Here is a 231288-nt window from a genome sequence, read left to right on the forward strand (position 1 = left end):
AGATGCCAAGGCCACAGGGTCAGGACTGGGATGGGGCCAGGCCAGGGCAACCAGCACTGGGGGGAGTCAGAGAGACTCCCATTTCTTCCAGGCCTCCAGAGAGGGTGGGAGTGGGGCTGGGGTGAGCATTTTTGGTCTCAAGGTGAAGTGCACAAGAACAGGACACTGAGAGGTGAGGCAGAGTGAGCTAGAAGAGAGCTTTTCAAAAGGGGACCCAGACATGCCCAGTCTGTCACTGGCCCAGTCATATCATGGCAGGATTAGCTCAAAAATACTTGCCCCTCTCACATGTGCAACCTTTCCCTCTACTGTTTTGTTCTCCCTGCTGGTTCTGCTTTTACCCTTTCCTGATTGGCTGGGGGTGTGGGGGTGTGTGTGTAGGGAGGGGATGCTGCTCCTCAAGACAGTGTGGGAGGGGGGGTCCTTCAGGGCAGCATCCTGCAGAAAGAGCATGCTGGCTGGGAGTGAGGGCAGCAAGGGCTTCTGAGGGGGCACCTGGTGTCACCCCTGCACTGAGGATGGTAAGAGCGGCCCATCCCATGGCCCATGGCCATAAGCCCCACACTAGATTTTCCTGCCAGTGTTCACTGCCAGCCACGTCTTTCCCCAGGTGGAGTCACCCGGGGCTGCCATGTTGAGGGCTCCGTTCCAGTTGGGGTCACTTGAGGGGTCCAATGAGGCCCACATTTCCCCTTTGTTTGCCCCATCCACCCCCACCTCGGCCTCGCTTCCTTCTGCAGAGCCCCAGCAGACCTCTCCTCTTCTTGGCCCACCAGTGGGAGGAGACAGCAGCAAGGGGGCCAGTGCAGGGGGAGAGGTGGCACATGGGTTTGGAGCCACACGTAGGCGCAGCCGCCCACGCTAGCTCCCCATTCAGAACCGAAAAGTGTTTGGCAGAGGTCAAGTGTGCCCGGGATTTGGGTTCACATACAGAAAGTGAAGGTCCAGGTTCTGAGGCCAACTGCTGGCCATTCCCAAAGGGGCCTGCCCCTTTCCCAGTCCAGTGTCCACATTGGGGATGTGCCTGGGATGACCAGCATCTGAGTGGAACAGGCAAAGATGAAGTCCAGTGGGAAGAGCTGGTGGGAACCCCTTGATCCAGTCCTCTGGCCAGGGAGTAGAGGCTCAGAGAGGGGAGCAGACTTCTCCAAGCAGCCCATTCGTGTCACAACCACGGGCATGTGATCACTGGCTTGAGGCTGACTCTCAGGTGCCTAGAAACCTGGCCTCCATCCTCAGGCAGAAGACCCTCCCATTCAGGAAGCAGGGAGAGGGGGCAGGCAGCCTGGGGGTGGGGGCTGGAGAGACCTCCCTACCCCCCAGATGGCAGTCAGCCAGGCTCCCGCTCCAGCCTCCCACCCCTGCTCAGCCCAACTTCTAGCCTGGTGACTACAAGGAGGATCTTTCCACAGAGGTTGAAGTGCAGGCCCACAATTCCAGCCAAACATCCTTCCTTCTTGGGGCTTCTTGCCTGGAGCTGGGGTCATTTCAGGGGCCTCAAATGGATCAGCAGGGTTCTATGAAGAGTGACCCAGCCCCTGGCACTGGGCTTCATGCGGAGGGATTGGTTCTGCAGGTTGTGGCGTGGATGAGGACCACCCACACTCAGAGCCAACTGCCCACAAAATCTTTCAGAGGCCTCCAGTGCCCCTGACTTCCTTGGCCACCTCCCGAGGACCTCGGTCATACTGGTTCATCCTGTGAGGTGCAGACTGCGTCCCCAGCCCAGCCCAGCCCAGCCCAGGAAGCCACAGGGCATGGCCACCAGACTATCTTGCATCTATCTACCAGCCCCACTGCCAAACCAACAAGCCCCCAGGCCCACTCCTATGCCACCACTGGCCAGCTGCTGCATCCAGGCAGTGGCCACCAAGGCTCAGACGTGATTCTGATAAAAAAGAAAAAAAAAAGAAAACCAAAGTATAAAAGGATCCTAAATCTACCCCGTGGACACTCTACAAATTTTCAGCTTCACACATAATTGTGCTGAGTAGAGTTTTGACAACCCCATGTAAGGCCCAGAAATGCACTTGATTATTTTTTTTTATAGGAAATGTGTCAGAATTCCTCTCCCATGTGTTAACATGTAAATAGATTAGTTTTCCTACCTCTGCGGGGGTCCAGTGCTCCCCCAGGTGGCTCAGGACCGGTGGGGTGAGCTTGCCCCCCTCCCTGCAGCTGCAGTCCCAGAGTCTCCGTCCCCACCCCCGATCTCCCCCCTACCCCCCCCCCCCCCGCCCCGGGCCTGGATCACACTCCGGCCCCAGGCCGGCTGGCCACCACTCACAGCCCCTTGTTGTACACCACTGTCCGACTACTCGTGGCCCGGGCAATCTCAGGCTCTAACTGGGATGTCTCGATCTGAGGAGAGAGGGAGAACAGAGAAGAAAGGTGAGGGAGGAGGGCAGGAGGGAAGGGGTGAGCTTGGAAGCTGGGAGTAGCATTAGGAGCAAGTCGGTGTCCACAGTTCTCCCCCTCTGCCACCTACCGACACATCCTCTTTACCGCCCTCCTGCCGAGGGGCTCACGGTATCCCTTCCCGTCTACGTCTTGTCTCTTCCTCTGGCGGCGTGTCTGTGTGTGTGAGCGTCCTACACTCTGATCTCTGAGTTGCATCTTCCTCATCTCCAAGGGCCTACACTGTGCCACAGTCTGGGCTTGGACCCCCACAGTGACCAGCAAACCTCTCCCTGCCAATCCCCTCACCCCATCAGCCCTTTCTCCCATTCTCCACAGAGAAGTGCCTGAAAACATGCCCACCCTCCTCAGCTCCCCACTCATTCTGAGCACCACAGCCTTCTTTCTACTTCAGAGAAAAAGCAAAAGACAACGGAAGGAACCCCTTAGCATCCCACCACCAAACCCATGAACTACCCATCCACACTGTCCTACGCCTGCCCTCCTGCCACCCCTCCCCTCAGAAGGCAGAACCTCCTGGGGTCCACCTTCCCCACCCCCACTCTGGAAGCCCACTCCCAGACTGTCCTCCCCGTCTCCCACCTTCGCAGCCCACTGACTCCTGACCACCAGCATTTCAACACTGACAAAACCTCCCATCTGATAACAAAACCTCCCATCCCGTTAACCCCGTGTCACGCTCCATCTACTGCCTGGTCTCTCTCCTCCCCAGCAACCACATTTCTTTAAGACACTGTCTCCACTGGCCTTTTCCACCTCCTCATCTCCCACTGACTTCTCAACGCACAGCAAATCTGGCTTCTCTTCCCACCATACTCCACAAAAATCCTTCTCTCCAAGTTCACTGCCGCCCCCATGCTTTGTGACATCCACTGGACCCTTGTCAGGGTCTCTGGTGCTCAGCCTTGTGGGACCTCTTCCCTGCACAACCCCTGGGGGGGGGGTGAGTCAACCTTCCTGGTGACTCCCAGATTGGAGGGGTCTCCCGCCATTATTTCTGCCCTGAATCCTGGGCCCATGGGGACTGCCTACCAGACCTCACGGATATCTCACAGGCCCTTGAACTCAAACCTAAGATCTAAATCACAGCTGAAGTCGCCATCTCTCCCTGCCCCACCCCGGCTCCCCCTACCACCACCTAATGGTGCCCTGGGACTGCCTCGCCTCCTCTATGCGCCCTTCCGCTTGAGTCCCTGTCACCCGAGTCCACCCACCTGAGACAGCGTGAGCCTTCTCAACTGCATTGGGCCACCCGTCTGTTCTTTACAAAATGGCTGCCCTCAGGCACCCAGTCTAGACTCCTGTGCTGTCCAGTCCCTGCCCAACTCTACCCTGCCCCTTGGACCGGAAACACCACACACACCTACTTATTTCAGGGACTCGGGTCCACTGGGCTTTCCCCAGCCTGACTCTTTGCCTGAGCTGGTTCCTCTGTCCCCACTTTCTTCCTCCCCCTCCCCACGCTCCCCCCCCAACAGGCAGCTTTAGATATCTTCCCTCCCCCAGCCTGGGTATGGCCGCTTCCCCAGCCCCCGGCAGCTCCCGGCGTTTCTCATATCCCAGCTGTATCACTTGCTGCTGAGGCTGACTGTCCACTCGTCTTCCCCGCCCCCTCCACTCTAGATCGCAAGCTCCATGAGGCAGCAAACATGAGGTGTGATCGTGTTCATCCCAGCATCCTCAAGGCCTCGTGCCAATACACAGGAGGTATTCAGTAAGTGTTGAATAAATGAATGGGAAGAAGGGAGGAACAAGGCCCTGGGAGGAGAAGGTTCCCCTGGAGGCTCTACGGCAGCCCAGGGGTTGGTCTGCAGCTCCAGGGACTAAGCCAGTAGGGATGCCTGAGGCTCCAGCTTGAGGGAGCTGGAAAGAGAGGTGCTACCTCAGTGAGGAGGGCCCCCGGGGCCTGATCTCTTGCCTGGGCAGAGTCAAGGAAGCGCAGAGTCAACTAAGCCTTCGTGGCTTAGTTCAGCCGAACCTGCTCCCAGGTATCTGCTCTATGTCGCGGCCGACAACCCTGAAGAGTAGGCAGAAGGTTCCATAGACCAGCCCTGCCTTCAAAGAACACAGTCATGCCCGGGGCCGGGCCCTTCAGAGGCCAGGCAAGAGGGAGCTCAGGGCGGACCGGAGCTGCTGGGCACGGTGGAGTTCCTGGAGAAGGGGGACCCTTCCCCTGTCGTCCACGGTACCCCAATACCCAGACTCTGGCCGTTGGAGAGGGCCAAAGAGACATGAGCGAGGCTGGAGGCCCAGGCCTCTTCCCCAGCCCCTCTCCTCAAGCCACCTCTTCCCTCCCTACCCCTGCCGGCCTCCGAGTCCCCTCCACCCCACCAGTTCCCCTCGTCCCCATGCTGCCACTGACACAATGCACAGCGCCCACGCTTAAAAATCTAAATGCTTTTGAAAATGTTTAACCTAGTTAGACAAATTAGCAAAAATTTGTGCAAAACAATTTAGGTATTTAAAATATTCAATGTTTTTAAAAAACTGGAAAACTGTTCTTAGCTTTCAGCTGCAAAAACCAACAAAATATAACATCCCAGCAATCTTACCATGAGGTGTAACATAACCCTTCGGGAAAGCTGTTAAACAGCTACTGAGGCATCCTGGGAAATAGCACTTCATTTATTCAAATGCACATATGTCAGGCTTTTGCACCATATGTCATTCCAAGCTATTTACAGTAATAATTAAATCTTAATCAACGTTTAACCTCTGTAAAATGTTTGAAGAATCCTAATCACCCTTCAGACTGCACTAATGAAGGAGAAATATATAAACATAAAAGGAAAATGATGCACAGATATCACACTGGAAAGAACAGTAATTGCAAAATTGTATTTCTTTTAAATATAATCAGTAAATGATGTAAAGTAAGCCAAGGAGTATTTTAAGTTAAGACATCTTGGATGTCAGAGGTGTGAGCAGCTAATTTTGTTCTGCTACCCATAACAGATGTAGCATATTTTATTTTAGTGCCATTATTAGCAACTTCCCATGCCGGCTTTCACCGAAGCACTGAGGCCCGCATTAAAATCGGAGAGGCTGCTCACCACCGCGGTGGAGGACCACGGGCCGGGGCCACGGCCCACTTGACCCACGCGACCCATTCCCTGGAGAGCGCTGGCCCCGGTGCAGACTGAGGCCTCCTCCCCTCAGCAGAATGCTGCTGTCACAGACCGGGGACCCCCCCTCCCCCCGGGCTCCCCACCATGCCTGGGGCAGCTGGTAGGAGGGATGCAGGCGGGAGGTTCGGGCAGAGGAAAAGCCCTGGGGAGGGGAAGGTGGCTGAGGTACTCAGGAGCAGAGGCTTGGGGACAGAGTGCCATCCAAGGCTTTTTTTCTCGTTTCAATGTAATCAGCCCTCACATCAGATGTCTCTGGCGGCCAACGCCATCCTCCAGGGCTGGGCACACAGAGATGGACGAGGCATCTCCTCCACGCCCTTGAGGAGCTCAAAGTCTAGGGGAGGAGTCACTTAGGAAAGCACATGGATCCCAGAGAGACGAGGTGCCATGGAAACTGGGGAGGGGGTGGGGGTTACCATATATTGATGAAGGAACGAGGAAGAAAGGCTTCTCAGAGGAGGTAGGCCAGGAAGAAAATGGAGGATTTTGATACGAGACGGTAGGAAGTGCTTGGTGGATGAAGGGAGGAGCATCGGCCGGCCAGCACGGCCTGTTTGGTACGGGTGACATTGCGCGTATAGGGAATGTGGCAGGAAATGGAGGTGGCCTCAGGACAGGCCCTTGTAGGCCTCATGAGTGTGTCAGTGGGGGGCCATGGGGAGCCAAGGGAGGATTCTGAGCAAGGGCAGGCTGCAGTCCAGACTCTGTGTTAGAAATGCGGGTGGCCGTAGATGTGGAGGATGGACGGGAGGGTAAGCCAGGGGGCAGCTGTGGGAATGAGAGGCGCCAGGTCCTGCCCCGTGATGCTGCCAGAGGGACTGTGAGGCGAGCGGCACTGGGATCGTCTCTGAAGAGAAATCCATAGGAGTTGATGACCAATCCCATGTGGGGGTGAGAGGGAGGTGTCGAGGATGACTGTGCGTTGGATGACTCCTAATTCTAGCTCAGGAGCTGGGGTGGCTGGTGACGCCGTTCTGAGGCAGGGAATACGGGAGGGAGACGGGTCAGCGGGGAGGGGGACGGGCTCAGGCTGGGCCGCGTTGAGACCCCCGGGTGCAGAGGCCTAGGAGGCAGACGGGGTATGGGTTCTGGATCTCTGGGCAGGGGTCTGAGCGGGAGAGCGAGCAGGGATGTGTAAGCACAGCCGGAGCCCCCGGAGTGGGGGAGCTTGCCCAGGAGAGCAGATGGAAGGGGAGGGCGCCAGGCCTGGAGAACAAGCACATTTGAGGGGCGGGTGAAGGGAACAAGCCCATGATGGTGGCCTTGAGGGACCAGCCCAGGGAGCAGAAACAGCGACAGAGGGTGCCACATGGCACCAGGCAACATGGGTACCAGGCAAACAGTTTCCTGGGTGGTCCCAGTGAAGGCTGAAAGACTTCGGCCTTTGTGATGGGATGTGCTGAACTCTGGAGTCCAGATTTCTTGCCCCCAGCCCAATGCTGGCCCCAGGCCCAGACTCTTGCCCCCATCCTGGGCCAACTCAAGTGGCTGTTCCTTTAGACTCCTCTAGCCTTGGCTGGGGCTTGGGCAATGGCAGCACTCACAGGTGTCAGGACGACTAGGGGAGGACCCTGGGCGGCTTGAAGGTCACCTCTCTGAGGTGTGGGGGTGCTGGGTCTCCCCCACAGAAGTCACAGCCAGGGCTCTGCTGACAAACGGATGTGGTTCAGCTCCTGGGTGAGGGCACCAGAGCTCCCTGCTGCTGCCTCAACCAGGGACAGAGACCAACGGCTGTGCTGTGGTCTCGGGGAGTCCCTCCTGCTGGGGGGCTAATGGACAAGCAGCAGAGGCTGGCTTTATGTACCATATAGGCAACAGAATCAATAGTGTGGTGGCCACAGAGGCTCATGGGTGGCTTAGGGAATCAGGGAGGTGCCAAGGCCCGGTAAGGGGAGTGGGTGCAGTGGGGTTGGGGGACACTAGTAGCAGCCCAGTAAAGGCTTGAAGCCCCAGGGTTATAAGCCGAGGGCAGGGGCTTGGTTCTGACCGCAGACCAGCTCTGAGGGTCCTCCTCCAGGGAGAAAGTGATGAGGAGAGAAGGGGTTGGGCAAGGAGTGGCCACAGGGGGAAGGGGTGACCCAGTCCCAGGCAGGTAGCGCCAGGCAGGCAGGAACCCATAGGTCCCTCCATTCATCTGACAGACACCTCCTCAGGGAACTGACCTATATTCAGCAGGGGATGGGGAGCCAGAGCCCCGGAGAGTGGGGGCCGCAGAGCCCAGGGAGGAAGCAGAAGTTCTCGGCCTTGTGTGATTGTCCCCTCAGCCCTAGGACTGGCAGTGCCAGGAAGCTGTGGGCCTGCCAGGGACATGTCCACCTCGCCATGAGAAAAGTAGTGTCATCCAGCTAAAGTTTCGTGCCCATCACATCTGAGCCCTCACCCCATCCTCCACACTCAGCCAGACACTCACAGCAGAGAGCCCCCAACTTCTGGTTGCATCTAAAGTCAGTGGCAGAAAACACAAAGCCCCGTGTCCAGGAAACCCAGCCTCCCCTGAGCACCCCAATGCTCCGCTGGCCCCAGAGTCCCCGAGAGCAGCCTCATAGGGTCTTCCTTGGTGGTGCAGGAAGGGTTAACCTTGAGCTAGCTGCCTGTCTCCTGGCTGGGCTGGCTGGGCTGGGCTCACTAAGGTGGGGGGCCAGAGTCAGGAATGTGTGTGGGGCCACCTCTGCCTCCCAGCCTGGGAGCACACACACCTGCAGCCCCCGGCCAGCGGATAGTTTACATATTTGAACCTGGAGCTAAGGTGCCGAGACATAAACAGGAAACTGGATCCCTGGCCTGTGCCCCATTCTCAGGGGCTTTTACCTACTACAAAGAACTTCCTCCTCCTTGCCTTTCTTCTGGTGGCTATTCTGCCTCCTTTTCAAAGGCACAGGGCTGGGGGGTGGGCTGTTCAGTGTGACCCTGTGACACGGCTCAAAGCTGCCTCCTGCTCCTGGCCAGGGTTCTGGGCTTCTGAGCATCTGCAGGTGGTGGTGACATTGACATGAGGTCCAATGCCCAGGCCGGCACCTGACAGAGTCTGTGTGCCCAAGGCCCCTTCAGGCCTGGAACCTACTGGACAGCATAGCCCATGCCCTCTCTCTCTGGGGCTGAGCTGGCCTTAGGTCCCGCTCACACACAAAAGTCCAGACCCCATCTTTGGTGAAGCTGACCCAAGTGTCCTGGAGGCAGAGGTGTTAGGACAGGGCTGGGGGAACAGCTGAGGCCTGAGCCCGGACCCCCTGGGTCAGGCCTCTGATGCTGGCTCTGGGTCCCCACTGCCTTCCCAACGAATGTCAGATTCCTTGACTGGATACTAAAGGCCTTCTGGGGCCTTCTCCAGGTTCCTCACCTACTGGCTGCTCTCCATTTCCAGAACATTGTATGTTTAGCCTTTGAGGCCCAAGTCTCTAGGCCCAAGCAAGAGCCCTAATTCTCTAAGACTGCCTCCTCCAGGAAGTCTCCCCTGACTTTCTCAGACCAAATCCACTGCTGCTGCCCTTGGTGCCCCTGGCACTGATTTCCATCTCCTTCACATCCCCAGTCCCCTGCAATTTGTTCACTCACCATCTGCAAATACAGCAGTCCCCGACCTCACCCCAGTTCAAGCGAGTAGGTCCTTGATAAAAGTCTAATCCAACTGAACCGAAGCTCCCCAAATGCAGGAATCCCGTCTTATACTCTTCCATCTCCCCTGTGCAATGTGCACCCAGGAACAGCTCAGACCCTCTCCCCATTTTGGAGCTTTGTGCTGCTCCTGGGTGCCCCCTGGTGGACCAATCTGGGAATCATTCTCTGTCTTCCATCTTTTGGGCTTTGAGGCCTCAGTTTACCTGTATGTGCGGTGGGAAGATTTTCTGCTTCCGGGGCCTGAGATGAGGATAATATCAAGAAACAGGTGAGAGAGCCCTGTGGAATCTTGGAAAACCTGTGTGTTGCTGCGTAAGGAAGCCCAAACCCCATGGTTCTCCTAGAGCCCAGGCCCAGGCTTGCTCACGGGGTCCCCCCTCATGGTTCACAAGGCTGAGCCCTTGCTTGTGGTCCAGGAATGTCCTATGCTGCTTCCCATATACTGATCTTTTAATCCTCTCAGCAGCAGCTTTATAAAACCAAGCCTCCTCCCTCCCTGTCCTGAATTCAGCGAGGCTTTCTAGAAGGTCCTAGAAAGAACCAGGAGGGCTAGGCTGAGAGGTGGCCCTGCTGAGGCCTGTCACTAGGGCATGTGTGTGCACGTTCGTGTGTGGGCCTGCGTGCACGCACAGGTTTGGGCCGGGGGTGTGGGGAACAGGCGACATGACAGGTGGCGTTGGCGTTCCCGGGCTCTGAGTGGCTCTGCCATTCCCATCCGTCCCTCCTGGGGGGTCCTGTGGGCAAACTCCAAGAAAGCAGCGGGCGGGGAGGCGGCAGATTTCTGACGGCAAAAATAGCCCACTTTGGAGTTCAGTAAAGACTGATTAAACCAGTAAATGAGAAAAACCCCAAACAAACATCTCCAAGCAAAGTGGGAGAAGGATTTGAGATTAGAGGGGAAGAGGCCCCTGCTCTGGGAGAAGGTGAAAATCTGTGGACCTGGGAAGGACACAATGCCCTCTAGACTTTGCCTCTGGCCTCACATCAGGACGGGAAGAGCAGGAGAAGCAGGAACCAAAAAATACAACCAACATGCTCTGTGTCAAGTTTTCATAGAGCGCTCATTCTCAGCCTTAGGGCCACCTACATGATGAGGGAGGGAGAAAGGACTATTGACCCGAGGAGCTAGATGGGACACAGGAAACACATGTCACCAGAGTCTACCTGTGCGAGGTGAGACAGAGCCTAGTGGGGCTCATCAGAGAGGACTTCCTGGAGGAGGAGTCATTTCTAGAACCACCCGAATGTAGAACTGAGCTCATTCCCAGTTCTTCCCCATTCTTGGTGGGGAGTTCAAATGCCTTCTCAGAGAAAGCAAGGAAAGCTGGGGGAGATATTTGCTTCTGGTGAGTCACAGCTTCCAGCCAAGCTGGTTCACCAAAGCTACCATTTTCCTCAGAGCTGGTGATGGGGAGAGAGATGGAAGAGGTTCTGGTGCCCCCTGGGGTCACCCATATTCTTTTCCCACATAGGGAGAACATGTCTCTTTGTTTCTTAACTTTTAAAGCTGGAAGGGGGACCAAGGATGGGTAGAGGGTGGGGAATGAGAAGAGGAGGCTGAACTTGGCCCTCAGATACCTTACCTACAGCAGGGAGGTGGCCTTTAAGAGCCACCCTCTGGGGCCAGGGCGAGCTGCGGCTTGTGAGTAGTATGAGGATGTGATGAGGGCCTTTGCCTTCTTCAGATCCTGCCTTCTCGTGCCCTGGACCCGGTAAGGCTGAGGTGAGGAGAGGCTAGGCTGGGGAAGGGAGTGGGGCTGGCAGGGTTGACATGGGAGGCTCTGAGCAGGAACCCCGGGGACCTCTGATGATGTCTTTTCTTCCAGACAAGGTGTTTGGCAGAAGCTGGAGAGGCAGAGGGAGGGTGAGTGAGGGGGTCCCCTGCTGAGTTGTCAGGGAAGGCCAAAGAGCAAAGGCCGAAAAACCACCAGCAGGGCAGCCGGGCGGGCCAACAGAGCAAACAGGCCTGACAGGATACAACCCTAGCTACTAGTGAACCTGACTCCTTGCCTCTCACTTGGTGCCTGAAAAGCTGGCGCGGGTAGGAGGGACACACACTCAGAGAACCCCTAGCCCTCAGAAGCAGCCCAGAGCTCTGTCCTCCACCTGCCGCCAGCCAGAGCGCAGACGCCCTCTTTCCTGTGCCCCCATTCCAGTCCCACTTGCTGCTGGGAGGCCAGAAGAGCTGAGGGAGGGTCCAGGGGCCACCAGGCATGTCCCCCGGAAGGCGAGGCTCTGCCCACCAGAGGCATATTCCAGTTTGGCGGCATTCTCCAGTCACACCAGGCCCCAGGAGGTGGCTCCCAGAGGGCATACCCATGCTGCAGACAAGACATCCGAAGGTCAGCCTCTGACTTAAGATCACACAGTCTGCTTTCAGCCCTTCCAACTTTAGACCTCGGCCCTGGCCTTGTGGCTTCACTTCTAGAATCCTAATGTGCAGAGCCAGGAAGAAACGTAGCTCTGCCACCCTATGGCTGGGGAAATTGAGGTCTCTGAGGTTCAGAAAGGTTATATGGATAGTGGAGGCTGAGGGAATGCCAGCCAGAGGGGAGGAGGGTGGGCCTGGGGGATGTGGGGTGACCCCAGCCCCAATTCCACCTATAGACCGGGCAGAGCCCCCCGTGGCCCCCTTTCTCTCCCCCACACCTCACTCATCCCCAGAAAAGCCCCACCTTTTCCTGTGGACACATTTCAGCCTCACCAAATCAGCTAATTATTGACAGTTGGTGAAGAGGAGATTTCACTTTTTCCTCCTGTTAAACTGCTCCTAATTAGTTCCCTGTTACCGCGGCTGGCTCGCCCGCCCGCCGCCCGCCCGTCCGCGCAGTAAGCCCGCTGCACAGTGCCTCATTAACCTTTTGCTCCTCTCCTGCCGCCTGCCAACAAGATGAAGACAAAAACAGATTGTCAAACAATGGCTCCGGCTTGTATGTGCAGCCCCGTCCCCCAGCCCCTGAGCTCCCAGGGGAGTAGTGGGGAAAAGAGAGGGGAATGAGGTTGGGGAAGGGGGGGACGTCTGAGAAGAATCGAGGAAGGAAGAAAGAGGCACAAAGACAGAGAGACAGAGACAGGCAGGGCCACGGGGAGAGGACTTGGCCAAGGTACTGCTTCTTGCTCCAAGGAGACATGAGGTTCGTTAAATGGGATTGGAAGCGCTCCCAGGTGGGGAACACTGCTGTCAGAGTCGGAGGGACATTCGCCATCCCCTGGTCCAGCCTCCCGTGGCAGCCAAGACTGGGAGCATGAAGACAGGACCCTGGACATCTCCCTCTAGGGACCTGGGCGCTCTGTGTGTGTGTGTGTGTGTGCACGCGTGTATCTGGGGCAAGACAGAGATGACCACAGTTGCTGGAACCCAGGGCCCCAATCTCCACAGGCCTCTCCTCCAGAAAGGCCACCATGAATCGGGCCCCACATGCCACGGAGGCCTCCACAATCCACGAATCACCCATGGGCAAACTCCCACACAGCCCTCTACTTTATTTTCATGTTATTACATCAGCACCTGACATTCTTTGTTCATTGCATTTCTGTCCATCCCCTCAGAATGGAGGCTCTGGGAGACCAGGGGCTATGGCATGGCCCTCCCAGGTACAAGAAGAAGGGGGAGGCAACCCAGCACCTCTGGGGTGGGGAACAGAATTTAGGTGTGGATGAGTCCATGCCTGGGTGCAGCTTGAACAAAGCCGGCCTTGGCCAATGCCCCCACAGCCTTAATCTACAGGTCCCAGGGTCTGCTGGACACACCCGACACTCCCTGCATGGTGCCAGGCCTGGGGCCTAGAAGGAAGGCCAGCCCTTACACCCCTGTTCTCACATGCAACTTCCTAAGGAGGTTCCCTGCACCACCTACTGGCCCATTAGGCACCCCCCCCACTTCCACCCCCAGCTCTGGGTTATAGATTAAAGGCACAAATACCTCCTCCAGAAGGTCCCTGTGAACACTGTCTCCCTGAAGGGTAGGAGGGCTGGCTGAGGTGCCGGAATGTTCCTATGGATACATTAGCAGGGAGTCATCTCGGGCTCTGACTCGGGCCTTCTCACTTTATAGTGAGGTGGAGGAGGGCTGGGGAGGGGTTCTAAAATCCTTCTATGAGTATAGAGCCGACACCGTCATTACCAACCTAGGACCTTGGGCAAAGCATGCCTCATTTGTTTCCTCATTTTTTTTTTTAAGATTTTATTTATTTATTTATTTGACAGAGATCACAATTAGGCAGAGAGGCAGGCAGACAGAGAGAGAGAGAGGAGGAAGCAGGCTCCCTGCTGAGCAGAGAGCCCTATATGGGGCTCGATCTCAGGACTCCGGGATCATGACCCAGCCGAAGGCAGAGGCTTTAACCCACTGAGCCACCCAGGCGCCCCTTATTTCCTCATTTGTAAATAGGGAATAATACTGGTGCCTACTTCATAGGACAGTTGTGTTCTGGACCCTTGTTTCCCTTCCGTAGCCAAGCAGGCTGCTCTGCTGACCAGACCCAGGGCCATGCCTGTCTGTCCTGGGCTATGTGCATTCCTTCCTGCGCATTCCTCCCCATACTGCACCTCTCCAGGCTCCCATCCCCATCTCCTGGAACACCCAGGGAGTGGAATTTTCTTTGCTGTTCTCCAGTGCTTTCCCATCCATGAGCTCACTTCTCTGAACACAGAGAAACTTGACTACCATACGCCTCCTGGACCGCATTGTCTCCTACACCCACCCCCAGCTGCTGAGCTCTTCAGCTGGTCCCTCTCACTCTGCGGAGAGCCCCTCGTCCTTGAAACGCCCTTGTCCTCAGGGTCCATGAAGGCACTCCCTCAGCGTCCTCCCTTAGGCCCCTGTCTGCTCCTGCCTTTTCCTGATGCCTTTCCTTCCTCCCACAATGACCTCATCCCTTCCTTGGCTTCAGCTCCCCCCATGCACCAAAGGTTCCACATCTCCAGCCAAAACCTCTCCCCCGAGTCTGAGACGCGGACATCTAACGGTTTAGGTAACATCCCTTAAGAGTCACTAATGCCTCGGACGTGAAGGGCACAGGGAGGGCTTAATACAACAAGGCAAGCAGTCACCAGCATGATGACTGGCCCAGGAGACGGTTGGCAAGTGGTCACTAGTATTATTCTTTGCAATTTTCATTTCAAAATTAGCACCGTTTTAATAGGCAGAAACATGAGTTTGGAAAGAGCAGGCAAAACTCTCTCCCAGGGATTGAAGGGAGGATTGAAGTTCTTTCTTCAACCTCTGGGGTTAGCAGGTTGGAAACTCCACACCAATCACTGCGGGCCAGCCATTCTAGAAACAAGTTCCTGAACTCTACTTCTAAGTCCCCTAATTAATTAATTAGCGTTCCAGCTATTACTCCTGTTGACAACCTTGGTGGCTCTTGGCAAGGGTGGGTCAGCCCAAGCAAGTCCAGACGTATTGTGGCAAATCCCACCGGCTTCTGGGATGTGAGACACGATCCCCATAAGGCAGGAGCGCTACCTTGTTAGAATTAATTGGGAGGGTGAATGGGGGGAACGAGGTCTTCTCAGCCAATGGGCTGATGGCCTCGGTGCCATAGGTCACAGGCCTCAAAATACTCAGTAAGGCCCAGACGGGCCTGCATCCTGGTAGAGCTGATGTAGGTGAGGAAGGGGCGCTGGAGCCCACGACCCTGCCCTCCTTTCTCAGAGAATGCACTTCTCAGGCAATGACGACGTTCTTCCCAGCCTAGAGAAAAGGCTTGGGTTTCAATGAGAGGGACTCTGGTTAGACACTCAGAAGAACTAATTTCTGTGCCTAGTTGAGGCAGGCATGAGCGAAGAGAGGAGCCCTGACCTTGACAGGGAGCCTCTGTGAGGCCAGGCCTGCTCCCAGAGACCCCTTCCTACAGCCACAGCCAGCGGCTCGGGTGGGCGGATTGGGGCCATCTCTCCACTGCCAACCTCAGAGGAACACCTGCTGAAGGCCCACAGCACTCCGAGACTCTCCCCCACCCCCAGGCCCCCCGAGGGCGCCCCCCTAGCTCCCTCCTCTCTCCAGGAGTCCAGGACAGACAAAGCAGGTGAGGGAGAAGAGAAAATCCTGTAGAACAAACAGATGTCGCATTTCGCCCAGAGCTCTAGCCTGGGATTGGGTCTCTGGGGTTTCCTCTCATATCGGCCCCTGGCTTCTGTGACTTTGGGCTGGTGCCTGGGCTGCTCTGGGCCTCCGTTTCCCCAGCAGATCCAGGAGGATGGTAAGCTGGATGACCCTGAGCAATCCTTCCACCGTGTGAGTCCCCAATTTGGTACCATGAGGCTTCTCTGCCTGGGTCCCTCCCCATGCAGACAGGTAGAGCTCTGAGGCCCACCTGAAGCTTCTGAGCACGGTGGAGCCTCCAGGCCCCTCTGACCCTCACCTAGGGCTGCACACTCTGCCTGGCTGTAAAGAGAGATGCCACTGCCTAGGGGAGTGCTGGGCACAGTCTTTCCAAGACGGGGACGCCAAGACCACCAGGAAGTGCCTCCCCTCCCATCTTTCCAACTTCCAGGCAATCTAGAGCCCTTGGCTCCCTTCAGTGTCCCCTGACATCAGGTAATAGCTCTTTAGCTGTCGCGGGGGAAGAGGTACCCCTGGCTTCCCGGGAAGGCTGGGTGCTGTGGGCCTGAAGGCTCTCCCGGCACATATCACACCCCAGCCTCCCCACCCAAGGGTGCCTTGGCCTGGTGTCAGTTTCCTGCTAAATCTCAGGGGCTCAGTAGAGGGAAGTGACTCCCATCCTCACCTTCCCAGGACCTCGGGGCCTGGAGACTGGCTCACCACTTCCTCCTCAGGACCCTGGGTCTTCAGTCCCCACAATCCAGGCCCCTCATTTTCACATTTCCGACTTCCCTCCAGGAACCTGCCCCCCCATCAAACCTGGCTTTCCCCGCTCAGCTTACTCGCCCATTACCACCCTCACCCAGCTAAGATTCTGGGGCCCGCCGCTCCACCTGACGGCGGACTGCCCGAATGCCCCATCCAGCCGGATGAAACCTGCTGGGTGAGCCCTATGACTCTTGTAGCCCCCAGCATCTCTACAGAGACAGGCCCTGGCCACGCCCACAGCCCTGTGTCCTCCTTCAGCCATCCCCTCCGCAGACCCCTTGCACAGCCTACCAGGGTCCTCTGACTTCCTTGGTCAGCTCTCTCTCCCATTCTCCCCTCTGAATGTCTCCATGTCCCCAAACTGCACCCCCCCACCCTCGTCCATCTCTGCTTGGTCCTGAGCACACGGAAGCCATCAGAACAGCTTCCTTAACCTCCCCACCCCCAAACACTGTCTCCAACATGTACACAAGCTCCAGTCTCTCTGTTTAAAAAAGGCAAAAATAAGCAAATAAAAGCCTCTCTTGATCCCACCTCTTGTTGCTGCTGCAGGTCTGTTTCTCTGTTTTCTCTTGGGCCGCCAAGCCTCTGGCCAGAGGGGTCAGTCCTGCACCCCATTTCCTCACCCCTCAGCTGGGTCCACCCCTGGAGGGAGGGTTTGCCTTCCTTGCCCCAGACTCCAACAGACACTCCTCAGCTTGGTGGAGTTCAGCCTAGCAAGAGTGTCTGCCCTGTGCACGGCCCACCTCCTACTGGCCCCTCTTAGCTCTGGCTTCACCACCCTGGCCTCCGGTCCTTGGACACCACCCCCAACCCCGGAACCTCTTCTCTCCACGTGCTCCCTGGCTGCTGTGACTGTTTTCACGCCGGTGGCCTTACTCTCCTCCCTCCAGCCCGGGCCTCGCTCCTGGATTCTAGACCCAGAGCTGACTTCCCATAGGACAGCCCCATTCGCACATTCCACGGGCTCCTTGGACCCCCGCCTCCAGGGCCCCTTCCTCACCTACATCAGCTCTGATTAGTCCAACTGGACATGCCATCCTCCCTCAAACCGCCCCTCCTGGTGTCTCCATCTCGATCAGTAATGCCTACGTCTGCCCCCTCGCTCAAAAGCAGCGAGCTGGACGCACGCCCTGCTGGTCCCCTCCCTCTCCCCCATCTGAGATCCTCACAATCCTTCCTCTCCTTTCAAGGACCCACTTCTCGATGCCCACTGCCAGCAGCCTGGTCCAAGCCGCCACCATCTCTCGCTGGACACCCGCCAGCGCCTCCTGATGGCTCCTTCTCCTCCAGAGCTCCAGCCAGGCTCATAGTCAGGAATCTGCAGTCCTCCACTGCCTAGCCTTTCTTTCGGAGGACACCTGCCCTCTCGGCTTCGGCCTCCCAGTGTCCAGTTCCAACTGCCATGGCCCGCCTCACTCTGCTCACTCTCTGCTTTTGAGGCGGGTTTTCCTCAGCTCTATGCTATGTGCTGCCTCTGCTGAGAACCTTTACTCTAGGTGATGCAGCCCAACGTGTCCCCTCTGGCCAACTCCAGCTCATCCTCCAGGCCCCATGAAACGCCATTTCCTTCCAGGCTGGGTCTACTCTGTCCTCCCACATCCAGCTGGACTCATCCCCTCCTCGTCCTTGTCCTTCGTTTGCTAGCCCCTGTTTAGTTGTCATGTTCACCACTTGGCCCTGGGCTCAGGAGAGGTCAGAGCCTGGACTTGCCTCATTTGTGGTTCTAACCCCGGTGCCTAGCTCCGGGCTAAGGAGCTGGACTTGAATAAGTGCCTGTGAATAAACACTGCACCCCTCCCTACCTTGCCCTCCCCACACCCACCCTCCCTGCACTGACCTCTGACATCTGCGGGAAGAGGCTGATGGCCAGTGGCAGGGCCAGGCCGAAGGCCGCCAGGCACACAAGGCTTTGCACGGGGAGGAGGAGCCGGGGCCGTGCCTGCAGGAGAGCCGTCCTGTGGGGAAGAGAGGAGGGAGTGCCATGAGACCAGAAGACAGGCTGAGCTGGCTGCCAGCCACCTTGCAGTGTCCCACTCAGAGTCCCAGGGCCCGGGCAGCATGGTCCGGGGCCAGTGCCAGTCCGTATGTAGCTAAATAGTTGTGGAATTCGGTCTTTGGGGCCTTCCCCAGTTGGCATCCTTTTCCCCAGGCCCTGTCCTGAAGGACATTGCTGCTTGAACTCTCAATCACACATCATAAGTGAGTACTTGGGGGGCATCCATTGCACCCTGTGTCCAGCCCTGTGCAAAGAAGGCCACATATGGGGGAGACACAAGAGGAGGCTATCAGCCCCCACCCCTGGGGAGATTTACAACAGAGAAAGATGGTCCTCAAGAGCAGGGCATAAGAAAATACTGAACAAGCCAGAGTAGAAGCCAGGTCCAGGGTAGGAGACATATGGCACCCACATGCCTGCACACACATATATACACACACGGGGACACATGCACGAGCACGCACACACATACACACACAGCCAAGTACGGGAACGGAACACACCCCACTGACCACCTGGTCTGGTTTGATCCAAGAGCCACAGAGAAGGGCAGTGACTGGCCCAGGGTCATAGCCACATCTGCAGCAGGCAGGCCGGGTTGCCCAAGGTCACGGCCGTGTCTGCAGGAGGCAGGCTGGGCTGCCGCCCAAGGTCATGGCCACATCTGCAGGAGGCAGGCCAGGCTCCCAAGGTCATGGCCACGGTTTCCAGGAGGCAGGCCCGGCTGCTGCCTGGGCTCTTGACTCCCTGCGAGTGTTATCACTCTGCGCAACCCCCAGCTCTTGCCCTCAGAACCCTTCACCAAGGTCATGGCCAGTGTGTCACAGCAGGCCCCCACCCCCCCACAACAGGATTCCCGGGAGGGAGGACTATATGGAAAGCCTCCCTCCAGGCCCTGGAGTAGCTGTGCCAGCAGGACGGGTGACAGGACTCTTTGCTAGGGGATGTTGGGCAGGCACTACATCTGACCTCAATAACTGTTGGCCTCTGCATGTCTGGGACCGGCTCCTGGGATGGAGAGGATGTAATAAGGCTCTGGCCCTCTCCTGCTGCAACAGGGCTGGCTGTGGCCACAGGCAGGTGCGAGACCCTCTGGGGGGCAGGGCCTCAGTGGGGGGGGGGCAGGCAAACCCCACCCCGCCTTCACCTCCTAGGACAAGAATCCCAAGAGCAGCAGGCCCTGAGCAGACAGCAAAATTGAGAGCCACCGTTCTCAAACTTTGGTGTCTAGGCACCTGCTTCACGATGCAGACCCCCAAGAGCCCCCTACCCCGATGAGATCTCCATTTTATTGGTGCTATGACTGGGAATCTGCACTTCAGCCTTCCATGAGTCTAAAACAGGTGACCCCCCGGACCACACTTTGGAGAAACCTTGGCCTGGGGTGTTCTGCTAAGGTACCAATAAAGCTCCAATCACTTGTAAATTCTATGCAGATAAGAGGTCTGGAAACAGTGAGTGCACAGTAACTGTGGCTTATTGTTGCTGTTTTTGCTCTTGTTAGTGCAAGAAGGAGGGAGGATCCTAACGATGTCCTCTAGCCCTTCCCACTGGCCCAGACCCCAAGACCTGCCCAGCTGTTGAATTCAGTCTGATATGGGCTATTAGAGAGGGCAGTTTCACAGGATTAAGAGCAGCAGGTCAAGGCCCAGATCGACTCTCCCCTCAGCCTAGTCCAGTGCCCCCATCGTCTCTCCCTTCTCCAGGGGAGCCTCATACCCCCCACTGACTCTGCCCCAGGGCCTCCTGGTTTCCCTGGGAGTCACAGGCAGTTGGCTGGTAGGGGCTCTGAGACCTGATCAACTGAGATCAACTCCTCCGGTGGGACAAGGAGGTGGGGACCCAGGTTTCCTGTCCAGATTTACATAGGAGCGCCCCTGCCAAGAGGCTGTGGAGGGCTAGGCTACCCTCCTGACCAGTCGTGACAGTGACCTGAACCTCAGTCCCTGGTGGGGAATCAGAGCAAGGGGAATGGGAGAGGAGGGTGTGGAAGTCCCTGGCAGCATAGACTGGAGGGGCACCAAGGGCAAAGAGGGTGATAGGGAGAAAGAATGAAGCTTCCTCCCCAGCAGATGAGGGGCAGGCCATGGGTTCCATCCTCAGGCGCTCCCAGCAGGGACCCAGGCAGCCTCCTTCCACAGAGGGCTATGACCCTGGCTCCTCTCTCAGGGGTGGCTGGCTGAAATCTGCCCTAGAAAAGGGGTCCAGGAAGCCCCAGGCCTGTGCTCCTGACTCAGGAAGCAGGCAGCCCCGAGACTTCAGCCAAACAGGAACCCCTGAAATCTCAGCCCTGAGCAGGGAGAGTGAACACAGCAGGACGGGGGAGGGGAGGAGGAGAGGGAAATGGCAGGGAGGGATCGGAAAGGCAGCTGGGGGAGTTGAAATATGCAGATGGAGAGATGTGCGTGTGTGCGAAAGCCTGGAGAAAGGAAAGACCCGGAGCCCAGGGAAGGAGGGAGGCTGGGGAGCGGCCTCAGGAACCACAGTGGAGGACGCCCCGGAACCCCTGCCCCACTGAGACCCCACCTGAATGGAAGGTGAACTCCAGGGCGAGGGATGCAGGGCTGGGGGGAGAGAGCAGAGGCACCTGCCTCTGAGACTGTGGCATTATGGGGAAGGATGGCTCTCCCAGGCCCAGGAGAACACCAGCTTCCTTCTCAGGAGGGTAAAGCTGGAGTGGGTGCCCTCAGTCCGAGCGAAGGTACAGCGTGTGTGCTGGAGGAGGGGGAGGGGTACACCCTCGGTGCTCCCCCAGGGCTCTGGGCTGGGGATGGAGGCTCCTCTGTCTCTGACTTGAGAATCTTGCCCCCTGGGTCTTAGATTAGAGACAGGGACACCTGGACATGCTGGGCTCCCTCCCACCTCTCTTCTGTTAGCAGGAACCCCAGGGACCTTGTCTCGGGGTGCTCCTCCCAGCGAGGCAGAGCAAGGCGGCCGCTGTACCACACGACAGCTTGTCTCCCCACGGCCGCCGTGAGTTCCCTCAGCACTTGGAGCAATCTTAGTTTGCACTCCATTAATTTGCAAGTAGGCTGCTTTGTAAGTGTTCTTTTGTCTTCTTCCCCTGGCTGTCCCGACTCTCACTCTCACGACCTGGGCTCCCAGAGGGGAGGAGCCCCTGCATTGCCCTTCCCCAGGGGAGAAACTGAGGCCGGGGGAGTCTCCTTGACTAGGCTAGCCTAAATGTGCTGGAGCAGGAACCCCAGTTCCGTGTTCCCTCCAGGAGACTCAGATGGCGTTGTTACACAGCCCTGCCCAACCCGTCAACCAGTTGTGCTATGCTGGACGGATGTGAGGTTACTAAGTCCTTGAGGGCACAGCCTGGGTCTTGATACTGCTCAGGGTCCCTGAGCTCGACTGCTTCTCTTCCTCAGAGACCCTCTCAGGCACGTCAGAGAAGGACTAACCCAGTACAGGGCTGCCAGAACCAAAGGGCCAACCTGTTTCCACCTACCTGAGGGCCTTCTTCAGACTCCAAGCTGAGCCAGACCCATGGCCGCCTGGACTCTGGGCAGATCCCAGGCTGGGAGGTTTAGAACTAGAAAATCCCAGCCAACTTCCCCAGGCTATTTAAGTTCCCAAACTCACCATCCCTCCACTCCACTTCCAGCAAACACGACTCAGATGCCAAATGGAAAGGCATCACAGATAAAACCCCAGGCCCAGGGTTCAGCAGCCTTGAAGACAGAAGCCCGGCCTTCCTTATTTGCCTGGTGTTCTCCTCTTGTGCACTGGCAGTCATTCACAGTCACTCGGGTTGGGGGAAAGCCTCAGTTCTTGAGGCAGCTACGGACTCAAGGGCCGTGGGTACCAGAGCAATTCCTCTCCCAGATCTCCCACACGAGACTGGTTTTCTTGAATCCTGATACTCAACATGTCACACACTCAGGTCCCTCCCCCAACTCCCCCTCTTCCATGAGGAGTAAGGGATCATCTCCCTGGCTGGACTCAGGGCTCCCCGTCAGCAGGTCCCACTGAGCACACTTTGCTTCCCTCTGGCTAGACTCCTCCGTCCCCCACACAACGGACCCACACCCTGCCCAGAAAGCCAGCCTGGGCTCTCAGAGTCAGCGGCAGCCCTTCTCCGGTTTAGTGCTCCCTCCCCTCAAGGTCACCTTGGGTCCATTTACATACTGCCCAGTCCCACCTCCAGCTAACCCGTGTGTGGGTCATGCATCTCTCCTATCAAAATAGAGGCTTCCTGAGACCAGGACCCCAAATCTGCTTCTGTCCTGTCTCCATGCAGGACAAGATGCAAAGACATGCTGATCACGTGATGTGATTCGAAGCCCTGAAGCTGTCCACGTGGTAGAAGAGCCCAGCTTTGCACCTGCACTCCCAGCTCCCTCCTGGCTCAGTCACTTCCTTTTGGATTCCTACAGGCAGATGACATAACCTCTTTTTGCCTTGCTTTCCTCATCTGTGAAATGGGACTGTTCTACTTACCTCTGTACACGACAGCCATACTGTCGTGGTGTTTAAATGAGATCACTCACTCATCTGACAAACACGGCACCTCTACTACATGCCAGGAATTGTGCCAGATGCTGTGCAGGGCCATAGATAAAAAGAAGGAACTTGCCTCTACGGAGATGGCATTCTAGTGGACCAGACGGATAACGGACAGCTAGGTAAAGAGTCTCCGATGTTGCTACGAGCTATGAATACAAATAAGGCAATGGAGGGAAGAGGGAGTCCTAGTGCTCTGATCTCGATGGGGTGGTCAGGGAGGAACTGTCTGGGGAGCTGGCATTTAGGCAGAGACCTGGCTGAGAGGGCACTGGAGTAAACGCTTGATAAATATTAGCTGTTATTATAAACCGTACTGTGGGAATAGGGAAGTCCTGCTTCCCTTATTCCCTGAACTTGTCCTTATGCCTTGAGGTGCCCCCTCCCAAGCTGGGCTGCCAGGAGAGGAGGCAGAGCTCTCCGCCTCCCTTCTACCTGCGTGAGCGCAGACTCTGCACCTCTGGGCCTGTATTCATCTTGCTGTCTCCACCTAGAACCCTCCTCAGCCCCTTGCCATCCCCCAAGACCCACCCTGACCCTCAGAGCTTGCCCAAACCTACGTGAAGGTCAGCTCTGGTTCCCCGCTTCGGCCCCTCACCTGCCCCTCAAGCAGCATTTCTTCTTCATGATTCAACCTCACACTCATTAAGTAAAAGGATCACGGCACTGTTCCTATGATCGTGTCCCCTTCTAGCTTTATAGTCATGACAACTACGCATTCTCAGAACATGCTTTGGGGGAAGGCAGGGAGGTTAGTACTACTCGGATGTTATAAAGGAGAAACCGAGGCTCAGTGAGGTGGTGAGTTGCCTCGTGCTGGGTTGCCTGAACAGCGTGGTCCTAACCCAAATCTGGTCTTCCTGCCATAATCCTCCTACTTCCCAGTTCCAGCGGCCCTGCTGGGGAGTGTCTGAACAAACGCGGGCAGGGCGGGCTGCCAGCTGCTCTTGTCCCCTGCCCTGGGCCAGCTGGTTCCCCTTCCCTTTCACCCTCCTCCCCAGGGACGGCCCCTCTCTCCTGGCTGCCCCAACTCACTTCTCCAGCATGGACATGACGATCGGGGGGAGCACCAGGATGGGCATGGGGAGGACCACTCGCGTCAGCGCCGTCTCCAGCAGGGCCTGAGGGGCAAGCAGAGGCTGTGGTGAGCAGAGCTCCCCGGGGTGGGGGACGGCCACCTGGCAGTGAAGCCCTGTCTGGAGCCCCCAGGTGTGTGTGCCGCTGCTAAGCACATCTGGCGGAATGGGATGATTCAGGGAGCTGCTCACGAAGCCTGATTCCAAACACCAGAGGAGAGCCACCCCCATCTTCCCACCGCACAGATTTGAAAAGAGCAGATCCGTGTCACCTGCCACGTGTTGGGGAGGGGTGGCAACACAGAAGCGGCCCCGGGAAGGGGGCCTGTGCCCAGGGGGGTGCCCGGGTGGCAGGCGCAGGGGTTGGGGAGGAAGCATATGGAGGACTTGAGATGCTCTAAAAACAAAGCAGGCGCTGGGAGGCCTGGAACAAACAGCTGGGACCCGCTGAGCTGCGTGAGTCTCTTGGTGCTGAAGGAGGACAGATTCTGGGATTGACTTTTTTTCCCCCTTCTTGACACCCCTTAAACACAACGATTTGGAGGATCTTGCATCTCCTGCTCCTTTCTCAGTGACAAGAGGTCAGCTTTGTAAGCAGGAAATGCTTGTGCTCAATGTTTGCTGTGTCTCTATATGGGGTTGCTGGGGTCCTTGCTCTGGGAGTTCCCTTGGGATTCCTGAGGAGTGGGGGCAGGGTCAAGGCACAGCTTAGAGGCTGGTCTGCACCCTGATGGTCACTGTGGGGAGTTCCTTCAAGGTCATGGGCTCCTGGCTCTCAGAGAAGACTCGAGGAATAGCTCATAGCTCCCAGACCACAAGGGGCTCACCTGGCCAAGCTGAGGGAAGCCCAGGGCTGAAGAAGAGCCCGGGGTTCCCTGCTGTTTGCACCATGAAGAGGTGCATGGCTGGCCTCCTTCTTAGCACATCAGAGGCGGCACTAGGGTTGGATGGGGTGTTGGGGTTGGGTAGGAAACTGAGGCCAAATCCCCTTCAAGGATGGAGTGGTTCAGGGCTGAAAATTTCTCTCAGGCACCTGAGTCCTTCATGACCCGCCTCTGGAAGGCCTGGGAGAAGGTCCCTCCCGTCTCCTAGACAGGTATGGGAATGATGGGGGTGCCCAGAGCCAGCACAAGGAAGCAGAGGGTGCAGCACAGGCCCTGGGGCCACTGAGCTCTTTGCCCCTCACAAGCCTTGGATGGGCACTCACTTTCCCTGAGACCAGTGGAGAGGGGGGCACTGGGACAAGAGAAGGGTCTTCCCCGAGTAGGGGATTAGAGAGAAGGTCTCGCTGACAGGTGAGGTTTGGGGACCATCGTGGGAGCTGATGAGGGGTAGTGGCTGGGGCAGCGGTGAATGCTCAGCTATTCATGGCTGACCCCCATGCCCTCTCTCAGAGGCCAGAGAAAGACAAGCCAGTCACCACCACTCGGGCAAAGCTGGGAAAGCATGGGGAAAAAGACAAAAGTGCTAGAATTTTCTAAAAAAAATCCAGTTGGCGGAGTGGGTGAGGCCAGTGAAATGAGAGAAGGGAGAGGGCCTTCCTGCAGTGAGCTGTTCTTCCCCAGACCCCCATCCCAGCCACACAAGATCCCTTGTGAGGTAGCACCCGCAGAACACCCTGGTGGCCCAGAACGGCGAGCCACCTGCATCTATGCCTTCTCTTCTGGCCCAGGAGGACATGAAGGCCCAGGGAATAGCACCCTGGGTCCCAGGGTGGGGGAAAGAAAGCTCTAGGGCATCTCCTCTGCCCTTTCCAATTAACAGATCCGAGAAGCCAGGTCCTGAGGGGCTGGGACAAGAGATGGGGTGTCTTGCAATGGCAGTGATGGATGGGGAGGAGGGACCATGTGGGGACAGGCGTGGCAGGGGCCAGACCTAGAGGCCCAGGGCTGATGCAGATGGGAGGCAGGGTGGGTCAAGGAGAGCAGATCCAGAGGACACAGAGAAGCCCCAGAGGAACGAACCCCTCTCCCAGTCTCTGGCCTCCCCACCGGTGCCCCAAGCCCCCCAATGACCCACATGTCTGGCTGCAATCTTGGAGGAGCCCACGAGGTTGCCGTCACCATCCAGGACATCAATGCCTTCCTCCAGCTCCCCATACCGCATCAGGACCACGTTGCAGATGTTGGCACTGGCTGGAGAGAGAGAGGGGAGCAGGGGGCAGGAGTGAGAGAGGAGAATGCCACTCTAGCTGGTGGAGAATGTCACTAGGCTGCACCCAAGCCTCCTGGCCCCTAGCAGCAATAGTCCCAAGGAAGTGTCACGTCTGCGTTCGGACACAATGGGTGAAGGTATGGTTCTGCAGCTCATCACCCTCCCTTAGCCTGCTGAGGGACTTGGGAGGCCCTTGAGAACCTGGTGAGCTAAGGCAGAAAATAACCAGTGGGAGGGAGAAAGGGGACAAGGTTCAGGACCTAGAGAGCGACAAGTTTTCAAGGGAGCTGCCTGCCTTTCCCCAAGGGGTGGGCCTGGCAGGCAGGCAAAGTGAACGTCCATCATCAGCAAGGGCTCCCTGGCTTGAAGACGCACCGCCAGCGCCCCATGTTCTGTCAACAGCAATTCCGTCACGGGGGCTGCCCTTCTGGGTCTTTTCCTGAGGAGCCCCTTCCACCCCCCACCCCTCACCGCCGCCATTCAGCCCTTTGCTCCTCAGAGAGAACCAAGTCCCCAGAGATTTGCTTCTCTGACAGCAGGTGTCAGAGCAGGCAGGAACCTCAGTGCTCTCCCAGCACCGCCCCCTCATCATATGGAAGGAAAAGTGAGGCTCAGGGGAGGCGGGTGACTTATCTGAGGTCACACAGCAAAGTGGGACAGAACTAAACCTCTGCGGACCCAGGAGACAGGAGGGTCCGGGGAGGGGGGTCAGGCAGAGATAAAGGCCAGCCTTCTACAGTGTCACTTCAGATGGCTGGGTTCCGTCCCTGGGCAACGAGATCATGACAGACCTGGGCTGAGGTGGGGGTGGGGGGAGGGGGGCTCCCGGCTCCTCAGTTAAATGTTGGATGCCAGAGCTTGGGGGCCACATGTCAGCTGGTGGCCAGCCCCAGGAGTCTCCCTCTGCTCCTGTCAACTGGAACTCGCAGGGCCGGGCTGGGGCTGACCTAGCTTGACCTCCCCCAACTCAGCTCCAGGCTAAAAGTGGGGGGACTTGAGGGTGGTGGGCGGGTGGGGAGTGGGGGGTGACAAATGTGGAGGCCGCCTGCTTCACTCCTCCCCCCAAAGCGCCTTGCTGTGTTTAAAGTTTTAATTTTTGCTAATTAATGTCAATTAATTTTGTATAATGAGTGTTTAATTTTGGGGAGTGTGTGAGCCTGGGAGCGACTGCAGTTCTGGGCTGTGAACGCTGATTAGCATCAACACCTGCTGCTTCCCCACTCCCTCCAGTGGGGGGGCACGAGGGTTTGGGGAGCTGCGGGGCTGCCGGGCCTAGTGGGCAGGTGGAGTGGGAGGAGGACCGCAGATGCTCCTGGTGCCCGAGCCAAGGCTGGGGAGCAGGCGGCGAGGGTGCCTGCAGCTGGGGGACGGGGTGCCGCAGGTGAGGGGCGGCTTGAGGCCCTGAGGGTCTCTGAGCCTCAGTCTCCCGTTTCAGTACGGTGGGGAGGTGGAATAAACAGAGAGGAGGGCCAAGATGCTCTGCAGTCTTTGGAGAAGCAAAGCAGGAAACCGAATACAGCTCTAAAATGTATTTACAGCACATATGCCGTCCTTGAGTAGCTCCTGTGTTTCCACACGACACTCAGCCGCAGTGGTAACCATGGGCAGACCTCTCCTGCAGCCGTCCCTCCTGTCCTGCTGGCAGCATCGCTCACCTGCCTCACACAGCCAGGGGCGAGCTCAGGAGACATCTGGCAAGGTTTGGAGACGTTTTTGATGATCCCGACCTGGGGTGAGGGTGGCTACAGTCATCTATGGTGGAAAGACCAGAGGTGCTGCTCACCATCCTACAGGGCACAGCCCCCACCACAAAGAGTTATCTGGTCCGAAGTGCAAGTAGTATATGTGCTGCCGAAGCGAGCACCCGAAGTGCAAGTAGTGCTGACATTGAGAAACCCTTGTCTTCCATAGAGATAGACAGAAGATGGAAGGTGAATTGGAGGTAAGGAAGGAGAGGGTTGGGAGCCTGGATTTGGGGCCAGTGGGGCTTGAGTGGCAGTCCTGGCTCTGAATCTTGCCCTCCTCATTCTCAGGGGTAAGCTCCTGTGGGCTCCGGGTGCTGCCAGCCCAGGGGTTAGGGCCCAGAATGGCCCCCAGAGTGGCCTTGGGAAGTGGACACCTGGCCGAGTGTTAGCACCTCGCCCTCTAGTGGCGGCAGGACCACTCTGCACCCCTCACGCCTCTGGGGCAGCCAGGCCCGGGGTTCCCAGGAGATCCAACAAAACCACCAGAGAAGATACTGGGCTTTTCTGCCCTCTGAGAACCGCCTACACCACTGCCACACCAGCACTGCCGCTGTGGGAGAGGCAAAGCTAAAGGAATGTGGTCCAGGTGGTGAGAATCCGCCTGAAGTCAGGAGCCACCAGCTCATTCTGTGACCCGATGCCTCCACCCTTACCAGGTTTCCCTGGTTGTAAAAGGACCTGCTGCATTTAGAATCGCTATGGAATCTATGGGCACTGGCTGAGCTCACATGGAACGTTAGCTTCTGCACCCAATCCCCCACCAGGATAGAGAAGCCAGGGACAGCTGAAACAGCTCTAGCCCCGAGGCGTGCCCATGTGGGCACAGGTGCAGGGGACAGAGATTATTTAGAGGCAGTGGTTCACCAGTCCCAGACTCATGGTAGCATCTTGCTTGCTCTCTGCCATTTCCAGTGTAGAATGTAGCCACAGCTGATGGAGTAGGACTTTGGTTCAAACACAAAACCACTTGGGATGAAACACACAGCAGGAAAAGAAGTGAAAACCCAGTGTCCTTCCCCTCAGCCCCTCCAAGACAGTTCAGGCACGAGTAAGTCCTCTCCTCCTCTAAGCTACCTGGATGGAAAAAAGACAGAGAAAATCCTAAAAAACCACCCTAAAATGATGGCACCCCCAGCTCCCTCCCTCAGAATGCCCACAGTTCTTCCTGACTACTCAAATGGCACATGCCCCGCAGTATATTCTGTTGGACCTACACTCGTGGTCCATTTTATTGAGCACCTGCTGCATGCACAGGTGACCAGCTATCCCCGTCTTAGAGCAATGAGAACATGAGATGGTCTCAGTGATTTCATTTCTGTGATCTCATCCAGAGCATTCATTTCTGCCGTATTCCATTTGAGGCTCCCTGATCCTTCCTATCCCACTCCTGGCAAGTCCAGCTCCCAAGTCACGAGCACTGAGAGCCAAAGCAAACAAAAAAGAGAGAGAAATAGAGACCAGCCATGGGCCATGGGTCTCCTTTCTAGCACACAAGCAAGATCTATTATTGACAGTATCAGCAGGTTAATTAAGCAGTCTGTTAGTGATCATGTTAAGAAAGCTGGCACATTTTCAACTCGGATTGACGCCATTCAAGACTCAGGCATAACTGATGTTGGAGAAGCTCTGCTGAGAGATGTCACAAGACGAGAGAGGGAGAGAGAGGGAGATCGCTTCACACTGATGGCAAGCTCAGTGTCAAGTCCTGAGGAAAATATGCTCTTGACTGCTGCAGATGTTCTCACATCAGACCCATCGTGATGCAAAATCATGCAGATTGCGAACAGCTAATGAAGCACCCTGTGTAAAAGGGACAGTGCAGGGAAGAAGAGAGAGCAGTAGACAGAAAGACAAATGTGCAAAAAAAAAGTCCTCCATAAGGAGACAGCAGGGGAGCCTACCCCCTGATCTACCACAGGAACGGAGGCACGGACCAGCGGGGTTAGGAGTCCAGAAACGTGCCCACCCATGGGGGAAACGAGTTTTCGGTAAAGCAGTTACTGCATCTCCCAGGACAGGACCATTCAAACACAAGGCGGAAGCCGTGGCTATTGGGCTTTTCCTTTGGGCACAACAAAATATCTTCACTCCTTGGTTCTAAGAGGCATTTCCCCACATTATAATGGTTTAGAAGTCATGAGGTGCCTTACAATGGACGTCGGGGTGGAGGGAGCGGAAGCCCTTACTCGCGGCCCGTGCATGTGTAAACTTGGCCACGTGTAGAGGTTCATTCAAGTGTCACCTCAGCTACCCATAGCAGTCTGCACAGAATCTGAACTTAAACTTAGATTCCTAATTGTTGCCTAAAACATCTTTTTAGAACTTACACTATAATGGAGCACGGACATGAAAAGTTATTGTACATGCAGAAGATCGTCTGCCAGATACCAGGCAATGCAATTAAAGACAGCAGAAATTGCCAAACCATAGATAGCTACCCTAAAGAAATGCTTGCCCATATGCACAAAGAGACATTTACAAGGATGTTAATTATAGCACTGTTTGTAAGAGCAAATAATTAGAAACAACCTAAATGTCCACCATTAGGGAACTCACATGGGAAGATCTCCAAAACAAACTTATATGAAGAAAGCTACCGAGTACGTACAGGGTGATTAACTCTATGTAAAAACCTCATAACTGGGATGTGCCTACTGTGTGCCCGGAAATCCACAGGTAACATTCCAGAAGGCTCACACCTCACACGGTGATTCCCTTGGGAAGGGAACTACATTTAGGAATTAGGGGTTGTTGAAAGACTTCCACCTTCTTTTTTTTTTTTTTAACCCTGTTTTTCTAAATACCATTTGAATTTTTGCAATGAGAATATAACCGGGCTTTCCTTGTCTAAGAAGTGAAAAGAAACGGCCAAACTTCCTAAGTAGATCATAGACATTTGAAAGCCATCAGGGATCGGTGTGACCTACTCATGGTTCCCACACTTCGGGGGCTATAGGTGAGAAACTTCCTAAAGAAGCTGATTAACTTCAGGAATAGTTTTTCCTTCAAGTAAAGACAAAAAAAATGAAGCCTCAAATATAACCAAGTAGGAAATGCAGACCAAAAAAGAAAATTCCCCCATATTTTTCTATGCTTTGAAATTATACTGTTGGTTTTAAAGGGGCCCAAAGGGCCAAGACTAGAAGCAGGGTGACAGAAAGCCAGTGGTGGCTGTGATGCTGGGTTTAACAACCCAAGTCCAAAAGAGAAGTGGAGAATGTGAGTGAGGCTCAGATTCAAACTCTGATCTTGAAGAAAGTGACTCAGATTGGTTGTATGGTGAAGGCTTGTTTATTCCTTCACGTGAGCAGGAAATACAGTTCTCTACTCTTCCGAAAGGCTATTGTATTCATGCCCCTTGTAACTGAGGCATCTAAGCATTGAGAAATATGGCCCCTGATATCTATGAATTTTAAGAAATAGGAAGCTGGGAAAATATATTTTATGTGACAAAGAGCCACTACTACTCGTTAGCAGAGGGTCATGGTGACTGACTCCCAACAGCTATTCTACTCCCAGAGGATGAGTCTTAACTAATTGTAGTAAATCCCTCCCTTGCCAGTGATGGATGGAGGAAGGGACAGGTGACCAGCCCCAGCCAATGAGGGATGTCTGCAGGGGACTTCCCGGAAGGGTTTCCTCTCATTGAGGAAGAGGCAGCAGGCAGAGCCTCCTGACTGACATCTGGGCTGTGGTAGGTCTGTGTGTGGTGCTTGGATTTCCTGCTGCCATTTTAGGACACAAAAGGGGCTGAAGAGCACAGAGGTGGAAGGAAGGGCCCGGTGTGTCTCACTCAGCACTCGACCTTTGTGAGGTAATACCTTCATTTATTAGTTTAAGCCAGTTTGGGTCTGGTACTTTTGGCCAAAAATATTCAAAAGAGATTTAACACTTGTTGAGGAAAAGGTAGTTATCAAAATCACCCCAAAAATATTTCAATAGGAATTCATGAAAGAAATAGTAAAAACTTAATGAACGTGAACTCAAAGATAGATTTTTTAATCTAGAGAAAAATCTATCTGTGGGTGTTCTTTGGATGTGTTGGAGACTAATCCTCATCGGTTAAATGGTTTATGAATAGTGTGCGGCTCTTTTTCCTCACTTTGTTGACTTCTGGCATGTAGTGTAACATGTCATCAAATAAGCAATCCTTTCCCTCTCCGGTACACGCTTTTCATGTCTCTGCTCCTCCCCAGAGTTCATCTATATTTTCTTCTAGGAGCTTTAAACATTGTACTTTTCACATTTAGGTGTCTCTGGAATTTATCTTTGTGTATGGTATGAAATATGGGTTTTCTTTTCTCTCTTTTTAAAGATTTTATTATTTTTTAAAGATTTTATTTATTTATTTGACACAGAGCAAGCAAGAGGGAGAGAGACAGAGACCGAGAGTAAGCACAAGCTGGGGGAATGGCAGGCAGGGGAGAAGCAGGCTCCCCGCTGAGCACGGAGCCCAATGAGGGGCTCAATCCCAGGACCCCAGGATCATGACCTGAGCCAAAGGCAGATGCTTAACCAATTGAGCCACCCAGGTGCCCCTTTTCTCTCTTCTCTATTTGAAAACCCAAACGCCCAATAAAGTTAAGAAAAAAATTCTCAACCATTCTGGGAATTGGAAAAATGCAAATTAAAATGAGAAAAGAACCATTTCAGATGGACAAAAAATTTTCAAGATTGATCACACCAAATGTAGGGAAACCAAAATGTAATCCTTGCAGGCGGAGTAAAAAGCCAGTATGCTCATTTGGCAATATGCGGCAAAGCTAGGTGTGCGCATGCCCTCTGACGTGGCTATTCCATTTCTAGGTACTGTGATTCTCGACACTGGATGCACACCTGAAACTAAATCTGAGATAGGGTCCAGGTCTCTGCTTGTTTTAAAGCCCCCTCCCCCCTCAGGTGGCTGTTTGAAAACCTCTGTCCTGGGGAAGCTCCTACTTGTGTATACAGGGACACACGTAAGAGGCTGTGTAGTGTGGTACTATTGTGGTTCTTAGGATACACTGAGATTTTAGGACAGCTCTATAAAGGCGTCTAAAACTTATTGAGGTTAAGATGCAGTTTACAGAACAGTACACATGGTATGATCTCACTTATATTAAATGTATATTTATACAGGCATATTTATGTTATATAGAGATACAACAGATAGAGATTGCTACATTTTTAGATGTTTACTCAGATTTGGAGGGATATACACAGACTTACCATGGAGAGCAAAGTAGGATTGTTTACTTTAGAAAACAATCATACATTATCAGGGGGAAAAAAAACAGAACCATTTTAATGAGAACAAAAACAAAAACAAAAACATTCCAGTGGCAACCAGGAGACAAGCTCCCCTCTTGGGTCCAGTGTGACCCTGGACAGAGTTCTCCCCACTCCACTTCCTCTCTCGCTCTCTCTCCTACCTTGTGGGTCATATGCGCACACAGTAAATAATTCAAATTGTGCAGAAGGGTAAATAACAAAGCCAGTCTCCTTCCAACCTTTGGCTCGTAGCTTCCCCGCACCCTCCCCAGAGGCAAAAACCACTCTAGCCAGGCTCTCCTGGCCCTGCCAGACACACTCGGTGTAGCTACAAGTGGAAATGGATGGACGTCACCACCCAAAACACACACACACACACACACACACACACACTCATGCCAGTCCCACCGGAATACAGCCCCAGCCCTGCCTCTGAAGGAGGGATGATTATCCAATAGGGACGTGCACCCTAGTATTTGCCTGATTTCATGATATTCTCCAATACTCCACCAGAAAGGCAGCGGTATAAGACACAGATTTTCGTTTAAATAGCTTGAGAATTTGGAGAGAGTTTCACAACCCATCCTAACGTGTCACACACTCAGGACTGGGAATTTCGGGACTGAAAAATCAGCCTGTAAATTTAGGTGTAGGCCGACTCTGAAGTTCAGGATCACTTCACCGAAGATTCCTGCTAACACATTCATCTTCTGGAAAACTCCCTTTTATCACAGTTGCTCCCTAGCTGAAAATTCTTCAGCAGTTCCCTGTTAATCATAGGATAAAGCTCCAACTCAAAGCTAACACCCAGGGCCCGGATAGCCCTTGGCCCTGGCCCTTCCCGTACAGGCCCCGCTCACCTACCCCCCTCCGCAAGCCTCCCACATTCATAACCCCCTCCCCTGCCTTGCGTTTCCCACCCAAGCAGATTTCTCTGCTATCCGGGTTTCACTCATTATAAAATCTCTGACCCAGAAGGCCATTCATTCAATAAGTATTCACTGAGCGCCTACTGTATGCCAGGTCTGGGGCCAGCTGCCCAGGAACAGGTGACTTGATCACACAGGAGTGCCCCTTATAGCTTTTTGGGCCAGGCTGCTACTTGGATGCTTCCCTAACGGGGCGGGGAGGGGGGGTGGTCAGACAGCTCACTGCAATACAAGACTGTCAGTTTTTCAGAGGATCCTGCTGTTGTACTCCCACTTATGTGTGAGCATCTCTTGAGAGGTGGGGTCCAGAACCACACAGACTCCTTTGTTCAGGGCTCTCTGTCTCTAGTAATGCAGCTGAAGTCTGAGTGAGCCTCCTCAGAGCCATATACCACACTGCAGACCTATTCTGAGCACACAGCCCACAAAATCCCCAGATCTTTATCCTAAGCACTCTGGCCAACTCAGGTCTTGGGCAAGCCTACACTTGTGTAGCTACATTTTTTTGAACAGCAAGCCTTACATCAAAACTTGCAATCTTAGATCCCGCACCTCTTGCCCACGAATTCATCATACTCACTGCCAAGTTGCTGTGCCTGTTCCTTGAATGCGACCCACAGTTGTATGTGACCAAGGCAGTTCTAACGGAAGGGGATGAGACAGAAGACAGAGCCCACTAGCGACTTCCCTCTGGCTAACGTGGCCTCCCAACCCATGTCTCCTTGGGCCCTGACACACACTGGGAGCCCATGTCAGCTCTAGGGCTGCTCATGCTTATGGCACCCAGCCCAGCTCACCCATCCTTCCAGACCCAACCCAGAAAGGTTGGAGAATGTGACCCGGATGACCTGGTAAGGTGGCTCATTGGTCACCCACCCTAGATTTGCCAACCAGAAGCATGACTGACGGTATTAGAGAAAACTTACGTAAGAAAACAGAACATTCAAAAAAAAATTTTTAATGAAAAACAACAACAAATCCAGAATGAATGTCCAAGGAGCCATAGAATGTGACCACCAGTGTCATCGTGGTGGGCTCCCACGATGGGTACCCAATTTCAAAGCCTTTCTGCCCAGCTCTCATTTAATCACTGAACAAACCCACACTGAACAGTATGTTCCAGGCATACAGTGAGCCTGGGGGTTGGGGATGAATGAGAGCCGGTCCCTGTCTTGGGGAGCTCACAGTCTGATGAAGGAGGCAAACTCAGGAACAAAATGGGCAGGTCCGGGTGACACACAGACACACACACGGTGCTGTGGTCTTGCCCTAACTGGGGCTACCAGGGAGGGCTTCTTGGAGGAGGAGGAGTCTGCGCTGAGAAACAAAGGCCTGGCAGTCCAGGGAAGGCAGAAGGTGGGGCTGAGTTAATGGGAAGAGCTGAGATTCCAGGCAAACAGGGCCATGTGCAAAGGCCTGGGGCCCCTGAGAGAGGCAAACAGGAGGTCAAACATTCACCACAGCTCCAAAGGAATATGAGCAGAGGCCAGGTCAAGGAAAGGACCAGAGGAGCCTAAGGGCTGTGGATGCCACATTGTCACTGACCGAATGGAAGGAACGCACATCCCAGGCTCGGCTAATACAGGTGCACCCTGCTGTCTTCTAACCACGGGGATGAGGCATGGTGGGGTGGCCAGGACTAACCCTTGGGGCTTGGGCACACTGCCGTGGTCATCTCCCAGACAAGGCAAGCAAGGTGGCTTGAACACCAAGCAAGGAGCCACAAAGGGGGAATCCATGACACCAAGACCCCAGTGACCTGGGGGGTGAAGGGAGTGAGGAGATGGGGTGGGCCAGATGTGTGGACAGAAGACCTTCTCCCAAGCACTGCCCAGACATCCCGAGTAACGGACTCCCCGGTGAATGGAATATGCGGTGACATTTAACATAAGGGACTAGGGACAGTGCAGGAAGAAGTCATGTTCCGGCAAAGGGGTGAGGAGACTGAGGCTCGGGCCTCGCCTCAGGGAGCTCAGAGCCCACAGGCCCCTGCTGGGAGTGGATGTGACCAGGCAGCTGGGGGGGGCAGGGGTGTGTGTGTGACCTTCAGGGCTTCCTTCCCTCACCCCTGCATACACATATGCAGAGCCTGATACAGAGATGTGTTGGCCTGGGGACACCTGGGGATCCCCCCGCCTGGCCCCAGGCTAGCTGCCCTGCCCCATGCATGCCTATTCCTCTCGCCAGTGTCCCCTCGTGGCACCTGCGATCCCTCATTCCTCCTGCTGGTCTCTCCTGCCAGCTCCCGGCCCAAGGCCTCAAGAGAAGGCTGTTTGCAGGGCCTGCCTCTCCTGGAATGGACTCTGCTCATGGAGACTGGCAGTTGGACCTGGAGGGGGGGTGTTTTTCCAATGCCTCCTCGACTGACCTTTAATTACACTGTTTGCCCAGCTCCCCAAACCATTAACTCCCACCTCACAGCAACCATCAATTAATGGAGGGCCTGCTCTGAGCTCGAGCTCCTGAACACAATTAAGCGTGACAGTCCACAAATAAGAAAGAACTGGAGAATTAATTAAGGTCTAAACAAATTAATTACCAGTCCCCAATCGATTCCGATGCCAGCACACATGCTCCTGGGCTCACCGGCTCTCCTAGCATCTCCATGTATAAATAGAAACCAAGATTTCCAACATGATGGCTGCTCTGGACCAGGGCACAGCAAGGCTCTGGAACCACCGTGAGGGAGAGAAGGGCTCTGGGCATGCTCAGGGCTCCTCATGTGCTCGGCACATGTGTGTGCACCCACACGCGTACAACTCCCGCTGAAAAACCCAGGTCAGCCTGGAGGCGGGGTGCTCCTGGTGGGGTGCCTCTGGGCCAGATCCCTCAGTTTCTCAGTGGTGGGTGAGGGGCTATCCAAGGGGGCTGAAAGTAGCCTGGGCTGGGCCTTTACGGTCTGGGCTGTAGCCAACTTGGGATAATTTTCAGAGAGTTGGGATGTGTTTCTTCTTCTTTAAAATGGGGATGGCTCACCCTGCCTTGGGTCCTCCCAGAGAGATAATGTGGGGGACGAGGGGGAACAGAGGCCTGCTGGGGAAAACCTGGAGAACGGTAGGGCCCCTGCAGGCCCAGGGGAGGCCTCCAGTCTGTCACAGACATCCCAGTGGGGAGGGGCTGAAGTGGAGGCTGGTCCAAGGCCAGAGAGGGGTAAGGGCAGTAGGGTCAAGATGGGGAACGAGGTGTCCTGTGACCAGAGTCAGGCCTCACTCTTGGGCAGCAGGGGCCCAGCGAAGGGAGGTGTCCTCCTGTCTCCCAAACTGCAGGCTGAAGCAGGGCAGAACTCACTTGGCAGGGCAATGGGAAGAATCAACAGAGCCCGGGAGCCTCCTCCTTCCCTGAGCCCGAGTTCCCAGCTTGGCCAGGAAGGAGGGGGTGGGGTGTCATCTCTGAGCACAGGGCACATAGGCAGGCCCTTTCAGGACCCTTCTGCTCTACACTCACCGCCCCCTCCTCCCCTCGAACGCTTATACTCATTCCACCAACCAGGGCTTAATCCTGTCACTTCAACCTCCTCCTTCCTGTGGGCACGAAAGGCTCCGAGTCCTGCCTCCCCAAGGGTCTGAAGGACAATGGACCCTCTACCAGGCAAAGCAAGTCCTGGGCAAGCTTCTTGGTGGCCTTGCTGTTGGCGTGGCCTGGCCTGGCCTAGCTGGGAGTGGAAAGCAGGGTGATTGCCCAGAGGGACCGAGGCCCTGCCAGCACGCAGTGAGGCCTAGAGAAGCCATATAAGCCTGAGAATAAGGTGAAGGGTAGCCATGTGCACACGCTATAGGACAGCCTGAGAGAGCAAGGGTCCCCAAAGCCGGTGAAGGGCCATGCTTGTTTATCCTGCACACCACCGTATGGGCATCTACCAGGGGGGACTCAGCAGGCACCATTTGTAGACGGGCCTGGGAGGACATCAGGGGTCTGGGAAGGGGAAGCCTCTGTGTAGGCGAGGAGAAACCGGGGCTAGGGGTGGAAGGAAGGCAGGCACACTGCCAGGACTCGGGAAACAGCCTTGAGGAAGCAGCCAGAGAGGATCTGCTGCTCTCAAGATCCTGGCAAACTAGGACTATCAGGACGGCAAACCACATTGTGTGCAACCTGTGCAACTGGCTAGGGAGATCTCAAGACCCCTCAATAGTGGCTGGACCTGCCAGGTTCCTCTCAGATCAGCCAGGAGGAGAATCAGGCTGGAGCCCAAAGAGGAACGCATCAGAAAGTCTCCGGTGGGGATGGCAGACAGGGTTAAATCAGAAAGTCCCTACTTTCTTCCTGAAGGAGCTCCAGAGGTTAGGACCACCCCCAAGGTCATCCAGCAAGATGGCCAGCAGAGCCAAGCTGGAACGGACCCGTGGCAAAGTCCTTGTCTGCAGCTTGGCTCAAGGACAGATTACATCTCGGCCGAGTCCCAGATCCAGTCCAGTGCAGCTCAGAGCCGCCCACCTTCTGAGGCTGCCTCTGACCCTCCAGCCCGGGAGAGTGGGGAACACAAGATCGGCAGCCTTGTTCGCTCAATTAGGCCCCTTAACAAAGTCAGATCTAAAGAGTTATTCCATTAGTGGCCCATGCCAGAAATAGCTGAGAGTTCATTAAAAGTGTGGAGTTGCTATAGCAATTATCTGGGTCAGCTGAGGCTCACCCGGGCAGCTGGGCCTGGGAGTTCATTAGCCTCTGGCCAACAAGGAACAAGGCTGTCAGGTAATGATCTCCCACCTCCTCGAAAGGGCTTTGCAGGTGCTCCCAAGCACTTTCCTATGAATGGAATCTGGTCGGTGGTAGTCTGATCCTCTCACAGCTCTGGGCTATAGGAAGGTAGGTACCAGTACTCCCATTTTACAGGTGGGGAAGTTGAGCCCTGGAGGTGAAGCATGAGATCGGGACAATGAACCTGGATCTGACTCTGGCTCTTCAGCCTTAGCCTTGGTACCCGGAAGGTCACAGGACCTCATGCTGCTCCTGGGCTGCCCCCCAGCCTTGTCCTCTGGCATCACACTTGAACTTGGTATCATGGTTCAAGTGTATACTTCTCCTTTGATGATGAATCACACACTGCCTCATGCCTCTGTCAATGCTGTTTCTTTTCAGTTTTTAAAAAACTTTCTACTGCAGCGCCCACTTCCAAGCAAGGCGTGGGATTCTCAAGAGCCAGGCTGGGCCTGATGAGATGGCCCAAGGCATCTTCTGGGAGCTCAGAGCCTCCAAAACCAGCAAAGTCTCAGCCAAAGGCAGTGAAATCCGCCCCCCCCCCCACAGGTACCACAATTACCTGACTACAAATGGAGGCCTCCAGAACCTCAATGGTCCACAATACCCATGGGCTCAGAACACTAGACTAGAAAGAGCTCTGGGCCTTCTTTTGTGCCAGGAATCCATGTGACACTCATGGACCAGGAGAAGCCCATGCACCCCCTCCAAATAATGTCCCCCAAATGCATGAAGCAAAACACCCAGGATTATAAAGGGATTATATTGGAATACATTATCAAATTATTTTTTTCATTGTGGTATAGTAACAGGTATGCTCTTTAATTAATAAGTTAAAAAACAAGACCTACCAGCAGACTGAATAAATACCATAACTTTTACTTAGTGTTGCACATAAATAGTATTTTGGAATTCCCGTAACAACTGTAATGGGACATGAAAATATCTGTGATTTCTATGGGTGAAAAAGTCACTTTCTCATTACTGTGGTTTGCTGCCTACAGTCACAATGGAAGAAAATGTTAACTTTCAGTTCGAGGTTAGTGTAGCTATTTCTCCCAGCCAAGTTCATAGGATCCACCGCATTCTGTCTACTAGCTCTTTGGGGGCCTGTGGGCTAATCTGGTGTTCAAAGCAGAATCTCGGTCACAGGGCTTGCCAGCGGGGCCCCGGTCACCCTGACTTCTGTCTACCCATGTTCTGCTTAATCGCCCACGCCAGGAGGCCCCTGATGTCAGAAACGGTCTGCAAAGGCGGTTCAACTCCCCAAGACCCCTGCATCCCCGCCCACCCAGGTGTGACTCTCAGGTGCCCGCCCACCCGCGCATGCGCCTCGGCACAGGTGCAGGTCTTACCTACGGCGGGGAACGGCACAAATCTCTGGACAAGAAGGCGGGTGGCTGGGGTGAACTTGTTGGCTTTCTGAACCAGGACATTAAGGCCCACCTTCGGAAGAGAGAGAGAACGTGCGTGCGTGGTGCTGCAGGGGCCTGGCAGGCTGAGGCAGGAGCAGAGAGTGAGCGGCACTGTCTGCCCGGACCCCAAGTCTTCAGCGTTGCCTGCTGCCACCCGGCCCCAGTGCCGCCATGCAAAGCGTCACACGGCCCAGTCATCCCAGTTAAGCAGCCTGTGAGGGAGGCTGAGGGGAAAGCCTCAGACCTCTGAGAGAAGAGAAGAAGAAATGCTGCTGTTATCAGAGCACAGAATCAGCAAGTAAATTAAGTGTGGGAACCCTCATTCTCACCTCAGCCTCTGAGCTGCCCCTTTCTCAGGCCCCACTGTGGGCTCAGGCATGGGCCTAAGCACCGGGGCTCAGGAGGAGACCCATATACGTGCCCGCAGGTGACTGCCGAGCTAAGCTGAGCAGAGGCCGGAGCAGGACAGGGCGCAGTGCACATGCCCGGATCATGCCCTCTTCACTTTGACCCCAACCCCCTACCTCAGCCTGAGACACTGGAGTCCCCCTTGCCTTCACCTTGTGCACTCCTTACTCCGTTCCGTCCCCCATGCTGTCCTTTGTCCTTCTAGAACACAGGTCCAACCACATCTACCACGACCAGCTTCTCCCCATGACCTTGTGAAAACATGCAATCTCCTTCAAGTGGCTCCCCTACCTTCTCCTTCCGGGAATCCAGCTTACTGCTCGCCAGATGCTATGGGAGCTTTTCAGCCTTGGGGGCCTTTGCCCATGCTGGTCCCGATGGCCCGAATGCCTTCCTTCTCTACCCAGTCCACATCTGTTCCATAAGGCCCACCTCTGAGCAATCCTTCCAGTGACTTTCTAGCAGTGGGAGTCACTGAACCATTCCCTGCCTCAGTTTCCTTGTCTGTAAAAAGGGATGGTAATACCCACAGCATCCCAGGGCTGCTGTAAGAATGTATGTCTAGTGTTTAGCATGAGCTTGGGGCATAAGGACCTCAATGAATGAAGCTCTGTAAGAAGGTTGCCTCTCCTAGGCAGGAAGTTGCTTCCTCTTGCTTCCTGAGTCCCTCCTCCCCAGCACACACTGCTCCTGCTGGACTGAGATGGGGGGACCATCCCTTTCTCATCTTTGTACAACCAGCACTCAGGACAATGGCAGGCATGTAGTACTTGCTCAGTAAAAGGGACGGAGGCATACATGCACGAACCAACAAACAGATGTATGGATGGAGATCAGCAAAGGCTTGAAGGGGACTTGCTTGGAGGAGGGAAAGGTGGGTTAGGCAGAGCAGAAGAAAGAGAATTGTGGTGGGGAAAACAGCACAAGCACATGTGGCATAGAGACAGAAAAGGCGAGATGCACGCGGCCAGACCAGAAACGGGTGTAGAGAGGCCACTGCTCCCCCAAACGAAGGCCAGAGCTAGCCCCCACCCTATATTTCTTTCCTGAGAGGAGGGGCAGCAGGGGCCTCTGTAGGACTGCCAGACTAAGGAGGCCTGGGGCAGCCAGCTCTCAGCTTGGGCTCACCTGGTAGCTAGCAGGCCACCATGCACCTACAGCCCTGCCTCTGGCCTTGACCTTCCAGGTCACTGGGGAAGATGCAGAGCCTGGGGAAGGCCACCAGGGCAGCAGGGTGACTGCAGCAGTCAAAGCAAGAATGGTGCAGGGACCTGGGCAGACAGGAAGCCCAGGGCCCCATGGAGCTAGAATCCAGCCAGGCAAATCCAGCTTGGTTTCTTGGGGGTCTGGTTTAGATCGGAAGTCTCAAGCTGCTATCCTCAGAGTCCAATTCTTGTGCTTTCTGCTTACTCAAGGAAAGGCTGGGAGGCAGGGAGATGTGTGGCAACTTGGATACGCTTCCCTGGGACCGCAGAGCAGGCTGGGGGGCTGCCAGCCCACACTAGGTCCTGCTGCCTTGCTTCCAGGCTGCCCTGCCTCGCAGATGGAGCTCAGCGAGTCCAAAGCTTTCCAGCTCTCTGCAACCAGTGACTGTCTATTTCTGTGACCCCCCCCCCACAACCCCCAGATGCCAGGGCCCATGTTCCTATAGAGTGCAGAGAGGGCAAGTGCAGAGGGAGGCAGGAGGACACACAGGCAGGTGTTGATGGTGGGAGAAGAGGAGGAAGGGGGCAAGGGGAGGTGCCAGGCTATGAGCTGAGCACATTCCCAATAAACGTCTGAATTATACCCCTACCTCAAGACTTCTAGATAGGGCATGTTGCTTCTTTTCACAGATTCAAAGAAGTTCAGATGAGTTCAGAGAGGTTAAGGAACTTTACCTAAGGACTTACAGCTATTGTGAGGCATGCAAAGTTAGATCTGAACTCAGAGGTCTGCTAATTTCAAAGGTTTGCTCTTAACTGTTGTTCTTTACTTTAAAAGTGTCTTCCATCTCAGGATGGATCCAAGGATCTAGATCTAAGGATCAAAGTTGCCTAAATGTCTGATGTGTTTGCATAGCAAAATTGGCTCTAAAAAGACCAGCCTGAGGCCGCGGCCCAGAAAAGAGGAGAGCAGCCCCAGTCAGGGAAGATAGGGCCCTTGATCCAGCCCTGCCTGCACCCCCACCCCAGCTATAAAACAAAAGGCCCAAGTTCAAACCCCAGCCCAACCCCTATATTCTTTTAGAAAAAGCAGGAGCCCTCCAGGAGGCCACCAGGCAGCTGGGACATTCACCTGGCAGCCTCTTGGGGACAAGGAGGGCTGGAGTGTAATGCAAGGATGAGGAATAGTGGCCACTGGTTGTAGCAAATACTCAGACTTGTCCTCAAGCCTTCCTACTGGGACTGGCACAGTCCAGAGTGAGTGTCCCAGCTGTCTCCCCCCAGCTCTGTGTGGGAGGCATGGTAGAGGAGGAGGAAAGAAGAGAAAAGAAACACCCAGATCCCAGATCTCTTCTGGCCTGCCCTTCTCCGAAGCCCACTGGGGTCTTCCCAACATGCTCATCCCTGAGCATGGCCAGCATGCCTGAGCCGGGGAAGGGGCAGGGGACTAGCCAAGTGAGGAGACCAGGGGCTGGTGGGGTCACCCTGCTCACCCAACTGATGAGAGCCAGAGAGCAGGAAGGTGCAAATACAGGGAAGGGAAAGGGCCACTTCCCCCACCAACTCCTGCCATAGCCCCCAACTCAGGCCTTCCTGTCCCAGCAGCTAGGATGGCCGCAGCCTGGGAAGGAACCAGGCTGGGCTGCACAGTGGGGTTGGGAGCCCGTCTGTGCTGATTCCTCAGGGGCCCCTTTGGCCTGGAACATTTGGTGGAGCCCATTAAAATTAAAAAGCCAAGTGGCTGGTGGCTCTGAATGCCAGCTCATTTTCCCTGGCATGGTGGGTCCTGTTTAAGGGAACCAGCTGGCATTAATGGCACACAACTCATCACGAACAGCAGCTAGCGATCAGAAAAATCTGAGCTAATAATCGGGTTCTGGAAAGATAATGAGATATGGAACAATCACTGCTGAGGGTCCCCCGGGGTCTGTTTTAACAGCCTCCAAATAAGCCACAAAATAAAAATTAGCCAAACAGGGGCTCCATTTTGGTGGAGAGGAAAACAAACAGGGTGTGGGTTTTACACACGACAGTCCCGTTGTGGTCAGCAGATAGGGGTCCCGGGAGAAGCAAGAGCCCAGGACCCATGGGACATCAGCAGTGGCCCGAGGAAGCTGCGGACCCTCTCTGGACACTTCTCTCCAAGTCCTGGCTCCCAGGCCAGTGAATTTGCCATGGGCAGCAGACAGGAGCAGAAGAGGGAAGATTGCTTCTTGAGAATCCCCAAGGTGGGGTAAGTGCCAGCTAGCACCAAGAAGGAGACTGGGGTGGGAGCTTAGTGACACAAGATCTCCAGTGTCGTGAGCTCGCTGATACATGTCCCCTTAGGCACCAAGGTCCTTCCCAGGCCAACAGCAGCCTCCTTTCTGTGAGGCCAGCGAGGAGACGTGGGATGGGGCTTGAGCAATGCATGCCAGCTGTGCCCTCAACTTCAGCCCGTGCCTGCAAACCCCTGCAGGACGCCTTTATCTACACAGGCTTCGGCCATTCCACCTTCACATGCCCCAGATCAAGGTTGCTTGCTCTTCCTCACCCACCCTCTGTCCTCTTCCACTCCCAGCAGCAACTCACGCCCGAACCCAGGAGTCTTCCTGGACAGGAGCCTCCCCCTCCCTACATGCAGCCCAGTGCGCGAAGCTGATCTGAACGTGACGCCTTCTCTCTGCTCCGGCCACTTACCATTAAGCACCCATCTCTTCTCCCTGGACAACTGTCCACTTCCTAACTTGCCCCGCCCCCGCCCCGCATTCTGCTCTTGCTCCCTCGAGTCCACTCTCTACACAGCAGCCAGGACGGTCTTCTAAAGATGGGTATCCACCTGCTTTAGCCTTTCAGGGACTGCTCCCTGCTCTCAGAGACCCACAGGGCCCTGCCTGCAAGGCTGCAGCCACCTCACCCTGCCCTACTCCTCCCATGAGCCAATTCTCTTTCTCCTTCTCTCCCTCCCACCCTCCCTCCCTCCTTCCCCGCCATCACCTCTCCTCCCAGCGCCTTCCAGCGCTGCCGGCCTCAGCCTCCTCACCTTTCAGCTTAAATGTCAGAGAGGCCTCCTCTTCACTCGGGGCGCCCCTCTCGCAGCTTCTCACAGAACCCAGACCTCTTCCTTCCCTGTCCCGATCACAGTCTCGCGATTTATATTTGTTCACCTTCTCCAAATGTTGGGACTCAAAGTAATACATGTATCTTGTTTAAAAAAAAAAACTGAATAGCACAGAAATGCTTTTACCCGTGGCCTTTTTACTCTCCCAGTAGGTCCTAAGCGCTGGGCGCAGGGCCTGTGTCTCTTACTCCTTACTGAGTTCCTGGTGCCTGGGGACATGGGTCGGTGCTTAATACATATTCTAGAATAAGTCAAGGGAATGGTTTCTGAGGCAGGAGGAAAAAAGCCACAGAGGAGATCTATCCTGTGCACTCTCTGCTGTCCACCTTAGCAAACACAGGTCTGTGGGACCAGATGCCACACACACGGGGCTGAGTCCCCCCCGAGCGGACAGCACATTACTGCCTTGGCAGGTGGCCCTAAGGCTGCGAAGCGTTCTGAGAAAGGGGGAGCTTGACTGACGCCTGAGGGTAAGTGGGAGGTAGAGCCACATAAGAAGGGAGGAAGCTCGGTAGAACTTCTGAAGTAGGAAATACCAGGGGGTCTGTAGCCAGCTGTGGACTCCTCTAGCACCTGTCCTAAGGGGACCGAGAGGTCGTGGAGAACAACAGGGAAGAGAAGATGCCTGAAAGGAGAGATGGTATGAGGTTCCAAAACTAGATCTACTCTTGGGTGCTGGGTAATAATGTAAGCAGATGGTTAGGGGTTTTTGTGAGCCTTAGTGGGGCCAGGGCTGGGGTGGGTCCAAGAATCTTGGAGGTGCCAAAAATGCCCAGCAGAGGGCGCCTGTTGTAGCATAAACTCTTGGTAATCACGGGGACCCTATGACCCTCTACGGAGGTCAATTGGCATCCACAGGCAAAGGGCCAAGGTGGCTGGGACAGAGTCACACATGGGCTAAAATGCCAGTTAACTTCAGCGGCAGCTGAGCGTCTTGTTTGCTAGCAACAGTGACCAATCCTGACCCCTGAACCATGTCCTGCAGGGATCTGCTGGCCACCTACTGGAAAACAAGTTACATCCGACTCCTTACATGGGAGGGGACAACAACTTGTCCTCCCCAGAATAGAATAGATGTAGAACTGATATTCATGTCGGACTCACCACTGCCAATATCACCATCTGCAGGCTTCTGGAAAACTTCAGATTCTGCTACAGGGTCCATGCAATGGGCCCTCCAACCCGAAAGCCAATCACAGTGAGGGCAGTGAGACCTGGGATTCTCAGGCTAATGGCCCCTACCTCCATTAGGCACAGAGAAGGACAGCAGGGCCGGAAGTATACTCAGGATCCCAGAGAGCACCCTGAAGTACATCCTTGACCACAGAGAACATCGTGAGGTACACCTTGGATCACAGAGAACACTCTGAGGTACACCTCAACTACAGAGAACACCCTGAGGTGCACCCTGGATCACAGGGAACACTGAGTTACAGCTCAACTACAGAGAACACCTTAAGGTATACCCTGGATCACAGGGAACATTCTGATGTACAACTTGGATCACAGAGAGCACCCTGAGGTACACCTCAACTACAGAGAACACCCTGAGGTATACTCTCGACCACAGAAAACAGACTGAGGTACACCTTGAGAGAGTAGACCCTGAGTACAGAGAACACCCTGAGGTACAACTTGGATCCCAGGGAAGACTGTGAGGTACATGTTGGATCACAGGGAACACTCTGAGGTACCACAGAACCACCCTTGAGCACAGAACCAGCCAGACATGGTCTTGCAGGAGTTGGGACACGCTCTGGACCAGGGACAAATACATGCTGCTGACGCAACCTTGGCCAGAAAGCACACAGGTGCAGAAACCAAGTATGAAGTTGGAGAGAGGGCCTAACCCCATTACACCTGAAGAGCCTCTCAAAATTTTTCTTCCAGTCCCTGCTGTTCCCAGGGTACCCGGGGGCAGACTTAACTGCCAGGAGGCATGGTAACAGTTCCTCTAAACTAGAAGCCAAGAACACGGTTTGGCTTTTCCCTCCTCCTCAGGCCACAGTGGGAGCAGGAAGAAAAAGGGGTCTTTGTATTAGCCAAATAGTATTTGACTAAATCTGTGTTCGAATCCTAGTTCTGTCACTGGTCCACTTCTATGCTTCAGTTTCCTCGTCTGTGAAATCAGGAGAGAACTTAAGTGGTGCCTGGCACATGAAGGCCCTCCAAAAATGTTAGCCATTAGGATTCTTGTGATTATTTGCTACTTTAATACTGGGACTTGGAGCTGCCGGTGACCGATGGGAACTGGGAGGGGGGGGGGTTCAGCCCAGGGAGCCGCCCTCGAACACCTCCTTGGACTCCAGTATCTAGTAAAGGTTAACAGACAATTACCGTATCCTATACAGAAAGGATCCCTCAGGGCCCAGACCCTTGGGGAATGGAGACCAGGAATGTCCCAACAGGGAAAGACCTCAGCCACCCACAGACTTGGCTGCAGGTGAGGGGTTTGACGACCAGGCGTGAAGCGTCTCTCACACTTTGGCTCCACCAACCCCTCCTGACTTTAGCAAGTAGGACTTCAGCCCCGAGCTTTCCTCTCCAGCCCCAGGTCCGTTCTCATCCAGGACCTGGTTGTCCATGAGGGAGGTCATCTGCTGGGCCTGCCACCCCACCACACGCAAGGGTCGCCTTCATCATAATTCTGGTTCTACCACAGAGAATCCTCAGCTTTTCCTCTCCACATCTTGAAGGATACACCAATCTGTGCACCACCCCCGCCCAGGACCTCCCAAATGCCTGAAGGGACAAACACACCCCTGAAGAAAGGGAGTGGGTCTCGGGCTGGCGTAGCCAGCGCCCGGGGAAGCTGACCACAGAAGGGCTCAACATGAATCCCCAAACTCAAATACACTGACGACTGACAGAGGCTTCCTTTGTTAAAAGACAGCAAACTGTTAGATTTCAAAAATAACTTAAGACAAAATTTCTTTTTTATTCTCGAGCAAGAAGCCAGACATTGCCAAATCTATTTAGAGAGTTCACCAAAAGGCTGCTACCCCTGCACTGGGGTCCCGCAGCCACCGTGAGACTTTATTCAGGAGGCCACGTATACTGGGGTTCCTTGATTCTGGGGATGGCTGGCCAAGGTCAGGGCGCTGGCTCTTCTGAGGGAGACGAAAGGTCCGGGGAGGAGGCTGGCCTCTCAGGCCTGGCCTCCCCTCCGGCTTGTCCCCAGTCCCTGGGATTTGCCCTCGGCCTGTCAGCCCCCCCATCCATACCGCCTGCTTGTAGGGACTCGTTTTAATTAATGCCAGAGCTGGGCCAACCACTGGGGCCGTGACACTTGTTTGCAGGTCATCGCCTTCTAACGGATTCTCCCTGGGAGGGGATTTGTCACTAATTGAAGCAGAGATCGGTTAATGAGGCCGCGGGCCCAGGGTTCCAGAGAACAAGGGAAAGGAAAATAAAATAAAGCCTCTTTCTTTGGAGGTTTTGTGATTTACACACACAAAAGAAAAGCAAGCAAGCTGCAGATTTTCCAAGTCAGAAACTCCCGCTCCATCTGCCGGAGTTAGACCCTCACTGTGTGAAGACGTCAGGCAGAGGGACGCCACCACCGCTGAGACCGGGGATCTAGGCAGAGAGGGGCCTCCTGAGCCCGGCAATCAATCAGCAACCTAATTAACGAGTATTTATGGAGCAGTGCTGGCGCTCCCTCTGTGGGGGAGAAGACACAGGGCCTGTCCCTGCTTAACTTGTAATCCAGTGGCAAGATGACAGGACGGGACACACAGAGTGTGTGGGAAGGACGGAAGTTTCTAGGACTTGGGGGTGGGGGGACAGTTTGGGCTGGCATGGTCAGGAAAAGCCTCTGAGCACTCTGCAGCTAGGCAGGGAGTTGGTAGGAGGGTGTCCCCGGCATAGGCACAGTCCCTGAGGGCACAATCCCCTGTGTGAGGTTCCTAGTCCTGGATGGTAAGACCCTGGCTCTGAGGGCCTGGAGGGTTTCCAGTCCCCAGCAACTGCAGCTTCCACATCGGAGCTCCCACCCCACAATCTGGGCTGGGTCTGATAGGGATGGAATGACCACAGGCCCCTTGCATGGGACAGTGAGGAGTGGGGATGCAAACAGCCTGGAGCGCCATGCCTGTAGGAGGAGGCCATCCCACCAGGACAGGGGTCCCCTTCACTCAAGCTCTTCCTGAGCTGCTCAGTAATATCCCTGACGGGGTTTCCTGCCCTCAGCTCCGTCCCACCTCACCCTTCACCTCAAAGAAGGAAATGGGATTTTCAAGCTGCTGAACTAGGTAGGGCCATCAGCTCCTCTTGTTGTAAAAAGCAAGGAGGAGGCAACAGAGCCCCTTTCCTTCTTCTCACAAGAGCCCTGACCTTTGCCAATCACCCTCCAGAATCGGGGACGGCCAATTTGTATAACCCCAAATGATATCTCCGCTGGGTTGAGGACCAGCAGGGTAGGGTTTGTGGTCTCTGGGCAAGCCATGTGAATAGATTCGGCAATGTCTGCCTTCTTGCTGGGTCTAAGACAAGGATTCGGGGAGGGAGTTCAAATCTTGGGCATGAAACAGGGATCACTCCCCCACAGGGCATTTGGAGAGGAGGTGGTCTGCATGGGAGCAGAGTAAATGAAGCCACCCCAAGCCAATCCCAAATCCCCACTTTCCCAGAACAGTGAAATCAATGACAGCGTATGGTACAATGGCTTAGTACATAGTTGTGAACAATTATTATATTTAATGACAAGGCAAAGATGAGGAAAGTGGGATTTACAACAAAGAGGATTATATGTGAGCTCCTTCATTACATGTGAAATTTTCTATTTGCATTTTCTAAGTGTTTTCTTACTAACTGCATGTATTTATTGCATGATGAATGGAATGACAAAGTTGTGAAGTGAATTTTACCCTCCAGAGTCCACTCTGGAGAGCCCCCAGTCAGGATGAGAGAGTACAGATGGAGGTGTGAGGGTGGGTTCATGAGTGGGATGAGTGTAGCCAAGGTCCTGAGAACTTAAGCGTCCACTCTGGCTCTGGCCCAGGCCCCTCACTGTGTCACCTGCGCTCAGCCCTCCTCTGGGATCCAGCCTTACGCTCACATAGTCGGTTTACAAACCTGGTCTACTTCCGAGCTGCTCCCATGCTGTGGGATTCAAACGAACCTATTGGCCCAGTCTTGAAGAGCTCATAGGCCTCCAAGGGGAAGTGGACATGTGGCCACTTGACCCAGGCCACCGAGAGGGGACAGCAGTGCCCTGGGAACTCAGGCAGAAAGCAAAGGGGAGCCAGCCTGTGGCCCAGCCCTGCAACTGTTCCTAAGCAACTCGCTTCCTGCATTAGCCACGTCACCAAGAGAGAAGAGCAGCTCCCCTGAGGAGGGTGCTGGGTAAACACGGACCCCTCTAGCAACAGACCCCCTGCCCTCAGCTTGGAGCATGCGGCCCTTTGCACCACTCGTGGGTACCACCTCACCTCCCCACCTGCTCTCCAAAATCTGCAGCACTCTCTCTATTCAAGTTCATGTCTCTCTGTTAAAGTGTCACCAGAATCTTCTCTGCCTAGAAAGCCTGCCCTGGTGGCTCGCCCACAGAACCCTCTGTCTCCCACACCCTCGCCTGGCCCTGACCTCAGACAGGTGTGGCCAGAGCTCCTGGGGAGAGGGGGCACCCACAGCACAGCAGGACAGAGAAGTGGGGACAGAGTTACTCACAGCGATGGAGACGGCACTAATGACAGCTCCCAGGTAGCCCTGGATGAACTTGGATGCAGGAGAAGGCTGGAAGGCAGAGATAGATTTCCAGGCTCACTGGATGCCCAAAGCAGCCATACCCCGCCCTTGCCAAGAGCCCCAGCCAGCAAGAGACGTTCCTGCCCACCAGCAGATGAGTGGGCAAAGGTCCCTCTGGAAGCCAAAGGGACCCGGGCCTCCCTCTGCATAGCTCCAGACATGGAAATGCAGGGGGGCAATGTCCCGGGAGAGTCCGAAGGGTCCACGGCACTTTTGCCCTGTTCTCAAGAGCTCCCTGGCAGGCCCTGCTGGCTGGAGGGAGACAATGGCAAGGGCCAAAATGGGACATCCACAGCTAAGCCCAGCAGGGCCAGCGGAGGAACAAATGCTGGACGTGGGCTGCTGGCACCCGGAAGCCCGCCGAGGCGGAAAGGGCCGGCTACACCTGGCCAGCTCTTCCGCGCACGGTCAACCCAGGTGGCAGACCAGGTGACCCTGTCAACAGATGAGGGTTGCTCGACGTCTCCACAGAAAAATGCAACCCGAGTTGCAGCTGATCACATGAAGAAGGAGCTACGGAATTTGCCTTTAGCAGCGCTCTGACTGCAATTCGGGGGATGATTGGTTTAAGGTAGACCGGAGCCGTCCAAGCAAAGCTCTACACATGGGGATCACACAGGCCAGATGCGGATTGAAGGTGTAGATGAGGGAGGGGGCGTCCTCAGAGTTTCAGGCCCAGAAGTTCCAACCACTCAGGCCAGCCCCTAGCTCTCCCCTGCTCTGCCCCAGGGTTAGAGAATGCCCACACCTTCCCCTCCCCAAACTGAGCGCCCCCAGTAGCACCTGGACTCCTCTTCCCCTCTCCCTGCCTTGGTACAGAAGTGCAAGACAGACAGCCTTGCTGGGGAAGAAGGGGCACAGCTCCTTCCTAGACGAGGGAAGGGTGACAGGGCCTCCAGCGAGAGCTTGTCCCAGGAGCACAGGGGACTTGCGGGCAGGAGGGCCTGGTCCCCTCAAACCCCTGACCCCTCCAGAGCAGCCCTTCCGCTCTACAGCCGACCGTCTGGGGGCACCAAGGCAGCTTCCAGGCGAGCTTGGAGGAAGCTTCAGGGGAATTCAGTCCTCATGTGGCTGATGCCATCCTAATCCAAGATCTGGGGGATAAGAGCTGCCCAAGGAAGATGCTGAAGCCAACAGAGCTCCTCCCTCTCACCACCTCCACTCTATTCCCATTTTATGGGCCTTCCTCACTTCATGTGAACAGCCCCTCCCCAGTGGGGCCCTTCGAGAAGGGTTGGCAGTTTAAATCAGGTGCTTAGAAGAGCACAAGGCTTAACGGAGAGGAACAACCCTCCCCCCACCCCGCCGATGGTGGCAGGCCACACTGTAGGGAGGAGGTCTCCCCACCCTGCTCCCTGCCACTGCGTGCGGGTGGTCTGCGGCGCTCACCTTGGTGGCATTGCGGTTTGCATAGTTGACACAAGCATTATGGCTCTGGTTCAGCCACTGAAAGGGAACGGGGGAGAGGAGACGTCAGGGAAGGGGTGGAAGCCAGGCCTGGACCCCGAGTGGCCACAGCCTCCAGAAAGACACGGGATGCTGTCTCCAGCTCAAGGCTGGTTCTGTCTACAGTTCCGACCATTCCCATCTGCCTAGCAGCATGGAAACCCCGGGAAACCCCTCAGTTCCTGGCAAACAAGGGTAGGGGTCCTGCCCCTGCGGGCAGTTCTTCCCAACCCAGAGACCGTCCCCTCTCCCAGAATCACCGTGTTCACTGCCCCACATGGCCTCACTGCCTTTGACACATCACCCTTATTGTATTACTTCTTGGGCAGAAAGTGGACTTTTAGCCCCGGGAATTACCGACAGCCCCGAACCTCTTTCAAAAATACACCAGCCCAGTGTCTTGTACCAAATACTCTCCACCTTGGGGTTGGTGGTGGATTTACCCTCCCTGAAGATTTAGGGAGGCTTATATCAAAATGAGGCTGAGGGCCTTGAGGTCACAGGCCTCGGGACAAATAGCCAAGGAGCAGGGGGCAGCCACAAAGAAGCCCTCATCCCCTTGTACAAAAATTAGAGTCACGGAAGGTGGCCTAGGCATGGGCTACCGGGACCTGCTCAGCCGAATCTGAGTTCCAGGCTTCCCCCAGGGGCCACTAAGTCAGGGAGGGGTGGGAGGTGGGGTGACTTTCCCGAGAGGCCTGGAGGGGAGACACTGGGACCAGGGAGTTTTAAAGAGCACTTGGTGGGTCCTTCCTTCAGAAGCCCTCTTGGCCAGGGACCGTTACCTGCCAGAAGACAGTGGATGCCAGCGTCTGGTTGGGCAAGAGAAGACCCACTACCTGCGAGAGAAAAAAGGAGGAGAGCCTGGATAAAGCCAAAGAAACACCCTATACATTTGCCAAGAAAAATGACACAGCCACAAAGCAAAGTAAACCGGATCTGTACAAACTGAGATGGACGAGGGATACTCGTAGACCGCTGACAGCGGCAGGAGGATGCGCGAAGCACGGGAACTGGGTTGAGGAACTATATCACAGCACAATCCCACTTTGGTAAAGAAAAGAAGTCACATCGTCATATACACAAACATAGGCATATCCGTATCTCCATGTGAAAATCCATAGCCCAGCATGTAGATGTCTCTGGCAGTTGGGTGACAGTAGTTTCTCACAGTCTTCTAGAATATTCCTATATTCTTTCAAACACTGGACATGTATTATTTCCATAATTGGGGGCAGAGGGGCAATAAAAACAAAGAAGCAAACCAAAGGAACATCTTTACTTCCACTCAGCTAACCTTGCTCTTTCATACCTTCGCCACCCCCATAGGATTTCTGTGAGGATTAAAATATGATGATAGGGGTGTCTGGGGGGAGCTCAGTCAGTGAAGTGTCTGCCTGTGGTGCAGGTCATGACCTCGGGGGTCCTGCAATGGAGTTTCTGCAGCGGGCTCCCTGCTTGGGGGGGAGTCTGTTTCTCCCTCTGCCTCTCGCCCAGCTCATGCTCTCTCTCAAATAAATAGATAAAACTTCCAAAAAAGTAAAATATGATGATAAAAATCATTTTTGTAAAAGATTTTATTTATGTATTTGTGAGAGAGAGAGAGAGAGCACAAGCAGGGGCAAGCAGCAGGCAGAGGGAGAAGCAGGCTCCCCACTGAGCAGGGGCCCCGATGTGGGGCTCGATCCCAGGACCCTGAGATCATGAGGATCCTGAGATCATGTGAGCTGAAGGCAGATGCTTACCCGGCAGAGCCACCCAGGCACCCCAGATAAAAATCATTTTGAGTACCGGTAGCTAGTGTGGATTCATTATTCCCAGAGCCCAAATGTCACCTAAGAGCTAGACTTGCTGATTCCATTTTTTTGGTTTACATCAAGATGAATTGTCTCATCTTGACAACTGGCCAAACTTTGGCCTTCAGGGATTCACATGTCCCTCTCGAGTTTACCTTTTGAGTACTTGTGTGCAAAATAACGTCTACCAAGTACCACTGCATATGGGAAAAATGTGCACAACCATCACATATTGACTTATTTATTATTCCTGTAGATAAAATGGCTCTTTGGCAAGGATCTCTGTAAGGAGCAAGTATAAACATTCAATACTATGCAGTAAATCAAATTCTAGACATCCTCAGCAGCATTTGTAAATCATGTTTTAAACATTAAAATGTTTTAAGACAGCAAACACACACACACATTTATATTTATTGGCCCATATCAGTTTGAATAAAATTATATAATGTAAAGCCACTCCATAGCTCCAATGAGGAATTACGAGATTTCTCTCCCCAAAAGGAGATCCCAGTTTGATTTTTCTCTGCGGCAACAGCTTAGGGCACTGGAGTGCGAATCAGGAGAGCTTGGAGCCCAGCCTCGGCCCCATCCCGGTGTGATCTCCAGCTAACAGTGTCTCCAGCCAAAGATAGTCCCCTTTCGGGCTCTAGCTTGCTTACCTATACAGTGAAGGGGCTGGGCTTGGAGGTCCTACCTTGGTGTAAAATTCTATTCTCGGGTTGCAAGCAGCAGGTATGAAATCAAGGGAGATTGCCCCACTGCCTGTAAAGGGAATCCCTCCTCACCCAGCCCAGCAGAGAAGTATCGCTGGGGACCCAGGACCTCCTACCAGTCAGGGTCCAGCCACCAGAAGCCAGACCACAGAGAGGAAGCTAAGCCTAGAGAGGCCTGAAATTGGGAGCTGACCATGGGACCCAGCGAGTGTGTGCATGCATGTGTGCATGTGTTGATGTCTGTGTACACTTATGCCTGTCTGACCACCTCTTAAAGCCTGAAGAGATGAAAGCTGTTCTTCCCTGCTGGGAACTCAGCCATTCATTCCCCTGACCTGGTCTAGAGCATGTGTGCATTATGGACCACACTGTCTTCTCTTTCTTGATCCCCCTTACATCCCCTGCCCTGAGCTTGGGCCATCAGGAGTGTCATAAGATACAGCCTCTTGGGACAACCATAGTCCAGGACACTCACAGCTCCTTACATCACAGAGAGTCTCTTTTATGAATTCCCCTGGGGGACATTTTTCTAGTCTTGGGGTCAGAAGTGTATACTTCTGAGCATCTGGTTTGCATCTATCTTGCAGACATTGAGCATTTAACCATGTCTCTCTTTGCACCAACTGTCAAGGACCTCAGGCCAGATCTCCATGGCTCACATCTGTCCAGGGCACAGGCCCTCACTGCATGCATTTTATGCCCAAACATCACTCCTAGCTTCTTCCCTTTCCTAAACTCTTTCATTTTTGTCTTCACTTGTATTTTCTGTGGCAGGCATTTTTTTTTTTTTTAATGTGACATCAAGTCTTTTCCAGAACAAACCACAGCCCTAAACTAGATTGAAATAATAGTCAGGCTATGTCACACACACACACACACACACACACACACACACACACACAAACACACCCCTTGTAACCTGTGAACTCTTCTTGTTGGCCAAACCTGGCCAACCTCCTGTCCCAAAACCCTGCTCTAACCATGCTAAACTCCTCTGACCCCTTATGTGTTCTTAAAGAGATCGACTGACTGCCTGATTGATTGATTTTGCTAAGCATTTCCCCTATGTCACTTACCATGATCCTTATCAGAACTCTGGGGCTCAGACAAAAGAGAGATTAGGTTCTGTATATTACAAATGGGGAAACTGAGGCTTAGAGAAATTCAGTGATTTGCCCAAAGCTTTACAGCAAGCTAGAGAAAGTCAGAAAGATCTCCTGATTCCTGGCTTGAGGGCTCCAACTCTGATCTGAGGGCTCCCTTTTCCAGCTCATTCACTGGAGCGCAAAGGAAGAGTCACACTCCATGCCCATTTCCAGGCATCTTCTAGGCACCAGGTTCCATGGTGCTCTCAATGGAGAATACAGAAAGAGAGGAATATAGGGCACTTAACCACAAAGACCAAACGGGAGAATGGTGAGAATATCCTTTATAACACCTGGCCGTGAAAATGACCGGACAGTTGAATCAGGTACTTAGGTATGTCAAGTGGATAAATGCAAACATCCCAACCAGAGCTCAGGAAGGAGAGATCAGTGTGCTCTGGCTGCTGAAGGAGGTGGTGGGACGGAGCGGAGGCGTGCACGCGTGTGTGTGCGTGCGTGTGCGTGGGGGGCGGCGAGAGTGCACGCTCACGGGAGCAGGAACAGCCAAGAGACTGGTCTCCTTAAAGGAGGAGGTTTGGAGAATCAGCAGACCTGGGAGGGTGAGGTTAGAGGCAGCGGAAAGTCTTGCTGCATTGGGCCCCCAAACAGGGCCCAGGGGAACCATCCGAGGCTGAGGCGAGGGGAACAGGGATCCCACTTTGCAGGTCCTACAGTCAGGCTGCCGGGGCCAGGAGCACATGGGTGCCAGCCCCGTTCCCTATTAGGCAACACGCAGCACCATCTGCACAGTCCCAGGAGCAAGAGCAGATATTTTATAACTTCCTTTTTTCTTTTTAAGTCGAAATTAAAAATAAATGTTCCTTCAGTTCTCAGATGTATATCTCTGGTGCAACCTGCCCACATTCCCGCACGCTGCCCTTTCCAGAACATGGCAGGGGAAAGGAGGAAAGAGATGGATAGAGAGAGGGAGCCAGTCCACCCGGCTTCAATGCCAGTGGGTTGCACCTCTTCCAAGAGGGAAACGCTTCAGGCGTGGCCGCGCAGACGGGTGGAGAGCGCCCAGAAAGCGGCTGGTACCAGGGAGAGTGGAAGGAGAGCCAACAGCCAGAATTTCCAGCCCAGCCTCCACCCGATCTTGCTGCAGGACCTTGGCCAAATCGCACATCCTATCTGTGCTCCCATTTATAGTTCGTAACACGGCTGGGGTCCCCTCCGCAGCTCCCGCCCCCTGGCAGCTGTCCTCTTCACACATCTGTCCGCTTTTACTGCCTCCCTTCCCTCAAGTGGCCGGCCATGGGCCCTGGGGATTAACGCGCAGGCTCTGGTCACAGGAAGAGCTAGACTCAGATCCTGGTTCTAGTATTTACCAGCCACGTGACCGCACACAAGTTACTTGAGCTCTTTATGCCTCCATTTTTTCCCCCCATCTGTTAAATGGCAACCGCCCTGGTACTTATTTGGATGACCATGAGGGGAGGCAGGCATGGGAGGAATTAGTCCAGAGTCTGCGTGCAGCAAGTACTCGTTAAATATAAAGTGGAAGGCATCGTTCTTCTCCTCCTCTCTCACTCTTTTCTAGTTTTTGCCGGTCTCTCTTTTGTCTGAACTCCACGATCCGCGTTACATAATTGAGCATCATCTTGCCCCCATCATGTCTCCAACACAAGCCTCATCCCTCCAAGGATGGGGATCTCCTGAAGGTAGAATCAGGGCTTTTCTCTCCGATGTCCCCCAAAGTACTCAGCACCAAGCTGGGCCCACACTGTGTTGTACGTCCTAGAAGAATATTGCTAATACATTATTAAGAACATGAAATCTTGGGGGCGCCTGGGTGGCTCAGTCAGTTAAGCATCTGACCCCTGATTTCGGCTCGGGTCATGATCTCAGGATGGTGGAATCGAGCCCCACATTAGGCTCCATGCTTGTGAGGAATTTGCTTCTTCCTCTCCTTCTACTCCTCCTCCCCCCACCTCTAACATAAATAAATACAGGGCACCTGGGTGGCTCAGTGGGTTAAAGCCTCTGCCTTCAGCTCAGGTCATGATCCCAGGGTCCTGGGATCGAGCCCCACATCGGGCTCTCTGCTCGGCAGGAAGCCTGCTTCCTCCTCTCTCTCTGCCTGCCTCTCTGCCTCCTTGTGATCTCTATCTGTCAAATAAATAAATAAAATCCTAAAAAAAATACAATCTTAAAAAATAAATAACATGAATTATTGGTCAGGGAAAACATCTGGAATGGGCTGTGACCTTGACCACTATCACCCATTTCTCCCTTACTCCTTTTATTAAAGTCAGAATTGCACAGCAGTGTGGGCCTTTGGAGAGAGGGGCAGATTGAGTTTTTGGTCCCGATTCTTCACTCCTCCCTGCATTCATACCCGTGCCATGGGAAGAACGTATTTCCATGCTCTGGACCAGGGGCAAGTGGGAGGAGGTAGCGGCGCGCCAGCCTGGACCTCAGGCCTCAGAGGCCACTTGTGTTTCTGTTGGTCGTCTTGGGCATCTAACATGGCCACGAGGAGACACACCCTGACTACTGTCCTGGTCTGAGGAGGGTAAAAGGCATGGGAAGCAAGGCACAGCCCATGGTGGATGACTCCCAGTTGACCCCAGGCCTGTAATGAGAAGCAGGACTGCCTCCGTCAAGCATGGTGTAAACCAGCTGAACCCCAGTAATCGCAGACCCGCTAAGAATAAATGTTTACGGTCGCCACGGAAATTCTGTGGGTATTTGCTACCCAGCAAGGTCGTAGCAAAAGCTGTTTAATACAGGAGTTGCTATATATGAAGAGTGAATGTGCGTGCTTTGTGGTCCAAAATTCTGTACTGTAACTAGTGCTCTTGAACTACGTCTTCACTAGTGATGTTGGTTCCTGAGCAGCCTAGCTTATCATTCCACCTGGTGACCAACCGCCCAACTCTGGGGCTGCCCTGGCCAGTCCAGGAAGAAGGGTGCTTTGGGCCTGAGCCTCATCTCAGGACAGAATCCAGAATGGGGCCAATGGCACCCATATAGCAAATGGCCCACAAGAAAAATCACATCTTCACTTCAGGACTCCTCCTTCAGAGGATTCTAACCTCTGCAGAGAGCTAAGGTCTCACTCGGAGAGATGGGCACCACCAGGTACCCTGAGCCACTTGGCCAGAGGTGGGCCGTGAACAGCAGAAGACGAAGACAGGGGAGCAGGGCCCCTGGTCACAATTCTGTGTCCTGTGATCCTGGGGCTCAGAAAGAGAGAACTGAGCAGCTCCCACTTCCTTGGCAGCCACCCATGCAACACTGACTCAAGGAATAGCAGAACGATGTTTTAAAAGTACAGAAGATCCAGGGAGGAAACTGTGTGTGTCAAAACAATCAGGTGGTGAAACCCACATCAGGGGATGAGTACAGCACCGGGTCCAGCAACTGTCCCTGTCCGCTCCACCCCATCTCTACCTGCCTAATCCCTCCTCACTCTCTAGGTTTCAGCTTAGCTGTCACTTCCTCCAGGAAGCCCTCCCTGGCCCTTGAGGTGAGTTAGGTCCCCTGTCATACGCTCCCCCAGCACCCTGCCTGCCGTCTTTGCAGGGTTCATTTCAATAGTAAGAATCTGTTTAAAGTCTTTCTCAAGAGCTTCCAGAACCTTCAGAAGGGGTGAGAACATCAGCGTTCACTTATCACATACCTGGGAGTCCTCACTGGTAAAGCGACGGGCCCCTGGCATCAGACCCGTTTCCTCCAGCCTGACTCACTCCATTCGAAAAGGCTCCTCTTCATTTTTTAAAGACCTGCCACGGGCCCCAGTACTCAACAATGTGCCTGTTTTTTCCTTCTACTTTGTCTCCATCTTCTGATTTATGTGGCTAACGATCTGAAAAGTAACACTTCAGTGCATGAGGGGTGATATTTAAAGGATCCCAACCAGTCAAAGAGAGTATCTTTGGTCAAAGGAATGTTTGTCCCTGTGACCGGTCGATTCTAGCTTAACCGAGCAACACCTCTTGTGGGGTATAAACCAGGCCCAACTGACTGGTGGCAGGTTACAATGGAGGGAGGCCAGGAAGAAAATTGTGATTGGCATTTAAATGTGTGAAAAAGCAGAGTCTGGGATGAGGAGGGTTGGGAGACACCAGGAAGACTCTGGGACCCAGCCAAATCCTCACGCAAAGTGAACCCTCTGTGGTCTACCCTTCCCCCCTCTGGTGACGAAGTGACCTACACCAGCGCCTTCTGAGGTTTCTAAGTCCACGCACACAGTGGCAGTGTTAAAACCCACGGGGTTCAGCACCTAGAATCCCAGCTCTGAAGGTCCCAAGATAGGAATCTGGTTTGGAAGCGACGCAAGGGTCCTCGATTCACTGACTGGGTGCTCCGGTCTGCCCTTCTCAGTCTCCCAGCTGGAGAGGAGGGATTGGGGCCTTGAGTTCTGAGAGTTCAAAAATGACAGGGGGAAGGGAGAGGAGGACAGCGGAGTCATGGGAGGCTCGGAGCAGAGGAGGGAGGCACGGAGAGCCCCCGGGAGGAGCTCAGGCCCACAAGAGAAACCTAGCTCCTGGCATGGGAGGCATTCTGGAAGCCAAGGGTGCAGGGTACACTGGTGGGGAAGTGCAGGGAGGATAGAATGGGGACCGCCACAGCAGCCCTGCCTCCCCCCAGCCATGCGTGCGTGGAAGGGACAGTGCTGCACACCGCTTAGTCGAAACCGGGGAACAGAACTGCCCGACATAAGCAACAACAGTTGGCGGGGTTCTTTGGGGAAGGTACCCGAAGAAGAGGTGCCATGAACCGACCGCACTAGCCCCGGGAACAGCCTTGGTGCACTGGCTTAGCCACCATGCTTGTGTATAAATTGGGATCTCTTTGCCACACACCAAAGGGGGAAAAGTTCCCATCTTCAAATGTTAAGCTTAAAATAAGACACTACATGGGTGCCAGTGGATCTGTGAAATCTGCTGACTAAACTGGCACCAGCCTCTGGGAGAAAACCAGCTCGCTTCTCCTGAGCTCCAGAGAGTGAGCGGGGTGGGGGTGGGGGGGCTCTCAGGCAAGGCGGGAACCACACGGGGGTCGAGCCCGGGATGCTCACCTAGGCAGGAAGCGTGGATGTTGTTTCCAGAAGCATGTCAGCTGAGGCATCTGCCAGCCTTAACCACCCCTCCCCTTCATCACTCAGGGACCCAGTTCCTAGCACATTCGCCAGCACCCCATTTCTATTTTGGTAAGCACTTGAGTGGCTTCTGCGTGTATATGTTTCTTACGTACTCTGTCACACCAGGGGCTTCCCTAAGGTGTGGACTGGAACCTTCACTCCCCTTCAGACCAGGCATTTGCTAAGATGTTCAATGCTACCCCTTGGCAGTTGGGGGAGGGGTGGTTCAGGGGAGCTGAAGTGGCCAGTGGAGCGGGCTCTGGTAGAAGGGCTGGAACAGCCACAGTGCACCTTCCATACAAGGCCAGGCAGTGGTCTGGGAAGGAAAGGGACCATGAGCTCTAGGATTGCTGATCTGCATCGAAGGGCCAAGATAGAAGGCTGTGGGTTCTCCTCGTCCAATGACCCTTCTCAGGACCTGGCCTCTGGGCCAGCTATTCTGAATCCTGGAATATGAATATTTGGGACTAGGAAGCGGGGCTAGGTGAACACTGTCGTTTTGCCTCTGGCAGCCACTGAGGCCTGCTGGGAGATGTCCTAGCTCATGCCGCCCATTCTCCTCCATCAAGTGTTCACACAGGAGCTCAGGGCCGGGGCACCCTATTCTCATACCCTACACATTCACTCACAGAAGGGACATTTGCTCTGGGCTGGAAGAGGACTGGTCCTTGGAGGACATTCACAGCATCTGCTTCAGCAGTAAACCCCTGACGCACAAATGAGTGGACAGCACCTAAGTTCCCAGGATGCCTGCAAGGCTCTAGTGACCCGGAAATAACTGACTCATCTTGGGCAGGAAGAAGAGAATAGAAAATGATGGGGTGCCATCAATCACACCTGGTGAGCCAGAGACAGTGCTGGTGTCCCTTGGGTTACCTGTTTCATCCCAGTTAAGGAGAGCCATTGATTGTATAAGTAAGGGTCCATTTGGCCTCTTTGGGGAAATGAACCCTAAATTCAACTTCTCTGGTTTGGTAAAGAGACAATACTGCTAAGTGATGTATCTTTCTTTTTCAAGTGCTGATAGGATACTTATTGAAATTATTAAGGCAGATTTTTTTGCCTACATATCAACCATTCTTCCCCTTTTTCTTAGTAATGGAGTCCCTATAGTTGGGACTATACTTACTATATTCATAGTATAGTATAGTATAGTATATATATAGTTAGTATATATATAGTATATATATAGTATAGTGTATATATATAGTTAGTATATATATAGTATAGTATAGTATAGTCCCTATAGTTGGGGGATTCTACATGAAAGGTAAACAGAACTTCTGTGTGAGACTTCGAAGAAGTCTCCTTAAAGGGAACTGACTCAGTTGGGAAGGACATCCTTTTACTCCTCCCATCTTTCTTCTCCCTGTATGTAGATGTGATGGCTGGAACTCTGACAACTGTACTGGGTTATGAGGTGATTCTGATGATGGTAGCCAGCACTGAGAATGGTGTAGAAAAATGGAAGTCTGGGTTCCTGGTAGCATTATGCGGATCTGCCTGCCTCTAAACTTCTTTGATGTGAGAGAGTAATAAATTATTTTATTTAAGCCACTGTTATTTTAAACTTTTTAATATGCAGATGGTCCTAATCCCAGCAGATCTAATCGTATAATATGTTACAAAGAAAACCACAATACAACTCAAATGGCAGAATTGTAGAGGTCATAACAAAATACAATAAAGTAGAAAACAATGAGAAAAGAATACATGTTAAAAGGCCAATCACTTGTGATTTAAAACGTGTTCTTCTGGGGGGGGTCTAGGTGGCTCCATCAGTTAAGCATCTGACTCTTGATTTTGGCTCAGGTCATGACCTCAGAGCCATGAGATCAAGCCCCATGTCAGGTTCTGTGCTCAGCAGGGAGTCTGCTTGACATTCCCTCCCCCCCACTCTGCCCCCACCACTCTCGCTCACTCTCTAAATAAATAAAATCTTTTTAAAAAATAAAATAAAATGTGTTCTTCTGACTAATTGATTAAAGAGGATTCAAATCTTTAATTCCAAACTCATTTAGAAAATAAAAACACAGATCACCATATATGACCACATATTAAATAAAGCCAGGTATTAGATTCAATCAGAAGCAAATTCACAGCCCTAAGCACTTTTTAAAAAAATATTTTATTTATTTATTTGACAGACAGAGATTACAAGTAGGCGGAGAGGCAGGCAGAGAGAGAGGAGGAAGCAGGTTCTCTGCTGAGCAGAGAGCCCGATGCGGGGCTCAATCCCAGGACACTGGGAATCATGACCTGAGCTAAAGGAAGAGGCTTTAACTCACTAAGCCCCCCAGGCGCCCCTCTAAGCACTTTTATTAGAAAGAAAGACTGAGAATAAATAAAGCATTCAAGGTAAAAAGTAAAAAACAATAACAAACAAACCAAAACAACAACAACAAAAATCCCACAAACACACCAAAGAAAAGAGAAAAGGATATTACAAAAACAAAAGCAGAAATGAACAAATTAGGAAATGGAAACAGAAGAACTGATAAATACATCCAAGAGCTGGTTCCGGGACGTGACTCTCACAAATCTGCTTATTCTAATAAAGGAGACGGAGGTGAAAAGGGGGACAGGACTCAAAACCAATCCAAGGAAAGGTCATTATATATTTTTTACAGATTTTCTTTATTTATTTTACTTAATTTTAAAAAGATTTTATTTATTTATCAGAGAGAGAGAGAGAGCACAAGCAGGGGGAGTTGCAGGCAGAGGAAGAAGCAGGCTCTCTGCTGCTCAAGGAGCCCAATGTGGGGCTTGATCCCAGGACCCTGGGATCATGACCTGAGCAGAAAGCAGATGATTACACCACTGAGCCACCCAGGCGTCCCTTATTTATTTATTTCAGAAAGAGAGAGAGCATGGAGATGGAGGGGGAGAGAGAGAATCCCAAGCAGATTCTGAACTGAGCTTGGAGCCCGATGTGGGGCTCAATCTTGGGACCCTCAAATAATGATCTGAGCTGAAATGATGGGTCAGACGCTCAACTGACCGAGTCACCCAGGCGCCCCCAGGAAGAACATTATATTTAAAAACATCAACATTAGAACTTTCTACAACAAAGACACCAAAGAGTGAAGAGGAAATAGCAGGGAGAAGAGATTTACAATGTGTATATTTCAAAGGATTATTATCCAAATATATAAAGAACTCTTACAAATCAATTAGGAAAATACAACTAATGGGAGAATGGACAAAGAATGTGAACAGGTAATTCACAGAAGAGGAAGTATAAATGGTAAATAAATAGATGAAAAGCAGCACAATCTTTTTGGTATTCGGGGAAATAAAAATTAAAACCATAGTGAGATGCTACCTTTCTCCCATGGGTTGGCATACTTAAAAGTCTAAAAATATGAATACCAATGTTACTAAGATGTAGTGAAATAGACCCTTCCCAAAAGATAATTAGGCAATAGCTATCAAAAATGTAAATGGCACAGCCATTTACACAGAAAATTCACTTTCTAGAATGGGCCTCTGAGCAGTCTTCATACTTGTGCAAAAAGAAGTTCGCAAGGATTTTTCACAACACTGTTATTTCTAACAGCAAATAATCAGAAACAACCAAAATCCATCACTGGGGAGAAAATACTACTCAGCAGGAAGAAGCGAATGAATGAAGCAGATCTTTATGTAGGCAAACTGCTAAGTGTAATAAGGTAATTCTAGATAAATAGGCATACTATTGTATTTTTAATGGAAAAAAAATACAAAACAAAATAGAATGTTTAAATGTATGCAAATGCCTAGAAAAAAGCCTGAAACTTCACACCAAAGTTCTAACAGAGGTTACTTCTGGGAGCAGATTTGGGATTGAGCCTTGTCAGGGGAATTTCTACGTTTTTTTGGTATTGTTTGAATTCTAGAGCTGAGAGAACATATTCATGTATTACTTGTATAACTTTTAAAATATTCTTTAAAAAAGTCTTGGTGGTATTTTTGAATTCTAAAGAACATATTCATGTATTACTTGTATAATTTTATAAAATATACAGAGAAGATTTTTTTAAATCCTGAGGATATTTCTGAATTCCAAAGATAAAGAGGAAAAATACCAAAGGATCCCAAGGGGAGTGGGGGAGGTTTACCTACAAAGGAAAAGAGAATCAGGCCAACTATTGTTCATGTATGAGAGAGAGAAAAAAGACATTTCCAGATATGCAAGGACTCAAAAAGTATATTGCCCACACACTCTGAATATTATTCAAAGAAGTGCTCCAGCCAAACATAGAATTCACACACACACACACACACACACACACACACACACACACTGAGCCCAAATAATCGTGAAGTTTCATACAGGTGTTAATTAAGCAAGGATTCAAAAATCTGATGAAATTTCAAATTATTTCCAAAATCTTGGCAGGTGTGTATGGGTAAAATGGTAGAGGGTGCAGTAAAACAATATGTTAAAAGTCTCTTCCTGGGGCACCTGGGTGGTTCAGTCGTTTAAGCGTTCTCATGGGTTATGGGATTGCACCTCGAGAAGCACTCTGCCCCCAGAGGGAAGTCGGCTTGAAGATTCTCTCCCTCTATGCCTCCCCCAACTCACATGCACACACTCTCTCCTTCTCAAATAAGTAAACGAATCTTTTAGAAGTCTCTTCGTATGTGGGGAGGGTTGAGAAGGTCGTATTTATTATTCAATTATTGATATTGATAGGGTAAATGTAATGGAACCAGTACGTAAAATACTACAGATCAATAGTAATTACAGAAAAGTCAGATGTTTCCCCTTTCAAACCACTTAAGAAACCAAAGGACCACTGAAAAGATCACTCCAGCACAAATCGGGAAAGAAGTGAAAACGATAGCAAAGCTTAGTTAACCAACCACCAAACACTCGAAGGCTGGGAAAAGTGGTCACGATAACCAGGGGCAGAACAAATATGAATGTGTTCCATTTATTATTAAAATTAAAGACCAGGGGAGCCTGGGTGGTTCAGTCGTGAAGCATCTGCCTTCAGCTCAGGTCATGATCCCAGGTCCTGGGATGGAGCCCTGCATCAGGCTCCCTGCTCAGCGGGAAGCCTGCTTCCCCCCCTCTCCTACTCCCCTTGCTTGTGTTCCCTCTCTCGCTGTGTCTCTCTCTGTCAAATAAATACATAAAATCTTTTTTAAAAAAATTGAAAGACCTTATTTCTCACACTAGGGCGAAGAAGTAAAATTCAGCGATAGCTTGTCAGAAGACATATAATACAAAACGACACAGAAATCAAACATCACTCATATAAAGGTGTAGGCAATGATTTACAAGGCGAATAAACAAAACAGGAATGGAAACATTGATATCAGATGAAGTAGAATTCAAGACAACATTCACTGAAACGGGGATCTTTGTGCATGCGTGAGTGAGGCAGACTGAGAGATGCTACCATTCGTTACCACGCGACACTATCACAACACCACTGACTACATTCTCTGCGCTGTGACTTCCACTCCCAGGCAACTGGAAGCCTGTATTCATTCGGTAACTGGAAGCCTGTATCTCCCACTCCCCTTCACCTATTTTGCCCATTCCCCCACCCCCTTCCTCTGGCTAATAATCAGTTTTTTCTCTATATTTATAGGTCTGCTTCTGCTGTTTGGCTATTCATTTGTTTTGTTTTTTTTTAGATTCCACATATAAGTGAAATCATATGATGTTTGTCTTTCTCTGTCTGACTTACTTCACTTTGCATAATACTTTCTAAAGGTCCATTTATGTTGTCACAAATGGCAAGATCTCATCCTTTTTATGGCTGAGTAATGTTCCATGATGTGTTTCATGGCACATTTTCCTTATACACACACACACACACATATATATATATATATATTCCATGGTATGTATGTATATGTGTGTGTGTGTGTATACATATACCACATCTCCCTTACCCATTCTTCTATGGACGGACACTTGAATTGCTTCTGTATCTTGGCTATTATAAATAATGCTGCAATAAACATAGGACTACATGTATCTTTTTGAATTAGTGTTTTCATTTTCTTTAGGTTAACAGAATTCCTGGATTATACGGTACTTCTATTTTTAATTTTTTGAGGAACCTCCACACCTTCTTCTGCAGTAGCTGTACCAGTCTACATTACCACCAACAGTGCATGAGGGGTCCTCTTTCTCCACATCCTTGCCAACACTTGCTATTTCATCTTTTCGATTCTAGTTATTCTGACAGGTATGAGGTGATATCTCACTGTGGTTTTGATCTGCATTTCCCTGAGGATGAGTGATGTCGAGCATCCTTTCATGTGTCTGTTGGCCATCTGCATGTCTTCTTTAGAAAAATGTCTATTCAGGTCCTCTGGCCATGTTCTAATTGGATTATTTGATTTCTGGTGTTGAGTCATGTAAGTATTTTATATATTTTGTATATTAATACCTTATCGGATGTATCATTTGCAAATATCTTCTCCCATTTGGTAGGCTGCCTTTTAGTTCTGTTGATTTTCTTTGTTGTGCAGAAACTTCTAATTTTGAGGTAGTCCCAGTAGTTTATTTTTGCTTTTGTTTCCCTTGTCTCAGGAGACAAACCTTGAGAAATGTTGCTCCGATACGTTATAGTTTTAAGTGCAATTGTAAATGCTTTTTTTAAAAAATATATCATGTTCTAAATGTTTTCTATAGGTTCATGGGCCTCCAACAATTTTTTTATACTGGTCTAACATCCAGATATCTTTTAAAAATAGTAGATCTTTTTTTTTTTTTAAGATTTTATTTATTTATTTGACAGAGAAAGAGAGAGAGAGAGATCACAAGTAGGCAGAGAGGCAGGCAGAGAGAGAGGGGAAGCAGGCTCCCTGCCGAGCAGAAGGCCCGATGCAATGCGGGGCTCCATCTCAGGACCCTGGGATCATGACCTGAGCCGAAGTCAGAGTTAGCTTAACACACTGAGCCACCTAGGAGCCCCTAAAAATAGAAGTTCTAGTCTCTAGTAGTTCTTAGTCTTCCAGGAAAATGTTGGAAATAGGTATTCTTATGCTGTTCCAGACATTAAGAATTTACCTTTATCTGTTTTATCTTTAAGGACGGTGCTTGCTTTGGGATTGGAATTTTATTTTTTTGATAAACCTCTATGAGTTAACAAAATTCCCTTCTGAATCTAACCCACTCTTTTAAAAAAAAAGTCATAAATGGAGTTATGTTTTATCTTATCAAATGATTTTTCTAAATCTACCAGGATTATCACATTTCTTCTTCCATTTCCATTAATGTGACGAACTATACTAATACATTCTCTAATATTACCATTCTTGGTAAAAATTATTTGGTGGTGATGGGGCGCCTGGGTGGCTCAGTGGGTTAAAAATTATTTGGTGATGAACATGTTTTAATGCATTGCTGGATTCGACTTGTTATTTCACTTAGACTCCTAGATGCAATTTCGTAAGTGATATTAGCCTATAATTTTTCTTTCTTCAATTTACTTCTTTGGTACTTGTCTCAAAGTGCCTCATAGATGAATTGGGAGACATTTCCTCTTTTTCTTTCTTTTTTTTTTTTTAAGATTTTATTTCTTTATTTGAGAGAGAGAAAGAAACAGAGGGAACATAAGCAGGGCAGAGGGAGAGGGAGAAGCAGGCTCCCCGCTGAGTCGGGAGCCCATGCGGGGCTCAATCCCAGGTTCCTGGGATCATGACCTAAGCGGAAGGCAGAAGCTTAACAACTGAGCCACCCAGGTGCCCCACATTTCCTTTTTTTTTTTTTTTTTTTTAGATTTTATTTATTTATTTGACAGAGCGAGACACAGGGAGAGAGAATGAACCTAAGCGGGGGAGTGGGAGAGGGGGAAGCAGGCTTTCTGCTGAGCAGCGAGCGCCATGCAGGACTCATCCCAGGAGACTGGGATCATGACCTGAGCTGAAGGCAGACGTTTCACGAATTAGCCACCCAGGAGCCCCACATTTCCTCTTTTTAATTCTCTTTTAGGAGTTAAACGAAAATTGAATTTGGCTATTATTCCAAGAGTGGTCACCGGGAACACTGTGGGCGTCTATTAGTGATGTTTGGTTGTTTGTTCTTTGGTGCATATATTTTAAACAACTGATTTAATTTCTCTCTATTCATAGTCTATTCAAACTCGATATTTCCTCTTGGCGATCTCTGGGAAGCTATACTTCCTCAGAAAGGTGTCCTGTTCTTACATGTCTTCAAATTTATTACCCCAGATCGTTCAATGTGTTCTGGTTTTAAACTCCTATTGTATCTATAGTTATTGTACATTTTTTTCCTAATATGTTTATTTGCATCTTCTTTTTTCTTGCTCAGTGGTTCCAGAAATGTCTATTTAATTAGTCATTTCACAGAAGTTAGAAATTTACCCTCAAGATATATCTCTAACAGCATCAAAACAATATGCCCAGGATTACCCATTCTGGCATTCTTCATAATAGCAAAACAGTGGAAATAGTCTCAACCTCCACATGCAAGAAATTAGCTGAATCAATTATGGTGCTTGCACATAGTAGACTATCATATAGCTATTAAAAAAAAAGAATGAAGACCTCTATAAACTGATGGGTCATGATTTCCAGAATATGTCATTAAGTGGGAAAAAACACTGTGCACAGAGTATTGTAGAATACGACCTTTTGTATAAGAAAAAAGGGGGGGACGCCTGGGTGGCTCAGTTGGTTGGACGACTGCCTCCGGCTCAGGGCGTGATCCTGGAGTCCCGGGATCGAGTCCCACATCAGGCTCCCAGCTCCATGGGGAGTCTGCTTCGCTCTCTGACCTTCTCCTCGCTCGTGCTCTCTCTCACTGTCTCTCTCTCTCAAATAAATAAATAAAATCTTTAAAAAAAAAAAAAGAAAAGAAAAAAGGGGAAATATGTTTGCATCTGCTCATTTTTAGAAAAAGAAATAAGGACAAAATTGTTTACCCACAGAGGATGGGTGGGGAGGAGATAAAAGGGATAAGGAGGAAAATGGAATTTGTATCATGCCTTTTTTATGTAGCTTTGACTTTTGAATGATGTTAGTATTTTACAAGTTTCAAAAAAAAAAAAAATCAGGGGCACCTGGGTGGCTCAGTTGGTTCAGCGACTGCCTTCGGCTCAGGTCACGATCCTGGAGTCCTGGGATCGATCCCCACATCGGGCTCCCTGCTCAGAGGGAATCTGCTTCTCCCTCTAACACTTCCCTTCTCATGCACTCTCTCGTTCTCATTCTCTCTCTCTCAAATAAATAAATAAAATCTTAAAAAAAAATCAATAAGAAGGAGGAAGCCACTAAAACCGAACGCCAACAACAACAAATAAACCCAACGGTATATCAAACAAATAACAACCACACAGAAGAAACACACAATTCAAATAACTTTTGAACACAATTCTCTGTATACCCTCAGTAGGATATATTCTAAGAACGTCATAGAAATCTCAAATTAATACACTTAGTGGGGGTAGGGCTCATGTAGCAATTCTGAAATGCTCTCATCTGTGTATAAGACTTGGTAAGCGAGTACATATATGGTTGTTGGATTCTCATTCACGGAGAAGGGAGACAGAAATACGGGACGGGAGGAGTGCGAGACGGCTAAGATGCTGGACTGGAATTACTGGCACGAACTCATCATTCTGAAGTCCTATCTCCTAACTCTGAATGCTAAGAGGGCCTAGAAACAATGACTCTCCAGTAACAGTGAGCGCACCTCACATCCAGATCTTGGTGTCCAAACACCATTCTCCCCTGAACGGAGCGAGAGCACTTTGGAGAAACACATGATTCCAGGACTGGGGCTCAGCAAGTACAAGATGGGTCTGGAACACCCACCCCTCGTGCCAGGAAGTTTTGAAGTTCTCAGAGAAAACGGAAGACACGTCATATGGACAGAGAAATAGCTCTAAAGGGTTCCTAATCGTCACATTTGGCTCAATGTGTATATCAACATGAATAATAACAGAAGTAAATTGTTACTGAATCAAAAAAATTGCCCTGAACATACTGATCATTATAAAAACATTAAAGGCGGAGGCAGAAGGGGGAAAACTCCTATTCACAGGAGAGGGCCTGCCCATAAATATAGAAAGAATAATATCTGGGAAATACATGGGAAATACTGCAACTAGGTGACGACTCTCTTCCCAGTCAGGTTTTCACTCATGGTTTTAGTATCTGTTGGTCATTCTTTTCTGTTTTTCAACTTTAAGCTAATAGGAAGAAAGCAACGATTAACATTTGAGTACTCCTTTCTCTTGAAGTAAATGCCCCAAATCACAGTTACTGGCTCACGCTGGATGTTAATGTATGTTTCACTTCACAAGACACCACACAACACTTCACACACACCCCCGTCCTGATCGCAGATCTAGGATCGAGAGCTGCCTTCGGTGGTTCTCTAATCCTGTGGTATCATCTGGGAGAAATGAGGGGAAACAGCCTCTAAAAGACTTGTACAATCACATTCAAAGCCGCACTGCGCGTTGTGAACTCCAAACTGGAACCAGCCCCAGAGTTCACCCAAAGTAAGATGGATAAATTTTGATATAGTTGTAACAACGGGGCTACGAACCCATCAGCCATGAGAAATGACTACGACATGCAACAACACAGATGAGTCTCACCATGTTGAGTGAAGGGAGCCAGACCCAGACAGGGATATCCTGACAACTCACTTACATAACAGTCAGTAACAGGCCGCATGGGAACACAGTGAGGGAAGTCAGAAAAGTGATTTCCTGGGGGACTGGGGGCTGTGGGAGGGTGCTGAGGGCTGCTAATGCTCTAACCCTACCTCAGTGAGCCTTACTTGTGTTTGCTTTGTGAAACCCTACCACGCGTATATTAGTTTTGCTCTAATATATATATATATATATATATTTTTTTTTTTTTCCTAAACAGAACAAACCTAACCCTGATTCCAGAACTAAGCAAAAAGAATACTGACTCCTTTCTGAGTTCTTTTTAAAGTTTAGGTTTCAGAAGGCGTGCTTATTTTCTGACTTCCTAAGTTTTTCAGAAAACTTGCCTGTGACCAGTATGTCCTGGTGACGATACTCGGGATGGGAGCCAGCAGCGAGAACGCACTTTGAGGCTCTGTGTTGGCTGCGTGTGGGCACGCACGCCTTTATGGAAAGAAACTGGACAATACACATCAAGAGAAAGAAAAAGACTTAAACGCCACTTTATCTGATAATTCCCCTCCAGGAATTTATCCTAAATCAACATCTCAAATATTTATGACCAATACTGTTAAGTTATACATTAAAAAAATGTTTTAGAGAAGAAAACCCTTTGCAGGTGATACTTACAATTGGCGTTCCAAAAGGAATGTAACCTGAAGGGAGGAAAGAAGAGGGTCAGGTCTTCCGGTCCCACCCCTCGCCATCCTACCCACCACTCGACAGAGACACTGGAAGAGGCTTCTGGGTTTACTCTGGTCGGTGGCCCTGATGAGGCTCCTCCAGCCCCCAGACTTTTTCCTGGCTCAGCCCTCCCCAGGATAGAGGGCTCCCCTGTGTCCCTCTGCTGCCCTCTCTCTGTCCCCCTTTAGCCAGACACTTCTCACTCCCCTCCAAAACTCAGGGGCCCATTGCCAAGGGCAGGCTGCCCACTGCTGGCGGGCCATCACGTTATACTCAGTGTTCCCCCCATGATTTCCCCCATGAGGTATGACATTCCTGGCCCACACCCACTCCACACACTCCACAGCTTCCAAAGACTCTGGAATGTTCTCTTTCTCTGACCTTGCCTTTCTAGCACACATCTTTACTTCCCCGGCATCATGACCAATTCTGGAAAGGGAACTCCCCACCAACCGTAACTCTAACCCCTTAACCCTAACCCAAACCCTCTACATGCCAGAGGTCCTCTGTAACTTTCTCGTACCCTGGCCAGACACCCTGAGGAGGGCAGGATAGAGCACCGTTTCCTCACTGCTCACTGCCCCCACGCTGTGGGAGGCTCCCTCCACAGCCCCCACTCTGCTGTCACTGGGCAGCCTCGGGTCCCTGACCTCTGACTTAACGGCAGTCAGCTGGGGGAGGGACCACAGATGACCACGCTTATCTGAGTCGTCTAAAGCAAGGGTTCGTGAGCTGTCACTCTCCTGCCCACATTCCTCGGGAGACAGATCCAAGGTTTGATGGGAGAGTGACAAAAGAGAATCCAGGTCCCAGGTGAGAGGTTGCTGTGGCCACGTGCAGGGACTGTGCGCACCAACAGCCACAGCTGCAAGACACTTGAGGCTTTGGTGCCTGGGACCCCCTCACGGCCAAGCATGGAGGCTCAGGGGGCACTCACTGCCTCAGTGGGCACAATGGTGTCACGTGCTTGTGTGTTCTGTCACCCACATGAGGTCAGGCTCCCTGGGGGTGAGGATCCTGACTGAGCCAGCTGAGAATAGCCCCCGAGAAAGACCCTTTCTCCAGTCCCCTGAGGACTTTCTGAGGCAGCAGCCAGCAGCCCTCCCCGCAACCCTGCCAGAGTGCCCTGGTACACTGAAAAATGTCACGGAGTAGGCCTCAGCACTCTGGTGTGATGCTGACCTCCACTGTGTGACTCTGGACAAGGCCTGGAGCCTCTCGAAACTACAGGCAGAATGGACACGCTGGCCCCGGGCTCAGGGCGTGCAAGCGCTCTCTAGACTATGAAGCTGGGCATATAGAGCTCTCCATCTCGTGACCCCAGGGCAGGGACTTTCTGGTGGCAGGGATCTTCTGCCCACTCCCCCATGCCACCCCCTCCGCCACCGGTCTCCACAGAACAGGGATCCACCTCCCATGGATGGGCACTTGTGCCAACGCAGCATTCTGGAGTAGAGGGGAGCCTGGGGATTAAGCACCTTTAAGGGAGCGTGGTTTGGAGGGGAAGAGCACGACATGCACAGGGAAGGTTAGGGAGGAATGACTCACAGAAAGCAGGGCCTGCCCAACTCTAACTCCAGTTTCATCCCTGAGGCTGTCGCTAAGTAAGTAGTATCTAACTAGCTGGGGGCACCCGATTTCCCCCATGGAGGCCTCCGCTCCACCCCCACCACTCAGGCAGAAGAGGAAGACGGGCACATTTTTTTTTTAAAGCCCCATAGGTGATTCTGAGGCCTGGCCAGAGGTCTGTAAAATTGAGCCAAGGGGAACATGCAGGGGAAAACGTGGCTCGGCGCATCACAGGTTCCATCCCTCCATGGATTGCGGCCCCTGGGTGCTCCCAGAGCTGGGACCATGGTCAACGCCCGAGGCTGGACAGAATCAGACGGGTCCCATGGGCTTACCTGACATTCTGAAGGGCATGAAGATCTTCTCATTGGTATCTGGGTGTAGAATAGCCTGGCAAGAGCAGGGAACAAGGCATAGGGTGACTGTGGGGAGGGAAGGGAGTGGACAGGGGGACAAGAGAGGGAGGAAAGAGGGAAAGGAGAGCTCCCCAAGGACTGGCCGGTCAGTCTTTCCCACCATTCAAGGCAAGAGAACACCAGAACATGGGCCCCCAACAGGACTTTTCCTGACACTCACTCAAAGCTGAATGCAGGGAATGGGACTACATCTACCTGGCAGATCCTCTGTCCCCAGGGCCTGGTATTTGGTAGGCATGTAAAGATTTTGTGGAAGGCCCCCACAGGGAAGGAGCTCAGGGGCCCAGGGAAAGGCAAGGGGCCTGAGTTCTGGCAGTCAGAAACTCAGGCCCTGGTTATGGGGGAAGGAGAAAGGGCAAGGCAGCTGGGCTGGCTAATGGGGCACAACCGTGAATCCCCAGGGCAGAGCAGGCCAAGGGAAGGAAACAAATCCAAAATAGAATTACCTGCTTGATTTTCTGTGCACTCCAGAGCTGCAAGGAAGGAAGGATGGGATAGAGAGAGGGGGAGGGGGAAGAAGGAAAAGAAAATAAAGGACAAAAATTAAAAGCCCATATCAATTGACAGTCTCATAAGCCACATTTTTTAACCAAGAGATCTAGCCCCAAAGGGTACAAGAGGCTCAGGCTGCCCCAGCACCCCCAAGTCTGGCGGCTTCCCTGGAGCTGTGGCATTGGGCATCCCAGGACAGCAGAACCAGGGGATCTCACACAGACCATGCAAATTCACTGGTATCTCCTCTGGCTGTGCTGTAAATCTACTTGAAAAATTCTTCCACCAATGTTCTAGTTGATTCTAAGGTACAGCCAGGTATGAAGCCCTGATTTGAATCAAGACACTTCCATTGTCTCCCGGAATCACTAGAAGCATCATAGCATGAGTTCTTCAAAGCTGGATGGACTGCCCAGTTTCCTGGCTTTGCCCCTCCTTCCTCTGAGCCTCCATTTCCTCACCTGCAAAATGGGGTAATAGCGGTGCCTCCACCATCACAGAAGAGGTCTGGGAAAGGTGCCTGGAGCAGTCTCAGCACAGAGTAGGTGCTTTATGGCTGCTAACCGCTGTGGGTATTATTATCCCCATTGTTGTGGTTCTTGTAAGAAGGTTGCAAGAGGAAGAAAGTTGCTTTCAAACGAGCGGTGAGGTTGTCTCTCCCACACAGGCGTGGGAGACAGGCTGGACCGACAGAACCATTCCCAATTCATTCAAATGATATCAATACTGAACTTCACTGAGTCTAAGATACTACTGATCCTAAGAGGTATTGTCATGTGCCAGTGAGAAGGAAAACTATAAACCATCCCAAGACCTCCATCCATTAAAAGACTCATCCATTTGAGAGACGTTAAAATGTGGTAAGATGAACTGTTTAGAATCAAGAAAACGTAGTAAATAAAAATGTGCATGTGGGCAACGCAAAGGCAATGCATTTTTTTAAAAGATTTTATTTATTTATTTGACAGACAGAGATCGCAAGTAGGCAGAGAGGTAGGCAGAGAGAGAGGGGGAAGCAGGCTCCCCACTGAGCAGAGAGCCGGATGCAGAGCTCGATCCCAGGACCCTGAGATCAAGACCTGGGCAGAAGGCAGAGGCTTAACCCACTGAACCACCCAGGCACCCCAAAGGCAGTGCATTTTTAAAGGAGCAAGAAGGTATGAGGCGAGAAAGAAGAGGTGGCCAGCAGTTGAGGTTGGTTTTAACAACAGCACAGTTCAGTTACGCTTCAGTTACGTGGCAATGTCATCTGGAATATAAATGAAGCTGCAGAAGGCCGCTGAGTAGCAGAAACAGAAGCATAAGATTGAGGAGCTCACGTTTATGCATTTTACTTCCATCAGAGTCCCTAAACCCTTCATTCGCAACCTAATTACCCTGACATGTTACAAACATATTTGATTTTTTATGATTCCAGACCAATGAAGATTAGAAGTGGTCAATTTAAAAAATTCTAAGTATGGAAAAAGGGGATGGAAGGGAGAAAAACCAAATGCAGAATCCTGTTACCAAAGACACCAAGTCAGAGCGCAACAGCAAAGAGGTAAAATGAAGTGATAAAAGGCTGATCCCCTTTGCCCAGAAAGTGCCTTTACGCAGTGCATCTCCAATCTCAGCACCACCTTCGGGGCAACCCCAGGCCCTGTGCACAGTCTCCTGACATCCCGTATTTCCCACCTAGGATCCGAAGCTCCCATTTCTGGGTCCAGCTCCTTGGAGGTAGGGGCTTGTCCTCCAAGGCTGTCCCCCGCAGCATCTCCCACAGGGCTGAGCACATCGAAAATCTAAAGCTATTCTAAAATTAAAATTTTATTTTAAAAAATGTAAGATCTCATACAATACTGAATGAAAGAAAGAAAGAGAAAAAGAAAGAAAGAGAGAGGGAGGGAGGAAGGAGAAAAGAAGGAAGGGAAGGAGGGAGGGAGGGAGGGAGGACAGATAACAGAGAGAAAGGGAGAAAGAAAAATTCCCCATGATTATGAAGGAGGGAAAGAAGGAAGGAAAGAAGGAAGGAAGGGAGGGAGAGAGAAAGAGAAAAAGAGAAAGAAGGAAAAATTCCCCATTATTCTGAGGAACAGCCTGAGCAGCAAACATGGGTCTAAGACAACAAAGAACAGTGTAAAGAACAGGTATTTAAATCAGGCGGGCCTGTGTTCAAATCACTTACTGGATGTGTGGCACTGGGCCAATTACTTCGCCTGTGTGCCTCAGTTTCTCCATCAGTACAATAGAGGTTTGTAACAGGAGGGCAGAACCACACTGGTAGTTCACACTGGTTGCTCCACGGCAGGGTGCATTTCCCTCTGGGCACACGTGAAGCCCGCATCCCCAGCCCCCCTCACCATCAGGAAGGCTCATATGAGGGGCGCTGGCTTGTGGATGGGGGTAGAGGTGACATTGGCCAGCCTCCTGTGGAGGATCCATGGGAGGCTGGTGGGGCAGCACAGCCATGAGGGGAAAGGAGCCCAGTGTCCAAGCAGCAGTGAAGGAGAGAAACAGACCTTAGTGTGTAAGTTCCTGAAATCTGGGGCTCTTGGTCACAGCTCCTGGCTCACCCGAACACCGAGGTTTAGATGAGATGTGTGTATCTAGAATACTCAGGCTGCAGAACACGCTTCGTGAATGCCTCAAACAGAGAAGTCATTCAAATGAGCAATGTATTTTTTAATGGACTTATTTTTTAAAGCAGTTTCATCTCTAGTCTTATTCGTACAACACGCCAGGGAGGTGGACAGATTATTTTCAGACAAACCAACTCATCTGCAAGAGACTGAGTAACTCAGCAGGGTCCTAGGGGCTGGTGGCAGGATGGAGATGGGCCCCCTCAGGCCTCTTAGCCTCCAGGCTCATGTGTTCCCTACTCTCCAGAGGCCTCTGGGGCAGACTGATGCCTGGTCAGGCCAGAGCAGCTGCCAGGTCTGAGGCACAAGAATAGGAGGAGTGTTAACAGACATCCTCCTGGGGTCCCCAAAACTCCTCCTTGCAGCCAGGGGTGGGAGGGCTAATGTCCCTCGCCAGTCCCTCCTGCTCCCCTCCTGCCCAAGTTCGACTGAGCGGCACAGACCTGGCAACCCATGACCACGACCAAGCCCCTCAAGTTCAAGGACTGCCTCCTCCACCCCCAAGGCCAGAGGCCCAGTGCTACAGACGCATTCTCCACCTTGCAGTGACCCCCCTGACACCCACAAGCCCAGGGCAGGCCAGTGCCACAGAGACAGGGGATGACACAGCTTCACATGCTAATTCCATACTTCTCCCTTTGGCTGAGCACCTTTTCTCCCATTACTTATTCGATTCTCACACTTGGAAACCTGTTCTATAGGCCAGGTGAGGAAACCACAGCTCAGAGCCACCTCCAAGGTGTCGGGCAGCGCCAGAAGGACAGCTCGTGACCTGGGACTCAGATGTATTCATCCTCATTCATTCATTCACATTTAATGCACAAGCGGGATGTGTCGGGCCCCCTCCTGAGGGCTTTGTACCTCCTGACTTATCTAATCTCCTCAACACCCCCAGGAGGCGGGGGGCTCGTCTATCCCCCACTTCACAGATACGGAAACTGAGGCCCCAACAACGTATCTGACTTGCCCAAAGTCCCAAGCAGCAGTGGGCTCGGAAGCCAAGCAGTCTGGTTCCTGAATCCCCAGTCTTGACCGCCGCCTTCACCCGTCTCTAAATGTCAGCACACCGGTGCACACCGTCCCTCCCCCTTAGGCATCTATATATTGTAGAGTTCTTTCCGCGACAGAGCGCGGGGAGTAGCCCTCTGCTTCCTAACAGAAACCTTGAATGAGTGTATTGTAAACTGTATCCTACGAGTGGACTTTGAGGCTATTTTCCATCTTTTTTTTTCTGAAAAAATATTCATAACTGCACATTTACCATTTTAATCATTTTTAAGTGGCAGTTCAGAGGCACTAAGTACATTCACTTTCTTGTACCACCAGCCATCATTCACCTCCAGAACCTTTCCAGAACCCCCACCCGAAACTCCGTACCCAGGAAGTCCTATACCTTAATCCTCCCTCCCCCAGCTCCTGGCACCCACCTCCCTGCTCTCTTGTCTCTGTGAATCTGACCGCTCTAGCTATTTCATGAAAGTGGAATCATACAGCATCTGTCCCTTTTGTGGCTGGCCCATCTTTTACTTTTATGTGTCCCATCTTTTTACTTTTCCTTGTGACCATGCTCCAGTGAATTTCCCGGAACTTATCATTATCCTGGCATCAGCATGTAAAGGAAAAGGATAAATGGACGCAGGTATCCTTGGCAGGATACAGAAGAAACGAAAGGTTACTCTAGGGAGAGGAAGGGAGCAATCGGGGAAACTTGTCTTTTATCCTCTACTTGCTTTACAGCTTTAGAAGTCTGTAGATTGTTCACACGTTCCCCATTCGAAATAACTGATGGAAAATTAAGAGTCATCACTAGAAAACTAGAAATGGGGCCTGCAACTTCTAAGCTCTTTATTCACCTCTATGGCACAGATTATCAAGTGTCCAACAAAATCTGTGTCTCCTCCTCCCAAAATAATAGAATGGTGGTGGGCAGTGGCCTCCCCTGCAGTTAGGCTCAGCCACGTGACTGAGGCCTCCAGTGGCATCTGAGGACACATGAGATGGGCCTCTCCCTGCCCAGCAACCCCCCTACCCCTATAACCATGCTTTCTGTCCCCTTCCCATGAACCGGAGCAAGTACGTGGCCGCAGCCCAGGCAGGGCCACGCAGAGAAGACAGCCCATGGAGATGAGGGAGAAACAGGTTGGAAGTAGGCTGGGTCCCTGAGTGGTCCTGTGGAGCTGGGCCCTCTGCCTACCTGGAACTTGAACTGTTTGAAGGGAGAGGAAGAAACGTCTACCTCACTTGAGCTGGGACATTTTGAGATCTTTTCATGACAGCATTTAGTCTAACCCCAACTAAGGCAGCCCCATTTGGGATTATAGGAAACTGCCGCCCAGGTTTCTCAGGGAGGCCTTTCCAGAGACAGAAGGAAGAATGAAAGCTAACATAGCATTTGAGGCTCTTTTCCTGACATCCAGCAATGCTCCCACCTCAGGAGGCCAGTGAGATGGGAGGGACATCTTCATTTTAAACTAAAATTCCCAATCATGACCTGATCTTGGCGGCAACAGTCCGAGTCATGGATTTGGGGTTTGGTTCAGCCACTAATGTGCACAGTCTCCTGTGCGAACCACTGCACACCTTAGACTTAGATTTTTTTTTTTTTTTAATTAAGCAGGCAGGAGAGAGGGCAAGAAGGGCCCCTTCCTGTGTGACTAGGCCAGACCCAGCCTGTAGAGAGAGCAGGACAAGGAACTCGGGTCTGACACCTTGGGTCCAGGCTTTTCCCAGGGACTCATTGGACCCATGAGTCGGATGCTGGAGGCAGGAATGGCAGCCGAATCACAAGTCGAGAGCTGGTTGCTAGCTTGATGTTTCACAAGCCAGGCCTGCACACAGGTTATAGGCAAGGATCAGCCTGGGAGGTCAAGCATTTGATGGGAGCACAAACAGGGGCAGCAGACAGTCTAGCAACACTGAAAAGCTAGGACAGGGAGTCCTTCTCTCCAGCCCGGGAAACAGCTGCACTTTAACTTGCAAATTCCTCCAGATGGCCTGTCTCCTCCAGGCTCAGTCCATGGCCCTCTGCACCTCTGGTGGAACGTAAAAATGCGTGGCCCCAATCCTTTGAACCTTACTTGCTGTAGCAACAAACCAGTGTGGCCAGGAGACCTTGGACCTTGCTTGGTTTCTCGGCTTGGGCAATGAGGACAGAGTGGGGGCAGGGGAAGCAGTCTGGGTGAGGGGTTGCTGGAACAGTGCAGAAGTTGGCTGCTTTCAGAAGCAGCCAGTGTCTCAGCAGAGCTGCCCTCTAAATCTATTCGAACCCCGAACCCGGCACAGGGGTCAAGGGAGGGCCAGGGGGTGGGCCACAAACATGCCACAGAAGGAAAAACCCTGCCTCCTTGGGGCAGAGCAGGGCATACCCCCGGCGCCCAGACCCCAGATGGAGAAGAAACCGCCCCCAGTCTGGCTCACTCCCCTTCCCCTCTGCCTCCTTCCAAGCTGCTTCTCCAAACCTCTAAAGGCAGCAGAGACAGAGCCTATTTAAAACAACCTCCAGAAGGTAATTAAACAGAGCCTGAAGGGGATCCTTCTGTAAAGCAAAGGATGCCTCCCTAAAACAAACAAAAAAAAAAACTTCCTAATTTATAATTTGGGCCAATCCCATTACTCCTTACCATTAATTTTGTTGCCATGGTGACTCCCAGGTAATTCGTACATATGCAAGTCTATGTGGGGTGAAGGTACCACCTCCCAATCCTAAAGATTCCTGAAAGGAGAAAGAACATTTCCCCCTAGATCAGCAGCGGTCACTTCTGTACACATGCAGCTTCTCTAAGAGGACAGACCTTGGAGTCAAAGCCTGGTTTGAGTTCCAGATCCCCCACTTGCTGGCCGTGTGATCTGGGGCAATTTACTTAATCCTTTTGTACCTTCACTTCCTCATTGGTAATGTGGGGATATGAATACTTACTTACAAGGTTCTCCTGAAGATTAAAGAAAATGTATTTGTTCAACAGGAATATTTACTAAGCACCTATCATGTGCTGGGCTCTACTCTAGGCACTAAGAACACATCAACAGACAAAAAAGACCAAAAATCTCTGCTTTCCTGGAGCTTATATTCTAGGGGCAACAGACAATAAACCAAAAATAATAATAATAAGCAAATTGTATTGGAAGGGTGGGTGCTTCAGAAAACATGGGAAAGTGCATCAGGGCAAGGATAGAGGGGGTGTGTGTGGTGGCAGGAGGGAGGAGGGTACAGCAGTAGGGAAGGTGGTCTGGGGAGTTTTCATTCAGGTAACACTGGAGGAAATACTTGAAGGAGGGAGTGAGTTATCCAGTTATCCAGTGGGAGACTGTTCTGGCAGCCAGAACAGCCTGTGCAAAGGTCCTGAGGCAAAAGTGGGTATGCTCAGCATGTTTGAGGGATAGCAAAGAAGGCCAGGGTGACTGGTGTGGACTGAATAAGAGAAGAGTGGTAGGAGAGAAGATCACAGAGGGATGGGGGCTTTGCCGGCCCTTCTAAGGATTGTGGCTTTTACTTTGAGTCAAAAGCAGGAATGCTTCGCAGTTTCTGGAGCAGTGGTTCTTACAGAAGGGTGATTTTGCACTCAGGGGACCCTTGGCGATGTGTGGTTGTCATGATGTGGGAGGGAGTGGATCCTGGCATCTAGTTGGTAAAAACCACAGCCGCGGCTAACCATCCTACAACCAAGAATGTTCTGGCCCCAGATGCCAATAGCACCAAGGCTGAGAAACCCTAGAACCAAGAAGCAAATACAATAATGTACGTGTTCACAGATGACTCTGGGTACTGTACGGGAAAGGCACAGCGGGCCCCAGGTAGAACAGGGCTCCCCCTCAGGAGGCCACCACAGTGCCGTAGCCCAGTGATGCAGCCACAGGTGTTGCCACCCATGCAACACCCAGCACATCCTACAAATGCTTCAGCTATGACTGCTCCCTGGCCTGGCCTATGCTAATGCTAAGGGCCGGGCTGTGGCTAGCCCAGCAGGGTGGGCTTCTGACCGGGATCCCAGAGGCTGGAAGCAAGAGGTCAGGGTAAGGAAGGGGAGGTGTTAGCCAAGCCTTCCTTTCGGCCAGCTTCTGGCAAACCTGCTGATACCCAGAGAGGATTCGGGGTGCAAGTATTTTTGACTCCCTGGGATTTTCTCTGCTATTTTCAGCAGAGCCCAAATACAGCTGACCCCATTTCTGCTCTGCTGAAAGCAGAGACTTGCAGGATCTCTGACACCAGCTGGCCTTTCTCCTTGGCAGGTTGCTGGCAGAATCCTCCCTTCGTGGGGCCCCTAGGGTGACCAATAGGTTACGCTGGGTGCAGAGCAGACACTTAATAAGGCAAGCCGGTCCCCAGCTCCTGGGGAATGTGGAACAATGGGCAAAAGCCGCACTCAGAAGTCTACAGGGGCTCCCAGAGACCTGCTCAGCTCACTCCTGCCCACTCCAGTAGCTTCCGAGCTGGTGTCCCTAATGGCACTTACCTCCCCCAACCACCTGGCCCTCGGAACGACATTACCCCAGGATGCATTCAGGCTACTCTCTTGCCCAAGAGCTTCCTGAAGCTTCCTCTTGCCCCACACAGCACATTGATTCTCAAAACTTTTGCAGTCTGTAACTTCCCAACCACCTCTCCACCTTCCTCTCTCTGGTCTCATCTTGCCTCCCTGCTCCACTCCACTTCTCCCTCTGGTCCCATTCACTGCAGAGGGTCTCTGTCTACATGCTACACCAACCACTTGTGTCCCCTCCCTGAGGCCTTCCTCACACCCCTGCATTCTCCAGATTCCCTCCCTGCCGGACTCCTACCTGCCTTGGCATGAATGTCCCACAGTCTAGCCTCCGGACTAGCCCCTTGTGCCCGCCTCTATGTGGCCACCTCGCCGGTGCTGGGAGCTGGTTGCGGGAGGACAGCCACGGGCTGTGCTCATCTCTCCCCTCGGGCTCACCACCTGGAGCCCCTCTTACATACAGGGTGCTAGGTAGGCGCCCGCACTACCGTGTGTGAACCGCACGGATATAACTGGGCTCCAGACCTTCCAAATGCCAAGCTTGTCTGCCCCCGTATTTGTACATACCAGGCCACTCCACAGAGGACCCCTTCCCTTCCAAATCCACCTTCAAGTACCAGGTGAAAGATGGGCATTGGATCTACCTGGCTATGGGACCTAAGGTAAGAAAGGTAAGTTCCCGGAGACTCAGTGTTCTTACCTGTAAAATGGGGTTAATACAGGCACCTACCAAAGAGGGTTCCTGTGAGTATTTACTCTAATACATGTGAAGTACTCATATTCAGTGCAATGCCTAGCACTTAGTCAGCACCAAGGGAGTGGCGGCTTGTCACCGTGAGGGAGTCTTTGACCTCTCACCCCACATACCTCCACCCACACCAAACCATCGCCGCAACATCCCGGCATGGAAAGTGCCTGCAGCAGAGTCAACATCCAGAACTCCAGTCCAGCTGCCTGGGTTCTCATCTATGGTTTAGTTGGGCAGCTGATAGCTACAGTCTTTACTAGGGCTCCTAGCACATAGAATTTCTACTTGTCAAGCCCAAAGGGTAAATTATACCTACTTTTATTTTATCCTAAGGGTGAATTTTTCACTGGTATAGCAATCTTTTAACAAGTTAACAGTCTCTGGAGGAGATGTCAGCCATCCACTCACGGAAGACCAAACAAAGGCCATCGGTGTGAACAGAGTAGCGATCCAGTTATGGAGGCCCGCCGGTGAGATGGCCTAACCGGAGGCCGGGTTGGATAACAAACCAGTAGGCAGGTGACCCAGTGTGCCCTGTGTCCTGGGCACAGGCCCACCGGCACCGGGAGGCAGCCATAGGCTTCTGACCCACATGCCTACAAAAGGACTTCAGAGCGGCCACAGAGCCCGGGGCAGATGAGGCAGCTGTCCAGGCTGAGATCAAGAGCCACCCTGGGACTGGATGTGACTCATGACCTGAGCCTGCCTGGACCAGGAACAGGGGACCATCCTTAACTCCAGACTGCCAGGGCTTCCCTGGGCTTCTGTGTTGTCACCCAGCTCCTTGGTTCCTGTCTGTGGAGACCAGAGGGGGTGCGGCTTTGTAGAGGAGGCCCAGGGAGGGAAGACTTGTGACCCCTGAGTCCACAGAGTCCAATCCCTGGTGCTCTGGAGAGCCAGGGGCACCAGCAAGCGGGGAGAGGGAGGATCTGATTAGTCAGGGGGCCGAGCAGCCACTCACACCTAGAGCACTAGGCTACCCAGCCGCCAGATGGACGCTGCAGGCGTTACCCACAGGAGCCAGAACTGGGAAGCACAACTAGTGCCAAGGTCCCCGCTCCACACCCCACCTCCCCTCCTCCAGGCTCTCTGGAGGCACATGGGGGCTTTCAGGACAGAAAACAAAAGAGGCCCAGGAAACAGGACAGGCAACTTTAAGCTACTGACGGCAGCAAAGAGGAGAAACATGGCCTCATTCCCCAAACTCTGGAGGCTGGAGGGAGTCCCAAGAGGCCAACCTCAGCCAGAGGGAGGTTGGTGAGGAAGGGCCAGGGGACTGAACTCACCCCGACAGGTCCAAAAGGAACTGCAGAGGTCTGAGCACTACTTCGGCCTAGAGCGGGGCACCTCAGGTCATGCCACCCAGGCTCCTCAGTGCCCACGCCACAGCCCACAGGGAAGTACTGTGCTTAGGGATGATCTGGTCGCGCCCCGTCCTTCCTAACGGCAGCACAGATGCCTGAAGACAGACCCTGCCTAGGCAGCACTGCCCCGTCTCCCATCACCCGCCAGGGGCCTGCACAAGGACGTCTGGCCAAGGTGCTCCATCAGCTCACACCTTTGCCCTCCTTTCAAGTGGCCAGGCCACAATCCAGCACATTCTCCTCGACCTCCCCTGGAAGGGCTTGCTCTCTCTTCTCGTGATGTGTCCCCTCACCCGCACAGCTCCTACCCCAGCACTTCTCCTGGTCAGCCCCTTCTCATCCCTCAAGTCTCAGACAAGAATCTCCTCCAGAGATTCTTGTTTGGGCAGGTTACACCTTCCTCTTCTCTCCCACAGTATCATGGCTTTTCACAATCACTGCCTAGATTCTGGGGATCCATGAAGCGAGAACCTCATCCACTTTCTTCCTTGTTCCCTCCCCAGGCTCCAGCACCAAAACTGGCCTGCAGGTGCTCCATAAATACATAATGAATTGGGAAATACATAAATAAATACATAAATGAATTGGGTTGGGGAGAGTTGATGGCTAAGCCACCTACCCCAGAAACATCGAGCCAGGCAATGGTGTGTGTCGCGTTGGCAGCCCAGAGCCCCGGCATGGGCTTTGCACCTAAAAGTACTAGAAGAAGGCAAGGGCAGTGCCTCACAGAGTTACCAAAAGAATGGAAGAGGAGACAACAGCAGAGGACGGACAGCAACGTGTTTCTGAATGGAGAATCAGTAGAGTGTTAGTAACTGATCCAGTAGAGAGGAAGAAGCCATCCCCTAAACACCCACAGACTCCATCCTGAAGGAGCCAGTCCATTGGCCTCCAAACACCAGCAAAGCTCAGGACTTGGAGGGACCAGGCACCGTAGGAAAGAAAGGCTAGTCGTAAGGCTAAACACAGGAGATTGGTTAAAAGTCTCTTCTCAAACCAATAGATCCCAAGGCCTTCACCATAGGTGAAGGTGACTCTCACCCAGATGCTAGAGGCTTATCAGCCTCCTGGAGAAACTGAACCCAGTGATCCCAGACTTGGGAACACCAGCACAGTGGAGGACAGGAGTGAGATTCAAAGCAGGAAATTACTGAAAGTCTGCAAAGCGAATACTGGGACTTCAGCCTCCCCCACTCCTTGGCTTCTGGAATGCAGAGAGATGAGATGGCTACTGTATTCACAAAACAGGAAAAGAATTCTATCAAGAAGAATTTTAAAAATAAACAATCTAAGAGCTCTTGGAAATTAAAATTGTACTAGCTGAAGTTAAAATTTCAACCAACATGTTGAAAATAAACTCAAGGAAATTTCCTGCAAAGCCACACAGAAGGACAAAGTGATGGAAGAGAAGAGAAAAAGATATAAGATAATTTAAGTGTCAATCTAAAATGTTGACTATTTGATTAATAGGAGTTCCAGAATAAGAAGAAATTATCAAAGAAACAGTATAAGAAAATTTGCTAGAGCTGAGAGAGTAGGAGTCTTCAGATTGAAAAGGGTCACCAGGAGTCCAAAATAGTGAATTTTAAGAGATGTCATTGTGGAATTTCAGAAATAAATTTAATAGAAAGCATACTAAACATTTCCAAAGAGGGAAAACAGGTTACTTGAAAAGAATCAGAAATGAAATGCATCAGGTTTCCAAAAGCTATTCTGACAGTGAAAAGACAATAGAGCAATATCTTCAAAATTCTGAAAGAAAATATCTGTCAACCTAGAATTTTCTTCTCAGCCAAACTGTCAATTAAGACTGAGTGTAGAGGCGCCTGGATAACTCAGTCAGTTGGGGTCTGGTTCTTGATTTTTGGTCAGGTCATGGGATCAAGCCCTGCATTAGGCTCTGTGCTGGGCGTGGAACCTGCTTAAGATTCTCTCTCCCTCCCCAACTCTCTCTCTCAAAAGGAAAAAGAAAAAGTCTGAGAGCAGAAGTACAACTTTCGGGGCAACTGCATGGCTCAGTGGATTAAGCCTCTGCCTTTGGCTCAGGTCATGATCTCAGGGTCCTGGGATCGAGCCCCACATCAGGCTCTCTGCTCAATGGAGAGCCTGCTTCCCCCTCTCTCTGCCTGCAGCTCTGCCTACTTGTGATTTCTCTCTCTGTCAAATAAGTAAATAAAATCTTCAAAGGAAAAAAAAAAGAAAGAAACACAACTTTCAGACATAAAAGGGCTCATAATTTTCTTCCCATTTATTCTTTTTATAGGAAGCCACTGAAAGAGCTATCCACCACCCATTTTCCACCAAAATGAAAGTGTACACCAACAGAAAGCCCTGGAGCTGGAGGAGATGGACACCAGAAAGGAAAATTTCACGGAGGGGGGAAATAGAACTGAAGGACAGGAGTCTTCAGATTGAAAGGAGGTACTAAAAATATCAAAAGGCTGCTAAATGATGTAGTAAGAGGTAGAGATAGTATAAAGAAAACCATGCCAATGTGAAAAACTAAGGCAATCATTACCTCCAGGTAAAACATAAAGTTGAACAAGAGAGAAAACAAACAAACAAACAAAAACCGCCGTAAATGCTATTTATATCATGGTAATAATGTGAATAGTGAATATCCATAAACCCCCAAATCCATAATAACTATTTTAGGAGAGTGATGAGGATGAGGGAGAGATGTGCTTTTGTGGTTTTTGTTGTTTTCTTTTGTTTCATTTAGATTTTACTTATTTATTTGACAGAGAGAAACAGCGAGAAAGTGAAGAGAAGCAGGGGGAGTGGGAGAGGGAGAAGCAGGCTTCCCGCCAAGCAGGGAGCCCAATGAGGGGCTCAATCCCAGGACGTTGGGATCATGAGCTGAGCCGAAGGCAGACACTTAACGACTGAGCCACCCAGGCACCCCGAGATGTGTGTTTTTTAATGGGGGTAAATAACAAGATAGCTGAATCAGGTGAATACAAAATGACTAATTGAAAAATAGGACTATGGATAAACATATTACTTTGACATAGATTTCTATCTGAAGAAATAACTAAAAGTATTTATCTCTGGAGAAAAGGAATGGGAATTAAGGAAAGATGGGGGCAGCATACTATTTCTCCTTCAGGTATTTTAGTACTATTGGACTTTTTTAACTATGCATACATATTATTTTGGTTTTGAGGTGGTTTTTTTTTTTTTTAAGATTTTGTTTATTTATTTGAGAGACAGAAAGCGAACAAGCAAGAGAGCACAAGCAAGGGGAGCATTAGAGGGAGAGGGAGAAGCAGGCTCCCGGTTGAGCAGGAGCCAACTAGGTGCTCAATCCTAGGTCCCTGGGATCATGACCTGAGCCAAAGGCAGACGCTTAATCAACTGGGCCACCCAGGCACCCCTGTGTACATATTACTTTGGGGAAAAAAAAGTCTGAAGTTAATTTTTTTGAAAGATCTTGAAGTTTACAAACAGAAAGAAAAACTTTAGCATATTAACCATCAGTCTCTATAATCATTGAAGAAGTCCTACAATGCATCCCTCTACCTTTCCTCCAAACTGAACACAACCTGTAACCGTTCACTTAGCTCTAGTTCAGGTTCCTACCTGATATACATTTTTTAAAAATTAATTTACTGTTCTAGCCTAATCTCCACGATTCTCCTGTGTCTTTCCTATTCTCAACCTGAACTTTTGTGTAGTAGTACACTAGTAACTGTTTAAAAGTCAGTTCTTTGGAGAATAAAGTCCTGATTGGTAGTATTTGCTCATTTCCATAGTATAAATACTCCCACATGGCTGATTTCGAGCTACCACTGTGACATCACTAAATGTGGAACAGGGAAGAGATATACACTCAGCTCCAGGAAACTACTGCCTTTGGGCCTGTCTTGCCTTATCGGCTTCCATGCTTCCCACAAGACCCAGGGTATGGGAAAGACCTGAGTGTCTCCTCCAGAAAGCCAGAAATCTACATGGCTATGTCGTAGTAGTAGAAGTGGATAATGAAGGAAAGAGAATGGTTCTGGCTGCAGGGAAGGGAATGTGACTTGGCGACCTTCCTTCTCCACTTCCAGAAGAATCACCTGTTCATTGGTGACGCCTGGGCGCAGGGTCCCATGCTTGTAGTCCTCCAGCAGCTGCACAGCCTCTCTGAGACGTCTCTGCAGGGGAAAGAAAAAAGACACTGAGGTGCACAAATCCAAGGCTCCTACAACTCTTTCCCTTGCAAACAATAAAGAAGGATACAACTTAAGTATCCTTCCATAGGAAAATGGCTAAATGACAGTGATCTGAAAATACTATAGAACATTACTGGGCAGTTTAAAAAGTGAAGATCTGTATGTGATTCCATCTCTAACTTTTTTTTTTTTTTTTTTTTTTGGAGCAAGAAAGTAAATTGCAGAGCCGTATGATGCCATTCATTATACCAAACAAACAAAGCCCACACACAGAGAGAAACCAATATTTTCTATGAGAATATTTATGTGTGCAAATGCATCAAAAAAGCTCTGGAAGGAGATCCGCGAAATTAGTGACAGGAGTTACCTTAGGGTAGGAGGAAAGGATCCAGATTTGGCAAGGGGTATCAGGAGGAAATTTAATCTTAATTATAATATTGAAAGTTTTTATAAAGATAACATATTTATGTAATACTCATACAATTTCTTTGCAACATTTTAAAAACACTAGCAGAGATTTACATACTAAAGTGCATATGGGCTACAGTAACTGATGGAGAGAGAGAGGGAAAAAAAGAAGATAGAATTGTATCATCTGTAAAATGTTGAAAGCTAAAGAGACAGCAACAGTGATAGAAGGCAGCCTTTGTCCACCAAAATATTTGTATAAGAATATTCATAGCAGCACTATTCAGGGGCACCTGGGTGGCTCAGTCCTTAAGCGTCTGCCTTCAGCTCAGATCATGATCCCAGGGTCCTGGAATCGAGTCCCACATACGGCTCCCTGTTCTGCAGAGAACCTGCTTCTCTCTCTCTCCCTCTGCCGCTCCCCCTGCTCGTGCTCCCTCTCTCTCTGTCTCAAACAAATAAGTAAAATCTTAAAAAAAAAAAAAAAAGAATATTCATAGCAGCACTATTCAAATAGTCCCAAAGTGCAAACAATCCAAATGTCAGTACTAGACTAGACAGGTAAATTATAGTACATGCACACAATGAAATATTATGCAACAATTTAAAAAGCAAACTAAAAACACATGTTATAACATGGATGAATCTCACAGACATACTGTGGCAAAATGTATTTTCCAAAAAGAGACACTCTACTATCTGCCAAGCCCCATTCTCTTCTAGAACCTTCCCACATCCCCCTCAAGAGGTAGAGTCCATGTGTCCATGTGTCCATGTGTCCTCCTGATGATCCTGGGCAGGACTTCATGACTGCCTCAACAAACAGAGTATGGCTGAAGTGAGATTATGTGACCTCTTAGGCTATGTCACAAAAATGCCTTGCATTTCCCCCTTGTTCTCTTGGGATGGTCGCTCTTTGGGAACTCAGCCATCATACTGTAAGGAGGCCTGAGCAGCATATGGAGAGACCCACCTGGATGGGAACCGAGGCGCTGCCCATGGCTAGAGCCGAGCTATCAGCTGACAGTCTGTACCAACCTGCCTGCCATGCAAGGGAGCCATCTTGAAATGGACTTTCCTGCTCCCCATCAAACCGCCCTGGTGGACGACGCATGGAACAGTGATGAACTGTCCCCTATGAGCCCTGCCCAAACTGAAGACTGTGAGCAAAACAACTGAGTCGTGTTTTAAGCCACTACATTTTGAGGTGATTTGTTATATCGCAATGAAAGGCTGATACACTTAACGAAGTCAGATGCCAAAGAGTATGTATAAAGTTCAAGAACAGGCAAAGCTGATCTAACTAACCGTGTGGAGGTCATGATAGTGTTACTTTTGTGGGGGGAGGGGAGGGCGAGGCAGGGCCCTGACTTGGAAAGGGCATAAGGGAGCCCTTTGAGGTCATGGAAATGTTCGATGTCTTCATCTGAGTGGTGGTTACATGGGTATAAACATAAGTCAAAATGGAGTAAGCCATAAACTTGGGATTTGTGCATTTTACCATATGTATGCTCTACCTCAAAAAATTAACAAGAAACAGTCAACAGCCATAGAAGGCAGCCTATGTCAAGGTTGGCTGAGGGATCCAGACATCAGGGTTGCCCATTGTGGGCAAAGAAACCCAGTGAAGTTGCCCTGTTCCCCCCTCATTTTCTTTCTTTTTTTTTTTTTTTGTTGTTCCCCTTTGGATAGAAGGGCAAGGTTAGCTGAGGATGGAAATGCAAAGAGACCTCTGCAGAAGCCCCCGGGTCTGAAGGCAGGATGCCACCCCAGGAAGGGCAACCATGGGGCAGGCAGGGTGTTTGCTGAGACATCGGGCAGGGCAGTCCCATAGGACAGGAAAGGAAGAGCCACCTGCTATAATGGAGCGGACAGACTGACTGCCGGCCCAGACGTGCCAGCCGGCCCACCTGACCCATCAGGACTGCCTCAGAAGCATCTGCGGCTGACAAAGGTCTAATATGGGACATCAGGGAAACTTCTTGCTTAGGAGCAGCCTGATGGGTGGGGTTGGGGCAGGGGGATGTACTGCCTTTCCCTCTCAAAGGTATGCATATCAATTCCAAAATTCCGTAGTCTCTTCACAGAATCTACTTCCAACATGGAGACAGCTTGGTGGGATTTTTTTGGCAGGGGTGGGGAGGGGAGGGGCAATTAACCCATGCTATTTAGAGAGAATGTCAGAAAACAATAGAGAAGCACAAAAGATCCTTTTAAATCCCTCATCAATACACCACTGAGATAACCACTGCAGAAATGAGAAGGGTTGAAAAAGAGTGAAGGGGATTTTTCTTCTGCATTTAATGTGTTTGTTTTTCAACAACATGGGATCATGTTGATGGTTTTACCTTGCTTCAGGTCACAGGGCTACAACATGAGAAGTTTAGTCTTCCCACTCAGAGTTTAGTCAGACCCTTGCTGTGTGCATTGCCCTCCCGCCGGCACCCCCAGAAAGCGTGATGCGGCGAGCTCCCCACCCCAAGCCTGCTTCCTCCCACACTGTGGCCTCTGCCACGGGACAATGACTGCTCTACTTTCCAGCACTGAATGGTGAATGGCCCCGTGTTCTCATTATTTTCCCACTCCAGGGATTCTCCCGAGTTCCTATAACAACCTGGCCAGGCTCCATTTCATTTGACACAGTCATCAAAAGGAGGCCTCCTGCCACAGGAATAAGTTCCAGAGAGCCCCGATCTTGGCACGAGTTGAGGGAGAACTAAATCCAAAGTTCCTGAAGAACAAGTCTGGGAAAGTAGGACTGGAGGAAGCTAGAACATGCTTTTTTTCTTGCCTGGGCCTTACTAAGCCTCAGCCAGGCCCCTCTGTCAGCGGCTGAGGGGCTAGGGCTCCAGGCCGCTCTGTGGGACAGCCAAACCCCAGGACACTTGCTTTAAGAGGTCCCTGAGGCCTGAACTCTTCTGGGGGCTGGGCCCTTCACTACAGAGAACTGGGGTCATTACCAGGGAGTCCTGAGGGGTGGGAGGAGGGTCTCCCTGCTTTAAACCCTCCCCCACCCCCTGCATTGTGAGGCTTGACAGAGGAGCCCTGGGCACTTGAGAGGTGGGGATAGCTGGAGGTCCCTGGCAGGTGAACTTTGCAGGAAGTCTTTTCAACCAGAAACAGACAGCCAGGCCCCGGATGCAAAGGCAGCAAGGAGCAGATGAAAGGCTGCAGGCCCTTCTCTAGAGCCATGGGCCAGGGGGAGGGTCAGCCCTGGTTGCTTCCCAGACTCCCTCATTGGCTTGCCTGCCTCTAGCTCACCTGCCAAAAAGTGTCACCTTGAGGTTATCTCCTGTATTTTATTGGGGCATGATTTCCAGAAGGTTCTTCTGGAAACACTGGCACCTGGGAGGTCTGCTCCAGGGCAGACAAATCAAAGAGAGGAGGAACCTGGCCTTGAGGGGTCCTGCCCTAAGCCTTGAGGGGCAGAAGAAGGAAGTAAAGGGGCAGGCATGGAGTGTTAGAGTGGTGGCCAGAGAGGGCAAGAGATTGTGCCTGGGACAGTGGGACCCAGGAAGGAAAGGACACACAAAGGAAAGCTGGGAAGAAAGTCAGCAAAAAGTCCCTTAATGGTGATGCTCGTTTGACCATCCCAGAATTACAAGAGACCATTCCGTATTCACAAAGGATGTGGATAAGAATACCCCTTTGCATGTATCTATCATAGAACCATCTAGGCTACCCCCTCGCTGAAATAACTGGGGCCAGAAAAGGAAGGGCATTTCCACGCCCAGGGTCATAGGGTAGGTGGGAGGCAACTTAGAAATACCCTCCATCCCAGTTCTGGGTCATTTCCACAAAATATCAGCATGGAAGACCGGCCAGTCCTCATAAGAGTAACTGAAAGGGTTGTCTCCCAATGATTTCAAAGCAATGCCTACATCCCCCAAAGCTGAGGCCTATGGGGGCAGGGCACCTCAGGTAAGAAAAGGAAGGGTCTTCTTTACTCTTATTCAAAGTCAGGCCCGATCTGACACAGAAACTGGAGCATTCAAACTTTAGGCAAAGTGGGGAATTTGGGAGTCCCCAGAGCTTGCAGAACTTAAAAAAAAGGAGAGAGAGAAGGAAAAGCAGCATCAGGGGTGAGGAGAATGAATTGGCAATGGAGTGTGAGTGAGAGAACAAAGCAGGGATGGCTGATGGGAGGCAGGGGGAGGGGAGGGCAGCAGCTTAGGTCACTTCAGGCCTTGATTGATCAGTATCTGATTGTTCTCACCTGGGTCAGTCTTGCACCTGCCCAAGGCAGGGCCCTTCACTCTCACCCTCTCACCTTGCCCGCAATGACTGCTTGAGCTATTTTTATTGTGGCCCCAAGTCCTGGGAATTGGGGCTAGAAGATAATGATTTAAATGCAGACAGAGTCCCAGGCCCTTCTCTTGTCTTCCCTCAGCCTTCTTAAGCCCCCTTCTTGTTCCCTCTTTACAGTCCTGGGACTGCAGGATTAATGTCTATGCTGAGATTGGTTCTTGGCTCCCTGAAGCCCCAGGCCACTGGAGGCCCCAAGGCCCCAAGAGGGAACCAGGGATACATGAGGAGAGGCTCTGTCTTCCCTAGGAAACTTCTGGTCACCTTCAGGGGGCCCATGCGAGGCAGACAGAATTCTGTCCAGCTAGCCCAAGAACTTTAGAAACATTCAGCCTTCCAGCCTAGATAGCCTACTCTTGAGAATTTATTCTAGAAAATAAATGTAGCAGAAGTGAAAAATGATATGTCCAATGCTGTTTCTTGGAAAAGCCAAAGCTAGGGAACCACCCATACGTTAGATCTAAGCATTGAACAGGGATGGTTTTTTAGACTTTAAAACTTGATTTTTAGAAAGTATAAAGGGAACCCATGGGTGGCACAGTCAGTTAAGCATCCAACTCTTGGTTTCGGCTCAGGTCATGATCTCAAGGTCCTAAGATAGAGCTCTACACCGGGCTCCTCACTCACAGGGAGTCTGCTTGGAGACTCTCTCTCCCTCTCCCTCTGTCCCTCCCACTCATGCTCTCTCTCTGTAAAATAAATAAATAAATATTTTTTAAAAAACAAAAGAGAATACATTAAAGTAAATTTAAAACTATAAAGACTTAGAAATGATTGAAAAAAGCAAATAAAAAGTGTTCAGTGTAATAGTATGCCAAAAATGCATGCAGATAGGCTAGAACTTGAAGTGTATAAAGGTATTGATATTTGAGTACTTTTTATTAAAAATTCCATGAACGATTTTAAAATTAGAATATCAGGTGCTTATAGAGGGCACAGCTTGCATGGAGCACTGGGTGTGGTGAAAAAATAATGAATACTGTTTTTCTGAAAATAAATAAATTGGGAAAAAAAAAAAGAATATCAGGTGCTATCTAGAAGGTATTCAAATAGACCTCTTCAAAGGGATTGAGTACACTTATCATGATGAGCACTGAATAATGTATAGCCTTGTTGAATCGCTATATTGTATACTGACTATATTGAAATTTTTTGAAAGTGTAGAGAAACATTGTAATTAAAAAAGTATTTGGTTGAGTGGCACCTGGATGTCCAAGTGCTTAAGCATCTGACTCTTGATCTCAGCTCAGGTCTTGATCTCAGGGTCGTGAGTTCAAGCCCCATGTTGAGCTCCATGCCCAGCATGGAGTCTACTTAAAAAGAATTACAATGAAAAAGTAAAAGACAAAAATAAATACAACATCATCACTCATTACTACTGAGACTATACACTGATACAATCTTGATACAGGTGGGTATAATCTATAGGGCAATTTGGCATTACACATCAAATGTCTTAAAAGCTTTTCATTCAGAAATTCCACTTCCAGGAATTTATCCAAAGAAAATAAAGAGAAATAAGGGGAGATTTATGTCCATGGATATTTACTGCAGTACTATTTATAACAGCAAAAGATATAAACCACCCAAGTGGGTCACAATAGAGAAAATTATAAAAAGTACATTATAGAATAATCATATGATGGATTACTATGTAGTTATTAAATATATTTTGAAATAATATTTAATAACAACAAAAAATACTCATGATATGCTACATGGAAAAAAGCATATATATCATGTATACATATATGTTATGTAAACATAAACATATATATCATGATTCTCTCTGTATATATCCTACATAAGGAGATACAGATATATATAGATATACCTATATATAGATATATACATACATACACACACATATTATATAAATCATTCTAATTTTGTACATATGCATACATCAAATGATCAATGGCAACTATTTCTGGCAGGTGGGATTATGGGTTATTTTTATTTTCTTCTTCAGGCTTTCATTTATTCCAGTATTTAGGGATTACTACCAGAATCATATCACATCAGAAGGTACCCAATGTCAGTTTTTTCATGGCTAGTGATGCTAAGTTTGGCCACCTGGTTAAAGTGGGGTCCTGCAAGCTCTTCACTATAAAGGTAAATTTTCCCCTTTGCTAACTAATCTTCAGGGTGAAACTTATTTGAGAGCATACGCATATCCCTATCCCATTGCCCTACAACTCCTTACTCTGTGCAGGCATCCCTAACGGTCCTGGCCAGGGGCAGTTAGTTCACTGAGGGTTATACAAGGCTATTTTCTTCTACATTTGTCAGCTGACCTTCTTCAGTGAAGGTGAGCTTCCCTCTCCCATAGCAGTACTAGTATTACTATGGATTCATGGATTTCTCCTCCTCCTTTCTGTTACTCTTACTATTGACTCGCAGATGTGTTAGTATTACTATTATGATTATTTAGTGTGTTATAACCATTGCTTGTATTCTTCTTAATGTTCAGACTCTCCCAGATGTGACTGTTGGGTTTCCCTTCCAGCCAGATCATTCTTGGAGCTCCCTCCTACTTTCTGTAGCTGCTCTCCTCGTCCCAGATGTGGATCTGGCTACCTCTCCAAGAAGTTCCAGTTTCTTTTTGTAGGTTGTGGCATTTAGAAACCAAGATCTGAGAACTAAGTGTGTTCACTGTCACCAGAGGTCATTGCTTCCTGGCCCTTTCAATGAAGAGAGTAAGGAAACCAGGAAATATAAATACCAGTGTGTACGTGTGTGTGCGTGTGTGTGTGTGTGTGTGTGTGAGAGAGAGAGAGAGAGAGAGAGAGAGTCATGAGTTCATATCCATACCTCTGATTCAGTAAAACATCACATAGTTCTTTGTCCTTTCCCCTACTCCAGATCTGTAGCCCCCTACCTCCACGGTGAGAAACCTGGTTCCCAACATCAATATAATTACTTATCTATTCTATCCTGTAATACAACCCAGATAGTTTCCGATTATAACACCAGTACTCCTACGGAATCTATATTATTAACACCAATATTTCAGTCAGTTTTTTCTGCCCTTCAAGGATGATATAATCTGTCAACCATTCATTCCCTTAAATAATTATTGAATTCAGAATAGCAAATTCCTTTCATCTTCAGTCGATAATTAAAAGTAACTTCAATGTCAGCTGGTACACCTTTGCCCTCAGAGATCTAGATCGAATTCCATGACGTGGGTACAAAGCCAACACTGGGCTTCTGCCTACTCCTGGTGGTTTGCTTCCTCTGGTCTGAGCCTGCACACACCGCACCCCGACAGGAGACTCACAGCCCCTCAAGATCGGCCCCTCAAATAGTCTACTTTTGCAGAGATTTCAAGAACCAGGCAGACTTTACTGGCAACTTCCCAGGAATGATGGCGGAGGGAGCAACAGTACAACATGTCAACTTTCACAACTCAGTAGGCATGACCAGTCTCAAGACAGCCCCAGCCACTGGCCTCTCAGCTCATCCCAGATGCTTGCTCTCCTTCCCACTATTTCTCCCTCTTCCTTCTCTCTCCTCTTGGCAGGATCAGAAAAGCACCATTCTTCCTCTCTGTCAAGCAGACCAACTTTCGCCCCTGAAGCCTTGCTCAAGACGTCCTTATGACAAAGACAGCCTTCTTCCTGAGAGAAATTACAGTGAATGAAATTGCCTCTGCCTCATTACACATGAGGGTTGGAATCTTTTTAAAGCTTGGTCAGTTATAAATGACAAACAAATTGCTGCAAAATTCTCTCAAGATGAGCCTATCCATCGACTCAGCGAATGCCTCTCAGAACCAGGTCACCAGATGGCTCAAGCGGCCCAGAATCTTTCTACCTCAAGAACTACCAGCTTCCAGAACCACCTCCTCATGTCCCCATAAACCTATCCCTGTCGCAGGCAGACAGGCCTGTCCAGATCTCTTTCAGTGGGGTGCCCACCACCTCACTCTCCCTCCCAGAAACCCAGCCAAGGACCCTGAGAGAAACAGTTCTCTGTAGATATGAATCATGTCCGGTGGATGGAGCCGGGAAAAAGGGGAGCCTGGCCCTCCCGGCAGCATCACAGTTTGTGGGGGAGAGCCTGGGGTAATGGGCTCTCCACTCTACTTCCAATTTCTCATCCCTTCCCTGCCAATGGCCTTGCTAAGTAACCTGCCTGGACTAGACCCAGTGAGTCGTGGCCCTTCCAGAGATTTCAGGGCTTAGATGATGATCTTCTATGAGCAAAATCTTTCCAAAAGGCGGGCATGTGGTGCTGAAAACAGTCCCCAACCAGGGGAGGGCACATGTGAAGTGTGAAAAATATTCCAAAGTTTCTGTTGTATCGGTGATTTTCTAGGCAGTAAATCGTTAAGTTGTTTTGCCATGTCAATTGCTGATAGGGGATGCAGACCAAAAGTGGTTTAGAGATGTATAAGAATATTGGGGCCATTCAAAATGCAAGAAAGATGTGGTACAAGAAGAATAGGAAATGAAACGGTCTGGGAGTGAGAAGAGGGTGGACAGGGGAGTGGGGGATGGAGGCCCACCGGGACCGCTAGGTCGCCCCTTTGTAGCTACCCATCCATCCTCAAAGCCGCTGTCTGCTTGTGGTAATCTGGGGAGCCCTGAAGGGCCTCCTGACCTTCTGTCTCCCTCCACCATTTCTCAACATGCCTCAAAACCACCCTCTGCACCTATCCTTGGAGTTAAGCATTAGCCCCTGTCGTCTTCTTCAACAAGCGGGTGGCATTTTTGTTGGGACAATGTTACAATTGTATATAGTTTTGCACCATTGCACATAACCTAGGCTAGGGAAGTAGTTTCTCTAGTGTGCTACTTTTCCAAATTCTCATACAGTCACATTGATTACTCCTGAGGAGAAACCCAACGGAGCCCAGGGTACAGCAGCCTTGCCCTTCAGAGCTGGTAGGCCCAGAGGGGCAGGTAAAGTTAGCCAGTGAAACACCTGAGCCCATTGTCCTCCCTGAGGAAGGAAAGGTGTGTAGGAAACCACACACCAGGGTAATTCCCTCATTTCGCATTACTGGGAGACTCTCCCAGGGCCCCTGGGGATTATTCTCGGTCCAGGTGCCCAGAAGGCCTTGCCTTCTTTCCATCATGGCTTTGACCTTGAAGACAGATCCAGTCTGGGACTGGGGCAAGCTAACCACAGAGATGTGCAGAGAAGCACCACCCCTCCCCCGACCCCCTTCCCACACCCGGCAAGTCAACTCAAAGGCTCTGGATGGGGGTGGGGGGGACCCAGCACAGGAGCTCAGGCCCTCTGCTCACTGGGTAATCTTGGGAGTGTTACCCAAACAGGGTGCAAACTGGTTAAGAATAAGGGGTCTGGAGACAAGCTTACCTATGTCAAACCCTGGCTCCACCACCGGCCAGCACCATGGGCCTGAGACCTAACTTCTGTCTGTTTGCACATCTGTAAAACAGAACTTAGAACCATTCTACTTTGTAGCGTTGCTTTGTGTCAAGCTGATGAGCCGAAGCATGTAAGATGCTTGCAACACGGCCCTGCTCACAGAAGGGCACTCGTAACAACCTGAGGCTTCATAAGCGTGTGCATTGCTCCGCACACTTGAAGGGTATCAAGACACACTTCTTACGATGGCCAAGATAAATTTGGCACTAAATTTAAATTGGACGATACCACACGTTGGTGAGGATGTGGAGACCTGGAACACTGCGGATGGGAATGTTAAATGGAGAGCCACTCGGAACAACGGTCTGACAAGTTCCTATGAAGTTAAACATACGTTCGCCACAGTTACCACATGAGCTAATGAGCCATTCCTCATTATTTCCTCATGAAAAATGAAAACTTACGTCCACATGAAGAATGTTCACGGTGCTTTATTTCTCATAGCCTCAGACCAGAAGCAGCCCAGCTGTCCATTGGCAAGTGGACGAAAAAACAAATTCTAGAACATCCTTTAAATGGACTATGACCCAGCAGTAAGAAGTTACCAAGCCCCGACACACGCCACAACGTGGATGAATCTCGAAATGATTATGCCAAGGAAAGAAGCCAGACGCTCAAGGCCACGTACCATAGGATGACAACTCTAGGACATTTAAACCAGGACAACAGCAGGGGCAGAGAACAGGTGAGTGGTAGCCAGAGGCCGGCAGCAGCAGGGGAGCAAGTGTCTGAGCAAACACTAAGGGTGACGGATGGAAGCGTTCTAGGGGTTTGTGGTGGGGTGAGAGGGGGACATGACTGCCTATGTTTGTCAGAAGGCCGAACGGCACATGTACCGAAAGTAAACTCTACCTCAGGAAATCCAACCTTACCTGCCAGAGGAGGGGATTGGGCAGGGAGAGGATACTTTCTCGTTCCACTTAAACACACCCGTACCATTCAAACTTTGGTCGTGAGTGTGTCCTTCAGGTCCTGGGTAATAACTTCACTAGAGTTTGAGGTCGGAATGGTGCTAGATATCCACGTTGCTGTGAGGTGCAAATGGGATTAGATCGTGTGTATAAGGCCCACACAGAGGTGACCCACAGATCTTCGAAAGGGATGGGGGCCTCTGTGGAGAGTGATGCCCCTGACTTACCTCAGTGACAAAGAGTGTTCGAGGATCGATGATGTCCAAGAAGTGCCTGAAGCGGCCGTAGAAGGACGTCTGGAGAAGGGGGTGGGGGGAGAGGAGAGGAAATCAGCTGCTGTAGACCATCCTCCAGCACCCATGGACCACACCCCACAGCGTACCCTCATCCATGGGATCCCACTGCCCCCAGGACTCCCCATGTGATAAATGCCAATGAGGACTCACTTCTCGGTCACCCGACGCCAGCTTTCCAAGGTCTGATGTCTTTTTTTTTTTTTTTTATTTGTATACATGTGCATATTTTTTTTCCCAATTTATTTATTTTCAGAAAAACAGTATTCATTATTTTTTCACCACACCCAGTGCTCCATGCAAGCTGTGCCCTCTATAATACCCATCACCTGGTACCCCAACCTCCCACCCCCCCCCCTGCCACTTCAAACACCTCAGATTGTTTTTCAGAGTCCATAGTCTCTCAAGGTCTGATGTCTTTTTAAAGTCAGCTCATAAAGACCATTAAGGTACTCGGTGACTGTCCTGGGGCCTTTCCAGAGTACCTCCTGTTTTCCTCCCTCTTCCCCCAGTTCCCTGAGATCCTCTCCAAGCCTCCCACAGTTCCCCAGCACCAGTGAGCACACAGATTGGAGAGGCCTCTCCCACGCTTCCCTGTGCACCACAGGCCTCCCTGCCTTGCTTTGGACCTCTCAAGCAGGGGGAGGGTCCCTCCCCAAGGTCCAGCTCAGGCTCCGCCCCCAGAAAAGCTCCTCACAGGCAAAGCTCAAGGATGACCAGACCCAGCTCACAGACTTCAAGCCCTCCTTTCCCCCTAGCCCTGGAGCAGCTGTGAGGCTCAGGATGGAGGCCTACTTGTCCTGGCCTCGCCCCAAAGCCGGAGCCCCAGAAAAGGAGCGCTTTGTGCAAAGCAGGCCACAGGCATTAGCCCACAATAAAAGGAAACCGAGCAATGAAAAACATTGCTACTGGGCCCTCTGCCCTAGGGAAAAAGCTGAGCTCAAGGGGGTGAGAAGATGCCAAGCTGGAGGACAAAGGGGAAGCTGCAAACACTGGAGGTTCATGCCTCACTTCACTCGGGCTCTGCCCCAAATCCTCCCTAGAGCCCCACAGCTCTCCCAGTACCCTCCTCTGTATGGGGAAGGAAGCAGAAGCCTCCACACTCCCTCCCTCCCCTTGCTCATTAGGACACCAGACCCTAAGGCCACCTTCTGCTTTCTCTTCCCAGTAAGGACCCATTCCCTGAAAGTCCCCTGTGCATACGAGGCCCCATGCTGCCTCCACTCTCTGTTCGCTCTGACACCCCCCTGCACCCTCTCCACCCCCTCCTGCCACCCTCTTGAGGTATTGCCATTCACAAACCAGATCAAGCTTCAGTACTATTCCTTAACTCAAACAGTTGCTTCTCTAACCTCTCGTAATTCAAAGGGCCTAAACCATTACCCCACTTATACACAATGCTCACACCGCCATCCTGGCAAAATTTCCCCTCTAAGTATTTAGCCTAAGGAAACAACCAGAGATGTTCGGAGGTGTGGTTAGAAGTACAGGCCGATGATGCTCACCTCTGCGTTGTTTGCGAAGGTGAATTGTTCCACAAACAATGGTCCGCTCATATGACTCAACACCATGTAGCTATCTAAATTATATTTTCAGACATTTATGATAGGAAAAAAAATACTCATGATTTCATGAAATGCATACAAACAGGATAATGCCAACTTTCAAAAAAACAAGGAGATAAATAGAGCTAGATGGACAGTGAGTGGATAGCAAAGACACACAATGACATCCAGGCCCTGGTCTACCAGATCCAGCCGGGGGGGCCTTACAGAAGTGGCTGATTCCAGGGCTGGGGAAGGGAAGCGACAAGCTGGAACCGGCTCATCCTGTTGGGCCAGAATGTGATGAAGCTGCCAGCCCACAAAATGGTGGGGACATGCTCAAAGGACCAAACGGGGGGCAGATGGACATCATGTGCCTCTGGATATGACACACTGAGAAATTCACGGTGTCACTCAAAGGGGATTCTGGAGGGACTGAAGCTAATCAGGAATAGACATGGGGCAAACCCAAGTTGAGGAGCATTCCATAAAATGACCAGCCTGTTCATCGAGTGTGTCACTGTCATCAAGACAAAAACAGGAATGGGTCCGCATGAACGGAAGCCAAAGAAACAAAACAACTACAAGTAATCTGCAATTCTGGACTGTGTCAAAGAAAGATGCTCTCAAGGACGTTACTGAGACAACTGACAAACTTGGAATAGGGATCACAGATTAATAAAAGTAGTCGAGGGTGCCTGGGTGGCTCAGTGGGTTAAGCCTCTGCCTTCAGCTCAGGTCATGATCTCAGGGTCCTGGGATCGAGTCCTGCATCTCTGCTGAGCAGAGAGCCTGCTTCCCCCTCTCTCTCTGCCTGCCTCTCTGCCTACTTGTGATTTCTCTCTCTGTGTGTCAAATAAATAAATAAAATCTTAAAAAAAAAATAGTCGAACCATGTTAGATTCCTGAATGTCATAACTCTACTTCCTAGACACTGAATGTTTGTGCCTCTCCACCAATTCACATGTTAACCTAACACCCGAAGTGTTGGTATTTCAAGGTGGGGCCCTTTGGAAGCAGTTAGATGAGGGCAGAGCCCTTATGAATGACATTGGTGCCATTGTGAGAGCCCCCGGAGGGCCCCTTGGCCCTTCTACCATGTGAGATCTCAGAAGACGGCTGTCTATGAACAGTGAATCTGCCAGGCCCTTGAGCTTAGACAGCCTAGCCTCCTGAACTGGGAGAAGTTCATTTCTGTTGTTTATAAGCCGCCTAGTCTATGGTATTTTTGTTATACTCACTCGAGGGGATGAAGACAGCAATCTCAGAATGCCCTCGTTCTTATGATACATGAAAGTAGTCAGGGATCAATGGATATAACTCACTCTCAAAGGGCTGAGAAAAATTACTTGTATAAACACAGCGGGCAACAGTGCAATCTGGAAAGTGAATACTTTCATGTGAGTTCTTTTCTTTACAGACTGAAGATGTCCTTGATGATATCATGGATATTTGCTCTGTTTCTAGACCTTCTGATCACCTGTAGACAAAAAGAATAATAAAGGAAGTGCAACAAGAATGTTAAAAACTGGTGGACGTAGGCTAAGGGTATATGAAAGTTCTCTTTATTCTTACTGCAACTTTTCTGTAAGATCAAAACTGTTTCAAAATAGAAAGTACAGGGGCACCTGGATGGCTCAGGCAGTTGGGTCTCTGCCTTTGGCTTGGATCATGGTTTCAGGGTCCTAGGATAGAGCCTGCATAGGGTTCCCTGCTCATTGGGAAGCCTGCCTCTCCCTCTGCCTCCTCCCCACCTTGTACTCTTTCTCTCCTCTTCTCAAGTAAATAAATAAAATCTTAAAAAAAAAAAAAATAGAAAGTACAAAATTGTTTTTAAATTAGATGAAAATATATTAAAATGTTAACAGGGATTGACTCTGGATAACAGGAATATGGATGATTCCTTCTTTTTAAAATGAAATAAAGAGAGATGCCTGGGTGGCTCAGTCGGTTAAGCTGCTGCCTCCAGCTTGGGTCATGATCCCAGGGTCCTGGGATCAAGTCCTGCATAAGGTTCTTTGCTTGGCAGGGGGCCTGCTCCTCTCTCTGCCTCTGCCTGCCACTTTGTCTGCTTGTGCTCTCTCTGACAAATAAACCTTAAAAAGAAAAAAAGAACCAGCATTCTGTATAATATATAGAAGTAATAGTCTATTTTAAAAATACATACTTAATTTAAAATACTATCTACTCTATTATTTGATTACAATCTCCTGAAGGAGGTAGGCTGTTGGGTGTTCCTTCCGTAGTCTCATCCTGCCTGGATCCTCGTCTCCTGTCTCACACCTAGAAGGGGCTCCGGCCACATCCCTGGCACAAGAATGAATGAGTGGGCAGGTAAGACACCTATGGCCCAGAGGCTGCCTGGAGGGGATATAGCCCAGGCCAGGCTTCCAAGGGAGACTTCCAAGGGAGGCTAGGACTTGAAAGGGCCAATAGGGTGTCAGTTAGTGGCCCAAGTAGGGAAGAGAAGCAGCAGGGGCAGAGGGGAGGGCCTGGAAGGAGAACAGCCAAAGTGAAGCAACCTCCTAAAGATGGTCCAGTGGAGACTTCTAGTCTCTGACTGCCCTGTGGTCTGGCGCTGTCCTCATCCTATCCTAGCCCTGCTGGCCCCCTGTGTCACTCTCCACCATGGCCACTGAGAGTGTTCTAGGTAAAACACTTTGCTCCATAGATATCCTCATTGCCTTCTGAGCTGGGCTCAGGGAACACCACAGTGAACAAGCATTCGAGAAGCTGAGTGCATCAAGCAAGACAAGTAAACAAGTCACTACAAAATGCTGTGGTCAGACCTTAAATGAAGCATCATAAAGCACAGTGAGGACACAGATGACTTCTTCCTGGTGAGTCAAGGAGGCTTCCCGGAGGTGCTGGCATGGGTGCATGGATGAGTTTACCAAGCAGAGAGGGGTATCCAAAAACTGCATCAATGTCAACCAAGAGGAGGGACTGAAGTATGATAGATGACATTTTAGAAAAAGAAGGCAAGGCCAAGAACAGATAGGGTCTGCCTGGAATGCTCTGATGTTTTTAAAAATAATAATAATAATAATTCATATAGTGCCTAGTGAACAAGCTGTATTACTGTATTCATTCAGTCTATATGCATTAAATACCTACTGTGTGCCAACAGCTGAGCTGAGAAGTGTAAGGTGAACAAGGTAAAGATCCACCCCCAGCCCAAAACAATCTTAGCACCTGGAAGAAAATTTCAAAAAATTGGGGTGCCTGGGTGGCTCACTGGGTTAAGCCTCTGTCTTTGGCTCAGGTCATGATCCCAGGGTCCTGGGATCAGGCCCCACATCAGGCTCTCTGCTCAGCAGGGAGCCTGCTTCCCACCCACCCCTGCCTCTCTGCCTACTTGTGATCTCTCCCTGTCAAATAAATAAATAAAATCTTTTTTTTAAAAAAAAGGAAAATTTCAAAAAATTAAAAGAAAAGCAACTTCACCAGACTTTTGTGGTTTTATTCATTCATTCACCAATGAGCTCCTGAGGACCTACTGTGTGCTTAGCACTGCGCTGAGTCCTGGGGTATAGCAAGGGGCTGCCTGACCGGGAGAAGGAGGAAGAACAAATTGTGGATAATGCCTTGATTTCCAGTTAAATACTAAGGCCTATTAGTTAGGACAGGGAAAACAAGAAGCATATGACTTAGTGGAGGGAAGACCAAAGTTCTTTGCTGGTCATGTGAGTTTGAAATACTTAAAGGACCTTCTGGATTTAACATTGCAGTAAATACTGGAAGCAGAGACCTGAGATTCAAGAAAGGGGTTCTGAGTCGTAAATGTTAAGCACAGATGATAGTGTACTTATCCAGTCAGCCTCAGACCCCCCCGCCCAGGGACAAAGTTACATCTATTGACTCACTGCAGTGAGGGAGGTCATATAGCAGAGGAATCTTGGGGTGCATCACCAAACGGGGGGAAAATTGAGTTGGGATTTTCTGGGCAAAGATGGAGGAAAATTTAAATGACACGGTGCTTTTTTTTTTTTTAAAGATTTTATTTATTTATTTGACAGACAGAGATCACAAGTAGGCAGAGAGAGAGAGAGGGAAGCAGGCTCCCTGCTGAGCAGAGAGCCCGATGCGGGTCTCGATCCCAGGACCCTGAGATCATGACCTGAGCCGAAGGCAGCGGCTTAACCCACTGAGCCACCCAGACATCCGTCATGGTGCCTTAATAGGCTCAAAGCAAAGCAAAGCAAAGAGATGAGGAAAGGGGTCCATCTAGGTCTAGACTGAGAAATGGCCACAGATCTTGTTTCCTTAGAAACTATAAAATTAAGATAAATGTGGAAGGTTGTGTCCAGAAATGGCTTATTTAAAGCACTGCACTTGGGTTAATCTGAGTCAAAGTGCCTTAGCCCCACCTCTCAAGAGGGGAATGTTTCATTCCTACAGATATATTATTATTTTTTAAAGATTTTACTTATTTATTTGACAGAGAAACAGTGAGAAAGAGAACACAAGCATTGGATATGGGAGAGGGAGAAGCAGGCTCCCCACTGAGCAGGGTGCCCAATGCAGGGCTCAATCCCAAGACCCTGGGATCATGACCTGAGCTGAAGGCAGACACTTAATGACTGAGCCACCCAGGCTTCTCCCCCCACCGCCCCCCTGCCCCCCACCCCACCACTAGTATTATTTTAAAAAGCAAAGTTTCTGGCAGCTTCTCCTGGGGAGAACCACTAATTCTTTGTAGGGAGGGGGTTTCTCTGTCTGTCATTCCAGACTGAAAAATGGCAAAGAAGCGTTTCACTTTCTCAGTCTGGGTTATTTTTATTTTCTCAAAAGTTTAAACTGTATGGCCTTTTTTTTTCCCCCTCCAAAATTCAGCCCCCATCTCTACCCAATCAGCCAGTGGATGTTTTTCCTTCCCTTTTACATCACCGGAAGAATGAGTCAGCCAAGTGATTCCTTCTCCTCCCCTTCACAAGAAAGGTGAGTCAGCTCATTCTCAGCAGGACCTGCGGCACAGACATTCCCACCTCCGTAGCCGCTGGGGAGAGCGGGCCTTGGGAGCAGCAGCCAAGGGCCAAGGCCTATAAGAAACTGGCAGCCCTCCAATAAATATACACCTAACCAGACCTCTAAGTCATAACTCTTCCGGATCAAGAATAAAATAGGCACTGAACCTATAGCCCAAAGGCAGAAAAGCTAGGCGGGCTCAGTACCCCTCAGCCAGGCTGCACGAGGGGACACCCGGGCATCCCCAGATGAGGTCTTCTACCCAGGAACTCAAATTCTATTGGCTGGGGTGGGCTCCAGGCATCAGTGTCCATGGAAAACCCTGCCCCAGTGCTTCTAACATGCAGCAGGGACTGAGAGCCACTGGACTAGAAGGTGTTGACCTTGTCCACGGCACAAACTAGCTCCAGGCCCAGCCTTGGAAACAGTCACTGTCCAGCCTATAGGATGCAAATGATTAAAACACGTAACTTCCTGCTGGGTTCATTCTGGAACTGGAGTTCAGGCAAACTATTGAAGAAACCTCCCTACCATCTCCCAACTTTCAGCCCACACACATCTCTCACCCTGGGAGTGAAGAGTGCACTTTCCTGCTCCAACCAGGAGCCCCATGCACCCGCCTGCTCTGCTGCCTCGGTTTATTTCCAAACTTCCCGTGCACACACGAAGCACGCTCACAGCCCCAGTTAGCTTTGCAGCTAAGTGACTCTCCCAAAGAAGCCAGGAAGTTTAAAAACAAAACAAAATGAAAAACAACTCATTTCTGGGTAGACTGAAACACAGATGGGAAGAAGCACATGTGTTTGCTCCCGGTCTTCAGACCCGACTTGCCAAAAATGGTGTCTGGGCCCAAAGCAAGTTCAGGAGAGCAAATGAGCAGACAAGTAGGAAAGGGAGCACAGTCAGGTCACAGAGCTTCCCCGGAGCTGTCCTATTGTCTTCCACCCCTTTGCTAGACAATATGGGGTAGTGGTTAAAAGCATGGACTTGGGGGCACTTGGCTGGTGCAGTTGGTTAATCACTGGATGCTTGGTTTCAGCTCAGGTTGTGATCTCAGGGTTGTGAGCACAGAGCTTGCTTAAGATTCTCTCTTTCCTTCTACCCTTCCCCATTCCTCCCTCCTCTCTCTCTCTCTCAAATAAATAAATAAAATTTAAAAAACAAAACAAAGTATAGACTTAAAGTTTATAGGAAGCACAGGGGGCAAAAGAACATGTTAAATAATACCACAGAACTGCCATCAGTCACATTCAGAATGAGGGAAACCCTACAAGACAAATAAGACAAGAGAGCTTCTCCAACAAATAGAGGAAGAAAAGAGAGAAGGAGGACCAATAGATTAGAAGAGACTTATCAGTCAAATATAATGTGTGGGGCTTCCGGGTTCCTGATTCGAACAAACCAATTATTTAAAAAATGATGAGACAGGCTTGCCTGGGTATCTCAGATGGTTAAGTGTCTGCCTTCGGTCAGATCATGATTTCCAGGTCCTGGGATTGAACCCCATGTCAGGCTCCCAGCTCAGCAGGGAGTCTGCTTCTCCTTCTCCCTCTGCCTCTCCCCCTGCTTGTGCTTTCTCTGTCTCTGTCTCTCTCTCAACTGAATAAATAAAATCTTTTTTTTAAAAATGATGTGACAATCATGGAAATGTGAATAGCTCAATGGGCTGGATGTTGGTATTCCCCCTAAAGTCACACGTTGACTCTTAACCTCCCCAGTGTGAGGTGAAGTGATGGAATTAGGTCATGGGGCCTTTGGTAGGTGCCTTCATGAATGGGATTAGTGCCCTTATAAAAGAGACTCCAGAAAGATCCTTCTACTCTTCTGCCATGTGAGGCTATACCTAGAATAGTCTATGAACCAGAAAGCTGGCTTTCATCAGTTGCCAGCACCTTGATCTTGAACTTCCAGTTTCCAGAACTGTGAAAAGTAAATTTCTACTGTTGGTATGCTACCCCATCTGTGGAGTTTGTTAGAGCAGCCCAAACAGACTAAGACAAACTGTGACTTATTTGATGATATTAAGGAATAATTATTTTAGGTGTATTAATGGTATTGTGTTTATTAAAACAAATTTTAAAAACCCTCTGATACCATGTGAGAAAGAAGGTACATCACCTCTGTGATATTCTTCCCCCAAAATGCCTAACCCCAGTCTAACCATAACTGGACCAACCCAAACTGGGAGATACCCTACGAAATACCTGACCAGTACTCCTCAAAACCATCAAGGTCATCAAGAACAAGGGAAGTCTGAGAAGCTGTCACAGACCAGAAGAGGCTAGGGAGACATGACAACTAAATGTAATGTGGGATCACAGATGGGATCCTGAAACAGAAAAAGAACATTAGTATAAAAAATCAGGAAATCCAGTAAAGTCTGGAAGTATAGTTAATAGTAATGTTCCAACACCAGTTTCTTAGTTTTGACAACTGTACCAGGGTCATATGAAATGATACTATTAGGGGAAATAGGGTGAGGGTTATACAGGAATTCTGTTCTCTTTTTGTCTTCTGTAAGTCTAAAATTATTCAGAAGTAAAAAAATTGATTTTAAAAAAGTCCTTATTTTCTAGCGATATCTGCTAGCAGTTAAAATGAAATGATGGGCGGTCTAGGCCTTGCTTTAAAATAGTTCTTTCATTGGGGCGCCTGGGTGGCTCAGACGGTTAAGCCTCTGCCTTCGGCTCAGGTCATGATCTTGGGGTCCTGGGATAGAGCCCTCCATCGAGCCCTCCATGGGGCTCTCTGCTCAGCAGGGAGCCTGCTTCCCTTTCTCTCTCTCTGCCTGCCTCTCTGCCTGCTTGTGATCTCTGTCTGTCAAATAAATAAATAAAATCTTAAAAAAAAAAAAATAGTTCTTTGGTTGGAGTGCACCTGGGTGGCTCAGTCAGTTGGGCATCTGCTTTAGGCTCAGGTCATGATCTCAAGTTCCTGGGACGGAGCCCCACATCAGGCAACCTGCTCAGGGCTCCCTGCTCAGTGGGGAATCTGCTTCTTCCTCTCCCTCAGCCCCCCCCTCTGCCTGTGCTCTCTCAAATAAATAAATAAATAAATAAATAAACTCTTAGAAAAAAAATAAAAGAATTCATTGGTTGGGACTGGGGGCATATATATGAAATGAGGCTAGTCTCACAGTGGCCATTGTTGATGCTCAGTGACGGCTGGATCTTTGACAGCTGTCTCCACTTCTGCATGTCTGTAAACCTTAATAAAACAAACAAGCAAGGATCCTGGAGAGAGACTGCCTCAGAAGTGTTAATCTGTCCGTGTGCTGCAGGTTCGTTACCTATCATATATGGGATGATTGTACCTGCCTCACAGAGTTGTGAAAATTCACTGAGTCAACATGCCAAAAGGCTGGAGAAATGCTTAGCTATTCTCATCATCTTATGGGAGGAAAGGTGGTCACAGACCAAAGCCCAGCAAGGCAAGTCATCTTTCTCCACCCTCTGACACTGCTCAACGTCCTGTCTCCCCGAGTCCTCCTGCACAGAGATCGTTGAAGGATGGAAGGAAGAAGGGCTCTAGGGCAACACTAGCGAGTAAGCAAAGACCTCTGCACCCAGTCTTGCAACAAGCGATGAGACTAGCTGGGGACGGAGGGTGGTGTCCCTGGTGTGGGCTCTGGGAGTTAGACCCTGGATTATGAGCCACTCAGGGTTCAAGTGGCTGAAAGCAGCTAATGTGGTGGAAAGGAGGGCTAGCAGGGGAGGGGTTCTGATTTCAGAAAGTAGAGGTCAGCAGGGGCAGGCCATGCCGGCCTTTGGGGCCCTTCCAAAAGTGAGCTCCTTATCTCAGAAGAAGGGGAAGCCACTGGAAAATGTTCAAGTGTGCAGTGGGGGTGGCGGTAGGGAGGGGAGGGAGTCACCCGATCAGACCTGCATTGTTGAGACTGCCAAGGGGAAGAAGGAAGCGTTGGAAGAGGGCCAGAGGGAAGCAGGGAGAGCTGTTAGGCTTCCATAGTGGCTCAGGATGTAGATAATGGGAGCTTCATCTAGGATTCCAGCAGGGGAGGCCAGTGGATTTGAGAGCTGTTTTAGAGAACACTGGGCCTCTGGCTGTGTTTGGAGGGTGAGGGCGAGAAAGGGAAGTATGCAGGGGATTTGCAGGTTTCTTGGGAGTCAACTGGGTGGCAGTTGGGCTGCCTGCAGAGCGGGGACGGTGTGGGAGGAGCAGGAGGTGTAGGGGGGCGGGGCAGGGTGCAGAGAGAAGTTCCTTAACAGGGACAATCACCTCCACTGTGCTTTATGCAAGTCACTATGCTGGAGGAGGGGAGCTTCCAAAGCAAATACCGCAAACGTTTTCAGTGCCCTCAAGATCGGTGCCAAAAAAAGATCCACCAGCAATGGCTGAGTGGAGGAATCTCAAATGTGCGTTTATAGCTCCGGCGGTGATCACAGCAAAGGCCTCAGTCATTAAAGCCACTGTGAAGTCTTCAATAACTGTGCGTTGTGTGACTGAATGTCCCAAAACAGGTATCAGAAAAAAGACAACCCACAAACCTTTATTCAGCCATTATTATGCGTCTAGCCCCACCTTGGCATAAGACGGAGACAAGGAAGGGCAGGATTAGCCCCCTCCCTCAAAAGATGCACACAAGGGTTGAGAACAAGTAACCACACATGAGTGTTAGAGGAACACAGGACAGACCGTCACTAAAGGCTGACCTAAAAGGATCCCACTTGGGGTGGCCAAAACGGGGGGCAGGATTGAGTTGGTGACCTGGTCCCACCAGGGGGAATATCACACAGGAAGAAGGCAGTAAAGTGCTTCCAGAGAAGGGGGGGCCTGCCTGATCCTGGAGGCGTGAGTAGAAAGTGGAGGGCGGGCTGGGAAAGGGGGACAGCCAATGAAGGGTCACCAGAGTCCTGGGAGAGGCGCCCCTAACCGACTCACAGTAGGGGGGCATCCTACACTGGCAGGAGGATGCCAGTCTTGCCTCGGACAACTACATGCTGAGATGGTTTATTCCTTTAAAGGAATTTAAAGTCCTGTCTTAAAAGTGGGGACATTTTCTCACTCTGAAGGCTCAGGGGACAGTTCCTTCATTACCAGCAAAGCTTGGTGCACCACTTTCCTGGCCCCAGTCCCTCTCCCACACAAGCACCACCACCAAGAAAACAAAAACACAAAACACAAAGCACCACCGCACCGACCTTTGCAAAATTTCCTTTCTTCCTGCAAACTTCTGTCTGTCTCCGCTGCCCCCCACCCAAGGCAGGGCCGGTTCGCTTCAGCCGAGCCTCTTTGCCCTTTTCCTAATAAAGTCCACTTCCTCGGCGTTTGAGGCAGTGGAGGACCGAGGGTACTAGGCGGCCCGAGACGTGGGAATGGCCCTTCCAAGCCTTCAGCCCCGGCCGCACGTCCGGGCTGTGGGTTCGATCCCCGTCTACGTGGCCGTGTCGGGGGTCCCCGACTAAAAGGGCCACTGTCACCGTGCTCCGAAGAGACCGAGAGGGTCGGACAGAGGCAAGCTCTCGGCCGCGCCAGGGCCCGGGCGCCAGAGACCCGCCTCGGAGGTCGCACGGGAGGAGGGGGCTGAGGCGGCTGCCGGGGACGGGGACTCTCGCTAACAGCCCGCGGCCCCAGGGGATGACACAGCGTTTCCTCCGCACCCCGGCTCTCCCCGCATGTCCTCGTTCCATCCCCGGCAGGGCACCAGCCGGCCGACTCGCTGCGTCAGCGGATCCCCTTCTGGAAAGGACCGGGGTGGCCGGGGCCGCGGGGACGGCTCGGCTCGTGGCCCTACACCATCGCGCCCTGCGGACCTGGTTTGGGGGTCGAGGGCTGGGAGCATGACCGCGGGGTGCGGACGCTGCCCGGGAGCTCCGCCAGCAGCTCGCAGAGAATGTCAGTCCCCACCCACGGAAAGTTAGAAGGCATCTCCGCCACGCCAACTTATCATCCAGAGCCGGAGTCGAACTTTCCGCCGGGAGTGGCGGGCTGCACAGCCCAAAACGACCCTGCAGCAGCCGCTCGGACCCGGACGCCCTAGATCCCGGGCCGCGACTGGCCGCGACCAATCACAGAGCGCCTCGGGCGGGAAAGGCTGGAGGGTGCGGGCAGCTGAGGAGTGACGGCACCAGCGGCCAATAGGGAACTAAGGTGGGAGTCCTCGCCCATCCTGCTCACCAATGGGAAAGGGCTGGCTGGGGCCGAGGTCCCCGAGGCAATAGCTGCAGGCTCCCGGGTGGCCGCGGGTCGGAGACCCTAGGACTAAAGGGAAATGGGGAGAGGAGTTGGCTCGCCCTCCCTGGGCCACCCGCCGACCCTCAGACCATAGCCCGGTCCTCACCTGCTGAAAGCGGGGTTTGCCCAGTTGGAAAGGAGGTGCATCGGTCGAGGTGTTAGCGGCACTAGCCGCCGCCGACGATGCTGTGGTCGCTGTATCCGCCATGGCCACTGACGCCTGCAATCTCCGGCCCTTTTAAAATGTCCCTCCTCGGCCCCCGCCACAGCTGCTCCTCCCGATTGGCCATAAGCAACCGCAGCGAGCCGGAGGCGCAAGGGGTTGTGGGGAGCGTAGTTTTTCCCGTCACGGGGGTTGACAACCCTAGACTGCGGAGAGTTGCACCGACTCAGACCCAGTCTCGGTTCCTGCCGCCAGATCTGCAGGGCTCGGCAGCGTGGGAAGAATGTGCGGGTACGACTCTAAGGTTCCGACAGGGGGCCACGGGGCTACCCCTCGCCGGTTACCTGCCCCTAGAAGTTTAGTTACTGCGAAGGGCATCGCTCCTGGGGCGCTAGCCCAGAAGAGCCCTCCCTACTCAAGCGAGTCCAACCGGGGACCAGATGGGCAAGGACTCCAGGATATGTAGGGTTAATCCCGGAAAGCTTTCTGCAAGGACTTGCACTGCGGAATCCTCACGCAGTTCCTTCTGTGGCTACCTTGCCCCCTCCCCTCGTGCTGTCCAGCCATTCTGACACCCAGAGCATGCTGGGCGCTCCCCGCCCCTGACCCTTGAACATTCTGAACCCAGAGAACTCCGTAACTTTTTATCTTTGCCTGACCCCTGCTCTTCTGACCTCAGCCTACACATTGCATTTCCCGATCCATCACCCTACTTCCCCGTAATCCACTTCCGCTCCTATAGTACCCAGCACTTTTTTGCAGCCTGGGTACTTACAGTTACTTATGGTTCTGCGTATGTTTCCTACTGTAAGGTCCATAGAACAGGAGGTGTTCTACCGCTGAGTCCTCAGTGCCAGGCTTGGCAGGGTTTGCAGCAAGGACTCAAATATTCGCTGACTGTGTGAGTTAAACAGTGGGAGCTTCAGAGCCTGGGCAGGTTCCACTTTATTTGTCCAACTAAGGTAGATCCATCCCCAGTCTAATTCCCAAGCAGGAGTGAATTGGGGGCGGGAAGGGGGGTTCAGTAGTGTTTATTAGGCACTACAAGGGCTTTAGGTAAGAGAGAGCAGCACATACACAGGGCAAGACACCAGCAAGGATGATAATAAACCTACTTATGTAATATAGAGTAGAAGATTCCTAGCTGAATTAGCTGGCCAGTGAGCCAGGATAGGGGAGGGGAGGAAAGCAGTCTGTTTTACCCAAGAGGACAGTAGAAATATTTTTGACCTTAAGGAATCCCTTTAGGGGCGCCTGGGTGGCTCAGTGGGTTAATCCACTGCCTTCGGCTCAGGTCATGATCTCGGGGTCCTGGGATCGAGTCCCGCATCGGGCTCTCTGCTCAGCAGGGAACCTGCTTCCTCCTCTCTGCCTGTGTCTCTGCCTACTTCTGATCTCTCTCTGTCAAATAAATAAATAAAATCTTTAAAAAAAAAAAAGGAATCCCACTTTAGGTCTTCTTCCTCTCATGGTGAGGTGGTGAGGTGCAGCATTGGCTCGTGCCTGCCCATGTCTTTCTGGACAATGCACCATCTAAAGTAGTCAGTTCCTCATCTGTCAACAAGAACCATGAGAAACAGACTATTCCTAAAGCTAGAGAGTGGTGCTCACTAGCCATGAAGAATCATTTGTATCTTGGATTTGTATCTTTCCCAGCCAGACTAAGCGGTCTCAGAATAAGAATCAGGTCTTTTATCCTCTGTATTCTCCCACAGTATTCAAGGAATGTAGGTCTCTTGGCAAAGACAAGACTGAGTCCAGGCCACTGGGCAATGCTGTGCTGCCCCTAGTGTTAGTACAGAGGCAGTGACACTCCAAAACCCCATCACCTGCCTTCTCCCCCAGAAAGCCTCCTTTTCATACATTTATCAAAACAGGAACACCACTGAGCCACCTGCAGTATGGGAACTTTTTATTCTTCATAAAGTGCTCAAAACATGAAGAACAAGCTCTTTATAAACAAGAGTTACAACTAGGAAGACAAACAGCAAAGCAGAACTGTGCCTGCTCTCTGCCCACCCTGCCTGCAACTCTCCACGTTGTGGCCAGGAGCAGAAACGTCCGACAAGAACCTTGGGCTTCAACTCACAACTCTCCTGAAGACATCCTTGCCCTGGGCATTTTGGAGGGCCATGGTCAAGGACGAGCAGAAGATCAGGGTCAGGGCTGATAATGAGTAGAGCCCGGAAGAATATGTAGTAGAAGAGGTCTCCCCTTTCCCCCAGAAGAGATACCTACCCTACTCCCAATGACCCCCCAAAAACATGACCCAAGACCTGCACACCTGTGGACACTTTCTCAGCTTTGATAAGTGATCCTTAGGGTAGGTAACATTACAGGGACTTTCCCCTCATGTGTGTGTGGGGGGGTCCTCTGCTTCATCCTGGCAGAAGACATCACCCATAGTGCACATTTCCTTCCAAGGCTTTCAGAGAGATCCCATAGGCCCTCTCAGGAAGAAAAGAGGTCCCAGAGGAGCTTTTGCCTCCTTGCTGGGTCAACAGTGTCCTCCTTTAGCACCTCCTCACCCCAAAACCTTTGTTCAAGCAGGGTACCCCAAGTCACTAAAGGTTCCCTGCAGATGCCATGGGAAGCCTGCCATATTTGCTGCAAGCAAACCAGGGGCTGGGCCAAAGGACAGACACTTCATTTCAAAGTGCACTGCAACCAAGCCAGGCAAGGCCACGGGCAGAAGGGACAGGCTGGGAGAGCAGCTAGCAGATGACGGAAGGGCAACGAAGGCTTTTTCCTAAGTATAGGCAGAATGGGACCTCCTACTTCCAGAATGTAGTTGTTATCCCAGGAACCTTCTCAGTTGGGGTTGAGGGACGAAGAGAAGGTGGCAGGAACATTAAAGGAGCAGTGACAGCTTCGCCAGACCCTTAACTGAAATTAAGGGCACAGGGCACAGCAAGGCTGACCCATCCTCCTTTCCCATACCCAGGGCCTGACAGATCTGGCCCCATGTGCTCAAGAGGGAGGGAGGGAGGACACTAAACGGAGAGAGAGAGAGGTCTACATCCAGAGGTTCTTGACCCCACCCACAAAAGGCACATTTTAATTGGTTTCCAAAAGTTCAAACCCCGCAGCAGCACAGAGTTTTGGCATCTGGACAGGCAACAAAAACAAACATGGAGGGTTGATCCCCAAACATAAGCAGCCCAAAGCCCCGAGGCCTGTGGAGGAGCCCACAGCCCAGAGATGTGCAAGGAGTGTTCTCCCCACCCTTTCCCCAGCTTTCCATGCATTCACATGAGAGATGCTCAATGGGAAGACCAGAAGAGGAGGGCGGCAGGGGCCTGGAGAATCCACATCTCCATCTCCCTTCGTCCACATGTCCCTCGCTCTGCCAACTGCTGGAACACACAGAATCGGGACACAGCAGAGACAAGACCAAATCATGCTCCTTGCTCTCAAGGGAACAGATACAAGGCTCCAGTTACCTAGAACTGCAAACTGGGCAGCCTGGTTCCTGCCACAGCCCCAGTAATGCTAGGAGAGCCCTCTAGGGGCTGGACACAGACGACAACGGGGACAAGGGTTTAGCCTTGGATGAAATGACTGTTGTTGTGGGGTAATAAAGTGCGTCCCAGATGCCATATCAAATTGTTGCTCACCCCGGCTCTGACTTGAGGGCTGAATTCTTTGTTCCAATTCCCTGGAGCCCCCAAAACTAAGGGACATGAAAATAGGCAGGTGGGGAAGACCCACGGGGGGTTCCCAAAGACACACGAATTGTACATGGAACTTGATGCCTGCAATGGGATTCCCCATGGGCCCCTCTTCCAGCAACCCTCACAGAGGCAGGAGGCAGGGCGAGCAAGGAGTGACAATGGAGGACAGACAGCAGCCTGCCCGGGTGAGAGTGAGTTCAGTGGGAGTGAGGGAAGCGCAGGCCCAGTGTGGGCAGTGGGTCCACGTGACCCTCCCAGGGGCGGGGTGGGGAGGGCTACTTGGGAGGGTCAGGGGGGATCTGCAGCAGTGTGGGTGAGGTCTCCATGATCCGCACCAGCAGCCGGTCAATGTAGCTCTCCAGCTCCTGCACATGCTCGTCCCGCTGGCTCAGCTCCCGCTCCCGCTGCAGGAGCAGGCCGATGAGCTCGTCGTGGGTCAGGTGGTAGTACTTGGCTGACTGGTCCAGCACACCTGAGTCCTGAGGCCGGGGAGGACAGTGAGCAGGGCAGCCTCAGGCCTACCTGCCCACCCACCCAACAACACCCAGGTTTCACCCTATAGGCCCCGGAGCGGCCTCTGTCTCCAATGCAAGAGGCCACCTAACTGGCTTCAGGGCTCCGGCGTGGGGGCCTGGGCCTGTACTTCCCTCCACCCTGCCCAGCACGCAGCTCCTGACCTCGGGCCGCTCTCCACCGCACCACATGCCTGGCATCCTGTCGGGCCTCACCTTCAATTTCCCACGACTGTCCACAGTCTGGCCCACGTTGGGGGCTGGAGCCACAGGCTGAATGCCGCCGGATGTGACCGTCTTGAGCTTCTCCAGCCCGCTGCTCAGAGCTGTACTCAGACTGGAGCGGGGCTGCTTCCTGTCTGGGCTGCCCTCCAGGGGAGCAGCACTGAGCGGCTTCACAGGGTGGGGACTGCGGAGACAGAAAGGAGAGGCGTTATGGGGAGTGGGGAGCAGCACAAGGGAAACGGGTTGGAGGGGCGCACCAGCACTTGACGGCAGCTGCCCCTCACCACAAGGCCTCAGGGCAGCTGCCACCAGTGCTCCTCAGCAGGCCTTTCTCCCTCCTCCCTCACTGCTCTGCTCTCCTCACTCCTCTCCATTTTACTCCCTCAGAAGGCCTGCCCCCCTCAAAGGAGCAGCACAGCCCGGCCCACGACCTTCCTGGCACCTCCAGCCAGTCTACCAGGACCACCCCCTCTGCTTCCCTCCCTCTAGCACACTGTAACCTTTCTCTAGGGGACTGACCGACCCTTCTAGGGCCCCCAATTTCCCACGACTGGGGACTCACAGGCTGTGGGGCTTTCAATGCTAAAACCTGGAAAGACTTGAGCAAACTGGGACACTTTGCTGTTGTCTCTAAACCTGTTTTTTTTCCCATCAGCACTGACAATGGCCCGAGAAAGACACCTGGCTATCTGCCCTCAGTCATGCCCCACCAGAGCACACAGACTGCACTGTCTCTAGAAGTTCTTACCTTTTGTTGATTCCTCAACCCATCAGAATGGGGACCTTGGCCCCGCCAGCCTAGCACAAGTGCTCCTGCCGAGCCCACCAACCCCTCAGCTCTCCACTCACTGACCTCTCTGTGGGCTTGACTCCTGGACCACTCCTTGCTTTGGCCTGCTCTCCCTCATTTCCCACCAAGATCTCCATCTGGTTTTCTGACTTCTCGCAGTCTCTTCTCAGTCTTAACCGCTAGCCTGCCCTTGGATCCCTTCCTTTCCCACCTTGGCCCCCACCGCCCCTAATGTCATCCCCAGCCTGGACCTCAGTCCCGAGCTCTAGGCCCACACAGAGTTGGAGGCTGGCTGGCTCCACGCAGGGTCCAGCTTGGGCTCACCGCACTGGCCTCTACACCCATCCTCTCCTGTGTCCCCCCTCCCAGCAGCGTATGGCTCCAGCCAGACCCTCGGGAATCCCTGATTCCCAGGCCTCAGCTCCAGGGCTAACAAACATTGAACCTGCTGCCCCTCACCTTCTCTCGCACTGGCCCCTTTGTTCCCCGTCAGTGCTGGCTACACCGCCTTCGGCTACACCTGCTGCCACTCATCTCCTCGGAGGGAGTCTTGCCCACCTCCAACCACTGATCTATTCTAATGGGATGGTGATCTCAGCTTCTTCGATGTTCAAACAGCCTTCACTGGCTCCCTATCAGATAAGAAAACACAGTCTCTAATAGAATAGATTAGAATAGAATGCCCTTTCTTCCTGGGCCTCCACTCCACACACTGCTGCAAACCAGGAAAAGCGCTCTTTCTCACCTTCAGGTGGTCCCTCTGCACAACACCTGCCCTTCGCCTGCTGGCCTTTCACCAGCTGGCCGGCTAACTCCTCCTCGTGTTTCAAAGCCATGCAAGGCCACCTCCTCTAGGAAACTTTCCTGATTCCCCTAAGCTGACTACAGGAACCCCGCTCTGGGATCCCTCAGCACCCCAGACCTGTGACAGGTATGCAAACTGCTAGCACCGGACCCCAAATGAATTAACCTTTCCCCAAGGGATCTCCTAAAATCTATGGTCAATTCACAGAGCTTTTGGACTATTTAGAAGTAGGAAGCAAAATGATTTAGCCCAAGGCCCTGGACTCTGTCAGAAGAGGGACAGCCCAGACCCAGAGAAGCCAGTTCTGTTACTCAGGATAGGGCCATGGATTCCTGGGACGAGTGGCAGAGAGCCCAGGTGTGGGGGGGGGGGGAGGACCGACAACAGGGAAACCAACGTCTCTCCTCCCACCTAGGAGTCTGCATTAGGGACAGGAGCTTAAAAGCTGCTCTCCTGAGACCCAGACTGTGCCCAGGGAGGGAAGGAATAGCCAGGTGGCATACAGAAACCCTGAACAGGTCCTGGGCTCTCAATCGGATTGCCCCCACACATCGCAGGGACCCTGGACCCCAGAGCTCTTAAGACCATTTCTTCCTCTGAGAAATGGGGACAGCGCTATTTGGCCCATCTACTTGAAGATGAAGGGACATGCTGAATTCAGACATGAAGCCCACTATAAAGGGAATGAAGCTTCCCAAAGGTACTTAGTATAATCATAAGTGAGACTAGAATACAGCAAGGCCAGCTAAGGATGCTCTCATCACTGCAAAGACACCATGACCACCTCCTCTTCCCAACCTCTGGGGACGGCTTCACTACGTGCCACTGGCACCGCAGCCCAGGGTAGCCCAGACTCCTTCCCTCCCACTTCTCATGTATCAGCTGGGGCCCCCTCGGCCAGCTCCTCATGGGTGCCTGTCTGTCTCCCTTACTGGATTGGGAACTGTCCAGGCACACCGTGGGGACAGTGTCCCTCATCTCTATGCAGTGTCCGACACAGCGTGGAGGTGCAGTGAACTGGGGTTACTACCTGTATGAGCTGGCAGGCAGGGGCTCCGGTCCAGGACCCCCACACTGCCCTGCTCAGCAGGAAGAGCAGCCACCTCTGCTCCCCCCACTTCTTCAGTCAGGGCTTCTAGGGTACTAGCCTCCTTCTGGACTTCGCTGCCCCCATCAACTCCAAGCGACCTGTGTCTCCTGACCTCAGCTCTGGTCATCCCTCACCAATCAACCTAGTGGGGAGGTCACAGCCTCATCATTCTTCTTAAACAAACCAATGCCACAGTGACCACAATCACAGAGGCATCCAGAGGCCACGCAGGCCTGTCTTAAGCACCTCGGGACCACTCCCTGAACAGGCACAGATGCAAGCCAATGAGGCACCTGATGGGGCTACAGACCGATTCTTCTGGGGGCAGGGGTGTGGTCGTTTCATTTTTCTTTTTGTCCTCTAAACAGCTCTTGGGCTTTCTCTCCAACAGAGTTCGGTACCAGTCCCTCCTCTGGCTCTCTTGCCTCCCACAGCCCACTTCCCTGTGGCCCCCATCTGACAAGTGTCACTGCCCCGGCACCCAGCGCCCCTCGCAGCCAAGGGCATGAGCTCTTCTCCCCCTTCCCCTGCCAGCCCACACTGGCTCTGCCCATTCTGTTCCTCACTCCCTGTACCTCAAACTTTGCAGGGCACTCTGCTTGGCCAAGGACCCTGGGAGGAGACAGCTTCCAAGCCAGTCTCACTGAAGGGCTCTATTCTTCAAAGCTTCCCCTCTCCTGCCTTTCGGGGAAGAAACGCTCCATCTGCCCCTGGAAGGGCTGAGGCTGGAATGTGAACACCTCGGCCCCTGGGCTGCTTTGCCCCCTTTTCCCACCTTCTCCTGCAGAGTCTTCTCAGGGTGATAGCTCACCTGGCGCTGGACTGTGGCTCCTCAGCTGGTCGTGTCTCCAAGGGCAGAAGCACAAGCGGGGAGGCTGGGGTGGTTGCAGCGTGGTCTTCCCCGGGTGGGGCAGGGGAGCCCCCGGGGGAGGAGGCTGGCTCCCCAAGGGTTGGGGAGGAAGAAGTCAGGGGCTGAGCTCCAGGCAGAGGGGAACATGGAGGGCTGGGCCCCCCATGATGGTGGCTGGCCCAGGACGGGAGAGGGGGTGGTGGAAAAGCAGGCTCTGGGGGAGTGGGCAGCTCTTCTGGACCAGAGAGGATGGAAGGTTCCCTGGACCCTGGAGGGGATATGGACGGGAGACTGGGGGGGTCTTGGCTCTCCTGAGACGAGAAGGGGTTCAAGGCGTCCTCCTCTGATGCCCAGACGTCAGTGTGTTGGGAGCTATCTAGCAGGGGTCCAAGCCCCTCTTCTACTGGTCCCTGCCTCCTGGCCTCAGGACCCTCAGGGCTTTCTCCTTTCTCTGGAGCCCCCCAGATCTGCAGACTCTGAGGAGCCACGCTCTCTGAGTAACAGGGTACGGGGGTGGGACCCTCAGGGCAGCTGGTGGGCGGGGATAAGGGCGGCTGAGGCGTGGGAGGGCCGGCACCATCCGCTTTATCTTGCAGGCCTGGCCCACCCGGCAGAGTTCCGGAAGAATGGCTGTCAGACTCTGCCCCCGGTGTCTGGCCCTCCTCCTTGGCCTCCCGTGGACCAGCAACCAGTGGACTTGGAAGGCTGTCTTCTCCTCCTGTCTCTGCCCCCCTGCTTCTCAGCCCCCCTGCAGCCGCCGCCGCCACTGCCACCTCCTCCTCCTCCTCCTGGGACTCTGAAGGCGTGAAGAGGCGTGGTGGCTTGGGAGGCGGCCTGCCGGGCTGCGGCTCCTGGTCCGACACCTGCTTAGGTTTGTGCTCCGGCTCCTCGGGGACAGGCCCCTTGCTCCCCCCAGGGCTCACAGGTTCCGGTGACTCTGGCTGCATCTGCTCATCAGACTCTCCCCGCAGGACTGGTGAGGACGTCTCGGCTACAGGAGAGATGGTGACCACATCCCAGGGCCACGAATCGTTGACTGTATTGAGCTCGTGCGAAAGCTGGCCTTCGCCTTGGGAGGCCGCCTCTTGGACCTCAGGGGCGTCGTCGGGACCAGGCAGCCTTTCCCACACACTGATCACTTCAGGGGAGCTAAACAGAGACGTCGCGCTGTCTGCCGGACTCTGCCCTGCATCCCCTCCAGGGGCTGGCGGCTCCCTGTCTGCTTCAGAGTCTGCGGCTCTTGGCTGCAGCTGGGTGGACGAAGAGGGCAGGCTGGCCCCAGCTGGCCCCAGGGGCCCCAGCTCAGCCACACTGCTGCTCCGGCGGTCCAGTCCCAAGTCCAGAGGAAGCCTGGGCTCCAGCCACACGTTGCTCCCACCTCTTCCTCCTCCCCCAGGGGCCCCCTGGGGCTCAGCCACCTTCACTGTCACGGCCCCGCGGCCTTGCTCCTGTGGCCCAGTCACCTCCAGCCCCACTCCTCCTGTAGGGGCCAGGATCTTGCTCCTGGCCTCTGGACGCAGCCTGCTGGCGGCAAAGACGTTGAAGGTGTCGTCCCACTCAGGCGGGGCTTTCCCAGGGGAGGCCAGGGGGGTGGGGCTGGGCCTCGAGGCACTGGGGAGAGAGGGAGCAGGTGAAGGACAGTTTAGTGCTATGTCGGCTAGGAGCTCCTCGAAGAAAGGGTTGCTCTGCATGGAGGTGAGGAACGGGTTGGTGAGACCCGAGAATCCAGATGGGGTGGCTTCGGGGGCGGCGGAGGCGGCAGCGGTGGCAGCAGCAGCAGCAGGGGAGGCGGCTGCAAAAAGGTTAGTGCTTAGCATGGGAGCAGCGGTGGGAGGAGGAGTGGGGAGGGCCGGAGCACAGGGGGAGCAGGGGAGGTGGTGAGGAAGAGCAGCTGGGTCAGGTTCTACCTGAGGAGACACGTCCAGGCTGTGGAGGGAGACAAAACCGTGAGCCTCCTGGTTAATGCCAAGACCGGAACCGGCCTTGCTGAATACCCCTCGCCTGCCCACCCCCCCACACCTGCCTCGGGCCGGGTACCGCATGCCACACCCACACGGGCTGGGTTCAGGCCAGTGTGCCAGGGGACAAAGGGAAGACCCCAACACACAATATGATTCGGGGCTGCCCAAGGAGGAAGACGCTGGGCAGAGCTCATGTAATCCCGTGTCCAGGCAGGATCCCAGCCTCCACCAAAGGTTCTTCAGGGGCCCAGAGGCTGAAGAGTCTTTTCAATACCAGACTTAACGCCCACAGAACCAATCAGGTGTCTTACGAGAAGAAAGAAATACTAGCTGCGTGAAGAGGATAAAGAGGCCAGAGAAAGGCCAGGCCTCGAGATCCGGCTGGGCCAAGCCAGCGCAAATGGAAGCCCACAGGGTCCCTGGGATTCGGGCAGCTGGAACAGATGGGTTCTACTGACCTCTTGCAGAAACAGGAGGTAATGACGCAGCAGGCATCAGACAGGACAAAGTGTCCATCAAAAAAACCCGCCTCTCCCATTTCTTGGAGGGGTACCATCACCTGCCCATATGGACGGCAAGACCCTGCTGAGGCTAGCTCCTGTCAGGTGCCCACCTGAGGGTGCCCCTCCCCAAGGGCACCCACGGGCCAGCCTTGAAAGTAGCCCCGCTCTGGAGATAAGGGCTGGAATGTAGCAGCAGCAGCGACTCCGGAGGTCATCTGGGGCCTCTTCGGGTCTTCACACACAGACCACTGGCTCCCCTGGGAAAACCATTCCACGGTAGTGGCCCTACACTCCCACAGATGCTGGAGAACACTGGCTGGCCTCTGGGGGAGGGAGCATGGCCCTGCACTTGCACCTCGCCCATGGTGCAAGGCTGACTCATGCACAGAAACCAGAGCTCTCGGCTTCCTGGGGATGACCCCAGCAGACAGAAAACCAGGAAGACAGTGCCATGCCCCAGTTTTAGTAAGGACAGTGGTTGGCAGCTGCCTCGTGGCTGAGCCCACCTGTCAGGCCCAGACCTGGGTGGCCTCTCCTACTGCCTGCTTCCAATCTTCCAGCTCCCACTCTAAGCCCTAAGACCCCCATTCCTTGATCTCTGCCCAAGTGAACATCCCGGAGACTCCTATACCTCCATCTTCCCCACTCAAGCTGCTGCTTCTCATGGGAAAACACTGGGGGGCAAGTCCGGGGGTGGAAGAAGCCAGGCTTTACCAGCCAACCAGTGAGGCATGCAGGCTGGGGTTGGGGGGGCACCTATGGAACGAGGCCAGGAATTCTGGAGCTCCCCAGAACTCTTCTGGGAACCGGGGCCCAGACAGAGCTGGCCGCACACAGAGCTGGCCGCACACAAAACTGGGCAGAGTCTGGGCCAGCTTATCTACAAACACTGGGGGGCAGACAATGGGATGGACTCCAGCAAAGGTGGGCTTCCCAAGACAATCTGGGAGTCTGGGATTCTCACCTCACGGGCAGGGCACAGCCGGGTCCCAAACCCTGGCTTTCTCTGAAGAACCCAGCTTCCTGAGACTCTCCTGACTCTTTTGCCCTATAACTCCCCATTCAAGGGTGACTTCTCAGCCTCATACTACCACTTAACAGATCGGGCCATGGGGCTGGGAGGAAGGTAAGAGTCCCATTGATTCCCACCCCGCCAGGCTTCCCAGCACTTCTCTGCCTCCGTGGTCCTGACATAGTGAAGATACTGAAAGAGGTCAAATCCTAGGCCCGGAGTCCCAACCCCCACAAACATCCCTTCCCCCTTTACTTCAAGCTGGCCACAGTCAGACCCAGGCATTACGTGTCTACCTCAGGGATGAAGGAGAGCAACAGACCACCACCATGTGGGTCAAATCCCTGCCCCCAGCCCGCCCCCCAACTAGAGCAGCCATACCAGACACAGCCCAACTCTACCAGCAGGACTCAGCCCACAGGAACAGGACTACCGGAGCCTCCTCTATCTCCAGAACCCGTTCTGACAAGTGACCAAAGGCGTGTGGAGGAAGAGAGCTCCAGCAACATTAAATAGCACCAGGCTTAGCTCTGCACACTCCCCGCCCCCTTACCCTTGGCCTGGCCCCACTCACCCTTGTGGTCTGACAATAATCTGGCTGGCTGTCAAGACTGCAGGGCAGGAGAGCAGCAGGGAAGTAGGCTGAGAGCCCCAGGCAAGGCTAGCACCCTCCCCACCACTGGCTCCCCAGAGGTACACACAAACCCGTTGGTATGGAACCAGCGGAGAGCTCTCCCTAGAGGAAGAAACTCCAGGTGCCAGGCCCAGCAGGCTCCCAAAAGCCGGTGGCACCTCTGAGAGCACCCTGTCCATCCCTCTACCCAATGATACACACACACCCTCACCCGCTTCCCCACATACCTCCCTTACCCTGGATCCACATGAGGGGCACACCTGCCCCCTCCCTACCACTCCAGCTGGCACAGATCAGAGACCCAGTCCCATATGGGGTTACCTCTGCAGGTTATGCTCTGAGGACAGAGCCTGCCAAGCCAGCTAGCACAGTGCCATCCCCCCAGCACACAGAGAGGACTTCAAAATATGAGGACTTGTCTTCTCTTTAAGGAACAAGGTTGGGGGAAGAAATGAGAAGTCCAAATGTCTCTGCCCCCACAACCTGAGAGAATAAAACTTTAGGGCCTGCAGGAACCTTAGGATCATTGGTAAAACCTTAACACAGGAATCCCCCCTTCTCTCTGCAGCCCCCCCCGCTTAAACATGGCCATGGCTGGGTGACAGACTGCATCACCAGGCCAGCCCTGTAGCTGATGAACAGCTCCTCCCCAGGCTAAGAGGAGCTGCATGTCCTTGTCATTTCCACACACTGGTCCCCAAAGTGGCTTCTGTATGTGCCAAGGCTCTCCACCGGGCAGTCCCCCAAGAGGCCAAAGCCAGCCAGCCTTCGAGGCATATGCCCCCCCAGCCGACATGCCCTTCAGCCCTCCTGCCGGAGGCAGGTGTCCCGGGCCCTCCTGAGAGGGGCCTGATGTCGAGGAAGGATGTCCAGGAGACTGGACATACCCTCCCCCATCATCTGGGCACAAGGAGAGGACAGAGAAGGGCCCAAGAAACTCTAAGTAGGGACACCACATAATTTACCTTCCAAACCACGACATTTTTACCACGGTAAAAGGGCAGTATTAACTACAGCAGGAAAACAGGCCCAAACAGGATGGATGGCCACACTAGCTCATGGTCACTGGACACATGTCATGCCCCTCATTTACCCCATGGGGAATGCCATTGAGACTCTGAGCTTTCAGCAGCCAGCACACACTCTGGGCTCGTCAGGACCTCAATGTCCTACTTCCAGTGAGGGGCCAGGACAGATGCACAGATGCCCAAAGGCCACCACAATATACTTGCCCCCATGCTGTCCACACTTACCCCAGTTAAAAAATACTTGCATCCCACACTTGATCCCCTACTGTACACAGGGTTCTGTGGTCAACGTGAGGAGGACGAGGCAGGCAAGCTCCAGTGGCCTGCCCACAGGGAGCTTATACTCCAAAAGGGTCAGAGAAGAATAGACACAAAGACAAGCCTGCATGGCCTTGACAGTCCTCAGACACACGGTATGTGTGTCTCATGGCTGCGCTCAGGATTCATGGCTCACAGCCTGGTGAGTAAGCGGCCAGTCCCATGGCTCAGACCTTAGTCTCAACAGTCGCCACCCCCTCCACAACCCAGGCACACACCCAGCCATGGGACCCAGCAGACTACAGCCAGGTCAGGATGAAAATGAGGACCATCTTTTCAACCCTGCACACCCTCGTTAATTTTCTCCCAGCCACTGGCTTCTCCAAAAACAGCCACTTTTTTCCTGGCCCAAAAGATTGCTTCAGGCCTCTCTGTGGGGCACCAGTGCCGCGTGGGAGCACTAGAGGGCGCCGCTGCCCTTTCCAGTGAGGAGCACCCAGCAATCCGCACTGGTAGCCCCGGGGGGGCACAGGCACCCAGAACCTTTGGCCTGTGGACACACCCCAGAGCTCCGAGAGGGACCTGCAGCTACCTTCAGTCACTCCAGTTTTGGGTGTCTGACTACAGCTTCCCGCCATGGATTAGCTCACTTTTCATTCTCTCCTCAAAAGCCCAGAGCAAGCCTTCTGGGTGAGGGCCAAGTGTTGTTTGTTTCTGGCCACCTTCCTGGCTCTGTCAAGGCCCAGGGCCAGGGCAATGCTGACAGGCTCAATGACCAGGTCTCGAGCCTATCCAGGCCAGGCCACTTTACCCAAAGAACCCCTTGCCCCTGCAGCTACGCCCTCATATGAACCCCTGGGAGGGCAGGGATCCCTGGATGCCCTCCATCCTGCTGAGGACAAGCTCAGAATTCAAGGAGGAGGGCAAAAACATCAGCTGCCTTATGGCCACCAGGGACCCAACTTGACTCTGAAGGGCAGTTGGGAGACATGGAGACACAGGAGAAGGAAAGCAGGGACTGTAAGCAAGAGTGAGAACAACCCCAACATCACTCAAAGTCTGGCCTGCAGGGGTCGGAGCCCAAAGCCTGGGCACATGTACAGAAATGAGCTCACGAGAGATGTCCTCCAGTGTCTATCTGTCCTGAGAGGATCTACCGACACGCTGAGCCCGTGGTCCATGTTCCATCTGACCCACCCCCCACAGCTCCTCCCAGCAAACGCTCTATCTGGGCCTCCTGCCACCTCCCTCCGCACGACCACCCACAAACCTAAGCCATCACAGGGCAGCAGGCCCATCCCCTTCTTGCCCATCTTCCCTCGGCTACAGGTGGCCAGCAGATCCCCTGGGGTCTGATGAGCAGGGGCTGGGTCGCAGGGACAGAAGCTGACATACCCAGCAGGGGAGGCAGAGAGCGGCATCAGCCAGAGACTGAGCCACTCCACTGGCCCAGCTGCAAGGTATACAAGAGGTGCCAGGAGGCCAGGCCCGAACCCAGAAAGGCCTGGCATTTCTTTCCCCATCCCTCTCAGTGGACCCGAATTGCACAGTGAAAGAGAAGAACCAGGACCACAGGAGCCTTCTCCCCGCTGCTGGGGAGTGGCTATAGGAACCTCTCTCTGGACCCTTCCTCACATGCCCAGCCTTGGTGCCCCACCTGCTACCCACAGACCTGTCAACAGGAGCAGGGCAGGCTGACTGAGAGCAGAAACAGCTGCCCGGCCACATCAGCTGTCCGGCCACAGACGTTCCCTGTCCAGGGCCAGCCCCAGGCCCTTGAAGAGTGGGGATGTCTGCTTGCTGGACCTATGTCTGGCGGCCCTCCCTGCTCCCTGCTGGACAGTGCAGCAGCCTCGGATGGTCAGAGCTAGGAGGAGACAAAGGGCCGGGATGGCGGCCGGGACTGGGATACTGCGATTCGGTCATCTGAATGACCAAATGTATACTTCTCATGTGTATGGGTCTTCATCCACAGTTTCTGGCTCAAGGCTTCCAAAACTCGTGGAATTTGCTGAGAAAGAGCATCTTTTTTAATGTCTGGTCTCTTGTCCTCCCTTCCTGAAATGCTGCAGAGCAGGAAGAGTGAAATGGGTGTCTCATGATTCGTAACAAGCCCCTTTCCACCACAACTGGGTTTGTGTTGATGAGGGGACTTTTTAGAAAGCCCCTGAGGACCCTAAGGTTGGTTGCTGGGGGAATCAAGTGTGAACAGAAGGGTGGAGCTTTCAGTCCCACCCTGATTTCTGCAGAGAAGAGGGGCTGGAAGGTGGACTGACCACCAATGGCCAATGACTTAATCATTCACACCTGTGCGAGGAAGTCTCCGCAAGAACTCCAAAGGATAGGGTTCGGGCGCTGAACACGTGGAGATGCAGGGGGAGTGGGGTGCCTGGAGAGAGCACGGAAGTCCTGTGCCCCTTCCCCAGACCTTGTCCTGTGCATCTCTTCTACCAGGCTGCTCCGAGGTACAGCCTTTTATAATAAACCACTGAAAGCAAAATGTTCCTGAGTTCTATGAACCAAGCAAGCAAATGAATCAAACCCAAGGAAGGAGGTAGTCACTAGGACCTCCGGATCTAGAGCTGGTTGGTCAGGAGCACAGGTGGCAACCTGGACTTTCGACAGGCATCTGAAATAGCCAGTTGGGGGTGGGGCTGGGGTGTCAATCCTGTAGTTCTGAGCCTATGTGGGGACTGAGGCGTCTCCAGGTCAACAGTGTCAGCACTGAGTTGAACTGCAGGGCACCCAACTGGTGTCAGATCAGCCTGGGAGTGTGGGAAACCAGTCCCCACAGTGGAACTGGGTGCAAAATCCTAGTTAGTATTAGGACCCTCTTGAGAGCTCTGCCAGAGCCTGAGCTCAAGGACTCCTGCATCCCTTCCGAGGGTGGGACTCAGCACATTCAGAACACAGCAGCTGTGCTCAGCTTGCTATACCCCAAGAGCAAGAGATAACAGAGGACCAGAGCCCCAACAGTGTCCAAGGACAGAAGGTTGGTAGTAGATTTTAAGGGAGTTGTCTACAGCCCCTTGCCAGGCCAGGGGCACAACTAGGCATGAGTGTATGAAGAAAGGGGTGGGGGCATCAGTGACTTGATGGCATCTCTCAGAGGGTTGGGGTCACAGAGCCAGCTGGGGCACTGGGGTGGGGGAGGGGAGAGTTGGAGGTATAGGCCCCGTCCCACCTCTTCACCTGCCAAGGTTTCCTGACCTTGAGGCCAGAGGGCAAGGGGTGGAGGTTGGGAAGCCAAGAATTGACACAAGTGGCCTTCCCTGCTTTTCTCCCCTTCCTCCCCCTCACTCGGGGGCAGGCGTGCCAACTGGCGAAGGGAGACCCATGAGGAGATGGGACTCCTCATGCCATATGGCCCCTAGAGCGCTGTGCCCTTGCGACTTACCTGTGTCCATGTGCCAACAACGAGCCTCAGCCTGGGGAAGTGGTACCCCCCACCACTCAACCATGCGAAGCCAGAGCGACAGCAGCCTGCCCAAGGGCCCCATCGGCTCCAAACTCCCTGCCCCAGGATCCAGGCTGCAAACACCCCAGCATGCACCCCGAAGAGCAAAGCTGCTTTTGCCAAGGACATACCTGGGTTTCTGAGTTGGTTCCTTGGCTTCTCTCAAGCCAAACCAGCTACTCTTGGCCTTTTCCTCCCCGCTGGATGGGTGGTGTGGGGAGGCCCCCAGGGTGGGACCCCCCTTCTCCCCCAGAGAGCCGCGGCGCCCCAGCTCGCTCCGACTCAGCCCCTGGTGGTGATGGTGGAAGAGACCCATCCGGGGCTTCCGCTCCTCCTTCCGGGCTCCCTCCTTCTCGGCCACAGCCTCAGAGGAGGCCACCATGGGCGTGGCAACCTGTACCGGCTTTCCCTCAGGGAGCCGGGCCCCCTCCTCCTCTCCTGAGCGGCTGGTGCCAGGGACCAACACTTTGGCCCGAGAGCTCAGCTCCTCCTGTCCCAGCAGCACCTCTGAGATGCTGGTGCGGCGGCTGCCTCTGCCCCCGGAGTCATCTGCAGGCCGAGCGCCCTCCTCAGTGGGCCGGGAAGACACGCTGTGCAGCAAGCCGGAGGGTGGAAATGGGCCTGAGATGGAGCTGCGGTGCCGTGGGAGTGCCTGGGGCTCCTCATTGTAAATGTGGCTCCCATTGACGCAGAGCGAGGAGCGGGAGGCAGTCTCCAGTTGGCCCTGCAGGTCCAGGAGGGATCGGGGCGGCGTCGCTCGCATTTGGCTGGCCTCATCGCTGTAGGTCCTTTTGTGGGTGAGCAACTTGGGGGACTGGGTGGCGTCCCTGCCTGAAAAGGAAGCACCCACAAGTGAGCAGCAGGGAGAGCAGCCTGGGTCCTGGCCCGCCCCCCCCAACCCTCATCTGCCCCCCAGCAGGGCAGGGCCCTTGCTCACGCACCTCCTTCGCTGGACAGCCAGCTGCTGCGGCTGGGCGAGCGGGTCAGGAGCTCTGCACCTGGGCCCTGGTAGGCCAGGCTCCCGCTGGCAGAGGATAGGGTGCTGTCCGAGCCCAGAGAGGTGCTGGACTGCGTCAGGGAGGACTTGCGCAGCTTGTTGCGGAGGAAGAAGCCTTTGGCTTTGCCCATCTTGCCCAGGCTGCCCAACTCAGGGTCCTCCAGGGCACTGCTTGGGAGGATGGCCGAGGCAGACTCCAGCTCAAACTTCTTCTTGCCCTTCATCTTGTCCTTGATCTTGCTGAAAGGGGACCGCGGCTTGTCCTTCATGGACAGGTCAAACATGCTGGCGCTCAGGTTGTTTCGAGTGAACTGGATTGTGACTTGGATCTCTCCACGCTCCTTCTCCTTCTTGCCCGCCTTGGAGTGCAGCTTGTACCACCTGGAAGAATGGGGGCGGGGTGGAGCTCCAGTCAGGTCATGGTCAGGGCCCAGGCAGCCTGCCCTCCCGTGCAGGCACCCCGCACTGGCCTCTCCCCCACAACCCAGGCCCGGCCTTCTGAGCCATAGGCAGAGCTAAGAAAGTGTCTACATCTTGTCCGTGTTGGGGAAAACCACATCCTGAGCAGGGGAATCTCTGTGGTGCTACTGGGAAGGGCCACAGTCACCATTCCATGCTGCCCTCCCATCCCCCTTCCTGGGGGCTCAGAGATCTCCCCGCTGCCCCTCCCCACTCCATCTGAAATTCTGAGGCCCAAAGGGGTGAGGCTGGGTGTGGGAAGAACTCTTAACCATCCAGGCCCCTGGGGTAGATGGACCCACCCACATTTCTCCCAGTTTAAGTCATCTCCTTGGGCTTATGCCAGCCGAAGCTCTGCTCTGAGCCACCGGTGAGCCCAGGAAAGAACAGCGCATCAGAGGCACAGGGCTGGAACACCAGCTCACAGGAACACACATCTCACTCACTCACAGACTGGTCCACACCCCACCAGGAACACCTCTGCACACAATGGCATACAGGGGCCTCAAGTAAGAGACCTTGGGGAGTGGGGGCAAGGGCACTCACATCTGCTGAGCATCTCATGTGTATCACGATGGACTACAAGGGTCTTCACTCCCACGTATGCACAACAAGCCTCGGGGGTCAGAACCATGACCCTGATTTATACAGCAGGAAGTCAGGGCTCAGAGGTAAAGTAACTTCTCCAAGAGCAAGCAGCCAGAAAGGAGAGAGGAGATGGAGAGCCAGTTTCCATCCCTCCAAAGCCATGTTCTTCCCACTACACACTCCCAGAGAGACCCCTGACACATGACCACTGCACAGGGTAGGTGGAGGCCACCCTACAGGGGAGGGGTGTGCACGGAGCTCTTCCTTCCTCTGCTGCCCAAATCCTCCTGCCTGACCAGACTCCTGGCCAGCGGCAGCACACTTTGCTCCACACAGCGTCTTGTGTGGAGCCACTAGACACCCCCCACCCGGGTCCCCTCCCATTCTACTCAGCAGGCCATGCCCCACCTCCTCTCCCACAGATATGAGCACAGACGCTGCACAGAGAAACTGAACCAGAACCCTTCTGGACGTAGGGACACCAAGCCCAAATGATGGGCTCTGGTGCAGGGCTGAAAACAGGACTGACTGAAAATCGGTCCCCCTTTCTCACACCAGCACCCAGAATGCATAACCTCCTTTGCACATTAGAGCTTAATACAACACTCAAAGGATGTGTTCCAGATAAGTTGGAGGAAATCTCCTGGAAAGTAGAAGGGCAACAATGAGGTGATGCTAGGTCAGTCCAAGGAGATTCATGACCAAGTTACCTGGCCAGTCAAGAAAGAAAAAGGAGGCTGCTCCCACGTGTGTGGGACCTGGGAGTCCTCCCTCCTATCCACGGAATAAGAGAAAAGCTGAGCAAAAGCTGAAAATCAACAACTCCCTGGGGATTTTTAGGGCAGTGGAACTATTTTGTAGGATACTGTAATGGTAAACACATGTTGTTATATATTTGGCTGTGCCCACAAAACAGAAAAGACAAAGTTTTATATATAATATAAACTACAGGCTCAAATTAATAATGATGCACTGGGATTGGTTCATCAGTTATAACAGGGTGCCACACTAATGTGAGATGCTAATAAAAGAAGAAACAATGGAGGGGGGAGGAGAAAGGCCAGAGCTAGGGAGTGTACGTGAACACTCTGTACCTTCCATGCTTTTCTGTAAGCCTAAAGCTGCTCATCAACCAACCAATCAATCAAACAATCCTCTAGTAATTTAAAACAAGGAGAGGGGAGGAGGACTGGGAGGGACCAGAGCACACAAGGAGGAAGAAACCGGGCAAGAAATAACACAAGAAAGTCTTCCTGACCTGAAGGACGTGAGCAGCCGCACAGAAGGGCCCCACACATGCAGCACAAGGAACAGAGACCAGGCCGGGAGGTGTCCCGGTGAGGTTTCAGAACACCAGGCAGAGGAGGAGACCCTGCAAGCTTCCAGACACAGGACACACGGGTTTGTACGTTCAGGAATTAGAATAACCCTGGGTCCTCACTCCCAACACTGGCTACCCTATGGAGCCCTGCCTTCAAAATTCGGAGGGAGAGAGTTTTCTGCCTGGAATTCTAGACGCGGCCGGTGAAGCGCGAAGGTGGAACGAGGCCCAGTGATGTCAGTCGGGTCACTGAAGGGCTCAAAGTCATACACACTCAGTACACACACACCACAAGCACACACCCCACACTTCCCACCCCCCCACACATCACCCCTCCCACTGAACACTACACACCACACACACACACAGAAACTACATGCTATACCACCCCCGCACCAGCCTCAGTCAGAGCTCTGGTGGTCTCTGCCCAACCCTAAGATCTGTCCCCCCACCAGCACCAGCTCCCTGAACTTCTCAGGCATAAACAGGTTGGGAGTGGGGGGATCTTTGGTATGAAAAGAGCTCTTCCCAGGGGCATACGCAGTTGCACCCATTTGGGACCGTCCATCAAGACTGCACCCTCGTGTGCCCATCATAGGCTATGCGCCAGGCCTCTAACGAGTGACCCACAACATGCCCCAAGCAGTGGGAACCAGGGTTGCTGGTTTTCCCTCCTACACCTGAGAGACCATCTCCTGGGTGGGCTGCAGCAGGACAGATGGCACAACCAGGGAGGGTAGACGGCCATGCTCCAAGTATGGGTGCACATCGTCCTGCTCTCATGGTAAGCAGGGGGAGGGTGGGAAGAGTGCAGGGAGAAGAGAGAGAGCGAAGAGACACAGATTGAAGACAGAGGTCAGAGCATGTGTCACATGGGGGTGGAAGGGGAAGGAGGGGAGATTTACTAGAAAAAATGAACCAGCTTGCATCGACATCCTCACACCCCTACTTTCTCAAGCCAATGCCCACCCTGGGCCTGACACTCAACTCTTGAAAGGCCAAGCCCTAGTCACTTTCCCCAAACCTAGACTTGGCCCTATGCAGCACAGGGAGATCCTGGGATGTGGGGCAAAAGAGTAGTGTCTGGACCTACCACAGCTCCCTAGGCTCTGGGTAGCTGGAATGGGCAAGCACACATCCTTGCTAGGGCGTAAAGGTCAGGGGCCCTCACAGTCCCAGCTGTTCCCTCCCCAAGTCGCAGCATTAACAGTCACTATCTGGGAGGGGTGGGCAGCTGCAGGGAACAATGACTGTCTACATCACAGAATATTAATATTTTTGTCCAGTTTGAATTTTTTATAAGGAGCATACATTCTGTCCTAATAGGGAAAAGAGACAGGTAAACACCCACTCCTCAGTTGCTTGGGCCACAAAAGAGGCTTCTGGCCTCTCTGTCCCACCCCCTCAGCGGAAGGGAGAAAGCATCATTAGCCCATGGTGATACTTGATGTCCTCTGCCCAAAGGATCCTTGCCTCCTGCCCTTCCCCACCCCCCAATAAGGTCACCTCTGTTTCTCTGCCTCTCCGGCTCTTCCCCAGGGAATTTGGGTCTGCTGGTCTGCCTGTCTGTCTCTCTCTCTCTGACCTGCTTTTCAGAAAGGCCAGAGTGAGAAGAAAAGACTTCCCTTACCATTTTCTGAGACTTCCCTATCCAGAGCAGAGTTAGGCTTTGAATGGCAGGTGGGCCCTAGCCGTTGTCACCCACCTATCTCCCTACCACTCCAGGGCAGCATTGCACTGGACCCTGCTAGGCACCTTGGGTGCCCTGGGACTCAAGAGCAGGCCTTCTCCCAGGAGTGTGACCCCCACAGGCAAGGACGGCAAAGCCACACAAACACCAGCTCTCTGACAAAGGCGATATCCCTCCCCTCAACCCCTGGCTCCTGCTTCCTCCTGCCTCTCCAGATGGCCCCCTAAGAGATGTCGGACCTGCCAGGCCCTGTGGCACACAGTTCCCTGCAGGCTAGAAGGCCACAGACATTGCTGGCGTGGGCTGATGATTCCTCCATGGAGCGATGGAAACTTTCCCTGTACAGAGCCCCACACACAGCAGATCCCAGAGCAAACAGGCACTGGGCATCCCATCCACACAGACTGGGGCTCCCACTGAGAATGTGACTGCAGGGTCCTACGGTCCAGCCCAAGTCCCACTTCCTCTAGGAAGACCTCATAGCCGCAGCATCCTGGCCTGGCCTGATCCCTCCTCTTTCTGACCAGGCACATGCACTCTGAACCAAATTCACTCCACAACCAGACCAGGCTATACTCTGCTCCACGGCTAGCAGGTACTGTCATTTCCTGGGTGCCTGGGGTCTCCCTAGTGGGACTGGGTTCTCTGCAGATGCTTACCGAGTACCTCCCAGGTACGGAGTTACAAAGGAAATGAACGGTGCACGGCAGTAAATCTCGAGATGCTATAAGGCCTCCATGGGTCCCTGCCTGCGCTCCCTCTCGCTTCCCTCTCGTTCTGCCCACTCCCTGCTTGGATGCCTGCGGCGGCAAAGCCTGATGACTAAGAGCTGGGCTCTGCATCCTCAGTGCACACCTGGGCCCCCTCACTTACCAGGTTACTTCCCTAACGCTCTGCTTCCTCAGCCTTCCAGTGGGAGACCCTCCTCTTGGGGCCGCCGGTCAGCCTGGAGCCAAGGCTTCCCATCTACTCTCAGATGGTGTGACAGTCATGGCAGGTGGGGCACCTGAGCGCGCCAAGGCCCAGGCAGCATGCACTCGGGAGACAAGGGTTTGGCAGAGAGGATCACTGTCTGGGACCTGCCCCAGGCATGCTGGCAGCCACGCCACGGAGGCCGAGGGCATCGGAGAGGTTCCATTTCCACACAGCTTCCAGGGGAGGCCTGCCCTGCCACAGGCCACATGTGAGAGACGGAAGCCATGTGATGGGGTCAGAGAGCCGGCAGAGCCAGTCTTCTGGCACCCCCCATCCACACCGATAGCTCCCCCTTTATTATCCACACTGCTCAGGAGGCCAGGCCCATTATCCCCGTTCTGGGCTTGGGGAAACTAACCTACAGAGAAGCTCTGTCACTTGCCCAAATCACCCAGAGAGTAAGCGACAGAGCTGGAACCTGAACATCAAGATGCCCAACTCTCAGCCCATGCCCTTAACCTTTAAGATACAGCATTTCACGGAGCACCTGGGTGGCTCTGTGGGTTAAAGCCTCTGCCTTTGGCTCAGGTCATGAACCCAGGGTCCTAAGATCGAGTCCCGCATCGGTCTCTCTGCTCAGCAGGGAGCCTGCTTCCCTTCTTCTCTCTTTCTGCCTGCCTCTCCGCCTACTTGTGATCTCTGTCAAATAAATAAACAAAATCTTTAAAAAAAAAAAAAAAGAAGAAGATCTATCTTAAAAAAAAAAAAAAAAGCATTTCTCATGACACTCAGGTGGCTCAGTTGGTTAAGCGTCTGCCTTCAGCTCAGGTCACAAAACCAGAGTCCTGGGATTGAGTCCTGCATGGGGCTCCGTATGCTGAGTAGGGAACTTGCTTCTCCCTCTGCCTGCTGTTCCCCCTGCTTGTGCTCTCTCTCTCTCTGACAAATAAATAAATAAAATCTTAAAAAAATTTTTTTTAAAAAGAGGTAGCACTTCTCATACACTCAGTCCTCTGACACCCGGAGGGGATGGAGGCCAAAAAAGGCCTGGATGTACACCACAGATGCAGGCACGATCCCAGGGGCATACAGCCCTGGAAGGTCACCAAGGGAACCTTGGGGTTTTGTCTTGTGTCCAGGCCATGAAAACCTTGTCTGAGGGCAGCCCAGCCTCCCCAGTGGCCATCAGAGTCCAGAATTCCTGGGGGGCACAGAACCATGGAGAAGACTTCATGGTCACCTACTCATCAGCCAAACCTCCCCCAAATTCCCAAGGCACCTGACCAAAGGTCAGCAGGCCCAGCTTGGACTGAGGACTCAGCCCTTAGCCTCTTCCCCTGCGAGACAGCCCCCCTACTACCACACAAACACACCCAGGGGGCAGAGGACAAACGTGGGATGGAGGGGGTGGGGGGCTAGTGTACCCAGCTGTTACCAGGATTATGGCCTTAGTTACTCCTCCACCCACCACCTCCACCTGTCTCTCAGGGAACAACGCAGCTGTTGTTGGGCTAATGGCTGCCATACACCCTAAGTGACCTAGGGCTGATGTCAAACTCACATGTGCCAGAGCCAGGGGCAGCAGGGGCTGTGACACACAGGTCCAGGGACGCCTGACTCATCCCCAGTTCTTATCAGTCCCAAATTCAGCGTATGATCCAAATCATGGCACCCTCCCTGCGCCCCCACACATCACTTGTTTCAATCCCCAAACCCAGGAGCCATCTTGGTCTCTTTTTTCCCCCCTCACAGCCCACATCCCAACTTTGAACTCTGTTGGATCTATGGGCAAATTATAGCCAGAATGCTCCGCCTTCACCCCATCGCCCTGTTGGACGTGACGGTCCCCTCACTTCGCTGCTCCTCCTGCAAAGACGCACATCACAGCCTCCTCCTCAGAATGGTGGAAAGGTCCCATCTTTTGAGTCCTGGCTCCACTCTCTGAGTCACTCATTCCACATTGGCCTTCTTGATGTCCCTGAACCTGTCGGGCTTGTTCCCACAGCAAGGCCACTGCACTTGCTTCTCCCTCTGCCTGAGACACAGGCCCGGTCTTCAGGCCACAGTTCACTCACTCACTCACTCCCTCCCTCCCATCAGGCGTCAGTTCATCTGAACCTCCTCAGTCTTCCCTGAGTCCCTCCGCTGCCAGTGCTCCTTGCCTTATTCTGTTTCTTCAGTGTACATCATGTGTGTGCATGTGTGTGTGTGCGTGTTTGTGTGTGTGTCCCACACAGGACACCGATGTACGTATACATGGCTGTGTGACGTCTGTCTTCCCCTGCTCTGTAGGCAGCAACTGTATTCGCCTCATCTCTGCGTCCCCAACACTTAAAATAGCAGCTACTCAAACATCTGTTCAATGAACTAACAAATTAATCTATGAATTGACTTAAGAACTTGTCTGTCCCTGTTCACAACTGAACAACTGTGTAACGCTTCTCTCATTACAAACCCATGGGTCTCACCCAGGAGACCAGAAGCTCACAAAAAAGCAAAGAGGGTGCTCCCTGCTTACCACTTCCAACAGGAGGCCTCTGAGGGCAGGAGCCCAAGTGCCAAGCTTAGAGGGGACAGTTCCAGAAGGGGGCCTTTTTTAATCCTGACAGCCTCATTTCCCAGCTCTGAATGAAGGGTCTCATTCACTTCCCCGAAAGAGAAGGCACCGGCCAGGTCTGGGAGTCGCGCAGCCCGGTGAATGGCGGTCTCTGAAGGGAGGATGGGTGTTCACGCCACTCGAGCCCACCACTAGGACACGAATCTTCTCACCCAGAGCCGGCTACACCTCTCCTTTATCGATTGTTGTGTGCTGGACACTATACGCGGCACTCACCACACTGGACGGTATCTTGCTAATCCTTCTAACAACCCTGTGAGGTGGGTGTGGGAGGCAGACCTTGAGAGAGCCAGGCAGCCTGCTTTAAGCCCCAGCCCCACCACCTGTCTGACCTGGGGGAGGTGACTTAACCTCTCTGTGTTTCATACCTACATATCATGCGGGGAAAACGCACGTCTGCTCTCCTCACAAGACCACTATGAGGACGAAGCAGGCTATCTGTGGAGCACTCAGAGAACGCGGCCCAGCACACGAGACCTGCCACTCAAGTGTCAGCTCACGTATTTTTGCCCACGCAGACATAGGGGCACAGAGAAGTCAGCTGGGGTAAGTCACACTTCTTGTCAGCAAGCCGCAGAGCCAGGATATGAACTCAAGCTCCGTCTCCAGAGCCTCTGACCTTGATCACCGCACTAGACGGCCCCTCTCTACAAGCACAACTCTTGGGTCACCAAGAGAAACCAGACATCCTCCTATCCCATTACAGCCGTGGCAGATGTCACAGAATGTGGTTCCTACTACCAGTACTCTGAACTTAAACGTTATTAGACAACCCCTGCACTCTATCACTTAGCACAGGGATAAAGGACATGTTACTGCAGCAAATGCTTTCATATAGTGATAAATGAATGTCAGTATCACTGGTGTACTTTGTAATCCTACACATTTGAAGGCCGCCTTTGGAGAAGGGGTCTAAAGGCTTTGACCAGAGACCAGAGCGGTCCATGGCACAGAAAGGGCTAAGAGTATCTGCTCTAGAGTAGGGAGGGCACAAAGGCAGCAGAAAGGCAGGTCTCCTCCTGCTCCACTACATGGCACCCAGGCTGAGATTTCAAAGCACAGGAGAGGCGCTGCTCCCCATGTCTTACCCAGGGGCACGGGAGGGCCTGGCCAGGGGCCAGAGGCTGGCTCAAGGCCTTGAGTCTTGCCAGCGTCACGCTACAGTGCTCCATCTAGCCCTCGGATACCCTGCACGCTGCTGAAGGTGACCTCAAAAAACGAAAACAGCCAAGCGCACCTGCTAGCTAGGGAGCCAGCAAATACGTTTTGCTCGCACCGCCCCCCCCCACAACCTCTCACATTGGGGAGAAGGCTCCTCACCTGCCCCAGCTATAACCCGTCAGGGGTACAGTTTCTCTCTGATGCCCCAGATGCCACCCCGGCCTCCCCCAGAGACAGGGCTCACCTCCAGCTACCAAACAGCTACCACTAGGCTGCGGCTGAGGGGTCCTGCAAAGCTGGCAGATGCTGGCATCAGACCCCACCCACCCTGAGGCAAACGAAGCTAAGAGGCCTTAGGTACTGGCTGGAGAATCTTCCAGAAGGGAAAGTGAGGAGCCGGCACAAAGGAGAGAGGGATACACGGACCCAGTTCTCCCTCCCTGGCTTCACTCTCCCCATATGGAGAGTTACTACAAATGGGGGGCTGCAGGGCTCTGGAGTAGAGAGGATATGCAACCTAAAAAGTCAATGTTGGGGAAAATTGCAGCAGAAAACAGCAAAATATCTGTCTATCACATTATCTGGACCCGTATCCCTACTCCAGGCTAGCCATCAGCCATTTCAAGTGATGCAGTACAGGTAAAACATTTGTCCTCAAGCCACCTGCTGCCCCAAAGACAAGTCACCTCTTGCCCCCATCCCTAGGCTCACAAGGCCCTCAATCAACGCTCTGGCAGGAAACTCCTGCCGGGTAGATGACTAGTATCATGCACATTGTCCTGGGGCAAGGGGGGACAGTTCACCTGAAAGTCACCGCTAACTGAAAAATGCTGGCAAACACCTGCCGGTCCTGGTGTTCCTTAGCAAATGGCACCATCCTGCCCATTCCTACGCAGAGGGACCAAAGAGTTGAGAGGGAGAGCTCATCCTGCTGCCCGGTTCCTGACAGACACGGAGGAAAAGGTAGAACCAGGGACCATGGGGACACTCCTCCGTGAATGCTAGAACCACGGCGATGGGCACCTTCATGATGACTGGGTCGGGCTAACGGGACCCGCTGCCCCACTTGGGGCCTCGCTGATGGAGGGACATGGAAAGCAGGGCTATGGCGTGGCTGATGGAAGGACTCCTGCCTGCAGGCAGGGCGTGGGGACCGGGCCTGGCAGATCCAGCAACTAGTGCTCAGGGGTCCGAGAATTGGGGCCACAGTGTCAGACAGCCTCACGGACAGCTCCTCCGTCTGGCAGGGGTCCAAGATAAAGACCGTCATCCCGGGAGGCCTGACAAGGCCCAGGATGGGAGCCCTGTCTGGATCCTGACTCGACAAACCACCCATGAAGAAGCAGTTCTGATATCAGGGGAAACTGGAAATGGTCTGGACACTGGGTGATTGTTATGGAACTGTAGATTTTGTGTGTGATAAGGGCATCGGACTCACTGACACTCTCCTTCTGGTCCCACTTGGAACTAACAGTGCAGTTTCCATTAGACCCCAGAGTTCGGGGGCAGCCTTGGGCCAGGACACAGGCTTTCTCTCCTGTGACTGAGCCCTGGTCTCTGAGCCTTGTGCTGCCCCGTGAGTTCAGTCCTGCCCAGTCATGCCCGCACTCAAGCACAGGGTCTGGCACTTGATGCAAAATCATCCTTCTTAGAGGCACAGGGCTCTCGCCCATGAAATCCGCCCAACCATGGGAGGCCTCAGCTAGGCCTTCACTCAAAATATTTCGCAAGTGTCTGCCAGGAATAAGAAAGGGAGAGAGTCCTTGAGAAGCTCACATCTTGGTGGGGAAATAAGATAGCCACACAAATCAGGAAAGTGATCCATGCTGCAAAAATGCACAAAGTAGTAAAATGATTTCGGGAGGGGTGGTGAAGGACATGACATTGATCTTGGGCCTTGAGCAAAGGGGAGCAAAGAGGCAAAGAGCCAGACAGACATCCCAGGTGGAAGAAACAAAATATGCAGATGCCAGGGCTGACAGGGAAAGTGAGGCAGAAAGGTGCCCTGGGGTAGGTAGGAGATTGCCTCAAACACCACACCAAAGGACCAAGCTCTGTTCTGGACCCCAAAGAGCGCCTATAGGGTATAAACAAGGACAGGGCCTGCTGGAGGCTGTACTGTAGGAAGAGTATAGGACAGGTGGGAGAGGGACAGCACCGAGGTGAGGCAGGGGTGACAGGTAGGAGCTGACACAAGCCAGGGCAGTTCCCCTGGCTGGGCTGACCTGAGCAACTCCTAACGCCTCCACAGGCGTAATAATTTCTCATCCTAAGTTAATAAACTGGCATTCTGGTTTATAAAAAGGCAGCAGCAGCTATGATAACAGTCTAGAACAGAAATTTAAAAAAAAAGAAAGAAAGAAAGAAAAAAGAATCCAAAACTAGGACAGGAGCAATGGGGAAGGCAGGAGGGGCCCCTTTCCTCTGGCAGCAGGCCTTGGCCCTGAGCTCTCTGTCCTTAGTGACAGCAGGGACTGCCACTCACCTTGTATCCCCCAAGCCCAGGGGCGGGGCCTGACATATGGAACACATTCCAACACTTGCTGGATAAATGAGATGGAATTGGCAAGGGCTTAGCTAGTCCCAAAAATCAGTTGAAAAAAATTATCTTAAGGGCATAGCGGGAAGGCAGGAGACCCAAGGTTCTAGTCCATGGATCTGAATTACTAAGAGGGTTTAAAGCCACCATTTCACCCCTGTAACAGTGGGGCAATAAGAGGAGCCAGTGAGGGGCAGGGGGGACAGCTGGAAAACATTGTCCCCAGAGTCTCCTCCATCGGAGGCCTTCAAATCCCCCACATGAGCATTCCTCCTCACATGCTATCAGACAGGAGTTGAGCAGGGCCTCAGGCCCAACTTCTGGCTCCCCACATCCACCATCAAACCCACACTTTGACTTAGTCTCTACAGCAAAACTGCCAGCCAGACACAGTCCTCCTCCAGGATATTGCCTCTTATCAGGCCCCGAGATGATTCTATCACCTACTCCAGACCCATCACTTCCTGAGCCACCCCAGCCTCTATGAGCATGGCTTGCCTAACTCACCTCAGAACCCAGCCAGGTCCCCCTCCCCACCCTTCCAGGAGCAAACATCTCAGCAGATCCTCATGCCCCCTACTCCTGTGGGTTCCAGAGGCCTGCTGCTATCAGCTGGCCTCAGACTGGCCAGCGACCATACTCGCTCGGCAGAGAAAAAGCTATTAAAATGCTTAGAAACAAGTTTAACCACCCTAATAGCAGCAGAAAATATGTAACAGCCAAAAGCATGAAGTAGGGAAAAAAGCACCACACCTAGAAGTCAGAAATCCGGCTGCAAAATCTGGTCACACAAGTCACATGATGTTGGACAAGTCATTTCCTCTCCTGAGACCCCAGTCTCCACATCTGTAAAAAATGGGGGTCACCTTGTCTGCCCTTAGGAAAGAATGAAATGAGGTGATGCCAGGAAAGCACTCTGAAAAATAGGCCAAACCACACATAAAGATTTGGGTTCACGGTTTATCAAGGGCCTTTTATAAGCTGTCATCAGCCCCATGGGAGCAAGGTGGCCCAGGACCAGCCAGTGATGACCCTGCCCAGGGGGAAGGAGGGAACCAGTAAGATGACCTCTCCCAGGTGGTCTCGGTCAGATGGGGGGTGGGGAATAGGAAGAAACTCTGCTTACTCCCACCCCCTCCCCAGTTTGCTCCTAACCCCATATTCACCCCAAACAAGAGTCTTGGGTCACGGAGAACAAAGCTAAGTAGAGCCTGGCCCCTCAGCCAGGATCTTGGTTTAGATGCACAATGGGTGGAGACAATAAAAAAACATCCTGTGTGGGAAAGTCAAGTTGATCATAGGTATAACCTATATGCAGAGAACACTGCGTTTGTGCAAACAAATGTTAAATGCATGCAGTAACTTTGGATGGATACCCAAGAACTGGCAATATTGGTTCCCTCTGAAGAAAGGAGCTGGATGACTCAAGGTCAGGGCAAGGGAGACTTTTCATTGCATACATTCTGTACCTTCAGAATTTGAACCAGGTGAACTAAAAAAAAAAAAGTCAAGTCAGGCTGTTTTGCTGAGAGAGACACAGGGGAAAGAAAAATCGGCTCTCCTCCACTCCCTCTCCTCGACCAGCCCCAAGACACTCACTTTCCCTTTCCAAGGCAGTCTTGGTCTCCCTGAAACTCTCCCAGTCTCCATCACAGCCTCAATGGTCATTTCAGGACCTGCTTCCCCCAGGATGCCCACCCTGATCACTCCAATCCTGCTGAGTTCACCCTTCTCCTGACCCTTTCTTCCTCTCACACTTGTACATGCTGTTTTATAAGGTAATTATCCTTCCTGGATAAATCTAGTCTCAAACACATCTTTGCCCTTCTAGGGAAAGGGCTATACATTTCTTTCTCTTGTTTTCTCCAAAGCCCTGACCTAGGCACAGTGGTTGCCTCCTAATAGCTTCCTAGATACTTAACAAAAGGAAAGAAAAGAAAAAATGAAAAAAAAAAAAAAAAGGCAAATGACAGCATTGCTGTAAGACCCTAGATGGCTCAGAGCATTCTGTCACAGTAAAACAAGCATGTGATTCTTAAGAAAGGTCAGAAACTCTCATATCTGCTGATGCTCCCAAGCTCCGCTCTATTGCACAAGCCAATGGGAGCAAATCTGCCCAGGGTGGGGGTGCGCGGGGCCAAGGCAGAGCTTCCCAGGCCTCTCCCAAGCTCTTGAGAGACACTCTGCTGGTGCTGATACCCTCCTTCCGGAAGTACTCCACAACACCCCCAGCCCCGGGAGGCAGAAGCGACCAGATTCGGAGCCATAGCTCAAACACGCTTACCCCAGTCAGCCAAGGCCTCACATAGGAGAACCACGCTTACAGAGCCGTGGGGAGAACCACAGAGATGGGCTCTGGGGAGGTCAGCGGAACCCTCAGGAAGGCAGCGGCCAAGCCCTGGTCCTGTGCAGAGCTAGCTCACGGAAGATATGGAGGGAAACTGAGATAGGGCAGTACAGAGTAGTGGTGAAGTGCCTGGGTCCAAATTCTGACTCTGCCTTGTACTGTGTGTCTTTAGAAAAGTCACTTCACCTCTCTGTGCCTTTGTTTCTCCATCCATTAAACAGTAAAAGTACCTCCACCTCCAGGGGTTCCTGTGCGCTAAGTTGAGTCCTTAGGACAACGGCAGCACAAAGGGCTTCATTGATGGTACGCCTCGCTAAGGAGCCCATAACAGCCCCCCAAGACAGTGCTACATGCTGCCAGGGAGGACCTCACAGGTCTTCAGTGTATGTCTCTTCCTCAAGGAGGCGTCCCTGACCACGGCTAAGACCGGCGGCCCCCTCTGCTCTGAATATCTCCAGTGCTCCCTGGCAAGGCCTGAAAATACAGCACTTGCCTACGGCTCTTCCTCCAAATGTGGGGTTCATTCTCCTAACCAAGCTGCACCTTCCGGGCATGCAGGCTGGGATAGCCACGTCCTCTCCTCCTGGGAACTCAACCCCACCGCACCCAGTGGCCCCTGCAGGCCTCTGCCCAGGCTCTCCACAAAAGATTTTGCATGAGACCACCCCTCCCAGTCCACAGATAAACCACAAGGCCCCCTCCCCTATCCCAGTAGAAATGTCCCCCTTTCTCTCTAAAATCCCACAGGCACTTCCACAGAAACCTGGGAGGCACACAGGGCCCCAAATGCCATCTCTCCCTTACCCTAAATCCTACAGCTCTGCCAGGCCTAACAGAGCCCCACCCCCACAGTCCCCACAGGGCTAAGCCCTCTGCTAGCTCTGACATTAGAATTCCACAAGGAGGGACGCCTGGGTGGCTCAGTTGGTTAAGCAGCTGCCTTCGGCTCAGGTCATGATCCCAGCGTCCTGGGATCGAGTCCCACATCCGGCCCCTTGCTCAGCAGAGAGCCTGCTTCTCCCTCTGACTCTGCCTGCCTCTCTGTCTGCCTGTGCTCGCTCTCGCTCGCTCTCTCTCTCTGACAAATAAATAAATAAAACCTTTAAAAAACAACAACAACAACAACAAAAAAAAGAATTCCACAAGGAAGGGCTGTGCTCCCACCGACCCCCCCAACCCTGGGCCAGCTAAAGGCCAAGGTGGCCTGGGACAAAGCCCCTCCCCTGGGAAGCTCCTCTGGAACTTGCAGGGGCCCTGCTTGCTTCCCCTTCATTAAGGAGAGGCCCGGGCCCAGTCCCACACAGGGACCTCAGCCTGACCTGCCAAGCTCAGCTCTCCTCACTGGCTGCCATCCTTCCTGAGGCAAGAAGTAACCTAAGGGGTTTAGCAAGAGCAAAACCATAAGACTCTTCCCTGGCAGGACTGCCAGGTATAGAAAGGACCCACATGTAGACTTATTTCTTTTTTTAACTTGGCTGTGGAAAAGGGCAATACTTTTTCATGACGATACCATTTTGCAGAGGATTGGCCCTGCACAAGGAAAAAACAGAGTACTGATTCCCAGAGAGCTCCTACCATTGTGTTAATTATCTGTCCCAGCGCAGGGTGGGAAGGGCAGGGGAAACATCTGGACAAGGCCTAACTAGTCATTTCGCGTAGGCAAGAGCGTCACAGCACCAGGGAAGCAGCAATAACAGGCGGAGCGGGCAGCCCCCTTTGGAGGAAAGGACAGCCCTTGTGGCCGCCCGGGGCCACGGATTTGCTGAGCTATGCCTATCCTGGCTGGCTACAGGGAGAGCAGTACAGGGCAGAGCCAGGGCTCCCACCCAGGGCCAGAGCCTGAGGGAAGAGGAAGTTGCTGTGCCAACCAGGAGCCGCCCAGTCTGATGGAGAAGTCACTTCCTCCCCTCCCCTCCCCCCTAGCCACTGCTGCTCAAGCAACCCCAAATATAAACCACCCCAGAACTAAGGGAGTTGGAATCTCCTGCACCCTAATGACTGGCTTTTAAATAGGGCCACACCCTTCCCCACAGGAACACTCCCGGCCAAAGCAGACTCCCCCAGCAGCCCCACAGGTCTGGGACTGGAGCCGGAGCTGAACCTTAGGGTTGGGCCCAGGACCCTTGTAGCCTCAGCTGTTTCCTGGGGAGCAGTCACATCTGGAAACCAGTGGCGAGAGGGTCACATGCACAGTAAGGTACAGGCTGTTTGGAGGCTGAGAAATGAATGGAAGCCCTCAAAAACCATCCCAACCTTAGGCCAGCAGGCTTGATTTTCCTTCAGGTGCCGCCCCCAGTGCCCCCAAACCCACCACCTTAGAGGGGATCTCGGGCCGCCCTGATCAGTCAGGCAGAAGACAACTATCTCAAACTGCAGTGGTCCTGGGCAGCCACAGGCCTCCCGGAAGCCCTCCATAAAATCAATGGCCCCTGACAGGGCTGACAAAATCTCAGGGTGCCACAGTTAGCAGCCTGCCCAACGGTTTTACTCTCTGGGAGGAAAAAAAGACGAACTGGTCCCAAACCAAATTAAGCCCAGACTCAGGCTCTCCAAGGGGCCAGGCTCTACCCATCAATCTGATGGGCCCAGGATGGGGGTTCTTTAGGGCAGGGACTCTTTTACTTCATACATAACACCCCCTCCACACACAGAACCCACCAAGGGTACTAGAGCTAAAAACCAGAAAGGAAATAGTGGAGAAGCATCTGAGGATTTTCAGATCCATGATGATCCATGAATGGCTTCACTGAGGGGAAAAGGTCATAATCAGTTTCCTCATGTATCATGTTAAATTATGTTTTGAGAACTTCCTCTTCAGTTCTTTGAAAGCCTCTGGTGAAATCCTGACCTCAAAGAGCACACCTTGACAAAGGAGCATCACAGAACATTGAGGTGTCCCATACCATCCACCCCACCAAGGACCTCAGAGAAACCACAACCCCCACCCTTTGAAGGCTTACTCTAGGTCTAGCACTATACCAAGGCCTTTTCAGACATGGTCTTATTTAATCTTATCATTCCATAATTATAACTGTGACCTTTGTAGAAATGAGGAAACAGGTTAAGTAACTTGCCTGCTAATAAGTCACAGAACTGGGAATGAAAGCCATCTCCATGTTCTGAAACACTGGACGATCTTGCCTTCTGGAGAGGGCAGGGACAACTGCAGTCCAGGCTGCTGGGGAGGCCTGCAAGCTGACCCAAGTCTGGATTGAGCACTGCCGAGCCCAAGCCCAGCCCTAATTTCTCAAACCTCTAGCAGCAAAAAGAATGGAGGCCTGCAAAGGGCCAGCCTATTTTGTCAGCAGCTCTCCTACTCCTGTCCGTACTTTGCCACCCGTGTTCCTGGGGCTTTCCCAAACCCAGGCTCTAAGCTCTGTATTGTCTCCCCCATCACATGAGAGGCTCTTCAAGGGCAGGGACATCTTCCAGCCAGAGCTACCAGACACTGTTATCAAAACCTCCCTCCACTATCACTGCTGTTCACTCACCAGCAGCCACGCCTAGGTGCTTTAACTGCATTCTCATTTCAGGCCTTACATCAGTCTTGTTACACTAGCCCCACTGGACAGATGAGAAAACTGAGGCACAAAGCGTTTACTTGACTCACCACAAGGTGGGAAGTTTGAAACCGGAATCTATTTCTTGTAGCTCCACAGCCCCCTACCCATAACCCTGAGGCTGCCCTTCGCCAGTCAGGTTCTGTCTTGGCAACACAGGGCTGCCTTTTGTCTTCCCTGAAACCACCACAGCTGGCTCCTGGCATTAGAGTGGATACTGTTCTTTTCCAAGATTACCCAAAGCTGAGGTGGGTACTCTCAGGGTCTTCTCCATCTTGCCCTCTCTCCACTGGGGAATGTGCGACTCACTATCTCAGTAGCTCATGCTGGGGTGCTCCCAGGAAATGTCACCAGAAATGGCCATCAAAATCAGAGGCCGGATGGGGCGCCTGGGTGGCTCAGTGGGTTAAGCCTCTGCCTTCTGCTCAGGTCATGATCTCAAGGTCTTGGGATGGCCTGCTTCCACCACCACCCCCACCTCTCCCCCCTACCCCCACTGCCTGCCTCTCTGCCTACTTGTGATCTCTCTCTCTATCTAATAAATAAATAAAATCTTAAAAAAAAAAAAAAAATCAGAGGCTGGAGGTGGGGACCCGAGTGGGAGCAGCAGCCCTCACCCTCCGTCAGTTGGTACGCTGTTAGGTCCAGTGTACTGGAAGATCAGGCACATTTCACAGACTTTGCCTCTGCCCACCAGGAGTGCCCCTCTCCTCTCCTGCCCCCTCCACTTTCTATAAATAACCCAGGTCAACACACCAGAGGAAAGCAGGGGGTAGGTTTGGAAAGATCCTGGTGGGAATGATGACTTCTATAAAGTAAATTAATCTTGATCTTGAAAGACCCTTCCCCCTGAATGGGGTGGCAAGTCAAATTCTCAAAGAGGGACTGTCCTTGGCTGAAAACAGGCCCACCTGGGCCTACAAACAGTTCAGCTAGGGAAGATTCAAAGGCCAACAAGAAAGCAAGGGCAGAACCTGAAAAAAAGCTCCCCCGATCCTAAGGCACTGACTTCACAGAGGCCTTTCCCCACAAGCCCAGAGACTTTCTGTCTTCCCCCTCCCCCAGCCACCAGCAGTGTCATCCACCAGTCCGGTCAGATGAGCCTAGTGGTGGAGACTGAAGGACTAGGAAAGAAAGGGATGGAATGAATTTGGGGACAGGAGCCGCTTGGGGGAAAGAAAGGGCTAAGAGACCCAGAGGAGAGCTTTCTGCCCCACCCCACCCTTGGCCTCCCTCAGGCAAAAAGGAAGGAGAGGACAGAAAAGGGGAGGAAAAAAAACAAAACAAGGGCCAAACTATACCACATGATTCCACGACCAAACAGCAAGTCAGGAGGGAAGAAGAGGAGAAGGCCAGGGGTGGGGGCGATGGAGCCAGGTCACAGCCCTGCCTGGAACCTGCCCCATGCTAACCAGCTTCCCACTCCAGCCCGCAGAGCCACCAAGGCCCTTTCCTACATACACAGGTTTTGAAAAATGTTCAAGGTCAGATCCTTTCTAACCAAATCCTGCTCTCACATGGGTCTGCACCAGACTCATCCCTCCCTAATAAGCCTTTCTAGATTTACTCAGATGCCATTCCACATGGACAAACCTTTTCAGCACCTGTCCCCACCCAGGGCATGCCCAGGGCACATCTTAACCCTCCCCATCCAGGGCCCACGGGGTCCAGGGGAGGTATCACCCCAGTTAACCCCTCAAAAAGATCCACAGTAGGTGGTCAGTCCTGGGGACTGGCTTTCAGATCCTGCCCAAGTCCAAACAGGAAATGGGGCTCCAAGTCTGAAGCCTTGATCTTAACACCGGGGAAGGTTAAACAAGGCCAAGACAAATGATTAAAAAACGCACAGGCCCTTCCAGGTGGAAGTGGCTGGGAGATTATCCCCTGCTGTGCGTTAACCATGACACTGCCTTCACCTCAAGCAGGACAGGTAGGACACTTGAAAGCCCACTAAAAGGTTTCCTTCCTTTAGTTAGGAGGCTCTCGGGCTTTCTGAACAGGAGACACAGAGGGCCAGAGGGCCAGAGGGCCAGAGGCGTCTGTCTCTAGGTGGCAGAGGGCATCCAAAGAAGCAAAGAAGGCAAGAAGCAGATGCTCTCTCCAATCTCCAGATTTAGTGGGGCATCTCTGGTCAATGTCGCGCTGCACCTTCCTTCCCCCACAAGGCGAGGCAGCGCCTCTCCACTCCCCTGCGGGCCTGGCTTGGGGCAGGCGGCTGCAGTGCCCCTCCCCTTCCAGGAACGGGAGACAGGCCCGGAGGCCCTAAGAAAGGCCCCCAAATTTTCCTTCTTGAGGTTCCCACAGTCCAAGGGCCTCTGGATCCCACTCCTAACTTTACTTGGCAATCTACTCGTAAGGCTAGCCCACCAGTTATATCTCCCCCTAGGCTTCGCAAGGACACACCAGCAGCCAAGCACAGACCGTCGTCGCGAGGAAAGGTACCCAAAATGCAAAAGAGCAACTGGTCGGTTTACGCCCTTGAGCTCGCGGCAAAGGGCGCACCGCCCTGGCCGAGGTTCGGGGGTCCCGCTCCCCTGCCAGCCCCGCCCAGCGAGCTCTCCTTTAACCGTTTCCGCGCCCTCGTCGCCCCTTACTCACTGCGTATGCTGGGCGCGGCCTGCGCCAAAGACCTCGTCCAGCGCCACCGTGGCCTGGCCCAGGAACTTGTCGACTCCGATGAGCGAGCGGTGCATGGTGGTGAGCACCAGCTCGCAGGCGGCGGCGGAGCCCGCCGCCCAGGGAGCCGGGCCCGCATCGGCCTCCTGCGCCCGAAGCAGGCCGTCCAGGGCACCGGGTGGCAGCTCGAAAGAGCACTCCTCGCGCCACTCCGGGCAGCCCGGCGTCTTCTCCACCACCGACGTGCTGTACTTCTCGCGGCCCACCTGGATCACCGTGTACGCGTCGCTGGTGCTGCCCGCTCCTGAGCTCTTGCCCCGCAGCCCGCGGGCCCGCAGCACAGTCACCTGGACGTGCGTGGGTAGCCAGCGGGAGGGCCCCGCGGCTGGCTCGGCGCCCCGCACCAGGGCCATGGCGGAGGCGGCAGACGAGGCCGGCAGAAGCGGCCACAGACACGGGGACCGCGAGAGGAGCCGGGCAGCGGCGGAGGGCGGTCAGGAGCCGGCTCCGAGCGCCACCGCCGCTGCCGCCGCCACCGGGCCGCCGCAGCTGCTGGCTGGGCTGAGCCGAGCGGGCAGCCGCCTCCCCGCCTCCCCGGCCGCCGGCCGCGCCGCGACGTCAGCGCCCCGCCTCCCGCCCCGCCCCTCCCCGCGACCCAGACCCGCGAGGCGGTGCGGCAGTGCGGCGGGGGCCTGGCTCTCGCGCCCCCGCACTGGCTTCCGCACCCCCGCCTGCAGCTGGAGAGGACAACTGGGACCAAGGGGTGCGGCCTCCGCAGAGGGGTGGGCGGGGCTCCCGCATTGGCCCCGCCCCGGGCGGGGGGCGCCCGCGGAACCCGGCTTAGCTTGCGGGAGCTCGGCAACCTCTGTCGGGTATGAAAATCCCGCTCCGCGTCTCCTGGCCAATCCCAAATCTTTCTCCGAGCTGTCCCTGCTCCGAAAGTCCTGCCCTAAAACTGCCCCGGCCCGCCCCTCCAGGGATGGCCATCCCGTTGGCGCGGGCAAGTGGGTGTGGGGCGGGACCCCGCGGCCCCCCTCATCCCAAGCCGCGCTCCCCATCCTCCAGCCAGCCCCTGCCCGGGAAGATGCTGCGTGAAACCAGAACTGAGTCCCGCTCCGGCACGTGACAGTCCTGCATCAGCGAGCTGGAAGCCGGTGAGCTGCTGCCGCTTCCAACCTCCTTCAGGGTCCTACTGCTGCGGCGAGACCGCGCCACGGGGGGCGGGAGGGCTGGGCTTGCCCTCAGCGGACACTGCGGTGGAGAGCCGACTGATGAATAAATCAGTAACCACATCAATATTTAAGCTGGGCTTCTGCGTCACCGGTTGGCGAAAATTACAGGCTCAGGAGAGGGTTTGAAACAATCACTTCCACGCATTAAGTGCCTACTATGTGCCTGTGCGCAAGCACAGGGTCTTATTCGAACGCTTGGCTTATTATTAATAATGATAGCAATGGTTAGTAATTACAGATGCTGAATTTCGGCCAGTGCTGGTCCATGTACTTTATATACATTACCTCATTTTATCCTCAGAGCAACCCTCTGGGTGACTGTGGTTTTTATTCCTGTTTTCCAAAAGATTAAATTGCAGTTTAGAGAAACTAAACTGCCCGAGATCCGTAATTGGCCAAGGTGGGATGTGAATCCACACAGATGACCACTGTACTTTTAAAATTATAATTTTTTTTAAAGATTTTATTTATTTATTTGAGAGAGAGAGAGACAGTGAGAGAGAGCATGAGCGAGGAGAAGGTCAGAGAGCGAAGCAGACTCCCCATGGAGCTGGGAGCCTGATGTGGGACTCGATCCCGGGACTCCAGGATCACGCCCTGAGCCGAAGGCAGTCGTCCAACCAACTGCGCCACCCAGACGTCCCTAAAATTATAATTTTTAAAATAAGATATAACACATATAGCTAAAAAAAAAAAATCAAATAGGACAGAAGCTCTTATGATGAAAAACAGAAGTCTCCCTCTCACCCCTGGATCCTAAGAAAATCCACATTTGGCCAGTGGTGTTTTCAAGACTGGTGGTACCTCCATCTCTCTCCCTAAAATGCTTACATAGATGGATTTAGCCAGAGGGCCATTATCCATTGCCTTCTGGCTATGATAGATGGTATGTTTCACACCCACTTCCCTCCCCCAGTCTTGTGTGGTTATCCGATTATTTTTAGTCCCTCTGTTGGATACCTTTATGGTGGAAACTGCGTTTCTTCTTGGAAAGACTCTCTGGGATCCTCCCTTGACTTCCCTTGCAGTGAGAGGAGGAAAAAATTCCAACTCCACATTCTCCAGCAGAATATGGATGGGGGGAACCAGTACAGCAGTCACTGGGGATCCATGGAAATGCACCCACCGCAGGTCCAATCCTGACAGCCTACCTCCTTGCCCCTGCTTCCTGCAAACTGGGGCAGAAGAGTCCTGGGCACTGAACCCCACGGTCCAGCAGGCCTGTGTCCAGCACCTGTCTTTGAGACAGCCAGGTCTGCCTATGGGCCTTGGCTGTCCACCACTTAGCAGCAATAAGATCTGAAAATTAAACCAGCTCTCTAATGTCTACCAGCCTCATTTCCTCATCTAGAAAATGGGGATAATGATGCCTACTTGAAGCAGTTGCTGAGAAGATTGTGAGAGAACACTGCCAAAGATTTTAATGCAGTGGAGACCACTGCAATGATCTCAAGGCATCTGAACATACACAGCTTTTCTTTTGATTAAAAAAGTGGCTTGGAAAATGCCAAAAAATATAAAGGAAAAACAAATAGATCATAACCTCGCCATCCAGAAATAAACACAGCAATTTGTTGTGTTTCTATCGAAACTTTTCCCTACACTCTGCTGTTGATTTGTATGCATTAGGGTTGTGAGGCAACTGTAATGTATCTTTGGAGTGGGTTTGGGGGTCCTGGTTCTACCGTGTACATGTATTATCTGATTTACCCCTAAAGACAACCATTTAAGGCAAGTGCTATTGCTACCCTCATTTTCACTGATGAAGAAACTAAAGCAGAGAGAGCTTGGGTACTTTTTTCTAAGTTTCTAACTGGAAAGTTGCAGAGAATGGACTTGAACTCAAGTCTGAGTGACTACTGCCTGTGGCACTCAGCTGTCACACCCGCTTGTTGATAGGCAGTACATCATCTGGGGTTGATAAAGCAGGAAATGTCATACCCACTTCACAGATAAAAAAAACTAAGGTCTGAAAAGTGTTAATAGACTTAATCAGGATAACACTCGGGATGAAACCCCAGCTTTAAAAAGAATGGATTCCCCAAGGGCCTTACAAATGAAGACATCTTTTCCATACTGCAACTAACATATATTAGTCACCCTTCTTTAATGGTTCCATTTCTCCTGTTTCCCTGTTTTTCTCTAACACGCCTAGGCGGCTGTCACCTCCCTCCCCCCTCCTCCGCCCCCATGGAGTGGCAAAGTTGCAGGAAAGGGCAAGAGAGAACTCAAATGGGCTACTCCCGCTCTGCTTCCTCCTGCCCTGGCTCACTCAGTTTGGCAAACTCAGGCTTCCTGCTGGCCTGGGACTGGAGCCATAGGAGGCCAGTGAAGATGGGCAGGGCTCCCCATAGGTCACTTGGCCCTAGGAGGAAGGGGTGGGGTCTTTTAACTCTCTGTGACTGAGAAAAGAGCAGAAACTGTGAAGACTACTGAAGTCTTGACCACCCAGAGGTGTTTCCTCCTCAAAAAAATGAGACGGCCAACACACCCTCTGGCTTCCTCTGCCTCCCTAGGGTGGGGTGTGCTCATGCTCTCTAGTCCATTAGGGATAGTTCTTCCTATAAAAAAGTGCTCCTTTATGTAATTTCCACTTGTTGCTTCTCTCCACAATAATATAAAAACTGATTTGCCCTTCCACATAGGTTCTTCAAGTATCTTTGCCTGGCTCTTCAGGCTACATTTTCTCCTGTTCTTTATCTCCTCTTTCCAGCATCTGTTTTCTAGGCCCCTCACCATAACAGAGTCACACAACCCAAGTTCAGATTCTAATGCCATCACTCCCCAGCACTATAACCTTGGGAAAATCACTAAATCCTGCTGAGTCTCAGTTTCCACAACTATAAAATGGGCTTAATAAGAGACGTCGGGGGCACCTACGTGGCTCAGTGGGTTAAAGCCTCTGCCTTCAGCTCAAGTCATGATCCCAGGGTCCTGGGATCGAGCCCTGCATCAGCTCTCTGCTCCATGGAAAGCCTGCTTCCTCCTCTCTCTCTCTGCCTCTCTGCCTACTTGTGATCTCTGTCTGTCAAATAAATAAATAAAATCTTTATTTAAAAAAATAAGAGAAGTCAGCTCATAGGATTAATATGAGAGGTATCTCAACACACACTAAGCAGTAAGGAGTATTATCAACTTAGAAATCTTGGCTGAAAGCAAAAGCTTGTATATCCTTCTTTCTTTCGGATTCCTCTGATTGCCAATGAGATTGAACATTTTTTCAGTTATTAGTCATTTATATTTCTTTTTACTGAATTGTCTGTTCTCTGAATTATCTATTTTCTGTGCCCATTTTTCTTTGAATTCTTTTTTTTTTTTTAGATTTTTTATTTATTTATTTGAGAGAGAGAGACAGTGAGAGAGAGCATGAGCAAGAAGAAGGTCAGAGAGCAAAGCAGACTCCCCATGGAGCTGGGAGCCCGATGTGGGACTCGATCCCGGGACTCCAGGATCACGCCCTGAGCCGAAGGCAGTCGTCCAACCAACTGAGCCACCCAGGCGTCCCTTTCTTTGAATTCTTAATTTCCATTAATTTATATTAACATTTTCTATGTTAACACTTTGTCTTGGGCGCCTGGGTGCCTCAGTCAATGAAGTGTCTGCTTTCGGTTCATTCATGGTCTTGGGGTCCTGGGATCAAGCCCTGCATTGTCATGTTCCTTGCTCTCCCTCTGCCTCTGCTCCTCCCTCCCCCCCTTCATGCTCGCTCGCTCTCAAATAAATAATTATCTTTAAAAATAAAAAGAATAACACTTTGTCTCTTACATTTTTTGCAAATAAGTTTGACAAAATAAGTTATGTGGTCAAATCTCAAATTCCCTCTATTATTTCAAATAAGTTCTTCCACACTCATAGGTCCAATAATATCCACTCATATTTTCTCTAGCTTTTAAGTTGTTTGGCTTTTTCTTTGTTTTTCATTATCTTTAAATTTTTCTACATGCTATTTTAATGATTTGAAAACCTAATCTTCTCTCCCTCAATAGCAGTCCATGCTTCCCAATACTTAGTATAAAACACTATCCCTTTGCCATTAGTTTTCTCATATACATTCTTACATATACTGTAGGCAGAGTCTGAACTTTGTATTCTATTCCAAGATTTCTGTCTCGCTGCCAGTGCCATTCTAACTGCCATTGCCTTTTTAATGCATTGTTATAATAGAAGAGAAAATCTTCACTCCCTTCTTTATTTCAAAGATTTTATTGTTACTCTCACCTGTGTATTCCTCCACCTAAGATCTAATGCTTTTTGGAATTGTAAGAGAAACTTTTACGAGAAAAATTGGCATCATTACAAACAACATCCATTTAAAATCATGGTATACTCCCTAAAATGTGGAATAAGACAAAGATGTCCTCTCTCCACTTCTATTCAACATTATGCTAGAGGTTGTAGCAAGGGCAATTAGGCAAGAAAAATATTAAAAAGCTATCCAGATTGGAAAGAAAGGATAAAACTAACTCTATTTGCAGATTATCTTATAAATAGAAAATTAAAAAAAAAAATAGAAAATACTAAGGACCCCACTAAGAAACTATTAGAACTAATAAATGGGTTCAGCAAGGTTACAGGATACAGGGTGAAAATACTAAAATCAATTGTATTTCTACACAATAGCAATAAACAATTGAAAATAAACTAAGAAAACAATTGTGCCTGGGTGGCATAGTTAGTTAAGCCTCTGACTTGGTTTTAGCTCAGGTAGTGATGTCAGGGTCCTGGGACTGAGCCCTTCATTGTGCTCCACACCCTACATGGAGTCTGCTTGGGATTCTCTCTCCCCCTCCCTCTGTCCCTACCCACCCCCCTGCCTCATACTCTCTCTCTTTCTCAATCTTTAAAAAAAAAAATTCATTTATAACAGCATCAAAAAATAAAATTCTAAAAAATGAATTTAACAAAAGTAAAATAAAACGTATACACTGAAAACTATAAAACATCATTCAAGAAATTAACAAAGACCTAAATAAATGGAAGACATTCCATGTTCACGGATGGAAGGCAACATTGTTAAAATGGCAATACTCTTCCAATTGATCTACAGATTCAACACATTTCCCCCAAAAATTCCAGTTGCTATTTTTGTAGAAAGTGACTAGTTGGTCTTAAAAATCATATGGAAATGCAACGTACTGGAATTGTCAAATAAATCTTGAAAAAGAAAGAAAAGCTGGGGGACTCATACTTCCTTATTTCAAAACACACTATACATCAGGACAGTATGGTACTGGAATAAGGGTAGACATATAGAGCGATGGAATGGAATTGAGAGTCCAGAAATAAACACTTACATTTATGGTCGATTCATTTTTCCACAAAGGTGCCAAGATCATTTGATGAGCCTTTTCAAAAACTGGTGGTAGGGCAGCTAGAAATTCACATGCAAAATAATTAAGTTGAACCCCTTCCTTACACCATACACAAAAATTAACTCAAAATAGATCATAGACTTAATGGAAGCACTAAAACAATAAAACCCTCAGAAGAGAAGGGAGTAAATCTTCATGACCTTGGGTTAGGCAAAGCCTTCCTAGATAGAACACCAAAAGCACAGGCAACCAAGGGGGGAAAAATAGAAAAAAATACATAAACTAGACCTCATCAAAACTAAAAGCTTTTGTGCTTCAAAGAACATCAGTAAGAAAATAAAGAGACAATTTGCAGGACAGAGGGAAATATTTGTAAATTATACATCTGATGAGAGACTAGTATCTAGAATATATAAAGAAGTCTCTCACAATTCAACAATAGAAAGGTAACCCAACTTTAAAAAGGGCAAATGATTTTAATAGATATTCCCTAAAGAAGATGGACAAATGGCTAATATGCACATGAAAAGAAACCAAAAACATTAGCCATTAGGAGATGGAAATCAAAACCACAATGAGAGACCACTTCATACCCACTAGAATGGATATAACAAAAAAGACAGATAATAACAAGTGTTGTCAAGATGTGGAGACACTGGAGCCCTCATACATTACTGGTGGGAATGTAAAAGGGTACAGCTGCTTTGCAAAACAGTTTGGCAGCTCCTCAGTTAAATATGGGAGTTACCATATGACCCAGGAATTTCATCAGAATAGAAATATACACATGTATACCCAAGAGAAATGAAAACAGGCATCCGCATAAAAAATTGTACGTGAATATTCATTTCCAGATCCCTACCCCAAACCTACAAATAACCACCTATATTTCTCCAATCTCAGAGGAAGAGCTGTCCCTATGTGCTTAATTTCCCTCTTTGCCTTGGGGCAGTCCAGTTTCCATCTCCTTCTCCATTTTGGTATTTCTTATCCACTGGCTCCTTCTGCTCATCATATAAACAAGATCAAATCCCTCCCAAGAAAAACAGAGAACTATCAGACTCCCTCTCACTATCAGCTTCTGCCATGTCCCCCTTTCCATAAGGTTTCCTGAAGATGATTTACCCTCCTGATTTCTACTGCTTCACTTCTCCATTCACAACCCACACTGCTACAGCCTGGCTCTCTGTGCTTCCACCCATTCCTAACTGCAAAATCCCAAGGCCATCCCTCAGTCCTTATCTTACTTGACCTCTCTTTGGCATTTAGTAGTTAACCACCACCTTCTCCAAACTCCCTCAACCCCACGCTCTGTCTCAGGGCTCCATTTTCCAAAATTTTGCTCTTGCCTTTCCCTCAACCCACCACCTCTGGGTCTCCTTCAAGGGCTTCTCTTCTCCATTTGTTAACATTGGTTTATTTCTCAGCCCTCTTCCCTTTTCACTCTTCAGATCTCCCTAGAGATTCACCTTTACACACATGGCTTTATACACACTTATATATGTGTTCCCAACTCTCACATGTCTACTTCCAGCGCAGTCCTCTTTCCTGAACCCCAGATCCACAATTCCAACATCCACAGATGCTTCAAACTCAACAAGCTCATATAAATTTGCTAAGGCTGCCATAACAAAATGCCTCATACTGGGTGGCTTAAACCACACAAACTTATTTTCTCACAGTTCTGGAGGCTACAAGTCCAAGATCAAGGTGCTGACAAGTTAGTTTCTTCTGAGGCCTCTCTCCTTGGCATGCAGGTGGCTGTTTTCTTGCTGCATTCTCACAAGGCTGTCCCTTGGTTTCTGTGTTGTCTGTGTCCTAATCTTCTGTCCTCATAAAGGACACCTGTCACTTGGGATTTGGTAGGACCCATCCATATGACTGCATTTTACCTTAATTGCCTCTGTAAAGGCCCCATCTCCAAATACAGTCACAATCTGAGGTAATGGGAGTAAGGACTTCAACTTAGGAATTCAAACCATGACAAAGTTAGAAGTTGTACTCATCATCTTACCCACCTCCATCTTCTGTAGTTCCTCTCTTGTTGTACCGCTCAAGGCTCTAACCAGAAACCTAGAAGGTACAGGGTTTCTTCTTCAAAGGTGGGCCTAAGCAGAATTGCTCCCACCAAACCTGAAGGCTACAGATGGCATCCTCCTCTTGCCTGCTTTCCAGATGCCATATTGGAAGAAAGCCATCAGACTACTAAGATTGTCAGAAAGGACTCAGAAGCCAACTTGAGAAGCTTCTACTTGCCAAAGTTGCAACAAATAGAGAATGGCCAAGGATAATAATCAATGGATTGAAATACATTAAATATATTTAAATCTATGACTTTATAATGATTTTTTTAAAGTTAAATTTCTTATCATTAGAAGATGCTAAGAAAATTCGTTTGGAGATTCTAGCACAGCTACTCATATACCTTCGACAGAAGGATGGTCCTCCTCTGTCAGGGAAGGTCATCCTATTCTTTTTTTTTTTTTTAAAGATTTTATTTATTTATTTGTTAGAGAGAGAGAGCGAGCGAGCGAGCACAGGCAGATAAAGTGGTAGGCAGAGGCAGAGGGAGAAGCAGGCGCCCCGCCGAGCAAGGAGCCCGATGTGGGACCCAATCCCAGGACGTTGGGATCATGACCTGAGCTGAAGGCAGTCGCCCAACTGACTGAGCCACCCAGGCGTCCCAGGTAATCCTATTCTACTGAGAGACCAAGAGCACAGCTTCAGGAAGCACACACATGTAGTGGTTGGGAAGAAGGGGTCACCCATCTACCTGGCTAGATTAGAAGAATCAACCCTGGTGAACAATGGGGTGACAGATGTTGCTTTATTTTGAAAGCTGCTAAATAAAGGGAAAGAATCCTGCTGCTTCTCCACTTCTATAGGAACTGTAACAAAATAGTAAATGAGGAGAAGACTCTCTTAATAGAAGTGTTCCAACAAATGAATGGGGAAGAAATGATTGGATTGGAGTATCACCATGTCCGACCCCTAATGAATAAATAGATCTAGGCACTGATTATCAATGGCTGCTGAATCACACCAAAAGAGAAAACCAGGAATTACATGCCTCCTAATAGAAGAACACATGTAGTATGTGTTCTTCAAGACTATGTAGTAGTCTTGTCCAAAAATATCTAACCAGAATCTGATCAAGCCTCTTTACAGGAACTATATGGACAGAGAAAAATGTGAACAATTCAGAGATAACCATCAACAAAAACCAGGCTGTAGGAAACCACAGGATAAACAACCCAGTTTTGTTTTGTTTTTCAAAAAGAACAATGCAAGGAAGAAAAAAGAAGAAAACCCTAGAAACAAGTAAAATACATTTTAAAAAATAAGTAAACCTGGGGTGCCTGGATGGCTCAGTTGGTTTAAGCATCTGGCTCTTGCTTTCAGCTCAGGTCATGATCTTGGGGTTGTGAGATACAGCCACAAGTCGGGCTGTGCACCCAGCTTGCAGTCGGCTTGTCCCTCTCCCTCTGCTCCTCCCCCTGCTCGCTCACTCTCTCTCTCTCAAAAATAAATAAATAAAATCTTTTTTAAAAAATTAGTAAACACACCAAAAACTGTGAGCCCATTCACCACTCAGATTATGGTTTCTAAGTATCATTCTTCAGGGAAAAGAATCAGACTCCTTTGAGAAGTGATTCCAGGACTAAGGCAATTAAAAATCATGAAGGTGGTACATACATGAGAATGGTTTGCTTATTTTACAGATGATTAAAACCAAGGCAAGGAAGAGTTTTGTTCAAAGTCCTGTAGTTTGAAAGTGGCCAAGCAGGAATGAAGCCTCTGACCACTTTGGTCTCCTGCTGGGGACATGTCTAGGTTTCATTCCCAGCTCCTGGTGCCTAGGGAGGACAGATTAGATAGTAGGAATTTGGATGTGGGCACCAGGTGGTCTGTTTGGAGTCATAGAAGAGTCTGAGAAAGAAGGAGGAAACCAAATGGAAGAGAGAAGGCTTCAGTGTGATAATAAACATTCAATTCAGCCTGGGCTGCCAATGGTTTAAAATTTTGTTTTAAATTGTGGGATAATATCAGATTTTATAGAGAAGTTGCCAAGATAGTACAGAGAGTTCCCATACACCCCTCACCTAGCTTCCATTGATGTTAACATTTTACAGATACATTTGTCCAAACTAAAAAACAAACAGAAACCAACAATATCCTTAATTGGGCTACAAACTTTATTCAGATTTCACCAATTTTTCCACTAACATAATTTTTTCTGTCCCAGGTTCCAATCCAAGATCCCACACTGCATTTGCTCATCATGTTTCATTAGTCTCCTCCTATCTGTGATGTTTACTTAATAACAATTCATTAAAGGATACATTTGCTTTATTTGATTTTCAGAATTTGTGTTATATTTAACAACAACAAATTAAAAATAAAACAAAACTAAAAAAAAATAAATAAATAAAACAAAACTGTAATCGTTTCTCGTTGCTTTTAGAATAAGGGCAGCCATCTCTGCCAGGCCAGCAAGACCCAAATGACCCACCTATACAGCCTCTCCTTGCTTCACAGTGGTCTAGTCAAGCTGTCCTTCCAGTCTCTTGTAGTTTACCTTGCTCTCTTCTGCCACAGGGCCTTTGCACCTGCTTTTTCTTCTGCCTGGCACACTCTCCTCTCCTCTTTGCCAAAGTAGCTCCTACTCCTCTGTTGATATCATTCCAGCATCCCTCTGTCACTCTAGCCTTGCCTGGCTTGCCTGGCCTCCCTAGCTAAGTAAAATCTCCTTACCACAGGCTCTCTTTACTGTCCACAGGGGCAATGCTAATTTGCAATACAAATGCTATTTGCTTTCACATCACTCTTTCTGCTTGACCATAAGGTCCTTGAGAGCAGGGACCACACTGGCTAATTTATCTCTATTCTCTGCTTCCTCCACAGTACCTGGCATGTAGTAGATGCTCAATCATATTTGTTGATTTCAGAAATGAACAAAAAGCATAAAACGTGGCCCAAAGGTAGGGGAGGTAGGGAGAGAGAAAAAGGGTATTTACACAGTATTTGTATCTTACTTATTTCTTTTTCATGGAGATGGGGATGAAAGCCAATAGATGGTGGCTGTGTGTGAAGTTGCCATTAAAAAAATTCTTACGAGGGCAGATCCCAGTAATTCAGAAAATGACCCTTTTGTTTCTGCTGGGTACCTGGAGGAGTTCCAGATGAAGAAAGTTAGCCTAGGAACTGGACATTTAAGGAGACCTGTAGAACCTGAATGGCTGAGTAGAGTGAGAATTACAAGTTTCCCAGAGTCATCTACCAATCCAGGAGGGAAGGGCAGGTAGGAGAGATCTGAGTGGAGAGTGGAGTGAGCAAAATTGCAAGAGGCATGTGCTTTTAAGCCTTGCTTTTGTTATTAATTTATAATTTTGTGCATTATGGGTAGATGACATGACCGATATGTAATTGATTCTGTGAAATTTATTACAGCTCTTTTTATGGCCAATGCAATTGTTCCTCCTGTGCTCAAAAAGAATATGAATTCTCTCCTGGGTGTGGAATACCATACCTAATACATCAAATGTATTAGTTGTATTTTTAGATCTTCAATATCTCTATTTTTTCTCTGTTTGCTCTCTTGGTTTCTGAGAGTAGTGAGTTTGCAGTTATACAGACCTAAGGATATTTATTTAAAAGTCAAAAAAATGAAGATTAATATTTAAAAGTTATATGTTTTTCAAATTTGGGGGGATTAGGGGGAAACAATAAAGAAAACAAACCAGAAAGCAAATGATAGAAAGCAGCAAGGGAGTATTAAAAACAATCTGAAATTATAAAAGATGACAAGAGAAAATCTATCTATCCATATAACAATAACTGAATGGAAGAAACTTGCTGACTTAAAGCAAATATTTTCAGATAGGGTTTAAAAATGCAAAAATATGGGGTGCCTGGGTGGCTCAGTGGGTTGAGCCGCTGCCTTCGGCTCAGGTCATGATCTCAGGGTCCTGAGATCGAGTCCCGCATCAGGTTCTCTGCTCGGCGGGGAGCCTGCTTCCCTCTCTTTCTCTCTGCCTGCCTCTCTGCCTACTTGTGATCTCTACCTGTCAAATAAATAAATAAATGAAATCTTTTAAAAAATGCTAAAATATGCTATCAATAAAAGATACACTTAAAACAAAGTTGCTCAAGGAGTTTGAGAGTAGAAGAAATGAAAATCTTGACTTTTTTAACTCTAAAGTATATTTGAAAGAATAGATGTAGAGTAATAAGTATTTGTTAAGAGCCTATTAGGTACCGGGCATGTGTTACAATCAAAATGCCGGGTAGAGCCCGAAGCAGGCAAACGATCAGCAGGATCAGAATAGAGTCTGGAAACAGTCTCACACTTACCTAAGAATTTAATCTATGATAAAGATGGTATCTTAAATATGTAGGAAAAGAACACTTTTAATTTCTATCTATTAAAAAAACCAATGGTAATAGAGGTACCTGGCTGGCTCAGTCGGTACAGCATGCAAATCTTGATCTTGGTGTTGTGAGTTCAAGACCCACATTGGGTATAGAGAGCACCTAAAAATAAATAAATAAATAGATAGATAAATAAATAAATAACTTTAAAAATAATAATAAATATTAGACACAAAGTTAGAGGGATGCCTGGTTGGCTCAGTTAAGCATCTGCCTTCAGTTTGGGTCATGATCCCGGAGTCCTGGGATTAAGTCCTGCATTGGGCTCTCTACTTGGCAGAAAGCCTGCTTCCTCCTCTCTCTCTCTCTCTGTCTGCCTCTCTGCCTACTTGTGATCTCTGTCAAATAAATAAATAAAATCTTTATTAAATAAATAAATAAATAAAACCTCATTCTAGTAATAGAATAAAACATAGGAGTATTTTTAAAATGTATATAGGCTCTACCTGAACTGCTCAAATAATTTAAATAAACAGTTCACAGGGAAATACAAAGAATAATTAAACATATGAAAAATGCCTAACCTCACTACTAGTTTAAAATTACAAATTAACACAATAGTGGCATTCAGCTTGGGTAGCCAAAGGACACCCTTGGTGTCAGTTTAAACTGGTACAGCCTTTTTGAAAATCAATTCAGTGATACCTATCAACAAATGGGTCATCCCTTTAATCTGGCAATTCCATTTCTAGGAACTTACCCTGTGGAAATTCTCACACAAATGTTCAAAGATCTGGGGGATCTGGGGGGCTCAGTCAGTTAAGCATCTGACTCTTGGTTTCGGCTGGGGTCGTGATCTCAGGGTCTTGAGATCAAGCCCCACATCGGGTTCCACACTCAGCTCAGAGTCAGCCTGAGAGTCTCTCTCCCTCTCCTTCCATGCCCCCTTGCTCGCTCGCTCTCTCTCAAATAAATTAATTAATTAAAAATAAAATAAGTGTTCAAAGATCTTTGTATAAAGATGTTCATTTCTGGATGATTTAAAACAGCAAACCACTTGGGATGGAGACGGACTATCCACTAACAGATGAAGAGGTCACAGCACATGAGACAAGGCCAGGAACTCTGTGGGCTGCTGAGGAAAGGAGAGCTACACGTTTGGCGTCCCTTATCTCAGAGCCAGCCTCCCCACCCTGGCCCCTGTGCTGAGGAAAATGTTCCTCTGCAGAGACCTTGGCCTCGAAGTCCCAGAGGACTCAGCCCCTCAGCACCCATCTGGAAGGAGCTGTGGTCTTCTAACATTGGGCTTTCTTTGTGTTCCTGGACATCATCTCTGCTGACTGACTTCACCTTTATTTTGAGAAAGACACTTAAGCTTTGGGCCTTTTGGTTAGGGAAATTATAAAGATACATCCAGCATCCTATTTTAAATGTAAAGGTTCAAAACAGTAAGAAGCTCTACATATTTTAAATTGTTGGAGATGGAGGGGGAGAAAGTGTCTTCGTAAATGGCTCCCTTTCGTTCATTTATTGCTTCAACAATTGTGGGACAGATGACACGGAATCTCAAGAAGCTCCTCTCATGAGGGGAGGAACTCTCATGAGGGACGCCATAACTATATCACGCCAAACACATAAAACTTCAAATGACAGTAAGTGCTGAGAAGGAAGAGTGTGGGATTTTACAAATCTGCAGTATAGGGTTCTAGGTAGGGAACATTCTAGGTACATTCCCTGTACAGGGAATGTAGGGAAACTTCAGTCAGGCTGGGAGGTCAGGGAAGGTTTCCCTGAGGAAATTACATTAGGCAGGACCAGAGAAAGATGACAAGTGGAAAAGAATCCCATGAGAGTTTGCATAAAGAAGGAAGGGTTTGTGCAAAGGCCCAAGACAGGGCATAGCTGGGAGTATTTATGCCATTATGAGTATTAAGGCTAGTGTGGCCTGAGCCGTGAGTGGGATGGCGAGAGGAAAAGGCAGAAGCTACCTTGCCAGGATTTGTGGGTCACTTTAATGAGTTGGAATTTTCTACTATGGCCAACGCAAAACAATTCATGGATTAGGAATATGTTTCTTTTTAATAAATAATATTCACACCGGGCAGTGTCTGTGGCCATGTTTTGGGCCAACGGGGTGGTATAACCTGGTCAAAGTGGTTGCCCACAGGACATTGGGAGGAGGAAAGCAGCCAAAAAGGTCCTGAGGTGAATTTCCTCTTCAGAATGGAGACCTCTGAGCGGCCTCCACTGGCAGTGCCGAAACCTTTGTGGGGCTGCTTCACGAGGCTGTGCACAAGCTACAGTCCAGATGCTGGAAGGTGCGCTGGTGAGGGCTGGAGTGTTGTTGGGTAGGGCAGGGGTGCAGCAACTGGGTAGGTTTCTGGAAAGTTGTGAGTCTTTCTGGAAGAGGCGGGGTCAGAGTGTAGAAAGACAGATATTAGTATCTGACCTGAGAAAGGTCTGCAGGAGCCCAGGCCTTCATGGTGCTGGGCACTGCTGTCTGGCTCATCTTCTGGAGGGATAGGAGAGCGGGAGTGCCCAGAAAGGAGCTGAAGTGGAGATACTTGGCTTTTGAATACTGGAGTGTTCTAAACCCTGCTTTTAAGATGTGGTATATATATACAATGGAATACTATGGAACCATCAAAAAAAGAAATCCTGCCATTTGCAAGGACATGGATAGAACTAGAGGGTATTATGCTAAGCAAAATAAGTCAGTCAGAGAAAGACAATCATCATATGTTCTCTCTGATATGAGGAATTTGAGAGGCAGGGGGAGGGGTCATGAGGGGTAGGGAGGGTGATAAACCATGAGAGACTCTTAATCTCAGGAAAGAAACTGAGGGTTGCTGGGTGGTGGGGGGGAGGGACAGGGTGGCTGGGTAATAGACACTGGGGAGGGTATGTGCTATGGTGAGTACTGTGAATTGTGTAAGACTGATAATTCACAGACCTGTACCTCTCAAGCAAATAATATATTATATGTTAATTTTTTAAAAAGATAATACCTACTTTTAAGATTTCTTTTTTGTGCCTTGTAATTCACCCAAGATTTCAGCGAGGTCTGCCAACCTCTCCCCTGTGCTGAAGCAAATCACTGAGAGGGTCTGTGTTCACATCTCAGATTCAAGAACAGCTTCCCCAGTGGCCCCCTCCTGCCTCCCTTAAGAGACCTCCAAGATGCTAACAACACCTTTCACGAGAGGGTAGTGGTCCTGGAACCCCAAGAGGTAATGGATCAGTCCTTACTAAAGTGGAAAAAACTGGCTGTGTGAACGTGAGAGACTCCCCCACCCTTTCTAGTCTAGAAAGGCCAGAAGCTTGATAGGGTGAGCTCCTGGGATAATGTGGACAAGAGCTTCACGGTCAGCAGATGTGCTAAGTGACACAGGGTGAACTAATTAGGCAGCTTCATAAGTGACCCCTCTTTCCTTCTTGACCCTCTCAAAAAGGAGAGCATTATAATCCATGCTAGTGAGGAAGGTACCACACTCAGGGCAGTGTCCTCAGATGCAGAAAGCTACGGTAACCATTCTAAAGTCGGAGACACAAACTCTAAGCCTGTAGGAGCCAGGCAGACAGAGGAGAAAGCGGATCATGGGAAGACAGCGAAGCTGATGGAACATGACCCAGTTCGGGGCGATCACTATTATGTTGACAGGAAAGATCGATGCTGCCTCATTTTCCCATTAAAAAAAAAATGAAAAACATAAATCCAGATATGATGTGAAATTTAAAACTTTTTATTCCAACTAATTCAAAATGTATAGAATATATATGAAATCTGTTTAGTGTTGGCTATTATACAGTGTCTTATGACACACTGTAACAAATTACCAGAAACTTGGGGATCTAAAGCAGCACAGATGTTTTCCCTTACTGTTCTGGAGGCCAGGAGTCTGCCCTCGGTTTCACTGGGCTAAAGTCAGGCTGTCAGCAGGGGCACCTTCCTTTCGAAGGCCCTAGGGGAGACTCCACTTCCTTGCATTGCCTAGCTTTTGGAGGAAGCCTGCGTTCCAGGGTTCATGACTCCTTCCACCGCCTCTTGCTTCCATATGCGCTCTCAGCTCTGTGTCAAATCTCCCTCTATCTCCATCTTATAAAAGCACTTGTGATTACATGGAAGGCTTACCTACCTGGATAACCCAGAATAACCTTCCCATATCTAACCCTTAACTTAATCATATCTGCAAAGTCTCTCCTGCCGTTTAAGATTATACTCACAGGTTCCGGGGATTAGGATCTGAGTATCTTTAGAGCCATTATTCAGCCCATCACAGGTTTGCAGGTAGATAGAGCCCTCAGATTTGAACCTATCACAGATTTTCCCCCAGCTAGAATAAAATATCCCTAAATTATCCCAATTCTCTGGTCCCTGAACCCATGATCCTTTTTGTTTTTAACAGCCTTATTGGAGCTTATTTATTTTTTAATTGATATATAATGTATCACTTGTTTCAGGGATACAAGTCTCTGATTCATCACTCTTATATAATACCCAGTGCTTACTACAGCAATACCCTCCCCCTTCATCACCCAGTTACCCTATGCCCCTACCCTCTCTCCTCCAGGAACCTTGTTTCCTAAGATTAAGAGTCTCTTGTGCTTTGTCTCCCTCTCTCGTTTCATCTTGTTTCCTTTCTTCTCTTTCTCTATGATGTCTGCCTTGTTTCTTAAATTCCACATATCAGTGAGATCATATGATAATTGTCTTTCTCTGATTGACTTATTTTGCTTAGCATAATACCCTCTGGTTCCATCCATGTCACTGCAAATGGCAAGATTTCATTTTTTGATGGCTGAGTAGTATTCCATTGTATATGTATACCACATCTTCTTTATCCATTCATCTGTCAATGGACATCTGGACTCTTTACATCATTTAGCTATTGTAGACATTGCTGCTATAAACATTGGGGTGCACGTGCCCCTTCAGATCACCACATTTGTATCTTTGAGGTAAATCCCTAGTAGTGTAACTGCTAGATTGTAGGGCAGCTCTATTTTCAACTTTTTTTTTTGAAGATTTTATTTATTTATTTGACAGACAGAGATCACAAGTAGACAGAGAGGCAGGCAGAGAGACAGGGGGGAAGCAGGCTCCCCACTGAGCAGAGAGCCCAATGTGGGGCTCGATCCCAGGACTCTGAGTTCATGACCTGAGTCGAAGGCAGAGGCTTTAACCCACTGAGCCACCCAGGCACCCAAATTTTTGTTTTAAATAGAATTCATTACAAGTTTAGATTGACAATTTGAATTCAGATTGAAGACTGCAAATTTTTATTTAATCTCTTTGATCTTAAATCTTAATCTCCTTTCCTCATTCTCAGAATCTGAGTTCCAGTTATGCAGAATGACAGAATTGGAATAACAAGTATTTCTCATCTGTTTTATCCCCAATATATCCACAATATTCTCAGAATAATAAAAAATTTTCTACCTGCCATATGCTTAGTGAAAATAGTATAAGACTTTTATCCTTGTGGGGTTTTTTTCTTGATTTTTTTAAATTTTTTATTTTTTTATTTTTTATAAACATATATTTTTATCCCCAGGGGTACAGGTCTGTGAATCGCCAGGTTTACACACTTCACAGCACTCACCAAAGCACATACCCTCCCCAATGTCCATAACCCCACCCCTCTTCTCCCAACCCCCCTCCCCCCAGCAACCCTCAGTTTGTTTTGTGAGATTAAGACTCACTTATGGTTTGTCTCCCTCCCAATCCCATCTTGTTTCATTTATTCTTCTCCTACCCACTTAAGCCCCCATGTTGCATCACCACTTCCTCATATCAGGGAGATTATATGATAGTTGTCTTTCTCGGGTTGACTTATTTCGCTAAGCATGATACGTTCTAGTTCCATCCACGTTGTCGCAAATGGCAAGATTTCATTTCTTTTGATGGCTGCATAGTCTTCCATTGTGTATATATACCACATCTTCTTGATCCATTCATCTGCTGATGGACATCTAGATTCTTTCCATAGTTTGGCTATTGTGGACATTGCTGCTATAAACATTCGGGTGCACGTGCCCCTTCGGATTACTACGTTTGCATCTTTAGGGTAAATACTCAGTAGTGCAATTGCTGGGTCATAGGGCAGTTCTATTTTCAATATTTTGAGGAACCTCCACGCTGTTTTCCAGAGTGGTTGCACCAGCTTGCATTCCCACCAACAGTGTAGGAGGGTTCCCCTTTCTCCACATCCTCACCAGCATCTGTCATTTCCTGACTTGTTAATTTTAGCCATTCTGACTGGTGTGAGGTGATATCTCATTGTGGTTTTGATTTGTATTTCCCTGATGCCGAGTGATATGGATTTTTCATGTGTCTGTTGGCCATCTGGATGTCTTCTTTGCAGAAATGTCTGTTCATGTCCTCTGCCCATTTCTTGATTGGATTATTTGTTCTTTGGGTGTGTTTTCAACTTTTTGAGGAACCTCCATATTGTCTTTCAGAGCAGCTGCACCAGCTTGCACTCCCACTAACAGGAGGGTTTTCCTTTTTCTGCATCTTCACCAACAGCTGTCGTTTCCTGACTTGTTAATTTTAGTCACTCTGACTGGTGTCAGATAGTATCTCATTGTGGTTGGGATTTTTATTTCCCCGATGCCAAGTGATGTTGAGCATTTTTTGTGTCTGGCCATTTGCTTGTCTTCTTTGCAAAAATGTCTGTTCATGTCTTCTGCCCATTTCTTGACTGGATTATTTGTTCTTTGGGTGTTGAGTTTAATAAGTTCTTTATAGATTTTGGATACTATCCCTTTATCTGATACATCATTTGCAAATACCTTCTCCCATTTTGTTGGTGGTCTTTTGGTTTTGTTGACTGCTTCCTTTGCTGTGCAAAAGCTTTTTATCTGGATGAACTCCCAATAGTTCATTTTTGCCTTTGTTTCCCCTGCCTATTTTTTTTAAGATTTTATTTATTTATTTGACGAGAGAGATCACAAGAAGGCAGAGAGGCAGGCAGAGAGAGAGAAAGGAGGAAGCAGGCTCCCTGCTGAGCAGAGAGCCTGATGCAGGACTCGATCCCAGGACCCTGAGATCATGACCTGAGCCGAAGGTAGCGGCTTAACCCACTGAGCCACCCAGGCGCCCCTCCCTTGCCTTTAAAGACATGTTTTGTAAGATGTTGCTGCAGCTGAGGTCATAGAGGTTGCTGCCTGTGTTCTCCTTAAGGATTTTGATGGATTCCTGTCTCACATTTAGGTCATTCATCCATTTTGAGTCTGGTTTTGTGTATGGTGTAAAGGAATGGTCCAGTTTCGTTCTTCTGCTTGTGGCTGTCCAATTTTCCTAACACCATTTGTTGAAGAGACGGTCTTTTTTCCATTAGACATTCTTTCCTGCTTTGTTGAAGATTAGTTGACCATAGAGTTGAGGGTCCATTTCTGGGTTCTCTATTCTGTTCCATTGATCTATATGTCTGGGTTTTTTTTAAAGATCTTATATATTTATTTGACAGACAGAGATCACAAGTAGGCAGAGAGGCAGGCAGAGAGAGAGAGGAAGGGAAGCAGGCTCCCCGCTGGCAGAGAGCCCGATGTGGGCCTGGATCCCAGGACCCTGGGATCATGACGCGAGCCGAGGGCAGAGGATTTAACCCACTGAGCACCCAGACGCTCCTATATGTGTTTTTGTGCCAGTATCATACTGTCTTGATGATTACAGCTTTGTAATAGAGCTTGAAGTCTGGGATTATGAGGCCACCAGCTATGGTTTTCTTTTTTAACATTCCTTTGGCTATACGGGGTCTTTCCTGATTCCATACAAATTTTAGGATTATTTGTCCCACCTCTGTGAAAAAAGTTGATGGCATTTTGATAGGGATTGTATTGAATATGTAGCTTGCTTTAGGTAGCATAGGCACTTTAACAATAGTTGTTCTTCCAATCCATGAGCATGGAGCATTTTTTCATTTCTTTGTGTCTTCCTCAATTTCTTTCATGAATGTTCGATGGTTTTCTGAGTACAGATCCTTTGCCTCTTTGATTAGATTTATTCCTAGGCATCCTATGGTTTTTGGTGCAATTGTAAATGGGATCGACTCTTTAATTTCTCTTTCTTCTATCTCATTGTTAGTGTATAGAAATGCAACTGACTTCTGTGCACTGATTTTATATCCTGTCACTTTACTGAATTCCTGTATGAGTTCTAACAACTTTAGGGTGGAGTATTTTGGGTTTTCCACACGGAGTATCATGCATCTGCAAAGAGCAAGAGTTTGACTTCTTCTTTGCCAGTTTGGGTGCTTGTTGCCTGATTGCTGAGGCTAGGACTTCTAACACTATGTTGAACAGCAGTGGTAACCATGGACTTCCCTGCCATGTTCCTGACCTTAGGGGAAAAGCTCTGTTTTCCACATTGAGAATGATATTCACTGTGGGCTTTTTGTATATGGCTTTTATGATATTGAGTTATGTACCCTCTATCCCTACACTGTGAAAAGTTTTAATCAAGAAAGAATGCTGTACTTTGTCAAATGCTTTTTCTGCATCTATTGAGAGGATCGTATGGTTCTTGTTCTTTCTGTTAATAATGTAATGTATCACATTGACTGATACCACCCTTTGTTGAACCACCCTTGCAGCCCAGGAATAAATCCCACTTGGTCATGGTAAATACTCCTTTTGATGTACTATTGGATCCTACTGGCTAGTATCTTGGTGAGAATTTTTGCATTCATGTTCATCAGGGTTATTGTTCTGGAATTCTCCTTTTTGGTGGGGTCTTTGTCTGGCTTTGGGATCAAGGTAATGCTGGCCTCATAGAAAGAGCTGGAAGTTTTCCTTCCATTTCAATTTTTTGAAAGAGATTCAGAATAGGTATTAATTCTTCTTTAAATGTTTGGTAGAATTCCTCTGGGAAGCCATCTGCCCCTGGGCTCTTGTTTGTTGGGAGATTTTTTTTGCGGGGGGGGGATTTTTGATGACTGCTTCAATCTCTTTGCTGGTTATAGGTCTGTTCAAGTTTTCCATTTCTTCCTGGTTCAGTTTGGGTAGTTTATACATCTCTAGGAATGCATCCATTTCTTCCAGATTATCTAACTTGTTGGCATATAGTGGCTCATAATATGTTCTTATAATTGTTTGCATTTCTCCTGTGTTGTTGGTTGTGATCTCTTCTCTTTCATTTATGATTTTTTTTTTATTTGGATCCTTTCTCTTTTCTTTTTTGAGAAGTCTCATGAGGGGTTTCTCAATCTTATTAATTCTTTTCAAGAACAAGCTCCTAGTTTCATTGATTTGTTCTACTGTTCTGGTTTCTATTTCACTGATTTCTGCTTTAATCTGTATTATTTCTCTTCTCCTGCTGGGTTTGACCTTATTTGTTGTTCCTTCTCCAGCTCCTTTAGGTGTAGGATTAGGTTGTATATTTGAGACATTTCTTGTTTCTTGAGAAAGGCTTATAGTGTTAAATATTTCCCTCTTAGGACCGCCTTTGCTGCATCCCAAAGATTTTGAACAGTTGTATTTTCATTTTCATTTGTTTCCATGAATTTTTAAAAATTCTTCTTTAATTTCCTGATTGACCCATTCATTTTTTTAGTAGGATACTCTTTAGCTTCCATGTATTCAAGTTCTTTCCAACTTTCCTCTTGTGATTGAGTTCCAGTTTCAAAGCACTGTACTCTGAAAATATGCAGGGAAAGATCTCAATCTTTTAGTACCAGTTGAGACCTGATTTGTGATCCAGGATGTGATCTATTCTGGAGAATGTTCCATGTGCATTCGAAAAGAATGTGTATTCTGTTGCTTTGGGATGGATGGAATGTTCTGAACATATCTGTGAAATCCATCTGGTCCAGTGTGTCATCCAAAGCCCTTATTTCCTCGTTGCGCTTCTGCTTAGATGACCTGTCCATGGCAGTGAGGGGGTATTAAAGTCCCCTAATATTATTCTGTTATAATAGTGTGTTTCTTTGATTTTGTTATTAATTGGCTTATATAATTGGCTGCTCACTTTATTGGAGTTTAATGTATATATCATAAAATAATATATTCACCTTCTGCAAGTATACAATTCAATTATTTTTAATAAATTTATAGAGTTCTGCAATTATCCAACAATCCAGATTTAGAACATTTCCATCATCCCCAAAAGCTCCCTTGTGCTCATTTATAGTCAGTCCCTACCCCCAGATCCAGATCAGGCAAATGCTCTTCTTCTATTTGTATAGATTTGCCTTTTCTGTATACGTCATATAAATGGGCTCATACAATATATAGTCTTTTGTGCCTAGCTTTCACTTAGTATAATGTTTTTGAGGTTCATCTAGGGCATGTGTATATCAGTACTCAGTAATTATTCCTTTTTATTGTTGAGTAGTGTTCCAGTGCGAATGCAGCACATCTATTATCCATTAACCTGTTGATGAACATTTGGATCGATTCCTGGTTTTGGTATGATGAATAACGCTGCTATGAATATTCATATACAAGTCTTTGTGTAGACCTGTTTTCATTTCTCTCAGTAGATACCTAGGAATGGAATTGCTGGGTCAAAGAGTAAGTTTATTTTTAACTTTTTAAGAAACTGCCCAACTGTTCTCCAAAGCGGCTGTACCAATTTACACTCCTATCAGGAATGTATGAGGGATCCAGTTTCTCCGCATCCTTTCCAGCACTTGTATAGAATACTTTTTTCCCATTGAATACCCTTGGAACCAATGTAAAAAATAAATTGACCTTACATGTGAGGGCTTATTTCTGAATCTCAGTTCTAGTCCATTGGTCTATATATCCATCTTACTACCTATACCACATTGTTTCGATTACTGTAGTTTTGTAGTAAGTTTAGCACTCAGAAAGTGTGAGTCCTCCAACTTTGTTGTTTTTCAAAATTTTTTTGCTATTCTGAATCCTTTGTATTTCCACATTAGTTATAGAATTAGTTTGACAGGGGCGCGTGGGTGGCTCAGTGGGTTAAAGCCTCCGCCTTCGGCTCAGGTTGTGATCCCGGGGTCCTGGGATGGAGCCCCACACCGGGCTCTCTGCTCAACGGGGAGCCTGCTTCCTCCTCTCTCTCTGCTTGCTTCTCTGCCTACTTGTGATCTCTGTCTGTCAAATGAATAAAGCCTTTAAAAAAAAAAAAGAGTTAGTTTGACAATTTCTACCCCAAAAAAAGGCAGCTGGAACTTGGATAGGGATTGCATTAAATTTGTAGATAAATTTCGGCAGTATTACCATCTTAACAATTGCAGTTTTTTGTGATTTTTTTAAAGATTTTCTATGTACAGGACCATGTCACCTGTGAATACAGTTTTTTAAATTTCTTTTCCAATGTAGATACCTTTTTTTATTTTTTGCTTTTTGGCCTTGTCACACTAAGACCTCCAGTACAATGTTGATTAAAAACGGCAAAAGCTGACATCCTTGCCTTGTTCTATGGGGAAATATTCAGTCTTTCACCATTATATATAACATTGACTGAAGGTTTTGGTTAGATATACTTTACCAAGTTGAGGAAGTCCTCTTTCATTCCTAGCTTAAGAACTGTTACCATTAATGGATTTTGGATTTTGTTGAATGTTTTTTTCTACATCTACTAAGAGGATCATATGGTTTTTGTCCCATATTTTATTAAATGGTGACTTACCTTAATTGATTTTCAGATGTTAAACTGACCTTGCACTCTTGGGATAAAGGCCACTTGGTCATGAAATAGAATTCTATTTATATATTGTGGAATTTTATTTGCTAATATTGTGTTAAGGATTTTCGTATCTATGTTCATAAAGAACAGTTTCATACAATGAGTTGGGAAGTATTCCCTTCTCCTCCACTTTATAAAAGAATTTATGAAAGATGGGTACTATGTCATCTTTAAATATCTGATAAAATTCACCTGTGAAATATTTTGGGAATGAGCTTCTTTTTTTAATAGAAGATTTTAAGTACTATTGTTGTTATAGATTTATTCAGATTTTCTTTCTTCTTGTTTCAATTTTCATAATCTATATCTTGCTAGGAATTTGTCTACTTCAACCAAGTTACTGAATTTGTAATGTTCCTCATATTCTTTTTATTTCTGTAAAGTCAGTAGTGATTTTATAATTTATATTTTTCTTCTTTTTTTTTTATCTTGGTCAGCCTAATTAAGGATCTGTCAATTTTGTTAATCTTTTTCAAAAAAAACCCAAGCTTTTATTAATTTTTGTCTCTGTTATTTTTCTGTTTCACTTATTCACACTCTAATCCTTATTATTTTCCTCCTTCTGCTTGCTTTGGATTTAATTGGATCCCTTTTCCCAGATTCTTAAAGTGGAAGCTTAAGTTATTGATATGAGACCATTTTTCTTATCTAATATAGATGTTTAAAGCTATACATTTCCTTATAAAAGCTTTTGCCACATCTCATAAATTTCGATATGTCAAATTTTCTTTTTTATTCAGTTCAAAAGATTAATAATTTTCTTTGTGGTTTCTTCTTTGACCCATTGGTTTTATATCAAAATGCGAAATTTCTATCTATACTTCCAATCCACTATCAATTTAGTATTGTCTCGAATATTAATTTGGGACTATCGTGAATATACTTCCTCTTTTTCCTTTTTTTAATCTTAAGTTTGTTGTTCTTGCTGTTGTTTAGATGACAGAAAATTTTACCAATGTATTGAATCACTCTTACTCTATATATTTCTTGAAAAGTCTCCTGGGTTTGTGTCTCTTCTTATTTGTGTATTGCCTCCAAATGTTTTAAAACTTTTTTCACTATGAAAGTTTCCATATTTCCAGAGAAGTAGAAATGATACAATAAACAGCAATATATCCCTTCACTTCGATTTAACAATTGTTAATGTCTGTTGAACAGTTTGCTTTATATATTAGGTTAAACCATCTGAAGTCACTCCATTGATCTTTTCATGTGTCCTTGCTTTCTGGCCCTCCAGAGATGCTTTTCGATGTGGGTCTTTTTATGGTGAGCATTTTGAGGCCTGGCTGCCTCAGATTTTTTTTCACATATGAATGACAACCTGGCTAAATGTAAAAGCATCAGTTCAAAGTTATTTTTTTAAGTACTTAAGAAATATTATTCCACTATCTTCTTACACCTAGTGTTGCCGATGAGAGATCTAATGTTGATCTAGTACTTTCAGAGTTTTCTCTTTGGTGTTTTTAGATTTTACCATCTGGTATCTTGGGTGGGTTTTCCCTTCTCTCCTTCGTTTTCCACTCTACAGCCCTTTCAATCTGAGGTCATTCATCCTTCTTCTTCTTTTTTTTTTTTTTTTAGTTTTATTTGTTTATTTGATCATTCACCTTTTTTAAACCTGAAAAATGTGGGTCTATTGTTTCTTCAAATATACTCTTCTATCCCTTTTCATTTTTTTCCTTCTGAACTCTGCTACAGATGTGGGCTTTCTAACTCTACCTTCCTCGCCCCAATTTTTAGTTTTCATTTCCTCGGTATTTAATGAGTCTTTCTTGGAGTGTTTCTCAATATGATCATCTCAAATTAATTTAGTTTTCACCTGCTATATATCTCACTTTTTGTGTTATTTCAAATATTACCTTCTTCATTCTTAATATTTTCATTTGGCTCTTAAAAAATTTTTTTCCCACTGCTAATATGACTTTTGTATATTTATAGAGCTGATGTGAACTTCTTGGTCCATATGTACTAATACACCTGCTTTCATCCTCCTGTTTCTGATGTTACGCATGATGCATTTTACTTTCCTTTCGGTTTAATTTTATGCTTTGAGTGTCCCACTAGTTAGGCTTGTGAGCCCATATTCCCCGAGGGTATTGTCTACTCTGCTCCATACTGCGTTTTGGGGAGGGACTGAGGGCCACTCAGTATCAGTTAGGCTGTCAAGTTCAAGGAGAGAACAGGGACTCAGATCTCGATTGGGACACCGCAGGCATCAAACAAGCGCATGGCATCAGTTCTAACTGTCTTCACCTGGCCAAAAACTCCTTGGGGCCTCGATTTTACTTTCCACCCTGTGCTGGAAGGAAGCTGCCTGCAGTGATTGGGAGGGCCAGCCTCAATATTTAGAGGACAAAAAGTGAGGTAGTGAAGATATACTCAAAAACAGTTGTTCCCCTAATTTATCAACTCTTGACCCTGAAAGGGCTTTCATGCTGCTCTACGTTCCCCCCCACAGACACCCTGACCATGGCCTGAGCCACTGTCTCTGCAGTTCTGCAGTGAAGGCAAGCAATGTCTGTCTAGTGCAAAGGTGTGGGAGAAGCAAGAGCTGAAAGTCCATTTTTCTTGTGTCCTTACGATTACTGTCACCTCTGCCTCAGGCTGCAGCTACTCTGTGTGCAAGCATGTGCGCGCACACACACGCACACACACAGCACACACACACACACAGTCTAGTTCTAAACAGCCTTTTAGCTCCCCAGGCGTTTCTTCTTTGTTGTTGCTATTTCCTGGATTCTGCATTGCCCTCTATAATTCCTCCTGTGTTTAGTTCAGGGAGGAAGCCAGCAGCCCAAGTGAATTCTCATCTTGGCAGGAACTAGAGCAGCCAGGAGATGCCTAGTAGTCAACTCAAAGGAGAGATAAACTAGACCGTTGGATAGATAAGGAAGAGAATAGACTGGGCCTAGAGATACATACTTGGGAACGTCAGGGCATACGTGCTTTTTCTTTTTTTTTTTTTTAAAGATTTTATTTATTTATTTGACAGAGAGAGATCACAAGTAGGCAGAGAGGCAGGCAGAGAGAGAGAGGAGGAAGCAGGCTCCCTGCTGAGCAGAGAGCCCGATGCGGGACTCGATCCCAGGACTGAGATCATGACCTGAGCCGAAGGCAGCGGCTTAACCCACTGAGCCACCCAGGCGCCCCATACGTGCTTTTTCAAGCCATGAGCCTGGATGAGATCTCCCGGGGCAGGATTGTAGATATACAAGGCACCTATAGTCCTTACTGTAAATAAAAATTTAGATCTGGCGTGTGTACCAATTTCTCATCGGTTTGGTCAGTGTGAGTCAGTCCTGGAGAGACTCTTCACTTTGGGGGCCCCACAAAATTCAAGTGTCTGGCCCAGCATATCTAAAGCTCAGACTCCAACCTCTAAGGTCTCCACAGTCATGTGCAATCTCCTGCCCCCCCACTACCAGACTCCCTCAGCTCATATTTGCTGTATCATGTTAACTTCCTGAGATAATGCGAGTAGAAAGAAATGGTGCTTCTGAAAACGTTTTGGCAAGTCACAGGTTCTGAACAACTGTAAAATACCTAATCATTCTAACTGTAATAGTTCCTCTCTCTCTGAGCAGGCGAATAGGTGCTCCCATCATCACAAGAATCTCAAGGACTTGAGGAACAGCCCACGCACAGGATGAAGATCTAGGAATCAGGAGGCAGCAGATCTGGAGGTGTTGTAAGTTCTTGGCAGTGGGTGTGCCCAGGAGCTCAGGCACTCTCCAACTCAGCCAGGAAGTTAACTAGATGGCAAGGGAAGGCACAGGGAAAGGAGAATGTGCAATCAAAGACCAATGAGGAGGGAGGCCAGAGACAAAAACCTAGAAAAGCTGAGAACTATTAGGAAGGGGAGGACACTCCAATTCTTAAGATCTCCCAACACTCATAAAGCCCTCACTGTTCTGTGATTTCCTAAACAGACCTTGTCCCCTAACCCAGCCCATCCAGCCCTAGCTGAGCTTTGGTCATGACCAAAACCATCCCACTGTCGAAATCACAACCTCTCAATATCCCACTTTTTGACCAGGACCTCCTACCCCTCCAGTTTTTACACCCTTAGTCTCACAACACGGGTGTTCTTCAATCTTGCTGAGCCTTCTAATCCCTTGACAACAGTCAAGGAGTACTGACAGGCCATCTACAAATGCGCCGGGCATGGTATCAGGTGCTTTCTTTCCTCATTCTCTTCCTTATTCAGCCGGATGCAACTGGAACCCATGAGGCATCACTTAACCTGCCTCTGACAGCACACTCTCAAGCTGGCCCGACAACCTCCTCTGCCCCTGCCCCAAACAGGGGTCCACCATTCAACCTCAGCAATCCTATTCTGCAAGGTTCCTTGACCGACACACACAAGGCATCACATGCAAGGACACACACTCAGATAAATGAGCCACAGAAGTCCTGGAATAATAAGCATGGGCTGCTCCCTGAACAAACCATCCTGACCCATCTACCATTCTCAACCTGTTCCTGATCCTTCATTTTTTTTTAAAGATTTTATTTATCATTTGACACAGAGATCACAAGTAGGTAGAGAGAGAGAGGAGGAAGCAAGCTCCCCGCTGAGCAGAGAGCCTGATGTGGGGCTCGATCCCAGTGCCCTGAGATCATGACCTGAGCCGAAGGCAGAGGTTTAACCCACTGAGGCACCCAGGTGCCCTGTTCCTGATCCTTCAGGACTCTGTCACTAGTTTCCTGTTTTCCTGTTCAGAGCCACATCTCACCCTTCACACCTGGTTCAGGCAGATGTCTTTGCTCCCAAACTCCATCTTCTAAGAACCTTTACTCACCTGCTCCTCCTCCCTGCCCCACTGCCCCTTTACACAGGTGCACTTCCCATCTCGAGGCTGCTTCTGGCTCTCTCCTCACCCCTGCAGCCTGCCATCCACCTCAGCAGCAGCTCTTCCTGAAGTCACCAGTAGCCTCTGGTGCCAAATTCAGTGGACTCGGCAGTCCTGCCTTGGCCTCTCTGAGGCAATTGACACTGCAGACAACTTCCCTTTTAACAGGGAATTTGCAGAAGTAATATGTAAGTGTATTCTCCTTGTACCAGAAAAAAAAAAGAAATCAAACCATACCGATGTATATAAATTTTAGTATACGTACTGCCAAACCAAGCACACCGATGTATATAAAAACTCAGCCTTAGCCCCCCACTCCTATTTGAGCTTCCTCCTGCTCTCAGAGGTAACTATTATTAACACATGGCTGGGGACTCTTCAAGGCCTGTTTCTATTTATTTGCCTCCATGTATTTTGACTTAGACTTTTGCATTTTTAAAAAAAGATTTATTTATTCATTTTAGAGAGTGCACAAGCACACCAGCGGTGGGGAGGGGCATAAGGGGAAGGGGAGAGAGAATTCCAAGCAGACTCTTTGCTGAGCACAGAGGCCCATGTGGGGCTCAGTCTTGCAACCCTGAGATCATGATCTGCGCCAAAACCAAGAGTCGGACATTCAACCGTCTGAGTCAGCCAGGCATCCCTGACTTGGGAATTTTTCTAACATATAAATTGGATCATGCCACATAGAGTTCTGGCTTATTTTATTCATTTCACTGTATTAGCAGTTCTCCATGTCATTACACACAAATCCATCTGTTCTTGATTTAAACTATTCCAGAGTGGCCCACTGTACCAGTAATCCATAGTTCATTCAATTGTTGCCCTACCAATGGACATTCAATTTGTTCCACATCTGAATTCTACAAATTGTGCTACAGGCTCCCACTTCCAGGAGTATAGCCTGGAAGGGCCCTGAGGAAGGCCCCCCCCCACTACAAAATAATAAGAGACCACACAAAACATGATGTGGACCACACAAAACATGGGCTCAGTGGAAATGAGAAAAATCTCAAAAAAGAAGAAAAAAGAAAACAAACAAATAGAAATATCAGTTATATCCATACTCTTCTCTCAATTACACAAATTATGCACAGAAATAAGAGTGTAATCCTGTGTCAGTGAAAGAAAAAAGAAAAATAGAGAAGACTGCAGCCCATGCAACACATTTGAGTGGGGAGAAGAAAGCCATAGAGCTATACAAACCAACAGGAACAAGTCTCATGACCGTGAAAAAGCAAACTGCAGAAAACAACTTCAGTGTGATTTATAACAAAGTCAAAACTAAATCAAAAAATATATATTGCCTAAGAATGGATACCAGTTTGGACCATATGAAACTGCTTAATATATATGTGATAAGCTCTAAAGAAAAGTAGAGAAACAAAAACACAAAAGTCCAAACACCTTAATGTCCTTGGGAAGAAAAGGGACAGGGATCTGGAAAGAGCAGCAAGGATTTCAAAAGCTGTAGTTTACTAACTGAGTGGTGGATCCCCTGATGTTCATTTTGCTTTTATTCCTTGCGTTTTACACATATGTAATGCATATTCTCCTGTATTCAGTTAGTATTTAGTAAGACCATATATTTGAAAGGATGATAGGAAATATATTTCAGTAATACTCAGTGCAGCATATGGGCATTTTGACTAAATGTGGTTTTTCTCCCTCGTCTATCTTTTTATGTGTCGTAAACATTTTGCATAGTGAACATATATCACTGTTATCACATATATCAGAAAAAAAATCTTATAGCTGAGTTGGTAGGTTGGCAGCAAAAGCATTAATATTTTCAGAAATGAGCCTCATATTGGAATATAAAAAAATCAAGAAAATTTAGGTGAGATGTTTTACTAGTCTTCACATAGAAGAAGGCAGCATGTTTTGTTTTGTTTGGGTGATGGTGGTGACATCTACCATATATGCTACTGCAGTGATCCCAAAGTAATGACATTTTGAGAATCTTACACAGCATTTTTATCGATTATTACTGTGAGAGATAAATAAAAAAGACTAATCAAAAATTGTTCAGACAGGGGCACCTGGGTGTCTCAGTGGGTTAAAGCCTCTGTCTTCAGCTTGGGTCATGATCTCAAGGTCCTGGGATCGAGCCCCACATCGGGCTCTCTGCTCAGCAGGGAGCCTGCTTCCTCCTCTCTCTCTGCCTGCCTCTTTGCCTACTTGTGATCTCTGTCTGTCAAATAAATAAATAAAGTCTTTAAAAAAATTGTTCAGACAGAATTTGTAAAGCATTCTATCACAGTAAGACTTGGGAGATTTTGTAGATATTAACAGGATATAGTATAATAGCCTTTCCCTAAAGATTTAAAAAATAACTTATTATGGACAATTTCAAATATACTCAAAAAGTGGGAAGAACAGTTTAATGAATTCCCATATGGTTCTTACCCAGATTCAACAATCACCAAAATTTTGTCAAACTTGCATCATCTTTACCTCTTGTGTGTGGTGCATGTTTGCTGCTGCTGAAATATTTTTAAATAAATTCTATACTTAATACATCTCTAAAATATGTAGCTGTTTTCTTATACACATATAATGCCATTATCACATTTAACAAAATTAACAATAATTCCTGGGAATTCCCTAATACTAGAATCATATTCAAATTTCCCCAACTGTCTCAAAATTGTCTTTCTTGCGGGGGAGGTGCCTGGGTGGTTCAGTTGGTTAAGCATCTGACTCTTAATTTTGGCTCAGGTCGTGATCTCAGGGTTGTGAGACTGTGCTCTGCGTTGGGCTCCATGCTCAACAGGGAGCCTTCATAAGACCCTCTCTCCCTCCCCATCTGCCTCTCCCCACTCTTCCTCTCTCTCTCTCTTTTTTTAAGATTTTATTTATTTATTTGACAGAGAAAGATCACAAGTAGGCAGAGAGGCAGGCAGAGAGAGAGAAAGAGAAGCAGACTTCCTGCTAAGCAGAGAGCTCGAAGCAGGGCTCAATCCCAGGACCCTGAGTTCATGACCTGAGCCAAAGGCAGCGGCTTAACCCACTGAGACACCCAGGCGCCTTCACCCTTCTGCTTTAAAAAAAAAAAAAAAAAAAAGTCTATTTGCATTAGGACCCACATATTGCCTTTGGTAACTGTGTCTCTAAAATTTCTCTTAGTCTAGAGCAACCCCTCTTTTTTTTGTTGTTTTTATTTATACATTATTTTTAATACATTGTATTTTTTCATGAATACCAGTAAAAGACTTCATAGTATTCTTTTTATGTACATAAAATAATTTAATTAATCTCTCAGCTGGTGATGAAATGTAATCTTCCTCCAGTTTCTCATCAATAAACATATATTAACACCACCATTAAAAAAGCACCTCATTGAGAACATTGACAATTAAACACAGATTAGACACAGCTGAAAAGAGAAATAGTGACAAAAAATGCTGAAGGAATTACTTAAAACACAGCAAATAGAAACAGGAGAAGAAAACTGTGGCAGAAGATTTAAGAGCTATGGAGAACAGAATGAAAAAGCCTGTCATCTGTCTAATTAAAATTGCAGGAGGGCATTATGGAAAGAATGCAATAGAAGCAATATAGGAAGAGAAAAAGGAAGTGTTCCAGAACTGATGAAATAAATGAACTTACAATACACGATGCACAATATAATAGCAAACAGGATAAATAAGAAGAAATCTGCCCCAAATGCTTATAAGGAAACTGAAGAATACTAAAGACAAAGGGAGAGTTGTAAAAGCAGCCAGAGATGAAAAGATTGTTTTGTTTTGTTTTAAAGATTTTATTTATTTAACAGATAGAGATCAGAACTAGGCAGAGAGGCAGGCAGAGAGAGAAAGGAGGAAGCAGGCTCCCTGCTGAGCAGAGAGCCCTATGTGGGGCTCCATCCCAAGACCCTGGGATCATGACCCGAGCCAAAGGCAGAGGATTTAACCCACTGAGCCACCCAGGCGCCCCTGAAAAAATTGTTTTAAGTTCGGTTAAAAACCTTTGTAATCTTAAAATTGAATTGGAAACATCAATATGAACTCATGCCTTTCTTTTCTTTCTAAATAATAGGTACAATAGGTGTTTTCCAGCTCTGTTCTCTGTAGATGTGACAACCTAGCAGCAATAAGCACCCTCAACAACCAAAGTTTGCTCTCTAAATACCATTTCTCACTAAAAGGAATGAGGTTCCCCGGAGAAATGGCTTATTCCAGTTCTAGGACAGGAAATATACAAGATGTACCTGGGAGATTTCATTAACTCTTAAAGTAATAAAATTGTCAATAACTACCAGAGTAATGTTAAAAGATACAGAAGCCAACCTGAAGGAATACTTGCTAAAGATGGGATAATTTCACATCAGAAATCATAATAAGTAATAATGATTGCATATTGAGCACGTGAAATATACAAACTTCCATAATTTGATAATCTCACACACACACCCTCAATAATTACCTTGATACATCAACTGCATTTCAATCAACAAGTTGATGAGAAATTTCTAATAGATTAGTGCCATCTAATAAATGGATAAGAAATAACAGAATTAGAAGGAAATCACCACTTCACACCCTCTAATTCAGTAATGGATACATTTAACATCAAAGCACAATAACCCAAACACAATGTGCCTCTTAGCATAATGCAATAGGAGTGCAGCTATGACAGCATTTTGCCAGAATGCTGAGTCAAGCAAACCAACTGTAAAAAGTTCAGGGACAATCAGAGAAATTTGAACATGCATGAGGAATTAGATGATATTAAGAGATTAACATAGAAATAAAGCAAAAGATCATTAACTATCAAGGACACAGCCTATATATATATCTTTATATATATTTATATATATATCTATGATATATGATATATATAAATTATATCTATATAGATAGGTAGATATAGATATAGATATATAGATATATATATCAGGAATTTGCTTTCTTTTTTTAACTTTTTTTTTAAGTAATCTCTACATCCAACATGGTGCTTGAACTCACCACCCTGAGATCAAGAGTCACATGTTTTACTGGCTAAGTCAGCCAGGCACCCATGGAATTTGCTTTAAAGGCTCCAGAATAAACAAAACCAAAATATGCCTCAAGGAGGGGAGATAGATTAGAGGAAACACTGTTGACAAAATATTGTTAAATGTTGATGCCAGGTGTTAGAAATGTGGAAGTTCATTAAACTCTTCTCTCTACTTTGGGGTGCATTTGAAATTCTCCATTAAAAAAACAAAAAAAACACAACTTTTTAAAGGCCATCAGAAAGGAAAGTCATATCACCTACAAATAAACAGCAGTTAAGCTGACAAAGATTTGTCAATAGCAAGAGTGGAATAGGGAAGATAGCAATATAATATACTGAAGGATTAGGAGGAAGTTAACAGTCACAATAGTTATATATTCAGCAAAACTACCTTTGAAGAACCAGGTGAGGGATGTCTGAGTGGCTCAGTCAGTTAGGCGTCTGCCATTCCGCTCGGTGTCATGGTCCCGGGGTCCTGGGATGGAGTTCCACGTTGGGCTTCTTGCTCGGCGGGGAGACTGTTTCTCTTTCCGCCTGCCGCTCCCCTTGTTTGTGCGCTCTCTCTCTCTCTCTCTCTCTGACAAATAAATAAAATCTTTTTTTAAAAAAAAGAAGAACCAGGTGAACTAGGGACATCTCTAGATAAACAAAAACCGAGTTCAGCACTAGTAAATCTGTACTATGAGACTGCTGAAGAATGTTCTTTCAGGAAGAAGGAAAATAATCCTAGAAGGAAAGGCAGAGACTTAAGAAGGAAAGGTGAACAGAGAAATCGGTAAACATGTGGGTCATGTGGCCCATATAAAATAATTCCAGTCATGTCTAGGTCACAGGGCATAAAAACAGACTTAAGATACCAAACAATAACAGCATCTGGGAACATGGTGTGTCTCTTCATTTATTTCACTTTTCTTCTTTCAAGCAATGCTTAAGAGTTTTCTTCATGGGTGGTGCAACTTTAAAAAAAAATTAATTTAAATCCTATAGTATTTCTTATTTTTTATTGTATAAAATATACATAACATAAAATTTACCATTTTAACTATTTTAAGTGTATATGCACTGTATTTTATAGTTTCTAGTTTTCATCAGAAATAGTGTATTTTGGGGCACCTGGGTGGCTAGTGGGTTAAAGCGTCTGCCTTCGGCTCGGGTCATGATCTCAGGGTCCAGGGATCGAGCCCCACTTTGGTCTCTCTGCTCAGCAGGGAGCCTACTTCCTCCTCTCTCTCTCTGCCTCCTTGTAATCTCTGTCTGTCAAATAAATAAATAATTCTTGCTCATGGTCCATGGGCAATACTTCAGGCATCGCACCATTGCCCTGTGACCCCAAATCTGCTTATTTAACCCCAGTCTTCCCTCATCGCTCCAGAACTGTGTCCTAATTTCCCAGTACACAGCTCCCACAGGAGGTCACATTCCACAGGTTCAAAACCCACTCGCTTTGCCTGACTACCACCCCACCTCTCCTCTCCTCTATTCATGAGTTTGGGACGTCATACATGAGAGAAGCGTGAAGTCAGCTCATATCTCCCTCATACTCGCTCCCCACATTCTGTAGCTTCTGGGAACCTTCCCCTCAGAGCTTACCTCACACACCCCGCACGGAGCAGAGGCGAACTGAGCTCGCCCTCTGCTGGTCATTTGGAGAACTACAATTCCTTCCAGCGGCTACGTTCCCAGAGTGGCTGGCCTGAACGAGGGGCTTCTTGGACGTGTGTGTTGGTGGGATAAGGTCGCTTTGCCCCAGTCAGCAATGGCTGCCCTTTGGGGAGGTCGGCGAGCAGCGAAGATAGTAGTCACCCCCTCCTCTCCCAGACCCTGGCCATCCTCATTGCCGCCCTGTTTTCACCATGCACACCGCTCCTCCACTCCTCTCCCTCGCTGCTCCTCCCTCCTGTCCTAGCTCACAGCTGGGATGGGACCTCTCGAAGGCAGGAGTCCCTTTTCTCTTGGGCTCAGTCATCTGGACCCAGTGTAAGGTGGATGTGCATCCTGCTGGACCAGACACTGGACAGGGATGGATCTCATCTTGCTTTTCAGTGCCTAGAAAGAAATGCCCCTTCGGAGGCAGCCCTGAGGATAGGCAGCTTCAAAGGCACCCCTTCCCCTTGGATGGAGGAGGATGGGGCTGCTCTGTGCCAGGTCCCACTGCCTGGTGACCAGAGAGCAGGCTGGATTTCACACTCTCACAGCATCTTATTCGGGTGTCCTGGGTTCACAGCTCTGCCACCTCCGAGATAGGGCCCACAGAGTAATGGAGAAACAGAAATAACAGACAACAGAAGGTGGTGGAGGGAGGCCCACAGTTTTTACAGTCACTCAAAAGGTGGAATCAACTGGGCTTGGTGGTTGATTAAGTCATAAAATTAATACGAACTGAATGCTCCTGAGTGTCAGGCACTTTTGAGGAGTCTGAGGAAGTAACTCCCAAGCACCTCACGTGAGAGACTGGAATGGCGACAGGGAAGAAGAAGCTGAAGAGACTAGGGGAGGGGGATGATGGGCCTTGTGGGGGCAAGTCAGGTGTCGTGACTCTGAGACATCCAAGTGAGAGGCCCGGAGGACAGCTGACCTACAGGTGGGAGTTCAGGCTCGACACCAGACAGCTGATGGGGCCTGGTGGAAGCCCTCAACATACAGGTGTAACTGAAGCCGAGGGGGGAAGGGAGCTCCTCGGGGAGGGGGTGTAGAATGAGGAGGGAAGAGGACCAAGGCCCAAGAGCGCTGGCTCTGAAGGGGCCACCGAGGAGCAGGAGGACAGGGAGAAAGGGAGGCAGTGTATGGAAACCCAGAAGAGACAGGGAGGGAGCAACAGCAGAAAGTCCTAGGGCAATACAGGACCCAAGGAGTATCTATTAGATGTAGCCACAGGACATGGGGGAACACTTTTGCTGAATGGATACAGCACAAGGTGTACCACAGTGGACCAAGAGTTTGGGGGTGAGGAAAGGGAAGCTGTGAATGTAGCTTTTTGGGGAAAGAAGAGGGTTGTTTGTTTTAATGGGAAAAACCAGAGCAAGGTTTGGGAAGGAATCCAAGAATGGAGGTTAAAGATAAAGGACCCCAGAGAGTGATAGAATAGGAACTATAACATGTGGCCCCAAAAATTTTGATCCAAAAGTAATCTGGTTTGAGATGGGATGGAACTACTTAAATATCCAAGAAGGGATTGGTTATGTCATATGAATGTCTAACAGTATGGGATTTACTGCAAAATCATTGTCTGATAATAGGTAACTAATTGGAACAAACACAAACTGTAACAAGATAATTTTAAATGTCTTGCTATGTTTTCTTATCATAAAGTAATACATACATACTTCAGGAGAAATCAGAATATACCATCAAACAATGGCTCTCAAAAAACCCCATAATTCGACTCACCCAAAGTCACTCATATTCGTATTTTTGGTTCCAAATCCTTTTCTATGCTTATATCATTATTTGGCAAGAACTGGGATCACAGCATGTATATTAGGGTGTTTCATATCCCTCCTGCTGCAGAGCAAATTACCCCAGTTCTTAGTAGCCTCAAACAACAGATATTTACAGTTAGTCCTCATTATTCATGTATTCTGTATTTGTGAACTTACCCACTTGCTAAAATTAATTTATAAGCCCAAAATCAATACTTGAAGTGCTTTTGTGGTCATCGGCAGCTAGGCTCCGAGCAAGGAGAAATTTATACTCACCTTTCCAGCTGAGACTGAACCGGCTGATGCTCCCCTTCTTGTTTCAGCTCTCCTACTGTAAACGGGTACCCTTGTCACAGTCTTCTTAGTGCCATGTTCTTCACATTTCTGTACTTTTTATGGGTGATTTCCCACAAAATAGCCCCCAAGTATGGTGCTTAGGCTCCATCTAACGGTCTTCAGCACAAGGAAGTTTTATAGAAAAAATGTGTGTTAGATAACCCTTGTTCAGCCATAAGTTATAGTGCTGTTGGCCATGAGTTCAATGTTAACAAATTGATAATATATATTAAATATGGTGTTCTTCAACAGAAACACACATAGAACAAGGTTATATACTGATCAGTTGAAAATGTGACAGAAGGCTCACAAGACCTAACTGTGTATCTCTCCCCTGGGAACAATGGTTCAGTATTAGAGAAGTCAGAGTTCTTGGTGACTGCTGGGAGACACAAGCAACTTCTGTGTTATCACACCATTTCTGTAGGCCAGAAATTTGGGAAGAGCTCAGCTGGGGAGGTTTTGGCTCATGGTATCTCACAAGGTTGCCGTCAAATGTTGGTGGGCACTGTGATTATCTGAAAGCTCACCCGAGGCTGGAGGTTCTGCTTCCAGGATGGCTCCCTCACGTGGCTGTTGGCAGGAGACCTCAGTTCCTTGTCTCTCCAGAGGCTACTTGAGGCAACTCAAGTGTGTTGTGAGAGCATGGCAAGGGGGGAGGCTTCCCTAGTCCTGGAAGTCTACACCACAAATAAGCCCTGAAGTTCAGCCCACCCTCGAGGAGAAAGTCTCACCACAAAATAGATCTGAAAAAAAAAATACAAAAGATACTAATAATGTTTGTTTCCTGTGAGAAAAAAAATCAGGTGGCTGGGAGATGAAAAGGGGGGGATTTTACTTTGTATCCTTTTTATCTTTAGAATTTTTAACAATATAAACCTATTCATTATCCAAACATAAAGAAATTGAATTTTAAATGACTCTGGAATATTTTTTTTAAGATTTTATTTATTTTTTTGACAGAGAGAGAGATCACAAGTAGGCAGAGAGTCAGGCAGAGAGAGAAGGGGTAATAGGCTCCCTGCTGAGCAGAGAGCCCGATATGGGACTCGATCCCAGGACCCTGAGATCATGACCTGAGCCAAAGTCAGCAGCTTAACCCACTGAGCCACCCAGGCGCCTCTTTTTCTTTTTTCTTTTTTCTTTTTTTTTGGACAAAATAGTTATTCTCGGGGTGCTGGGTGGCTCAGCAGGTTAAATCCTCTGCCTTCAGCTCGGGTCATGGTCCCAGGGTCCTGGGATTGAGCCCCACATTGAGCTCTCTGCTCAGCAGGGAGCCTGCTTCCTCCTCTCTCTCTGTCTGCCTCTCTGCCTACTTGTGATCTCTGTCAAATAAATAAATAAAAATCTTTTTAAAAAAAATAGTTATTCTGTTCAGCTTGATTTTGGCCAAACTGGTTTCAGTCCAGCATAATTTCTAAAATGAGATCTCTGGGAAGATAGGACTGGTTGGAGTGGGAGCAGAGGCTGGAATTCATGTTAAAGAGGAGAGAAGTTAAAGGAGAGAAGTTGTTTTGGGGCAAGTGTTGAGGGCATTCCCTTTTTAAGGTAGTATTTTCTCTGTGATGTGGGGGACTTTGGAAGAGGTGGCATTTACCTAAGCCATAAGGGAGGGGACAGATCTGCCCTGATTGAGAAGAGGGGTGATGACAACCCCAGCAAGGTCATGTGTGAGCCAGGATAAACATGTGGGAATGAGAAGATACACCAGAACAGCTGGAGGTTTGTGCGCACGTTGGGGGTGGAGATAGGCAGATTGGGCGCGGAGGGCCTTGAATGGCAAGCCTGGTATCAGGGCTCTATTTAGAGGCAGTGAAGTCACTTATTTGATCAGAGCTGTGGTGTAATTAGAGCAGTAGTTTAGGAAGATCAGTCTGTGAGCTGAGTGACAGTTGGACTTGGTAAGGTCTGGGGGCCAGATGATCTATAATAAGACAGTCTCGGTGAGTAAGAAGGTACAGTGGTATAGTCACAAGCACAGGCTCTGGATGGCTGGGTGGGGGGCAAACCCTGGGTCCCACTACTTCCTAGATGTGTTACTGAACCTGAGCTTTAAAAGGCTAATAGCATCTTTCTTATAAGATGCTATGGGGTGGAGTGTGCTTCTGACTGGTAATTCTTGCACAGTCCCTGGCACATTGTTACGAGAAGCACAGATGCAGGGCGTCTTCAATCCTGGGATAAGAAGAGGAAGAACTATGAGAAGGACAACTTTTGGTGAATAATTAATGGAAGAAAAGAGTGAGGGGATACAGTGCATTTCTGTGCATGAACCTAGGAAACTAGGTCTCCCAGTTTCCTGGCAGCATAGTAGACCCATATATAAAGCCAGGGCAGGCAAGTGAGGACAAGCTTTGGAGGGTTGTGAGATGCTGCGCTAGGTCTGGGGTAGCAATCGCACAGTGTGGTCCGGAAACTGACAACTGAGAACAGAGGTCAGGACTGCAGACAGAAAGGGGAGCTACCTGGAAGCAAGTGCGGCTGAAGATGTGGGGGCAGGAGAGACACCACTGGATCCCACTGAATGTCTGCAACAGGGCTGGGGGGAGTGAAAACAGGAAAGATACCATGAGAGAGGTGGGGAACCAAGAGAGACCAGAAGCCCTGGAAAGGAATGTTTGAAACAGAAGGATGGGGTCAGCAACATTGTCTCCCTCAGAGAATCCAGGAGGTCGAGGGATGAAGTTCAGTGGCGGCCTTGGTGAGAGCAGTTTCCCTGGTGGGGTGGGGACACAGGTCATAATGCTATGGGCCAAGGAAGAGGGGAGGAAGGGAGCCACCAGTGACTGCGGTGTATAGTATTCTTTTAAGAACCCAACCTGTGAGTTGTCCTACAGTTGCCTCAACACTGGCACAAGAAACATTCATGGATGTTCATGACAACATGGTAATTTCAAAGACAGAAATCATCAATACGTGTTTGCTAAATAAAGTAGGGTACACCCAGGTATGGAACACTATGTAGCTACAGAAAAGAAGGAATCAAGCATATGAATTAAGAAAGTAAAAATCTTCGAGATCCATTAAGTGAAAAAAGCAACAAAAGCAAATTATGTGTATTATCTGATCATTTGTGGGTTTTTTTTTTAAAGATTGTATGTCCTCTCTCTCTCTCTCTCTCTCTCTCTCTCTCTCTCTTTCTCACGCATGTGCATACACACTCATACACCCTTTTGGAAAAACACAAAGAAAAAGGTAAGGGAGGTTGCCTGGAGAGCCAGAGGACTAAGAAGGAGATTTGCTCTCTTTATTTTTTTTTAAAGATTTTATTTATTTATTTGACAGACAGAGATCACAAGTAGGCAGAGAAGCAGGCAGATAAAGAGGAAGGGAAGCAGGCCCCCTGCTGAGCAGAGAGCCCGATGTGGGACTCGATCCCAGGACCCTGAGATCATGACCTGAGCCGAAGGCAGCGGCTTAACCCACTGAGCCACCCAGGCGCCCTGCTCTCTTTATTTTGAAATAAATTGCATATGACCTAGCAACCCAACTCCTAGGTATTTACCCAAGAGAAGTGAAAACATACTCTTACAAAAACCTGTACACCAATGTCCAAATAGCAGCTTTTTAAATTATAGCCCCAATCAGAAAGTGTCCAAATACCTATGAACCTCTAAGGGATAAGTGAGCTGTGGTCCACCCATGCCGTAGAATACTATTTAGCCATCAAAAAGAACACACTGTTGACGCACGCAACCACACGAATAACCTCCCGTGCATTATGCTCGGTGCAAGAAGACACCGTCAAAGGCTACCTGCTCTCGTATTCTAAGTACAGGGCATTTAAGGAAAAGGCAATACTTCAGGGAAGAAGTACAAAAGAGTGATTGTAAGGGGTTGAGTGGAGGGGAAGCTCATTAAAATGAGACAGAAGGAGGAAATTTTGGAGGGCAATGGGAGTGTTCTATATCTTGACTCCGGGCTCTGTGCATTTGCCAAAACTCATACAACTGTATATCGGAAAGTATCCATTTACTGTATACTGTTTTGCTCCACCCTAATTCCAAAAGAAGAAACATGGCTGCTCAGAAGGTTACTTTTAACACTTCTGGATGCGGTTTCCAGGTTTCTAAATAGATAGCACCGTGCCCTGATATTTGGATGACCAAGTTGAAGATGCTGGCCTTGGCCCAGTGATGGCTGAGATAGGCCTGGTGCGGGTTGTGCGTAGGAACCTGGGTCACAGAAAGGGCTTTCAGGGAGCCAGGTGCTTCAAGGAGGCTTTCCCTGGGCTGGAGAAGGGAGGAGGGAGGCTGGCCACAGCTGCACACCTGCTGCAGGGGAGGAGTGCCCAGGTGCAGACGAGGTGAGAAGCAGTAGCCCCACTTTCGTGAGGGTGGAGATTGGGTTGGTAGCCAGAGGGTGGGGTGAGCCATTCCGGAATCCACAGCGGATGTCTGTCTCCCACCCCTGCCATTGAGGTCAGGGGGCGTGTGGGACTGGCTTGGGGGCAGTGATGGCAGAGATAGATCTGGCTCTGGGAGTGTGTGGGAGCGGGGGAGTCGAGGGCAGGGGCCAAGCCCCCACGGCGCAGTCACAAGGGAGCGGGAGCCATGGCTTATCAGCCCCATCAGAGCCTGCCACACTCCATCTCCCCTCAACCCCACGGCTCCAGCCCACTGCCCTGCCAAGGGGAGAGGGTGGAAATGGGCTCTCCCAGATTTCATTCATTTCTGCAGGCAGTTGACCTCCAAAGCACTTCCCCCCCTGCCCCACCTCCATAGCAGGAGCAGTCAAGAGGGAAAGCAGAATAGTAAAAGCCTACACTTAGCACTGGCACTGTTCTTAGGGCTCTGTATGTATTCACCCATTTGGGCTTTACAACTCCTTGAGGGAAGGAGGTATTTTTATCTATGCCCACTTTACAGATGAAGAAACTGAGAGGCAGAGAGATTAAGAAACTTGACCAAGGCCACACAGCTAGCACTGAGGACTTGGGTTTTGAACTTTGGTAGGATTTGGTTTCCATCTTCAAGACTGGGCTATTCCAGTGGAGGAGATCTCCCTCATGTGGATTTTTTTTATTCTCTCTCTCTCTCCCACCCTCTCTACCTCTTTCCTTCCTCCCTCATTTTTCTCCTTCCTTTCTTCCTTCCTTCCTCATTTCTTCCTGTCTTTCTTAGGTGGGTAGTAGGCAGTGATTCGGTTCTGGTTCATAAGGGTTTAATTCTGGTTCATAATGGGTCCAAGACAGACCCGTGGGCTGGTAGCATACCCAGCCAGCATGGCCTTCCTCCTTCCCATGGTCCTGCCAGTGAAGAAAATCTCTCCCTGGGGGAAGGGGTGCCGGAGGACCTGATGGCCAAGCCTTTCCTAAAAGACCCATCAGTTTAGGCTGTGTTTTCCAAACTAGCCTGGAACCCATTAATACTCACGAAACCTATTTGGAGGCTCACAACTAGTATTTCTAAAAGAAAATTAGGAAAGAATAGAAAATACTAAGCTGCAGGATATGTACCAAATGCAAACATCATTTTGTGGAATTTCTATTTCAAATATATATATATATATATATATATATATACGTACTGGGATCTGCTGAAAATGGACTTCTCACTATGACATGAGGCCAAAATGATTGGGAAATACTGATTCAGTAATCTAAGGTTAAGAATCCATTGTCTTCAATTTATAATAACCCCTACATCCTCCCTCTGTGCCATTTTTTTAAAACATAGCTTTTTTTAAAATTATTTCTAACAGTAGTCCTCACTGCATTTTTTGTTGGTTTTAATTGTAGAAATGAAAGAAGAATATATTCTGGTTGTGAGAGTCCAGCATTTCAGGAGCACAGAGAGGAGGAGGGGAACTCTCACCTCTCCTCCCTCCACTCCAGGCCCAGCCCCACCCCCCACCGGAAGCAGTGTGCTGTGCTTCCTTCTGGCTTTCTTTCATAGACATGCAGGTATGCGCATTCATGTTCATGTTATTTTTACTAATACTAAGTTAAACTGTGTGCATTGGTATCTACATTTTTTCCCACTTATCATATCTTGGATCTTTTGCTACCCATCCCACATTCATTTCTTTTAAGGACTGAGTGGGTAGTAGGCAATGATTCGGTTCTGGTTCAGGTTCATAGAATGAACCTTAACATACTTAGCCTCTCCCCATAGGCACCTTATGTCATGGCCTACTACCCCTCCTATGAGCTTCAGCCTCCCTATTCTAAGCACCCCTCCTGCCCTTCCCTCCCCAGGGCACTTGTCTCCCTCAGGGTCTGGAAACACTGGGCACCCCCCCAGCCTCCTGGCTCCTCCCGCCAGTCTCTTCTGTGTGGGTATTGGCCAGGCCCCGGCTGGCAGCAGCCACGGCCTGGCATGAGGAAGCCTCCAGGACTGGAAGACATTTGCTAAGGATGCTTAGCAACACTCTGAGTTAATTATTTAATTGGGTGAAACATCCATTAGGGAGGATTCTCACTTTCCAGACAGCCTGTGAGTAAACATGTCGAGAAGAGAAGAGAAGAGTGAGGTGTTGGCGAAAGCTGCCATTCACCCTGGCTCCTCCCCCACCCCCCAACTCCCCAGCAGGGGAATGGGACCCTGAAGGACTCTGCCCAGATGTTTCCTCAGGCTGGGCCAGGGCAGGCTGCTTCGGTGAGGAGGGCAATTGTGGCTCAGGGGCCCCACTACTGGCGCGGCACGTCTGGGGAGCGCAGTGTCAGGAAACCCACTCACACCAGGTAGCTCACTCTGGAGGGGATTTAATTTGAGAATCCAGTCACAGGAATGTGGGGAGAACTGGAAAGCAGAAGGTAAGGCAACTTCAAGGTGAAAGGTTGCAAGAAGCTGCTCCTACTCCTGGACCCGGACACTGGAGGGGAGGGTGACTCCCAGAGCCCAGAGCTGGGACCGTCAGGCCAGAGCTATGACTTGGAAGGGCCAAGAATTGGGGGCTGGAGCCATCTGCAGGGAGTGTCTGGCAGAAGCTGGCTGCACAGATTAGATGCCACTGTCAGCAAAGAGAGAGAAGACATGAAATACTCTGGCCTTTTCCTTCTTCCTGCCCTCCAGTGTCTTGCCTTGGCTGGACCCAACAGGAAACCAGGGGACAGAGAAGCCTGAGACATGTAACCCATGGTTGGGTGGGGGTGCTCCCTGCATGCAGAACAGCGCAGGGGAAGGGCAGGAAATGAATGCCAGTGCAAACAGGCAGTGACCAGCACGTGAGCTGGGCAGCTCAGAGGCCGATCATGGGGCTAGGTCTGCTGGTATGATGTTTTCTTTAGGAGAAGGAGACCTACATTAGGTGGTATGCTGTGGGTGTCTAGGAGGAAAAAAAAGGCCTGGTTTGCCCCTATGCCTGTCAAGGCTCTGTGTAGAAAACCCCTCTGGGCTTAAATAAGGTGATATTTAATACAGAGAATCAGGTACTTTCAAAATTGTTGGAGGGGCCGGAATAGTGGGTTCTAACCTGAACACCCAGGAATGATTTCCAGAAGAATTCTGAACTGACCCTGGTGGCACTACCCCCTCTGAAACCATCCCTTGAACTATGAGTTTAAAACCACTGTATCTGCAGTACAGAGATTACAAAATCAGAACTGAGCCACAACTGCCATTGTCACCACTGTCTTTGCCTTCTGTCACCCAGAAGCTAGAGAATGGATTATGGGAAGCTGCTGCAGAAAAGAACCAGAAACAACCAGAGGCAGGAAACAGCCTCGCTTTCATACCTACCTTCCAGATATCACGGTATAACTGAGAGGTGGAATCCTATTCACTTCCAGAACCCTAGCTGCAAGGGATTCTGGGAAATGCGGTTTTTCCTTTTCCAACCTCTCCAGCCAAAAATGAGATGACATGGGAGCCTTGAAGGAGCCCGTTCTCAGCGCCCACCACACCACTTGGGGAAAACTCAGCCAGGTGGAAGAAACTGTACAAGATTGCAGGACACCATACATGTCGCGGATTCCAAAGGGCACAGCAGTTCTGAGATGGGCAGCACACGCTTTGGCCTCCCAGAGCGGTAAGCTAACATGTGCACATTTAAGAGGGCTGGCCCCCTGTACCAGCTCACTCCCCCGTCCCGTGCACCTCAGGGGACAGGGTTGAGTCCATCCCCACGTACTCACAGGTCAACAGAGGCTCAGAAATAACCCGCCCGACAGCACATAGCAGTAAAGGGCAGAGCTGGCAGGAGAACCAGGCTGCTTGAGAGCAGAGCTCTTTGGCTGGGTGTGAAGAGAGAGAAGGAAACAGAGTTGATGGGGTGGGGGGGACACGGAGGGGTAGGAGGGGGCTGAAGGAAGAGCCTTCAGGTGAGAATCCCAGCATGAACAGACACACTGAATGGTCTGGGCATAGTGAACGTGGCCCACTGTGAGCAGGAGGTGTGGTGGGAGTGGGCATTCTGAGGAGGAGGGCAGACCAGGGTGAGGCCATGTTTGGGAGGAGGCTTCCTGCGCACATACCGTGAGGGATGCTCAGTGGGCACAGAGGTAAGGGGAGCTGCAGGGCCTGCACAGAGGCTGGAGCCCATGGGAAAAGGGGCCGGAAGGGGGAGGCAGGCACTGGTGAGGGAAAGAGCAGGGCCAAGGCCGAAGGGGAAAGCTGAGGCTCAGGTGAGCACCAGATCCTGGAGGGTTCCTCGCCCAGCTGGAAGCTGTTTTCTCCACCACTAAGTAAACAAAATATCTGGGCTGGAGAACAGCCACTGTATTCAGGAACTGGGGGTTCCCGCCTCATTCCTCCTCCAGAAAGTCTGCTTAGATTACCTCCACCCGGCGCTCCTGGAGCCAGGGCCTGTGGCATGGGTGGATGGCCTGCACAGTTGCCCAGGCCCCAGGCTCAGAAGAAGGCCCCCATGTTTGGTTTAATGCTCTGCTGTCCCCATCTGGAAATTCTCAATGATTTTTTAACCAGGGGCTCTGGCTTTTCATTCTGCACTGGTCCCAGCAAACTATGAAGTTAGTCCTGCCCGGAATGAAGACTAATTTAAGGAAGGTGTCATGCACAAACTCCTGGGGACCGGCCCCAGGAAGCTCCCTCTGGGCCTTTTTCAGGGAGGGTGGGTGGAAGACCTCAAAAGGAATTCCTCCCACTCTTTGGATTTCCTGTCTATCCCAGATTCCTGCACCTCACACACTAAAGGCCCATTCCTTTATATAACTGTGATTTCCCCACAGCCTAGGCCCGCTCTAAACTCAGAGAAGCAGGGTCTTTGTCATCCATCTGTTCAGTGCCTGTAGCCCCTGCCCCTCCCCCCCAGCCCCCTCTGACTCCACAAAGGGCCACACACACAATGGGTGCTCCGTGGGGCTTGCTGAGGTGATCGGAAGGCCAGGCTGGGATCCCGGGTGCACAGACAGGCCATCTCCCACGGTCCTCTTCAGCAGCCTAGGCAGGAGCACAGGAGGGCAAGAAGGCAGGGTGTGTGTGTGTGTGTGTGTGTGTGTGTGTGTGTGTGAAGGAGGAGGTGCATAAAACAGAAACAAATAAAGAGTTCAAATGTGAAACGATTAAAAAAAATAAATCGAAGGGAGTGAGATAAGGCAGTGGAGCCTCTGCTCCCTAGTTAACATTCATTGGATTGAATAATCAGGCTTCATTATCTCAAATTGTCTGCATATTTGCCCTCAAAATGCTAATTTACAGTTGGCTGGGAGCAGTCTCGGCCTATTTTGACTAAAATATTATTTCACTTTATTGAGCATTGTTCTTAGCTGTCGGGCATCTTGCTTTGCGAGGGGAAGGAGGGGAAGAAATAGAGGGAGAGAGGAAAACATTTTCCATCAAAGCTCTGCCCCGCTCAAGTCTGATTATGGGTTCCCTGTTTTGCGTAGAAATGGCATTTCTAAGCCTCCAAGTAAAATTAGAGTCTTTATCATTTTCTTTTAGGGGACAGACAGTTTATCATTAATCTCAGAGAAGGAAATAGAAATAATTTTTTTGTTTGTTTTACTGAAGGGGCGAAAAATCTTGCTTCGCTCCCTCCTCCCTCCTCGGCGCTAAGGCTGTCAGCTTGTCCTCCTCCACTTTGCTCTCACCTCCAAAGGCCCGAATTCTTTGCCTCTTGCCCTTCTCTGTCCTCCAGGCCCCAATAACCAAAACAATAGTCACAGGCTACTATTCTCATCAGCTCTGGAGTTTGGCCAGAGTTTCCCCAGAATCTCAGCCCTGAAAATCTATAGATGTCAGCTCCAAATTTAATCCTAGAATTGAGTTAGAAAGGCATAGCCTTCCTTGGAGCTGAAAGTCCGTAACAATCCTTTCAAGTGTTTGTTCACACATGAGCACAGTGTTCCAGAGGGCAAGATGGGACTCTGGGCTGGGTTTTCTGTCCTGGGGTAGGCTGTCCTGAGCCATACACCTTCTTCACCCCCACCCCACCCCCAATGTCCCTGTGAATGGGGACAGGACTAGTGTGACCCTCATCTGGTCAGCCCCAGGCCGGGTTAGTTCCGTCTGTGTCAAAGTCATAGGGAAAAGAACCTTAAAGTCATTTTATCCCAACCCCCTGAACTGGATGACAGAACTGAGACCAGAAAGAAGTTAGTAGTCAGGGGTGACAAATCTAGTTCTGGGTCATCTTGGTGACTCGGTTTACTGTTGGGAGGCTTCTCTCCTCTACCAGACTCCTTTCTGAATGCTCTTTTTGGTCAGCCATCTTGCTACTTTCTTTCGTAGTCTCCTCCCTGTCATAGGTCTTCCGTGGGCAATGAATGGCCATTCTGGCGCTCTGTGGAGCAGAAAGTATCTGAATTGCTGGTACCTTCTGCCCTACCTTCACTGTGAAGACTAGCCCAGAAGAGAGTATGCCCAGGCAGCCGGCCTCCAGCTATCCTGCTCCAAAGCCATCTCCACCCCAGTCAGTCAGGCTTTCCCTCCCCTCCAAAGCCCAGAGGACATCTTCTTTGCTCCAGAAGAAGCAGAAGTTGCAGGTTCCCAGGCCAAGCCCCAGGGTCACTGTGTATGGTTGGGCAGGTTGTACATGGCACAAGGGTACATGGCCAGGTGGGCAGTGGGGCTGAGATCCTGCTCTTGCTTTCTTCACTGAGTCCTGTGCCCAGCAGGGCATGGAGCCACCTCTGCATGGAAGGATGCCAATAGGGCTACCCATCCAGAGCTGGCTCACGTCTCTGCCCTGCCTGCCCAACCATCTGAGTGCAGCCTTCTCCTAGCACTTTCTCCTTCTGAATTGTGCTGAGACTGAATGTGTGGCCTGGATTGAGATCCAGACTTGACATGTTCTGTCCACTTCCCTGCCCGGCATCTGTGTGGTGCAGGGGCCTTGCCCTCTGTATTCAATAGAGTTGAGACTCCAGGCACTGCCTTTGTCCACTCACTGAAGCCAGTGCCTGTCCTCGCTAGGGTTTCCATGCACCCTGGTCATGTCAGTTACTGCTGTCCTTCGGCTTCCTGACCTCCTGAGTCACTGGACCCCCAGGCCCTCCGGGCATGTCTCCCTAGCCAGCCCAGGCACAGGGGCAGCAGCCTCTGCCCAGGCATAAGGTAACTGGTCAGGGGATATCATCAGGCATTTTACACAGAAGTTTCCGGAAGGCAGCATCACAATACAGCCTACAGGCACGACAGCCACCCACATGCACACAGAGCAGACACTACACACAGACTTCCCAGCCAGCACTGCACACGCTCTGCAGACACACCCCACAGATACCACTTACCCTCACCCTTAGCAAACACTACAAACACACAGACAGAACCCAAGAGATACTACTTACACGCCCACACTCAGCAGACACATACACACACACACACACACACAGAGCCAACACCCCCCCACACCAACCTACACTCAGATCCAACAGAATCCACACACACCCTCCACTGACACCACACACACACGTCCCCAGGCACACACACATATCCGTACACAGCAGACACCACACACACACCCGTAGCAGATACCACATACACGCCCACCCATTCGCGCGTGCTCTGTCACATTCCCTGCAGTTGGTGGCCATGCACCTGGTATGACAGGAGAAAGCTGAGGCCTCCCAGCCCCACCTACACACATGAGGCAGTACTACGCCCTCGTAATATACCTGATGCAATTATTCAACACCAGGTGGAGATTCCCCTGCTCCTGGGACGCAGGCTCAGGGCTTCAGCCCAGCTCTGTCACTGTAGAGACATGTGACCTTGATCACCCTCGCCTCAACCAGAAATAAGGCGTGAGGATTTGTCCAGTCTTTGGATGGGTGGGAGGACCCCAGGTGCTCACCATGTCACATACACTGAGTGCCACCCAGGGCTGAGTACTGCAGGCACATAAGGGATTCCAGGCCAGCCTTGCGCCCTGTCCTCAGGGAGTCAGTGTCTGGCTGGAGAGAGAAGCAGGGCTTAGTAAGAGAGGATGTGAGAACAAACACACCAGTTGTACAAATTCACGCTCAGGCAGAAGGCCTGAGGATTAAATGGGGTTCAAGGTAAAGCAAGCAAGCTCAGGGTGGCCACTGCGGCTGGCCATGTCCAGAGGGAAAAATTCAGACTTAGGGCGAGGAGGATGGAAGATTCTGGGTCATTTATTCAATCATCAGCCACTTTTTTGTTTGGCACCCACTAGTCTGCCTGGGTACTGTCTCAGAGGGGTGAGATCCCCGTCTTCGGCAGCTCTATCCCAGCTGGGAGACAGCCGGAGCCAACCAGGTGAAGAATGAGGATGATGTCAAGGTGGTGCCTGGCTAGGAGGCAAATCAGCAGGTGATAGGCAGTGACTGGGGCTCCCTGTGGCTGGGAGGAGTGCTCCCTTAGGGCAATGAGGGAAGGCTAGAGTTCAGGGTAAGGCAAGGAGGCGCTCCCTCCAGGGTGCTGACCCAGCCTTTGCACAATGTTGAAAGGGAGCACCTACTTAAATTTGTGCCCTCTGGGGTGCCTCACCTCCCTCACCCTGGTCGCAGCTCTGTACAAGGGTGTTAACAGGAGGGGAGGCCTGTAGGCATGAGGTGCTAGGTCACTGTCTGGCCCTCATCACCTGCTTTCTCTCCTCAATTGCTGCTTTTGTGTCCATTCCTGCAGCCTTCTACTTACCCCAGCCCAGCGTCTGCCCCCAGCGCTGGCTTTCCTTCTCTGGGCATCAGGGTGTGGGAGGAGGCCCTGCTCCCTGGACCCCATCCCCACCAAAGGGCTACAGCAACAAGGCTTGCCAGGACACAGAGAAGCCAAGCTTCGAACTGTCTGCTAGGCCCAGACAGGGGCCTAGACCAGAAGGTCAAGCCTCAGGTTTCCTGGCCTGGGGTGGCTGTTCTGGGAGAGAAAGAGGTGCATCCTGGAGGCCTGCATGGGAGGCTGGAAAGTGGAAGGGAAGAAAACTCTCCCCAGCTGAGAACAGTCCTGTCCCTGTGAGGTCATCTCTCAGGCTTCAGTGGGTTTGCCCCCAAAGGCTCCCATATGACCCTATTTCTCTCTTCCACTGCACTGGCGTTTTCAGGAACTTCAGAATAGGCGAATAGGGGAGGTGTTTTTCCGCTTGGAGCGCTCTGGGCTCAGGACTCCATTCATCTCTACCACCAGGTTCAGTGACTGAACGTTGGAAGGAGGCCGCTGCAAGAACACCCCCCCACCCCCGGCACCTCGGGGCAACCCACAGGAAGCGGGCCCTGGCCACCCGCAGAAGCACTGGGAGCCTGACAGTGGTTTGGGGTGCATAGGGACCTGTCAACCCCCAGCTCCACAGTCAGCTCTCGGGGGATCAAGTCCAGCCAGGCCCCTGCGGATCCTCCCTTACTATGCTTCGGATAGCGTGGTCTGGGGGGGGTGGGGGTGTGGGGGGGTGGTGTTCACCTCCCCCGACTGGGGTGTGCCTGGGCAAGGTTGAGGCTGTTCCTCTCCTCTCTCCACCTCATTCTCCGCTATCGTGGATAGGGGCCCCTCCGCCCCCGCAACCTCAATGCCCTTTCCAGGGACATTCTCCGCCTCCGAGTCCAGACAGCCCCGCTGGAGAGTGAGGCCGCGGGTAGTGAGGGGCGGGGAGCTGGTCCTGCCGCCTCCTAGGCCCGGGGTGCGGAGCGGGGGTGGCCCTCCCGGGACTGGGCTGAGCCCGCGGCTACGGCGCTAATCAATGGGCCGCAGCGGGCGGGAGGGGCCGGGCAGGAGGATTAGGGGCGGAGAAGGGCAATTACCCGCGACAGGCCGCGCTCCCGCTTTCCTCCCGCGGAGCGGCTCAAATGCCACATTTCGGATGCAGCGCCGCGCTCGGCCTGTTTGCTCGGGGAACCGGGGCCCCGGGGCAGGAAACCAACTCGCAAGTGTATCGGAGATTAGGGCCTGCGGCGGCGGGGGCGGACGCTGGACAAACACGGGGCGGCAGCCTCAATCCCCCGTGCTCGATTCAGCCCGCGGCGCTGGTCCGGCCGTGACTCTGCCGCGTGCGGCTGGGCGGAGGGGCGGGGCGGGGTGGGGGTGTGGGGGTCTGGGGGAGCCCGGGCCCCCTCCCCCGCCGACCCGGACCTCTGCGCCCCGCCCAGGAGAGGCTTGGCAGCCGGGGCCGCCAGCAGGAGGGGGCTGCTCTGAGGAGACAGGCACCCGGCGACGGAGCAAAGCATTTTTTAATTCTTCCAGTGTTAGGAATTTTGCACCCTTTCCTTAATGAGCGCACACATGGAGGACCAACTCTCGAAAAACTGGCTTGGAACAAAAGGTCACGGGGCGAGAAGGGAGAGAAAGAGGGTACGGGAGAGAGAGCAGGCCCGGAGAGGGGTCACGAGGCAAGAAAAGGGCAGAGGAAGGGGAAGAGGAAAGGGGAGTGGAGGAACCCTAGGCACCGACACCCTGACCCTCCCTGATTTGCCTCCCAGGGCTGGTACTAACTAACCCTCGCGTCTCCCGCACCCCTAGTTCACCGTCTGCCAGGTGAGGTGAGGAACCTCAGATTGGGTTTGGAGAAGGAAAAAGAGCCAAAGGTGGAGTTGTGAAGACGAGAGTGATGGGCCCCTCACCCGGGGGGGCTGGCAGCTTTGCGGCTGTGCTGTGCCAGTGGTTCCAGGGCGGAGCAGCCCCGGGCCAGCGCAGTGGGGGAGGCACCCCGGTCCAAAGGACACCCCCACACCAGCCTCTGCCACATCCCCAGCTAAAGCTTCTCCTGCCCTGCCCACCCAATTTACCTTCAATCCCTGCTCCTTACTGTTTCCGGACCTTTGCTCAGGCTTCTCAGAGGGTCCAAATCCTGCTCATTTACCAAGGTGCATGTATGTTTCAACCACTTCCTCCAGAAAGCCCCCAGGGTTTCTCCAGCTCAGAGGCCCTTTGAACCAATTCAGCATCTGATTTGGTCTTAGGATCCCTCTGTTAAGGGCCTTAGCCATCTGTCTTCTCCTTCGAAGACCGGTTATATGTTCCCTTGTAACTGGGAGGTATGGCCAGGCAAAGAATTTCCCTCCACCTCCAGACAGATGCTAGAGTTTGAAAAAAGCAGTGGACTGGTCCCTGAGGCATCTGTGCCAACATGGCCCCTTTCCCTCAAGAGTAACACGGTTCCCCTCCCAGGGACCCTCACTGGTGCCTCACTCCAATAACTAGCCCCTCTGCTCCACCCCCACCCCTTGGAAGGTAAAGCCGCTTTAGAATCACTGCTCTTACTGGAGTTATGAAGTCCTTTCTCATGCCATTGATATTTTTGAATTCTACAAACAAATCCTCTTCCCTGACCTGTGGGCCCTCCTTCCTCTTCATCATCCCCTAAGGTTCCTTAGCGAGCTGCCGGGACCTCCAGAAGTGACCAAGTCAGGCAACCATCAGTTCCAAGAGTTGAGGGGTTCCAGCCTCACCTCCAGAGAGGTTGTGGCGAAACCCATCAGGAACTCGGCCGCACTGTGGGTGGACACACGGGCCAGATAATCAGTTTGTGGAGCACAGTGCAGCATCAGCCAACATTCACACGAGTGTCTCTCTCATCCTAGAAAGTGCTCATTTAAGAATCTCTCCTAAAGAGTAACTTGCAGGGAGCACAGTGCCTGTAAGAATGCTTGTCGTGAGGAGAAACGGAAAAACAACTTACGGTCCATCAGTGGTGGGCTGGCTCAGTTAAGTGTATCGGTGCGCTGTACAACCAGTATTAAAAGTAGGGCAGAGGGCGCCTGGGTGGGTCAGTGGGTTAGGCCACTGCCTTCGGCTCGGGTCATGATCTCAGGGTCCTGGGATCGAGTCCCGCATCGGGCTTTCTGCTCGGCAGGAAGCCTGCTTCCCTCTCTCTCTTTCTCTCTGCCTGCCTCTCCATCTACTTGTGATCTCTCTCTGTCAAATAAATAAAATCTTTTTAAAATAAATAAATAAATAAATAAAAGTAGGGCGAGCTGAGCTACCTGGGTGGCTCAGTCCATTGAGCAACCAACTCTTGATTCAGTGTAGGTCATGATCTCAGGGTCATGAGATCAAGCACAGCATCAGGCTTTTCATTGGGTATGGAGCCTACTTAGGATTCTCTCTCTCCCTCTCTCTCTACCCCTCCCCCTGCATTCTCTATCATGAATAAATAAATAAATAAGGCAAAGAGATATATGGACTCTTAGTATGTCCCATGTCTAAGTGAGAAATAAAGCAAGTTAAAGAATAGTGCTATTGTTTGAGTCAATGATTTTTGTAAAGATCATTATAATAAATATGTGTGTTAGTGTATATATAGAATAGAAATAAATGTGAAAAGTGCCATTCATGGTGACTATTTTGTTAAGCAATTATGGGAGGGCTTTCATTTTCTTAATGGTAATTTCAGTATTGCTTTATTTTTATGCCTCATGTATATATTAGTTTTAGAATCAGAAAAGGACCTATACTGTCAGGACAGAAGGACCTTGGATACTTGAGGTTGGCAAATGTTGTGATCTGGGAGCAGAAGAATGGGTCCCCTATACAAGCACTGCTACTTCCCAGCTGGGGTAGGGGTAGGGTCGCTTTCCTTGTCCCCACCTCTCCAAGGTCTGGAGAGGAATCAGAGGAAAAATGAAGTATTTTTCCTTTTGACATTTGAGGATCTCCTGCAGTTGACTCTACATTATACTCTTTCGCCTGGGAGGTGGAAAATGCTTGTTTTTCCCCGGGGTTAGAAAGTGTTGACGCCATCAGCCCGAGAGCAGCGTTGGTGGGCACCCACACAGCATCCCTTCTTCCTTCCCTTCCCCACCCGTGCTCTACAGCCCCTTGGGACACAGTGTTGCGCCCCTCCTCCTCCTCGGCTCAGGCTTCATTTCCTGGAGCTTCTGAGGTGCCTGCAGACCAAACTGATCTTAAAGCTTAAGCTCCCATAAAAAGGGCCTTGCTGCCTCCCGCGCGTTTGCCCCGGCTGCCCAGACACCAGGGATTGGGGTGCCACCGGCAGCCCAATTCCTGGCCGGCCGCATCACACGGTATGCGCGCGCCCCCTGGTGTCTGCCTGGAGAGACGACACTTTCCGTCTGCCCAGCCCTTCAGTCCGTAGGTTCCAGGAGGCCCCTAGCCCTGGTGTGTTCTCACAGCCTCCCTGGGACGGTGCCCAGGAGGGACATGTACTTAAAAAGCAAAATGCTGCCTCCATGAATGGGATAAGCACCCCCTGAGGCTATCATCTCACTTCACAAGGGGCCTAAGTGACTTTCCTGGGTCTTGTCACACAGCAAGTTAGATATAGGACCTGCCCAGAGCCTAGGTTTCCTGACAGCAAGTCCAGGCCCCTACAAACCCCTGCCAGAACAGAGAGCTTATATTCTCCAGGACACTGTACAAGGAGCTCTGCCGAGCCTGAGAAAACTGGGTCCTGCCTCCCAGGAACCTCTAGCCCCAGAGCAGGTACAAGCCTGACTCTATGTTCAGCACAAACAGCCCAGTGGCCAGCATCATGCACCTATCTGTTCTGTCTCTGGGCCAAGCCAGTGAGCACAGTGAGCACAGACAGGAGCCTCTGCAGCACCAAGTCCAGGTGTGGTTCCAGCCAGCGGAAATGCCAACCCAGGAAAGCTCTAGTTGCACCCTCACCCCCAAGGCTGAGGCTGTGAGTTCCCTGAGGAAGAAGGGACAGGGTCAAGGCCAGAGGAGCTTAGAGGCAGGAAAGAATGCCCTTCTCCTCAGCCATGTACTACCTATATCCTGTGGATAAGTGACTTACCCTCCTTTCTGAGCCTTTCATTCCTTATTTGTAAAGAAGTATTAATTTTCGGTGGGTTGTGACGAGGATTCCCTGCTATGATTTCGCCATACCCAGCAGACAGCAGATGCTCATTACACCCCTGAAGCCTCTCCAGTGAGTCCCCAGAGTGACCCAAGTGTGACCAGTAGCCCAAAACCACAGGTACAGTCTTTTGCAGGACTGTTTGAATAACCAAAAACTGGACACAACACAAATGTCCTTCAACAGTATAAGGGGTACATTGTAGCATATTCATCTTTGGAGTACTCTACAGCAACCAAGAGTAATAAACCAAGGCTACATACACGAAGCTTGCAAACAGTGCTGTGCGAAAGAGGCAAGCTGAAGAATGATGAAGGACAGTACGATGCCACAATATCTCAAGTTTAGAAGCATGCAAAACACCTCATTGCTTATAGATAAGTAACTATGGAGAAATTGTATGAAACCATGACTGGAAATGATAATCCCAAAGTAGAATGATCATTAACGCCAGTGAATTAACTCCAGCCCAATTCCTGGCCAGCCGCATCATGAAGGGGTTGCGTATGCATCTGTAATGTGCTTTAAAGAATAAAAACTTGGGGCACCTGGGTGGCTCAGTCGTTAAGTGTCTGCCTTCACCTCAGGTCATGATTCTGGGGTCCTGGGATCAAGCCCCATTTCAGGCTCTCTGCTCCACGGGGAGCCTGCTTCTCCCTCTCCCACTCCCCCTGCTTATGTTCCCTCTCTCGCTGTGTCTCTCTCTGTTAAATAAATAAATAACATTTTTTAAAAAAGAAAAGGCTCCAGGGCGCCTGGGTGGCTCAGTGGGTTAAAGCCTCTGCCTTCGGCTCAGGTCATGATCCCAGGGTCCTAGGATGGAGCCCCACATCAGGCTCTCTGCTCAGCGGGGAGCCTGCTTCCCCTCTCTCTGTCTGCCTCTCTGCCTACTTGTGATCACTGTCTATCAAATAAATAAAATCTTTAAAGAAAGAAAGAAAGAAAAGGCTCCTATATAAGGGCCTGAAATAAGCACGGCAAAAGATACAGTCAATAGAGTTGGATGGTGGCCTCTTAGGTATTTATTGTGTTTTCATCTATAATTTTCTTAGTGTTTGTAATGTTTGATTAGAATTTTGTAAATGGAGGGGAGGAAAACAATTGCTTACCTAAAAATAAGACCTCCAACACCTGTTTTCAGGAGCTCAGCCTGCTCCTCTCCCCACCTGCCCATCCTCCTCCATCTTTCATCTCACACACTGGTGTTTTTCTTTTCCAACTAGAATCCACATGCACATGACCCTCAAATCTATGTCCAGCCCAGACACCTTCTCGCATCCAACATCTTGTCTGGTGTCTTCACTGGGAGGCTTTTCAGACACCTCATCTTCAAGACATCCAAAACTCCCCCCTCCAATTGCTGGCTGCCCTCAGCTGTAAAGGCATATGGAGAGAAAATATGCCTCCAAGTGTCTTGTTGAGACTTTTGAACACTGATGATAAGGAAATCATCCTCTAAGCTTTTCAACAACAGAGAAGGTTTTCCACAGATAAAAATTAACCTAACAACAGACTTTCATTCACAATGTGAAATTCTAGAAAACAGGTATTAGAAACAATGAAACTTCTGCACATACAGCACTGAAGAGAGACCTTTAAAATAGTTTTGAGTAGAAAAAGAAGAGAAGGAAGGAAGGAATTTATACACAATACTCTATATAAATTTAAAACCTATATACAAAACCACCCTACATTTTTTACATGGATCCATAAATAATAAAAAACAGCAAATACATGAGAGAGAGGCTGATTGGGGTCACAGGGGAACTGGCAAGAGGATGAGGATAAAGAGGAAAAGACAGACAAAAAGAGGAGTGGGGTCTAGTATGGACCTCTGAGGGTAACGATCATGAACGGTTGGAAAGCCAGCTCTGCTTCTGAGGTCTAAAAGCAAAAAACAATCATTAAAAAATAATTTTTAAAAAATTACATTAAATGCATAAAAAAGACTGAGAGTCGTTGGATTAAGTGATGATTCAGAGAGATGGCAGGGAGAGCTTATAAGAACTTGGATTCAGGTACGATTTTTGCTTAGAAAAGTGGTAAGTTTCAAGCGATATGTGATGTATTTGGCCCAAATCAATCCCTACCCAGAATTCCCTAGAAAAAAGCCAACACCCTGGTGATCTTGAACCAGAAACGCAAGCTCATGACAGCTTACCTGGCTCCTTTTTTTTTTTTTTAAGATTTTATTTATTTGAAAGAGAAAGATAGCAAAAGAGAGAGCATGAGCAAGGTGGGGGGGTGGCAGAGGAGCAGAGGGAGAGGGACAAGAAAGAAGACCCCACAGGTCCGAGCACAGAGCCCCATTCCACGACCCCAAGATCATGACCGCAGTGGAAATCAAGAGTCAGATGCTTAAGCAACTGAGCCACCCAGGCACCCCTACCTGGCTCTTTAGGAGCTGGGAGAGGAGCACCTATCCAAAGGGGAAGACACTAACCGGGCTGATGAGCTGTTTCCTGCCCACTCACATCTCCTCCATGCTACACACACCTATGCGTGCGCAAGCCCCCTGTTCTATGCCAGGAGCTGTATCTTTATTACTTATTATCAATTTCACTGAATCCAACAAGGTGGGCTATACTAGGTAAAGCTAACATCAGTTACATTCATTCATTTGGTTTATTCATTTAACAAATATTTGTGGGCTGATCATTCTGGGCCAAGCTCAGTTCCAGGCACAAAGAGAAAAAGCAGTAAACAAAGCAGGTAATCTCTGTCCTTGGAGATCTTTTATTTTTGTTGAGAGATATAATAAAAATAAATAAGTTAGTAAAATACAGGTATGTTGGATGCTGATAAGTACTACAAAGAAACATTAAGCAGTATGAGGAAATAAGGAATATAGGACAAGGCAGAGAGGGTCAGGTCAAGGAAGACCTCATTAAAAAGGTAACATTTCAGCAGGGACCTTAAGAAGATGGGGAATGCACCCTACAGATATCTGGAGGACAAGTGTTCCAGGCAGAGAGAACAGAAGTGCAAAGACCCTGAGGCAGTAGATTTGTCCAAGGGAAAGCCAGAGGCCAGTGTGGCTGGATCAGAGTGTGTGTGCATATGGGGAGGCGGGTGTTGAAGAATACTGGATGAGTTTAGAGAAATAAGCATTGTCAAGGGCCTTGTCAGCCCCTACCTGGAATGACTTGGGAAGTCACTGGAGGATACTGAGCAAAGAAGTAACATGCTCTAACCCCATTTGCCAGAACCACCCTGAATGCTGGGTTGAAGGCTGGAGAGGGGCAAGAATGGGAGCAAGGGAACAGATAGGTAGCTACTGTAGTGATCCTACAAGAGACAAGAAGCTTGGCCCACTGTAGAATCAGTGTGGGTGGCTGGGTGAAGTCAGATTCCGGGTACGTCTGGAAGGAAGTCTTATGAGAACTATGCTGATGGACTGGATGTGAGGACGAGAGAAAGACTAGGTCCAAGGATGACTTCATTTTTTGGCCTGAGCAACTAGAAGGATGAAGTTGCCATTTTCAGAGATGGGGAAAGCCACAAGGGGAGCAGGATGAGAAAAGATGAGGAGGCATGAAGCTCCCCAATCACCCACTCTGGGACTGTGCACATGTCGGATGTAATCCTAGGTCTGTCTGTCTTGCAAGACCTTTCTCCTTTTTCACATACCCCTGCCTCCCAAGAGAAAAGGCAAAGCCAGCAGGGTCGTTGTCCTTGCCTCTCTGCCTTTCCCCAGGTCAGCATATTCTGGGGAAATCACGCCTTGGAACTCTGGAGTTAGTTTTTAACCTGCTGCGGTCTGTAAGTTGGCTGCATCGTCAAAAGATTCATCCATTTAGTGAACAAGCATTATGACCTGTCATTGTTCTTGGGCCACAGGTCTAGCCTGCCAGTGCCTCCTGTCACAGCTCTCCCATCCTGAGAAAGAGTCAGGCTATGGGATGGATTTGGGGGTCACCTGTCACATAGCTAACCACTCCAAAACTTGGTGGTTTAAAACAACAACTACTATATTTGCTCACAACTCTGGGCTTCAGGAATTTGGGCAGAGCTCAGCTGGGATGTTCTGCTTCATGTGGTATCAGCTAGGATTTCTGAGGAGGTTGCAATCAGGCTGGCTCCACAACCCTGGGACCTAGGCCACTGCACCGGGCCCCACGCTCAGAGAGGCCCTGCAGTTGATCTAATGCTCTGCTGTTGCTATTCCTGAAATTCATAATCATTTTTGAACAAGGGACCCTATGTCTTCACTTTACAGTGGGCCTCACAAATTCTGTAGCTGGTTTGGGCTGCTGTTAGATGCCTGGGACTAGAGCATTCTGGATAGCTTCATTCACAAATCTAGGGTGGGCTGGAAGGCTGGAGCCTCTCTACAACTCCCCACATGGCTAGTCTGGGCTTCTTTGGTGGAAGCTGGATCCCAAGAGTGACCATCCCGAAAGGCAAAGGGAAAACTTCGGATCATAAGGTCCAGCCTCAGGAGTTCCACAGTCACTTTCTCCATGTTCTATAGGGTGAAAAAAGTCAGAGGGCTAGCCTCGGTCCAAGAAGAGTGGCTGGGGAAATGGCAAGGCCTCCTTGTAACAGACTGTGTGGGAGGAAAGTATTCTTACACCTACCTTAAGGAATGTGCCCTACCATAGGACATGTGGGTCCTGTCTGCCCAACAGGACAGAAAAGGATGTGCCTGCTGCTTTTGCTCCTGCCCTCTCCCTCCCTCTACCACACTCCCAACTGGAGCCAGCTGAACTGGTTTGTCTTAGATAGGGTCTGGGATCTGTTCGGTCCACTTAGACGCTAAAAATGACTAGAGCACTGACCTCAGCCAGAGAGTCTGGGATGCCTGTTGACTACTCACCAAGTGAGGTAGTGGGGAAAGGGTGGGCCGGGTGAACAGGTGCGGGAAGCTTGGGTTCATGGTTCTACCCCCTTCCCTCGGAGCAATGAGGACAACTGGAATGAGGAGTCCAAAGCAGGTACAGAGCCTTGCTACTCAAAGTATGGTCCCCAGACCGGCAGCATTAGCATCACCTGGGGGTGTGTTAGAAATGCAGAAGCTAAAGAACCAACCCAGGCCGACTGAGTGGGATCTACAATTGAACAAGATCCCGAGGTGATCCATATGCAGGTGAAGGTTTGAGAAGCTGGGAGACTCTGGAACAACGGTTCTCACCTTGGCTGTACAGTTGGAATCACCAAGGAAGGTTTTATCAGTCCCAATGGCCTGGCCACGCCCCAGACCAACTGAATCAGCATCTCAAGGTGGAACCTGCATTAGGATGTTTTGCTCTTCACTAGACAGTCCCCACAGGGGAGTGAGGAAGCCAGACTCCAAGCCCTTCCTGAGTCAGACCTCTGCCATGGCTCTTCTCTGGAAAGCAAGAAGGCAGGACTGAGCTTCCTGTGAGGCCCAACCCTCCCTCTCCTCACCAGAAGCTGTAGACATTCATTTTCCCAGATTATACTCCAGACCCTGCGGGCTCTGTGTTCCTCCCATGTTCCCCCTTCCCACGCCTACCCCTACGTGTGAAGCCAGGACTCCGAAGAGCAGCTCCCCGTGTAAGCGCGAACTGCAAACAAATCAGCCTGGACACCAACAAGGGCATTTCCTAACAGGAACCTCAGCTCAGTGCTGAATAAACAGGCAGCCAGAGTCCCCGCCCTCCCTCCTAGACCTCCCGCTGACAGCAAGGCCTGGCCTCTGCACCTGGCCAGGACAACGAGCTTTCCCAGGACCTCAGTGCTCCCTCCCACCCAGTTCTCTCCCAACCTGTTCCCAACCTGGACTCAACCTACGCAGCCTTAGTAGGGCATGGCAAAGGCTTGGGGACAATCCCAGAAACCCACCTGTGTGGATGAGGGGAGATCTGGGCTGGTGTGCAGAGCCTGTGACAAGTCTGTTTTCTCCCTGCCCAACACCACCCCACATCTACCTGCAATATTCATACACCCCAACACCATCAGCATCACCGTCATCTTCATTTTCCTTTCTTCTGAGCACAGAAACTTCTCTCTAGATGGTTCCTTCATCCTCTCCCCTGTCCAGCTGCATCTGCTTACAAGACACTTGGAGAGGTCACACACACTATAATCCAGTTCTTTTTATGTCTTTCCCTTTCAACGATGCCCCTGAGTTTCTGCAAGCTCCGACTGAGTTCTAATACCCCTGATGCAGAAGCACTAAAGACATGGGGGGTGGCTTTTAAAAAAAGAACCAACAACTTTTTTGTGTGTGGGAAGTTCAATCAGTTATGACAGTTAAAGCAAGTGGTCCTTAAAAGGATTTACCCTCTTTCATACACACTCTTCTACTACAATGCCATCCCCCATTCACCCCAAAGGGAAAAAAATCTTGCCCCAAGGGCTGTGGGCAAGTAACGGATGTCAACTCAATGAAATTCCATTTCAACCATTTACACTGACCCCCTCATCGTGGAATTGAGAGTCAGATGGACCTGGGTTTGAGGTCAGGCAGTTCACGAGCTATAAAGCAGACCACCTAGCTCTCCAAGATGCAGTTTCCTCCTCTGTAAAGTGGGAGTAACAACATGACTTCGGGGATCAAGAAGGCACCATCAGGATGCACCACCCCCCCACCCTGGAGCGTGGGGTAGGACAAGATTTGATAGAGGACCATCCCTCTTTCTTGGCCATTTCTTCAGAAACTGGAGGAATAAGGAAGACACAGAATTCAGTTCACCAAATAGGTTTGTGCCTACTATGGGCTAGGCACTGTGGCAGGCATGGCTGCTGGCCAGAAGGAGAGTTAAGGTGCTAACTTGGGTCTTGGGTTGTCAAAGGGGCTTGGGGTCGCATGAGCTGGAAGCCGAGTCCTGGACCCAGTTTTCCCTTTTGTGCACATCACTCCCCAACCAGTTGGGTCTCAATGTCCTTCCTTTTCAGTACAAGAAAGGGCTTTGACTAGTTTGCTGCTGAGGGCCCAACCAGCTCTAAAGTACTCTAAAGTGGGTAGAAAACATCCTAGTGTCATTACATGAGGATTGTTTGCCCCAGTCCTCCTCTCTTCTCTCTGAGCATTCCTTCATCCCTCTGCCTTTACCCATTCTTAAAGCTGGGAGGCCCCTAGGGGCCCATACTGGCTAGCCCTTCTCTCTTCTCTCCCAGCATTTTCTGTCTGCTTCATCTCACCTACTCCTTGCTTTCATAAGCTTCCCTCTCTTTGAAGGTTATCTGCAGAGGAAAGTTTCCTCCAAGGAGCCCTCCTGGATCTCTGAAGTTGTAACTACTTTCTGTCCTTCCTGCTCCCATAGAACTGCCCCTTCAGTCTGACGGTTGTGAATCTCCCCGCACCCACCCCCACCATTGTGAGATGGTGAGTTCCCACTGGGAAGAAACTGTATTCTTCTTCCCTTTGTACCCATCGTAAACCCAGCACAATAAATGGGCCTCAAACAAACAGATGTTTGTTAACTTCAGTCTAATTGAAGAGCCTAGGATTTCAGAGAAAGTCTTAAAAGCAGCATATATAAGAAAAAGTTAGGCAACAGTAGGTAACTGCAAAGTGCGATGTGTGTTGTCTGCATAGAGAGAGCCGCCCCTGTGTCTCTGCACATTCCGGGAAGAGAGGAACAAACAACCTTGTTTGCTCTTGGCCTGTCAGGTGCAAGGGGATGCAGGAGGGGCAGAAGAGGGGAACAACAGGTGTGGGCTGGAGCTGAGGCATCAGGGCAGCTGGAGGGGGTGTGGGGTTTCCCTACGGTAGCCCCAGGCCCTCTCATCCTGCAAGCTGGGCTTCCCTTGAGGCCTGATTATTATTACATTGCATTTTAGCTCAAAAGACCTGTGCTTACCCCACTTAGCACCTTTCTCCTGGATGCAAAGCCCCTCTTTGGAAAGAAGAGAGAGCAAGAGAGATAAAGAGCCACCCCGCAGAGGAGAGGGCAGAAAAGAGAAAGGGACAAGAATTCTCAAGGGTGCTGGGAGAAAGGGCAGCAGAGGGGCCCCCACAATACATCTTCTCCAACTTCCTGGGTCCCTGTGGCTCTGGGACCGCAACTAGGTCTCAGAATGTCGGTGTCCACAGTGGGGCTTCTTCCTTCAATCCAGAGAAAGAAACCTGTTCTCTACCTAAGTGGCATAATCTAAGGGCCAAGTCTAGCGGTCAGTAAACATCAGCAATTCGTGTTATTATCCTTTTCCCTCCTTTCCCTCCTTCTACACTTCAAACCTACAGGCAAGTATAGAGAATAATAAAAAGATTATCCATATGCCCACCACTACATACTTCATCAAACAGCTACACTACAGCAGTTTTAAGGAATACAATGTCACAGGGGGGCCTGGATGGCTCAGTTAAGTGTCTGACTCGATCTCAGCTCAGGTCTTGATCTCAGAGTCATGAGTTCAAGCCCTGAGTTGGGCTCTGGACTGGGCAGAGTGCCTACAAGGAAGGAAGGGAGAGAGAGAGAGAGGGAGAGAGGGAGGAAAAAAGGAAAGAAAGGGGGAAGGGAAGAGAGGGAGGGAAGGAGAGAGGGAGCAAGGGAGGGAGGAAGAAAGGGGAAAAGGAAAAGAAAAGAAATAAACTGTAACAGAAAATGGGCAGCCTATAGGCCCTCCCTAGTCCTGTTCCCTTCTTCCTCCCCAGAGCTCATCCTTATTTTATTTTTTTAGATTTTTATTTATTTGAGAGACAGAGACAGTGAGAGAGGGAGAGCACATGCAAGAAGCAGCTGGCAGAGGAAGAAGCAGACTCTCCGCGCGCGGAGCAGGGAGCCTGATGCGGGGCTCCACGCCAGCACCCTGGGATCCTGACCTGAGCCTAAGGCAGATGCCCAGCTGACTGAGCCACCCAGGTGCCCTCCATCCTCATTTTAATTGCCATAGTTTTCCTGCTCAATAATGTCTTTATGTTTATACCACATGTTTATGCCTTGGATTATACATGTTTTAACCTTTTTATAAAGAGTGTAGTGGCTTTGTAGTCAACTTGGCTAAGCTAGGACTACATTTCCCAGAATCTCCTTTCCTGCATGGTTCCGGGCTAGGGCTGGCCACAGGAGAAATCTGCGTTATACTTGGCAACGGCAGTGAAGCAGCAGCTGCCTCTCTACACTGTGGAAGGCAGGCCCTGGGCTGGCTCACGCATTATGACAGATTTGCTGGCTCACCTTGCTGATGGGGGAGGTGGGGAGAAACAGACGGGCACAAAGCTCTTTTATTTCCCACAGAGCCTCAGCAGTTTCCCCAACTCCTGAGCTAGGTGTGGATTTAGTTCTAAAACAAAGGACCAGATTTTCTCGCAGGTCACCTGCACTCATAGAGTCAAAGGCTTACAGTCGGGGTGAGAGTGAGGCAGTTTCCAGTTTGTACTTGCTCCCCTCCTGCACATACATCTTTCCTTCCCAACTGCCTGTCCCTGTCCCCAGCCCCAAAGAAAGAAGTAACAATCCTATATACAGACTATATAACCAGCTCCCATAATTGGGAAATTCCCATGAGAAAGTCCTTCTTCTTTGTCATTCCCTGTAGTCTAGCTTCTCAGATTGTAACCTGACCAATACAGAACATGTTAGCAGACATGGTTTCCGAGAAGATCAGAACCTTAGTGAATGATGCCTTCTCTAAATTTGGTCGGGATTATAAAATTGATTCTGTGATCTAAATAGATTTAAAGGCATAAATGAGGGCACCTAGGGCACTCAGTCGTTAAGCGTCTGCTTTCTGCTCAGGTCACGATCCCAGAATCCTGGGATGGAGCACCACATCAGATTCCCTGCTCAGCGGGGAGCCTGCTTCTCCCTCTCCAGCTGCACCTCCCCCTTGTTCGTGCTCACTCTCTCCTTCTCTCAAAATAAAAAATAAATAAAATCTTTTAAAAAAAAAAAGGCATATATGACCCTTACCAAGGATTACCAAGGGTTACCAAGGGTACAGGGATCACTGGTACTCTGTGTCCTAGAACAGGACAAGAGGTTTCTTTACGTGATCACCTGTAGACAATTGTAATTTGGTGCCTATGGAAGTCAGTGTTTTGACTGACTATTTGCTTGAATATAATTAGAATTAAGATTGGTAGGTTGTTAAAATGCCCTGAAGAATTTGGGGAAAGAATATGTTGAGTCAGGGCTTTAAATTCCCATCTCAAGGTTCATGTGAGGGACGTGAAAGTTTCTATGGCTGACCAAAGAATTCCTTTCACAGCAAATGAAGAGCAGCAATGGGCTCAAGCTCGTGGAATTTACTGATCTTACCATGTTCCCAGTCACCCTGAAGCAGCTGGCCTGAGGGAACAGTAAAATGACCTTCTGAAGCCTCAATTATGGTAGAACCTGGGTGGCAACACCTTGTAGGGCTTGGGTAATGTCCTTCGGGATGCAAGATGTTCTCTAGATCAGCAACTGACCTATGTTGCTATTTCTCCCAAAGCAGGGATCCATGGGTCAGAAAACAGAGGTTAGAAATGAGAACAGTGTGGGGCGCCTGGGTGGCTCAAACGGTTGGGTATCTGCCTTTGGCTCAGGTCATGATTCCAGAGTCCTGGGATCCAGCCCCGTATCAGGCTCCCTGCTCAGCATGGAATCTGCTTCTCCCTGTTAACCTACCCCTTCTCATATTCTCTCTCTCTCACACTCTCTCTCTCAAATAATAAAATCTGTAGAACGAAAAGAACATATTTAAAAAAAAAAGAAATGATAATAGCTTTCCTCAATATAACACACGATGCTTCTCTAGCAAAAATGCTACTTTCTGTCTCTGAAATGTTGGGTTCTGCTGATCTAGAAGTATTAGTTCCCCAAAAAGGGCACAGAGAAGTGGTTCCATTCAGCTAGATGTTGACACTGGACCTGGCTACTTTGAACTTCTCTTGCCAGTGAATCAACAGGCTAAGGTTATTGGTCCTGCCTTGGGTGACTGTCTTGACGTCCAAAGGGGAGAATGGGCCCTCTCTTCCCATTCCTGTGATTAAATTCAATAGCAAAACTACTGCAACCCAATGCAGGAAGAAGTGTTATGGGTCGAGACCAGAAACCAAGGTCACCTCACCAGGCAGGGAGTATGAAATGGGAAGTGGAAGAGTATATATAAATACCAGCTAAAGCAGTTGCAGAAGTATGAAACTTTTCTTCTTACTTCAATGTAAATATTTTCCCGCGTTAATAAAATTGTCTCTCCTCCCCATTCCTCTACTAAGTTTTTAACATTACTTGTCAGCAATTAGTTATAAGATATCACAGGGGGAATATGACTCAGCTAGAAGAGAAATGAGCATCACCAAAGTGTGAATAAAGAGACTTTGTATCTTCTTGCCGTGGGGAGCATTAAGAATGTACTTTTTCTTGGGGTGCCTGGGTGGCTCAGTGGGTTGAAGCCTCTGCCTTCGGCTCAGGTCATGATCCTGGGGTCCCGGGATCGAGCCCCTCATCAGGCTCTCTGCTCAGCAGGGAGCCTACTTCTTCCTCTCTCTCTGCCTGCCTCCCTGCCTACTTGTGATCTCTGTCTGTCAAATAAATAAAATCTTCAAAAAAAAAAAAAAAGATTCTCTTCCAAAAAAAAAAAAGTACTTTTTCTTTCTACATATGGATAACCAATTGATCTCACGTTTTCATTGTGCAAGGGAGCAACGCATCATGTTAAGCAGAAGTGCAAGTTTACTATCCTTTGCTTTCAAACTTTATTTCAAAGTTAAGCATAGTGAAAATGGGTATTTGTGGATGCCAAGTTGACCAAGCATGGACTATGGTGCTTTGTATTGTGTTGACTTCGCTAAGTTGAATCTCACTTCTTAGAGAATTCCCTTTCCTGTATGGTTTTGGGCTAGAGCTGACCACAGGAGACATTTGCATGACATTTGAAAAATAGAAGTGAAGCACCCATGCTTATTCTTGGAAGGTCACCAAAGGGTCAGGGCTCTCCATTCTGTTCTACCGACTCATTCATCTATCCCTATGCTGATAGCACACCATGTTCGTCACTCTAGATTTATAAGAAGTGTTGATGTTGGGTAAGGCAACTTTCCTTCAACTTGTTCATTTTGTCTTAGATATTCTATTCATACTGTCTTAGATATTCTTGGTGCTTCAGCATATAGTTTTTGAATCAGTTTGTCAAGTTTATAATTCCATAAATTTTTTAAAATTTACTTGCATTTAATTTTAAGATAATTTTGGGAAGAATTGTCATCTTTGGACATTGAGTCTTTCTTTTCATATATTCAGATCTTATTTTATGTCCTTCAGTATTGGTAATTTTTCCCTTAAGCATTTTATACATCTCTTAAGTTTAATTTTAAATTTATTAAATGTATTTTATTGTTTATTGTATTGTGTTGACTTCGCTAAGTTGAATCTCACTTCCTAGAATTCCCTTTCCTGTATGGTTTTGGGCTAGAGCTGACCACAAGAGACAATTACAAATTACAAATGCAATTACAAATGAGATATACTTTCAATTACATTTGTTAATAATATTTACCTTTACCAACTCTTTTTTTTTTAAGATTTTATTTATTTATTTGTCAGAGAGAGAGGGAGAGAGAGCGAGCACAGGCAGACAGAGAGGCAGGCAGAGGCAGAGAGAGAAGCAGGCTCCCTGCCGAGCAAGTAGCCCGATGTGGGACTCGATCCCAGGACGCTGGGATCATGACCTGAGCCGAAGGCAGCTGCTTAACCAACTGAGCCACCCAGGCGTCCCAACCTTTACCAATTCTTATATATTGATCACATTTCCAGAAATCTTTCTCTGTGGATTTGCTTAACTTCTTTAAAGACAATCATATTGTCTACAAATAAGAGTAGTTTTGTCTCTTCCTTTCCAATTATATCTTTCTTCTTGTGTCTTATTGTATTGGCTAACATTACCAGTACAATGACAAAATGACACTGTGGTAACGGATATACATGTCTTATTTCTGACTTTTTTTTTTTAAGATTTATTTATTTGACAGAGAGAATATAAACAGGCAGAGCAGCAGGCAGAGGGAGAAGGAGAAGCAGGCTCTCCACAGAGCAGGGAACCCCATGTGGGGTGGATCCCAAGACCTAGGGATCATGACCTGAGCCAAAGGCAGATGTTTAACCAACTGAGCCACCCAGGCATTCCTTGCTATAGGTTTGTTATGACTATCCTTTATCCTTTATTTTGATAAAAGACATACTTTTTAAGTGAAGCAATGTTAAATTTTATAAAATTTTTATGTACCTATTATTATATTTTTTTCTTCAACCTCTTTATATGGAATACTACTTTGATGACTACCTTTACCCTTAAATTTACTAAAACTTTACTTTTTTTAAAGATAAGACTTTACATTTTTAAATGGTTGTAGACATTGAACAAATGTTCCTTCTGTATTTTTTTCCTTCTGTGGCTATTAAGTATTAGGCATTTTTCTCTAATTTGTTAATATGGCATATTCCTTAAAAGATTTTATGATGCTCAAGTTCTGTACTTTTCCGGGACAAACCCTACTTGAACAAGATTAATTATTTTTATATAAACTGCAAAATATGAATTGCTAATATTTTACTTTGCATTTTATCACCTTAATATCATAGGATAGTTGGTTTATGATTTTTGTCTTATAAACCATTTTTTTTTCTGGTTTGAATATCAAACTTAACACATCCTTAAAAATTATTTGGGCTTGGGGTGCCTGGGTGGCTCAGTGGGTTAAAGCCTTTGGCTCGGGTCATGATCCCAGGGTCCTGGGACCGAGCCCCGCATCGGGTTCTCTGCTCAGCAGGGAGCCTGCTTCCCTTCCTCTCTCTGTCTCTCTGTGCCTGTCTCTCTGCCTAGTTGTGATCTCTGTCTGTCAAATAAATAAGTAAAATCTTTAAAAAAATTATTTGGGCTAAAAAATTATTTGGGGGGGCGCCTGGGTGGCTCAGTGGGTTAAGCCGCTGCCTTCGGCTCAGGTCATGGTCTCGGGGTCCTGGGATCGAGTCCCACATCGGGCTCTCTGCTCAGCAGGGAGCCTGCTTCCCTCTCTCTCTCTCTGCCTGCCTCTCCGACTACTTGTGATCTCTCTCTGTCAAATAAATAAATAAAATCTTTTAAAAAATAAATAAATAAATAAATAAAAATAAAAAAAATAAAAAATTATTTGGGTAGTTTTCCTTTTTTCACCTCTTTGAAACAGCATAAAATCAGGACTACTTGTTTTATAAAACTATTGGAACTGGACTCTTTTTTGTGAAGAGGGGGAAATGGTTCATAAAATGTTAATTACTAAAGAACTGTCAGTGGTATATTGTTTTTTGTTTTTTCTAAAGTCAATTTTGACAATTAACATTTTTCTAGAAAATTACCTTTTTCACATAAGTTTTCAAGTGTATTGACAATGTTAGTCATGATAATCGCTTACAGTGGAATAACTTTTTTATCTCCAGCCTTACTCTGTCATCATTCCCTACAATTTTTATTATGCCTTTCCTCTTTTTACTCTTGATAAGTCTTGATAGTGGTTTGCTGACTATATTATCTTTTCCAAAGAACCATTTTGGATTTTGTTGATCTTCTCAACTATAACGTCTTTTTCTATTAACTGTATCTTTTTTTTTCTATTTCATTACTTTTTGTTCTTATCTGCATTTTTCTTCCATTTTCTTTTTCCCATATTGGCTTTTCCCCTACCTGCTTATGTTGAACACAATACATTTATTGCTAGTCTTTATTTTTATTGTTGCTTTTTGTTACAGAAAATATTAAATATAAACAAAAGCATAAAGAATCCTATAATGAAACTCCATGCACTCATCAGCCAACTTCAACAATTTTCAGCTCATTGCCAGTCGTGTATTGGTCAGTCACCCAGCCCAGATTATTTTGAAGCAAATTCTGACATCACATATTTTCATGTATGAACAGTACAGCAGGTTTTTCTAATAAGGATTTATTATATATAACCTAATAAATCATTACCACCTTAAAAAATACCATTACGATACCTAAAAAAAAAAAACAATAATCTTTCACGTCATTCAATTTCCAAGATTCAAATTTCCTCAATGACCTCATAAATACTTAAACAGTTTGTTTGACTCCTAATAAGATTCAATAATTGCAATTGGTTAATATTTCTCTTATGACTCTTAACCTATAGGTTCTCCATCTTTTTTTCTTCCACTTTATTTATCGATGAAGATGGACAGTGTGTCCGACAGAGTGTCGCACAGCCTGGATTTGGCTGATTGCATCCCTGTGGCGTTCAACATGTTGCTCTGGCCACCATATTTCCTGTGAATTGGGAGTTAGATCTAAAGACTTGATCAGGGGCGCCGAGTGGCTCAGTGGACTAAGCCTCTGCTTTCAGCGTGGGTCATGATCTCAGGGTCCTGGGATCGAGCTCCACGTGGGGCTCTCTGCTCAGCAAGGAGCCTGCTTCCCGCACCCCCACCGCCCGCCCCGTCTCTGTGCCTACCTCTCTGCCTACTTGTGATCTCTTTCAAGTAAATAAAAAAAACTTTAAAAAAATGGTCTTGATCAGATTCATATTTGTGATGTCAGGGACCACAGATAATCATGGCCACTATACCTTATGTTGTTTTCTGTCTTGTCATTTTGGTTGTCTGAAGCTTTTTCTCTAGCAGATTCTTCTGCTAGAAGAAGCAGAAGATTGTGGGAACAGTATTTTCATATTTTTTTTAATGCTTCATAAAAACACCTTTAAGAGCAAATTCAAGAACCATGAAATTGGGGAAGCTATCCTGGTCTACCATCCCCTTCCCTTCTGGTTTAGAAACACTCATCTCGTTTAAACATTGGCAAAGGTTCTCTTTTATGTTGTGTTAGTGCTTCTTGATTTGGACTTTTTCACCCATTTCTTTTGTGTTTTCTATTTACCATTCTTTAAAAAAAAAGTTCATTTCCTTTATTACCTTCTAGAGAAATTATAAAGTTTTCCACATATATACTGCCCCCCTTTTAATATCTTTTGCTGGTTTGGGGATGCCTGGATGGCTCAGTGGGCTAAGCATCTAACTCTTGATTTGGGCTCAGGTCATAATCTCAGGGTTGTGAGATCAAGCACCACATCATGCTCCATGCTAGGCATGGGCATGGAGCCTGCTTGGAATTCTCTCTCCTTCTCCCCACTGCTCTCTGTCTAAAAAAAAAAAAAAAGAAAGAAAGAAAGAAAAAAAAATCATTTGCTGGTTTGGAAGCATGGATAGTATTTCTGTTCTTTTAGTCTTTGTCCATAAATTTTTCTAAAGACTTTATTTTATTTGAGAGAAAGAGAGAAAGACAGAGAGAGCATGAACAGGAGGAGAAGCAGAGGGGGAGGAAGAAGAGGACTCCCCACTGAGCAAGGAGTCTGATGTGGGGCTCAATCCCAGGACCCCAAGATCATAACCAGGGACAAAGGCAGAGGCTTAATCAACTGAGCCACCCAGGTGCCCCCATAAATTTTTAATATAAAATCTTAACTATTTGTATTGCCTACAAATAAATAAAATCAGTCAATCACCTTAACAAGCCATTGATTAATATGCTCAATTTTATTATTCCTGTTGAAATTTTAGTTTTATAATTAAAAAATTATTAATAATTGATAGTGGATGAAAATTCATTAACAAATTAATAGACCTCTGTGCTCATTTTTCTTGTGCCTCATGAGTTTTGTTTTTTCTTGCTAACCTACTCTTTAGCATGTCTCTTAAAAGGAAGGGTCTTTGGGTAGCAAACTCTCTTAGTCTTTGTATGTCTGAAAATGTTTTCATTTTTACTTTTCTTTTGAATGAGAGTTTAATATGTTAAATGATATAAAATTGTTATTTTATGTTTATTTTTAATATTATGATATATAATTATAATTAACCAAATTATAAAATATAAATTTCCAAGTGGACGGTTAATTTCCCTCACTACATTGAACAGATCTCTCCATTGCCTTTTTTTCCCCACTTTTCCCTGTTGTGGTGGTAAAATATACACAACAATTGCCATTTTAGCCATTCGGTGGTATTAAATACACTTGCATGGCTGTACAACTCTCATCACCACCAATGATGATGATGACTCTTCATCTTATAAGACTGAAATTCTTTACTTGTTAGATTGTACGTCCCCATATCCCCCTCCACTCAGTTCCTGGCAACCACCATTATATTTCTATCTTTTGTTTTTTAAATTTCTATCTTTATTATTTTTAGTAAGTACCTCATATAAGTAGTAGCATACAGTATTTGTCATTTCTTGACTTACTTATTTCATTTAGCATAATGTCCTCAAGAGTGACCCATATTGTACCATATAGCAGGATTTCTTTCCTTTGGAAAGCTGAATAAAACTCCGTAGTGTGTGTTTAACCACATTTTGCTAATCCATTCATCCACTGGTGGGCTCTTGTGCTGCTTCCATGTTTCAGCTATTGTGAATAATGCTGCTGTGAACACAGGTGTACAAATCTCTGTTCCAGAGCCTGCTGTCAATTCTTTTGGGCATAAACCCGGAAGTGGAATTGCTGGGTCATATGGTAATTCTATTTTTACTTTTTTGAGGAACTTGCATACTGTTTTCCACAGCAGCTTTACCTTTTACATTCCCATCAACAGGGCACAAGGGATCCCATGTCTTGACATCCCTGTCAGCACTTACTGTTTTCTGGTTTTTTTGGTAGTACCATCCTACTGGGTATGAGGTGATCTCTCATTGTAGTTTTGATTGGCATTTCCCTAATGTTTAGCAATGTTGAGCATCTTTTCATGTGGTAATTGGCCATTTGTACATCTATGGTGAAATGTCTATTCAAATCCTTTACCTGTTTTATAATTGTCTTTTTATTATTGAATTGTAATAGCTCTTTATATATCCTAGCTATAGTAGGCTTATCAGATAAGTGATTTACAAATATTTTCTCCCATTCTATGGGTTGTCTTTTTACTGTGTTGATAATGTCTTTTTTTAAGTTTTCATTTAAATTCCTGTTAGTTAAAATACAGTGTAATATTAGTTCCTGGTGTACAATATAGTGATTCAGTACTTCCATACAACACCTGATGATCATGGTGACAGATGCACATTGATAGTGTTTACTGATGCACAAAATTTTTTTAATTTTTAAATTTTGAAGTCTAATTTGTCTATTTCTTTTTGTTACTATACCTTTAGTGTTATATCCAGGAAATCATGGCCAAATCCAATGTTGTGAAGCTTTTGAACCATGTATCCTTTTTCTTTTTTTTAAGATGTTTATTTATTTGACAGAGAGGGAATACAAGCAGGGGAAGCAGCAGGCAGAGGGAAAGGGAGAAGCAGGTTCCCCACCAAGCAGAGAGCCTGATGTGGGGCCCAATCCCAGGACCGCGGGATCATGACCTAAGCCAAAGGTAGATGCTTAACCACCTGAGCCATCAGGTGCCCCAAACCATGTTTTTTTCTAAGATCTTTATTGTTTTAGGCCTTACATTTAGGTCTGTGATCAATTTTTAGTTAATTTTTGTATCTGGTGTTGGGTAAGGGTCCGACTTCATTCTTTTGCATGTATTCCCACTACCATTTGTTAAAAAGACTGTCTTGGGGCGCCTTGGTGGCTCAGTTGGTTAAATGTCTGCCTTCAGCTCAGGTCATGATCTGGGAGTCCCTGGATCAAGCCCTGAGTCAGGCTCCCTGCTCAGTGTGGAGTCTGCTTGTCCCTCTCCCTCTACACATCCCCTCTTCTCCCACTTGTGTTCTCTTTTTTTCTTTCATACGTGAACAAAATCTTGAAAAGACTGTCTTTTACCCATTTAATGGTCTTGGACTCCTTGTTAAAAATCGTTTGACCATATATGTGATAGTTTATTTCTGGGCTCTCTACTCTATTCTATTGGTCTATGTGTCTGCTTTAGCTAATAAGACTGTGTTTTCATTAATGTAGCTTTGAAATAAGTTTTTGAAATCAGGAAGTGTGAGTCCTCCAGTTTTTTTCTTCTTTTTCAACATTGTTTTGGCTATTCAGGGTCACTTGAAATTCCATGTGATTTTTAGGATGTGTTTTCTATTTCTATGAAAAATGTCATTGGGATTTTAATAGGGATTTCATTGAGTCTACAGATCACTTTGGGTAGCAATGACATTTTAACAATACTAAGTCTTCCAATCTGTGAACATAGAATGTGTTTCCATTTGTGTCTTCTCTAATTCTTTCAGCAATGTTTTACAGGTTTTGTTGTACAAGTCTTTTACCTCCTTGGTTAAATTAATTCCTAAGTACTTTTGTTCTTTTCGACACTATTGTAAATAGAATTGCTTTTGTAATTTCTTTTCAGATTGTTCATCGTTTGTGTATGGAAATGCAAATGATTTTTATGTATTGACTTTTAATCCTACTTTGCTGAATTCATAATTTATTCTAACGGGTTTCTTGGTGTGGAATCTTTAGGGTTTTCTATACATATAGTCATTCTATCTGTAAACTCATGACTCCAAGATCAAGAGCCACAGGCTCTTCTGAATGAGCCAACCAGGCACTCCTATGCCTTTTCTTTTTCTTGCCTTATTGTTCTAGCTTAAACTTCCAATCCCAATTTGAACAGAAGTGGTGAAAACCTTATTCCTGATTTGAGAGGAAAGACACTGTGGATTTTTACTTGGTTCTTACTATGTTGAGGGAGTTTCCTCCTATTCCCAGTTTGAGTGTTTTTATCATGAAAGCATGTTGAATTTTGCCAAATGCTTTTTCTGCATCAACTGCATAGATATGTTTTTTTTTCTTCATTCCGTTGATGTGGTGAATTATATTAATCTATTATCATATGTTGACCATCCTTGCATTTCAGGAAAAAATTCCACTTGGTTGTGGTGTATAATCTCCTTAATATGTTACTGAATTCTACTTACTAGTATTTTGTTAAGGATTTTTGCATCTACATTCAAGAGGAATATTAGTCTGTAGTTTTCGTGTAATATCTTCATCCAGCTATCTTCTATGAGGTAATGCTGACCTCACAAAAATGAGTAAGTGATCCCTCCTCTTTGATTCTCCTCTTCAGTTGTTTTTTTTTTTTAAACTTGGAGGAGAACTGGTATTAGTTCTTCTTTAAATGTTTGGTAGAGGGGCGCCTGGGTGGCTCAGAGGGTTAAGCCTCTTCCTTTGGCTCCCGTCGTGATCTCAGGGTCCTGTAATCGAGCCCCGCGTCAGGCTCTCTGCTCGGCAGGGAGCCTGCTTCCCCCTCTCTCTCTACCTGACTCTCTGCCTACTTGTGATCATCTCTCTCTCTCTCTGTGTCAAATAAATAAAAGTCTTTTTAAAAAATTAAAAATAAATGTTTGGTAGAATTCACCAATGAAGCCATCAGGCCCAGAGCTTTTCTTTGTTGGAAGGTTTCTGATTACTGATTCAATCTCCTTACCAGTTATATAGGTCTATTCCAATTTTCTATTTCTCTGTGATTTCTGATTACTGATTCAATCTCCTTACCAGTTATATAGGTCTATTCCAATTTTCTATTTCTCTGTGATTTCTATTTCTCTGTGATTTTATTCTAGTGTTGGTAGGTTTTTGTTTTAAGAACTTGTCCATTTTATCTAGGTTATCCAACTTCTTGACATACAATTGTTCATTGTTTTTTCTCATAATCCTTTTAATTTCTATAAAATTAGTAGCAATATCCCACCTTCATTTCTGATTTTAGTAATTTGAGTCTTCTATTTTCTTCTTAGTCCACCTAGCTAATTGTTTGGCAATTTTGTTGATCTTTTTGAAGAATTGACTTTTGGTTTCATTACATTTCTCTATTGTTTTTCAATATTTCATTTATCTCTGTTTTAGTCTTTATTATTTCCTTCCTTCTATTATCTTTGGTTTTAGTTTATTCTTATTTTTCTAGTTCCTTAAGTAGTAAAATTAGGTTATTGATTTGAGATCTTTCTTGACTTTTTTTAAAGCTTTATTTACTTAAGAGAGAGAGAAAGTATCAGTGGGAGGGGCAGAGGAGAGGGAGAGAGAATCTCAAGCTGATTTGGCACTGAGTGTGGAGCCCAACATGGGGTTCCATCTCACAACCCTGAGATCACGATGTGAGCCTTAACCGACTGTACCATCTAAGTGCCCCAAAGATCTTTCTTGTTTTTGAATGAAGTATATATAACCATAAATATCCCCCATAATAGCACTTTCACTGATTCCCCTGAGGTTTGGTATGTTGTGTTTCTTATTTTTTCAGAGTTTATTCATTTATTTGACAGAGAAAGACACAAGAGAGGGAACACAAGCAGGGAGAGTGGGAGAGGGAGAAGCAGGCTTCCCACCAAGCAGGGAGCCTGATGCAGGGCTAGATCCCAGGACCCTGGGATCATGACCTGAGCTGAAGGCAGACCCTTAACAACTGAGCCACCCAGGTACCCCAGTTGTGTTTCAACTTTGTTTATCTCTATGTTCTTTTATCTCTTGTGACTTCCTTTTTGATCTATTGTTTAAAAGTGTGTTATTTAATTTAAACAATTTGGTGAACTTTCCAGTTTCCCTTTTGTTATTGGTTTCTAAGTTTATCCCCTTGTGGTTGGAGGAGAAGATTTGTATGGGATCTAACTTTTAAAATCCATTGAGACTTAATGTGTGGCCTAACAAATAGTCTATCCTAGAAAATGTCCCATGGGCACTTGAGAAACAATGTGTATTCTGTTGTTGGCTAGAGCGTTCTGTATATGTCTGTCAGGGATTTAACAATTTTATTCTGCTAAGTCATCTATTTCCCTACTTACCTTCTGTCTGGTTGTTCCATCCATTATTGTGAGTAGGTTACTGAAATCTCCAACTTTTAGTGTAAAGCTGTATTTCTCCCTTCAATTCTTTCAGTTTTTGCTTCATATCTTTTGATGGTCTATCATTAGGTACAAAACTATTTGTGTTAAAACTCTTGCTATACTGAAATTTTTATTAATATATAATGTCCTTCTTTGTCTCTTTAACCTTTTTTGATTTAAATTCTATTTTGTCTGATATTAGTATATCCATACCTGCTCTCATGGTTACTATTTGCATGGAACATCTTTTTCCATTGTTTCACTTCCAAACTGTTTGTGACTTTGGACCTCCACTGATTCTTTTATAAACATAATATAGTTGGATCATTTGCCTTTACCCATCTTAAACCTCTGCCCTTTTTTCCCCCACATATACAATAATACTTTTATCTTTAGGCACCAGCCCAAAGTGACAGCAAAAGTGAAGAGCAGTTAGCAAAAGACTGTAGGTACTTCTTTACCCGTACCCTTTGGAAGAAGTTGCCTTCACCTTTACTTTCAGCCAAGGGTACTTATAGCTTCAGACAGCAGGTGTCAAATTCTGTAATATTTATTTTACAAATACAACAAATGTAAAACTAAATAATGATGGTATGGTATGTTAATCCAACCCAAATAGGAATTTAATAATTTGATAACTCTGACTGAAATAAATGTTCAATATAGATAATAAAAACTGAGAAAAAGGTCTGCCAGCAGTCAGTGAAATGGATACTAACAGAACATTACATTTAAATATTTACACTGAAATCAAAGAACAGCAAATTTATAAAGGACACAGAAAATATATAGATCTCACATCTACAAAGAAGTAAACTAAGACTCAAAAGATTAAGTGATGGAAATAGATTAATGCAGAGAAAAGCTTATGTCAAACCCTAATTTTGTCATTTACCAGCTTCATGATCTTGGCTATTGTTAACTTCTCAGAGTTTTAATTTCTTCACCTATACAAGGTAAATGTATTATCTAATTTACAAAATGGCTATTTAGATTAAATAGGATAAAAATCCAGTTCAATTTCTCAAAGCCTAACAACCACTCAGTAATCATTACAATCTTATCCAAAGTCACAAAACCTATTGGCAGAGCTGGTACTGGAACCCAGGTGTCCTGACTGTTGGTTAATGTGCTGTCTTTTCCAAGGCTGCACTGTTTCAAGGCTTATATTTAAGTCATTTTATTTTTTTGTAAAGATGTATTTATTGGGGCACCTGGGTGGCTCAGTGGGTTAAGCCTCTGCCTTCGGCTCAGGTCATGATCTCAGGGTCCTGGGATTGAGCCCCATGTTGGGCTCTCTGCTCAGTGGGGAGCCTTCTTCCCTCCACCCTCCCCTCACCCCCGCTTGCCTCTCTGCCTACTTGTGATCTCTCTCTCTCTGTCAAATAATAAATAAAATCCTTTTAAAAAGATGTATTTATTCATTTGAGAGAAAGAAAGAAAGAAAGAAAGAAGGAAGCACCTGAGTGGCTCAGTGGGTTAAAGCCTCTGACTTTGGCTCAGGTCCTGATCCCAGAGTGCTGGGACCCAGCCCTGTGTTGGGCTCTCTGCTCAGCGGGAAGCCTGCTTTCCCATCCTCTCTTTCTGCCTGCCTCTCTGCTTACTTGTGATTTCTGTCAAATGAATTAAAAAAAAAAAATTTTTTTAGGAAAAAAAAAAAGAAAGAAAGAGCTCTTGTGGAGGGGAGGGGCAGAGGGATGTAATCCATTTACATGTAATGTAAATCCATTTACATTTAAAGAAATTATGAATAAGGTAGGACTGACTTCTATCATTGTGTTCTGTGTTTTCTATATGCCTTACAGCTTTTGTCCCTCATTTCCAACACTACTATCTTATTTTGTATTTGGTTTTATTAGTGAAATGTTTAAATTCATTTCTCATTCTCATTCTCAGACAGACTCTGTGCCAAGTGCATAGCTGAGGCAAGGCTCAATCCCACAACCATGAGTTCACGACCTGAGCTGTAACCAAGAACGGGTCTCTTAACCCACTGAGCCACACAGGCATCCCTAAGTCATTTCAAAACTAAGGTTCAGTTCCACTGGTATATATATGGATGGACACATGTGTATGACTTCAACCTATTTCTTTTCTCTCTGAAGGACATAACTAGATTAATTTCAAAGTTGACCTTTGATAATTAGTATTATGTTCATACATGAAGTACAGCACATTAATAGATCATTGTATCAAAGGGAATTTGTGAATCTTAACCAAAAAGGGAGATCTTAAGAAGAAATGCTCATGTGAAGCTTTCCTCCCTATATAGTACCTACTCCCCTTAATAATAAAAAAAAAAGTTGATTTTTGTCCAGTTGGACATGGTAGACCATATTCAGTGGAATGTATCTGACTTCCCTTGGGAAAAACAAAGAAGTTCTTTCTCATCAGATGGGATATATGCTCTGTCTTTTGATTGGAGAGTTTAATCCATTTACATTTAAAGTAATTACCAATAAGGAGGGATTGACTTCTGTCATTGTGTTCTGTGTTTTCTATATGCCTTATAGATTTTGTCCCTCATTTACAACACTACTATCTTATGTTTGGTTTTACTTGCAAAATGTTTAAATTCATTTCTCATTTCCTTTTATATATATTCCATAACTATTTTCTTTATGGTTACCATGAGGATTACAGTTAACTCATAAAGTTATAACATCCTAATTTGAATTTATATCAGCTTAACTTCAATAGTATAACAAAAACTCTGCTCCTTTACAATTTTGTCTCCATCTCTTTCAGTTGTTGATACCACAAAATTACATCTTTATGCATTGTGTGCCCAAAAACATAAATATTTTAAATACATTGGTTTCTTAAATTATGTAGAAGACAAATTTGGAGTTACAAACCAAAATTACAAAAGTTACTAGCTTTTACATAAAATAATTGTTTGTTCTTTAAATGTATTTATGTCTTAAATCATGTAGGAAAAAAAAAAGTACAGATACAAACCACTGTTACAATTAACTTTTAAATTTTTGTGCTCTTTAATCAATCAATACTTTCCTTTATAGCTTCCTATTTTGACTCATCCTTTAAAAATC

The 231288-nt window shown here is 49.3% G+C and overlaps 2 protein-coding genes across 9 annotated transcripts; both read right to left on the minus strand.

The window, feature by feature from the left end:
- Positions 1-2251: 2251 nt before the first annotated feature.
- Positions 2252-112748, minus strand: SFXN5 (sideroflexin 5). Of its 6 annotated transcripts, XM_044261375.1 has the most exons (15): positions 102605-102911; positions 101325-101398; positions 99754-99822; positions 88404-88481; positions 74087-74113; positions 73560-73614; positions 71602-71627; positions 52377-52430; positions 51535-51591; positions 50068-50133; positions 39685-39775; positions 25579-25694; positions 23519-23604; positions 17816-17933; positions 2252-2361 (listed from the first exon to the last, which is right to left on the minus strand). In XM_044261375.1, exons 2-15 carry the CDS (start codon positions 101388-101390, stop codon positions 2284-2286), a joined length of 987 nt encoding a protein of 328 aa, XP_044117310.1. In that variant the 5' UTR covers positions 101391-101398; positions 102605-102911; the 3' UTR covers positions 2252-2283. The 6 variants fall into 6 exon arrangements, with proteins under 6 accessions (XP_044117310.1, XP_044117309.1, XP_044117311.1 ...); XM_044261374.1 differs by lacking the exons at positions 101325-101398; positions 102605-102911 and adding an exon at positions 112630-112748; XM_044261376.1 differs by lacking the exon at positions 101325-101398.
- Positions 112749-114581: 1833 nt separating this feature from the next.
- RAB11FIP5 (RAB11 family interacting protein 5) lies at positions 114582-150809 on the minus strand. Of its 3 annotated transcripts, none has more exons than XM_044261381.1 (6): positions 150278-150809; positions 130427-130863; positions 129617-130316; positions 120594-122243; positions 117089-117281; positions 114582-116839 (listed from the first exon to the last, which is right to left on the minus strand). In XM_044261381.1, exons 1-6 carry the CDS (start codon positions 150706-150708, stop codon positions 116636-116638), a joined length of 3615 nt encoding a protein of 1204 aa, XP_044117316.1. In that variant the 5' UTR covers positions 150709-150809; the 3' UTR covers positions 114582-116635. The 3 variants fall into 3 exon arrangements, with proteins under 3 accessions (XP_044117316.1, XP_044117315.1, XP_044117317.1); XM_044261380.1 differs by having other exon boundaries at positions 120594-122558; XM_044261382.1 differs by lacking the exon at positions 120594-122243 and having other exon boundaries at positions 150278-150807.
- Between the last annotated feature and the right edge of the window lie 80479 nt (positions 150810-231288).

Source organism: Neovison vison, chromosome 8, assembly GCF_020171115.1.
Source record: "Neovison vison isolate M4711 chromosome 8, ASM_NN_V1, whole genome shotgun sequence".
In the NCBI taxonomy this organism is placed as follows: domain Eukaryota; kingdom Metazoa; phylum Chordata; class Mammalia; order Carnivora; family Mustelidae; genus Neogale; species Neogale vison.

Coding starts and splice junctions, on each gene's coding strand:
- SFXN5 (XM_044261374.1), bottom strand. CDS start 112,731: ATGGCGGATACAGCGACCACAGCATCGTCGGCGGCGGCTAGTGCCGCT. Junction 71,628..73,559: donor CATGCCCTTCAGAATGTCAG/GTAAGCCCATGG, acceptor TCCTCCCTTCAG/GTTACATTCCTTTTGGAACG. Junction 2,362..17,815: donor TCTTCCCGCAGATGTCAGAG/GTCAGTGCAGGG, acceptor CTCTCTCCTCAG/ATCGAGACATCCCAGTTAGA.
- RAB11FIP5 (XM_044261380.1), bottom strand. CDS start 150,708: ATGGCCCTGGTGCGGGGCGCCGAGCCAGCCGCGGGGCCCTCCCGCTGG. Junction 122,559..129,616: donor GAACCAACTCAGAAACCCAG/GTATGTCCTTGG, acceptor CTCCCTCCACAG/CCTGGACGTGTCTCCTCAGG. Junction 117,282..120,593: donor GAGCCACAGTCCAGCGCCAG/GTGAGCTATCAC, acceptor CTGTCTCCGCAG/TCCCCACCCTGTGAAGCCGC.